The sequence below is a fragment of the Hemitrygon akajei genome, chromosome 23 (assembly GCF_048418815.1).
Source record: "Hemitrygon akajei chromosome 23, sHemAka1.3, whole genome shotgun sequence".
NCBI classification, from domain to species: Eukaryota; Metazoa; Chordata; class Chondrichthyes; order Myliobatiformes; family Dasyatidae; genus Hemitrygon; species Hemitrygon akajei.
The window spans coordinates 53,533,815-53,781,692 of NC_133146.1; the positions used below are offsets into that span (position 1 = coordinate 53,533,815).

Sequence of the window (247,878 nt, forward strand, 5' to 3'; positions counted from 1 at the left end):
CATACAGAAACTTCTTACAGGGGATGCTGGAATTGAACTCTGAACTCCAACTCCTGAGCTGTAATAGCATCAGGCTGACCTCTATACTACCATGGTGCCCTTGTGTTATATGCAGTGCAGCCATTGGGAACTGGTGATTGAAAGCATGATTGTTTCAGTTGGCAGATGTGAAGTGATTCTGATTTTGATATCATCAGGTTTCTGCTTTAAAAGAGCAGCAACAATGAATACAGTGCCCAAGAAGAGCAGGGTGAGCTGCCGTATCGACTATCATCCAGTAGTACTCACATCTATGGTGGTGAGTGCTTTGAGAGGTTGATTATGGCTAGAATCATCTGCCTCGGCAAGGACCTGAACCCACTGCAATTTGCCTTTCACCACAATAGGTCTATGGCAGGTGTGATCTGATTTGCTCTCCCTACAGCCTTGGATCACGTGGACAATACAAATATTTATGTCAGAATGCTGTTTATTGACTACATCTCAGCATTTAACACCATCATTTCTACAGCTCCATGACTTGGTCCTCTACTTCCTGCAACTGGATCCTCGACTTCCTAACTGGAAGACCACAGTCTGCAGATTGGAAATAACATCTCCACCTCACTGACAATCAACACTGGTGCACCTCAGGGATGTACGCTTAGCCCACTGCCCTACTCTCTACGCCGATGACTGTATGGCTAGGCACAGCTCAAATGCCATCTATAAACTTGCTGATGATACAACCATTGTTGGCAGAATTTCAGATGGTGACGAGAAGGCTTACAAGAGTGAGATATATCAACTAGTTGAGCAGTGACAACCTTGCACAACATCAGTAAGACCAAAGAATTGATTGTGAACTTTGGAAAAAGAAAGATGAGGGAGCACACACCAGTCCTGATAGAGGGATCAGAAGTGAAGAGAGTGAGCAATTTCAAGTTCCTGGGTGTCAATATCTCTGAGGATCTAACCGGGACCCAAGATAACGATGCAGCTATAAAGAAGCAAGACAGGTATATTTCAGTAGGAGTTTGAGGAGATTTGGTATGTCACCAAAAACATTCACAAATTTCTACAGATGTACAGTGGAGAGTATTCTAACTGGCTGCATCACCATCTGGTTTGGGGAGCACTGCTGCACAGGATCAAAGTTTTCTGCAGAGAGTTATAAAATTTGTCATCTGCATCATGGCCACTAGCCTCCGTATTATCCAGGACATCGTCAAGGAGCGATGCCTCAAAAAGGCGGTGTCCGTCATTAAGGATCTCCATCACCCAGGACTGCCCTCTTCTCAATGCTTCTTCCCCTCTGCCATCTGATTTCTGAATGCACATTAAACCCATGAACACTACCTCACTAATTTTTGTTGTTATTTTTTGCACTGCTTCTTTAACTATTTAATACATGTACTTCCTGCATTTCAGTTTCTTTCTCTATTATTATGTATTGTATTGTTATCAAACGGTGATATTAAACCTGTTTCTGATTCTGAGAGTTAGGATTTTGAATTTGCATCCTTTGATAAAGCACTTTGGCTTTACATGTTGAATCACTGAGTTTATTCATTTATCTATACACACAGAATATTCTGGTATAACTATCTACAAAGACAGAGTATAAAGTAGAATGGATTTTCTTGCTACAATGCTGTGCTGAAGAATTAAATAGTATTAGCCCACACTTTTTCATTGAAAACTAACTTATAATTATGCTAATTTATCTTCACTTAAAGCTAAGTAAGATTTGGATGAGGGACAATATTAATACAGAAGATGTCCTAATTGATTTCCTCTGAGGGAACAGTCAATCTATTATGCAAGAACTGTCAAGACAATTTATAGAACGTAGAACATTACACCACACACAGGTCCTTCAGCCCATGATATTGTGGTGACCTTTTAACTACACTGAGATCAAACTAACCCTTTTCTGCTACAAATACCCTCCATTTTTTCTATCATCCATGTGCCTATCTAAGAGTTTCTGAATGCTCCTACTATCATCACCCCTGGCAGGGCATTCCACATAGCCACCATTCTCTGTCATCCCCTCTATACTTTCCTCCAATCGCCTTAAAATTATGCTCCTGGTCTCTGGCTGTCCACTCAATCTATAAATCTTATAAATGCATTTCAATGCCTAGTCAGAAGAAATATTTATAATCTTTTGTTTTTTTTTGTGTAGGAACTAAAATTTCCCTTCCCTTAGCTACCATTCCCACTGTCATGACATATGAAGAAGTTACCATCAGTTCAGCTCAGAAAATTTATTCGTATGTTTAATAAGCAGCATATTTAACATTGGGATTCTGAAGCTAAGACTTTAGAGTTCAATGACCAGGTTGTTGGTGTCCAGACAGACTGTAGTAGATCCTGTTAAACACTGTAACTGTAAAGAGTGACTGAAATTTGCCAGATGCAGAAACTGTGGAAAGAATAGTCAAATCAGTACTATTGGTGCTTATAACCCTGCTGGTGATGGATTGATAGGGGAAGGACTGTGATTGATTTTCTGTTCCTGAGTCACTGGAAAACCTTCTGGATTTTATATATAGGGCACTTATTTACATTCTGTGCTCTGTTGTATAGGGATGTGGGTTAAATGCAGGCAAATGGGACTATCTCAGAGAGGCAGCTTGGGCTAAAGGGCCTCTTTCCATGCCATATAACTGACTACATGATTACAGTTTTAAAAAAATATTTGCACTTAATTTAAAGTTGGATAGGACAAAAAAAATAGCATATGTATATGCTCTGTAAAATGTGCTTAAGTTTTTGTATATTTGTGGAGATCCAACAAATTCATCATCGGTATTAATGGGTGAGTCAGTGCATTTCACTTTGGTCTTATTTGAGAAGAGGGATAAATTGAATTATATCCTCAAGTAAATCAGAATCAGGACATTGTCGGTTTGTGCATTATTTTTATTAATAGCTTAATCACACCATTTGAATGTGTTATCCCCAGTTAGTCCATTGCAGCCTATTGTCAATTTCCATTACCTGTTGCATTCATTTCTTAGATTAATTCCACTCACACAGTAATTATTAGATCATTATTTATACATGGTAGTGTAGTGATTACAGCACAATGCTCTACAGTACATATCAGCGACCTGGGTTCAATTCCTGTTGCTGTCTGTAAGGAGTTTGTACATTCTCCCTGTGTATACATGGGTTTCCTCTGGGTGCTCTGGTTCCTTCCCACAGACCAAAGATGTACCAGTTAGTAGGTTAATTGGTCATTATAAATTTTCCGCTGATCAGGCTAGGGTTAAATCGGGTTGCTGGGTGGCTTGGCTGGAAGGGCCTATTCTCTGCAGTATCTCAGTAAATGAATAAATAAATTTAGGAAAGGTTTGGATGAGCAGATTGGTGAATAGAAGGCTTATTGGTAAGAAGAATTCAGTAGATCAGGCAGAATCTGTAGAGGGGAAATAAGTTAACGGATAGTTTGGGCCAAGATTCTTCATCAGGGCTTATTGCTGTGTCAGGCCATAACCACATCAGGACTAATGAAAGGTCGTGACCTGAAGTATGAACTGTTCATACCCCTCCTGACCTGAATTCCTCCAGCGTTTTGGTTGTGTTGCCCTGAAGACCAGTACTGTGTTTCCAGTTATCTATATTATACTACCTGATTGAGCCCATCAGAAATTGAATAGGTTTCATATTTTTATGCACGTGGCTTGGGAATTGGACCAGTGCTAAATTTGGAATTATTTCCTCAATGTGATCTTCATGCACCGAATGAGGGTCGTTTTTAAACAATGACTGAGGCACATCCATTTTCTAAACCACTCAATAAACACTCTATAATAGACAAACATAACTCTTGTAATAACAAAATTCTTTTTTACCTGGCAAAGCTTATGGTTTCAGTTCAGTTGGAAGGTTATGCTCCAAATTTATAAAAATTGGGATAGGCTTCATTTGGAGTATTCTGTGCAGTTCTGGGATCTACACTATAGGAAAGTTGTTAAAGCACTAGAGAGAGTGAAGAGGAGATTCACCAGGATGTCTGGGTTAGAACATTTCAGTTTGAGGAGAGACTGAAGAAGCTAAGTCTGTTCTGGAACAGAGGAGGTTAAGAGGGCACATGTTTAAGGCATATAAAATCATTGAGGGATGTAGATAGGGTAGACTGCAGAAACTCCGTATCTGAGGTAGATTTATGATACAGGAAGAAATTCAAAGGGAATATGAGGCAGACTTTTATCACCCAGAGAGCACTGAGTACTGCCTGAAAGAATGATTGAAGCAGGGTCACAGACAGCATTTAAGAATTATCTAGGCAAGCATTTGAACTGCTATGGCTCAAGGGCCGGCAATGCAGAAGAAAAGTTTTTGTCCATAGGGTGCTGAAGAGAGTCTTGTGATGTGAGAGGGTGTGTGCTGAATGTGTGTTTTAACCACTCACCTAGGGAGTGGTTAAAATCTGGAACACTGCCATAGGGGATGATGAGGACAATGAAGAAATGTTTAGATGAGCATTTGGAAAAATCACAGCATAGCAGGCGGAATGTTGGAATGTGAAATTGATATAGATTGATACTTGAAGGCCAGCGGGACACAATGGGCTGAAAGGTCTGTTTCCACTTCTATGATTCTATGAATGACCACTTTTACACATGAATATGCTTATCTTTTTAAAAATGATGTAAATCCTCTGGTGTGGGGGCGAATCTCAAAACAAAAGTTATAGAATAAGCAAGTAAAAGAATTTTCTATTGCTAATTTTTTTTCTCATTTCATCCATGAGGTGTGGTGTTAACCTATGCCATTTGGCAATGCATACAGTGCGTATAAAAGTATTACCCCCCCCCCAGAAGTTTTCATGTTTTATTGTTTTACAGCATTGAATCCCAGTGGATTTAATTTGCTCTTTTTGACATTGATCAACAGAAAAATACTCTTCAGGTGAGTGGTGTTTGAAATTGACATTAAAACAAAATGACATAACCGATCTAAAGTCAACCCTATTTAATGTTAAAGGTAGTTCTGTGTTAATATTCATAACACAATAAACTATTCAAGGAACACGTCATTTTATGAGCCTTGATTTGTTTCATTCCTCCCAAACAGGGTCAGGTCAGATTCTAGATTTATGGTTAAGAAGGGGAGGCGTGGCTTCTTCTACAACAAGGTAGTCTTGTTTATGTTAAGTACGTAATAATACATTGCTCAGGATGAATCAGCAATACTATTGATGAATTCAGGCCTCAGACTGTAAGAACAATGTTTAATTACTGTTTCACTGTGACAGTTGGCCCTGTCACTTATAAATCTATATTGAGAAGGGAGGGTCTTCCTTGAAACCAAATGACGCTGCAGAGAAAAAAAAGGAATACTTTGCATATATACTTATTGCCAGGATGATGTGAATTTCTTTAGAATTCTCATCAGTCTTTATGGTGTTGCTCAACTGGTGCTTCTCAATGTTGTTACACACGAGGGAGCTAGAGACTGCATTTTTTGTTTGTCTTGCTGATCATTAACACAACGTTCTCCATTTCAACTTAATATTTATAAATGTAGAAGAAATGCAGAAAAAATATTACAGATCTTTCAATGTTTATATCAGGATAAATGATACATTGGAGCTGAAATTTATGCTCTTTATAGTTAAGTGCAGTTTAGTGAAAAGTTAAGTATTTCATTATAGCTACAGTGATAGATATTTCACTTCTGCTGTTTCTGAGCTTGCAAAGTGCTGTTCAGTGGAAGATGAGAATAGATTGTGATATTAATACTGTATTCACAAAGAAAAATAAATGACTTTAACTTTGAGAATATATCCTGGATAAAAACTAAAACCAAAAACCTCTTCCACATATTCATTTGAAGTAAATATACAGCCCAAAATCTTTAATATACTGCATAAACTAGACCAAAACCATAACTAACTGTAGGCTCTTACTAGTTAAGAGTAAGGAACAATCAGATGTGTCACAAAGAGCTAAACAGTTCAGAATACTGTATTCATTCAGGATTCAGTCATCGAAAGGGTACCATGAAGAAGCAACAGAACATGGTTTGGACGAGCAACAAGTTTTCAAATGCTGTTAAGGACACTAACAGATCCTTTGGCAAAGTTCTATTATTGGATCTGGCCCCTGGCTCCTCAGCTTTGGAGTAACTCCTCATATTTTGCCTGGCTGCATAGCTTGGGGTGGACATGGAGAGCTGTTCTCCCTTTAATTTTGTACTTAAAATTATTAAACTAAAAGCACAGAACTAAAGTATCAAATACATTACAACAAAACAATTTATCAAAAAGGATTTTTCCCCCTGTTGCCTCCTGAAAGTTGGACAAGCCTCACTGAATTCATTATGATTGTAGCTCCTGCACCAGGTCAGTACAGATACAGAGTCTGTATGGTGTTTGGGGAATTCAAGCAAGATCTGGCCTTGTCACTGGGAATCCACACTGAGTTCAGTAGCAAAGCAAAATGACAAATTCAATGCTTACGGGCTTGCATGATAAACAGTTCATGTCCTACTTCATGGCTGAGCATTAGAAACTCTAAATGAAACTACCGACTCAATCAGGTTTATTGGAATGTACAACAACACACACAAAATGCTGGTGGAACACAGCAGGCCAGGCAGCATCTATAGGGAGAAGCACTGTCGACGTTTTGGACTGAGACCGAGACCCTTCATCAGGGACTCGGCCCGAAACGTCGACAGTGCTTCTCCCTATAGATGCTGCCTGGCCTGCTGTGTTCCACCAGCATTTTGTGTGTGTTGTTGTTTGAATTTCCAGAATCTGCAGATTTCTTCGTGTTTGCTTATTGGAATGTACATTTGCTTTTCCTTTATTAATCAACATTTGAGGTCAATGATTGAACTTTGGGGATCTGTAGATCTGATAAATTTAACATACACTTCAGGCTACTGTCAACATATTGTTGGTGTAACTAAGCAGTGTGTTCTGCATTGTAACCTTTTGATACCAACTAATTGCAAAGTTATGTAGTTCATTCACTCTTATCATGTAATCTGTATTTATAATCAGAGATTAAGTTTCCACAGCTGTGTATAAAAGCAAAATGTGAAATCACAGAAGTTTGCTGAATGTTCAGTTTGCTGCATTGCAACATTTTGTACCTCGAGCAGAACACGAGTAAACTGTATATAATTTTCTGTGTGCTGAATGAGATGAGATTTCAGAAAAAGGCCATGACCCAGTAACTTTCTTACTAGACAACTTGTTATGTTTGTATGCAAATTAATTAACAAAACTGTCACAGAATATGAATCACCTGCAACACCACCATTTATTATCTATCCATATTTACCCTTGGCCAGAAGATGTAACCAAATGGATGCATCCAGAGTCTCAAAGTGGCCCGAAACGTAGACTGTACTTTTATCCATAGATGCTGCCTGGCCTGCTGAGTTCCTCCAGCATTTCGTGTGTGTTGCTTGGACTTCCAGCATCTGCAGATTTTCTGTTCACAATGACAGATTTCTTAACCTTGAAGTAAACATCAGTGAATTTGATGAATTTCTATACTTCAGCAGTCACCATTGATGATACTGGCATTTAAAAGCTTTCTAGTTAACTGACCTGTATCCAGAATTGTCTCCCTAAAATATTAGGCCAGAAATCCTGAGCTTTCCTTTCACTTTCTACATCTTCATATCCTCAAACCCTCTAGAAATCTGCTTTCTTCCAAGCTAGTTGCTCATGAATCCTTAAAATCTCTCACTCCCACCTTTTATACATTTGCTCGTAGCTGTATGATCCCTAAACTTTGGAATTTACCTCAACAGCTCTTATACAGAACCCAGTCTGGCTTTTGCACCAATTAACCCATTTCTATACTGAAAATTTTAGTTCTTTTCAAAGTTCAAAGTAAAATTTATTATCAGAGTGCATACATGTCACCACATACAACCCTGAGATACTTTTTCTGTGGGCATACTTAGCAAATCTATAGAACAGTAACTGTAAACAGGATCAATGGACAACAAGCTGTGCAAATACAGATATAAATAAATAGTAATAAATAAAAAGCATGAAATAACAAGATAAAGAGTCCATAAAGCGAGAACACCAGAAGTAGAATGAGTGTAAAAAAGGATCAAGTGCTTTCCCGGTGTAAATGTGGCTCCCAGCCACAGGTTTTGATTATAACCAATGCTTTGATGACAAACTCTGCCATCTTCACCAGGGTTGATGCTTAGTCATGTGTTGTCAGGTGGTACATACACCCATATATATCCATGTCATTCGCCCCTCCTGATTGGTTGGTCCTTATCCAATCAGGTTTCCGCTGTCTCAGCTTGTTTACGATTGAATTCCAGTTCTTTCTTAGAGCAAGACTTTCGTCTTTGTTAAACTTATTTTTCTCTAATTTTATTTCAATGGCTTCCTTCACCAGGCGGTCCCAAAAGCAATTGGCGCAACACAGTAGTTTTGTGCCATTGAAGTCAATCCTACGGGCACTGAATGCAATGTTCAGCTACTGCTGATTTCTCTGGGTAACCCAAATGGATACACCTCCTATGCTGCTTGATGTGAGTTTCCATCATGCATCCCATCTGGCTGATATGTGTTGCTTCACATACACAGGAAATCTTGTAAACACCTGCCGTCCTAAATCCCAGGTATCCAATGAATGTAATTATCCCCTTTGGTTTAAGATCATGATGGTTGAGGGATAGTAACTGTTCTTGAACCTGGTGGTGCGAGTCCTGAAGGACTTGTACCTTTCACCTGATTAAAGCAGTGAGAAAAGAGCATGGCCTGGGTGGTGAGGATCGTTGATGATGGATCCTGCTTTTCTACAATGTTTCATATAGATGTGCTCAGTGGTTGGGAGGGTTTTACCTGTGATGTACTGGGCAGAATTCACTACCTTTTATAGGATTTTTCTGTTCAAAGGCATTGGTGTTCGCATGCCAGGTCATAATGCAGCCAGTCAGTAAACTCCACCACACATCTATAGGGTTTTGATGACAATGCTGAATCTCTGCAGACTGCTGAGGAAGTGGAGGAACTGTCGTGCTTTCTTTGGCATTATATTTATGTGATGGGTCCAGGACAGGTCCTCTGTGACAGTGACACCCAGGAATTTAAAGTTACCGACTCTCTCCACCTCTGATCCTCCAATGATCACTGGCTCATGGACCTTGGGTTTCCTCCCTTACGTCTACAATCAATTCCTTGATCTTACTGACATTGAGCGAGAGGTTTTTGTTATTACCCCACTCAGAAATTTTCAATCTCTCTCCTGTATGCTGATTCATCACCAGCTTTGATACGTCACCACCAGAACAGTGGTGTCATCAGAAAACCTCTATATGGTGTTGGAGCTGTACTTGGCCACACACTCATAGGTGTAAAGCAAATAGAGCAGGGGGCTAAGCACACATCCCCGCAGTGCTCCTGTGCTGATGGAGATTGCAGAGAAACACACACAAAATGCTGGAGGAACTCAGCAGGCCAAGCAGCATCTATGGATAAGAGTACAGTCAACATTTTGTGCCGAGACCCTTCATCAGGGCTGGGGAAAAAAAGATGAAGAGTCAGATAAGAAAGTGGGGGGGGGGGGGAGGAGGAGAGGAAGAACCACAAGATGATCGGTGAAACCGGTAAAGAGGGGAGGGGTGAAGTAAAGAGCAGGAAATTTGGTGAGAGATGCAGGGCTGAAGAAGGGGAGTCAGAGAGGAGAGGACAGAAGCCCATAGAAGAAAGAAAAGAGGGAGGTGATAAGCAGGTAAGGAGATAAGGTGAGAGAAGGGAAATGGGAATAGGGAATGGTGAAAAGAGTTGGAAGTTCAAGAAATCAATGTTCATGCCATCAGGTTGGAGGCTACTCAGATATTCAGATCAACTTTTATCCAGTTGATTAGCAGAGCAGGGTCATGAGGCCATGTGCTCTCCTCCTTCTCCTCATCCATATGTTTGTATATACAGTGTGTTGTTTTGGAAGGAAATCATTGTTCAGCCACAATCTCATTGAATGAAATAGAAGAACCAACCAACTCCTAATCTTATCTTCCTATGTTCATAATAGTCAAGAAGGCGGAGTGGAATGATGATGGTGCTAAATGGTGACTCCTTTGCTTGCATCTTCGGGAACAGCTGTATTTCCATCTTTAATATCTTCATTTTAACCTTTCAGGGTTCTTTTGAAGAACCTGACCTGGAGTTACCTGCTAACTACAGTTCTTTGCGGGAATGGGACCCACTTTTGGGGTTTCATAACTAGCCATTGGTGTTTGGCACTCCAAGGGCTCAGCCTTGGAGTCCAGGTCGGATTTGGAAACCTAGGATCTCGGGGCTTTGAAGCTGGGTGGATCGAGGATCGGTGCTATGACAGGAGATCGGCGTGTTGTCGGGGGAGTTGGAATATCAGCGGTTGTGTGCCCAGATTTCCGGGCACAGAGCTCAAAAAAAGCGACGTTGCAGACTTCTAACATCGTAAACCAGCGAGTTGTTTGTTATATCTCCCCGCTCACTGGGAAAATGGAGACATCCCTTTCTCCTTTATTAGGGAGAGAGATAGCCTGTGGTATGTCGAATACCGGGTGAAACGTGAAGTCTTTGGGGTAAATGCAAGCCTGGAGTTTTGCTGTTGCTTTGCTCACACTTGAGGGCTTGGTGGCGGGTGCCGATGCTTTTTTTTTACCGGTGGGGGGAGAGGGGATTGTTGCTTGCTGCTGCTTATGTGCGGGAGGGGGAGCTGGTGGGGGGGGGGGCTTTGGGGTTCTAACATTTGACTGCTGTCTTTTATTTGGGGCACTCCTCTGTTTTTGTGGATGGTTGCGAAGGAAAAGCATTTCGGGATGTATATTGTATACATTTCTCTAACACTGAATGTACCTATTGAAACCTTTGAATTATCTTGCCTTAGTGTAAGCAGCAAAATAACTAACAATCTATTAATACCTACTGTACATTTTAAGAATGTGTTTCCTTTATCCTACGTGCTTATTTTGCCCCTAAATGAAAATTCATTGTTTGAATTTCTAATATCATTGATGAATGTTTAAAATTCCTAATATTTCTCTGAAATGTTTGAAGAGAAAAATTCTTTCTCTCTTCATCCCCAGCACCTCATATGAAGGCAAATCATATCTGTTCATCATCATACAGTCAGATCCCTCAGAGTATTTCTGCATCTTCCCGAATATGCGTCAAAGATCGACTACTTTGCTCTTCTGTTGCAAGAAGGCAGCAAACAATACTAAAGGAAAAATCATCATTAACTTCCTGTTCAATTCTAATTTCATTCAGAATTGTCACGTCTCAAGCAGCCCCACATCAGGAGGTGAGCGGCAGTATCACAAACCAGTGATTATTTCCTGGAAATTAAATTAGAAAGGTTAGTTCTGCTATTTAGACGAGATTGTGCTAGTGCACAGAATGAAGAATAGACATAAGTTACTTAAAACTATTAGTATGGGAGGTGTAGCTAAGAGTGAATGACAAGATTTTGAGCCTGACCTCCAGCACACCCAGATCCTCACATTTACTAGCACACAAAGTGGCCTTTGACCTTAGCCAGATGTTTGACCTGTGACAACACCCTTCATATTCTACCTCAGAGTTCAAAGTTCAAATGCAATACATCACCATATACAACCCTGAGACTCATTATCTTGTGGGTATACTCAGTAACTCCATAATAGAATAATAACCGTAATAGAATCACACAAGCTTGGGAGTTCAACCAGTGTGCAAAAAGTAACAAACTGTAGGAATACAAAAAGAAAGAAATTATACTAATAAGCAATAAATATCAAGAGCATGAGATGAAGAGCACCTGACAGTGAGAGCATTTCAATGATGGGGCAAGTGAAGGTAAATGAAGTTATCCCCTTTAGTTCAAGAGCCTGACGGTTGAGGGGTAATAACTGATCCTGAACCTGGTGGTGAGAGTCCTGCGACTCCTGTACCTTCCTACTGATAGCAGCAGTGAGAAGAGAGCATGTTCTGGGTGGTGACAGTCCCTGATGATGGATGCTGCTTTCCTGCGACAAATCTTTGTGTAAATATGCTCAATGGTGAGGAGGGCTTTACCCGTGCTGAACAGGGCTATACCCACTACTTCTTGTGGGGTTTTCCATTCAAGGGCATTGGTGTTTCTATATCAGGCTGTGATACAGTTAGTCAATATACTCTCCACTGCACATCTATGGCGGTTTGTCAAAGTTTTTGATGTCATGCCGAATTCCTAAGGAAGTGGAGGCACTGCCATGCTTTCCTTATATTCACCCTTACGTGCTAGGCCCAGGAGAGTTCCTTCGAAACGATAACACCAAGGAATTTAAAGTTGTTGATCCTTCAATGAGGACTAGCTTAAGGTCATCTGGTTTCTTCCTCCTGAGATCAATAATCAATGCTGACATTGAGTGAGAGGTTGTTGTTATGACACCACTCAGCCAGATTTTCAGTCTCCCTCCTATATGCTGATTCATCACCAGCTTTGATTCGGCCTACAACTTACCTGATTCTCTTAAAGTCTTTTTCTTTGCACTTAAGTCCTTTCTTTGCAATCTTTTTCTTCTCTCTCTTTTCCGTGTCTTGTACAATTTATGTGTAACTTGGGTATAATTGATGTTCTCTGTGTTGCCTGTATCTGAGTGCCTGTGATGCTTCTCAAGTAAGTTTTTCATTGTACCTGTACCTCACCGTACTTGACAATAAACTCAACTTGACATATTCTCATTGATCATTATCTGAAGAAAAAGGCTGACTGTTATAGGAAAAGATGTGTAAGGGATTCTCGGCTACTGAGCTTGTTGTAACACTCAGAAAGTGACACCAGCACGAAAATGCTTCTGGATGTCTTCTGGATGTTTTAGGAATGTAAATTGGCAACACCAGATATGGACAGACCAGGAAAAGATCTGACAAATAGAACAGTTTTGAAGGATTTCTCTGACTTACAGGAACCCAGGCTAATGCAAAGGAGTTTAAGCAGGAACTCTGATATAACTTCACGTCTATTTTCACCTCATGCTCGTTGCATTGTGTTCATGAAAGAAGCTTTTGGCCTGAAGATGTCACTGAATCCTCATATGAATTTGAATCTGCATCTTCTGTTTATGGAATCTTGTTAAGTAGGAAATATAATCCATGATGTTAGGAAGATTTGGTGGCTTTTCCCCAGATATGGTTCTGGGTTTAGTGCAATGTATTTTCACTATAGTTGTCAAAGGGAATACAATGTGCTATATATGTGCACTCGCTGTGTTTGAAATTTGAGAGTTTTCTTATTTCATAATTAATTATCAGAAATTTCAGTTCAATAATTCCATCTCATGTGAGTAATTTTTTAAAGACTTATTAGCCTGCTCTTCAAATGTCATGAAAGGAAAAATTAGTAAATCTTACCTCTTTGCATTGTACAGTATTGGAGAAAAAGATCTTCACCTAAATAATTATAGCTGCAGACTAGAAATTATAAATGGCGATGGGGTGTCTGAAATACCACTTGCAGGGTGTGGCACAGTACAAGAGGAAAGGAAAATCCTTTCAATTACCTTTTAACAGTGTACGTAGAGACACAGATAACTCAGTTCTGGAAACTTCTATAATCTGGCCTTCTATTACATCTCAAGATCCCACCGGAGCATGACAGCTCTTTGCAAGCAGCAACCCAGCAGACTTACAGTGCTGTGCAGAAGTCTTAGGCACATACATACTGTATATAGCTTCTCTTCTACGGTTGTCCATCGGAATCCGATGACGACGTCCACTCCTTTAACGGTGAGATCTTTGATGACCATACAGTCCTATCCTGGACCCACAAGTTCGATTGCAGGTGGGACATGTATATGTGGTAGTGATGGCAACCATGGCTGCATTTCTCCTGGCTCTCTTCTGCTGTCTTGTTCTTTCCATCTCCAAAATACGAACCCTGTCCCTACACAGCTGTCGCCAAGTGTTACGGTATATAGCTAGGGTGCCTAACACAATACTGTATTTGTCAACGTGGAGTGGAGAGCAAGTTTGTAAATCTAGCAGGAGCGAAGGATGTTGGGAATGGTGAGGGTGGAATGCTGGGAGAGGGGTGTGGGACAGGTGGCAGAGAAGGAGTGCCAGGGGCAGGGTGAGGGTGGTGTCATTCTAGACAATTGGTTTATTGATCATTGCACAATTGCTGCTTCCCACTTCCTCCTCTCTCCCTTCCCCTTTTCCCAACCATAATACCCCTCTCCCTGCTCCTTCCCACTCTCAGTCCACATTAGAGCCAGGTTTATCATTGTCATGAAATATGATTTTTTTTGGAGCAGCTGTACAGAGCAATACATAAAATTACTACAGTTGCTATGCAAAAGTCGTAAGCACCCTAGCTATATAAATGTGCCAAAGACTTTAGCACAGTACAGTATTTATGAGAGTATCAATTTCAACAGTGTGGAGAAATGGCACTAAATATGCCACTGGTAGAAATGGATGTGTGGGCTGCGTACAGTTCCTGTGGGTCTGTACTCAGAAATGGGTTCATTGAGCACACGTTACCACATTGCACATTAAGGAGCAGCAATTTATTCCAACAGACCTTATTAATAAACATTATATAACACTCCTGGTTGTAATATTTGTATGACTAATACTTATTTCCAATGAATTTAAATGGGAGTAATTTTCTGATCTTAATTTGTATTTCTCACCCAGAGAATGTAGGTCTACTAAGAATGAGGTCTACTAAAGTTTTGTAAAGCTGCAATATAACTTTCTATGTTTGTAACTTTGAACTCAATTCTTCAACAATAAAGGCAAGCATGACAAATACCTTCTCTACACCTCCGTAGCTGCTTTCAGAGAGCTAAAGACTTGGACCCCAAGATCCCCCTGCACCTCAACTCTGTTAAGGATCTTGCCATTAACAATGTACTCTCCCTTTACATTTCAAATCTCAAACGACAACAGTACACTTTTGATATATATCCCACTGTATCCTTTGGCAGTCTTGTCCCTTATACACAACACCACCAATCTTTGTATCGTCTATAAACTTACAGTGGCAAACAGGCTCTAGATGAACTGGGTAAAGTCATCAACAGGCATGAAACAGCACACCTTGATGCCTCAGCCTTCACTTTGGGGGATTTTAACCTGGCCAGCTTGATAAAGTCACTAAATAATTATTATCAACAAATCACTTGCAATACCAGAGGAAATAACACACTGGACCACTGTTACACTAAGTTCAAGAGTGCCTACCGTGCTATCTCATGCCCACACTATGGTAAATCTGATCACCTGGCTGTTTTTCTACTCCCCGAGTATTGGCAGAGACTGAAGACTGCAGCAGCAGCAGTGAGGAGCAAGAAGGTACGGACCAGGGAGGCACAAGAGTGCTGACAGAACAGGGCTGCTTTGAATCAGTGGGCTGGACTGTGTTCAGGAGTCATCTTCAAGCCTGGATGAGTATGCCACGGTTGTCACTGTCTTCATTAAAACCTGTGTGAATGAGTGTGTGCCTATGAAAACTTACTGCACATTCCCAAGCCAAAAGTCATGGATGAACCAGGAGATACGTCGTCTGCTGTGGGCTAGATCTGTGGCACTTAAGTCTAGTGATCTAAGTCTGTACAAGAAAACCAGTATGACTCACGGAGGACTATTTCAAGAGCCAAGAAACAATTCCGGGAGAGGTTAGGGGCAACATCGGATGTACACACATCAACTTTGACAGGGTTTGCAGGCCATTACTTCCTACAAAACAAAACTTTGCAGCATCTGATGATCCTGTGATCGCTGTCTCAAAGGTTGACGTCAGGCTGTCTTTCAGGACAATGAATCCTCACAAGGGAGCAAGACCCAAGGGAGTACCTGGTAAGTCTCTGAAAACCCGTGTCAATGAACTGGCAAGAGCATTCAAAGAGCATTTTCAATTTCTCACTGCTACTGTTCCACCTGCTTCAAAAGGGCAACAATCATACCAGTGCCCAAGAAGAGCAGCGTGAGCTGCCTCAAAGACTATCGTCCAGTAGCACTCACATCTACTGTGATGAAATCTATTGAGAGGTTCTTCATGGCCAGAATGACCTCCTGCTTAAGGAAGGACCTGGACATGATGTCAATGGCTCTCCACGCAGCCTTGAATCATCTGGACAACACAAAATCCTATGTCAGGATGCTGTTTATTTGACTATAGCTCAGCATTTAACATTATCATTCCTACAGGCCTCTTTGAAAAGCTACAGAACCTGAGCCTCTGTACTTCTCTCTGCAATTGGATCCTTGACTTCATAATCGGAAGACCACAAACTCCACCTTACTGATAATCAACACTGACACACCTCAGGGATGTGTGCTGAATCCACCGCTCTGCTCCGTCTATACACACGACTGTGTGGCTAGGTAGAGTTCAAATGTCATTTATAAGTTTTCTGGTTATGCAAACTTTGCTGATAGAATTTCAGATACGTCGAAAAGAGCAAGGTATACCCGTTAGTTGGTTGCAACAACCTGGCACTCAACATCAGTAAGACCAAGGAGCTGATTGTGGACGTCAGGAAGGGTAAGACGAGGGAACACAAACCAATCCTCATTGGGGGATCAGAAGTGGAGTGAGTGAGCAATTTCAAGTTCGTGATTGTCAATATCTCTGAGGATTGAACCTGGATGCAACCTATTGATGCAGCTATAAAGAAGGTAAGACTGTAGTTATATTTCATTAGGAGTTTGAGGAGATTTGGTTTGTCAACTAAAACACTGAAAAACTTCTACAAATGTACAGCGGAGAGCACTCTGACTGGCTGTATCACCGTCTGGTGTGGGGGGAGTGTTGTTACTGCACAAGATTGAAATAAGTTGCAGGAACTTATAAAATTAGTCAGCTCCATCATGGTTACTAGCCATAATATCCAAACCATCTTCAAAGAGCGGTGCCTTAGGAAGGTAGCATCCATCTTTAAGGATCCCCACCACCCAGGACATGCCTCCTTCACACTGTCACCATTGGGAAAGAGGTATAGAAGCCTGAAGGCACACACTCAGCAATTCAGAAACAGCTTCTTCCCTCTGCTGTATGATTTCTAAATGGCCATTGAACCCATCAATTTTACCTCTCTACTATTTTTTTCATTATTTCTTTTAACTGAACTATTTAATAGACACACACGCATAATTATATACTTAATGTAACTCAGATTTTTTTCTCCATATTTATTTATCATGTATTTCATTCTAATGCTGCTGTAAAGTTAAATTTCACAACGTATGCCGGTGATATTAAACCCGATTCTGATTCTGAAATGTATCTCTAATATGGACTGAGAGTGGGAAAGTGGAATCAAGCTTGGGAAAAGGGGAGAGGTGGAGAGGGGGCAGGAAGCACCAGAGGGACATTCTGTAATGATCAATAAACCGATTGTTCGGAATCAAATGACCTTGCCTGGTGTCTCAGAGGTGTGTGTGTCTGTACCTGTGCTACCCTCCCCACCCGTGGAATTCCTTCTCTGCCACTTGTCCCACACCCCTCCTGTGGTGTTCCACCCTTGCCATTCCCAACATCCATTGCTCTTATCAGCTTTACAAACTCGTTCTCTGCTCCACATTGGCAAATACAGTCCTGTCCGAATGACCTGGCTATATACATGTGCCTCAGACTTTTGCACAGTACTGTACGCCAGTGATATTAAAACTTATTCTGATTCTGGTTCTGAAACATATTCATGAAAGGAGATGAAATTATTGGTAGAGAGAAAAGCACCATTTATTTTTTACTCATTTTCATCTTCCCCATGGTCAGGTCTACAAACATGTGACGTATATTACATGGCAGACAGTGGTTATGTTGTAAAATCAGTTGTTTTCTGGCAGAGTACATTGCAATACTTAATAAAAAACTATAGATTACAGTAAGAAGTACATATTAAAAATAAATAAGTAGTGCAAAATGAGAAAAAATAAATATTGAGTAAGTGTTCGTGGACTCATTGTCTGGTCAGAAATCTGATGGTGGAGGGGAAGAAGCTGTTCCTGAAACATTTTCATTCTTACTGTGATTATGGTTCAATTATCTTGGTCTGGACTATCCCAATTCGTCATTAAACTGACATGTCTTCTTGCCTTGTAACCACTTTTGATGAAAAAGTTTTACATGAGGAGATTATTGCAAAGGAATAAAAAGGGATACAAGATAACTCCTCTGATTAATGAACAGTATTCAAAGTAGCTTCATGAATATTTTTTGGTGAATGGATGACCCCGTCGTAGTTGCTAAAATTGTCGAGAGGAGTATTGTAGACTGGAAAGAGAGAAAAAAAAGTTTGCATTTCAATTCAGCAAGAGTGGTTGTAACGCTGTTTCCCCCAAGTGCGCAGCTGCGGTGTAACCGAAATGCTCCCACACACATAGCCTTTGTTACCGCACAGCTGGAATAAAGACAGAGAAGAAAAAGTTTACGAAACATGAAAGATTTTCTTTGTTGTACTGTATTTCATTATACCCCTCAATTAATAACTAAAATCAAAAGTATGTGATCTTTCAATCTTCATTTCAAATATTCATAACAGCTTATTACAATCATTTAAAGTGCTATGGAGTTTTTAGGCTGTATAAAAATTTCCTGCTCGGAGCAATGGTTGGTCTGTGCAGCTGTACAAAAGAAATAGAGGGAATGTTCATTGTAGGTTATTGACAGGAATTGGATTGAATTATATAATGACAAATATTTCATAAGGTCATTTTGTTGGCAGCACAACTTTCAGGATCATAGGAATATATTGAATATCCTTAGTCATCTGAGATTTGAATTATCTAGCATTTAAGTACTTGGTGCAGAACAGACATACTATAAAGTTGATGCCACGTCCTGCATTATGTGCAACGTTCCTTCTAATTTTTTTTACAGCTGCCCAGACCAACCAGGAAATTTTTACACAGCCTGAAAACTATGCAGCACTTTAATAAAAAACTTATATAAAAGAAAATTCCAGTTACATAGCAACAAAGGCTATATGCATAGGAGTCTTTTAGTAACTGTGTGGTCACGCACTTGTGTGCTTAGAGGGAATAGTGGTTATGTGCTTCAGAGAACAGCTAGCCTTAACTGTGCCGTTGCCGATTTGACCAATTAACCATGGGGACCAATCATGTGAGTGGCCTTCTTCAGCCCAATCCAACTAATATTTACTAAATTCAGGGGAGATCCTTGATGATTTCCTGAAGTTTTTGGCAGCTGGCGGAAATAAATGGCAGAACAGAGTCAATGTGTGGATCCAACGAAACTTATTCTGCTCTGAGGAGTCAATGACTAAGCTGGAATGATGGGTAAATATATTTTAACAGCGTGGGATGAGGAAGCCGTGCATAAGGAAGTGAAGTAGCGTTGGAGGAGGCATCAGAATAGAGGGACATAACTTAGAATGGAGATGAGGAGGAATTTCTTTAATCTATTGAATTCATTGCGACAGGCAATTATGAAGGCCAGGTTATTGAGCGTATTTTAAAGAAAAGGTTGATATGATCTTTATAAGTCAGGGTGTGGAAGGCTACGGGGCGAAGGCAGGTGAATGGAGTTGAGAGGGAGATGGATAAGCCATGATGAAATAGCGGAGCAGACTTGATGGGCCGAATGGCCTGCTTCTGCTCCTATGTCTTATGGGCTAAATAATGTGACCAAAGGAATCACATTATTTGACATTGACACACATGATGTCAGAAAGTCAATGCATACATTATCACACCCTACCTGCCAATGGCTGCACTCAGATACATAGCAATGAGTCCCATCACTGAACCATGAAGAATCCAATAGGCTGGGCCTCACCCCTAACTTTGAGACACCTCAGTAGATACTCGCACCTTAAGGTTCTCACCACACCCACACCATAGAGTGTAAATACTTTTATTTATTCCAGCACAACAGAATTAATAAACAGCACCATTCTCATGGTAATGATTGCATCTCTTTTTCAGGGAATGATAAACACAATGTATACATAAAATAATGGAGAGATTGGACATTCACTTGAATGATTCAATGGAGGTAAGGAGCACATGGATACAATGGAAAACTTTCCTATTAATATACCCCATGGCTATGTTGTTAGCTGTCCAGAAAGAGCACTCTACTGAGCCAGACTATGACTGAATTTTCTCCTTGCTCTTTCCTTTGAGGAAAGTTACAGAGGAATTTGCCAGCTATTAACACTTCTGTCATTTGGTTTTGCATATGGATCACTAAACTGGAAAATGTGATGTGGGATTGGTAAAAAGCCAGACCTGGTGCAACTCTACAAAGAATTCCATACTTAATCTATAATAACATTGACATTTTTTCTGCTATTGTAACATTGCTTTATTATGTGACAAACATAATTTCAGAATAAATCTTTATTTTACATTAAAATAAAGATGTTCAATGTGCACATTCACTTTCCTGCTGTTGGTTATGAGTTATTTCCTGAAAAATGTACACAGTTTAAAATTAAAATGCAGTAATATTAAAATACAGTAATATTAAAATGCAATAATAACATCAGGAGTCAATTATGAATATACATTAAAGATGCCAGGTTAATTTCTACAATTAAAATTGTTCAATCAGTTTTTCAGGGCAACATTATATCTTAAAAATTGACTGAGGTCCTTAAACATCAGAAACCATAAACACAGACCAAAATGTCAGAAGTAGTGTTCAGAATCTTCCTTTACTCAGATCTTCCCTTCCCTTGTCTCTAAGTGGAGAGGCCAGATTTCCTGGCTTTTCATAGAATTACATTAAATACAGGTGACATCTAATCTCAGATGACAAGGTGTTTGCAAAGATAGCTGTCAATTATTGATCAGAGATAACTTTTTATCCAGGGAATGTAGGTGGCATTGTAACTGCCAAAACATGGAGAGAATAAATCGGATAGTCTTGGAAATCAGACACCGAGACCAGGATTAACACACATCCATCTGGCAGAGCGCAGAATGCACATAAAATTGATGTTGCAACTTCATTAACACCTGATAGAGGTGTACAAGATAATGAGAGGCATTGATCATGCAGATCAGGGGTGTCAAACTCATTTTAGGTCACGGGCCGGATTGAGCAAAATGCAGCTTCATGCGGGCCGGATCAGTCGGACGCGTGCGAACTCAGCTTTCGTTGCCTCCGTTTTTTCAGCCTGCTCTCATGTGTCTCAGTCTCTGCTATAACTACAAAGTGTTTCACTTTACAAATTCCGTTTCTTATGAAGAAGACTGCTGAGCAAGACTGCCGAATAAACACTAAAAACCCTGAAAACCTGGTACCTGAATAAACTCAGCATTAGCCATATCATACGCCATAGGCGCTTCGATTACTGGGGCCAGCTTTAATAGTAATTAGATATTATCTCGCGGGCCAAAGATAATTCCACCGCGGGCCGGATTTGGCCCACGGGCCTTGAGTTTGACATATATGATGTAGATAGACAGAGGCTTTTTCCTAGGGCTGAAATGGCCAGCACAAGAGGGCATAGCTTGGAAGTAGATAGAGTGGAGATGTCAGGGGTAAGTTTTTTTTACACAGAGGGTGGTGAGTGCGTGGAATGTGCTTCCAGTGGCAGCAGTGGAGGTGGATACGATAGGGTCTTTTAAGAGACTCCTGGATAGGTACATGGAGCTTAGAAAAATAGAGTTCTATGGGTAAGCCTAGGTAGTTCTAAGGTAAGGACATGTTCAGCACAGCTTTGTGGGCCAAAGGGCCTGTATTGTGCTGTAGGTGTTCTATGTTTCTAATATGATTTTAGAGAGCAACCTATTCCATCCACATTATTGTTGTTTCTCTCCACGCCTTGTGGCGCACTGGGCAGCAAACTTGCTCCTTCTTTAGCATTTATGTTTTTTATGAGGCTGAGTTGCTAGCACAATGCTTAACCCAGCATGGATGGAAAGCCTGCAAGGGGCCGGCCAGATCTGACCCGGGCCCACTCGCCTTGAAGTCAACACTATGGCTGGCGTCCACACTATGGCTGGCCTTAATGCATAACCACGTGCCAGCTTTGTGAGTTACCAGCTCTAACCCATGTCCTGTTGTGTGGATTAAAGCCAGTCTTTAAGGAGAGATGAAGAAACAAGTGATGTTAGATTTGTAGAGATTTTGACAATTTGCTGAAATAAATGGAAGAAGAGGGAAAGAGTGGAGATGCCAAGATTCTGATATCACTATGGAGTTTCGGTGGGTAGGCTGGAGAGCAGAAAGTACTATCAAGAATTGGTAAGAGTTCCATGTAGCAGCAAATGAATTGAACCTTGGGGAGTTGCATCCAAGTATATGGACGCAATGTTGCTGGAAATTCAATGACTAGATGCAAAATAAAACCCCATATTCCAATGACTGTACTTCAAGGTTCGCACAACATTCAAATCAATACATTCCATCACTCATTCACAAGGAATCTTGATCAGTCTGAGCTAAAATCTAGCTTTCAAAATCTCACTGTATATATAGTTCTAACCTACAGTTATAGCTCACTCTGAAAACTCTACAGTTAAATGAAGCACTTGATGAACACTATTAAAGATAATGGCAAAACTGAAAGCTGATTTTAGTGTAAAGCCTATAATAATGAAATTTCACAGAGGATTCATCCACTGCAACTTGAATCAGAAAAATATATTGTTGTTCAATGGTCCCATTCAATGTCAGGAAATGTACACAGAATACAACCTGAAACTCTTACTCTTCACAGACATCCACAAAAAAGGAAGAGAACACAGAAAAACAAATGACAGAAAACCATTAGGACCCCGAGGCCCCCTCTCTCCCCTCTCACGCACAAGCAGAAGCAAGTCATCAACTCTCCCCCATCCCTCCCTCACTTATTTCAGCAGAGAGCATCAGCACCCAGCACCAAGCAAGCAGGCAATAGCAAAGCCCCCAAAGAGAGATCATGATCTGCAGGCCAACAAAAAACTATTGTTCACCCAGCAATTTGACATGCCACAGGCGCTCTCTCTCTCTCTCTCTCTCTCTCTCTCTCTCTCTCTCTCTCTCTCTCTCTCTCTCTCTCTCTCTCTCTCTCTCTCTCTCTCTCAATCCCCCCCTCTCCCTCTCCCTCTCCCTCTCCCTCTCCCTTTCCCTCTCCCTCCCTCCCTCTCTCTCTCTCTGACATGGGACAGAGCAGTGTCACCCATTCCACAGTAAGAAGGGAGACCAACTAAACAAGCAGTCACTGTTGCAACGTTATAGTCTGCCGCTCGCTTTTATTCCGAGATTCTCCGACTCGAGAATTGGCAGCAAAGTCTCCCCACAATCGAGAGAAAGAGAGGGTAAGAGTGCAATTGCCCAAGTACAGAGGCCTTCGACAGCAACATCCACTGTCACGATGTTCCATCCTCCCACGGCGCCTCAGCCAGCGACACCGGCATGGAATCAGTTCATCCAGTGGCCCGCAGAGCCATACTCCAAGGGCGGTTGCCTTTCAGGCTGCTCCTGGAGCTATCGAAAACAGCCGGTTGGTGAACGCCGGGAGCGGAAACTAATCCGCCGTGACAAACTGCAGTTTGAGAGCAGTTGTAAATCTCCGACAGAACCCCAGCCACCTTGAAAAGAAAGAAAGAGACATTAAGGAGAAGAAATTAAGTTGTTTTGCAGATGAGCTCAAAGAAGCTGGCGAATCTTACCTCTGCTCCTGTAAAGGATAATTTCACTAATATCTTTACTGTGTATAAGTTGTCTTATTCGGAGTTCTTTCCCTATGGTCCTATGAAAAAAAAACAATTTGTAATAAACATGACGTAATCTTTGCCTGTGCTATTGGCTTCCCTAGAAAAATTAATTATCCTTTATAGTTTTATTAATTGTCTGCCGAATATGAGTGTGACTGAGATGTCTCACGCTCCTTTCTCTTTCCTGGAGGGAAGGAATAGAAGGAATTCAAATATCTCTGTCAGTGTCATTGTCATATGGATGACTAAATGGTTGACCAAAATGACAAGATTCACTGTTGGAATCACCAGAATGGTGTAAAAACTTTAAGAAAGAATTTGTACTGACTTTTCAATAGTTAATCCATCATATAGTTTGTCTGATTTTCCAATAATGTAAATTTGAATCATAACAATGCAAAATATAATGTCTTCATAATTGTTCAGTGTGCTTTGGAATAAACATGATTAATGTGCACAGTCACTTTGCCTGCTGTTGGTTGTGTTGCTTCTCTTGAAAGAAGTAAAAAATAACAGAATAAAAAAAGGTAACCAACACAAGTTAAACATGAATGTATGTGTATTAAGTTCACCAAATTGATGTCTATTATTGAAGATTTCTTACATGGCACCAGAGTATCTACAAGTGATTTATGTTTTAAGCATATTAGATACTATAGTCAATGGCAAAGGTATCAGAATCTATCAAATGTAGAAAGGCCTCGAAAGAGTGGATGTGGAGAGGATGTTTCCCATGGAAGGGGAGAGAGTCTTAGACTCAGAATATTGGGGCGTCCTTTTAGAATGGAAATGAGGAGGAATTTCTTGAGCCAGAGAATAGTGAATCTGTTAAATTTGTTGCCACAGGTGGCTATGGACACCAAGTTATTGGGCATATTTAAGGCAGAGGTTGATAGATTCTTGACTGGTCAGGACATGAAGGGATACAGGGAGAGGGCAAGAGATTGGAGCTAAGAGGGAAATGGATCAGCCATGATGAAATGGTGGAACAGACTCAATGGGTCATATGGTCTAATTCTGCTCCTATATCTTATGGTCTTAAATAATTTCCAGAATCTTTCTCTACTCAGATCTTTTCTTACCCAGTTGGTGAAACTAGAATTCCTGTGTTCTTTCAGAGTTATATAAGAGGTGACATGAAATCTCAGTCAAAATATTATCAGTAACATTAGTAAACTTAGTTTTTCATTATTGAGAGAATTGGACTGATTTATGTAATTATTATATTGTTATGCAAGGTATGTCGGTGGTATTATAACTGAGGAAGGATTGTAGGAATAAATGGGATACTGATGAATAAACTCTTCTCGGGCTTCCAGCCGGGTAAAAGTATCAATTATAACCGACATTTCAATGCCGAACTCTGCCATCTTCTTCAGGGATGATGCCTGGGCATATCTAGTTCAGTGATATTTATACTCCCACAGTCTGTCCCTTCTGATTGGTTAGTCCTCATCCAATCAAATTTCCTCTCTCCCAACTTGTTTGTAATCGAATTCCAGTTCTTACTTAGAGTGAGACCTTCATCCTTGTTCAAATTATTTTCCTCGAGTTTTATTTCAATGGTTTCCTTTACCAGGCAGTCCCAGAAGCCATTGAAGTCAACCCAATGGCCGTTGCGAATGTAGTGTTCTGCTACCATCGATTTCCCTGGGTAACCCAAACGGATGCACCTCCTGTGCCCCTTGATGCGGATTTCCACCGTCTGGCTGATATACGCTGCTCCACATTTACAAAGCATTCCAACGGCTTTTGGGACCGCCTGGTAAAGAAGCCATTGAAATAAAAGTAAAGGAAAATAATTTTAACAAAGGTGAAGGTCTCGCTCCATGTAAGAACAGGAATTTCGATGATAAGCAAGGTGGGAGAGCGGAATCCTGATTGGATGAGGACTAACCAATTAGGAGGGATGGACTACGGGGGGTATACATGCCCCCAGACTAGACATGACCAAGCAGCATCTCTGATGAAGATGGCAGAGTTTGTCATCGAAACGTTGGTTACAATCGATACCTGTACCCAGCTGGAAGCCTGGGAAGAGTTTATTTGTCATATACAGTACACTGGGAAAGCACTAGATCCATTTTTTAAATGGGGTAATGCTCTTCGTCACTGAACTTTCAATCCTCTGCCTCCCATACTTTATTTTAGTTGATGTCTGTTCTTTGAATCCTTCTGTTACATTCTGATCTCTTCTGCAGTAAGTGAAATGGCTCTGACCACCTTGCTGTGCAAACGGAAGGATGTTTCTTTCTTGCCTGAACAGCCTGCACTATCTCCAGTGTATCCTTGGCTGGACATTATGTTAACCCTCGCTTGCTGCAGCTTCCACAAAGTCAAAGATCAAAGTAAATTTATTATCAAATTACATACACAGGTATGTCACTATGTACAAATCTGAGATTCATTTACTTGCGGGCATACTCAATAAATCCATAACAGAATCAATGAAAGATCACACCCAGCTTGGGCGTTCAACCAGTGTGCAAAAGACAGCAAACTGTGCAAATACAAAAAGAAAGGAATTATAATTTTAACCCTTTCTCTGGGTTCATATGCAAATTGGCCCATTAACTAGCTCTGCTAACAGCCACGTGACTCATGAGTGAGTAGGTCACCTTTCATAAACTATGTACGTCTAGGTTTGGTAGGATTTGGGGTTCAACCAAATAGGAATGCCGTGATGTTTTGAGCAAAGAAACCTCGATTTGAGTGAATGTTGTGTAAATACTGCCCATGCACAATTATCAGTTGGCAAGAAATAACTGATCGTGCACTTCAAAATATCATAAAAAAGTATATTTACCAATTTTGATTTTATCAAACAGTTATTAGGGGGAAAAAAAAGAAAAGGAAAGGGCCCATTATAGTTAAATCAGTCCAATGTGCACATTCTGAACTTCCCTTGGAGTCCATCTTGAATGAACTGGCTCTCTCAGGAGTATTGACCCTTCCTCCTTGGAGACATTCGCCTGCACAAAGCACTTCTTGCAACTGAGACTCTCCTTCCGATGGCATTCTGCAGCATTTTCCTTTGTGCCCTGCCTCACACCTCCCACCAAAATGACCCCAAACCAAACTACAGTCCTTCAGCAAACTCTTCCCCTCAGCTCTCTAGAATGACCTCTCACATCCCACAATCCTGATAGGCTGCCCCACGTTCCTCAGCTGGACAACATGGCTCCATATCTTTGTCAAAACCAGAACACACTTTCCAGCATGACGCACTGCTTTTACAGAAAACTGCTAATATAAACTTGCTCACAGCATAGCAGTGGAAATCTTAACCAGGGCATTACATAATAATAAATATATAAGCAATAAATATTAAGAACATGAGATGAACGTTGAACATAGAACAGTACAGCACAGTACAGCACCCAAACACTAATCCCTCCTACCAACACAATGTCCATATCCCTCCATCTTCCTTATAACTATGCACCTAGCCAAACATCTCTTAAAAGCCTCTAATATATTTTCCTCTACCACCATTACAGGCAGTGCATTACAGGTATCCACCATGCTCTGAGTAAAAAGCTTACCCTTCACATCTCCCTTGAACCTACCCCCTCTCACCTTCAATGTATGCCCTCTGGTATTAGACACTTCAGCCCTAGGAAACAGATACTCCCTGTCCACTCTATCTCTGTCTCGCATAATCTTGTAAACCTCTATCAGAGCTCCCCTCAGCCTCTAACGCTCCAGAGAAAACAGCCACATTTATCCAGCCTCTCATGATAGCACATGCCCTCTAAACCAGTCAGCATCCTGGTGAACCTCTTCTGCACCCTCTCCAAAGCCTCAACATCCTTCCTATTGTGGGGTGACCTGAACTGTATGCAATGCTCCAGATGTGGCCTAACCAGAGTTAAGCCTTCTTAACCACCCTATTGAACTGTGTAGCCACTTTCAAGAGCTATGAACATGGATCCCAAGGTTTCTCTGCTCAGCAAAATGGCTAAGAACCTTTCCCTGAACCGTCTGCTGTCTCCTTGCATTTGCTCTTCAACATGCAACACCTTCATATTTATCTGGGTAAGCTCCATCTGCCATTTTTCCGCCCACATCTATAACTGATCTATATCATGCTGTATTCTTTGCCAGTCTTCTACACTATCCACAGCTCCACCAATCTTGGTATCATCCACAAATTTACTAACCCACCCATCTACATTCTTATCCAGATCATTTATATACATCACAAACAGCAGAGGTCCCAGCACAGATTCCAGTGGAACTCCACCAATTACAGACCTCCACCATGATTTAGTCCCTTCAGCCACTACCCTCTGAATTCTGTGTGCAAGTTAGTTCTGAATCCAAACAGACAATTTGCCACGGACTCCATGAATCTTAATCTTCTGGATTAACCTCCCAAAAGAGATCTTGTCAAAAGACTTACTAAAATCCATGTAGACAACATCCACTGCCCTACCCTCACCAATCTCTCTCTTCACCTTGCCAAAAAATTCCATCAAGTTGGTAAGGCACAATGTTTCATGCAGAGAGCCATGCTGGCTCTCCTCAAATAGGCCATGAGTTTCCAAATGCTTATACCTCCTATCCCTAAAAATTTTCTCCAGCAATTTTGCTACAACTGACTGAGACTCATTGGTTTATAGTTCCCAGGATTTTCCCTTGTTCTCTTATCAAAGAATAACTCAGATAGTACCTGAAATAACTGTGGTGAATCACCTGTTGATCATTCAAATTGGTATTTGTATTTGCATGCAACTGACATACTGGAATATACACACTTAGTCAATCTAATTATGAGATATAGAAACTTGAACATCAGAAAAAAGAGCAAAATAAAATGGTAAATGTGCATTTCACTGTATATTTCGATATATATGTGACAAATAAAACTAATCATCTTGCTCAGGTGACCCAGCCAGGATGATCAGGCCCTGATCTCTGTCCCTGCAACTCTGGTCCATGGGTCACACCTCTTGATCCACAGAGGATAACATTAGAGGATATAATACGGATCTGTATGAAAAGCATGCAAGACAAGTTTTTCATTGTATCTTTGTGCATGTGACAATAATAAACCAATAATAATAATAAGTCTACAAAATATTAAATAATACGGAGAAATGGATGTGTTCCTCCATAGGAAACAGTCAGTTGGTCATTTTTTAAAACATTATGTGTTTGAATATTTGCTACATATCAGCGTCATTGCTAAATGATGCTTTCAGACTATGGAGCAGCTGTTTTAATAAAACCACAAAGTACACTGCAGATGCCGGGGTCAAAGCAACACGCACAGCACAATGGAGGAAGTCAGCAGGCCTCAGACCTGACAAAGGGTCTCAGCCCGAAACGTTGACTGCTCGTTTCCACGGATGCTGCTCGGCCTGCTGAGTTCCTCCAGCGTGTTGTGTGTGTTGTTTTAATAAAATCTCTGTAGACTGCCATTTAAAGACTGCACATTATCAATGCAGATAAGCAGCAATGTCTGCATTCTGCTCTTTTCATGCTGTTTTAATGCATTGTAAGTGACATCAGCATTGAAAAATGCAATCTGTGCTGTTCACCAGAGAAACAAATCTGAGCAGGACATGTAATGGCAAAATGTAAATGTTTACTTTGTTATGGTCCAATGTATTTTTCCTTGCATAGAACATGGACAATCATTATCACTGTGCTGACAAATAGTCATTGGGCCAATAGTTTAACTCCTGCTTGTCTCTCCCTCTCTTCTCATATGTTGCCTGACCTTCTGGGCAATTCCAGCACTTTTAGTTTTCATTTTAGATTTTCAATTTCTACAATAATTTTATTCTTGGGTGAATGCTCCTTATTGCATTTGAGATTGTTGTGTTTGTTGGGAAATTGTTTTTCCCGTCAATTTAAGTACAAAACAACAGCAAAGACTTCTTCTTTAGATATTGCTATGCTCTAACTGTGAAAATAGTGAAGTGTGAAAATAAATTTCCCCAAGAACATTCAGCACAGAACATAGAACAGTACAGCTCAGCACAGGAAAACGCCCTTCAGCCCACAATGTTGTGCCAAAGCAGCTACTCGAAAACACCCAACACTAATCCCTCCTACCTTCACAAAATCTTACTCACACTCATGTGCCATTCTAAATGTCTCTTAAAGGCCTCTAATGTATTTGCCTCTACCAACATGCCAAACACCACTCTCAGAGTAAAAAAACTTAGCCTTCACATCCCCTTTCAACCTACTGCCTCTCACCTTCAATAAAAATGCCCTCTGGTATTAGACATTTCAACCCTGGGAAATAGGTACCCCCTCTATACTGCATCTATGCCTCTCATAATCTTATAAACCTCTATCAGATCTCCCCTCAGCCTCTGACGCTCCAGAGAAAACAATCCAAGTTTATCCAGCCTCTCATGATAGCACATGACCCTAAATCAGGCAGCAACCTGGTGAACTTCTTCTGCAGCCTCTCCAAAGCCTCAACATCCTCCCTATAGCGGAGCGACCAGAACTGCGCTCCAGATGTGGCCGAACTAGAGTTTCATAAAGTTGCAACATAACTCCTTGACTTCCAAACTCAGTGTCTCGACTAATAAAGCATTCCGTAAGCCTTCTTTAACCACCCTCGACTTGAGTAGCACTTCCAAGGAGCTATGACTTGGATCCCAAGATCTCTCTGCTTAGCAACGCTGTTAAAGATCTTGGAGAAAAAGGGTTCTGGTCATTATGTAATTTGTGTAACAATGAAGATAAAGGGTACAGGAAAGAGGTGGCAAACTTGAAAGGTGAAATTGATCATTGTTACCCAAAGGAACAGAACTCTGTCATCATCAATGGAGCGACTATAGGGATAATTGACACTATTTAGTTCCTGGACATTCATAACACCACAGCATCATCTGGATGGGTAGGGGGATACCTTCATTCCGATGCAGTGATCAAGAAATTTTATCACCGTATGTACTTTCTTAGGTGTCAGAGAGGTTCAGCTTGTCAAGCCATTATGTCAAGTAATCTGTTGTGGACTAATTGAACCTACAGATAGTCTATCACAGACTTGCCATTTCCTAGTATCCAGTCCATCTCCACAGTGTACAGCGTCAGGAAAGCTGATAGTATCATCGAGGATGCCAACCACCCTGTCTATTCCCTTTCCTTTCTTCGACATTCTGGGAAAAAATTTCCAGGAGATTGAGATGCCCAGGACATGTCCTCTTCTCATTGTTACCCTAAGGAAGGATATACAGAAGCTTGAAGCACACACTCAGTGATTCAGTAACAGCTTCTTCCCCTCTGCCATCTGATTTCCAAATGGACATTCAACCCAAGAACACTACCTCACTACTTCTTTTAAGTATCTGCTTTTGCACTACTTATTTTAACTATTTAAGATTCGCTTTGTGGGAGAATCTAGAACTAAGAGCTTCAAGGTCACTCAGTTAATAGCATTGAAGATTTTGATTCTCTGTAACTCTCATTTCTCAAACTGAGAGCTGAAACAGGAGCCCTCGAACAGGAACACTGAAACGAGAAAGCCAAAGCAGGGCAGCCTAAGAGGAATGTCAAACATGAGTGTCAAAACAGGCAAGTGTCTTGGTAGAGCTGTGTAAGAAGCTTAGATACAGTAGCGTGGATTGGCAGAGCCTTCTTCCCAGGGCAGCAATGGCTAATAAGAGAGGGCAAAGTTTAAAGGTAATTGAAGGATGCCAGACGTAGTTTTTTTATGCGAGAGAGTGGTAAGAATATGAAACACACTACCAGGGGAAGTGGTTGAGGCATATACATTACGGACATTTAACTGTCCTTTAATTTTATCAAAGGAAAGATGATGGACTGCCGTCCACGTATTTTGTTGTGGCATGTGCCATCATGTACACAGGAAGTAGAAGAAGCCACATTTATGCTTCTCCTTATAGACGCTGCCTAGCCTGCTGTGTTCCACCAGCATTTTGTGTGTGTTGTTTGAATTTCCAGCATCTGCAGATTTCCTCGTGTTTGACATTTATCTTCTGCTGCACCTCTACTTTGTTGTCCTTCAGACTAAAGCTGTTTCCCTAATCCTCTCATCTCATTTACTTTTGAATGCTTCATCTTTAGGGACCTTACATAGTCAGTTGCATTTCCCATGCTGATTTAGTGTTGAATTGACTCACGCTATGCAGTTTGTGGCAGGGGCAAACAGAAACTAAGTACCAAGGTTAATAAGTGATTCAGCACCAAAATTGCAGATGACATCTGATTAGTCCTTTCATTTTGCTGAAGTTGACAAAAAGAATGTGTAATGGTGCAAGTTCACTCGTGTATATCAAAAAGTGAGAAGTTCAAACAATAAAGTTGCAATAAGCCAATTCTCTCTTTGAGTTTCTCAATCTGCTTCCAAACTTTAACCTCTTCAGTACTGATTCCTGTACTCAGTGCCTGACTCCTTCAGTTGCCTGACACACTCATCAACATCAAGGTCAAAGTCAGAGTAAATTTATTGTGAAACTACATGTATGTTACTATATACCACTTAAGGTTTATTTTCTTGCAGGCATTTACAGGAAAATAAAGAAATACAATAGAATTTATGAAACTACATAAACAAAGACTGATTAACAAACAATGTCCAAAAGAAAACAAATAGTGCAAATTTTGACAAAGTCACATGATCAGTAATCCATCTCTAGCTGCCTATGAAGAATGTTTTTATCCATCCAAGAGAAATCCCTCATTGTCCTTTTTTTCATTTCTATACAATTATTCTACACTATTTTCTTTCTCGTGAAGGAAAATAAGCTTCCCTTCATGGAAAGCACGTGTTAAAGCAAGCCATATTGCAGTTGAATTATATATTGTAATTAAAATATTCCATGTCAATTTGTCAGTGTCTGTGCAGATGCAATTTACCATGATTATTTACTCTATTTTCATTAAAAAAAATTATGTTCATAGCTTGTCCCAATAAGAATGTCTTTTACAAAATTCAGAGAACTTTTCATGGCAACACTCTGCTCTTGTAACTGGCTATACTGCCTTTTGATTGGTCCCCTGCAGCCTATGATGGCCAATGGGCAGCGAGGTTAATAATTAACAAAATAATATCAATTTTTATATCTAAAACAAACAATATGTAATCTGGCAAAGAGAAAAACACCTAATTAGCCAAATAACAACACAGGTGTCTATAAATAAAGGCTTCGATTGAAACCACTTCATAAATGACCAAGTGGCTTCCACTGATGTTCTCTTCATTGCTTCTGTTTTGCTTGTCAAGTACTTAGGTGAAGCGCAAGGTAAGAGAGAAAGATTCATTGATTATTGAAGATCTACATGTGCAATGATTATATTGATTTCCCTACCTTGAATAAACATATGCTATAAATCATGGGTTCCTAACCTGGGGTCCACGGACCCCTCGGTTAATGGTAGGGGTCCATGGCATCAAAAAGTTTGGGAACCCCTGCTGTAAGTGAATGCTTTAAGTTTATAAATGCAAAACAAAAGCAAAGACTGTAGAGTTTGAAACAACTGCAAAAATTGCAGAAAGCAACGTCATGGGGAAAGAGAAAGAGAGTTGATACGTTGGGTCAGGGATCTTCATTAAAACACCAAATTGAATTCAGTTTAGCCACAGGGAAGAGGACAATGAAGAGAAAAGAGGGCATGTCAGAAAGAGTTCATATCAAGGTTGTCAAACTACAATCTCTTCAAAAATCTCTGTTTGGAGACAGTAAAGTCAAAAAGAAACAGACTTAAAAAGAAAGTTTTAACCACACGTGTTGAAAGAGAGAAAAATTAAACTGATGACCTAAAATTAAATGCAGTGCCATGTAACCAAAAAGAAAATGAGATGCTGTTATTGAGCTTAAATTAGGCATTTTTGGGTCAACGTAGGAGGAAACGTGGTGAGTGCTGAATGCAATACACTGAATTGGAAGAAGTAACATCTCTGAAAGGTGGAAAGGGAAGAGAAGAGGTAAAAAGGCAGGTACTCAATTTACCATTGTTGCATGAGATGGGGAATGGTTGGTGACGATGGAAGAGCAAACTAGTGACTAGTGAGGGGAATGCTTTCTTTAGAGTGCTGAAAAGAGAGAAGTTCAGTCTGCTGGTGGAATACCATTGGCAATACTATTGGAAATTATAAAGGATGATCCAGTGAATGTGGAGGCTGAGGACATGGAGAATCCCTTCGTCTGGAAAAAGAGGGGCTGAGAGCAGAAGTGTGGGAAGCAGAGAAAACAGAACTGGGAGGCTGTCAAATTACGGGAGTGAGAAAGACAAGAGTTAAGGAAAATATAAGATATCTTAAAGCAATGGTGTGAAAAGTCTCGTCATCAGAACAAATATAGCAGATACAGAGAATCTGAGAGGATGGAATTGAGTTAGCATATGAAGGGGGATATAATCAGTGTATCTGTGGGTGTTGATAGGTTTATAAAGATTATTAGTTGAAATCTGTCCATTGAGGCTGGAGTTGTGGAGTTAGAAAAGTGACACAAGGAAATGGAGATAGTAAAAATCCAAGCAACCCAGCATCTGCAGATTCTCTCTTGTTTGTGAGTAAAAATCCTGATGTATTTTGATGGGTTTTGTGTTTACATTTAAGGCAGACCTTTTGCCACAGATGAGTTTCTTTGAAACTTCCTTCAAGGTGTTCAAAGAATAGTTTCTTTAGGGTACGCTATCATGTTTCACAACAAAGAGGAATAGTTAATTTTGATGGATTATGCTCATTGTGGCTGAATTTAGTGCCAGCAGCTGAAATTTCTCAATGTCCCTTTCATAAATCCATGCCCAAACTTATTATTATCTTTCCAAGTACCCTATTACTACTTCCTTAATGATAGAATTTTCCCCATTTCTGATAGAAGGCTTCCCTGTTATTCATCTCTGTCATTTCTTAAATACAGCACTGGGATTACGTTTGGTGCTTTCTAAATTCTAAATTTCAGAATCTATGGCATTTTGGAAATGGTACATCCATGATCTCCTTTGTCAGCATGAAGGTTATTGCTTTTTAATCCCTTTATTTTTTCCAGTGTTTTTTAAATTAATGCTGATTTCTTGGAGCCGCTCATTAACTCTTTCCACAAATCTCACCACGTTTTCTTCATGAAGAATACTAATTTGTTTGTGCATTTCTTTATTTCTCAATGTAATCTCTCCTGTTTCAGACTGCAAGGGATCTATATTAATTTTAGATAATCCTTCCCTTCCTGTCTATTTTTAGTCTACTACTGTATTCCATTTTCTCTTTACTTTTTCAGCATTCTACACTTTTCCCAATTGTCCACCACAAATATTAATGGAGAACAAGTCATTGGGTATATTTAAAGTGGAGGTTGATAGGTTCTTGATTAATAAGGATGTCAAAGGTTATGGAGAGAAGGCATGAGAATGGGGTTGAGAAAGAAAATAAATCAGTCATGATGAAATGGTGGAGTAGACTTGATGGGCTGAATGGTCAAATTCTGCTCTTATGTCTTAGGGTCTTTTGTCTGCTTTGCTGCATTCTACATTTTCCCCAACTGTCCACCACAAATATTATTAGCAGCATAATAAACTTTAATGCAAAACAATTTATATAGCCACAGCAGGATCAATTTGTCTGTTGTTTTTTTTTGTTTTGATGAGATATACATGACTTAGAACATAAGACCATAAGATATAGAAGAATTAAGCCATTTAGCCTATCGAGTCTGCTCTGCCATTTCATCATGGCTGATCCAATTTTCCTCTCAGCCCCAATCTCCTGCCTTCTACTTCTTAAAAATATTCAACAAATTCCAGTGATCCAATACCTTTGGCTAGAAATTCCTCATCATCTCAGTCCTAAGTCTCTTATCCACTACACTGTTAGTGTGAACTCTTGTTATACATACTCCAGCAGGGGAGATTTTCATCCTACATTCAATCTATGAATCCCTGTTGGAATTTTGTAAGATATAGCTAGATCAGCTCTCATTCTTCTCATCTCCCGTAAAAAAAAATCAAACCTATTTGACTGAATCCCTCCACATAGTACAGCTCCATTATCCAAGAAATCAGCTTGGACTCCCTCTATAGTTTAATGTAAACTATCTTAGGTAAGGTGTCCAAATCTACACACTACCTTCCAAGCTGGTCTCACTGAGGACCTATATAATTGCAAAAACACCTTGCTCCTGCACTCAAAACCTCTAGTTACATAAGGCCATTGAACCTTTTGTCTTCCTAACAGATCACTCCACTTGCATGTTTGCTTTCAATGACTACTGTACATTTACAGGGTAGGTGGTGGGCTGAAGACACATCTTTCCAAATGAGGCATAGGGTGCTCCTTCCCTCTGCTAACCTGCAGGCCACCTGCTCAGCCCCTCAATCAGGGTCACTTGAAGCCACGGGTGAAGGTGGTGGATGGTCGTATGAGCAGCTGGTGCATATCACAAGTCCCGGTTATGCGACCACTGACACTAGGCAGACAATCTCTGAAGAATATTGATAATGGCTGAGGTCACCCATCTTGTAAAGGCACAGCCCAGAAGTCAGCAATGGCAATCCTGTAGAAAAAAATTGTCAAGAACTATCATGGTCATGGAAAGACCATGATCGCCCATGTCATACAACATGGCAAATAATGAACAGATGTTTACAGGACAGGAAGAAGTAAATGATCGTGGAAGAAGTTGATAAGGAACTAAATTATAAAATTAAATTGAATTTTCTCTTCTGATTGATACTCAATCAGCATTGGCTGGTTTACTCAACATTTGTAGAACACAGAACATAGAACAATAACCAAGAAACAGATCCTATAGCCTCCAATACTGGTGCTGACAATGATGCCCAATGAAAATAATTCCAACTGCCTGCACGTGAGCCAGATCGCTCCACCCCTTTCATGTTCATGTGACCTACTAAATGGCTCTGAAGTGCATTTATCATACCTGCTTTCACCACTTCCCTCAGCAGGGGTCTATCACTATTTAAAAAAACTTGTCCCTCACATCTCTCTTTAACATTTCTCCTCTCACCTTAAGGCTATGCTCTCTAGTATATAGCATTTCTATTCTGGGAAAGAGACACCCACTATCAACCCTTTCTAAGTCTCTCAGAATTTTGTAAACTTCTATCATGTAGTCTCTCAACCTCCAATGCTCCAGAGCAAACAACCCAATCTCTCCAAATAGGTCACTCATTGACAAGATACGAAGAAGAAGGTCTTTTAGCTGAAAGAAGTGAAAGAGAGTGAAAATAACCCGCTGAATTACAACCTGTGAGAGGGAAGATCAACATGAGGCAAAGGGACGGAAGAGAGAAAATTCCATTTTTAATTGTTATCTATTTCTTCCCATTACTAGGTGGAAAAACATGTGGAAAGGCTCTTACTGAAGACCGGGGAACTTTCACAGATAATGTGGAATGTATCTGGAGCATTTCTGTGGACAAGAGCAGAAGAATAGTTTTGAATTTCACTTTCACTGAGTAAGCAATAGAGTTTACACATCGACATTTTAACTATAGGTAATGTAGAAGGTATTAATTACTTAGTAACTATTCCTCAATTAGGTCAATAGGTTTAATAGGTACATTTAATGTCAGAGAAATGTATACAATATACATCCTGAAATTCTTTTCTTTTCAAACTTTGCAAAATTCATGGAAAAATTACATGGGCACGTTAGAATCAAAGAAAATGTATGTCAGGATATGACTGTTCAATTTATGTTTCATCTGGGAATTGTTATAGCTGACATTCCTGCAAGCAGAAAATGAAGGAAATGTTGACGGAAATGTCTCTCTGAGTATATTTAAGATGAATCTTCTGTGGCCAAATGTCGCTCGGCTTCTCCCTCTGGTCCCTATTGAAAATAATTCAACATTGATAAGGGTTAGGATATCTGCAGTATCAAGCTATTGAGTTAAGGAAAAATGCAGCTTTCTGTTGAGTGCATTATTCACACCAACCGTTCTTCACATCAAACAGAATCACTCTGATGTTTCAATCAGAGGTGGGAGATGGCGGCTAATGCTCCTCCAATTGTACAGAATTTTGTATTTTTATTCTAATCGGAGACATGGTGGCGCTTCTTTTACCACCTTCACCCATTTCAGTCACTACAGAGATGAGTACATGATCTGATCACCCTGTGCCTTCACCCGGGCCTGGGTGTCCTGCACAATGGGAATCGAATGGGCTGTCTTGCCCTGACTGAATGCGATACCAGGAGCAGCCTAGCTACCATCCTCACCCTTCCCCTAGGCACCCAGAGGTCTTGCATGGTGAGCATGAGGAACTGCACCATCCCAGGCCTCATCGTTCATTGTTGGGGGGTTAGATTTCACTGTGGCTATTCTAATTGCATTCCAGCTATTCCTGCATCCTTCCTACCTCAGGATTAGGGGAGAATGATTACTGATCACTGACCTATCATTCTGCTTGGTGCTCATGTTTGATTCCTTACCGATCGTCTAGAGCTAATAACTAATTAACTAAAGACAGTTAAAATGTATCAATGGTCTCTGTCATTCATTCTTATTCCTTTTCTATTCCTTCCACGATTTAAACCACTCCCAGTGAAAGAATATTAACCAGCCAGCGGGTGTAGTGACATCTACACTGGACTTCGGGGCGAATTGTCTCAGGTTTGAAACCAGCCAACTCCTTGCACGCTTTCCATTCGTGCTGGGGTGAGCGTTGAGCTAGCAACTTGGCCTCATAAAACAGACAAGCGCTAAAGAAACAGCAAGGTTGCCGCGGGCTGAGCCTAACGAGGCTTGGGGAGCAACAATGAAGGAATGGCAAAGTAACTCCAAGTCAGGAAGGCATGTGGCGTAGAGCAGACGGAGCATTGGATGTTCTTGCCCTTGGCGGTAGGGGCCATTATTCTGTGAGTGGCTGTAGTACACTGTGGACGGTGCATCAGCAGCCTGTCTCAAACTGGGGGTCAACGGGACTGAAGTCGCAGCTTTAAAATTAGGAGTGGAATGAGGACAGCCAAGTGTTGATAATGAAAATTGCAGGAGGAGGTGACCATTGGCGATCATTTTCATCGAGTAAAACAGAAAATGACAAGGGGTCAGTGAAGACTATATTTTCACTCTCTGATCATTCTCTCCACAGGGTGGAAGTTTCCATAGGTTGTTCAAGTGACTACATTGCCGTACATGATGGGCCTTCAGAAGATTCTGCTCTGATTGCTGTATCTTGTGCTTCTTCAAACAATATATTTAAATCAACATCCAGCAGTATAACCATTAGGTTTAAAACTGATAGGACTAAAAGTAATTGTGTCTTTGTTGCCAATTACCACTCCTTGCCCTTGTGTCAATGTAAGTATGGAAATATTCCTGTCATGCTTCGTACAATTTAAATTGGAATGGAATTCATTCACAATTAATGGTGCTTGATGTCCAATTTAGTAGCAATTAGGCATTGCACTTTAAAGCTGATACAATAGGTCCTATTTGAATGATCCTCTAGGGAGGCTATTTGGGTGGAATTGAGGAATGGGAAAGGTGTAGTAACACTGATAGGAGTGTATTATAGGCCACCTAATGGGGAGCGTGAGTTGGAAGAGAAAATGTGTAAGGAGATAGCAGATATTTGTAGTAAACACAAGGTGGTGATTGTGGGAGATTTTAATTTTCCACACATAGATTGGGAAGCTCATTCTGTAAAAGGGCTGGATGGTTTAGAGTTTGTGAAATGTGTGCAGGATAGTTTTTTGCAACAATACATAGAAGTACCGACTAGAGATGGGGCAGTGTTGGATCTCCTGTTAGGGAATGCGATAGGTCAGCTGACAGATGTATGTGTTGGGGAGCACTTCGGGTCCAGTGATCACAATAGCATTAGCTTCAATATAATTATGGAGAAGGACAGGACTGGACCTAGAGTTGAGATTTTTGATTGGAGAAAGGCTAACTTTGAGGAGATGTGCAGGGATTTAGAGAGAGTGGATTGGGTCAAGTTGTTTTATGGGAAGGATGTAATAGAGAAATGGAGGTCATTTAAGGGTGAAATTATGAGGGTACAGAATCTTTATGTTCCTGTTCGGTTGAAAGGAAAGGTTAAAGGTTTGAAAGCGCCATGGTTTTCAAGGGATATTAGAAACTTGGTTCGAAAAAAGAGGGATGTCTACAATAGATATAGGCAGCGTGGAGTAAAGGAATTGCTCGAGGAATATAAAGAATGTAAAAGGAAACTTAAGAAAGAGATTAGAAAAGCTAAAAGAAGTTACGAGTTTGGTTTGGCAAATAAGGTGGAAGTAAATCCGAAAGGCTTCTACAGTTATATTAAAAGCAAGAGGATAGTGAGGGATAAAATTGGTCCCTTAGAGAATCAGGGTGGTCAGCTATGTGTGGAGCCGAGGGAGATGGGAGAGATTTTGAACGATTTCTTCTCTTCGGTATTCACTAAGGAGAAGGATATTGAATGGTGTAAGGTGTGGGAAACAAGTAAGGAAGTTATGGAACCTATGACAATTAAAGAGGTGAAAGTACTGGCGCTTTTAAGAAATTTAAAAGTGGATAAATCTCCGGGTCCTGACCGGATATTCCCCAGGACCTTGAGGGAAGTTTGTGTAGAGATAGCAGGAGCTCTGACGGAGATCTTTCAGATGTCATTAGAAACGGGGATTGTGCCGGAGGATTGGTGTATTGCTCATGTGGTTCCATTGTTTAAAAAGGGTTCTAGAAGTAAGCCTGGCAACTATAGACCTGTCAGTTTGACATCAGTGGTGGGTAAATTAATGGAAAGTATTCTTAGAGATAGTATTTATAATTATCTGGATAGACAGGATCTAATTAGGAGTAGCCAGCATGGATTTGTGCGTGGAAGGTCATGTTTGACAAACCTTATTGAATTTTTTGAAGTAGTTATGAGGAATGTTGACGAGGGTAAGGCAGTGGATGTAGTCTATATGGACTTCAGCAAGGCCTTTGACAAAGTTCCACATGGAAGGTTAGTTAAGAAGGTTCAGTCGTTAGGTATTAATGCTGGAATAATAAAATGGATTCAACAGTGGCTAGATGGGAGATGCCAGAGAGTAGTGGTGGATAATTGTTTATCGGGATGGAGGCCGGTGACTAGCGGGGTGCCTCAGGGATCTGTTTTGGGCCCAATGTTGTTTGTAATATACATAAATGATCTGGATGATGGGGTGGTAAATTGGATTAGTAAGTATGCTGATGATACTAAGGTAGGAGGTGTTGTGGATAATGAGGTGGGTTTTCAAAGCTTGCAGGGAGATTTATGCCGGTTAGAAGAATGGGCTGAACGTTGGCAGATGGAGTTTAATGCTGAGAAGTGTGAGGTTCTACAGTTTGGCAGGAATAATCCAAATAGAACATACAGGGTAAATGGTAGGGCATTGAGGAATGCAGTGGAACAGAGAGATCTAGGAATAACAGTGCATAGTTCCCTGAAGGTGGAGTCTCATGTAGATAGGGTGGTGAAGAAGGCTTTTGGAACGCTGGCCTTTATAAATCAGAGCATTGAGTACAGAAGTTGGGATGTAATGTTAAAATTGTACAAGGCATTGGTAAGGCCAAATTTGGAATATTGTGTACAGTTCTGGTCACCGAATTATAGGAAAGATATCAATAAATTAGAGAGAGTGCAGAGACGATTTACTAGGATGTTACCTGGGTTTCAGCACTTAAGCTACAGAGAAAGGTTGAACAAGTTAGGTCTCTATTCATTGGAGCGTAGAAGGTTGAGGGGGGATTTGATTGAGGTATTTAAAATGTTGAGAGGGATAGATAGAGTTGACGTGAATAGGCTGTTTCCATTGAGAATAGGGGAGATTCAAACGAGAGGACATGATTTGAGAGTTAGGGGGCAAAAGTTTAAGGGAAACACGAGGGGGTATTTCTTTACTCAGAGAGTGATAGCTGTGTGGAATGAGCTTCCTGTATAAGTAGTAGAGGCCAGTTCAGTTGTGTCATTTAAGGTAAAATTGGATAGGTATATGGACAGGAAAGGAGTGGAGGGTTATGGGCTGAGTGCGAGTAGGTGGGACTAGGTGAGATTAAGAGTTCGGCACGGACTAGGAGGGCCGGAATGGCCTGTTTCCGTGCTGTGATTGTTATATGGTTATATGGTTATAATATCACGTTTTTAAATTACTGGCCAAAAATTAGTTACCTAGAGAATGAAAACACTGGCAAACAGTGAATTCAAATCAGAACTGATTAATTTCCACAGATCACCCTCATCAATAAGATGTTGTTTAACTAATTTAAGCTCCAGGAATATGCCAAATCTGTAGCCCCAGTTTTGAAAGAGTAGGAAAAGCCAGTGAAAGGTTATTTCTTCAAGGCAACACCTTTTATTCTGTCAGTGTCGCCTCCAACCTGATGGCCTGATTATTGATTTCTCCTTCTGGTAAACAAATCTTTTCACCCACTTCCTCTATTCCCCACTCTGACCTCTTACCTCTTCTCACCTGCCTACTACCCCCCCCCCCCCCACCCGCCGGGTCCCGTTCCCTTTCTCCTGTGGTCCACTCTCCTCTCCTATCAGATTCCTTCTTCTCCAGCCCTTGACCTTTCCCACCCACCTGTCACCATCCAGCCAGCCTCCTTCCCCTCCCCTCTCCTTTCCATTCTGGCACCTTCCCCCCACTTCCTTCTCGGTCCTGAAATGTCGACTGTCTATTCATTTCCACAGATGCTGCATGACCTGGTGCTCCTGCAGCATTGTGTGTGTTGCTTTGGATTTCCAGCGTCTGCAGACTTTCTTGTGTTTATTATTTCTTCAAACATTTCTTCCAATCAGGTGCTACAATACCTTGACTAAATGTAATTAGTCACATATAATCACATATCTATTTATCGTAAGATCAGTATTTGCTTGTGAATTTCTAAAACTTTCTGAATTTTAGTTTATAACGTATCTTTTAAAAAGGAACTAAAACCATTACAAGCACTAAAACAGCATTAAAATTTATTTTAAATAAAATCCTTTGTTTACCACTGCACCTCCCTTCAATCCCCTTTGAAATAGATGAGAGTCAGATCCTATATCACACCTAACCTGATGCAGGACCTGTAATTCCTTACCGCAGTGCTATCTCAGCAAGAATAAGCTCTGCCTTGTGAAGTCCAACCATAAGGTGAATGGACAAATTTTCCCCAGCTCAAAACTGTCACCAAGTTTAGGACCTACCCCTGTCTACATGGCTAATCATCAGTGGTTCCTCCTGGAACTGTTGAGATAGATAGATAGATAGATAGATAGATAGATAGATAGATACTTTATTCATCCCCATGGGGAAATTCAACTTTTTTCCAATGTCCCATACACTTGTTGTAGCAAAACTAATTACATACAATACTTAACTCAGTAAAAAAAAATATGATATGCATCTAAATCACCGTCTCAAAAAGCATTAATAATAGCTTTTAAAAAGTTCTTAAGTCCTGGCGGTAGAATTGTAAAGCCTAATGGCATTGGGGAGTATTGACCTCTTCATCCTGTCTGAGGAGCATTGCATCGATAGTAACCTGTCACTGAAACTGCTTCTCTGTCTCTGGATGGTGCTATGTAGAGGATGTTCAGAGTTATCCATAATTGACCGTAGTAGAGGATGTTCAGAGTTATCCATAATTGACCGTAGTCTACTCAGCGCCCTTCGCTCAGCTACCGATGTTAAACTCTCCAGTACTTTGCCCACGACAGAGCCCGCCTTCCTTACCAGCTTATTAAGACGTGAGGCGTCCCTCTTCTTAATGCTTCCTCCCCAACACGCCACCACAAAGAAGAGGGCGCTCTCCACAACTGACCTATAGAACATCTTCAGCATCTCACTACAGACATTGAATGACGCCAACCTTCTTAGGAAGATTACACAGTAAGATCTGGCCCACTTCCGCAGGCTCTGAGTTTTTCTAATTAAAACCTCAGTTTGGTAATAAAACCCCTTTCTTATCCTTTGAGAGATGGAAAGAATGTCAACCTAAATGCTTAAAAATGAAAAAAAAATCAACCAGGATTTCCTTTGTTGATTTCCTACAAAAAAAAATTGGATTGACAATTCTATTTTATTTATTTAGTTAGTTAGGGGGAGACACAGTGTGGAATAGGCCCTCTGGCTCTGAGCCGTGTTGCCCAGCAACCCCTGATTTAACCCTAGCCTAATCAAAGATTCAAAGTATGTGTACAGAAAACAACCCTGAGATTTGTCTTGCCATGGGCAGCCACGGAACAAAGGAACACCGTGGAACCCGTTCAAGGAAAACATCAAACACGCAAGCACCAGATAAAAGAACAGATCGTGCAAACAACAAAAAATGAGTGAATAACGCACAGAATATTAAACATCAAACTGCAGTCTCGAAACAGTCTGGGAACGTTCAAATCCTTTTAGCTCTGTGCTGTTCATTAAATGCAGGCCACGGAGCGAGTCCACGTCAAAGCGCCCCAATCAAAATTGCGCAAAATAGTAATAAAAAAGGAGTAACCGGAAATAAAACAGACATGTAACATGGACCACAGAGCCCTCTAATAATGAGTCCAATCCACAAGTTGTGCCAATCAGGCCTTGCCCAAGATCCAAATCTCCTGCACCTTCCTCTGGCAGCAGTGGGAGACTGGTCAACTGCAGGCAGGCAGTGCTGAACACCCGCTTGACTTCCTCTCCCGACCTTGTCAATTTCAACCTTGCTCAATGCTTTCATCGGCGAGATCGGTGAGGAATGGAGTTGGTCAGGTGTTTGCGCACCGCCATTAGCCAGCATACACCTTCACAACCTCGCTCTCAACGGCAGCGGATTCCCTCGGAGACGCCAAAAGCGCCAGATTGCTCAGTCATCCCAAAAACATGTCAGTTGCTGGCTCCCATCACACACAGATTAGTAGTAGAAGCATATTTAAAAGAAGAAGGGGAAGAGGTAGTTTTGTGAACTGTGTGCAGGACGTTTACAGTGTTACTTTTTGTACTTCAAAAAAATTAAAATAATTAAAATAAAGACAGGAGTCAGAAGAATGTGGGTGTAACTTCATCATTACTTTAAGTGAGGTGCACGTTTCACATGGTACCGTGTTGACGTATGCAATTAACACAAAATTACATATAACCCATAATTAATTATTTAAATAAACAATAATGCTTAAACAACCAATATATACACAAGATTACTCAAATATCACTGGAATATTAAATACACAACACACAGGACAATTTATAATGACCAATTAACCTACTAACAGTTATGTCTTTGAACTATGGGAGGAAGCCAGGGCAGCCGGAGAAAACCCATGCATTCCATGGGTAGGATGTACAAACTCCTTATGGAGGATGCTGGGATTGAACTCTGAACTTCAACGCCCTGATCTGTATTAGCGTCGCAGTAACCGTGGTACCCTGAATTTTAGAAAAGAATAAAATCTTGTTCAGTTGTAAACCCCAGTGTTTACAATGGGTCACAGAAGAGAGTTATACCATTGAAACAACACTTTGACTCACCAAGTTCATGTCAATTGTCAACCGCATAGTTACACTTTGAGAGGACTCCGTTGGTCAGGGTCGACCATGAATGTTGCCTCCTAGCTGTCTAGATATGCAAGCAGGGCAGTACGATACAGAGAGAAAGCCAGTGCCCATGTAGCAAGCTTCCCCTCTCCACCAAGGAACAGTAGTTTGGCACCAGCCGCGTAGCAGGAGGTGCCAGCCAGCATTGAACTCAATGTAGGACAGCCTTAAGGACTCCGGCTCCGGATCTTTCCCTTGGGGTTTACTCCCAAAGCCTTCCCCGTGAGCAGTGTAGCTGCAAGTCAGCGGAAGTTAGAAATCGGAGCTTTTCTTCTCCTAGGTGAGCTGCCAACCATGGCTGACAAGATCCATCAGCCCCAAGCGACTAGTTTAAAGGTGGCAGTAATCCACCTTTGCCCCTTCTCCTGTCAGTAGCAACGGTTCTGACGGTCTTCGTAGCTGAGTCACGTGTGAAGGCCGGGAGCTGGACTTGGTTATCAGAGGTTATTTGAGTCGCACGCCATTAAGGAGGTAGTGGAAGCTTATCCCTACTACCTCCCCCTCTTCCCGGCTATAGCAATGTTAAGGAATCATACTTATACTAATTGTACATTAATCCCCACATTCTCATCAACAGCACCCTAGTCTCTGTCATTTACCTACACAGCTGGGCATTTAGAGGAGCAACTTATCCATCTCTGTGAAGAAACTTGAGCACCCAGAGGAAACTGTTGTGTATTTAATATTTCAATAATATTTGAGTAATCTTGTATTTGCTTGATGAAGGACTCCTGTTCATTTAAATAATTAATTATGGGTTATACATAAAAATATGTTAATTGCATCTATCATCGTGCTACCATATATGTGTGTGCCCTGTTTAAAGTAAACTTGAAGTTAGACCTGCATTTCAGACTCCCAAGTCTTCTTCTGAATTAGTTTAATGTTTTGAAGTTACAAAACTTAATAAAAACTCATGTTGTCAGAAAAAGAGATGAAAAGGTAGTTTAATTTTCATGTACTTACTTGTTTCTTTACTATTACCAGATAAAGAAGAATCATGTGGAGGAATTATTGTTCAAAACAATGGTTATTTTACAAGCCCCAATTATCCAAAGAACTATCCAAATAACATGGAATGCACGTGGTACATATATATGTCACATAACCGAAATATAAGATTGAATCTTCTTAATTTGAAGTAAGTATTTGCACTTCCACTCAAACACTGTGACTGTAAACGTGTTCAACTTATCAATCAGTAAATAACTTGATGAATTGACTGAACGGCCACCAGGTGAGCAAACTTAAAATGAAGTTATTTCAACAGAAGCAATACAATGATGGGACTAATGCTGTACTGAGCAATCATTTCCAAAATGAAACTGAGTGGGAAACTCAGAAAGTTTTATATGGAGTTAGGAGGAACTGATATCAGGTGTGTGTAACAAGTAAGGTCGGCCTTTCTGAGCAAAGTCTTGTGGATCTTCAGTTGAGGCTTATTGTTGTGGGAGAGGTGCACTTTATTAGGCATTTGCACTCCAAAACTGCAGGTGTACCACGATTCTCACTGAATATTAATGGCTGCTGTGCTTAGGTGTGTTGTAGATACAGAATTATGCAGTTCAAAGCTGCATTAGGTTCAATGCCTACTCAGAAGGGCTGATCACAGTACTTTTCGATTACTGCATCATCACCATCATTATGTGCCATGTTGTACAATGTGGGCAATCATGGTCTTTCCATGATTATGATTGTTCTTGGCAAATTTTTCTACAGAGGTGGTTTGCCATTGTCTTCTTCTGGGCAGAGTCTTTACAAGATGGGCGACCCCAGCCATTATCAATACTCTTCAGAGGCTGACTGCCTGGTGTCAGTGGTCATATAATTAGGACTTGTGATATGCACCAGCTGCTCATACGACCATCTACCACTTGTTCCCATGGCTTCATGTAACCCTGATTGGGGGGGGGGGGGGCTAAGCAAGTGCTACACCTTGCCCAAGGGTGACCTGCAGGCTAATGGAGGGAAGGAGCAACATATACGGTATGGGGTGGAGATGTGGTAGAGACATATCTCCACCCCACCACCCAGTTAACAGCATAGAAATGAAAAAGCACTTGCTGCACAATTGATTTTCTGGCCTATTAATTAGCAATCCCATTAGTGAAAAAAGGTGATCAGTATCACATTGACAATTGAGAAGGGAAATAAACCAATCTGTTTGAAGTGTTTAATCAGCTTTCTCCAGTCAGTTGTCCTTTAGCTTCTCAAGCTACATCACCCAGTATAGAACTTAGGAGGTTTTGAATTATTTGAAGTAGAAATGATGTTGAAACTTACTCAACTGACAAACTTACAAATGAAGATGGATTAAAAGATAAAAAATTAATACTGTAAAAGTAAAGGTTCAATTCATTACAATGTGTGAGTCATTCTCCATATCAATTTTACTGACATGTTTTGAGAGGAAAGACCATATTTGGATATGAGTAATTTTTTTTCACATAATCTCATTTTATATTGTGAAACAGGAGCATGTTTTACCAATGTTGCTATCTCTAACAATCTCACACGAGATTAGAAATACCTCAGGTTTAATATCAAAATTATTATGTTCAGTTTATCTTGGGGTAAGATCCTAAGGATATTGCTTCAAAACTAAGATAGAAAGAAGCAAATATATATAAAGTATCATTACAACTCAACAGACCAGTCATCACCCCTGGAGAGAGTAAAAGAGTTAATGATTCACATCAATGACCATTCAACAAATAGAAAATTAAAATAAATACAATGTTTTAAATTTTTTCACTATTTCCTCCCACAAAATGGCAAATGTATCAAATTGTAAATCTGATCATTTTAAAATATATGATAGCCCTTCATCAAAATTTAATTTGCTTGGAATAGTATGCAATGCTTCAGAGAAAACAGTTACATCATCATCTAACAGTATGACGATTCACTTTCAGTCTGGTGTGGGTGAAAGGGATCAAAGCTTTGTTGGGGATTTTCATTCCTTGCCATGTAAGTATATTGAATTTCCTGTTTCTTCCTTTGAATCCAATGACTCTGGTTAGGTGGTATGCCATGAATCTCCAAAAGGAGGAAATCACAAGGGGACAGTGATGCTGAGGAGAGGGATCTGGTAAGAAACATCACATCTGAATCATCTAAACGTCACAATGTAGAAGAGATTATGGGTTGGGAAGTAACTGGAATATGAGAAGGATTTAAAAGGAACATATTGATACCCCCATTGATCTCTAAACCACTGTAGACCATTCTTCAACACCTGCCAAATGATTAGACCATACTAGACCATTTGGCCTAACAAATTTGCTCTGCCATTTCATCAAGGCTGATCCATTTTCCCTCTCAGCCCTAATCCCCTGACTTCTCCCCGTAACCCTTCATGCCATGCCTAATGACGAATCTATCAGCCTCTGCCTTAAGTATACCCAATGACTTGACATCCACAGCTGCCTGTGGCAATGAATTCCAGAGATTTACCACTCTCTAGCTGAAGATATTAGAGTTTGAAAAGAATGGAATGCAGCAATGGATGAACAATCATTTCTGAATGAGCAACGTTTCGTCACTTAAGGGGTGACTCAGCAGTCACTACCAACGTTCAAATAACAGATGTTGTAAGGTCTAAGAATGTGATTATTTTCTAACAAATTGTAATCTAGTGAAGAATAGAAATCTTCAGAAGAGAAAGCAAAGTTTCTATCTCCTGAAAGATATTTGATTATAACTTATCTCTTATCATTGCTAGTTATTATAACCTGTGGAGGCTTTCTTCTGGCTGACTGTGGAATTTTTCATCCTCCAAATTATCCCTATGATTATCCAAACAATGCCCAGTGTAACTGGTATTTAAATGTGGACAAGGACTAACGAGTAAAAGTAGAACTCACAGAAATCCAGTAAGTAATGGTATTACTACCTACACATGGTACTTATAGATAATTTCAGAGATATCTATTGCTTAACATAATTATTCTCCATGGATTCACTTAAGAGTATTCATTACATGGATGACAACTTTTAAATTAAATTAGGATGATGGTCCTCTCGTTTGCCAGCCGCATTGATTAATTTTCGAGACAGAAAAGCCTGATCTGATCAAACTGCCAGTTTATTTCCTCTTTAAACAATGGCTTTGCAGGTGTTATAAAGTGTCCGAGGAACCAGGCACAACACAACATCTCATTATCAGTCAAGTGTCAGAATTAGTCCATTGAGAATTAATGTGGACTCAGCCTTCATCAGCAGTTGTGCTGCAAAAAGCTGAGGAGGAGGAGGAGGAGAAAAGCTTCCTGATAGAAGGACATAAGCATTTTATTTTGAGAACAATAACAGTACAACAGATCCTAGTAAACACATTTCCAGTTCTCTAGGCTACTAGGATGCTAAGATACATCCTAGCATGCGCTGGGACACATCATCAGTGATGTAACCTGGCGTCATTGAGTGTTTTGCATCTTTCAACGTCAGGCACTCTAACCCAGGCGACCCAGCCAGGGTTGATCAGGGAGTCCCAGCAGCATTGGTCCACAGGTCACATTTCTTGATCCATAGTCATCTGGAGACTCGCTCAGCAGCCTCTGCGACAGTCCTGATGGCTCTTTTCTTTGCAGCCCGCATCTTGCCAAGGGGAGAGTAGGTTCTGCACAGCGAGCAGCCAGCAGCACTTTTCAACCCTGCATCGAGCCCTCCATCCCTGTCTCTGGCACTGCTCAACCAGCTCCTTGTATTTGGCTTTCTTACGTTCAAACACCTCCTTAATCCAGTCTTCCCAAGGCACTAACCACCACAACCACCTGTTTCGAGGTTTCTGACAGAATGACTATATCAGGTCTCAGGGATGATGATACAATGAAGTCAGGAGACTGTAGTTGTTTGCCAAGATTGTCTTTCAGTTGCCAGTGAGAGGCTGTGGCAAGCAAGCCTACTGGTGATCTGGGCTGAGGCTGTGGTTGCTCTCCAGCTTTGACAAAGTCTGTGAGCTTTAATCCCTTTGTTACTGATGGCTACAGCAACAGATTGAACAGAACAATAGAGAAAGCAGAAATTATCTTTGCAGATCATTCCCACAAATAAACATTAACTGAGCATGTGTCTCTGTCCTCTCTGTTCCTTTACTGGTCATGGTACTCTAGCTGGCTTACCCAATGGCTGCAGCACATCTGGTGCCAGGATGCTAACAGGCTATGCAGGAATATTTATTGAGCATTGAAGAGTGAGTTTGAGGCATTCTGGCCTCTGAGGCCCTGCCTTCTTCCGCCAGCAACAGAAACCTGAGCTGGCTGCCAGACTAGGCCACAGCCAGATCACTGTCAGCATGGCAGGGGTGGGATCACAGTCGGATGGCAGATTAGTGTTTTACGCACTCCTTGGACGGAGATACAGCTACTTTTCTGCAGAAAAATCACTTGAATTCTGCGAAATGCTTCATGGATTCAGGTGGCACGGTAGTGTAGCGGTTAGCACTGTACTTTACAGTGCAGGTGACATGGGTTTGATTCCCGCCACTGCTTGTAAGGGGTTTATATGTTCTCCCCATGACCATGCAGGTTTCCTCAGGGTGCTCCAGTTTCCTCCCACAGTCCAAAGTTGTACTGGTTGGTAAGGGGGATTAGGGGATAGTTGGGCAGCGAGACTCAAAGGGCCTATTCTGTGCTGTATCAATAAATAAATAAATAGGCATCCACATGCATGAATGTAGTAGCCTTGCGTTTGCTTAGCCAAAGGACGATTGTTTTATTTGCGATGACAGCACAGCATCAAACTCTCACTTTCCTTTCATTAACTATAATAAGCAGTAGGCTGCCTCACTACAGTCAAAACCTGCGGCTGAACTTGTGGGTGTTCTTATCCTCAGGGTAGTTAGTACATATCCTTCAGCTTTTAATTTTTACAGGGTCTAAAAACTGAGTGACACTTTAAATATCTTTTTTGGCAATATGCATGCTATGAATATTTAGAAAGAAAATTGAAAAATCACATACTTTTCATTTATTAATTAAAAGATATAATGAATCACAGTATAAGAAAGAAAATTTTACACATTTCTTAAAAACTTAGACAGCATCTAATGGTTTATTAACAATGAACCACCGACTTCCATTCTGTGTTTATTGTTACAATTTGTAACAGTGTTTTAACTTGAAACACTGGCAATGTAAATACATTGAAGTTCTAAAATGTTTCAAAGTAAAGGTTCTGGTACATATATTATTTAGAAAATTTATGGATTATATTCATACTTACAGTATTTCACAATGATATTACCATAGATTTCAGAATTATATTAGCATGATTTCAAAGTTATATTAATATTATATAAAAGAAAATTGCAGCTGTGTGGCAACAAAGTCTATGTGTGTCAAAGCTTTTCAGTTACTGCCCGGCCACACACCATCACAATTTAAAGTAAACAAGGAACACAGCCTTCTGTAAAGGTATAGAAGGTTGTTGATGATGTATTGTGCAACTGGCGAGGGAAAGGCATTGGTGAGTTATACTTGATTTTCTGCAGCATTGATAAAGTCCTACATAAGACATGAATGTTTAAAATTAACACGTAGTATTAGGGTAATAAATTGGAATGTACTAAAAATTAGCTAACTGATAAGAAATGGGTCCTTCTTAGGGTGGCAGGATGTAACCAGTGGGGAACTGTAGGGACCAGTTCCTGGGCCTCTCTGTTATAACATACCAGTTGTTTGCATGAGGGAACAAAATGTAATACAGGTGTCCCTCCCCCCTTTACAAAGGTAGAGCGTTCCTACGAAACCTTACTTAAGCTAAAATGGCGTAAAGCGAAGAACCATTAATTTATATGGGAAAAATTTTCATAAAAGCAAAAATCCTCTTTGTAATGCGAAAACAGGTTACCAATGTAGGTCGTTTGTAGAAGCAAAGTGGCGTAAAGCAGGGGACACCTGTATTTTAAAGTGCGCTGATGACACTAAACTTTACTATGACTTGCAGAGAAGATGTAAAGAGGCTTCAAGGTGTCTTTGAACAAGTAGGCACAGACATGGTAGATACAAATACATTGTGGATGAAGTTATTCTCTTTGGTAGGGAAAGAAAAAGGAATGTATTCTTTCAGTATTTTTAGACTGGGAAGTACAAGCGCACGGACAGGTTCAGGTGTTCCTGTAATGTTCACTCGTTATGTCCATCAGAGCAAGAGGGTTTGAATATAGGCACAAGTGTGTCTTGTTACAATTATACCGGTCCTTGATGAGACCACACCGAGTACAATGTGCAGTTTGGTCTTCTTATCTAAGAAAAGACAAATTTCTCAGAGAGAATGCAATTAAGGTTTGTTAAGTCGTTGAATGAGGAGAGAATAAATTGACGAGGCTTGTTTTTATTAGAGTTTAGAAGAATGAGAATGGATCGAATTGTAACTTATTGGATGTGAGGAGGATATTTCCAATGGCTGGAGCGTCTAGAAACAGAAATCTCAGTCACAAGATGCAGAGTAGAACTGAGATGTGGAGAATTTCTTTACTTGGAGGATGATAAACCTGCAGAAGGCTGTGGGGATTACATCACTCAATATGCTTGACAAGGAGATGGATACATTTATAGACACAAGAAGCATCAAAGGATATAGGGAGAGAGCAGGAACATAATTTTACTTTACTTAGTGATACAGTGTGGAGTTGGCCCTTCCAGATCTTTGAGCCAGCAACACTTAACAAAGCTGATGAATCCTAACCTAATCACGGGATAATTTACAATAACCAACTAACGTACATGGTACGCCTACGAACTGTGGGAGGAAACTGGAGGACCCAGAGAAATCCACGCATTCCATGGGGAGGACCTATAGAGATGGCACTGGAATTGAACTCTGAACTCTGGAACGCCCTAAGCTATAATATCATTGTGTTCACATTGGCTTAAGGGGCCAAATGGCTTAAACCTGCTGGGACTTTGCTATGCTTCTATGTAATCTATGATCTTTCTCCACAGGTTAGAATTTGAAACAAATTGCAGATATCATTTTGTTGCATTATATGATGGGCCTGGAACAAATTATTCCCTGATTTCAACAGTGTGTAAAGGAATGGCTCTATCATTTCTATCCTCATACAATGGAATGACGGTTGTTTTAAAATCCGGTAACACTGGAAGCAGTCGGGGTTTTCTTGCTTATTATTACTCTGTTCCGTTACAAACAAGTGAATCTAACCCTGCTCAATACAGGTTACGTTAGAAAAGAACTAAAATTATTTTACATGCATGCATGGCTACAGAGTTATTATGAGTCAGCCATTGTTTTCATCCAATTCTATGTCAGTTGAACTCAAAGTTCAAAAAGTTCAAAAATTTAATATCAAAGTGCATGTGTTCACCATATACAACCCTGAGATTCATTTTCTTTTGGGTATACTCAGCAAATCTATAGAATAGTAACTATAACAGGATCAATGAAGTGCAAAAGACAACAAACTTTGAAAATTCAAATATGAATTATTGTTATTTATTGCTTTTTAATAGCCATACATAATAAATAATGAAAACATGAGATAAAGAGTACTTAAAGTGAGATCTTTGGTTTTGGGAACATTTCAATGACGGGTAAGTGAGCATAGTTGTCCCCTTTTTATTCAAGAGCCTGATGGCTGTGGGTAGTAACTGTTCTTGAACCTGGTGGCTCAGGTCCTGAGACTCTTGTACCTTCTACCTGATGGCAGCAGCGAGAAGAGAGCATTGCCTGGCTGGTGGGGATCAACCCAGTTTTAATATCATTACCAAATATTTAGGGAGAAATTTAACTGTGCAATCGAGGACTTAGTGGTTAAGTGTAGTTATTTTTCCTATAACACTTAGAAATCACCAGTTCCTTTAGGTTGTCTTATCCAGGGAGCGGAGTGGGTGTTTAGTGGGGATAAGCACCCCCACTGCTTATATAGACAAAGCTGACCCATATGCAGCTCCATTTTCAGTTTTATAGCAGACACACCTATTGAAATCCAGATGATTTTGTGATCTGCTTCAGTTATACTATGCAATTCTAGACATGACAGCTCACCTGTGTCAGACTCTATGTTGTCTGATTCTGATTCGCCTTTGCCACTCTAAGCAGTTGCTTAGTTTTGTGTCTGAAAGTTTTCACTCAGAGTGGTTCTTCGCTTTGGTTGTACTTTTTATCTGACTTGCACACCCTGTCTGTGTGACTTTGTCTGTGACACTCTCTGCAAATTTTATCTTTGAACCAACAGTCAATTCCATTATAGGAAGATTTGCCACATCGATAACATGTTTGGCTTTTTGCACCATTCAGGGACAGGGACATTTTGTGCATTTCACATTCTAAACTCTTTTTCTGTAGTTCTGTTGTATCCTTTGCTGCAGTTTCTAACAATATTGCAATGGTTAATGCCTGTTCTAAGGTTTGGTCTCATTCTGACAGTAGTCTCTTTTGAGTGCTTTGACTATGCATGCCACACACAAGCCTGTTACATAATGCATCATAAAGTCCATCTCTAAAGTCACAGCACTGGGAAAGTCTGCGTAGTTTAGAAATGTTTTCATCCTTTGACTGCTTTCGTTTGTAAAATCTAAATCTCTCAGCTATTACCACTGGTTTAGGGCTCAGTTGATCTTGTAAAATTATATCAATTTCGTCAAATGTCTTGCTTGCTAGCTTTTCAGGTGTCACTAAGTTGTGTAAGCAACTGTATGTTATAGCACACATTAAGCTAAGAAGCATGGGGGATTTCTTTTGTTTCTCCACATTATTCATGTTACAATACTGTTCAACCCTCTCGATGGTGCCTTCATTAGCATCATCAAATTCATCAACTTTCCTGACTAAAGCTGTCAGCACATTATTTTCTGTTTAAATTTTGCTAGTTGTGCTGTCTTTCACTGAGTACTATGCAGTTACTCATGTGTCCCTTTATTAGAGTCCATGACAGCCTACTCCTACTGTTTAATTCTTTCCTCTCGTTGTTTCATCCCATAATCATCCCATAACTGATGGTGATATTCTCTGACATTCATTTTTGTACTCATCGTCAATTTGTTGTGTCTGTGTAACTACATATCAATTAAATAAAAGCACACACAGGGGAGATAGTTTTAACGGGCGTATTCACATTGCAGTGAGAGAGAAAGAGAGAGAGAGAGAACAATGTGCATGCGTAGACAACCAACCAGGGCACGTGCATAGACAACAGTTCATACGTAGTGCCAAGGGGAGTCATTGCTCTAAAAGAAATAGATCCATATATTACAAAGGCAAACTGTTTAAATTGTTTCATTATAATTCTCAGTTGACTCATGTAGATAATGTAATTGTTAATCTGAATAAATGCCGTATTTAGTGCCCTTTACTGTGATTTGTTGAATTAATTTGTTTAATCTGAATGACATCTGTCAATTAAAAAAATCCATTGTTGAACAATGTTGGCTTATTGCAACCAGTAAGACAGTAAATGTGTATTTCATAAATTCCTCACCTGAATTTAATCATAGCCATTCCATATATACCTCTAATGAGAACGAAGATTTGTGGGACATTCAGAAAGCAGGATTTTAAAGTCTCATTTCCCAACTAAAGTTTATTTAACAGCACAAAGTCTCTCCTGGTCAGTGGCGAGCAAGAAGTTCTACAAAAGTGCTACTGTAAGTGTGAACTGGTTCATTTTGGTAGGTCAAATACAATGGTAGAATATAGCATTAATGGTAAGACTCTGGCAGTATGGAGGATCAGAGGGATCTTGGGGTCGGAGTCAATAGGACATTCAAAGCTGCTACATGGGTTGACTCTGTGGTTAAGAAGGCATATGATGCATTGGCCTTCATCATCCGTGGGATTGAGTTTGAGAGCCGAGAGGTAATGTTGCAGCTATATAGGAACTTTGTCAGACCCCAGGTGGAGTACTGTGCTCAGTTCTGGTCGCCTCACTACAGGAAGGACGTGGAAACCATAGAAAGGGTGCAGAGGAGATTTACAAGGATGTTGCCTGGATTGGGGGGCATGCCTTATGAGAATAGGTTGAGTGAACTCAGCCTTTTCTCCTCGGAGCGATGGAGGATGGGAGGTGACCTGATAGAGGTGTACAAGATAATGAGAGGCATTGGTTGTGTGGATAGTCAGAGGCTTTTTCCCAAGGCTGAAATGGCTTGCACAAGAGGGAATAGTTTTAAGGTGCTTGGAAGTAGGTACAAAGGAGACGTCAGAGGTAAGTTTTTTACGTAGAGAGCGGTGAATGTGTGGAATGGGCTGCTGGCAGTGGTGCTGGAGGCAGAAACAATAGGGTCTTTTAAGAGACTCCTGGATAGGTACATGGAGCTTAAAAGAATAGAGGGCTATGGGTAAACACGGGGAAATTACAGATGCTGGAAATTCAAATAATACACACAAAATGCTGGTGGAACACAGCAGGCCAGGCAGCATCTATAAGGAGAAGCACTGTCGACGTTTCGGGCCGAGAGGTCGACAGTGCTTCTCCTTATAGATGCTGCCTGGCCTGCTGTGTTCCACCAGCATTTTGTGTGGGCTATGGGTAAGCCTAGGTATTTCTAAGGAAAGGACATGTTCAGCACAGCTTTGGTGGTAGAAGGGCCTGTATTGTGCTGTAGGTTTTCTATGTTTCTAAAAACATAACATGTGATAAGTAGACCAAAATGTTACATTGCTTCACCAAGGCCCTGTATAATTGCATAAATCAGCATCGAGCCTGTATTCAAATCTTATTTCAATAAGGGTCAACGTTCCTCATGGACATGGTGGGCTTAAGGTCCTATTTCTGTATAGCTATATGATACTATGACCATCTATCTTTCTAGTCACCCGCTCCAGCTCCTCTCTGGCTTTCAATGACTTGTGTGCTGGGATACCTAGATCCCTTTGAAAACAAATGTCACTCAATCGCTCACTATTTAAAAAAATACTCTGCTTTTCTGTTTTGTGTACTGCATTGCGTCTTGCCATTCATGCTGCTTCTCTCTACCCCCTTAAAGCCTTCTATTTAACTCCACTTCCCCACACACAATCCCCTCTGATTAATATAATCAGCAAAACTAGAAATAAGACATTTGGTGCTGTTGTGCAGATCATTATCATAGATTGTTTATAATAAATAGTTGGGGCCAAATTGAGCCCTGTGGTACCACCATTGTCACTGCTTACCGACCAATAACCATTTTTTCAATCAATGTCAGCATAATATCCCTCTTTAACCATATTGGTCAATACATGTGTGGGACCATAGGAAAAGTCTTCTGAAATTGCAAATTTCCTAAGCCAAGCATTAAACTGCCTGATTTGTATGACACTCTGTAAATTTTTGGGTGTCTTAAGGAACAATCCATAGAACATTACCTTTATTTATTTATTTATTTATTTATTGGGCTACAGCATGAAATAGGCCTTCCCAGCCCTTCAAGCCACACAGCCCAGAAACCCCCGATTTCACCTCGGCCAAATCACGGGACAACTTACAATTACAAACTAACCTACCAGCGGTACATTTATTGATATAGTAACACAGCTCTGAATAGGCCCTTCTGGCTACGCTGCCCCAGCAACCCCCGATAAACCCGATCAACCCTAGCCTAATCACAGGACAACTTACAATAACAAATTAACCTACTAACGTCTTTTAACCGTGGCAGGAAATTGGACCATCCAGAGAAAACCCATGTATTCCACTGGGAGGACGTACAGATGACATTGGAATTGAACTCCAAACTCCAATGCCCCAAGTTGAATAGCGTCGACTAACCACTACGCAACCACCGTGCCTAATTGTTTATTATCGTTGTTACCCTTAGTTTCCACATTACTCCGAAGTCCCTCGAATTCTTTTGAGCAGACCTTCATTCTGGCTTCAGTGGTAGCTCTGAGGAGCAAATAAACAGTTTCCATTGGGACTTCTGATTCTAGATGCAGGGTGCATATATCCTCTGACTATATCGACACAGCAACTAGTACAGTCCTTTTCACTATCTCCACTTGAATAGATACAACACCATAATGAATAATTAGCTTACTCATCTTTCTGAGGTCCTCGTTCTCAACCACAGAAGTAGGAGGTACCTCATACCAGTTAGGCAATTTGAAAGACTTCTTTCTTCTTCCCTGGTCACAATTACTATGATATGAGGACGGCTGTGCAGGCCAAGTCATTGGATATATTTAAAGCAGAGTTTGATAGGCTGTTGATTACTAAGAGTGTCAAAGGTTATGGAGTAACGGCAGGGGAATGGGATTGAAAGGGAGTAATAAATCAGCCATGATTGAACGATTGAGCAGACCCGATGAGTCAAAAGACCTAAATCTTCTCCAATGTCTTATGGTCTTGTGCTCTAAAATGAACTGAGAAAATAGATTCAAAGTTGGCCGCCATTTAAGGAGATATTTCAAATCTGTATTCCACTGAGGAGGCATGTACCATTTGTGACATCCTAAAAAAGTTAAGGATGATACCAAATTAAAAGAAAAGCTAAATAAAATTGCCGAGAATAATGATGGGTCAGAGGATTGGAAACTTCTCTGAAGCCAACAGACAATGACCAAAGCATTTACAAAGAAGAAGGACAATAATAAGAATTAATATTATCAGACAATAAAAGATTTCGTGGGTAAGCAAAAATTGAGAATGTACTTCAAGTAAATATTGACCCTTGAAGGATGGACTGAAGAATTAATAATGGGAAATAAAGATAACCACTGAAAATCTAAGCAATTAATGCAGACACGAGGAAATCTGAAGATGCTGGAATTTCAAGCAACACACACAAAATGGTGGTGGAACACAGCAGGCCAGTCAGCATCTATAGGGAGAAGCACTGTCGACGTTTCAGGCTGAGACCAATTAATGCAGATTAGTCTTTCTAGTAGAAGACACTGAAGGTAGGAAAGCCACAAAGGTAATTCCCCATTCAGGGAAAGAGAGAGGTGGAATGCAGGAAATCAGAGGCTTTTGGGGAAATGGCGGACTTTATTATTTATGCGGAGCTAATAGCATATTTAGAACATCATAATTCAATCAAGTAGAGCCAATTAGATAAAGAACAGGAAATTATGTTTCAGCAACTTGTAACTCGGGTACCATTAGGACACAGAAAAGGAAGTATGAGTTGGAAGGGAGTTGGAAGAGACTGAATAAGACAAACCGTGGTAAGGCAAGCTGAGAGAGGAATGTGAAGACTTGTTAATTGCCGGTCACCTGAAACATTAACAAGTCTGACCTGATGGGTGTTTCCAACATTTTGTGTTTTTAATTTTATATTAATAAAATTAAGTCTCAACACATGCAATTGGGAAGAAAGCACATCAGTGCCTTTGCTTCCTTAGGAGTCTGTGGAGATTCAGCATGACATCTAAAACTTTAACAAATTTCTATATATGTGTAGTGGAGAATGTATTGACTGGCTGCAGAATGACCAGGTACGGAAATACCAATGCCCTTGTATGGAAAATCAAACAAAAGGTGGTGGATTCAGACCAGTACATCACAGTAAAGCTCTTCCAACCATTGAGCACATCTATATGAAACATCAGAGATCCCCACCACCCAGATCACACTTTCATCATGCTGCTGCCATCAGGTCAAAGGTACAAGAGCCTCAGGACTCACACCAGCAGGAGCAAGAACAGTTACTACCCCACAACCACCAGGCTCTTGAATAAATGTGGATAACTACACTCATTTGCCCATCCATTGAGATGTTCTCACAACCAATGATCTTACTTTAAGGACTCTTTATAATGTTATCTCATTATTTATTGCTAACTATTTATATTTGCATTTGCAGTTTGTTGTCCTCTGCACTCTGACTGATCTTTCATTGATCCTGTAATAGTTACTATTCTATACATATGCTGAGCATGCCCGCAGGAAAATTAATCTCAGAGTTGTATATGGTGACATTATATATATACTTTTCATAATACATTTACTTTGAACTTAGAACTTTAAAGTAAAAACCGACCAGGTTGTGTCATGCTTTAAAAGTGCTTTATTGTTCCACTTTTTAATTACAGCTAATATATTTCTTTGCAACAAATTAATGGAAATAGAGCAAATGGACAAGTAAATTTAGTTAAAATTTGTGTTCCAGTTGGGAGTTATAATAAACGACATACATTCATAAATAATCTCAAGAACCAAGTTAATTGCTTAGGATAAACTTAGAGATAACTTTGATCATCTTTTGACATTCGTGCAAGTATGGTTGCTGTATAATTAGTTCGGAGTGTTCTGGATCTAATCAGGTCGACAATCAATTAAAAGCAGCACTTCACAGTAGAATTCCACATAAAATGTAAAAGATGTTCATGAAAACGTTTTTTTTTTGCAGATTCCTGAATTATTCTACCACAATGGCATCCAGTGGTGAAACAACTCCAAACAGAGCCAGCAGAGGCAGGATAAATGGTAAATTGGATTGGATATTTGTCTATTCAGCCTTGTCCGCATCTTTTCCAGATCTGAAAGACATTACAATTTAGTACTTCCAAGGCCGTATCTATGCAAAAGGAAAAGCTGCTCAGAAAATACCATGTTTGTCTCACCTGAATTTTCATAATATCATTAATTTCCTTTGAGTTCAATTGGTCCCAACATTACATCAATATTTCCCTTTGAAGAAGCTGTGGCCCTCTTTTGCCGAGACATGCACCCACGGTAGCAACGAGAGGAGTAATCATAAGCTTCACATATTACAAGTTTACAGTGCAGGTAGACCGAGGAATATGTGTTCAGGAATTTAAAGGCACTGAACTGGAATCGTGCAATGTTGTTGCCTGGTGAGGGCAATGTGTCATACGTCTCATCCCTCACACACCTATAAAACAAATATTTCAGGATTAGTTCCTTTAATGAACTCAGGCCAAAGCAGAGTTCAAGATTCAGGATTTAAGATTGTCATTCTTCGGTACATAAGTGTAAAGGAGAACAAGATAATAGTTACTCCAGATCTGATGCAGCATAACAACATAATAAGCATAAAGAACACTTTACAAAAGGAGGCACAGTACAGTGTCATGATATACCTTTACAAAATTGTCCACTTCTCCCCTAAACGATTCTTTCTTCTCCAGCCCTTGATCTTTCCCATCCACTTGGCTTCACTTATTATCTTCCAGCTAGCCAATGTCCCACCCCCACCCCCCAAATTTTATTCAGGCATCTTCCCTCCTTCCTTCTCAGTCTTGAAGAAGGGTCTTGGCTTGAAACGCTGACTGTCTATTTATTTCCAGAGATGCTGCCTGACCTGCTGAGCTTTCTAGAATTGTGTGTGTGTTGCTTTGGATTTCCAGCATCTGAAGACCTTTTCATGTCTATAGAATACTAACTTGGTTTGAGCTGTAGGAACATGACTCAATTCTGAAAAGATGTAAGGATTAGGAAAGGATGAAAAAGAAGAGATTTATTTAATTGATTCCAGGAATGAAGGACGTGTGTTCTGAGGATATTCAGGAGATAGCAAGGTTGTTCACCTTGAACAGAGTGGAGGAGGCTGCAAAGACATCTGCCGACTAACTAACAACATATGTGCATAGTGGTCACCTTGTTATAATTTGTCACCTTGGATATTTAGGTAGGAAGATTAATTTTTAAAGTTTAGCCAAGCTTACCCATTCTTGATGAGATAATAGGTTACTGATGTCCAGTTGAAATTATAGGGCGATGCAATGCAGGTATCCACAAAAACTTTAAGACGGGCATCAGAGCTGCTCAAGTTAACCTGTACAAAAAGATTCTGCAGGAGATCCACGTAGTAAGGTGAATCTGACACTGGTGTGGCAAAGAGTGATGATTCATAGAAATTCATGTTGGCCCTAAAGTTGCCATATTCTGTTATATTATGAAGTATTTCAGGTGCTGAGTTTTCATTTACCAAATACATGACCTTAACCATCGTATCCTGTTGCATTTCACAGCCGATATTAATCTGCAGGTATTGCGTACGGACTATAGTGGAGTTAGAAGCTGAAGATCGGATGGTATTGGAATAAATGATGTTGTCATTGTTTACCTAAGAGAGCAAAATGAAGAGTAGAATTCAAATATTTTGTATGATGAAGTATTTTTATATAATATCAACAAACTAGTTTTCTTCATTTAAGAAATAATATAATTACGGCAAAATGCAATTTATCAAGGAGGAAAAACAGCTGTTCCATGTGACTAAACACATAATTTCAAAACTGAGATACTTTAAGGAGGACAACGATGTGTAGAATCTTGTATTTTTGATTTATATGTAGCAATAAAAAATAGAAGGGCACCAATATAGTAGCAAACGAAAGAAAAAAACTAAACAATTTGTGAAAGTGACTACTGACAATGCTTTTTCAATTATCCTGTCCAAGTGTGGAAGTGCAGTTCAAGAAAAGTATTCCTAAATATTTGACAGTCCAGAATTGAGTAAGCCTAGGTCTTAACCGGACTTAAAATATTCATGTAAACTGCTAGAATGAAAAATAATCTCCTTTTCTTGCCTCAGCAAAAAGGTAGAAGCAAGAAACAAGACACCAACACATTAAAATGAGAACGGAATAGTAGAATTGTCAAAGAAATTTTTTTTTGGCTCTAATGGCTATTTTATAATGTATGTGTTTGAAGTGAAAATATGAAAGGATACATATCCATTTTACTGAGCAAAGAAAAACAAGTTATTGAGAGTGTGAATATAATAAAAATTGATCTTTCTGAGGAAGTAGATGAATGTGGAGTTGAATAAAAAGAATAAGAGTAATTGCTGGAAGAACTCATTAGACCAGGCAGCATCTATGGAAAAGAGTCAACGTTTTGAGCCGAGACCCTTCATCAGTCCTGAAGAAGGATTTCAGCACAGAATGCTGACTGTCTACTCTTTTCCATCAATGATGCCTGGCCTGATGAGTTCCTCCAGCATTTTGTGTGTGTTGCTTTGGATTTTCAGTATTTGCAGATCTTCATGAGTTTGAGACCACTAACACAATGGGATGAATGGAAAACAAGTCAAAGAATAACTCATTTTTGCCAAGAGATAGATAGATTTCAATAAAAGTGGTCAAGATCAGAGTTAGGAGAACATTATCTGAGAAGGTTTGGCACAGTCACATCTGCAGACATTCAAATAATTTAATTCAAAAATTCACCTTAGTCTGAGAGCAGAAAGGTCATGCCAAGATCAAAAGTAACAATTAATTTCAATGTTACCAATTGAATATACACTCAGCGGCCACTTTCTTAGGGTTAGGGGAGGAACCCGGTGTGGTCTTCTGCTGCTGTAGCCCATCCGCCACAAGGTTTGATGTGTTTGCATTCAGAGATGCTTTCCTGCACACCACTGTAGTAATGCGTGGTTATTTGAGTTACTGTCGCCTTCCTGTCAGCGTGAATCAGTCTGGCCATTCTCCCCTGACCTCTCTGATTAACAAGGCGCTTTTGCCCACAGAGCTGTACCATTCTCTGCAAACTCTAAAGACTGTTTTGTGTGAACACCCCAGCAGATCAACAGTTTCTGAGATACTCATTCCACAATCACTTAGATCACATTTCTTCCCCATTCTGATGTCTGGTTTGAACAACAACTGAACCTCCTGACCATGTCTGCATGCTTTTTTATGCAAATGAGTTCTTGCCACACGATTGACTTCTTAGACATTTGCATTAATGAGCAGGTGTACCTATTAAAATGGCCACCTTGTATATTGCTTCAGAATTTAATCAAAGGCAAAAGTGTAGCATTGAATGAATACAAGAGATGACCTTAAATACTTTTACAAGTACTTTGTCATGAGGAATGGAAAGTTTGTTGTATTTGTTTTGGAACCAATCTTGCCACAATTTTTTTCTTTACCTCCCGTATTGTACCACATTGATCAAGTTGTATCTTGAATTCCACTTTATCATCTGCTATTATTGGCGTGCAGCTTTGGTCATTCAAGTGGAGACTGGACTCATCAAAACCCAGTTTGCTGAGATACGATCTATCAATTTTTGCATCCATATAATTTGTTGTACAGTTTAAAATTGCTAGAAAAATTAAAAAAGGTGAAGTTTAATCTCATGAATCCTACAAATTAGTTATACAAGTCATTTATTTATTTATTGACATACAGCGCAGAATAGGCCCTTCTGGCCCTTCGATCCACGCCATCCAGCAAACCCTCGATTTAATCCTAGCCTAATCCCGGGATAATTTACAATGACCAATTATCTGACCAATCGGTATGTCTTTGGACTGTAGGAGGAAACCAGGACACCTGGAGGAAACCCATGCAGTCATGGGAAGAACGTACAAACTCCTTACAGGCAGCAGAGGGAATTAAACCCAGGTCATTGTTACTGTAAAGCGTTGTGCTAACTATTACGCTACTGTGCCACCCGTTTTCCCATGTCTTTCAACTCTTTCTGCCTCATCTGCACAGAGTACTTAACTACCTGAGGTGGACCATAGCTCTCAATTATGAATAGCAAATGGATTTCCAATGTATAAATGGATTTCAAATGTATAAAAATAGTACGTAATGCAGTAAATTTCCAACTGACTATTTTTAAACTTTATAGCTTTGTTTGTTGTAAGTGCTTGTTAAGATTATTTAAATGTCTAATATCCTTCAATTCCTAATTTCTCCAGTAATGCAATTTTGAGACAAGTATTTTAATAAAGCTAACCGTAATTGCTGGGCAGAGTGTGGTAGTTTGCATTGAAGCCACGGCTGGTTACACTGCCATCTGTCCGGAAATAAACTGTCATACTGTTGGATGATGATGTGAAAGCCCCATTTAGCTCACGACAAAACTTGGCAAGCAAAGGAGAATTTCTTGTAGGTCCATCATACACTGCAATAAAATCATATGGGCAATTTGATGGAGCCTCGAGCCTGTCAAGAAAATAACCAGAGTTAATAAATGAGGCAAAATAGTTATAAAAGAGCATAAGAAAAAAAACTGGCTAGAGTTTGATACCCAGTCCATTCCTTCAGTATATTTGTATTAACAAAAATTTTAACATTTTTGCTTGCAAAATCACTTTTCTAATGCTTCAAGGTGAATCAGCATTTGCCAGAATATTATCCAGCTTCTCCTCTGATTACTTACCACAGCCTTCTTCCTTCCCAAATATTAATATTCTGCTCCTTACCTTTCTACTCTCAAATCAGATTAAATAGCTTCTTTATAGACTGAATATGCCTCCTGATATTAACTCCAACTTTGTGATATAACCAAGCATAGAATAACTAAGGCTACATATGTGGATGGTAAGGTTCATGCCAGCTGTGTATACAGCAGTCCAGTTAGTTCCAATCCTCCCCACTTCCCCTTATGCCTGCAATTCTCTTTCTCGCCTGGCTGTCCAATTCCCTTATGAAAGCCCGCGTTGACTCACTTTCCACCAGTGAGCTCAGAATCTAAAACACACGTTTGTTAAAAAATATATCTTTACTTCACATACTCACTGCAACTATTACCCATCAATCTCTATTTCTGTATCATTCCCTTATGAGATCAATTTTGTTTGATTTGAAGGGGGGGGCTTCGGGGCTTCGATGTTTCTATCACTCATTTTATGGGGTTCTTGTTTTGTGATATCTGTGAATTTCAGGATGTTTACTGTATACATTTGCTAATATTAAATATTGAGCCTTTAATATATCCAAACCAACTGTAATCTTTATTCTAGATTTATTTCATCCCATGAATTCTCTAGTCACCATTATCCTCTCAACCTCATCTCACCACCTCATTGGTCCAAACCCCCCCCCCCCCCCCTAGAGAATACTCCAGTAACTTAGCATTCATGCTACCATACCACTTCTGACTGGGCTATCCTTAAATCCAGTAGTTTTCTAGGTAAAGAACATCCATATTCAATGAACAGTTACCACATTCAAATCAGTTTGCTTTAGAAAGGGAGGGTGACATGAAAATCAAAACTACAGGACAGTGTAATTAACACTAGTCATATGGTAAAGGCTAAAACCTCTAGCTAAAGATATTTTGGCAGCGCAATTAGACACATTCAAAGAAATCAAACACAGTCAATATGCTTTGTAAAAGTGGAGAGTCATAAGCTCCAGCACAGCTTCTTTTGCACACAAATTCAAATGATTCATCCCATGTTCAGCAATAGTTACTACCCCTCAACCATCAGGCTCTTGAACCAAATGAGATAACATCACTCAACTTCACTTATCCATCACTGAAGTGTTCCCACAACCAAGGGACTAATGTTTAAGGACTCTTCATCTCATGTTCTCAATATTTATTGCTTATTTATTTATTATTATTATTATTATTTATTTCTTTTTGTATTTGCGCAGTTCGTTGTCTTCTGCACTCTGGTTGAATACCCAAACTGATATGGTTCTTCGTTGATTCTGTTAATGGTTATTATTCTATAGAGCGATTGATTATGCCCGCAAGAAAATGAATCTCAGGGTCGTATATGGTGACATATATGTAGATTGATAATAAATTGACTTTGAACTTCATAAAATAAAAATTATAAAAAGAAGGTGACAGCAACTTCACTTACTCTAAGTCAGTGATCCGTAAATATATTACTTCTGAGCTGTTTGTTCTTATGTACCAAGTGCATTCTACACTATTTGGATACAAGTTTGGATAATTAGGACTCATAATGGATCCAAAGGGTTCATCAAGGAAACCTCCACACGAGTAACCTGTGACCAATAAGGAAATAGATATGTATAGGTAAGAAAATACAGCAAAAATATTTGTTCTTTGTCTTTCCCCTAAAACTTTCATTACATTCATCGTTCAATTCAATTACTCTTCATTGCAATAATTTTCTAAAGCAGCCAGTCAGTATGTCCTACTGGTGATTAGCTGAACCTTGACAATGACAATAAAGAGTCTCGATGAATCGTTAGATTGCATCCCTTCTAATCTGGATGCTGTGGCCAATTATAACACCCTTTCCTCTGCCCTTCCAGAGTGAAGGTACTTCAAAAGGGTATAGACTCTGGAAATTTCCTACCTTAAAATCACACTTACTGACTGGATGGGATAAACTTGCCACATTGTAACTTATAAACACAAAAAACTTGTACATTGCAACCTTCCCTCAATTTTTTACAGCTGCATGAACCAACCATTGCTCCAAGCAGGATTTTTTTTTACACACAGCCTGAAAACTACATAGCACTTTAAATGATTTTTTTTTGTTACATGCATATCAAACAAACAAACCACAATTCACAACACAAAGTATGTACGTCAAGCAAACAAAACAACTGACAGGCACAATGGCAAAAATAAAATGTTTTGACTAGATGGCGCTGGCATTCAGCAGGCAGGTGGTTTATTAACAATGAACTATCAGTTTCCATTCAGTGTTTACTAACACAATTTGTAACTGTGTTGTAACGTGAAACAATGGCAATGCAAATACGCTGAAGCTCTAAAATGTTTCAAAGTTAAGGACATTGTACATTTATTATTTATAAAATTTATGGATTAGATTCATTACCACATAGTTACAGGGTATTTCACAATTATATTAACATAGATTTCAAAATTTAAAATGTGCACGATTTAAAAATTATATTAACATTATATTAAAGTCCCTCTAAGCTGTTTGGGAGCAAATGCTTTGAGCACAAGAGCATTTCAGTTACTGCATAGCCATGCAGCTTAGAGGGAACAGTGATTGTAAGATGTTTAGAATTTACAAAATAAGGCACATGTAGTGTTGGCTCTTTGTCTTATGGTAATTAACATCAAATGTCCTGTGTCCTTCTATTGTGTGCACCCCATATGTACAATGAACCACATTACAACTTCCTATAGTACACCATGACCACCCTCCTCTCCTGTCATATTCATTCTTCTCCAGCCCTTGACCTTTCCCACCCTCCTGGTCCCACCCATCACCTTCCAACTAGCTTCTTCCCCCCCCACCCCCACCCCCATCCCCTCGACCCTTTTCATTCCCGCATCTTCCCCCTTCCTTTTCAGTCCCGAAGAAGGGTCTTGGCCTGAAACATCAAATCTCTGACCTGATAGAGGTGTACAAGGAGATGGTGGTGGACTTTAGGAGATCTAGGCCTCATATGGAGCCAGTGATCATTAATGGAGAATGTGTGGAGCAGGTTAAGACCTACAAGTATCTGGGAGTACAGTTAGACGAGAAGCTAGACTGGACTGCCAACACAGATGCCTTGTGCAGGAAGGCACAGAGTCGACTGTACTTCCTTAGAAGGTTGGCGTCATTCAATGTCTGTAGTGAGATGCTGAAGATGTTCTATAGGTCAGTTGTGGAGAGCGCCCTCTTCTTTGTGGTGGCGTGTTGGGGAGGAAGCATTAAGAAGAGGGACGCCTCACGTCTTAATAAGCTGGTAAGGAAGGCGGGCTCTGTCGTGGGCAAAGTACTGGAGAGTTTAACATCGGTAGCTGAGCGAAGGGCGCTGAGTAGGCTACGGTCAATTATGGAAAACTCTGAACATCCTCTACATAGCACCATCCAGAGACAGAGAAGCAGTTTCAGCGACAGGTTACTATCGATGCAATGCTCCTCAGACAGGATGAAGAGGTCAATACTCCCCAATGCCATTAGGCTTTACAATTCTACCGCCAGGACTTAAGAACTTTTTAAAAGCTATTATTAATGCTTTTTGAGATAGTGATTTAGATGTATATCATATTTTTTTTACTGAGTTAAGTATTGTATGTAATTAGTTTTGCTACAACAAGTGTATGGGACATTGGAAAAAAAAAAGTTGAATTTCCCCATGGGGATGAATAAAGTATCTATCTATCTATCTATCAAGGTGATGAGAGGCATTGATCGTGTGGGTAGTTAGAGGGGTTTTCCCCAGGGCTGAAGTGGCTAGCACGAGAGGGCACAGTTTTAAGGTGCTTGGAAGCTGGTACAGTGGAGATGTCAGGGGTAAGTTTTTTTATGCAGAAAGTGGTGAGTACGTGGAATGGGCTGCCGCCGACGGTGGTTGAGGCGTATACGACAGGGTCTTTTAAGAGACTCCTAGACAGGTACAGGGAGCTTAGTAAAATAGAGGGCTATGGGTAACCCTAGGTAATTTCTAAGTTAAAGACATGTTCAGCACAGCTTTGCGGGCTGAAGGGCCTGTATTGTGCAGTAGGTTTTCTATATTTCTATGTCTCTTCATTTCCATAGAAGCTGCCTGATCTGTTGAGTTCCTCCAGCATCTTATGTGTCTTAAGATCTTAAAGCACACAAGGCATTTGCAAGATTCTTGTTTAATAATTTCTGCAGTTATCTCTTTTCTGAATTTTTGGATTTTTTGAATTCAAAAACATAAAATGTTTTAAAGCAATTTAGGTTATAACATGATCCATTTCCTAATCTTTCTAGTATGGAACTTTGAACAAGTAATTTCAGAAAGCTCACCATTATTGATGGGCAGAGAGCGGTAACTTGCAGCGAAACCACGTCGAGTTACACTAGAATCTGTTCGAAAATGGACTGTCATACTGTTGGATGTTGATGTAAATGTTTCACTTGAATCATGGCAGAGTTTTTCAAGTAAGTTATAAGATGTAGAAGGTCCGTCATATATTGCAATATAATCAAATCCACAAGTTGGTGAAACTTCCAAGCTATTAAGACAATGATCACAGGTTGAAAATGAATTTCACAATAATTGTTATTTATTTATTTATTAACTTTAAAAAAAAATCAGACAATGATGGATGCTTCTACTTTTAAAACAATTGCAAAAATTATTTGAGTAACTCAGCAAAAGATATAAAATGATAGAGCACTACAGCACAGAGACAGGCCCATCTAGTCCATGCCAATCTGCTATTTGCCTGGTCCCACTGACCTGCACCTGGACCATAGCTCTCCCAGTCTCCCATCTACGTACTACTCTTAAATGATGTAATCGAACCCACATCCACCACTTCCACCGTCAGCTCATTCCACACTTGCCTCAATGAAGAAGATCCTCCCTTAGGTTCCCCTTAAGTATTTCTCCTTCACCCTAAACTTACGTCCTGTAGATCTAGTCTAGGCTCGAAGGGCTGAATGGTCTACTTCTGCACCTATTGTCTATTGTCTATAGTCTCACCCAACCTCAGTGAGAAAAGTCTGCTTGCATTTACCCTACCTATACCCCTCACAATGTTGTATACCTCTAGTATATCTTCCTTCATTCTCCTGCCTTCCAGTGAATAAAATTAAACGTTTCCATATAACTCAGGTCTTCAAGACCCGGCAAAATCCGTGTGAGTTTTCGCTGTGCTTTTTCAATCTTATTGATATCTTTCCTCTAGGTAGGTGACTAGAACTGCACACAATATAGGTCCCACCAATACAACCTCAACATAACAACGCAACTCTTGTATTCAGTACCCTGAGTTATGAAGGCCAAGGCCATAAGAAAATACTGGACTACTCTTAGATATCTATACCTTCTGGGCCATGCATAATGATACCATTTATCTTCTGACAAAATCTAACAAACTTATTCATAAAATCAATCACCTGACTTCCCACGTTTATAAAGCATATACTCAACTAGAGACCTGATTTCAACTCACATTATACACACAGTTGTTGTAGTTGTTCCTATGCACATCTTGTGGCGCATTGGGTGGCAACCTTGTTGTTACTTTAGCATTTTGTCTGTTTTGTACACCGCTGAGTTGCTGGCTTGATGATCAATCCAGCACAGATGGAAAGCCTGTAAAGGGCCACCAGTTTCAAACTCAGGACCACTTGCCTCAAAGTCCAGTGCAGATGCCATTATGTCACCGGCTGGCTAATCCAACACAGTCCCCACACTCAATAGCTTTGCATTCATGGTAAATTCCTATTATTCAAATAAGTCTGCTTCTTCTCTACATGGAATAAAATTATTCCATGTGTGTCCTTCAATTTTCTACTCTTAATTGAAAATACATAGCTTCCTTACACACTAAAGATGCCTCGTAATATTTACTTCATCTTTTGAGATGCATCCTGGCATTTAAAGAAGTAAGAATTGTTATGGTCCAGGTTCATGTCAGTTCATTCAATTCCTTTGCACTTTTCCTCTCTTTATCTATTCCTGCAGTTTATTTTTCTTATTCTGAAGGCTGAGATTGACTCAGTTTCCAATACCTTTACAATCAGTGATATCTGAAACAAGGCACTCTGCATAAAAAACTTTGACCTCACAAACTTGGTATAACTATTGTTCCATTATTCTGAATCTACTGTATATTCCTGAATCATCCCTTTATGGGATTAGGCTTTCTCAATTTACAATGTCTAAGACCATCAAAATCTTTATTCCAGATTTATTTCGTTCCGTGAATTGCTCAGCTGACATTTGTAAAGTTTTAATGCTCATTTCCGACATACTAGTAACTAAGCTACCACAACATCGTTGATTTCACTCTTCAGTTCCTTCACTTTCAAGGAATACCCATAACCAAGAGTATTTCTTTTGCATTCCAGAATAGATTTTCACATTGTTTTTTCAGAAAGAAGAGGATGGAACCAAGCAGGAAAATACAGACTCAAGAAAATCTGCATACGCTGGAAATCCAAAGCAACACACACACGTGCACGCACATGCACACAAATTGCTGGAGGAACTCGGTTGGCCAGGCTGCATCTATAAAAAGGAGTAATTAGTCAACGTACAGTATTGGGCCAAGACGCTTCATCAGGACTGGAAAGGAAGGGGAGAAATCCGATAAGAAGGTGGGGGCAGGGGAGGAAGAATTACAAGGTGGCAAGTGATAGGTGAAACTGAGGAGGGGTGTTGAAGTAAAGATCTGGGGAGTTGATTGTTTAACAAGATAAAGGGCTGTAGAAAGGGGGGAATACAGATCAGTTATTAATATCTATCATAGGGAAAATGTGAAAAGCTCTTATAAAAGTGTTTGGGCAATGCCCGTGAAAAAATTCAAGAAAATCAAGCAAAGTTAACATGGTTTTATGAAAAGCAATAAACATATGATTCGACACAGCTTCAAAAGATTGATGGCATGAATCCATTGAGGTAATCTGAAGCAGTCAGGACACGATAGTTATTTGACAACATGAACCTTGAAAGTACATACTTATATAATTAAAAATGAGGGTGAAATCATTTTCACTTACTCAATGTCAGTAAACCACAGATCTATTATATAGCTATGGCTCGCTCTTATGTACCAGATGCAGTTTTCATAATTTGAATAGCTGTATGGGTAGCCAGGACTGAGAAAAGATCCATTATGATCATTGAGATAACCTCCACATACACCTATGAACAACAAGGAAATGCATACGTTTAGATGAGACAATATCTAGTAAAAATAAACAACTTATTTGTCTCTTTGTCAGTACTTGCCACCAATTTTCTTTTCTTCTGTGTTCAGGCAAACTGCCATTCATTGAATAAGCTTCTGCAACTGCCCGTCCACCCTTGCTACATGTTGATCTAATCCTGAACGTTTATGTCCTTCCAATGAGTGTTCCTGGTCTCAAGTAATCCTTATTTTACCTCTCTTTCTAATCTGGACATTGTGGTCAATTCTAGAGCACGTACATTTGCCCTGCTGGAGTTGGGTTGATTGAAAAGAAAGTCACATATGATTTTCATTTTTTTAAATGTCAGCAACTGGTAGGACAAGACAAACTTGCCACATTGTAAGGCATTTACAAGTGATAAAATAATAGACATATATTGGTGGTTCCCTGTTATATGACAATTGACATCACTGAAAATAAACCCAGTATGCTCTAGTTTATTCTTCCTGGTGTACACTATGCTTGTACTAGTAAATCTAATTAGAAGTGCTTTGAAGTTATTGTCAAACTTATATGTTTTTAAGCAATTTAAATCTGTAATGTGTTTCCATTTCAAATGATCAAAAATGCAAATTTGTGAGGAAGAATTTCACAAAGCTCACCATCACCAATGAGCAGAGAATGATAGTTTGAAGAGAAACCACATGGAGCATTTGAAATTAGTTACCTGTTACTGGCTCTGTAAAGAAAAAAAAAGATTAAAATCAGAAAAGAATAATTTACCATATATAATAGTAAAGTATTTTTGACAGGGTATCTATTAAAGAGTGCAAACCATTAAAGCTTTAACATTTTAATGTTCGTTTGCAGATCAATGTCAAAATTTATTGACACAGAATTCTGAAGTTCTAATTACATTAACACGTCCTGTTTCTACATTCCTTCAATTCCTCGTCCACACATCCAATCTAATATTGAAAGATGATCCAACTTTTGTCTCAGTCGCTCAATTTTCAAGTGAATTATTCCTCCCCAATAATGGTTTCTAAATCTCACTCTTTCTTTAATTATTTCGCTTGTTCTCCACGCTGGGTTGTCAATTGCTGGAAACTCTTTGCTTCCATCTACCCTGCATCACTGTTTCACAAGCTTAACCAAGTCCATGAGCACACTCTGCATTTTCAATTATGTAAATCACAAATAATCTAATTATTTAATGATAACTTCACTGCCCATTATCAATGACACAATATTATTTCCTCCAGTTACCCTGACTAAGGAGTGCTGGAGCTCTTCACCTGGCTCACAAAAGTACCCAAACGAAATGTGGCAGTAATATTGTGGGGTACAGTAGCTGTCGTTCCTGTACCCCAGAAACAGCAGTGGTCAGAAACATGAACTGAAGTGAATTTCTACAGCACCTTTCACCTTTGCCATCCCATAACCTCACATAAAAGAACATATGGAAAAGGAGTAAGACTCAGCAACAATGCTCCTTGATCGAGTCCTGCCATTCAAAAAGATCAAAGCCGATCTGGTCTCAGACACAACTCCGCTTTCCTGCATGTTTCCCATAATGTTGCTGATTGAACCAGAAAAATCTAGTTACACTCTGATAAAGTGCATCAAACATCACATTCAAGGGCATGTTGCTTCCATGAATGAATAAAACTGATTTTGTACAGCACTAGAACCATTAACTGCAAAATGACTCTTTGGAAACAGTCACTGAGACTAATAACTCCTTTTTCTGTTGTGTATCAGACTCAGATTCAGATTCAGGTTGATTTTATTTATCATACGTGCATCGAAACAGAGTGAAATGTGCCTTTTGTGTGAACAACCGACACAACCTAAGGACTTGCTGGGGGTATTCTGCAAGAGTCACCACATATTCCAACACCAACACAGCATGCCCAAAGTGCAAGGGTTAACTGAAACGACCCATGAAAACATTGGAATAGAAAAATAAACTGAACTGACCTGTTGTGCTAATTCCACAGTGCCCTAAAGAAAAACACATACAATTTGTTAAACATATTTGATCAATCTTCTTCCAGTCTTACTCATAGAAATAATAATGATAGAAATTAAATGATCAGTGAAAGCTATGATTCACATGAATGAACATATTTATTTTTCTTTATGTATTGTAATAAGAGCACTGTTAACAAACCCAGAATTTATAGTCAATCCATTTTTGCATTTCATAGTGTGGTGATCAGCCTCCTTCTTCAGCCACTGAGCTACAGTAATAATTCATTGAAAGGTTTGTTTCTGTAAGTTGTACAGGTATATAAATATGTTCTACTAATAATGTTGTTCTGTCAATTTACTTCCTGCCTGGCACTGTTGGTTCTTACCCTTTCTAGATGGAATTATCCTCACATTGAACACAATGCCAAAGAATGGTCTAGCTCCTTGAAAGTGGCTGCACAGGTTGATAGGTTGAAAGAATGTTTGCTTTTATTAGTCAAGGCATTGAGTTCAAAAGTCAAGAGGTTATGTTGCAAATTTATAGAACTCTGGTTGGGCCACATCTGGAACATTGTGTACTATTCTGGTCACCCCACTATAGGAAGGATGTGGAAGCTTTGAAGAGGGTGCAGAAGAGGCTTACCAGGATGCTGCCTGGTTTAGAGGGCATGTGCTATCACGAGAGGCTGGATAAACTTGGGCCGTCTTCTTGAGAGCACTGAAAGCTGCAGGGAGATCTGACAGAGGTTTATAAGGTTATGAGGGGCATAGACAGAGTAGACAGAGAGTGTCTGTTTCCCAGGGTTGAAATGTCTAGTACCAGAGAGCATGCATTGAAGGCGAGATGGGGTAGGTTAAAGTGGATGAGAGAGTTCAGTTTTTTCACTCAGAGAGTCACGGATGTCTTGAATTCTCTGCCTTGTGTGGTGATAGAGTCAAATACATCAGAGGCTTTTAAAAGATGTTTGAATGGTAACATGGATGTAAAGAAGATAGAGGGATATCAACATTGTGTAGGTAAGAGGGATTAGAGTTTGGATATTATTAATTCGCTTTTTAGCTGGTTAGCACACCATTGTGCGCTGAATGGTGTGTTCCTATACTGTACTGTTCTATGTTCTATGATGCATGAGAACAACATCAAAATCCTGCGGAATATGTCAAAATGCCGGGTGTTCATAATTGAATTATACCAATGGCACTGGGAATAAAGAATGTTACTGATTCCATTCAATAGGGCCAGAAAATTCCTTAGCATCTAGATCCACCTGTATTAAGTTGCCAGAGTAATTGACCATGAGTGATATTTTGGTAATTTTGTAAGCCTCGTTATGATTATAATTTCATACACATTTAAGGATTAGTTCCCTTTTTAAGTACTTGCTTACCATAATCGATGTAAGCACAATGGTCACAGAAATCAGGACAACAGCTGCCATAATAGTGGCAGTTGGAATCACAGGAACATCCGAATGAAGATCCCCCACAGTTATATCTGCAAGAACCATACCCTGTTGTAAAGTAAATGATAGGTTAAAGATTGAAGGCAGTTCAAAATTTATAATTTTGATGTGAAGGTGTTTTATATTTTTAAAGGCGGGTTAATATATTCTCAGAGATTGTTTATTACCTGTTGTCTCCCATGTCGTCGGTGTTTCTGTCAAAATAATATAAATAAAGACAGAATCATTTATTTCTGTTGAAGCCTCAAACATTAATCAAACTTTCTGAATAGAAAGGAAGTACAGTAGAAATGGCCGGGTGAGGAAATGTCCATTCATTGGGAATGTGTATATTGAAGATGGAAGTCTGCCAGTCTGATCTCTGCACCCCTAGGAAGTGTCAGAGGGAGATGCCACAGTCTACATCTGTCAGTTGGTCAGTTCATCTCCTCAGCTGTGAATGCTGTATCTAATAATTGATGTGCTCGTAATACTTGATTGCAATCATAATTTATAATAATTATTGATGTGCTTGTGGTAGTCAGCAGCTCTCACTGTCAGGTCAGTGCAAGAACAGTGTTATTATTTCACATGTAAAATGGACTTGATTTGTCGTTCCACAAAATTAATAACTACCTCTCTTTTTCCAGTGCTAGTTGTTGAGCTGAGAAGATTTTTAATTCTATTGTCTATTTGTTATGTCCCGAAAAGAGAAGGACAACAGGCAATTCACGGGGACTGAATCTCCACCGGTGCAATTTGTAAATCATGTTTCTAAAGATCGTGATGTGGGAACTTTGGGAAAGTGGACCAACACCATCTTTTCAATAGTTTGCTTGCACTCTTCCATTACGCCTCTGACAATGTCATTGTGCACTAGTAATTCACTACTAATTACAGGTGGCTCCTTGAATTTGATCAGCTAAACGGTGATATTGTAAAATATAACATTTCATCTCAATTTCCATGAGGAAAGGGACTGCATTTTCTACAGTCATGACTGACTCTGTGATTGTGAACTCACTTTTGCGAACTTTAGTTCTGAATGTCATTTGTTTGTTTGTATTGCACAATTTGTTGATCTCTGCACATTGGGTGTTTGACAGTTTTCTTTGTTAATGGGTTCTATTTGGTTTCTTTGTTTTGTGGCTGCCTGTAAGGAGATGAATCTCAAGGTTGTCTATAGTATACATACTTTGATAACAAATGTACTTTGAACTTTGAACTTTACTAGTGATCCATGTCATTCCATAATTGGAATCTGGCCATAACATCAGAATCTGCCAGAAGTAAAGCCCTTGTCACGTTCTTGCTTTGAAACCCGCAGGAGGAGCATCTTTTTTGAAAGTGGCAACAAATTACTTGAAATGATTCTCAAGGAGAAGAGTCATTTAGGGTCAATTGGAGAACAATGCGGAATCTCCATTGAGCTGGAGGATCGAGATGAGGACATAACGAATACTTTGCCTTTGTACACATGAGAGAGAAAGACACTCACTGGAGAACTTATTGATGAGTACAGTGATATTTGAAAATACATAGTTATTTTTAAGGAGGAGGTCTTAGATGTGTTCGCCGACTTAAAAGTACATAAATCCCCTTGGCTAGATGAGATGTTCCCAGACTGCAATCGGATCAAGAAAGAAAACTGCTGGATCTCCAATAGAAAATTTCACAACTTTTCAAATAGGAAGCAGAAGTAAAGAGGACAATAAATGTGGTACCTTTATTCAATATAGAGAGCATAAAAAAAGCCAGGTATTTACAGGACAGTAAGTCTAATTTCAATCTGACATCAAGTATTGGATAAAGTTCTAATCCTCAGATGCATTAAAAAATTTACTATGGAATTGTTCTAAGATTTTACACAGTGTAGAAAATATTTAGGAAATAAAAATGAATGCTTGAAGATAGCTAATAAGAATATCAATTGATTTTTTAAAAATCCCCACATGAATAGACTAATAATTTTATAAGAAAGTTGATTTAAAGTATCACTGACCTTCTGTAGTTGGAAAACCACAGTATCCTAGAGGTAAAGACAAAGATTGAGTTATTTGCTTTATTCATTGCTTTTTCTGAATTAATAGAATATGTGACGGAATTGAAACAATAAAGTTCAGCAAGTGCAGATAGAACATCCAATGAAATCTCTATGCGAACGATCACATTATACAGAGCTCCCACATAGTCTCAAGACCAAACTGTCAAACACAGTGTACAAATCTTCACCCCTCACCCTGCTACATTCACAGTCCCAATTTCACACGAATCCCAGAATTTCTGCATTGCCTTAAGTGAGGCAATTACATTCTAATGGTGGCGGAGAGAAACAGAAGGCTGGGGTGGCACGGTAGCATAGTGGTTAGCACAATGCTTTTACAGTACCAGCGACCTGGGTTCAATTCCTGCTGTTGCCGGTAATGAATTTGTAAGTTCTCTCTACGTGGGTTTTGTCTGTGGGCTCTGGTTTCCTTCCCCATCCAAAGACATACCAGATGGTAGGCTCATTGGTCATTGTAAATTGCCCCATGCTTATACTAGGATTAAACTGGGGTATTTCTGGGCAGCTCAAAGGGCCGGAAAGAGCTTCTCTACACTGTATGTCAATAAAAATAAAATAAAATTTGTGTCCAATCAATATTAGTAAAGGAGTCTCATGGCCTGAACATCATTGTAAACCAGTGCATCATCATTCACCTGAGAAATCAAAAGCTTGCTGTAAATATTCTCATGTACAATAAACTACAAAAAAACCTGTTCAGAACCACAATTATATGGACTGTACATCACATTTATGAGGCGCTTGGACACACACATGGAGAGGAACGGTTTAAAGCAATGCGAACTATATGCAGGCTAATGGGACTTGATTAAATGTTTTATACCGCATGGGCCAATTGGACTGAATGGCTTGTTTCCATCCTGTATTTGATATACAGAAAAGAAATCTCGATGCTAAAGATCACATTATATATTGTTCTCTCATAGCCTCTGGCCCAAGCCAAACTGCTTTCATGTAACAACCTTCCAAATGATACTCTTTAATAAATTGGAGTCCCTTTTGGAAACAAATATTTTAAATTGAGCATATATTTAAATATCTACTTGTCTTATAAATGTATCTTTACCATAATTGATGTAGGCACAGTGTTCACAGAAATCCAGACAACAGTTGCCACGGTAACGACAGTTGTAATCACAGGAGCAATCATATGAATTTCCCCCACAGTTGTATCGGCAGGAACCTTCTACTGTGATGCAGTAAATGATAATTTACTATTAAATGAGGTATAAAACTTAAAAATTTTCAATTAAATGTAATTTAGTTTTATCTTTTTATAGTCAATCCATATTTTCTCTAAGGATGTTTTAATACCTGTTCCCTCTGTTCTTTCTCAGTGCACTTCTTAAAATAATAAAGTCAGAATTGTTTTTTTTTCTGTTCAATCACCAAACTTTGTTCAAAATTTCTGAACAGCATTAAGGATAGAAACTAACATACACATGTCTAATACAACCAATATCCGTCTGTTACATTGGAAATGTGCATATTGAAGGGATTCACAAGAGATGCTACTGTTGCTGTATATATTGAGAAGATAGTGTAGCAGTTTCCTTCCACAATCCAAACAAATACCATCTGGTAGGCTAATCAGTGTTTGTAAATTTCTCTCTGATTAGGCTTGAGTTGAACTGGATGGTTTCTGGGGCAGCTCAGCTCAATGGTTCTCCAGGATTTTGTTTCTGTTGCAACTTAAGAAACCATCTTTGGAGCAGTAAACAATCAGCTGGGGGACAACAACTTTCGATCCTCCGATGCTGCTCGACCAGCTGAGCTCTCCAGCAGATTGCTTGATGTTTCAGACTCCAGCATCTGCATTCTCTAGCGACTTGTTCATCTGCTTGATTGCCTGCTCCATGAACTCTTTATTAATTGTAACAGGAGCAGTTATTGGCTGTCTTTGGCAATTGGCTTTGGTTTGCTAACTATAGTGTTTTCATTATTAAGATTCCACGAACATTTAAGAGTCAGAAACGAAAATAGTTGTTTGGTGAAGACATACAAATCTCTTTAGTAAGGATAACTGGACCCATTCAGAAATCATAAATTACATTGACTTTTTTGTAGAAAGATCTATAGTTTCAGGTCAAGAAGAGTAGCATTTGAAATTAGTTACCTGTTAATAGTTTTGTAAAGAAAGAAAAATATTAAAATTTGAAAATATAATTAGCATACATAAAAATAAAGAATTTTGACAGTGTATCTATTAAAGAGTGCAATCTATTGAAGCTTTAACATTTTAATGCTCCCGACAATGTCAAAATCAATGTCAAAATTTATCTACACTGAATTCAGAAGTTCTAATTGCATTAACACTTCCTGTTTCTACATTCCTTCAATTCGTCTTCCACACATTCAATCTAATATTGAAAGATGATCCAACTTTTGCCTCAGTCACTTAGATTACAAGTGAATTTAACCTCCACACCATCCCATCACACACTCCCAGGGTCAGTCACAGAGTGAAACACCCTCCATACCGTCCCATCACACACTGAACAGAATGTATTTGATTTCCTTGGAGTGGAGCCGGTACTGAGGCAAATTGGATCTGATATTTATGAGGGGTGTAACCAGGGCAGATAGACGGAAAATTTGCTCATGAGCAGATATGAGAGAGAGATGGTTTAAAGGGATCCGAGGAGTACACGTTTCACACAGAGAGTACTTGGTATCAGGAATGAGCTGCCAGAGAAGATGGAGGAGACAGGAAGAATAACACCAATGAAAATGTATTTGGACAGGTAACTGGAATGAATACTTCAGTACATGGCAAGCAGCTATAGTCGGTTTAGTCACATATTCAAAGAAAAGTGCAGCACAGTAACAGTCCTTCGGCCCATCAAACTCTCTCTCACCATCGAGGACAGACATTGTGAACATTAATTGATTAACAAAGATTCTGTCAAGGTGTACAGTAACAAATGCATAAAGCAATTGAACTTAAATATGACTTACTTGGTACAGTGGTGGAAAGAGCACAGTATCCTATAGATAAAGATAAAGTCATCAGTCATTTGCTATCTTCAGATCTTTTTCTCAATCAGTTTCAATAGACAATAGACAATAGGTGCAGAAGTAGACCATTCGGCCCTTCGAGCCTGCACCACCATTTTGAGATCATGGCTGATCAATTACTATCAATACCCGGTTCCTGCCTTGTCCCCATATCCCTTGATTCCCCTATCCATAAGATACCTATCTAGCTCTTTCTTGAAAGCATCCAGAGAATTGGCCTCCACTACCTTCCGAGGCAGTGCATTCCAGACCCCCACAACTCTCTGGGAGAAGAAGTTTTTCCTTAACTCTGTCCTAAATGGGTATTTAGTGGGTCTTTCCAGTCATATTCAAAATTATTAATTCAACACACAATAGAAAGGAAATGATTACCATCAGCTATGATTACGTTATGTATTGCTGAGCAATTTATCACATCCACTGTGTCTTACTATTCTTCAATAAGGTTCTATTATCTGAGTAATTTTAGATTTCCCAAGTATTTCAATTGGGGTACTGTTCCATTGAGCACCTACTCTCCATCTGCCAAAAGTGGAACTTCCCATTGTCCAAAGGTTTTACTTCCCATTCCTTTTCCCACTCCAACATCTCCATCCATGGCCTCCTCTTGTGCCAAAATGAGGCCACCCTCAGGGTGCAGGAGCAAGATGTTACATTCTGTTCCGATAGCCTACAACCTGACGGCACAAACATCAATTTCTCCTTCTGGTTAAAAAAAGCTTTCCTTTCCCCTCTCCTCCTCTTCAATTTCCCACTCTGAACTATTACTTCATCTCACTTGCCTATCAACTCCCCTTGGTGCCCCCCTTCTTCCCTTTCTCCTACGGTCCATTCTCTTCTCCTATCAGATTCCTTCCTCTGCAGTCTGCAAAGTCTAAACGGCTAGAAGAGTCTATTCCATGCAGTACGTTAATAAAAATAAAAAATAAAGTTTGTATCTGATCAAAATTATTTAACTCATGAATGTCAATGTAAACCAATGCATCACCATTCTCTAGAGGAATCAGAACCATTACCATAATCGATGTATGCGCAGTAGTCACAGAAATCCGTACAACAGTTGCCACTGTAACGACAGTTGTAATCACAGGAGCAATCAGATGAATATCCCCCACAGTTGTATTGGCAGGAACCGTATGCTGTGATTCAATAAATGACAATTTGCAATTAACTGAGGTTTGAAAGTTAACAATTTTTAAATAAGTGTAATGAAGTTTTATCTTTTTATAGTCGATACATATTCTCTCTAAGGACGTTTTGAAGTCAGAATTGTTTGTTTCAGTTCAATCACAAAACTTAGTTCAAAATTTCTGAGCAGCGTAAAGGAGAGAAAGTAACGTAGAAAAGACCAGGACAGCCAATATACATGTGTTACATTGGACATGTGTGTATTGAAGGAACTCACAAGAGATATTGCAGATGATGGATACTTTGAGAGAATAGTGCAGTGTTTGCACGATGGCATTCCAGTTCCGGGCATTGGAGTTAGAAGTTCAATTCCAGCATCCTCTGTGGGGTGCAAGTACATTCTTCCTGTGGAATGCATGGGTTTTCTCCAGGTGTTCCAGTTCCCTCCCAGAGTCTGGTTGGCCAGAAAAAACTTCGGTCTGATCAAGGTCAGGGGAAGCAGACAACCCAGTTGTCTTTGCGCCTCTACCCGCAACCCCATTTTGTGGACTCTGAACAGTTTCTTGCTCTTTGCTAATCTATTCATATCAATTGAATGTGGAAATAGGAAACTTCAGGTAATGATCTGCTAAACCCAAGACCATTCTCAAACAAGTAGCCATTTGTTATGTAAAGGGAATGGACTCTGAACTGATCCTTGCTCTGGGACAACATAATCAGAGCAATATACCTGAGACCATTCTCAGAGGAGTAGCTACAGGCTTTGTAAAATGCCAGACCTGCAATCGGTAATCTTGTTAGACTCTGTCTGGGTTGCCTCATTCAACTGGTTTGGACCAGTCAGAGTGTAAAGACACAAATACACCAGGCTGGGGTGGGCAGAGCCATGAAACGATGTTGACTGTAGCCCAGTACAATGACTAGTAAGAAGGTGACCCAGATAGGTCAGGGGATGGAGATCCAATGGTTCAATTGATGAGGAACAGTGTACGACTCAGGAGTTCCAAATACGCAGGGGCAATAACTCTCCAGCAGCCAGAGACCAACCATCGCGGATAAGGAGGACCTCACAGACACGTGGAGATCGGGACCACGAGGAAGGCCTGGCCTGGCCAGCGTAGACTGCTTTCCCGGGTAATATCTTTTCCCCATCATTGACTGTTCATGGAGTGTCTGGGGTTCTAATAGGCAGCACACAGGTAGACAAGAGTGTGAACCCACCTGCTGTTTCAGTTGAAATAATAAAAGTTACTTGTCGGTATATACAGATTTTCCGTGCTTCACTAATTATTATAACAAGGGGTGATTCTTGTACCAGTCCAAAGACATATCATTTGGTAGGTTAATTGGTCATAGTAGATTGTCCCAGGATTAGTCTAGGGCTGAGTCGAGGGGTTTCTAGGGCTGTGAAGCTCGAAGGGCCAAAAGGGCCTATTCTACACTGTATCTCTAAATAAATAAAATGCTGGAGAATCTCAGCATGTCAGGCAGCATCGATGGGGGGCGTCTCCCTCACCTGTTCTCACCTATCACTGCCTGCTTGTATTCCTCTGCTCCACCACTTTCATTCTGGCTTCTTCCCCCTTGTCGTGCTGAGTGGGTCTCAGACTGAAAAGTCAACTGTTTCCATAAGTATTTGATTTAAAGAGGTCACTTGTAGAACATATTTAAATGATTAATCAGTGGATTAATCCAATCATTTTTTCCCAATGATCTGCTCTCAACATTGATTTCAGAAAAGATCATTGGATCACTGTATCTTCTGAAATTTTGATTTTGAAATTTAAAATCTACAATTATGATGTAAAAATATTATATATTTTTAAGGATGATCAATATAATCTCAAAGACTCTTTTCTTACATGCTGTTTCCCATGTCGTCGTTGATTCTGTCAAAATAATAGAAATAAAGAGAGAATCATTTATTTTTGTTGAAGCCTCAAACATTTATCAAACTTTCTGAATAGAAAGGAAGTACAGTAGAAATGGCTGGGTGAGGAAATGTCCATTCATTGGGAATGTGTATATTGAAGATGGAAGTCTGACAGTCTGATCACTGCACCCATAGGAAGTGTAAGAGGGAGATGACACAGTCTGCATTTGTCAGTTGGTCAGTCCATCTCCTTAGCTGTGAATGCTGTATCTAATAATTGATGTGCTCGTAATACTTGATTGCAATCGTAATTTATAATAATTATTGATGTGTTTGTGGTAGTCAGCAGCTCTCACTGTCAGGTCAGTGCAAGGTAAGTGTTATTATTTCACATGTAAAATGGACTTTATTTGTCTTTGTAAAAAATTAACAATCAGTTATAATGGGTTTAGTCCTACATTCATGCACCTATAATGCTACAGCACAGAATCAGGACCATCGACCTATCCAGTCCACGCCAAACCATTTACATGGCCTAATTCCATCGACCTGCACCCAGACCATACCCTCCATTCCCCTCCCATCAGAACTTCTCTGAAACGTTGAAATCAAAATTGCAAGCACCACTTGTGCTGGCAGCTCATTCCACACTCACACCAGCCTCTGAGCAAAGCGGTTTCCCCTCATGTTTCCCCAAAACGTTTAACCTTTCATCCATTACCCATGACCTCTAGTCATAGTCACAGAGTTATTTGATGTTATTGGGTGTGAATTCATGAAGAATTGTCGCAGAATTTTTATCAGTAAATGTAGATATCTTTCTTAAATCACAGTTTCCCTTCAGTAGCAAAGCTGGCCTAATAATCTCTGATGACTGATGTGGTTTACATAATCAGAGTGAGGAAGATGCTCATTTAAATTGCATTGAAACAGCAAAATGAAGAACGAACTATTCTGCTTGGGGAATGATTGCAGTCTATAGGTAGCAATATACACGATTATTCAAACTTAAAATTCAAATTTTCAATGGTTCAATAGTTCCATTTTACATCAGAGAACGTATACAGTATACAAGCTGAAATTCTTACTCTTCACAGACATACACATAACAGATGTAAAACACCAAAGAATGTATGACAGAAAAACATTGGAACCCCAAAGTCCCCTCCCCACTCCCAATCATAAGCAACAGCAAAGCATCATCCCTGCCCCTCTCACTCCCCCTCTTGTTCCAGCAGAACCCCCTCCACCGCCCATCATGAAGGCAAAAGCAAAGCTCACAGAGAGACCGTGATCTAGAGACAATCAAAAACCTCTCTTCATCCAAATACCTCGACTGCCACAAACTCACTCTCACTAACGAGGGAGAGAGAGGTATCACTCCTGCAACAGCGAGAGAGAAGACCAACAGCTCGCTGTCTCGATGTTACAGGCTGTATCTTCACTTAAATTTTCGGGTTCTCACGACTCGAGATCAGCAGCAAACTCTCTCTCACCATCGAGGACACACATTGTGAACATTAATTGAATAACAAAGTTTCTGTCAAGGTGTAAAATAAATTCAAAAAGCAGTTTGAACTTAAATATCACTGACCTGGTTCAGTGCTGGTAAGACCACAGTATCCTATAAATAAAGATAAAGACATCAGTCATTTGCTGCCTTCAGTTCTTTTTGTCATTCAGTTACCAGTCATATTCAAAAATATTAATTAAACACACAATAGAAAGGAAACAATCACCTTCAGCTATGATCACAGTATGTAATGCTGATAAATTTCTCACATCCACTGTGCCTTACTATTCTTTGATAAGGTTCTATTATCTGAAAAATTACTGATTTCCCAAGTGTTTCAATTGGGGGAGTGCTTCATCAAGCAACTTCGCACCATCTGCCAAATGTGGCACATTTCGTTGGCCAAAGGTTTGAGTTACCATTCTCCTTCCAACATGTTCACCCATGGCCTCCTCTTGTGCCAAGATGAGGCCACTCTCAGGGTGCAGGAGCAACATGTTATATTCCATTTCAGTAGCCTACAACCTGATGGCATAAACATCAATTTCCCCTTTCAGTTAAAAGAACTTTCCTCTCCCCTCTCTTCTTCTTCAATTCCCTACTCTGGCCTCTTACTTCATCTCACTTGCCGATCACCTCCCCCCGGTGCCCCGCCCCCTTCCCCTATAGTCCACTCCCCTCTCCTATCAGATTCCTTCCTCTGCAGTCTGCAAAGTCTGAAGGGCTAGAAGAGTCTATTCCGTGCTGTACGTTAATAAAAATAAAAAATGAAGTTTGTATCTGATCAAAATTATTTAACTCATGAATGTCAATGTAAAACAGTGCAACGCCATTCACTAGGGGAATCAGAACCATTACCATAATCGATGTGAGCGCAGTAGTCACAGAAATCCATACAACAAGTGCCATAGTAAGAACAGTTGTAATCACAGGAGCAATCAGATGAATATCCCCCACAGTTGTATTGGCAGGAACCGTATGCTGTGATTCAATAAATGACAATTTGCAATTAACTGAGGTTTGAAAGTTAACAATTTTTAAATAAGTGTAATGAAGTTTTATCTTTTTATAGTCGATTCATATTTTCTCTAAGGACGTTTTGAAGTCAGAATTGTTTCTTTCAGTTCAATCACAAGAGTTTGTTCAAAATTTCTGAGCAGCATTAAGGAGAGTAAGTAATGTAGAAAAGACCAGGACAGCCAATATACATGTGTTACATTGGACATGTGTGTATTGAAGGAACTCACGAGAGATATTGCAGATGATGGATACTTTGAGAGAATAGCGCAGTGTTTGCACGATGGCATTCCAGTTCCGGGCATTGGAGTTAGAAGTTCAATTCCAGCATCCTCTGTGGGGTGCAAGTACATTCTTCCTGTGGAATGCATGGGTTTTCTCCAGGTGTTCCAGTTCCCTCCCAGAGTCTGGTTGGCCAGAAAAAACTTCGGTCTGATCAAGGTCAGGGGAAGCAGACAACCCAGTTGTCTTTGCTCCACCACCCACAACCCCATTTTGCGGACTCTGAACAGTTTCTTGCTCTTTGCTAAACTATTCATATCAATTGAATGTGGAAATAGGAAACTTCAGGTAATGATCTGCTAAACCCAAGACCATTCTCAAACAAGTAGCCATTTGTTATGTAAAGGGAATGGACTCTGAACTGATCCTTGGCTCTGGGACAACCTAATCAGAGCAATATGCCTGAGACCATTCTCAGAGGAGTAGCTACTGGCTTTGTAAAATGCCAGACCTGCAATCGGTAATCTTGTTAGACTCTGTCTGGGTTGCCTCATTCAACTGGTTTGGACCAGTCAGAGTGTAAAGACACAAATACACAAGGCTGGGGTGGGCAGAGCCATGAAACGATGTTGACTGTAGCCCAGTAAAATGACCAGTAAGAAGGTGACCCAGATAGGTCAGGGGATGGAGATCCAATGGTTCAATTGATGAGGAACAGTGTACGACTCAGGAGTTCCAAATACGCAGGGGCAATAACTCTCCAGCAGCCAGAGACCAACCAACGCGGATAAGGAGGACCCCACAGACACGTGGAGATCGGGACTACGAGGAAGGCCTGGCCAGCGTAGACTGCTTTCCCGGGTAATATCTTTTCCCCATCATTGACTGTTCATGGAGTGTCTGGGGTTCTAATAGGCAGCACACAGGAGATAAGAGTATGAACCCACCTGCTTTATTAGTTGAAATAATAAAAGTTACTTGTCGGTATATACAGATTTTCCGTGCCTCACTAATTATTATAACAAGGGGTGATTCTTGTACCAGTCCAAAGACATATCATTTGGTAGGTTAATTGGTCATTGTAGATTGTTCCAGGATTAGTCTAGGGTTGAGTCAAGGGGATTCTAGGGCTGTGAAGCTCGAAGCGCCAAAAGGGCCTATTCTGCACTGTATCTCTAAATAAATAAAATGCTGGAGAATCTCAGCAGGTCAGGCAGCATCGATGGTGGGCATCTCCCTCACATGGTCTCACCTATCACTGCCTGCTTGTATTCCTCTGCTCCACCACTTTCATTCTGGCTTCTTCCCCCTTGTCGTGCTGAGTGGGTCTCAGACTGAAAAGTCAACTGTTTCCATAAGTATTTGATTTAAAGAGGTCTCTTGTAGAACATATTTAAATGATTAATCATTGGATTAATCCAATCATTTTTTTCCAACGATCTGCTCTCAACTTTGATTTCAGAAAAGATCATTGAATCACTGTATCTTCTGAAATTTTGATTTTGAAATTTAATTGTCATACTGCAATCGGATCAAGAAAGGAAACTGCTGGATCTCCAAAAGAAAATTTCACAACTTTTCAAATAGGAAGCAGAAGTAAAGAGGACAATAAATGTGGTACCTTTATTCAATATAGAGAGCATAAAAAAAGCCAGGTATTTACAGGACAGTAAGTCTAATTTCAATCTGACAGCAAGTATTGGATAAAGTTCTAATCCTCAGATGCATTAAAAAATTTACTATGGAATTGTTCTAAGATTTTACACAGTGTAGAAAATATTTAGGAAATAAAAATGAATGCTTGAAGATAGCTAATAAGAATATCAATTGATTTTTTAAAAATCCCCACATGAATAGACTAATAATTTTATAAGAAAGTTGATTTAAAGTATCACTGACCTTCTGTAGTTGGAAAACCACAGTATCCTAGAGGTAAAGACAAAGATTGAGTTATTTGCTTTATTCATTGCTTTTTCTGAATTAATAGAATATGTGACGGAATTGAAACAATAAAGTTCAGCAAGTGCAGATAGAACATCCAATGAAATCTCTATGCGAGCGATCACATTATACAGAGCTCCCACATAGTCTCAAGACCAAAATGTCAAACACAGTGTACAAATCTTCACCCCTCACCCTGCTACATTCACAGTCCCAATTTCACACGAATCCCAGAATTTCTGCATTGTCTTAAGTGAGGCAATTACATTCTAATGGTGGCGGAGAGAAACAGAAGGCTGGGGTGGCACGGTAGCATAGTGGTTAGCACAATGCTTTTACAGTACCAATGACCTGGGTTCAATTCCTGCTGTTGCCGGTAATGAATTTGTAAGTTCTCTCTACGTGGGTTTTGTCTGTGGGCTCTGGTTTCCTTCCCCATCCAAAGACATACCAGATGGTAGGCTCATTGGTCATTGTAAATTGCCCCATGCTTATACTAGGATTAACCTGGGGTATTTCTGGGCAGCTCAAAGGGCCGGAAAGAGCTTCTCTACACTGTATGTCAATAAAAATAAAATAAAATTTGTGTCCAATCAATATTAGTAAAGGAGTCTCATGGCCTGAACATCATTGTAAACCAGTGCATCATCATTCACCTGAGAAATCAAAAGCTTGCTGCAAATATTCTCATGTACAATAAACTACAAAAAAACCTGTTCAGAACCACAATTATATGGACTGTACATCACATTTATGAGGCGCTTGGACACACACATGGAGAGGAACGGTTTAAAGCAATGCGAACTATATGCAGGCTAATGGGACTTGATTAAATGTTTTATACCGCATGGGCCAATTGGACTGAATGGCTTGTTTCCATCCTGTATTTGATATACAGAAAAGAAATCTCGATGCTAAAGATCACATTATATATTGTTCTCTCATATCCTCTGGCCCAAGCCAAACTGCTTTCATGTAACAACCTTCCAAATGATACTCTTTAATAAATTGGAGTCCCTTTTGGAAACAAATATTTTAAATTGAGCATATATTTAAATATCTACTTGTCTTATAAATGTATCTTTACCATAATTGATGTAGGCACAGTGTTCACAGAAATCCAGACAACAGTTGCCACGGTAACGACAGTTGTAATCACAGGAGCACTCATATGAATTTCCCCCACAGTTGTATCGGCAGGAACCTTCTACTGTGATGCAGTAAATGATAATTTACTATTAAATGAGGTATAAAACTTAAAAATTTTCAATTAAATGTAATTTAGTTTTATCTTTTTATAGTCAATCCATATTTTCTCTAAGGATGTTTTAATACCTGTTCCCTCTGTTCTTTCTCAGTGCACTTCTTAAAATAATAAAGTCAGAATTGTTTTTTTTTCTGTTCAATCACCAAACTTTGTTCAAAATTTCTGCACAGCATTAAGGATAGAAACTAACATACACATGTCTAATACAACCAATATCCGTCTGTTACATTGGAAATGTGCATATTGAAGGGATTCACAAGAGATGCTACTGTTGCTGTATATATTGAGAAGATAGTGTAGCAGTTTCCTTCCACAATCCAAACAAATACCATCTGGTAGGCTAATCAGTGTTTGTAAATTTCTCTCTGATTAGGCTCGAGTTGAATTGGATGGTTTCTGGGGCAGCTCAGCTCAATGGTTCTCCAGGATTTTGTTTCTGTTGCAACTTAAGAAACCATCTTTGGAGCAGTAAACAATCAGCTGGGGGACAACAACTTTCGGTCCTCCGATGCTGCTCGACCAGCTGAGCTCTCCAGCAGATTGCTTGATGTTTCAGACTCCAGCATATGGATTCTCTAGCGACTTGTTCATCTGCTTGATTGCCTGCTCCATGAACTCTTTATTAATTGTAACAGGAGCAGTTATTGGCTGTCTTTGGCAATTGGCTTTGGTTTGCTAACTATAGTGTTTTCATTATTAAGATTCCAAGAACATTTAAGAGTCAGAAACGAAAATAGTTGTTTGGTGAAGACATACAAATCTCTTTAGTAAGGATAACTGGACCCATTCAGAAATCATAAATTACATTGACTTTTTTGTAGAAAGATCTATAGTTTCAGGTCAAGAAGAGTAGCATTTGAAATTAGAAACTGTTAATAGTTTTGTAAAGAAAGAAAAATATTAAAATTTGAAAATATAATTAGCATACATAAAAATAAAGAATTTTGACAGTGTATCTATTAAAGAGTGCAATCTATTGAAGCTTTAACATTTTAATGCTCCCGACAATGTCAAAATCAATGTCAAAATTTATCTACACTGAATTCAGAAGTTCTAATTGCATTAACACTTCCTGTTTCTACATTCCTTCAATTCGTCTTCCACACATTCAATCTAATATTGAAAGATGATCCAACTTTTGCCTCAGTCACTTAGATTACAAGTGAATTTAACCTCCACACCATCCCATCACACACTCCCAGGGTCAGTCACAGAGTGAAACACCCTCCACACCGTCCCATCACACACTGAACAGAATGTATTTGATTTCCTTGGAGTGGAGCCGGTACTGAGGCAAATTGGATCTGATATTTATGAGGGGTGTAACCAGGGCAGATAGACAGAAAATTTGCTCATGAGCAGATATGAGAGAGAGATGGTTTAAAGGGATCCGAGGAATACACGTTTCACACAGAGAGTACTTGGTATCAGGAATGAGCTGCCAGAGAAGATGGAGGAGACAGGAAGAATAACACCAATGAAAATGTATTTGGACAGGTAACTGGAATGAATACTTCAGTACATGGCAAGCAGCTATAGTCGGTTTAGTCACATATTCAAAGAAAAGTGCAGCACAGTAACAGTCCTTCGACCCATCAAACTCTCTCTCACCATCGAGGACAGACATTGTGAACATTAATTGATTAACAAAGATTCTGTCAAGGTGTACAGTAACAAATGCATAAAGCAATTGAACTTAAATATGACTTACTTGGTACAGTGGTGGAAAGAGCACAGTATCCTATAGATAAAGATAAAGACATCAGTCATTTGCTATCTTCAGATCTTTTTCTCAATCAGTTTCAATAGGCAATAGACAATAGGTGCAGAAGTAGACCATTTGGCCCTTCGAGCCTGCACCGCCATTTTGAGATCATGGCTGATCAATTACTATCAATACCCGGTTCCTGCCTTGTCCCCATATCCCTTGATTCCCCTATCCATAAGATACCTATCTAGCTCTTTCTTGAAAGCATCCAGAGAATTGGCCTCCACTACCTTCCGAGGCAGTGCATTCCAGACCCCCACAACTCTCTGGGAGAAGAAGTTTTTCCTTAACTCTGTCCTAAATGGGTATTTAGTGGGTCTTTCCAGTCATATTCAAAATTATTAATTCAACACACAATAGAAAGGAAATGATTACCATCAGCTATGATTACGTTATGTATTGCTGAGCAATTTATCACATCCACTGTGTCTTACTATTCTTCAATAAGGTTCTATTATCTGAGTAATTTCAGATTTCCCAAGTATTTCAATTGGGGTACTGTTCCATTGAGCACCTACTCTCCATCTGCCAAAAGTGGAACTTCCCATTGTCCAAAGGTTTTACTTCCCATTCCTTTTCCCACTCCAACATCTCCATCCATGGCCTCCTCTTGTGCCAAAATGAGGCCACCCTCCGGGTGCAGGAGCAAGATGTTACATTCTGTTCCGATAGCCTACAACCTGATGGCACAAACATCAATTTCTCCTTCTGGTAAAAAAAAAGCTTTCCTTTCCCCTCTCCTCCTCTTCAATTTCCCACTCTGAACTATTACTTCATCTCACTTGCCTATCAACTCCCCTTGGTGCCCCCCTTCTTCCCTTTCTCCTACGGTCCATTCTCTTCTCCTATCAGATTCCTTCCTCTGCAGTCTGCAAAGCCTGAAGTGCTCTAAGTGTCTATTCCTTGCCGTATGCCAATGAAAATAAAAAATAAAGTTTGTATCTGATCAAAATTATTTAACTCATGAATGTCAATGTAAACCAGTGCATCACCATTCCCTAGAGGAATCAGAATCATTACCATAATCGATGTGAGCGCAGTAGTCACAGAAATCCGTACAACAGTTGCCACTGTAACGACAGTTGTAATCACAGGAGCAATCAGATGAATATCCCCCACAGTTGTATTGGCAGGAACCGTATGCTGTGATTCAATAAATGACAATTTGCAATTAACTGAGGTTTGAAAGTTAACAATTTTTAAATAAGTGTAATGAAGTTTTATCTTTTTATAGTCGATACATATTCTCTCTAAGGACGTTTTGAAGTCAGAATTGTTTCTTTCAGTTCAATCACAAAACTTAGTTCAAAATTTCTGAGCAGCATAAAGGAGAGAAAGTAACGTAGAAAAGACCAGGACAGCCAATATACATGTGTTACATTGGACATGTGTGTATTGAAGGAACTCACGAGAGATATTGCAGATGATGGATACTTTGAGAGAATAGTGCAGTGTTTGCACGATGGCATTCCAGTTCCGGGCATTGGAGTTAGAAGTTCAATTCCAGCATCCTCTGTGGGGTGCAAGTACATTCTTCCTGTGGAATGCATGGGTTTTCTCCAGGTGTTCCAGTTCCCTCCCAGAGTCTGGTTGGCCAGAAAAAACTTCAGTCTGATCAAGGTCAGGGGAAGCAGACAACCCAGTTGTCTTTGCTCCACCACCCGCAACCCCATTTTGTGGACTCTGAACCGTTTCTTGCTCTTTGCTAATCCATTCAGATCAATTGAATGTGGAAATAGGAAACTTCAGGTAATGATCTGCTAAACCCAAGACCATTCTCAAACAAGTAGCCATTTGTTATGTAAAGGGAATGGACTCTGAACTGATCCTTGCTCTGGGACAACATAATCAGAGCAATATACCTGAGAACATTCTCAGAGGAGAAGCTACTGGCTTTGTAAAATGCCAGACCTGCAATCGGTAATCTTGTTAGACTCTGTCTGGGTTGCCTCATTCAACTGGTTTGGACCAGTCAGAGAGTAAAGACACAAATACACCAGGCTGGGGTGGGCAGAGCCATGAAACGATGTTGGCTGTAGCCCAGTAAAATGACCAGTAAGAAGGTGACCCAGATAGGTCAGGGGATGGAGATCCAATGGTTCAATTGATGAGGAACAGTGTATGACTCAGGAGTTCCAAATACACAGGGGCAATAGCTCCCCAGCAGCCAGAGACCAACCATCGCGGATAAGGAGGACCCCACAGACACGTGGAGATCGGGACTACGAGGAAGGCCTGGCCTGGCCAGCGTAGACTGCTTTCCCGGGTAATATCTTTTCCCCATCATTGACTGTTCATGGAGTGTCTGGGGTTCTAATAGGCAGCACACAGGTAGACAAGAGTGTGAACCCACCTGCTGTTTCAGTTGAAATAATAAAAGTTACTTGTCGGTATATACAGATTTTCCGTGCCTCACTAATTATTATAACAAGGGGTGATTCTTGTACCAGTCCAAAGACATATCATTTGGTAGGTTAATTGGTCATTGTAGATTGTCCCAGGATTAGTCTAGGGTTGAGTCGAGGGGTTTCTAGGGCTGTGAAGCTCGAAGGGCCAAAAGGGCCTATTCTGCACTGTATCTCTAAATAAATAAAATGCTGGAGAATCTCAGCATGTCAGGCAGCATCAATGGGGGGCGTCTCCCTCACCTGGTCTCACCTATCACTGCCTGCTTGTATTCCTCTGCTCCAACACTTTCATTCTGGCTTCTTCCCCCTTGTCGTGCTGAGTGGGTCTCAAACTGAAAAGTCAACTGTTTCCATAAGTATTTGATTTAAAGAGGTCTCTTGTAGAACATATTTAAATGATTAATCATTGGATTAATCCAATCATTTTTTTCCAACGATCTGCTCTCAACTTTGATTTCAGAAAAGATCATTGGATCACTGTATCTTCTGAAATTTTGATTTTGAAATTTAAAATCTACAATTATGATGTAAAAATATTATATATTTTTAAGGATGATCAATATATTCTCAAAGACTGTTTTCTTACATGCTGTTTCCCATGTCGTCGTTGATTCTGTCAAAATAATATAAATAAAGAGAGAATCATTTATTTTTGTTGAAGACTCAAACATTTATCAAACTTTCTGAATAGAAAGGAAGTACAGTAGAAATGGCTGGGTGAGGAAATGTCCATTCATTGGGAATGTGTATATTGAAGATGCAAGTCTGACAGTCTGATCTCTGCACCCCTAGGAAGTGTAAGAGGGAGATGACACAGTCTGCATTTGTCAGTTGGTCAGTCCATCTCCTCAGCTGTGAATGCTGTATCTAATAATTGATGTGCTCGTAATACTTGATTGCAATCGTAATTTATAATAATTATTGATGTGCTTGTGGTAGTCAGCAGCTCTCACTGTCAGGTCAGTGCAAGGTAAGTGTTATTATTTCACATGTAAAATGGACTTTATTTGTCTTTGTAAAAAATTAACAATCAGTTATAATGGGTTTAGTCCTACATTCATGCTCCTATAATGCTACAGCACAGAATCAGGACCATCGACCTATCCAGTCCACACCAAACCATTTACATGGCCTAATTCCATCGACCTGCACCCAGACCATACCCTCCATTCCCTTCCCATCAGAACTTCTCTGAAACGTTGAAATCAAAATTGCAAACACCACTTGTGCTGGCAGCTCATTCCACACTCACACCAGCCTCTGAGCGAAGCGGTTTCCCCTCATGTTTCCCCAAAACGTTTAACCTTTCATCCATTACCCATGACCTCTAGTCATAGTCACAGAGTTATTTGATGTTATTGGGTGTGAATTCATGAATAATTGTTGCAGAATTTTTATCAGTAAATGTAGATATCTTTCTTAAATCACAGTTTCCCTTCAGTAGCAAAGCTGGCCTAATAATCTCTGATGACTGATGTGGTTTACGTAATCAGAGTGAGGAAGATGCTCATTTAAATTGCATTGAAACAGCAAAATGAAGAACGAACTATTCAGCTTGGGGATTGATTGCAGTCTATAGGTAGCAATATACACAATTATTCAAACTTAAAATTCAAATTTTCAATGGTTCAATAGTTCCATTTTACGTCAGAGAACATATACAGTATACAAGCTGAAATTCTTACTCTTCACAGACAAACACATAACAGATGTAAAACACCAAAGAATGTATGACAGAAAAACTTTGGAACCCCAAAGTCCCCTCCCCACTCCCAATCATAAGCAACAGCAAAGCATCATCCCTGCCCCTCTCACTCCCCCTCTTGTTCCAGCAGAACCCCCTCCACCGCCCATCATGAAGGCAAAAGCAAAGCTCACAGAGAGACCGTGATCTAGAGACAATCAAAAACCTCTCTTCATCCCAATACCTCGACTGCCACAAACTCTCTCTCACTAACGAGGGAGAGAGAGGTATCACTCCTGCAACAGCGAGAGAGAAGACCAACAGCTCGCTGTCTCGATGTTACAGGCTGTATCTTCACTTAAATTTTCGGGTTCTCATGACTCGAGATCAGCAGCAAACTCTCTCTCACCATCGAAGACACACATTGTGAACATTAATTGAATAACAAAGTTTCTGTCAAGGTGTAAAATAAATTCAAAAAGCAGTTTGAACTTAAATATCACTGACCTGGTTCAGTGCTGGTAAGACCACAGTATCCTATAAATAAAGATAAAGACATCAGTCATTTGCTGCCTTCAGTTCGTTTTGTCATTCAGTTACCAGTCATATTCAAAAATATTAATTAAACACACAATAGAAAGGAAACGATCACCTTCAGCTATGATCACAGTATGTAATGCTGATAAATGTCTCACATCCACTGTGCCTTACTATTCTTTGATAAGGTTCTATTATCTGAAAAATTACTGATTTCCCAAGTGTTTCAATTGGGGGAGTGCTTCATCAAGCAACTTTGCACCATCTGCCAAATGTGGCACATTTCGTTGGCCAAAGGTTTGAGTTACCATTCTCCTTCCAACATGTTCACCCATGGCCTCCTCTTGTGCCAAGATGAGGCCACACTCAGGGTGCAGGAGCAACATGTTATATTCCGTTTCAGTAGCCTACAACCTGATGGCATAAACATCAATTTCCCCTTCCAGTTAAAAGAACTTTCCTCTCCCCTCTATTCTTCTTCAATTCCTTACTCTGGCCTCTTACTTCATCTCACTTGCCGATCACCTCCCCCCGGTGCCCCGCCCCCTTCCCCTATAGTCCACTCCCCTCTCCTATCAGATTCCTTCCTCTGCAGTCTGCAAAGTCTAAAGGGCTAGAAGAGTCTATTCCGTGCTGTACGTCAATAAAAAAAAATGAAGTTTGTATCTGATCAAAATTATTTAACTCATGAATGTCAATGTAAAACAGTGCATCGCCATTCACTAGGGGAATCAGAACCATTACCATAATCGACGTATGCGCAGTAGTCACAGAAATCCGTACAACAGTTGCCATAGTAAGGACAGTTGTAATCACAGGAGCAATCAGATGAATATCCCCCACAGTTGTATTGGCAGGAACCGTATGCTGTGATTCAATAAATGACAATTTGCAATTAACTGAGGTTTGAAAGTTAACAATTTTTAAATAAGTGTAATGAAGTTTTATCTTTTTATAGTCGATACAAGTTTTCTCTAAGGACGTTTTGAAGTCAGAATTGTTTCTTTCAGTTCAATCACAAAAGTTTGTTCAAAATTTCTGAGCAGCATTAAGGAGAGAAAGTAATGTAGAAAAGACCAGGACAGCCAATATACATGTGTTACATTGGACATGTGTGTATTGAAGGAACTCACGAGAGATATTGCAGATGATGGATACTTTGAGAGAATAGTGCAGTGTTTGCACGATGGCATTCCAGTTCCGGGCATTGGAGTTAGAAGTTCAATTCCAGCATCCTCTGTGGGGTGCAAGTACATTCTTCCTGTGGAATGCATGGGTTTTCTCCAGGTGTTCCAGTTCCCTCACAGAGTCTGGTTGGCCAGAAAAAACTTCGGTCTGATCAAGGTCAGGGGAAGCAGACAACCCAGTTGTCTTTGCGCCTCTACCCGCAACCCCATTTTGTGGACTCTGAACAGTTTCTTGCTCTTTGCTAATCTATTCATATCAATTGAATGTGGAAATAGGAAACTTCAGGTAATGATCTGCTAAACCCAAGACCATTCTCAAACAAGTAGCCATTTGTTATGTAAAGGGAATGGACTCTGAACTGATCCTTGCTCTGGGACAACCTAATCAGAGCAATATGCCTGAGACCATTCTCAGAGGAGTAGCTACTGGCTTTGTAAAATGCCAGACCTGCAATCGGTAATCTTGTTAGACTCTGTCTGGGTTGCCTCATTCAACTGGTTTGGACCAGTCAGAGTGTAAAGACACAAATACACCAGGCTGGGGTGGGCAGAGCCATGAAACGATGTTGGCTGTAGCCCAGTAAAATGACCAGTAAGAAGGTGACACAGATAGGTCAGGGGATGGAGATCCAATGGTTCAATTGATGAGGAACTGTGTACGACTCAGGAGTTCCAAATACGCAGGGGCAATAACTCTCCAGCAGCCAGAGACCAACCATCGCGGATAAGGAGGACCCCACAGACACGTGGAGATCAGGTCCACGAGGAAGTTCTGGCCAGCGTAGACTGCTTTCCCGGGTAATATCTTTTCCCCATCATTCACTGTTCATGGAGTGTCTGGGGTTCTAATAGGCAGCACACAGGTAGACAAGAGTGTGAACCCACCTGCTGTTTCAGTTGAAATAATAAAAGTTACTTGTCGGTATATACAGATTTTCCGTGCCTCACTAATTATTATAACAAGGGGTGATTCTTGTACCATTCCACAGACATATCATTTGGTAGGTTAATTGGTCATTGTAGATTGTCCCAGGATTAGTCTAGTGTTGAATCGAGGGGTTTCTAGGGCTGTGCAGCTCAAAAGGCCAGAAGTGCCTATTCTGCACAGTATCTCTAAATAAATGAAATCTGGAGAATCTCAGCAGGTCAGGCAGCACCGATGGGGAGCGTCTCCCTCACCTGGTCTCACCTATCACTGCCTGCTTGTATTCCTCTGCTCCACCACTTTCATTCTGGCTTCTTCCCCCTTGTCGTGCTGAGTGGGTCTCAGACTGAAAAGTCAACTGTTTCCAAAAGTTTTGGACTTAAAGAGGCTTCTTGTAGAAAATATTTAAATGATTAATCATTGGATGAATCCAATCGTTTTTTTCCAACGATCTGCTCTCAACTTTGACTTCAGAAAAGATCATTGGATCACTGTATCTTCTGAAATTTTGATTTTGAAATTTCAAATCTTCAGTTTTGATGTAAAAATATTATATATTTTTAAGAATGATCAATATATTCTCAAAGATTGTTTTCTTACCTCTTCTTTCCCTTGCCATCTCTGTTTCTGTCAAAATAATATAAATAAAGACAGAATCATTAATTTCTGTTGAAGCCTCAAACATTAATCAAACTTTCTGAATAGAAAGGAAGTACAGTAGAAATGGCCAGGTGAGGAAATGTCCATTCATTGGGAATGTGTATATTGAAGATGCAAGTCTGCCAGTCTGATCTCTGCACACGTAGGAAGTGTAAGAGGGAGATGCCACTGTCTGCATTTGTCAGTTGCTCAGTTCATCTCCTTAGCTGTGAAAGCTGTATCTGATAATTGACATGCTCGTAATACTTGATTGCAATCATAATTTATAATAATTATTGATGTGTTTGTGGTAGTCAGCAGCTCTCACTGTCAAGTCAGTACAAGGTAAGTGTTATTATTTCACATGTAAAATGGACATTATTTGTCTTTGCACAAAATTAATAACTACCTCTCTTTTCTCTAGTGCTAGCTGTCTGCTTGTTATGTCCCGAAAAGGGAAGGAGTACAGGAAATTAGCATGGACTGAATGTCCACAGATGCAATTTGAAAATGGTGTTTCTAAAGATCATGACGTGGGAACGTTGGGAAAGTGGACCAACACCATCCTTTCAATAGTTTGTTTCCACTCTTCCATGGCTCCCCTGGCAATGTCATCGTGCACTAGTGATTCACTACTAATTACAGGTGGCACCTTGAACTTGACCAGCTGAAGGGTAATATTGTAAAATGTAATATTTCATCTCAATTAACTTGAGGAAAGGGACTGCATTTTCTACAGTCATGACTGACTCTGTGATTGTGAACTCAATTTTGCGAACGGCCGTTCTGAATGTCATTTGGTTACTTGTATTGTTTGCACAATTTGTTGATCTCTGCACATTGGGTGTTTGACGGTTTTCTTTGTTAATGAGTTCTATTTGGTTTCTTTGTGTTGTGGCTGCCTGTAAGGAGACGGATCTCAAGGTTGTCTGTAGTATACATACTTTGATAATAAGACTACTTTGAACTTTACTAGTGAACCCTGTCATTCCGTACAATGACAGTAAGAAGGTGACCCAGCTGGGTTAGGTGACCTTCAGCCAATGGGATGGAGATCCAGTGTTTCAACTGATGAGGAACAGTGTACGACTCAGGAGTTCCAAATACACAGAGGCAATAACTCTCCAGCAGCCAGAGACCAACCATCGTGGATAAGGAGGACCCCACAGACACGTGGAGATCGGGTCCACGAGGAAGGCCTGGCCAGCGTAGACTGCTTTCCCGGGTAATATCTTTTCCCCATCATTGACTGTTCATGGAGTGTCCGGGGTTCTAATAGGCAGCACACAGGTAGACAAGAGTGTGAACCCACCTGCTGTTTCAGTTGAAATAATAAAAGTTACTTGTCGGTATATACAGATTTTCCGTGCCTCACTAATTATTATAACAAGGGGTGATTCTTGTACCAGTCCAAAGACATATCATTTGGTAGGTTAATTGGTCATTGTAGATTGTCCCAGGATTAGTCTAGTGTTGAATCGAGGGGTTTCTAGGGCTGTGCAGCTCAAAAGGCCAGAAGTGCCTATTCTGCACAGTATCTCTAAATAAATGAAATCTGGAGAATCTCAGCAGGTCAGGCAGCATCAATGGGGAGCGTCTCCCTCACCTGGTCTCACCTATCACTGCCTGCTTGTATTCCTCTGCTCCACCACTTTCATTCTGGCTTCTTCCCCCTTGTCGTGCTGAGTGGGTCTCAGACTGAAAAGTCAACTGTTTCCATAAGTTTTGGACTTAAAGAGGCTTCTTGTAGAAAATATTTAAATGATTAATCATTGGATGAATCCAATCGTTTTTTTCCAACGATCTGCTCTCAACTTTGACTTCAGAAAAGATCATTGGATCACTGTATCTTCTGAAATTTTGATTTTGAAATTTCAAATCTTCAGTTTTGATGTAAAAATATTATATATTTTTAAGAATGATCAATATATTCTCAAAAATTGTTTTCTTACCTCTTCTTTCCCTTGCCATCTCTGTTTCTGTCAAAATAATATAAATAAAGACAGAATCATTAATTTCTGTTGAAGGATCAAACATTAATCAAACTTTCTGAATAGAAAGGAAGTACAATAGAAATGGCCGGGTGAGGAAACGTCCATTCATTGGGAATGTGTATATTGAAGATGGAAGTCTGACAGTCTGATCTCTGCACACGTAGGAAGTGTAAGAGGGAGATGCCACAGTCTGCATTTGTCAGTTGCTCAGTTCATCTCCTTAGCTGTGAAAGCTGTATCTGATAATTGACATGCTCGTAATACTTGATTGCAATCATAATTTATAATAATTATTGATGTGTTTGTGGTAGTCAGCAGCTCTCACTGTCAAGTCAGTACAAGGTAAGTGTTATTATTTCACATGTAAAATGGACATTATTTGTCTTTGCACAAAATTAATAACTACCTCTCTTTTCTCTAGTGCTAGCTGTCTGCTTGTTATGTCCCGAAAAGGGAAGGAGTACAGGAAATTAGCATGGACTGAATGTCCACAGATGCAATTTGAAAATGGTGTTTCTAAAGATCATGACGTGGGAACGTTGGGAAAGTGGACCAACACCATCCTTTCAATAGTTTGTTTCCACTCTTCCATGGCTCCCCTGGCAATGTCATCGTGCACTAGTGATTCACTACTAATTACAGGTGGCACCTTGAACTTGACCAGCTGAAGGGTAATATTGTAAAATGTAATATTTCATCTCAATTAACTTGAGGAAAGGGACTGCATTTTCTACAGTCATGACTGACTCTGTGATTGTGAACTCAATTTTGCGAACGGCCGTTCTGAATGTCATTTGGTTACTTGTATTGTTTGCACAATTTGTTGATCTCTGCACATTGGGTGTTTGACGGTTTTCTTTGTTAATGAGTTCTATTTGGTTTCTTTGTGTTGTGGCTGCCTGTAAGGAGACGGATCTCAAGGTTGTCTGTAGTATACATACTTTGATAATAAGACTACTTTGAACTTTACTAGTGAACCCTGTCATTCCGTACAATGACAGTAAGAAGGTGACCCAGCTGGGTTAGGTGACCTTCAGCCAATGGGATGGAGATCCAGTGTTTCAACTGATGAGGAACAGTGTACGACTCAGGAGTTCCAAATACACAGAGGCAATAACTCTCCAGCAGCCAGAGACCAACCATCGTGGATAAGGAGGACCCCACAGACACGTGGAGATCGGGTCCACGAGGAAGGCCTAGCCAGCGTAGACTGCTTTCCCGGGTAATATCTTTTCCCCATCATTGACTGTTCATGGAGTGTCCGGGGTTCTAATAGGCAGCACACAGGTAGACAAGAGTGTGAACCCACCTGCTTTATTAGTTGAAATAATAAAAGTTACTTGTCGGTATATACAGATTTTCCGTGCCTCACTAATTATTATAACAAGGGGTGATTCTTGTACCAGTCCAAAGACATATCATTTGGTAGGTTAATTGGTCATTGTAGATTGTCCCAGGATTAGTCTAGTGTTGAATCGAGGGGTTTCTAGGGCTGTGCAGCTCAAAAGGCCAGAAGTGCCTATTCTGCACAGTATCTCTAAATAAATGAAATCTGGAGAATCTCAGCAGGTCAGGCAGCATCAATGGGGAGCGTCTCCCTCACCTGGTCTCACCTATCACTGCCTGCTTGTATTCCTCTGCTCCACCACTTTCATTCTGGCTTCTTCCCCCTTGTCGTGCTGAGTGGGTCTCAGACTGAAAAGTCAACTGTTTCCATAAGTTTTGGACTTAAAGAGGCTTCTTGTAGAAAATATTTAAATGATTAATCATTGGATGAATCCAATCATTTTTTTCCAACGATCTGCTCTCAACTTTGACTTCAGAAAAGATCATTGGATCACTGTATCTTCTGAAATTATGATTTTGAAATTTCAAATCTTCAGTTTTGATGTAAAAATATTATATATTTTTAAGAATGATCAATATATTCTCAAAAATTGTTTTCTTACCTCTTCTTTCCCTTGCCATCTCTGTTTCTGTCAAAATAATATAAATAAAGACAGAATCATTAATTTCTGTTGAAGGATCAAACATTAATCAAACTTTCTGAATAGAAAGGAAGTACAATAGAAATGGCCGGGTGAGGAAACGTCCATTCATTGGGAATGTGTATATTGAAGATGGAAGTCTGACAGTCTGATCTCTGCACACGTAGGAAGTGTAAGAGGGAGATGCCACAGTCTGCATTTGTCAGTTGCTCAGTTCATCTCCTCAGCTGTGAATGCTGTATCTAATAATTGACGTGCTCATAATACTTCATTGCAATCATAATTTATAATAATTATTGATGTGTTTGTGGTAGTCAGCAGCTCTCACTGTCAAGTCAGTACAAGCTAAGTGTTATTATTTCACATGTAAAATGGACATTATTTGTCTTTGCACAAAATTAACAACTACCTCTCTTTTCTCTAGTGCTAGCTGTCTGCTTGTTATGTCCCGAAAAGGGAAGGAGTACAGGAAATTAGCATGGACTGAATGTCCACAGATGCAATTTGAAAATGGTGTTTCTAAAGATCATGACGTGGGAACGTTGGGAAAGTGGACCAACACCATCCTTTCAATAGTTTGTTTCCACTCTTCCATGACTCCCCTGGCAATGTCATCGTGCACTAGTGATTCACTACTAATTACAGGTGGCACCTTGAATTTGACCAGCTGAAGGGTAATATTGTAAAATGTAATATTTCATCTCAATTTCCACGAGGAAAGGGACTGCATTTTCTACAGTCATGACTGACTCTGTGATTGTGAACTCAATTTTGCGAACGGCCGTTCTGAAAGTCATTTGGTTACTTGTATTGTTTGCACAATTTGTTGATCTCTGCACATTGGGTGTTTGACGGTTTTCTTTGTTAATGAGTTCTATTTGGTTTCTTTGTTTTGTGGCTGCCTGTAAGGAGACAGATCTCAAGGTTGTCTGTAGTATACATACTTTGATAATAAGACTACTTTGAACTATACTAGTGATCCCTGTCATTCCGTATAATGACAGTAAGAAGGTGACCCAGATAGGTCAGGTGACCTTCAGCCAATGGGATGGAGATCCAATGGTTCAACTGATGAGGAACTGTGTACGACTTAGGAGCTCCAAATACGCAGGGGCAATAACTCTCCAGCAGCCAGAGACCAACCATCGCGGATAAGGAGGACCCCACAGACACGTGGAGATCGGGACCACGAGGAAGGCCTGGCCAGCGTAGACTGCTTTCCCGGGTAATATCTTTTCCCCATCATTGACTGTTCATGGAGTGTCCGGGGTTCTAATAGGCAGCACACAGGTAGACAAGAGTGTGAACCCACCTGCTGTTTCAGTTGAAATAATAAAAGTTACTTGTCGGTATATACAGATTTTCCGTGCCTCACTAATTATTATAACAAGGGGTGATTCTTGTACCAGTCCAAAGACATATCATTTGGTAGGTTAATTGGTCATTGTAGATTGTCCCAGGATTAGTCTAGTGTTGAATCGAGGGGTTTCTAGGGCTGTGCAGCTCAAAAGGCCAGAAGTGCCTATTCTGCACAGTATCTCTAAATAAATGAAATCTGGAGAATCTCAGCAGGTCAGGCAGCATCAATGGGGAGCGTCTCCCTCACCTGGTCTCACCTATCACTGCCTGCTTGTATTCCTCTGCTCCACCACTTTCATTCTGGCTTCTTCCCCCTTGTCGTGCTGAGTGGGTCTCAGACTGAAAAGTCAACTGTTTCCATAAGTTTTGGACTTAAAGAGGCTTCTTGTAGAAAATATTTAAATGATTAATCATTGGATGAATCCAATCATTTTTTTCCAACGATCTGCTCTCAACTTTGACTTCAGAAAAGATCATTGGATCACTGTATCTTCTGAAATTATGATTTTGAAATTTCAAATCTTCAGTTTTGATGTAAAAATATTATATATTTTTAAGAATGATCAATATATTCTCAAAAATTGTTTTCTTACCTCTTCTTTCCCTTGCCATCTCTGTTTCTGTCAAAATAATATAAATAAAGACAGAATCATTAATTTCTGTTGAAGGATCAAACATTAATCAAACTTTCTGAATAGAAAGGAAGTACAATAGAAATGGCCGGGTGAGGAAACGTCCATTCATTGGGAATGTGTATATTGAAGATGGAAGTCTGACAGTCTGATCTCTGCACACGTAGGAAGTGTAAGAGGGAGATGCCACAGTCTGCATTTGTCAGTTGCTCAGTTCATCTCCTCAGCTGTGAATGCTGTATCTAATAATTGACGTGCTCATAATACTTCATTGCAATCATAATTTATAATAATTATTGATGTGTTTGTGGTAGTCAGCAGCTCTCACTGTCAAGTCAGTACAAGCTAAGTGTTATTATTTCACATGTAAAATGGACATTATTTGTCTTTGCACAAAATTAACAACTACCTCTCTTTTCTCTAGTGCTAGCTGTCTGCTTGTTATGTCCCGAAAAGGGAAGGAGTACAGGAAATTAGCATGGACTGAATGTCCACAGATGCAATTTGAAAATGGTGTTTCTAAAGATCATGACGTGGGAACGTTGGGAAAGTGGACCAACACCATCCTTTCAATAGTTTGTTTCCACTCTTCCATGACTCCCCTGGCAATGTCATCGTGCACTAGTGATTCACTACTAATTACAGGTGGCACCTTGAATTTGACCAGCTGAAGGGTAATATTGTAAAATGTAATATTTCATCTCAATTTCCATGAGGAAAGGGACTGCATTTTCTACAGTCATGACTGACTCTGTGATTGTGAACTCAATTTTGCGAACGGCCGTTCTGAAAGTCATTTGGTTACTTGTATTGTTTGCACAATTTGTTGATCTCTGCACATTGGGTGTTTGACGGTTTTCTTTGTTAATGAGTTCTATTTGGTTTCTTTGTTTTGTGGCTGCCTGTAAGGAGACAGATCTCAAGGTTGTCTGTAGTATACATACTTTGATAATAAGACTACTTTGAACTATACTAGTGATCCCTGTCATTCCGTATAATGACAGTAAGAAGGTGACCCAGATAGGTCAGGTGACCTTCAGCCAATGGGATGGAGATCCAATGGTTCAACTGATGAGGAACTGTGTACGACTTAGGAGCTCCAAATACGCAGGGGCAATAACTCTCCAGCAGCCAGAGACCAACCATCGCGGATAAGGAGGACCCCACAGACACGTGGAGATCGGGTCCACGAGGAAGGCCTGGCCAGCGTAGACTGCTTTCCCGGGTAATATCTTTTCCCCATCATTGACTGTTCATGGAGTGTCTGGGGTTCTAATAGGCAGCACACAGGTAGACAAGAGTGTGAACCCACCTGCTGTTTCAGTTGAAATAATAAAAGTTACTTGTCGGTATATACAGATTTTCTGTGCCTTACTAATTATTATAACAAGGGGTGATTCTTGTACCAGTCTAAAGACATATCATTTGGTAGGTTAATTGGTCATAGTAGATTTGTCTCAGGATTAGTCTAGGGTTGAATCGAGGGGTTTCTAGGGCTGTGTAGCTCGAAGGGCCAGAAGGGCCTATTCTGCACTGTATCTCTAAATAAATAAAATCTGGAGAATCTCAGCAGGTCAGGCAGCATCAATGGGAGGCGTCTCCCTCACCTGGTCTCACCTATCACTGCCTGCTTGTATTCCTCTGCTCCACCACTTTCATTCTGGCTTCTTCCCCCTTGTTGTGCTGAGTGGGTCTCAGACTGAAAAGTCAACTGTTTCCATAAGTTTTGGACTTAAAGAGGCTTCTTGTAGAAAATATTTAAATGATTAATCATTGGATGAATCCAATCATTTTTATCCAACGATCTGCTCTCAACTTTGACTTCAGAAAAGATCATTGGATCACTGTATCTTCTGAATTGTGCCATTGATTTATATAGATAAATTTAGTTGGTTTTTAAAATTTAGTGTTTTCATTATTAAGTTTCCACGAACTTTTAAGAGTCACAAATGAAAACATTTATTTGTTGAAGTCATACATAATCTCTTTTAAACAGATAAATGGACCCAGTCATAAATCATAACTTTTTTTGAAGAAAGATGTCAATTGCCATCACTGAAAATAAACCCTGTATCCACCTGTTCTTTCTGCCTTACATGCATGTGAACCACACAACTTCCTGACATACAATATGCACTTTCTCAGGTTCATGAATGTGTTTGGGAGAGCTATGCAGTAATTTTCAAACATGTAGATGTTCACTAAGAAAGAGCCCTTTAAAGCAATTTAAACCTGTAATTTGTTTTTGCATTTTAAATTATGAGAAATTAATTTTTTGAGGAACAATTTCACAAAGCTCACCATCGTTGATGGGCAGAGAATGGTAGTTTGCAGAGAAACCTTGTCGTGTTACGCTGCCATCCGTTCGAAAATAAATTGTCATACTGTTGTACAATGATGTATAAGTTTCACTTGGTTGACTACAGATCCTTGCAAGTAAAGGATCATTTGTTGATGGCCCGTCGTGGATTTCAACGTAATCATATGTGCAACCTGAATTAGCTTCCAGACTGTCAAGAGAATAATCACAGTATGATGATAAATTTCACTGAAATTGCCTTTTATTTATTTCTTAACATAAAAGGTCAAATGGTGATAAATATATCTTTGACAATAATCGAGAGTGGGAGCCATTAGACGAACTCAACATAGAACATGTGAAAATAGCTATGGACGCAGCTCAGCACATTATGAAACTAGCCTCCCCTCCATGCATTCTGTCTACACTTCTTGCTGTCTTGGTAAAGCAGTCAGCATTATCAATACCCCTCCCACACGGGACACACTGTTTAACCTCCCCCCCTTGCTTTGGGCAGAAGATACAAATGCCAGAAAGCACCTACCATCAGGCTCAAGGAGAGCTTCTATTTTGCTGATACAACAGAATTGAATGGACCTCTTGTAAAATAAAACTCTTGACCTCATAATCAAGCTCTTCCTAGTCTTGCACATTATTGTCTGCCTGAATTGCACTTGCTTGCAACTATAACACTATATTCTGAATTCCTTTGTTATATTTCCCTTCTAACACCTTGATATACTGAGGTGATGAATTGATCTGTATGGAGAACGTGCACTGAACCTTGATGTATAGGACACTAATAACTTAATTACAATTACAATATTGAGCAACTCTTGGCTGCCTAACACGTTCAGGTTTTCTTTACCTATGCATCAATTTACAATATAATCTGAAAACTTTACCCATACAATTAGATAGATAGATAGATAGATAGATAGATAGATAGATAGATAGATAGATAGATAGATAGATAGATAGATAGATACTTTATTCATCCCCATGGGGAAATTCAACTTTTTTTCCAATGTCCCATACACTTGTTGTAGCAAAACTAATTACATACAATACTTAACTCAGTAAAAAATATGATATGCATCTAAATCACTATCTCAAAAAGCATTAATAATAGCTTTTAAAAAGTTCTTAAGTCCTGGCGGTAGAATTGTAAAGCCTAATGGCATTGGGGAGTATTGACCTCTTCATCCTGTCTGAGGAGCATTGCATCGATAGTAACCTGTCGCTGAAACTGCTTCTCTGTCTCTGGATGGTGCTATGTAGAGGATGTTCAGAGTTTTCCATAATTGACCGTAGCCTACTCAGCGCCCTTTTGCCTAACTTTACACATCCATGGCCACGCACTCAAATATCCACCTGGATGTTAACTCTAGCCTTTAACAGAGGCTGCTTCCTTCCAACATGGGATCATTTTGCATAGGGTTTTAATCAATTCTCTGCTCTAAATTCAGCTTAATTGGCATCATTACGTACTGAATATGCCTCATTCCAGTTTACTCCATCCATGCTAACAGATTTCACTTCATAAATTTAATGCTGAAAACTTCTGTGTCTTTAGCAGTGGGTTTGTGGGAACTTCAGAACAGCAGCAGAATAGACAATAGACAATAGACAATAGGTGCAGAAGTAGACCATTCGGCCCTTCGAACCTGCACCGCAATTTTGAGATCATGGCTGATCAATTCCTATCAATACCCGGTTCCTGCCTTGTCCCCATATCCCTTGATTCCCCTATCCACAAGATACCTATCTAGCTCCTTCTTGAAAGCATCCAGAGAATTGGCCTCCACTACCTTCCGAGGCAGTGCATTCCAGACCCCCAAAACTCTCTGGGAGAAGAAGTTTTTCCTTAACTCTGTCCTAAATGACCTACCCCTTATTCTCAAACCATGCCCTCTGGTACTGGACTCTCCCAGCATCTGGAACATATTTCCTGCCTCTATCTTGTCCAATCCCTTAATAATCTTATATGTTTCAATCAGATCCCCTCTCAATCTCCTTAATTCCAACGTGTACAAGCACAGTCTCTCTAACCTCTCTGCGTAAGACAGTCCAGACATCCCAGGAATTAACCTCGTGAATCTACGCTGCACTTCCTCTACAGCCAGGATGTCCTTCCTTAACCCTGGAGACCAAAAATGTACACAATACTCCAGGTGTGGTCTCACCAGGGTTCTGTACTAATGCAAGAGGAAATGCAACAGTGAAAAGTACAATTCAGCAATTGGAAACCCAAAGAATATTCTCAGGCATTCGTTTGCAAATCAAAAGTAGCCAGTGCTCAGTTGTCAGGTTAAAATTAAGGTATTCCTGACTTAAAAATCAAATACCTGTGAGATATCTCTTGGAATTTGTGAAAGCATACAATTGTTATAACCCAGGAGACTGGTTCCTTGTTTTGTTGGTGCTAACCTTTGGTGTTGCTGTTACATGTGTTGTTCAGCTTAATATTATGGTGATTCTACGTTGCACTGGAATGTGTTGTTACACTTGTGGGCAGTGCCCAGTTCATCCTTGGGAGTGCTGGTTGTTAACACAAATGATGCATTTCACTGCATATTTTCATGTACATGTGGTAAATAAATGTGAATCTGTATCTGCCGTTTATTTCTAAATTATCTGTTAACCAATTATTTTAGTTTCAATCTACCTCTCTGTCCCACGTCCCTGCATTTTATCTTTTTCTGCATAACTCTGCAGTTTCCTTCTAAAAGCCCACATTGACTCAGTTTCCACCAATTTCACAGGCAGTGCTCCAAATCATAAGCTGATAAATACAGGTCAGTGAAGGCATAGAAGGGTCCCAACTGAATGTGGGCAAGTGGTTAGGTAGAGATGGGCAGAATGGCTGACATGGACATGCTGCGCCACAGAGCCAGATTTCTTGTTGCCACATTTCATTTCTTCACTTCTGCAGAATTTAGACATAAAGTTGTAAGTACGTTTCTCTACTGATAACTCTATGGCGAAATTCTGCAGACAAAAGAAAATTAATTGCTTTCGATTATCACATTAAAATCATTTCTTATTTTCAAAAAGTGATGTAGAACGTTTTGCAGCACCAGCAACACAAGTTCAATTCCCGATGTTGCCTGGAAGAGTTTGTATAGTCTCCTCCTGTCCACATCGGTTTTGTCTGGGTGTTCCAGTTTCCTCCCACCGTCCAAGGACATATGGGCTGGGAGGTTAATTGTCCATTGTAAATTGTCCCCGTGAGGTCTAAATCGGGGGGATTACTGGGCACCGTGGGTCTAAGGAACGGAAGAGCATACGTGGCGGTCTATCTCAATAAATTAAATGAAATAAGATAAACTTTAATACTAATCCCAGTAACATATTAAGATAATTTGAATTAATCCATCAGCAACAGCCAATTGACAGCAAATGTCTTGTCTCTGCTTACACTATGAAATGAAAAACAATTTTCACTTACTCGAAATCAGTAAACTGCAGATTTATTTTTTGGTTGCTGTTCACTCGAATGTACCAAATGCAGTTGGCATTATTTGGATAGGAGGATGGATAAGCAGGACTGACCAAAGATCCATAAGATTCGTAAAGATAACCTCCACATGGTCCAGCTATGAATAATAAGGAAATGGATAAGCTTCAGTGAGAAAAGATATTTTAAGATAAACAATAATTTATTTCTGTTTCTCTCCCAATTTTTGTTGCCACGTTACTTCATTTCTAAGCAATATGTGTCTAACGTGGCTAGTCATACTTTGAGCTGACAATGAATATTCATCGGCTACATTAACGGCCATTGTGTGTGAACATCCTCCAGACTCCTTATTGACTTCCCTTTCCATCCGGGAACATCTAATTCTAGCATCTTGACCAATACTTGAAATTTGAAATCTAGAATTTTGATGTAAAGATATTATATATTTTTAAAAAGGATCAATATATTCTCAAAGATTATTTTATTACCTGTCGTCTCCCATATCGGTGTTGTTTCTCTCAAAATAATATAAATAAAGACAGAATCATTTATTTCTGTTGAAGCCTCAAACATTAATCAAACTTTCTGAATAGAAAGGAAGGACAGTAGAAATGGCCGGGTGAGTAAATGTCTATTCATTGGGAATGTGTATATTGAAGATGCAAGTCTGCCAGTCTGATCTCTGCACACGTAGGAAGTGTAAGAGGGAGATGCCACAGTCTGCATTTGTCAGTTGGTCAGTTCATCTCCTTAGCTGTGAATGCTGTATCTAATAATTGACGTGCTCGTAATACTTGATTGCAATCATAATTTATAATAATTATTGATGTGTTTGTGGTAGTCAGCAGCTCTCACTGTCAGGTCAGTGCAAGGTAAGTGTTATTATTTAACATGTAAAATGGACATTATTTGTCTTTGCACAAAATTAACAACTACCTCTCTTTTCTCTAGTGCTAGCTGTCTGCTTGTTATGTCCCGAAAAGGGAAGGAGTACAGGAAATTAGCATGGACTGAATCTCCACGGATGGAATTTGAAAATGGTGTTTCTAAAGATCATCAAGTGGGAACATTGGGAAAGTGGACCAACACCATCCTTTCAATAGTTTGTTTCCACTCTTCCATGACTCCCCTGGCAATGTCATCGTGCACTAGTGATTCACTACTAATTACAGGTGGCACCTTGAATTTGACCAGCTGAAGGGTAATATTGTAAAATGTAATATTTCATCTCAATTTCCATGAGGAAAGGGACTGCATTTTCTACAGTCATGACTGACTCTGTGATTGTGAACTCAATTTTGCGAACGGCCGTTCTGAATGTCATTTGGTTACTTGTATTGTTTGCACAATTTGTTGATCTCTGCACATTGGGTGTTTGACGGTTTTCTTTGTTAATGAGGGGATTTTAGGGCTGAGCAGCTCGAAGGGCCAGAAGGGCCTATTCTGCACTGTATCTCTAAATAAATAAAATCTGGAGAATCTCAGCATGTCAGGCAGCATCGATGAGGGGCGTCTCCCTCACCTGGTCTCTCCTATCACTGCCTGCTTGTATTCCTCTGCTCCACCACTTTCATTCTGGCTTCTTCCCCCTTGTCGTTCTGAGTGGGTCTCAGACTGAAAAGTCAACTGTCTCCATAAGTTTTGGACTTAAAGAGGCTTCTTGTAGAAAATATTTAAATGATTAATCATTGGATGAATCCAATCGTTTTTTTCCAACGATCTGCTCTCAACTTTGACTTCAGAAAAGATCATTGGATCACTGTATCTTCTGAATTGTGCTATTGATTTATATAGATAAATTTTGTTGGTTTTTTAAATTTAGTGTTTTCATTATTAAGTTTCCACAAACGTTTAAGAGTCACAAATGATAACATTTATTTGTTGAACTCATACATAACCTCTTTTAAATGGATAAATGGACCCAGTCATAAATCATAACTTTTTTTGAAGAAAGATGTCAATTGCCATCACTGAAAATAAACCCTGTATCCACCTGTTCTTTCTGCCTTACATGCATGTGAACCACACAACTTCCTGACGTACAATATGCACTTTCTCAGGTTCATGAATGTGTTTGGAAGAGCTAAGCAGTAATTTTCAAACGTGTAGATGTTCACAAAGAAAGAGCCCTTTAAAGCAATTTAAACCTGTAATTTGATTTTGCATTTTAAATAATGAAAAATTAATTTTTTGAGGAACAATTTCACAAAGCTCACCATCGTTGATCGGCAGAGAATGATAGTTTGCAGAGAAACCTTGTCGTGTTACGCTGCCATCCGTTCGAAAATAAATTGTCATACTGTTGTACAATGATGTATAAGTTTCATTTGGTTGATGACAGATCCTTGCAAGTAAAGGATCATTTGTTGATGGCCCGTCGTAGATTGCAACGTAATCATATGTGCAACCTGAATTAGCTTCCAGACTGTCAAGAGAATAATCACAGTATGATGATAAATTTCACTGAAATTGCCTTTTATTTATTTCTTAACATAAAAGGTCAAATGATGATAAATATATCTTTGACAATAATCGAGAGTGGGAGCCATTAGAGGAACTCAACATAGAACATGTGAAAATGCTATGGACGCAGCTCAGCACATTATGAAACTAGCCTCCCCTCCATGCATTCTGTCTACACTTCTTGCTGTCTTGGTAAAGCAGTCAGCATTATCAATACCCCTCCCACACGGGACACACTGTTTAACCTCCCCCCCTTGCTTTGGGCAGAAGATACAAATGCCAGAAAGCATAGGAGAGCTTCTATTTTGCTGATACAACAGAATTGAATGGACCTCTTGTAAAATAAAACTCTTGACCTCATAATCTAGCTCTTCCTAGCCTTGCACCTTATTGTCTGCCCTCATTGCACTTTCTTGCAACTATAACACTATATTCTGAATTCCTTTGTTATATTTCCCTTCTAACACCTTGATATACTGAGGTGATGAATTGATCTGTATGGAGAACGTGCACTGAACCTTGGTGCATAGGACACTAATAACTTAATTACAATTACAATATTGAGCAACTCTTGGCTGCCTAACACGTTCAGGTTTTCTTTACCTTTGCCTCAATTTACAATATAATCTGAAAACTTTACCCATACAATTACTTGCCTAACTTTACACATCCATGGCCACACACTCAAATATCCACCTGGATGTTAACTCTAGCCTTTAACAGAGGCTGCTTCCTTCCAACATGGGATCATTTTGCATAGGGTTTTAATCAATTATCTGCTCTAAATTCAGCTAAATTGGCATCATTACGTACTGAATATTCCTCATTCCAGTTTACTCCATCCATGCTAACAGATTTCACTTCGTAAATTTAATGCTGAAAACTTCTGTGTCTTTAGCAGTGGGTTTGTGGGAACTTCAGACGGGCAGCAGAATGCAACAGTGAAAAGTACAATTCAGCAATTGGAAACCCAAAGAATATTCTCAGGCATTCTTTTGCATTTCAGTAGTAGCCAGTGCTCAGTTGTCAGGTTAAAATTAAGGTATTCCTGACTTAAAAATCAAATACCTGTGAGATATCTCTTGGAATTTGTGAAAGCATACAATTGTTATGACCCAGGAGACTGGTTCCTTGTTTTGTTGGTGCTAACCTTTGGTGTTGCTGTTACATGTGTTGTTCAGCTTAATATTATGGTGATTCTACGTGGCACTGGAATGTGTTGTTACACTTGTGGGCAGTCCCCAGTACATCCTTGGGAGTGCTGGTTGTTAACACAAATGATGCATTTCACTGCATATTTTCATGTACATGTGGTAAATAAATGTAAATCTGTATCTGACGTTTATTTGTAAATTATCTGTTGACCAATTATTTTCGTTTCAATCTACCTCTCTGTCCCACGTCCCTGCATTTTATCTTTTTCTGCATAACTCTGCAGTTTCCTTCTAAAAGCCCACATTGACTCAGTTTCCACCAATTTCACAGGCAGTGCTCCAAATCATAAGCTGATAAATACAGGTCAGTGAAGGCATAGAAGGGTCCCAACTGAATGTGGGCAAGTGGTTAGGTAGAGATGGGCAGAATGGCTGACATGGACATGCTGCGCCACAGAGCCAGATTTCTTGTTGCCACATTTAATTTCTTCACTTCTGCAGAATTTAGACATAAAGTTGTAAGTACGTTTCTCTACTGATAACTCTATGGCGAAATTCTGCAGACAAAAGAAAATTAATTGCTTTCGATTATCACATTAAAATCATTTCTTATTTTCAAAAAGTGACGTAGAACGTTTTGCAGCACCAGCAACACATGTTCAATTCCCGACGTTGCCTGAAGGAGTTTGTATAGTCTCCTCCTGTCCACATCGGTTTAGTCTGGGTGTTCCAATTTCCTCCCACCGTCCAAGGACATATGGGCTGGGAGGTTAATTGTCCATTGTAAATTGTCCCCGTGAGTTCTAAATCGGGGGGATTACTGGGCACCGCGGGTCTAAGGAACGGAAGAGCATACTCGGCAGTCTATCTCAGTAAATTAACTGAAATAAGATAAACTTTAATACTAATCCCAGTAACATATTAAGATAATTTGAATTAATTCATCAGCAACAGCCAATTGACAGCAAATGTCTTGTCTCTGCTTACACTATGAAATGAAAAACAATTTTCACTTACTTGAAATCAGTAAACTGCAGATTTATTTTTTGGTTGCTGTTCACTCGAATGTACCAAATGCAGTTGGCATTATTTGGATAGGAGGATGGATAAGCAGGACTGACCAGAGATCCATAAGATTCGTAAAGATAACCTCCACATGATCCAGCTATGAACAATAAGGAAATGGATAAGCTTCAGTGAGAAAAGATATTTTAAGATAAACAATAATTTATTTCTGTTTCTCTCCCAATATTTGTTGCCACGTTACTTCATTTCTAAGCAATATGTGTCTAACGTGGCTAGTCATACTTTGAGCTGACAATGAATATTCATCGGCTACATTAACGGCCATTGTGTGTGAACATCCTCCAAATTCCTTATTGACTTCCCTTTCCATCCGGGAACATCTAATTCTAGCATCTTGACCAATACTTGAAATTTGAAATCTAGAATTTTAATGTAAAGATATTATATATTTTTAAGGAGGATCAATATATTCTCAAAGATTGTTTTATTACCTGTCGTCTCCCATATCGGCGTTGTTTCTGTCAAAATAATATAAATAAAGACAGAATCATTTATTTCTGTTGAAGCCTCAAACATTAATCAAACTTTCTGAATAGAAAGGAAGGACAGTAGAAATGGCCGGGTGAGGGAATGTCCATTCATTGGGAATGTGTATATTGAAGATGCAAGTCTGCCAGTCTGATCTCTGCACACGTAGGAAGTGTACGAGGGAGATGCCACAGTCTGCATTTGTCAGTTGGTCAGTTCATCTCCTTAGCTGTGAATGCTGTATCTAATAATTGACGTGCTCGTAATACTTGATTGCAATCATAATTTATAATAATTATTGATGTGTTTGTGGTAGTCAGCAGCTCTCACTGTCAGGTACAGTGCAAGGTAAGTGTTATTATTTCACATGTAAAATGGACTTTATTTGTCTTTGCACAAAATTAACAACTACCTCTCTTTTCTCTAGTGCTAGCTGTCTGCTTGTTATGTCCCGAAAAGGGAAGGAGTACAGGAAATTAGCATGGACTGAATGTCCACAGATGCAACTTGAAAATGGTGTTTCTAAAGATCATGACGTGGGAACATTGGGAAAGTGGACCAACACCATCCTTTCAATAGTTTGTTTCCACTCTTCCATGGCTCCCCTGGCAATGTCATCGTGCACTAGTGATTCACTACTAATTACAGGTGGCACCTTGAATTTGACCAGCTGAAGGGTAATATTGTAAAATGTAATATTTCATCTCAATTTCCATGAGGAAAGTGACTGCATTTTCTACAGTCATGACTGACTCTGTGATTGTGAACTCAATTTTGCGAACGGCCGTTCTGAATGTCATTTGTTTGTTTGTATTGTTTGCACGATTTGTTGATCTCTGCACATTGGGTGTTTGACGGTCTTCTTTGTTAATGAGGGGATTTTAGGGCTGAGCAGCTCGAAGGGCCAGAAGGGCCTATTCTGCACTGTATCTCTAAATAAATAAAATCTGGAGAATCTCAGCATGTCAGGCAGCATCGATGGGGGGCGTCTCCCTCACCTGGTCTCTCCTATCACTGCCTGCTTGTATTCCTCTGCTCCACCACTTTCATTCTGGCTTCTTCCCCCTTGTTGTGCTGAGTGGGTCTCAGACTGAAAAGTCAACTGTCTCCATAAGTTTTGGACTTAAAGAGGCTTCTTGTAGAAAATATTTAAATGATTAATCATTGGATGAATCCAATCATTTTTATCCAATGATCTGCTCTCAACTTTGATTTCAGAAAAGATCATTGGATCACTGTATCTTCTGAATTGTGCTATTGATTTATATAGATAAATTTTGTTGGTTTTTTAAATTTAGTGTTTTCATTATTAAGTTTCCACAAACGTTTAAGAGTCACAAATGATAACATTTATTTGTTGAACTCATACATAACCTCTTTTAAATGGATAAATGGACCCAGTCATAAATCATAACTTTTTTTGAAGAAAGATGTCAATTGCCATCACTGAAATTAAACCCTGTATCCACCTGTTCTTTCTGCCTTACATGCATGTGAACCACACAACTTCTTGACGTACAATATGCACTTTCTCAGGTTCATGAATGTGTTTGGAAGAGCTAAGCAGTAATTTTCAAACGTGTAGATGTTCACAAAGAAAGAGCCCTTTAAAGCAATTTAAACCTGTAATTTGATTTTGCATTTTAAATAATGAAAAATTAATTTTTTGAGGAACAATTTCACAAAGCTCACCATCGTTGATCGGCAGAGAATGATAGTTTGCAGAGAAACCTTGTTGTGTTACACTGCCATCCGTTCGAAAATAAATTGTCATACTGTTGTACAATGATGTATAAGTTTCACTTGGTTGACTACAGATCCTTGCAAGTAAAGGATCATTTGTTGATGGCCCGTCGTAGATTGCAACGTAATCATATGTGCAACCTGAATTAGCTTCCAGACTGTCAAGAGAATAATCACAGTATGATGATAAATTTCACTGAAATTGCCTTTTATTTATTTCTTAACATAAAAGGTCAAATGATGATAAATATATCTTTGACAATAATCGAGAGTGGGAGCCATTAGAGGAACTCAACATAGAACATGTGAAAATAGCTATGGACGCAGCTCAGCACATTATGAAACTAGCCTCCCCTCCATGCATGCTGTCTACACTTCTTGCTGTCTTGGTAAAGCAGTCAGCATTATCAATACCCCTCCCACACGGGACACACTGTTTAACCTCCCCCCCTTGCTTTGGGCAGAAGATACAAATGCCAGAAAGCACCTACCATCAGGCTCAAGGAGAGCTTCTATTTTGCTGATACAACAGAATTGAATGGACCTCTTGTAAAATAAAACTCTTGACCTCATAATCTAGCTCTTCCTAGCCTTGCACCTTATTGTCTGCCCTCATTGCACTTTCTTGCAACTATAACACTATATTCTGAATTCCTTTGTTATATTTCCCTTCTAACACCTTGATATACTGAGGTGATGAATTGATCTGTATGGAGAACGTGCACTGAACCTTGGTGCATAGGACACTAATAACTTAATTACAATTACAATATTGAGCAACTCTTGGCTGCCTAACACGTTCAGGTTTTCTTTACCTTTGCCTCAATTTACAATATAATCTGAAAACTTTACCCATACAATTACTTGCCTAACTTTACACATCCATGGCCACACACTCAAATATCCACCTGGATGTTAACTCTAGCCTTTAACAGAGGCTGCTTCCTTCCAACATGGGATCATTTTGCATAGGGTTTTAATCAATTATCTGCTCTAAATTCAGCTTAATTGGCATCATTACGTACTGAATATGCCTCATTCCAGTTTACTCCATCCATGCTAACAGATTTCACTTCGTAAATTTAATGCTGAAAACTTCTGTGTCTTTAGCAGTGGGTTTGTGGGAACTTCAGACGGGCAGCAGAATGCAACAGTGAAAAGTACAATTCAGCAATTGGAAACCCAAAGAATATTCTCAGGCATTCTTTTGCATTTCAGTAGTAGCCAGTGCTCAGTTGTCAGGTTAAAATTAAGGTATTCCTGACTTAAAAATCAAATACCTGTGAGATATCTCTTGGAATTTGTGAAAGCATACAATTGTTATGACCCAGGAGACTGGTTCCTTGTTTTGTTGGTGTTAACCTTTGGTGTTGCTGTTACATGTGTTGTTCAGCTTAATATTATGGTGATTCTACGTTGCACTGGAATGTGTTGTTACACTTGTGGGCAGTGCCCAGTTCATCCTTGGGAGTGCTGGTTGTTAACACAAATGATGCACTTCACTGCATATTTTCATTTACATGTGGTAAATAAATGTGAATCTGTATCTGACGTTTATTTCTAAATTATCTGTTGACCAATTATTTTCGTTTCAATCTACCTCTCTGTCCCACGTCCCTGCATTTTATCTTTTTCTGCATAACTCTGCAGTTTCCTTCTAAAAGCCCACATTGACTCAGTTTCCACCAATTTCACAGGCAGTGCTCCAAATCATAAGCTGATAAATACAGGTCAGTGAAGGCATAGAAGGGTCCCAACTGAATGTGGGCAAGTGGTTAGGTAGAGATGGGCAGAATGGCTGACATGGACATGCTGCGCCACAGAGCCAGATTTCTTGTTGCCACATTTCATTTCTTCACTTCTGCAGAATTTAGACATAAAGTTGTAAGTACGTTTCTCTACTGATAACTCTATGGCGAAATTCTGCAGACAAAAGAAAATTAATTGCTTTCGATTATCACATTAAAATCATTTCTTATTTTCAAAAAGTGACGTAGAACGTTTTGCAGCACCAGCAACACATGTTCAATTCCCGACGTTGCCTGGAGGAGTTTGTATAGTCTCCTCCTGTCCACATCGGTTTAGTCTGGGTGTTCCAATTTCCTCCCACCGTCCAAGGACATATGGGCTGGGAGGTTAATTGGCCATTGTAATTTGACCCCGTGAGGTCTAACTCGGGGGGATTACTGGGCACCGTGTGTCTAAGGAACGGAAGAGCATACTTGGCAGTCTATCTCAATAAATGAAATGAAATAAGATAAACTTTAATACTAATCCCAGTAACATATTAAGATAATTTGAATTAATCCATCAGCAACAGCCAATTGACAGCAAATGTCTTGTCTCTGCTTACACTATGAAATGAAAAACAATTTTCACTTACTTGAAATCAGTAAACTGCAGATTTATTTTTTGGTTGCTGTTCACTCGAATGTACCAAATGCAGTTGGCATTATTTGGATAGGAGGATGGATAAGCAGGACTGACCAGAGATCCATAAGATTCGTAAAGATAACCTCCACATGGTACAGCTATGAACAATAAGGAAATGGATAAGCTTCAGTGAGAAAAGATATTTTAAGATAAACAATAATTTATTTCTGTTTCTCTCCCAATTTTTGTTGCCACGTTACTTCATTTCTAAGCAATATGTGTCTAACGTGGCTAGTCATACTTTGAGCTGACAATGAATATTCATCGGCTACATTAACGGCCATTGCGTGTGAACATCCTCCAAATTCCTTATTGACTTCCCTTTCCATCCGGGAACATCTAATTCTAGCATCTTGACCAATACTTGAAATTTGAAATCTAGAATTTTAATGTAAAGATATTATATATTTTTAAGGAAGATCAATATATTCTCAAAGATTGTTTTATTACCTGTCGTCTCCCATATCGGCGTTGTTTCTGTCAAAATAATATAAATAAAGACAGAATCATTTATTTCTGTTGAAGCCTCAAACATTAATCAAACTTTCTGAATAGAAAGGAAGGACAGTAGAAATGGCCGGGTGAGGGAATGTCCATTCATTGGGAATGTGTATATTGAAGATGCAAGTCTGCCAGTCTGATCTCTGCACACGTAGGAAGTGTACGAGGGAGATGCCACAGTCTGCATTTGTCAGTTGGTCAGTTCATCTCCTTAGCTGTGAACGCTGTATCTAATAATTGACGTGCTCGTAATACTTGATTGCAATCATAATTTATAATAATTATTGATGTGTTTGTGGTAGTCAGCAGCTCTCACTGTCAGGTACAGTGCAAGGTAAGTGTTATTATTTCACATGTAAAATGGACTTTATTTGTCTTTGCACAAAATTAACAACTACCTCTCTTTTCTCTAGTGCTAGCTGTCTGCTTGTTATGTCCCGAAAAGGGAAGGAGTACAGGAAATTAGCATGGACTGAATGTCCACAGATGCAACTTGAAAATGGTGTTTCTAAAGATCATGACGTGGGAACATTGGGAAAGTGGACCAACACCATCCTTTCAATAGTTTGTTTCCACTCTTCCATGGCTCCCCTGGCAATGTCATCGTGCACTAGTGATTCACTACTAATTACAGGTGGCACCTTGAATTTGACCAGCTGAAGGGTAATATTGTAAAATGTAATATTTCATCTCAATTTCCATGAGGAAAGTGACTGCATTTTCTACAGTCATGACTGACTCTGTGATTGTGAACTCAATTTTGCGAACGGCCGTTCTGAATGTCATTTGTTTGTTTGTATTGTTTGCACGATTTGTTGATCTCTGCACATTGGGTGTTTGACGGTCTTCTTTGTTAATGAGGGGATTTTAGGGCTGAGCAGCTCGAAGGGCCAGAAGGGCCTATTCTGCACTGTATCTCTAAATAAATAAAATCTGGAGAATCTCAGCATGTCAGGCAGCATCGATGGGGGGCGTCTCCCTCACCTGGTCTCTCCTATCACTGCCTGCTTGTATTCCTCTGCTCCACCACTTTCATTCTGGCTTCTTCCCCCTTGTTGTGCTGAGTGGGTCTCAGACTGAAAAGTCAACTGTCTCCATAAGTTTTGGACTTAAAGAGGCTTCTTGTAGAAAATATTTAAATGATTAATCATTGGATGAATCCAATCATTTTTATCCAATGATCTGCTCTCAACTTTGATTTCAGAAAAGATCATTGGATCACTGTATCTTCTGAATTGTGCTATTGATTTATATAGATAAATTTTGTTGGTTTTTTAAATTTAGTGTTTTCATTATTAAGTTTCCACAAACGTTTAAGAGTCACAAATGATAACATTTATTTGTTGAACTCATACATAACCTCTTTTAAATGGATAAATGGACCCAGTCATAAATCATAACTTTTTTGAAGAAAGATGTCAATTGCCATCACTGAAATTAAACCCTGTATCCACCTGTTCTTTCTGCCTTACATGCATGTGAACCACACAACTTCCTGACGTACAATATGCACTTTCTCAGGTTCATGAATGTGTTTGGAAGAGCTAAGCAGTAATTTTCAAACGTGTAGATGTTCACAAAGAAAGAGCCCTTTAAAGCAATTTAAACCTGTAATTTGATTTTGCATTTTAAATAATGAAAAATTAATTTTTTGAGGAACAATTTCACAAAGCTCACCATCGTTGATCGGCAGAGAATGATAGTTTGCAGAGAAACCTTGTTGTGTTACACTGCCATCCGTTCGAAAATAAATTGTCATACTGTTGTACAATGATGTATAAGTTTCACTTGGTTGACTACAGATCCTTGCAAGTAAAGGATCATTTGTTGATGGCCCGTCGTAGATTGCAACGTAATCATATGTGCAACCTGAATTAGCTTCCAGACTGTCAAGAGAATAATCACAGTATGATGATAAATTTCACTGAAATTGCCTTTTATTTATTTCTTAACATAAAAGGTCAAATGATGATAAATATATCTTTGACAATAATCGAGAGTGGGAGCCATTAGAGGAACTCAACATAGAACATGTGAAAATAGCTATGGACGCAGCTCAGCACATTATGAAACTAGCCTCCCCTCCATGCATGCTGTCTACACTTCTTGCTGTCTTGGTAAAGCAGTCAGCATTATCAATACCCCTCCCACACGGGACACACTGTTTAACCTCCCCCCCTTGCTTTGGGCAGAAGATACAAATGCCAGAAAGCACCTACCATCAGGCTCAAGGAGAGCTTCTATTTTGCTGATACAACAGAATTGAATGGACCTCTTGTAAAATAAAACTCTTGACCTCATAATCTAGCTCTTCCTAGCCTTGCACCTTATTGTCTGCCCTCATTGCACTTTCTTGCAACTATAACACTATATTCTGAATTCCTTTGTTATATTTCCCTTCTAACACCTTGATATACTGAGGTGATGAATTGATCTGTATGGAGAACGTGCACTGAACCTTGGTGCATAGGACACTAATAACTTAATTACAATTACAATATTGAGCAACTCTTGGCTGCCTAACACGTTCAGGTTTTCTTTACCTTTGCCTCAATTTACAATATAATCTGAAAACTTTACCCATACAATTACTTGCCTAACTTTACACATCCATGGCCACACACTCAAATATCCACCTGGATGTTAACTCTAGCCTTTAACAGAGGCTGCTTCCTTCCAACATGGGATCATTTTGCATAGGGTTTTAATCAATTATCTGCTCTAAATTCAGCTTAATTGGCATCATTACGTACTGAATATGCCTCATTCCAGTTTACTCCATCCATGCTAACAGATTTCACTTCGTAAATTTAATGCTGAAAACTTCTGTGTCTTTAGCAGTGGGTTTGTGGGAACTTCAGACGGGCAGCAGAATGCAACAGTGAAAAGTACAATTCAGCAATTGGAAACCCAAAGAATATTCTCAGGCATTCTTTTGCATTTCAGTAGTAGCCAGTGCTCAGTTGTCAGGTTAAAATTAAGGTATTCCTGACTTAAAAATCAAATACCTGTGAGATATCTCTTGGAATTTGTGAAAGCATACAATTGTTATGACCCAGGAGACTGGTTCCTTGTTTTGTTGGTGTTAACCTTTGGTGTTGCTGTTACATGTGTTGTTCAGCTTAATATTATGGTGATTCTACGTTGCACTGGAATGTGTTGTTACACTTGTGGGCAGTGCCCAGTTCATCCTTGGGAGTGCTGGTTGTTAACACAAATGATGCATTTCACTGCATATTTTCATTTACATGTGGTAAATAAATGTGAATCTGTATCTGACGTTTATTTCTAAATTATCTGTTGACCAATTATTTTCGTTTCAATCTACCTCTCTGTCCCACGTCCCTGCATTTTATCTTTTTCTGCATAACTCTGCAGTTTCCTTCTAAAAGCCCACATTGACTCAGTTTCCACCAATTTCACAGGCAGTGCTCCAAATCATAAGCTGATAAATACAGGTCAGTGAAGGCATAGAAGGGTCCCAACTGAATGTGGGTAAGTGGTTAGGTAGAGATGGGCAGAATGGCTGACATGGACATGCTGCGCCACAGAGCCAGATTTCTTGTTGCCACATTTAATTTCTTCACTTCTGCAGAATTTAGACATAAAGTTGTAAGTACGTTTCTCTACTGATAACTCTATGGCGAAATTCTGCAGACAAAAGAAAATTAATTGCTTTCGATTATCACATTAAAATCATTTCTTATTTTCAAAAAGTGATGTAGAACGTTTTGCAGCACCAGCAACACAAGTTCAATTCCCGATGTTGCCTGGAGGAGTTTGTATAGTCTCCTCCTGTCCACATCGGTTTAGTCTGGGTGTTCCAATTTCCTCCCACCATCCAAGGACATATGGGCTGGGAGGTTAATTGGCCATTGTAATTTGACCCCGTGAGGTCTAACTCGGGGGGATTACTGGGCACCGTGGGTCTAAGGAACGGAAGAGCATACTTGGCAGTCTATCTCAATAAATTAAATTAAATAAGATAAACTTTAATACTAATCCCAGTAACATATTAAGATAATTTGAATTAATCCATCAGCAACAGCCAATTGACAGCAAATGTCTTGTCTCTGCTTACACTATGAAATGAAAAACAATTTTCACTTACTTGAAATCAGTAAACTGCAGATTTATTTTTTGGTTGCTGTTCACTCGAATGTACCAAATGCAGTTGGCATTATTTGGATAGGAGGATGGATAAGCAGGACTGACCAGAGATCCATAAGATTCGTAAAGATAACCTCCACATGGTACAGCTATGAACAATAAGGAAATGGATAAGCTTCAGTGAGAAAAGATATTTTAAGATAAACAATAATTTATTTCTGTTTCTCTCCCAATTTTTGTTGCTACGTTACTTCATTTCTAAGCAATATGTGTCTAACGTGGCTAGTCATACTTTGAGCTGACAATGAATATTCATCGGCTACATTAACGGCCATTGCGTGTGAACATCCTCCAAACTCCTTATTGACTTCCCTTTCCATCCGGGAACATCTAATTCTAGCATCTTGACCAATACTTGAAATTTGAAATCTAGAATTTTGATGTAAAGATATTATATATTTTTAATGAGGATCAATATATTCTCAAAGATTGTTTTATTACCTGTCGTCTCCCATATCGGCGTTGTTTCTGTCAAAATAATATAAATAAAGACAGAATCATTTATTTCTGTTGAAGCCTCAAACATTAATCAAACTTTCTGAATAGAAAGGAAGGACAGTAGAAATGGCCGGGTGAGGGAATGTCCATTCATTGGGAATGTGTATATTGAAGATGCAAGTCTGCCAGTCTGATCTCTGCACACGTAGGAAGTGTAAGAGGGAGATGCCACAGTCTGCATTTGTCAGTTGGTCAGTTCATCTCCTTAGCTGTGAATGCTGTATCTAATAATTGATGTGCTCGTAATACTTGATTGCAATCATAATTTATAATAATTATTGATGTGTTTGTGGTAGTCAGCAGCTCTCACTGTCAGGTCAGTGCAAGGTAAGTGTTATTATTTCACATGTAAAATAGACTTTATTTGTCTTTGCACAAAATTAACAACTACCTCTCTTTTCTCTAGTGCTAGCTGTCTGCTTGTTATGTCCCGAAAAGGGAAGGAGTACAGGAAATTAGCATGGACTGAATGTCCACAGATGCAATTTGAAAATGGTGTTTCTAAAGATCATGACGTGGGAACGTTGGGAAAGTGGACCAACACCATCCTTTCAATAGTTTGTTTCCACTCTTCCATGGCTCCCCTGGCAATGTCATCGTGCACTAGTGATTCACTACTAATTACAGGTGGCACCTTGAATTTGACCAGCTGAAGGGTAATATTGTAAAATGTAATATTTCATCTCAATTAACTTGAGGAAAGGGACTGCATTTTCTACAGTCATGACTGACTCTGTGATTGTGAACTCAATTTTGCGATCTTCAGTTCTGAATGTCATTTGGTTACTTGTATTGTTTGCACAATTTGTTGATCTCTGCACATTGGGTGTTTGACGGTTTTCTTTGTTAATGAGGGGATTTTAGGGCTGAGCAGCTCGAAGGGCCAGAAGGGCCTATTCTGCACTGTATCTCTAAATAAATAAAATCTGGAGAATCTCAGCATGTCAGGCAGCATCGATGAGGGGCGTCTCCCTCACCTGGTCTCTCCTATCACTGCCTGCTTGTATTCCTCTGCTCCACCACTTTCATTCTGGCTTCTTCCCCCTTGTTGTGCTGAGTGGGTCTCAGACTGAAAAGTCAACTGTCTCCATAAGTTTTGGACTTAAAGAGGCTTCTTGTAGAAAATATTTAAATGATTAATCATTGGATGAATCCAATCATTTTTATCCAACGATCTGCTCTCAACTTTGATTTCAGAAAAGATCATTGGATCACTGTATCTTCTGAATTGTGCTATTGATTTATATAGATAAATTTTGTTGGTTTTTTAAATTTAGTGTTTTCATTATTAAGTTTCCACAAACGTTTAAGAGTCACAAATGATAACATTTATTTGTTGAACTCATACATAACCTCTTTTAAATGGATAAATGGACCCAGTCATAAATCATAACTTTTTTTGAAGAAAGATGTCAATTGCCATCACTGAAAATAAACCCTGTATCCACCTGTTCTTTCTGCCTTACATGCATGTGAACCACACAACTTCCTGACGTACAATATGCACTTTCTCAGGTTCATGAATGTGTTTGGAAGAGCTAAGCAGTAATTTTCAAACGTGTAGATGTTCACAAAGAAAGAGCCCTTTAAAGCAATTTAAACCTGTAATTTGATTTTGCATTTTAAATAATGAAAAATTAATTTTTTGAGGAACAATTTCACAAAGCTCACCATCGTTGATCGGCAGAGAATGATAGTTTGCAGAGAAACCTTGTTGTGTTACACTGCCATCCGTTCGAAAATAAATTGTCATACTGTTGTACAATGATGTATAAGTTTCACTTGGTTGACTACAGATCCTTGCAAGTAAAGGATCATTTGTTGATGGCCCGTCGTAGATTGCAACGTAATCATATGTGCAACCTGAATTAGCTTCCAGACTGTCAAGAGAATAATCACAGTATGATGATAAATTTCACTGAAATTGCCTTTTATTTATTTCTTAACATAAAAGGTCAAATGATGATAAATATATCTTTGACAATAATCGAGAGTGGGAGCCATTAGAGGAACTCAACATAGAACATGTGAAAATAGCTATGGACGCAGCTCAGCACATTATGAAACTAGCCTCCCCTCCATGCATGCTGTCTACACTTCTTGCTGTCTTGGTAAAGCAGTCAGCATTATCAATACCCCTCCCACATGGGACACACTGTTTAACCTCCCCCCCTTGCTTTGGGCAGAAGATACAAATGCCAGAAAGCACCTACCATCAGGCTCAAGGAGAGCTTCTATTTTGCTGATACAACAGAATTGAATGGACCTCTTGTAAAATAAAACTCTTGACCTCATAATCTAGCTCTTCCTAGCCTTGCACCTTATTGTCTGCCCTCATTGCACTTTCTTGCAACTATAACACTATATTCTGAATTCCTTTGTTATATTTCCCTTCTAACACCTTGATATACTGAGGTGATGAATTGATCTGTATGGAGAACGTGCACTGAACCTTGGTGCATAGGACACTAATAACTTAATTACAATTACAATATTGAGCAACTCTTGGCTGCCTAACACGTTCAGGTTTTCTTTACCTTTGCCTCAATTTACAATATAATCTGAAAACTTTACCCATACAATTACTTGCCTAACTTTACACATCCATGGCCACACACTCAAATATCCACCTGGATGTTAACTCTAGCCTTTAACAGAGGCTGCTTCCTTCCAACATGGGATCATTTTGCATAGGGTTTTAATCAATTATCTGCTCTAAATTCAGCTTAATTGGCATCATTACGTACTGAATATGCCTCATTCCAGTTTACTCCATCCATGCTAACAGATTTCACTTCGTAAATTTAATGCTGAAAACTTCTGTGTCTTTAGCAGTGGGTTTGTGGGAACTTCAGACGGGCAGCAGAATGCAACAGTGAAAAGTACAATTCAGCAATTGGAAACCCAAAGAATATTCTCAGGCATTCTTTTGCATTTCAGTAGTAGCCAGTGCTCAGTTGTCAGGTTAAAATTAAGGTATTCCTGACTTAAAAATCAAATACCTGTGAGATATCTCTTGGAATTTGTGAAAGCATACAATTGTTATGACCCAGGAGACTGGTTCCTTGTTTTGTTGGTGTTAACCTTTGGTGTTGCTGTTACATGTGTTGTTCAGCTTAATATTATGGTGATTCTACGTTGCACTGGAATGTGTTGTTACACTTGTGGGCAGTGCCCAGTTCATCCTTGGGAGTGCTGGTTGTTAACACAAATGATGCACTTCACTGCATATTTTCATTTACATGTGGTAAATAAATGTGAATCTGTATCTGACGTTTATTTCTAAATTATCTGTTGACCAATTATTTTCGTTTCAATCTACCTCTCTGTCCCACGTCCCTGCATTTTATCTTTTTCTGCATAACTCTGCAGTTTCCTTCTAAAAGCCCACATTGACTCAGTTTCCACCAATTTCACAGGCAGTGCTCCAAATCATAAGCTGATAAATACAGGTCAGTGAAGGCATAGAAGGGTCCCAACTGAATGTGGGCAAGTGGTTAGGTAGAGATGGGCAGAATGGCTGACATGGACATGCTGCGCCACAGAGCCAGATTTCTTGTTGCCACATTTCATTTCTTCACTTCTGCAGAATTTAGACATAAAGTTGTAAGTACGTTTCTCTACTGATAACTCTATGGCGAAATTCTGCAGACAAAAGAAAATTAATTGCTTTCGATTATCACATTAAAATCATTTCTTATTTTCAAAAAGTGACGTAGAACGTTTTGCAGCACCAGCAACACATGTTCAATTCCCGACGTTGCCTGGAGGAGTTTGTATAGTCTCCTCCTGTCCACATCGGTTTAGTCTGGGTGTTCCAATTTCCTCCCACCGTCCAAGGACATATGGGCTGGGAGGTTAATTGGCCATTGTAATTTGACCCCGTGAGGTCTAACTCGGGGGGATTACTGGGCACCGTGTGTCTAAGGAACGGAAGAGCATACTTGGCAGTCTATCTCAATAAATGAAATGAAATAAGATAAACTTTAATACTAATCCCAGTAACATATTAAGATAATTTGAATTAATCCATCAGCAACAGCCAATTGACAGCAAATGTCTTGTCTCTGCTTACACTATGAAATGAAAAACAATTTTCACTTACTTGAAATCAGTAAACTGCAGATTTATTTTTTGGTTGCTGTTCACTCGAATGTACCAAATGCAGTTGGCATTATTTGGATAGGAGGATGGATAAGCAGGACTGACCAGAGATCCATAAGATTCGTAAAGATAACCTCCACATGGTACAGCTATGAACAATAAGGAAATGGATAAGCTTCAGTGAGAAAAGATATTTTAAGATAAACAATAATTTATTTCTGTTTCTCTCCCAATTTTTGTTGCCACGTTACTTCATTTCTAAGCAATATGTGTCTAACGTGGCTAGTCATACTTTGAGCTGACAATGAATATTCATCGGCTACATTAACGGCCATTGCGTGTGAACATCCTCCAAATTCCTTATTGACTTCCCTTTCCATCCGGGAACATCTAATTCTAGCATCTTGACCAATACTTGAAATTTGAAATCTAGAATTTTAATGTAAAGATATTATATATTTTTAAGGAAGATCAATATATTCTCAAAGATTGTTTTATTACCTGTCGTCTCCCATATCGGCGTTGTTTCTGTCAAAATAATATAAATAAAGACAGAATCATTTATTTCTGTTGAAGCCTCAAACATTAATCAAACTTTCTGAATAGAAAGGAAGGACAGTAGAAATGGCCGGGTGAGGGAATGTCCATTCATTGGGAATGTGTATATTGAAGATGCAAGTCTGCCAGTCTGATCTCTGCACACGTAGGAAGTGTACGAGGGAGATGCCACAGTCTGCATTTGTCAGTTGGTCAGTTCATCTCCTTAGCTGTGAATGCTGTATCTAATAATTGACGTGCTCGTAATACTTGATTGCAATCATAATTTATAATAATTATTGATGTGTTTGTGGTAGTCAGCAGCTCTCACTGTCAGGTACAGTGCAAGGTAAGTGTTATTATTTCACATGTAAAATGGACTTTATTTGTCTTTGCACAAAATTAACAACTACCTCTCTTTTCTCTAGTGCTAGCTGTCTGCTTGTTATGTCCCGAAAAGGGAAGGAGTACAGGAAATTAGCATGGACTGAATGTCCACAGATGCAACTTGAAAATGGTGTTTCTAAAGATCATGACGTGGGAACATTGGGAAAGTGGACCAACACCATCCTTTCAATAGTTTGTTTCCACTCTTCCATGGCTCCCCTGGCAATGTCATCGTGCACTAGTGATTCACTACTAATTACAGGTGGCACCTTGAATTTGACCAGCTGAAGGGTAATATTGTAAAATGTAATATTTCATCTCAATTTCCATGAGGAAAGTGACTGCATTTTCTACAGTCATGACTGACTCTGTGATTGTGAACTCAATTTTGCGAACGGCCGTTCTGAATGTCATTTGTTTGTTTGTATTGTTTGCACGATTTGTTGATCTCTGCACATTGGGTGTTTGACGGTCTTCTTTGTTAATGAGGGGATTTTAGGGCTGAGCAGCTCGAAGGGCCAGAAGGGCCTATTCTGCACTGTATCTCTAAATAAATAAAATCTGGAGAATCTCAGCATGTCAGGCAGCATCGATGGGGGGCGTCTCCCTCACCTGGTCTCTCCTATCACTGCCTGCTTGTATTCCTCTGCTCCACCACTTTCATTCTGGCTTCTTCCCCCTTGTTGTGCTGAGTGGGTCTCAGACTGAAAAGTCAACTGTCTCCATAAGTTTTGGACTTAAAGAGGCTTCTTGTAGAAAATATTTAAATGATTAATCATTGGATGAATCCAATCATTTTTATCCAATGATCTGCTCTCAACTTTGATTTCAGAAAAGATCATTGGATCACTGTATCTTCTGAATTGTGCTATTGATTTATATAGATAAATTTTGTTGGTTTTTTAAATTTAGTGTTTTCATTATTAAGTTTCCACAAACGTTTAAGAGTCACAAATGATAACATTTATTTGTTGAACTCATACATAACCTCTTTTAAATGGATAAATGGACCCAGTCATAAATCATAACTTTTTTGAAGAAAGATGTCAATTGCCATCACTGAAATTAAACCCTGTATCCACCTGTTCTTTCTGCCTTACATGCATGTGAACCACACAACTTCCTGACGTACAATATGCACTTTCTCAGGTTCATGAATGTGTTTGGAAGAGCTAAGCAGTAATTTTCAAACGTGTAGATGTTCACAAAGAAAGAGCCCTTTAAAGCAATTTAAACCTGTAATTTGATTTTGCATTTTAAATAATGAAAAATTAATTTTTTGAGGAACAATTTCACAAAGCTCACCATCGTTGATCGGCAGAGAATGATAGTTTGCAGAGAAACCTTGTTGTGTTACACTGCCATCCGTTCGAAAATAAATTGTCATACTGTTGTACAATGATGTATAAGTTTCACTTGGTTGACTACAGATCCTTGCAAGTAAAGGATCATTTGTTGATGGCCCGTCGTAGATTGCAACGTAATCATATGTGCAACCTGAATTAGCTTCCAGACTGTCAAGAGAATAATCACAGTATGATGATAAATTTCACTGAAATTGCCTTTTATTTATTTCTTAACATAAAAGGTCAAATGATGATAAATATATCTTTGACAATAATCGAGAGTGGGAGCCATTAGAGGAACTCAACATAGAACATGTGAAAATAGCTATGGACGCAGCTCAGCACATTATGAAACTAGCCTCCCCTCCATGCATGCTGTCTACACTTCTTGCTGTCTTGGTAAAGCAGTCAGCATTATCAATACCCCTCCCACACGGGACACACTGTTTAACCTCCCCCCCTTGCTTTGGGCAGAAGATACAAATGCCAGAAAGCACCTACCATCAGGCTCAAGGAGAGCTTCTATTTTGCTGATACAACAGAATTGAATGGACCTCTTGTAAAATAAAACTCTTGACCTCATAATCTAGCTCTTCCTAGCCTTGCACCTTATTGTCTGCCCTCATTGCACTTTCTTGCAACTATAACACTATATTCTGAATTCCTTTGTTATATTTCCCTTCTAACACCTTGATATACTGAGGTGATGAATTGATCTGTATGGAGAACGTGCACTGAACCTTGGTGCATAGGACACTAATAACTTAATTACAATTACAATATTGAGCAACTCTTGGCTGCCTAACACGTTCAGGTTTTCTTTACCTTTGCCTCAATTTACAATATAATCTGAAAACTTTACCCATACAATTACTTGCCTAACTTTACACATCCATGGCCACACACTCAAATATCCACCTGGATGTTAACTCTAGCCTTTAACAGAGGCTGCTTCCTTCCAACATGGGATCATTTTGCATAGGGTTTTAATCAATTATCTGCTCTAAATTCAGCTTAATTGGCATCATTACGTACTGAATATGCCTCATTCCAGTTTACTCCATCCATGCTAACAGATTTCACTTCGTAAATTTAATGCTGAAAACTTCTGTGTCTTTAGCAGTGGGTTTGTGGGAACTTCAGACGGGCAGCAGAATGCAACAGTGAAAAGTACAATTCAGCAATTGGAAACCCAAAGAATATTCTCAGGCATTCTTTTGCATTTCAGTAGTAGCCAGTGCTCAGTTGTCAGGTTAAAATTAAGGTATTCCTGACTTAAAAATCAAATACCTGTGAGATATCTCTTGGAATTTGTGAAAGCATACAATTGTTATGACCCAGGAGACTGGTTCCTTGTTTTGTTGGTGTTAACCTTTGGTGTTGCTGTTACATGTGTTGTTCAGCTTAATATTATGGTGATTCTACGTTGCACTGGAATGTGTTGTTACACTTGTGGGCAGTGCCCAGTTCATCCTTGGGAGTGCTGGTTGTTAACACAAATGATGCATTTCACTGCATATTTTCATTTACATGTGGTAAATAAATGTGAATCTGTATCTGACGTTTATTTCTAAATTATCTGTTGACCAATTATTTTCGTTTCAATCTACCTCTCTGTCCCACGTCCCTGCATTTTATCTTTTTCTGCATAACTCTGCAGTTTCCTTCTAAAAGCCCACATTGACTCAGTTTCCACCAATTTCACAGGCAGTGCTCCAAATCATAAGCTGATAAATACAGGTCAGTGAAGGCATAGAAGGGTCCCAACTGAATGTGGGTAAGTGGTTAGGTAGAGATGGGCAGAATGGCTGACATGGACATGCTGCGCCACAGAGCCAGATTTCTTGTTGCCACATTTAATTTCTTCACTTCTGCAGAATTTAGACATAAAGTTGTAAGTACGTTTCTCTACTGATAACTCTATGGCGAAATTCTGCAGACAAAAGAAAATTAATTGCTTTCGATTATCACATTAAAATCATTTCTTATTTTCAAAAAGTGATGTAGAACGTTTTGCAGCACCAGCAACACAAGTTCAATTCCCGATGTTGCCTGGAGGAGTTTGTATAGTCTCCTCCTGTCCACATCGGTTTAGTCTGGGTGTTCCAATTTCCTCCCACCATCCAAGGACATATGGGCTGGGAGGTTAATTGGCCATTGTAATTTGACCCCGTGAGGTCTAACTCGGGGGGATTACTGGGCACCGTGGGTCTAAGGAACGGAAGAGCATACTTGGCAGTCTATCTCAATAAATTAAATTAAATAAGATAAACTTTAATACTAATCCCAGTAACATATTAAGATAATTTGAATTAATCCATCAGCAACAGCCAATTGACAGCAAATGTCTTGTCTCTGCTTACACTATGAAATGAAAAACAATTTTCACTTACTTGAAATCAGTAAACTGCAGATTTATTTTTTGGTTGCTGTTCACTCGAATGTACCAAATGCAGTTGGCATTATTTGGATAGGAGGATGGATAAGCAGGACTGACCAGAGATCCATAAGATTCGTAAAGATAACCTCCACATGGTACAGCTATGAACAATAAGGAAATGGATAAGCTTCAGTGAGAAAAGATATTTTAAGATAAACAATAATTTATTTCTGTTTCTCTCCCAATTTTTGTTGCCACGTTACTTCATTTCTAAGCAATATGTGTCTAACGTGGCTAGTCATACTTTGAGCTGACAATGAATATTCATCGGCTACATTAACGGCCATTGCGTGTGAACATCCTCCAAACTCCTTATTGACTTCCCTTTCCATCCGGGAACATCTAATTCTAGCATCTTGACCAATACTTGAAATTTGAAATCTAGAATTTTGATGTAAAGATATTATATATTTTTAATGAGGATCAATATATTCTCAAAGATTGTTTTATTACCTGTCGTCTCCCATATCGGCGTTGTTTCTGTCAAAATAATATAAATAAAGACAGAATCATTTATTTCTGTTGAAGCCTCAAACATTAATCAAACTTTCTGAATAGAAAGGAAGGACAGTAGAAATGGCCGGGTGAGGGAATGTCCATTCATTGGGAATGTGTATATTGAAGATGCAAGTCTGCCAGTCTGATCTCTGCACACGTAGGAAGTGTAAGAGGGAGATGCCACAGTCTGCATTTGTCAGTTGGTCAGTTCATCTCCTTAGCTGTGAATGCTGTATCTAATAATTGATGTGCTCGTAATACTTGATTGCAATCATAATTTATAATAATTATTGATGTGTTTGTGGTAGTCAGCAGCTCTCACTGTCAGGTCAGTGCAAGGTAAGTGTTATTATTTCACATGTAAAATAGACTTTATTTGTCTTTGCACAAAATTAACAACTACCTCTCTTTTCTCTAGTGCTAGCTGTCTGCTTGTTATGTCCCGAAAAGGGAAGGAGTACAGGAAATTAGCATGGACTGAATGTCCACAGATGCAATTTGAAAATGGTGTTTCTAAAGATCATGACGTGGGAACGTTGGGAAAGTGGACCAACACCATCCTTTCAATAGTTTGTTTCCACTCTTCCATGGCTCCCCTGGCAATGTCATCGTGCACTAGTGATTCACTACTAATTACAGGTGGCACCTTGAATTTGACCAGCTGAAGGGTAATATTGTAAAATGTAATATTTCATCTCAATTAACTTGAGGAAAGGGACTGCATTTTCTACAGTCATGACTGACTCTGTGATTGTGAACTCAATTTTGCGATCTTCAGTTCTGAATGTCATTTGGTTACTTGTATTGTTTGCACAATTTGTTGATCTCTGCACATTGGGTGTTTGACGGTTTTCTTTGTTAATGAGGGGATTTTAGGGCTGAGCAGCTCGAAGGGCCAGAAGGGCCTATTCTGCACTGTATCTCTAAATAAATAAAATCTGGAGAATCTCAGCATGTCAGGCAGCATCGATGAGGGGCGTCTCCCTCACCTGGTCTCTCCTATCACTGCCTGCTTGTATTCCTCTGCTCCACCACTTTCATTCTGGCTTCTTCCCCCTTGTTGTGCTGAGTGGGTCTCAGACTGAAAAGTCAACTGTCTCCATAAGTTTTGGACTTAAAGAGGCTTCTTGTAGAAAATATTTAAATGATTAATCATTGGATGAATCCAATCATTTTTATCCAACGATCTGCTCTCAACTTTGATTTCAGAAAAGATCATTGGATCACTGTATCTTCTGAATTGTGCTATTGATTTATATAGATAAATTTTGTTGGTTTTTTAAATTTAGTGTTTTCATTATTAAGTTTCCACAAACGTTTAAGAGTCACAAATGATAACATTTATTTGTTGAACTCATACATAACCTCTTTTAAATGGATAAATGGACCCAGTCATAAATCATAACTTTTTTTGAAGAAAGATGTCAATTGCCATCACTGAAAATAAACCCTGTATCCACCTGTTCTTTCTGCCTTACATGCATGTGAACCACACAACTTCCTGACGTACAATATGCACTTTCTCAGGTTCATGAATGTGTTTGGAAGAGCTAAGCAGTAATTTTCAAACGTGTAGATGTTCACAAAGAAAGAGCCCTTTAAAGCAATTTAAACCTGTAATTTGATTTTGCATTTTAAATAATGAAAAATTAATTTTTTGAGGAACAATTTCACAAAGCTCACCATCGTTGATCGGCAGAGAATGATAGTTTGCAGAGAAACCTTGTTGTGTTACACTGCCATCCGTTCGAAAATAAATTGTCATACTGTTGTACAATGATGTATAAGTTTCACTTGGTTGACTACAGATCCTTGCAAGTAAAGGATCATTTGTTGATGGCCCGTCGTAGATTGCAACGTAATCATATGTGCAACCTGAATTAGCTTCCAGACTGTCAAGAGAATAATCACAGTATGATGATAAATTTCACTGAAATTGCCTTTTATTTATTTCTTAACATAAAAGGTCAAATGATGATAAATATATCTTTGACAATAATCGAGAGTGGGAGCCATTAGAGGAACTCAACATAGAACATGTGAAAATAGCTATGGACGCAGCTCAGCACATTATGAAACTAGCCTCCCCTCCATGCATGCTGTCTACACTTCTTGCTGTCTTGGTAAAGCAGTCAGCATTATCAATACCCCTCCCACATGGGACACACTGTTTAACCTCCCCCCCTTGCTTTGGGCAGAAGATACAAATGCCAGAAAGCACCTACCATCAGGCTCAAGGAGAGCTTCTATTTTGCTGATACAACAGAATTGAATGGACCTCTTGTAAAATAAAACTCTTGACCTCATAATCTAGCTCTTCCTAGCCTTGCACCTTATTGTCTGCCCTCATTGCACTTTCTTGCAACTATAACACTATATTCTGAATTCCTTTGTTATATTTCCCTTCTAACACCTTGATATACTGAGGTGATGAATTGATCTGTATGGAGAACGTGCACTGAACCTTGGTGCATAGGACACTAATAACTTAATTACAATTACAATATTGAGCAACTCTTGGCTGCCTAACACGTTCAGGTTTTCTTTACCTTTGCCTCAATTTACAATATAATCTGAAAACTTTACCCATACAATTACTTGCCTAACTTTACACATCCATGGCCACACACTCAAATATCCACCTGGATGTTAACTCTAGCCTTTAACAGAGGCTGCTTCCTTCCAACATGGGATCATTTTGCATAGGGTTTTAATCAATTATCTGCTCTAAATTCAGCTTAATTGGCATCATTACGTACTGAATATGCCTCATTCCAGTTTACTCCATCCATGCTAACAGATTTCACTTCGTAAATTTAATGCTGAAAACTTCTGTGTCTTTAGCAGTGGGTTTGTGGGAACTTCAGACGGGCAGCAGAATGCAACAGTGAAAAGTACAATTCAGCAATTGGAAACCCAAAGAATATTCTCAGGCATTCTTTTGCATTTCAGTAGTAGCCAGTGCTCAGTTGTCAGGTTAAAATTAAGGTATTCCTGACTTAAAAATCAAATACCTGTGAGATATCTCTTGGAATTTGTGAAAGCATACAATTGTTATGACCCAGGAGACTGGTTCCTTGTTTTGTTGGTGTTAACCTTTGGTGTTGCTGTTACATGTGTTGTTCAGCTTAATATTATGGTGATTCTACGTTGCACTGGAATGTGTTGTTACACTTGTGGGCAGTGCCCAGTTCATCCTTGGGAGTGCTGGTTGTTAACACAAATGATGCATTTCACTGCATATTTTCATTTACATGTGGTAAATAAATGTGAATCTGTATCTGACGTTTATTTCTAAATTATCTGTTGACCAATTATTTTCGTTTCAATCTACCTCTCTGTCCCACGTCCCTGCATTTTATCTTTTTCTGCATAACTCTGCAGTTTCCTTCTAAAAGCCCACATTGACTCAGTTTCCACCAATTTCACAGGCAGTGCTCCAAATCATAAGCTGATAAATACAGGTCAGTGAAGGCATAGAAGGGTCCCAACTGAATGTGGGTAAGTGGTTAGGTAGAGATGGGCAGAATGGCTGACATGGACATGCTGCGCCACAGAGCCAGATTTCTTGTTGCCACATTTAATTTCTTCACTTCTGCAGAATTTAGACATAAAGTTGTAAGTACGTTTCTCTACTGATAACTCTATGGCGAAATTCTGCAGACAAAAGAAAATTAATTGCTTTCGATTATCACATTAAAATCATTTCTTATTTTCAAAAAGTGATGTAGAACGTTTTGCAGCACCAGCAACACAAGTTCAATTCCCGATGTTGCCTGGAGGAGTTTGTATAGTCTCCTCCTGTCCACATCGGTTTAGTCTGGGTGTTCCAATTTCCTCCCACCATCCAAGGACATATGGGCTGGGAGGTTAATTGGCCATTGTAATTTGACCCCGTGAGGTCTAACTCGGGGGGATTACTGGGCACCGTGGGTCTAAGGAACGGAAGAGCATACTTGGCAGTCTATCTCAATAAATTAAATTAAATAAGATAAACTTTAATACTAATCCCAGTAACATATTAAGATAATTTGAATTAATCCATCAGCAACAGCCAATTGACAGCAAATGTCTTGTCTCTGCTTACACTATGAAATGAAAAACAATTTTCACTTACTTGAAATCAGTAAACTGCAGATTTATTTTTTGGTTGCTGTTCACTCGAATGTACCAAATGCAGTTGGCATTATTTGGATAGGAGGATGGATAAGCAGGACTGACCAGAGATCCATAAGATTCGTAAAGATAACCTCCACATGGTACAGCTATGAACAATAAGGAAATGGATAAGCTTCAGTGAGAAAAGATATTTTAAGATAAACAATAATTTATTTCTGTTTCTCTCCCAATTTTTGTTGCCACGTTACTTCATTTCTAAGCAATAAGTGTCTAACATGGCTAGTCATACTTTGAGCTGACAATGTATATTCATCGGCTACATTAATGGCCATTGCGTGTGAACATCCTCCAAATTCCTTACTGACTTCCCTTTCCATCCGGGAACATCTAATTCTAGCATCTTGACCAATACTTGAAATTTGAAATCTAGAATTTTGATGTAAAGATATTATATATTTTTAATGAGGATCAATATATTCTCAAAGATTGTTTTATTACCTGTCGTCTCCCATATCGGCATTGTTTCTGTCAAAATAATATAAATAAAGACAGAATCATTTATTTCTGTTGAAGCCTCAAACATTAATCAAACTTTCTGAATAGAAAGGAAGGACAGTAGAAATGGCCGGGTGAGGGAATGTCCATTCATTGGGAATGTGTATATTGAAGATGCAAGTCTGCCAGTCTGATCTCTGCACACGTAGGAAGTGTAAGAGGGAGATGCCACAGTCTGCATTTGTCAGTTGGTCAGTTCATCTCCTTAGCTGTGAATGCTGTATCTAATAATTGATGTGCTCGTAATACTTGATTGCAATCATAATTTATAATAATTATTGATGTGTTTGTGGTAGTCAGCAGCTCTCACTGTCAGGTCAGTGCAAGGTAAGTGTTATTATTTCACATGTAAAATAGACTTTATTTGTCTTTGCACAAAATTAACAACTACCTCTCTTTTCTCTAGTGCTAGCTGTCTGCTTGTTATGTCCCGAAAAGGGAAGGAGTACAGGAAATTAGCATGGACTGAATGTCCACAGATGCAATTTGAAAATGGTGTTTCTAAAGATCATGACGTGGGAACGTTGGGAAAGTGGACCAACACCATCCTTTCAATAGTTTGTTTCCACTCTTCCATGGCTCCCCTGGCAATGTCATCGTGCACTAGTGATTCACTACTAATTACAGGTGGCACCTTGAATTTGACCAGCTGAAGGGTAATATTGTAAAATGTAATATTTCATCTCAATTAACTTGAGGAAAGGGACTGCATTTTCTACAGTCATGACTGACTCTGTGATTGTGAACTCAATTTTGCGATCTTCAGTTCTGAATGTCATTTGGTTACTTGTATTGTTTGCACAATTTGTTGATCTCTGCACATTGGGTGTTTGACGGTTTTCTTTGTTAATGAGGGGATTTTAGGGCTGAGCAGCTCGAAGGGCCAGAAGGGCCTATTCTGCACTGTATCTCTAAATAAATAAAATCTGGAGAATCTCAGCATGTCAGGCAGCATCGATGAGGGGCGTCTCCCTCACCTGGTCTCTCCTATCACTGCCTGCTTGTATTCCTCTGCTCCACCACTTTCATTCTGGCTTCTTCCCCCTTGTTGTGCTGAGTGGGTCTCAGACTGAAAAGTCAACTGTCTCCATAAGTTTTGGACTTAAAGAGGCTTCTTGTAGAAAATATTTAAATGATTAATCATTGGATGAATCCAATCATTTTTATCCAACGATCTGCTCTCAACTTTGATTTCAGAAAAGATCATTGGATCACTGTATCTTCTGAATTGTGCTATTGATTTATATAGATAAATTTTGTTGGTTTTTTAAATTTAGTGTTTTCATTATTAAGTTTCCACAAACGTTTAAGAGTCACAAATGATAACATTTATTTGTTGAACTCATACATAACCTCTTTTAAATGGATAAATGGACCCAGTCATAAATCATAACTTTTTTTGAAGAAAGGTGTCAATTGCCATCACTGAAAATAAACCCTGTATCCACCTGTTCTTTCTGCCTTACATGCATGTGAACCGCACAACTTCCTGACGTACAATATGCACTTTCTCAGGTTCATGAATGTGTTTGGAAGAGCTAAGCAGTAATTTTCAAACGTGTAGATGTTCACAAAGAAAGAGCCCTTTAAAGCAATTTAAACCTGTAATTTGATTTTGCATTTTAAATAATGAAAAATTAATTTTTTGAGGAACAATTTCACAAAGCTCACCATCGTTGATCGGCAGAGAATGATAGTTTGCAGAGAAACCTTGTTGTGTTACACTGCCATCCGTTCGAAAATAAATTGTCATACTGTTGTACAATGATGTATAAGTTTCATTTGGTTGACTACAGATCCTTGCAAGTAAAGGATCATTTGTTGATGGCCCGTCGTAGATTGCAACGTAATCATATGTGCAACCTGAATTAGCTTCCAGACTGTCAAGAGAATAATCACAGTATGATGATAAATTTCACTGAAATTGCCTTTTATTTATTTCTTAACATAAAAGGTCAAATGATGATAAATATATCTTTGACAATAATCGAGAGTGGGAGCCATTAGAGGAACTCAACATAGAACATGTGAAAATAGCTATGGACGCAGCTCAGCACATTATGAAACTAGCCTCCCCTCCATGCATGCTGTCTACACTTCTTGCTGTCTTGGTAAAGCAGTCAGCATTATCAATACCCCTCCCACATGGGACACACTGTTTAACCTCCCCCCCTTGCTTTGGGCAGAAGATACAAATGCCAGAAAGCACCTACCATCAGGCTCAAGGAGAGCTTCTATTTTGCTGATACAACAGAATTGAATGGACCTCTTGTAAAATAAAACTCTTGACCTCATAATCTAGCTCTTCCTAGCCTTGCACCTTATTGTCTGCCCTCATTGCACTTTCTTGCAACTATAACACTATATTCTGAATTCCTTTGTTATATTTCCCTTCTAACGCCTTGATATACTGAGGTGATGAATTGATCTGTATGGAGAACGTGCACTGAACCTTGGTGCATAGGACACTAATAACTTAATTACAATTACAATATTGAGCAACTCTTGGCTGCCTAACACGTTCAGGTTTTCTTTACCTTTGCCTCAATTTACAATATAATCTGAAAACTTTACCCATACAATTACTTGCCTAACTTTACACATCCATGGCCACACACTCAAATATCCACCTGGATGTTAACTCTAGCCTTTAACAGAGGCTGCTTCCTTCCAACATGGGATCATTTTGCATAGGGTTTTAATCAATTATCTGCTCTAAATTCAGCTTAATTGGCATCATTACATACTGAATATGCCTCATTCCAGTTTACTCCATCCATGCTAACAGATTTCACTTCGTAAATTTAATGCTGAAAACTTCTGTGTCTTTAGCAGTGGGTTTGTGGGAACTTCAGACGGGCAGCAGAATGCAACAGTGAAAAGTACAATTCAGCAATTGGAAACCCAAAGAATATTCTCAGGCATTCTTTTGCATTTCAGTAGTAGCCAGTGCTCAGTTGTCAGGTTAAAATTAAGGTATTCCTGACTTAAAAATCAAATACCTGTGAGATATCTCTTGGAATTTGTGAAAGCATACAATTGTTATGACCCAGGAGACTGGTTCCTTGTTTTGTTGGTGTTAACCTTTGGTGTTGCTGTTACATGTGTTGTTCAGCTTAATATTATGGTGATTCTACATTGCACTGGAATGTGTTGTTACACTTGTGGGCAGTGCCCAGTTCATCCTTGGGAGTGCTGGTTGTTAACACAAATGATGCATTTCACTGCATATTTTCATTTACATGTGGTAAATAAATGTGAATCTGTATCTGACGTTTATTTCTAAATTATCTGTTGACCAATTATTTTCGTTTCAATCTACCTCTCTGTCCCACGTCCCTGCATTTTATCTTTTTCTGCATAACTCTGCAGTTTCCTTCTAAAAGCCCACATTGACTCAGTTTCCACCAATTTCACAGGCAGTGCTCCAAATCATAAGCTGATAAATACAGGTCAGTGAAGGCATAGAAGGGTCCCAACTGAATGTGGGTAAGTGGTTAGGTAGAGATGGGCAGAATGGCTGACATGGACATGCTGCGCCACAGAGCCAGATTTCTTGTTGCCACATTTAATTTCTTCACTTCTGCAGAATTTAGACATAAAGTTGTAAGTACGTTTCTCTACTGATAACTCTATGGCAAAATTCTGCAGACAAAAGAAAATTAATTGCTTTCGATTATCACATTAAAATCATTTCTTATTTTCAAAAAGTGACGTAGAACGTTTTGCAGCACCAGCAACACAAGTTCAATTCCCGATGTTGCCTGGAGGAGTTTGTATAGTCTCCTCCTGTCCACATCGGTTTAGTCTGGGTGTTCCAATTTCCTCCCACCGTCCAGGGACATATGGGCTGGGAGGTTAATTGGCCATTGTAATTTGACCCCGTGAGGTCTAACTCGGGGGGATTACTGGGCACCGTGGGTCTAAGGAACGGAAGAGCATACTTGGCAGTCTATCTCAATAAATTAAATGAAATAAGATAAACTTTAATACTAATCCCAGTAACATATTAAGATAATTTGAATTAATCCATCAGCAACAGCCAATTGACAGCAAATGTCTTGTCTCTGCTTACACTATGAAATGAAAAACAATTTTCACTTACTTGAAATCAGTAAACTGCAGATTTATTTTTTGGTTGCTGTTCACTCGAATGTACCAAATGCAGTTGGCATTATTTGGATAGGAGGATGGATAAGCAGGACTGACCAGAGATCCATAAGATTCGTAAAGATAACCTCCACATGGTACAGCTATGAACAATAAGGAAATGGATAAGCTTCAGTGAGAAAAGATATTTTAAGATAAACAATAATTTATTTCTGTTTCTCTCCCAATTTTTGTTGCCACGTTACTTCATTTCTAAGCAATATGTGTCTAACGTGGCTAGTCATACTTTGAGCTGACAATGAATATTCATCGGCTACATTAACGGCCATTGCGTGTGAACATCCTCCAAACTCCTTATTGACTTCCCTTTCCATCCGGGAACATCTAATTCTAGCATCTTGACCAATACTTGAAATTTGAAATCTAGAATTTTGATGTAAAGATATTATATATTTTTAATGAGGATCAATATATTCTCAAAGATTGTTTTATTACCTGTCGTCTCCCATATCGGCGTTGTTTCTGTCAAAATAATATAAATAAAGACAGAATCATTTATTTCTGTTGAAGCCTCAAACATTAATCAAACTTTCTGAATAGAAAGGAAGGACAGTAGAAATGGCCGGGTGAGGGAATGTCCATTCATTGGGAATGTGTATATTGAAGATGCAAGTCTGCCAGTCTGATCTCTGCACACGTAGGAAGTGTAAGAGGGAGATGCCACAGTCTGCATTTGTCAGTTGGTCAGTTCATCTCCTTAGCTGTGAATGCTGTATCTAATAATTGACGTGCTCGTAATACTTGATTGCAATCATAATTTATAATAATTATTGATGTGTTTGTGGTAGTCAGCAGCTCTCACTGTCAGGTCAGTGCAAGGTAAGTGTTATTATTTCACATGTAAAATAGACTTTATTTGTCTTTGCACAAAATTAACAACTACCTCTCTTTTCTCTAGTGCTAGCTGTCTGCTTGTTATGTCCCGAAAAGGGAAGGAGTACAGGAAATTAGCATGGACTGAATGTCCACAGATGCAATTTGAAAATGGTGTTTCTAAAGATCATGACGTGGGAACGTTGGGAAAGTGGACCAACACCATCCTTTCAATAGTTTGTTTCCACTCTTCCATGGCTCCCCTGGCAATGTCATCGTGCACTAGTGATTCACTACTAATTACAGGTGGCACCTTGAATTTGACCAGCTGAAGGGTAATATTGTAAAATGTAATATTTCATCTCAATTAACTTGAGGTAAGGGACTGCATTTTCTACAGTCATGACTGACTCTGTGATTGTAAACTCACTTTTGCGAACTTCCGTTCTGAATGTCATTTGGTTACTTGTATTGTTTGCACAATTTGTTGATCTCTGCACATTGGGTGTTTGACGGTTTTCTTTGTTAATGAGGGGATTTTAGGGCTGAGCAGCTCGAAGGGCCAGAAGGGCCTATTCTGCACTGTATCTCTAAATAAATAAAATCTGGAGAATCTCAGCATGTCAGGCAGCATCGATGAGGGGCGTCTCCCTCACCTGGTCTCTCCTATCACTGCCTGCTTGTATTCCTCTGCTCCACCACTTTCATTCTGGCTTCTTCCCCCTTGTTGTGCTGAGTGGGTCTCAGACTGAAAAGTCAACTGTCTCCATAAGTTTTGGACTTAAAGAGGCTTCTTGTAGAAAATATTTAAATGATTAATCATTGGATGAATCCAATCATTTTTATCCAACGATCTGCTCTCAACTTTGATTTCAGAAAAGATCATTGGATCACTGTATCTTCTGAATTGTGCTATTGATTTATATAGATAAATTTTGTTGGTTTTTTAAATTTAGTGTTTTCATTATTAAGTTTCCACAAACGTTTAAGAGTCACAAATGATAACATTTATTTGTTGAACTCATACATAACCTCTTTTAAATGGATAAATGGACCCAGTCATAAATCATAACTTTTTTTGAAGAAAGGTGTCAATTGCCATCACTGAAAATAAACCCTGTATCCACCTGTTCTTTCTGCCTTACATGCATGTGAACCACACAACTTCCTGACGTACAATATGCACTTTCTCAGGTTCATGAATGTGTTTGGAAGAGCTAAGCAGTAATTTTCAAACGTGTAGATGTTCACAAAGAAAGAGCCCTTTAAAGCAATTTAAACCTGTAATTTGATTTTGCATTTTAAATAATGAAAAATTAATTTTTTGAGGAACAATTTCACAAAGCTCACCATCGTTGATCGGCAGAGAATGATAGTTTGCAGAGAAACCTTGTTGTGTTACACTGCCATCCGTTCGAAAATAAATTGTCATACTGTTGTACAATGATGTATAAGTTTCACTTGGTTGACTACAGATCCTTGCAAGTAAAGGATCATTTGTTGATGGCCCGTCGTAGATTGCAACGTAATCATATGTGCAACCTGAATTAGCTTCCAGACTGTCAAGAGAATAATCACAGTATGATGATAAATTTCACTGAAATTGCCTTTTATTTATTTCTTAACATAAAAGGTCAAATGATGATAAATATATCTTTGACAATAATCGAGAGTGGGAGCCATTAGAGGAACTCAACATAGAACATGTGAAAATAGCTATGGACGCAGCTCAGCACATTATGAAACTAGCCTCCCCTCCATGCATGCTGTCTACACTTCTTGCTGTCTTGGTAAAGCAGTCAGCATTATCAATACCCCTCCCACATGGGACACACTGTTTAACCTCCCCCCCTTGCTTTGGGCAGAAGATACAAATGCCAGAAAGCACCTACCATCAGGCTCAAGGAGAGCTTCTATTTTGCTGATACAACAGAATTGAATGGACCTCTTGTAAAATAAAACTCTTGACCTCATAATCTAGCTCTTCCTAGCCTTGCACCTTATTGTCTGCCCTCATTGCACTTTCTTGCAACTATAACACTATATTCTGAATTCCTTTGTTATATTTCCCTTCTAACACCTTGATATACTGAGGTGATGAATTGATCTGTATGGAGAACGTGCACTGAACCTTGGTGCATAGGACACTAATAACTTAATTACAATTACAATATTGAGCAACTCTTGGCTGCCTAACACGTTCAGGTTTTCTTTACCTTTGCCTCAATTTACAATATAATCTGAAAACTTTACCCATACAATTACTTGCCTAACTTTACACATCCATGGCCACACACTCAAATATCCACCTGGATGTTAACTCTAGCCTTTAACAGAGGCTGCTTCCTTCCAACATGGGATCATTTTGCATAGGGTTTTAATCAATTATCTGCTCTAAATTCAGCTTAATTGGCATCATTATGTACTGAATATGCCTCATTCCAGTTTACTCCATCCATGCTAACAGATTTCACTTCGTAAATTTAATGCTGAAAACTTCTGTGTCTTTAGCAGTGGGTTTGTGGGAACTTCAGACGGGCAGCAGAATGCAACAGTGAAAAGTACAATTCAGCAATTGGAAACCCAAAGAATATTCTCAGGCATTCTTTTGCATTTCAGTAGTAGCCAGTGCTCAGTTGTCAGGTTAAAATTAAGGTATTCCTGACTTAAAAATCAAATACCTGTGAGATATCTCTTGGAATTTGTGAAAGCATACAATTGTTATGACCCAGGAGACTGGTTCCTTGTTTTGTTGGTGTTAACCTTTGGTGTTGCTGTTACATGTGTTGTTCAGCTTAATATTATGGTGATTCTACGTTGCACTGGAATGTGTTGTTACACTTGTGGGCAGTGCCCAGTTCATCCTTGGGAGTGCTGGTTGTTAACACAAATGATGCATTTCACTGCATATTTTCATTTACATGTGGTAAATAAATGTGAATCTGTATCTGACGTTTATTTCTAAATTATCTGTTGACCAATTATTTTCGTTTCAATCTACCTCTCTGTCCCACGTCCCTGCATTTTATCTTTTTCTGCATAACTCTGCAGTTTCCTTCTAAAAGCCCACATTGACTCAGTTTCCACCAATTTCACAGGCAGTGCTCCAAATCATAAGCTGATAAATACAGGTCAGTGAAGGCATAGAAGGGTCCCAACTGAATGTGGGTAAGTGGTTAGGTAGAGATGGGCAGAATGGCTGACATGGACATGCTGCGCCACAGAGCCAGATTTCTTGTTGCCACATTTAATTTCTTCACTTCTGCAGAATTTAGACATAAAGTTGTAAGTACGTTTCTCTACTGATAACTCTATGGCAAAATTCTGCAGACAAAAGAAAATTAATTGCTTTCGATTATCACATTAAAATCATTTCTTATTTTCAAAAAGTGACGTAGAACGTTTTGCAGCACCAGCAACACAAGTTCAATTCCCGATGTTGCCTGGAGGAGTTTGTATAGTCTCCTCCTGTCCACATCGGTTTAGTCTGGGTGTTCCAATTTCCTCCCACCGTCCAAGGACATATGGGCTGGGAGGTTAATTGGCCATTGTAATTTGACCCCGTGAGGTCTAACTCGGGGGGATTACTGGGCACCGTGGGTCTAAGGAACGGAAGAGCATACTTGGCAGTCTATCTCAATAAATTAAATGAAATAAGATAAACTTTAATACTAATCCCAGTAACATATTAAGATAATTTGAATTAATCCATCAGCAACAGCCAATTGACAGCAAATGTCTTGTCTCTGCTTACACTATGAAATGAAAAACAATTTTCACTTACTTGAAATCAGTAAACTGCAGATTTATTTTTTGGTTGCTGTTCACTCGAATGTACCAAATGCAGTTGGCATTATTTGGATAGGAGGATGGATAAGCAGGACTGACCAGAGATCCATAAGATTCGTAAAGATAACCTCCACATGGTACAGCTATGAACAATAAGGAAATGGATAAGCTTCAGTGAGAAAAGATATTTTAAGATAAACAATAATTTATTTCTGTTTCTCTCCCAATTTTTGTTGCCACGTTACTTCATTTCTAAGCAATATGTGTCTAACGTGGCTAGTCATACTTTGAGCTGACAATGAATATTCATCGGCTACATTAACGGCCATTGCGTGTGAACATCCTCCAAACTCCTTATTGACTTCCCTTTCCATCCGGGAACATCTAATTCTAGCATCTTGACCAATACTTGAAATTTGAAATCTAGAATTTTGATGTAAAGATATTATATATTTTTAATGAGGATCAATATATTCTCAAAGATTGTTTTATTACCTGTCGTCTCCCATATCGGCGTTGTTTCTGTCAAAATAATATAAATAAAGACAGAATCATTTATTTCTGTTGAAGCCTCAAACATTAATCAAACTTTCTGAATAGAAAGGAAGGACAGTAGAAATGGCCGGGTGAGGGAATGTCCATTCATTGGGAATGTGTATATTGAAGATGCAAGTCTGCCAGTCTGATCTCTGCACACGTAGGAAGTGTAAGAGGGAGATGCCACAGTCTGCATTTGTCAGTTGGTCAGTTCATCTCCTTAGCTGTGAATGCTGTATCTAATAATTGACGTGCTCGTAATACTTGATTGCAATCATAATTTATAATAATTATTGATGTGTTTGTGGTAGTCAGCAGCTCTCACTGTCAGGTCAGTGCAAGGTAAGTGTTATTATTTCACATGTAAAATAGACTTTATTTGTCTTTGCACAAAATTAACAACTACCTCTCTTTTCTCTAGTGCTAGCTGTCTGCTTGTTATGTCCCGAAAAGGGAAGGAGTACAGGAAATTAGCATGGACTGAATGTCCACAGATGCAATTTGAAAATGGTGTTTCTAAAGATCATGACGTGGGAACGTTGGGAAAGTGGACCAACACCATCCTTTCAATAGTTTGTTTCCACTCTTCCATGGCTCCCCTGGCAATGTCATCGTGCACTAGTGATTCACTACTAATTACAGGTGGCACCTTGAATTTGACCAGCTGAAGGGTAATATTGTAAAATGTAATATTTCATCTCAATTAACTTGAGGTAAGGGACTGCATTTTCTACAGTCATGACTGACTCTGTGATTGTAAACTCACTTTTGCGAACTTCAGTTCTGAATGTCATTTGGTTACTTGTATTGTTTGCACAATTTGTTGATCTCTGCACATTGGGTGTTTGACGGTTTTCTTTGTTAATGAGGGGATTTTAGGGCTGAGCAGCTCGAAGGGCCAGAAGGGCCTATTCTGCACTGTATCTCTAAATAAATAAAATCTGGAGAATCTCAGCATGTCAGGCAGCATCGATGAGGGGCGTCTCCCTCACCTGGTCTCTCCTATCACTGCCTGCTTGTATTCCTCTGCTCCACCACTTTCATTCTGGCTTCTTCCCCCTTGTTGTGCTGAGTGGGTCTCAGACTGAAAAGTCAACTGTCTCCATAAGTTTTGGACTTAAAGAGGCTTCTTGTAGAAAATATTTAAATGATTAATCATTGGATGAATCCAATCATTTTTATCCAACGATCTGCTCTCAACTTTGATTTCAGAAAAGATCATTGGATCACTGTATCTTCTGAATTGTGCTATTGATTTATATAGATAAATTTTGTTGGTTTTTTAAATTTAGTGTTTTCATTATTAAGTTTCCACAAACGTTTAAGAGTCACAAATGATAACATTTATTTGTTGAACTCATACATAACCTCTTTTAAATGGATAAATGGACCCAGTCATAAATCATAACTTTTTTTGAAGAAAGATGTCAATTGCCATCACTGAAAATAAACCCTGTATCCACCTGTTCTTTCTGCCTTACATGCATGTGAACCACACAACTTCCTGACGTACAATATGCACTTTCTCAGGTTCATGAATGTGTTTGGAAGAGCTAAGCAGTAATTTTCAAACGTGTAGATGTTCACAAAGAAAGAGCCCTTTAAAGCAATTTAAACCTGTAATTTGATTTTGCATTTTAAATAATGAAAAATTAATTTTTTGAGGAACAATTTCACAAAGCTCACCATCGTTGATCGGCAGAGAATGATAGTTTGCAGAGAAACCTTGTTGTGTTACACTGCCATCCGTTCGAAAATAAATTGTCATACTGTTGTACAATGATGTATAAGTTTCATTTGGTTGACTACAGATCCTTGCAAGTAAAGGATCATTTGTTGATGGCCCGTCGTAGATTGCAACGTAATCATATGTGCAACCTGAATTAGCTTCCAGACTGTCAAGAGAATAATCACAGTATGATGATAAATTTCACTGAAATTGCCTTTTATTTATTTCTTAACATAAAAGGTCAAATGATGATAAATATATCTTTGACAATAATCGAGAGTGGGAGCCATTAGAGGAACTCAACATAGAACATGTGAAAATAGCTATGGACGCAGCTCAGCACATTATGAAACTAGCCTCCCCTCCATGCATGCTGTCTACACTTCTTGCTGTCTTGGTAAAGCAGTCAGCATTATCAATACCCCTCCCACATGGGACACACTGTTTAACCTCCCCCCCTTGCTTTGGGCAGAAGATACAAATGCCAGAAAGCACCTACCATCAGGCTCAAGGAGAGCTTCTATTTTGCTGATACAACAGAATTGAATGGACCTCTTGTAAAATAAAACTCTTGACCTCATAATCTAGCTCTTCCTAGCCTTGCACCTTATTGTCTGCCCTCATTGCACTTTCTTGCAACTATAACACTATATTCTGAATTCCTTTGTTATATTTCCCTTCTAACACCTTGATATACTGAGGTGATGAATTGATCTGTATGGAGAACGTGCACTGAACCTTGGTGCATAGGACACTAATAACTTAATTACAATTACAATATTGAGCAACTCTTGGCTGCCTAACACGTTCAGGTTTTCTTTACCTTTGCCTCAATTTACAATATAATCTGAAAACTTTACCCATACAATTACTTGCCTAACTTTACACATCCATGGCCACACACTCAAATATCCACCTGGATGTTAACTCTAGCCTTTAACAGAGGCTGCTTCCTTCCAACATGGGATCATTTTGCATAGGGTTTTAATCAATTATCTGCTCTAAATTCAGCTTAATTGGCATCATTACGTACTGAATATGCCTCATTCCAGTTTACTCCATCCATGCTAACAGATTTCACTTCGTAAATTTAATGCTGAAAACTTCTGTGTCTTTAGCAGTGGGTTTGTGGGAACTTCAGACGGGCAGCAGAATGCAACAGTGAAAAGTACAATTCAGCAATTGGAAACCCAAAGAATATTCTCAGGCATTCTTTTGCATTTCAGTAGTAGCCAGTGCTCAGTTGTCAGGTTAAAATTAAGGTATTCCTGACTTAAAAATCAAATACCTGTGAGATATCTCTTGGAATTTGTGAAAGCATACAATTGTTATGACCCAGGAGACTGGTTCCTTGTTTTGTTGGTGTTAACCTTTGGTGTTGCTGTTACATGTGTTGTTCAGCTTAATATTATGGTGATTCTACGTGGCACTGGAATGTGTTGTTACACTTGTGGGCAGTGCCCAGTTCATCCTTGGGAGTGCTGGTTGTTAACACAAATGATGCATTTCACTGCATATTTTCATTTACATGTGGTAAATAAATGTGAATCTGTATCTGACGTTTATTTCTAAATTATCTGTTGACCAATTATTTTCGTTTCAATCTACCTCTCTGTCCCACGTCCCTGCATTTTATCTTTTTCTGCATAACTCTGCAGTTTCCTTCTAAAAGCCCACATTGACTCAGTTTCCACCAATTTCACAGGCAGTGCTCCAAATCATAAGCTGATAAATACAGGTCAGTGAAGGCATAGAAGGGTCCCAACTGAATGTGGGTAAGTGGTTAGGTAGAGATGGGCAGAATGGCTGACATGGACATGCTGCGCCACAGAGCCAGATTTCTTGTTGCCACATTTAATTTCTTCACTTCTGCAGAATTTAGACATAAAGTTGTAAGTACGTTTCTCTACTGATAACTCTATGGCAAAATTCTGCAGACAAAAGAAAATTAATTGCTTTCGATTATCACATTAAAATCATTTCTTATTTTCAAAAAGTGACGTAGAACGTTTTGCAGCACCAGCAACACAAGTTCAATTCCCGATGTTGCCTGGAGGAGTTTGTATAGTCTCCTCCTGTCCACATCGGTTTAGTCTGGGTGTTCCAATTTCCTCCCACCGTCCAAGGACATATGGGCTGGGAGGTTAATTGGCCATTGTAATTTGACCCCGTGAGGTCTAACTCGGGGGGATTACTGGGCACCGTGGGTCTAAGGAACGGAAGAGCATACTTGGCAGTCTATCTCAATAAATTAAATGAAATAAGATAAACTTTAATACTAATCCCAGTAACATATTAAGATAATTTGAATTAATCCATCAGCAACAGCCAATTGACAGCAAATGTCTTGTCTCTGCTTACACTATGAAATGAAAAACAATTTTCACTTACTTGAAATCAGTAAACTGCAGATTTATTTTTTGGTTGCTGTTCACTCGAATGTACCAAATGCAGTTGGCATTATTTGGATAGGAGGATGGATAAGCAGGACTGACCAGAGATCCATAAGATTCGTAAAGATAACCTCCACATGGTACAGCTATGAACAATAAGGAAATGGATAAGCTTCAGTGAGAAAAGATATTTTAAGATAAACAATAATTTATTTCTGTTTCTCTCCCAATTTTTGTTGCCACGTTACTTCATTTCTAAGCAATATGTGTCTAACGTGGCTAGTCATACTTTGAGCTGACAATGAATATTCATCGGCTACATTAACGGCCATTGCGTGTGAACATCCTCCAAACTCCTTATTGACTTCCCTTTCCATCCGGGAACATCTAATTCTAGCATCTTGACCAATACTTGAAATTTGAAATCTAGAATTTTGATGTAAAGATATTATATATTTTTAATGAGGATCAATATATTCTCAAAGATTGTTTTATTACCTGTCGTCTCCCATATCGGCGTTGTTTCTGTCAAAATAATATAAATAAAGACAGAATCATTTATTTCTGTTGAAGCCTCAAACATTAATCAAACTTTCTGAATAGAAAGGAAGGACAGTAGAAATGGCCGGGTGAGGGAATGTCCATTCATTGGGAATGTGTATATTGAAGATGCAAGTCTGCCAGTCTGATCTCTGCACACGTAGGAAGTGTAAGAGGGAGATGCCACAGTCTGCATTTGTCAGTTGGTCAGTTCATCTCCTTAGCTGTGAATGCTGTATCTAATAATTGACGTGCTCGTAATACTTGATTGCAATCATAATTTATAATAATTATTGATGTGTTTGTGGTAGTCAGCAGCTCTCACTGTCAGGTCAGTGCAAGGTAAGTGTTATTATTTCACATGTAAAATAGACTTTATTTGTCTTTGCACAAAATTAACAACTACCTCTCTTTTCTCTAGTGCTAGCTGTCTGCTTGTTATGTCCCGAAAAGGGAAGGAGTACAGGAAATTAGCATGGACTGAATGTCCACAGATGCAATTTGAAAATGGTGTTTCTAAAGATCATGACGTGGGAACGTTGGGAAAGTGGACCAACACCATCCTTTCAATAGTTTGTTTCCACTCTTCCATGGCTCCCCTGGCAATGTCATCGTGCACTAGTGATTCACTACTAATTACAGGTGGCACCTTGAATTTGACCAGCTGAAGGGTAATATTGTAAAATGTAATATTTCATCTCAATTAACTTGAGGTAAGGGACTGCATTTTCTACAGTCATGACTGACTCTGTGATTGTAAACTCACTTTTGCGAACTTCCGTTCTGAATGTCATTTGGTTACTTGTATTGTTTGCACAATTTGTTGATCTCTGCACATTGGGTGTTTGACGGTTTTCTTTGTTAATGAGGGGATTTTAGGGCTGAGCAGCTCGAAGGGCCAGAAGGGCCTATTCTGCACTGTATCTCTAAATAAATAAAATCTGGAGAATCTCAGCATGTCAGGCAGCATCGATGAGGGGCGTCTCCCTCACCTGGTCTCTCCTATCACTGCCTGCTTGTATTCCTCTGCTCCACCACTTTCATTCTGGCTTCTTCCCCCTTGTTGTGCTGAGTGGGTCTCAGACTGAAAAGTCAACTGTCTCCATAAGTTTTGGACTTAAAGAGGCTTCTTGTAGAAAATATTTAAATGATTAATCATTGGATGAATCCAATCATTTTTATCCAACGATCTGCTCTCAACTTTGATTTCAGAAAAGATCATTGGATCACTGTATCTTCTGAATTGTGCTATTGATTTATATAGATAAATTTTGTTGGTTTTTTAAATTTAGTGTTTTCATTATTAAGTTTCCACAAACGTTTAAGAGTCACAAATGATAACATTTATTTGTTGAACTCATACATAACCTCTTTTAAATGGATAAATGGACCCAGTCATAAATCATAACTTTTTTTGAAGAAAGGTGTCAATTGCCATCACTGAAAATAAACCCTGTATCCACCTGTTCTTTCTGCCTTACATGCATGTGAACCACACAACTTCCTGACGTACAATATGCACTTTCTCAGGTTCATGAATGTGTTTGGAAGAGCTAAGCAGTAATTTTCAAACGTGTAGATGTTCACAAAGAAAGAGCCCTTTAAAGCAATTTAAACCTGTAATTTGATTTTGCATTTTAAATAATGAAAAATTAATTTTTTGAGGAACAATTTCACAAAGCTCACCATCGTTGATCGGCAGAGAATGATAGTTTGCAGAGAAACCTTGTTGTGTTACACTGCCATCCGTTCGAAAATAAATTGTCATACTGTTGTACAATGATGTATAAGTTTCACTTGGTTGACTACAGATCCTTGCAAGTAAAGGATCATTTGTTGATGGCCCGTCGTAGATTGCAACGTAATCATATGTGCAACCTGAATTAGCTTCCAGACTGTCAAGAGAATAATCACAGTATGATGATAAATTTCACTGAAATTGCCTTTTATTTATTTCTTAACATAAAAGGTCAAATGATGATAAATATATCTTTGACAATAATCGAGAGTGGGAGCCATTAGAGGAACTCAACATAGAACATGTGAAAATAGCTATGGACGCAGCTCAGCACATTATGAAACTAGCCTCCCCTCCATGCATGCTGTCTACACTTCTTGCTGTCTTGGTAAAGCAGTCAGCATTATCAATACCCCTCCCACATGGGACACACTGTTTAACCTCCCCCCCTTGCTTTGGGCAGAAGATACAAATGCCAGAAAGCACCTACCATCAGGCTCAAGGAGAGCTTCTATTTTGCTGATACAACAGAATTGAATGGACCTCTTGTAAAATAAAACTCTTGACCTCATAATCTAGCTCTTCCTAGCCTTGCACCTTATTGTCTGCCCTCATTGCACTTTCTTGCAACTATAACACTATATTCTGAATTCCTTTGTTATATTTCCCTTCTAACACCTTGATATACTGAGGTGATGAATTGATCTGTATGGAGAACGTGCACTGAACCTTGGTGCATAGGACACTAATAACTTAATTACAATTACAATATTGAGCAACTCTTGGCTGCCTAACACGTTCAGGTTTTCTTTACCTTTGCCTCAATTTACAATATAATCTGAAAACTTTACCCATACAATTACTTGCCTAACTTTACACATCCATGGCCACACACTCAAATATCCACCTGGATGTTAACTCTAGCCTTTAACAGAGGCTGCTTCCTTCCAACATGGGATCATTTTGCATAGGGTTTTAATCAATTATCTGCTCTAAATTCAGCTTAATTGGCATCATTACGTACTGAATATGCCTCATTCCAGTTTACTCCATCCATGCTAACAGATTTCACTTCGTAAATTTAATGCTGAAAACTTCTGTGTCTTTAGCAGTGGGTTTGTGGGAACTTCAGACGGGCAGCAGAATGCAACAGTGAAAAGTACAATTCAGCAATTGGAAACCCAAAGAATATTCTCAGGCATTCTTTTGCATTTCAGTAGTAGCCAGTGCTCAGTTGTCAGGTTAAAATTAAGGTATTCCTGACTTAAAAATCAAATACCTGTGAGATATCTCTTGGAATTTGTGAAAGCATACAATTGTTATGACCCAGGAGACTGGTTCCTTGTTTTGTTGGTGTTAACCTTTGGTGTTGCTGTTACATGTGTTGTTCAGCTTAATATTATGGTGATTCTACGTTGCACTGGAATGTGTTGTTACACTTGTGGGCAGTGCCCAGTTCATCCTTGGGAGTGCTGGTTGTTAACACAAATGATGCATTTCACTGCATATTTTCATTTACATGTGGTAAATAAATGTGAATCTGTATCTGACGTTTATTTCTAAATTATCTGTTGACCAATTATTTTCGTTTCAATCTACCTCTCTGTCCCACGTCCCTGCATTTTATCTTTTTCTGCATAACTCTGCAGTTTCCTTCTAAAAGCCCACATTGACTCAGTTTCCACCAATTTCACAGGCAGTGCTCCAAATCATAAGCTGATAAATACAGGTCAGTGAAGGCATAGAAGGGTCCCAACTGAATGTGGGTAAGTGGTTAGGTAGAGATGGGCAGAATGGCTGACATGGACATGCTGCGCCACAGAGCCAGATTTCTTGTTGCCACATTTAATTTCTTCACTTCTGCAGAATTTAGACATAAAGTTGTAAGTACGTTTCTCTACTGATAACTCTATGGCAAAATTCTGCAGACAAAAGAAAATTAATTGCTTTCGATTATCACATTAAAATCATTTCTTATTTTCAAAAAGTGACGTAGAACGTTTTGCAGCACCAGCAACACAAGTTCAATTCCCGATGTTGCCTGGAGGAGTTTGTATAGTCTCCTCCTGTCCACATCGGTTTAGTCTGGGTGTTCCAATTTCCTCCCACCGTCCAAGGACATATGGGCTGGGAGGTTAATTGGCCATTGTAATTTGACCCCGTGAGGTCTAACTCGGGGGGATTACTGGGCACCGTGGGTCTAAGGAACGGAAGAGCATACTTGGCAGTCTATCTCAATAAATTAAATGAAATAAGATAAACTTTAATACTAATCCCAGTAACATATTAAGATAATTTGAATTAATCCATCAGCAACAGCCAATTGACAGCAAATGTCTTGTCTCTGCTTACACTATGAAATGAAAAACAATTTTCACTTACTTGAAATCAGTAAACTGCAGATTTATTTTTTGGTTGCTGTTCACTCGAATGTACCAAATGCAGTTGGCATTATTTGGATAGGAGGATGGATAAGCAGGACTGACCAGAGATCCATAAGATTCGTAAAGATAACCTCCACATGGTACAGCTATGAACAATAAGGAAATGGATAAGCTTCAGTGAGAAAAGATATTTTAAGATAAACAATAATTTATTTCTGTTTCTCTCCCAATTTTTGTTGCCACGTTACTTCATTTCTAAGCAATATGTGTCTAACGTGGCTAGTCATACTTTGAGCTGACAATGAATATTCATCGGCTACATTAACGGCCATTGCGTGTGAACATCCTCCAAACTCCTTATTGACTTCCCTTTCCATCCGGGAACATCTAATTCTAGCATCTTGACCAATACTTGAAATTTGAAATCTAGAATTTTGATGTAAAGATATTATATATTTTTAATGAGGATCAATATATTCTCAAAGATTGTTTTATTACCTGTCGTCTCCCATATCGGCGTTGTTTCTGTCAAAATAATATAAATAAAGACAGAATCATTTATTTCTGTTGAAGCCTCAAACATTAATCAAACTTTCTGAATAGAAAGGAAGGACAGTAGAAATGGCCGGGTGAGGGAATGTCCATTCATTGGGAATGTGTATATTGAAGATGCAAGTCTGCCAGTCTGATCTCTGCACACGTAGGAAGTGTAAGAGGGAGATGCCACAGTCTGCATTTGTCAGTTGGTCAGTTCATCTCCTTAGCTGTGAATGCTGTATCTAATAATTGACGTGCTCGTAATACTTGATTGCAATCATAATTTATAATAATTATTGATGTGTTTGTGGTAGTCAGCAGCTCTCACTGTCAGGTCAGTGCAAGGTAAGTGTTATTATTTCACATGTAAAATAGACTTTATTTGTCTTTGCACAAAATTAACAACTACCTCTCTTTTCTCTAGTGCTAGCTGTCTGCTTGTTATGTCCCGAAAAGGGAAGGAGTACAGGAAATTAGCATGGACTGAATGTCCACAGATGCAATTTGAAAATGGTGTTTCTAAAGATCATGACGTGGGAACGTTGGGAAAGTGGACCAACACCATCCTTTCAATAGTTTGTTTCCACTCTTCCATGGCTCCCCTGGCAATGTCATCGTGCACTAGTGATTCACTACTAATTACAGGTGGCACCTTGAATTTGACCAGCTGAAGGGTAATATTGTAAAATGTAATATTTCATCTCAATTAACTTGAGGTAAGGGACTGCATTTTCTACAGTCATGACTGACTCTGTGATTGTAAACTCACTTTTGCGAACTTCCGTTCTGAATGTCATTTGGTTACTTGTATTGTTTGCACAATTTGTTGATCTCTGCACATTGGGTGTTTGACGGTTTTCTTTGTTAATGAGGGGATTTTAGGGCTGAGCAGCTCGAAGGGCCAGAAGGGCCTATTCTGCACTGTATCTCTAAATAAATAAAATCTGGAGAATCTCAGCATGTCAGGCAGCATCGATGAGGGGCGTCTCCCTCACCTGGTCTCTCCTATCACTGCCTGCTTGTATTCCTCTGCTCCACCACTTTCATTCTGGCTTCTTCCCCCTTGTTGTGCTGAGTGGGTCTCAGACTGAAAAGTCAACTGTCTCCATAAGTTTTGGACTTAAAGAGGCTTCTTGTAGAAAATATTTAAATGATTAATCATTGGATGAATCCAATCATTTTTATCCAACGATCTGCTCTCAACTTTGATTTCAGAAAAGATCATTGGATCACTGTATCTTCTGAATTGTGCTATTGATTTATATAGATAAATTTTGTTGGTTTTTTAAATTTAGTGTTTTCATTATTAAGTTTCCACAAACGTTTAAGAGTCACAAATGATAACATTTATTTGTTGAACTCATACATAACCTCTTTTAAATGGATAAATGGACCCAGTCATAAATCATAACTTTTTTTGAAGAAAGGTGTCAATTGCCATCACTGAAAATAAACCCTGTATCCACCTGTTCTTTCTGCCTTACATGCATGTGAACCACACAACTTCCTGACGTACAATATGCACTTTCTCAGGTTCATGAATGTGTTTGGAAGAGCTAAGCAGTAATTTTCAAACGTGTAGATGTTCACAAAGAAAGAGCCCTTTAAAGCAATTTAAACCTGTAATTTGATTTTGCATTTTAAATAATGAAAAATTAATTTTTTGAGGAACAATTTCACAAAGCTCACCATCGTTGATCGGCAGAGAATGATAGTTTGCAGAGAAACCTTGTTGTGTTACACTGCCATCCGTTCGAAAATAAATTGTCATACTGTTGTACAATGATGTATAAGTTTCACTTGGTTGACTACAGATCCTTGCAAGTAAAGGATCATTTGTTGATGGCCCGTCGTAGATTGCAACGTAATCATATGTGCAACCTGAATTAGCTTCCAGACTGTCAAGAGAATAATCACAGTATGATGATAAATTTCACTGAAATTGCCTTTTATTTATTTCTTAACATAAAAGGTCAAATGATGATAAATATATCTTTGACAATAATCGAGAGTGGGAGCCATTAGAGGAACTCAACATAGAACATGTGAAAATAGCTATGGACGCAGCTCAGCACATTATGAAACTAGCCTCCCCTCCATGCATGCTGTCTACACTTCTTGCTGTCTTGGTAAAGCAGTCAGCATTATCAATACCCCTCCCACATGGGACACACTGTTTAACCTCCCCCCCTTGCTTTGGGCAGAAGATACAAATGCCAGAAAGCACCTACCATCAGGCTCAAGGAGAGCTTCTATTTTGCTGATACAACAGAATTGAATGGACCTCTTGTAAAATAAAACTCTTGACCTCATAATCTAGCTCTTCCTAGCCTTGCACCTTATTGTCTGCCCTCATTGCACTTTCTTGCAACTATAACACTATATTCTGAATTCCTTTGTTATATTTCCCTTCTAACACCTTGATATACTGAGGTGATGAATTGATCTGTATGGAGAACGTGCACTGAACCTTGGTGCATAGGACACTAATAACTTAATTACAATTACAATATTGAGCAACTCTTGGCTGCCTAACACGTTCAGGTTTTCTTTACCTTTGCCTCAATTTACAATATAATCTGAAAACTTTACCCATACAATTACTTGCCTAACTTTACACATCCATGGCCACACACTCAAATATCCACCTGGATGTTAACTCTAGCCTTTAACAGAGGCTGCTTCCTTCCAACATGGGATCATTTTGCATAGGGTTTTAATCAATTATCTGCTCTAAATTCAGCTTAATTGGCATCATTACGTACTGAATATGCCTCATTCCAGTTTACTCCATCCATGCTAATAGATTTCACTTCATAAGTTTAATACTGAAAACTTCTGTGTCTTTAGCAGTGGGTTTGTGGGAACTTCAGACGGGCAGCAGAATGCAACAGTGAAAAGTACAATTCAGCAATTGGAAACCCAAAGAATATTCTCAGGCATTCTTTTGCATTTCAGTAGTAGCCAGTGCTCAGTTGTCAGGTTAAAATTAAGGTATTCCTGACTTAAAAATCAAATACCTGTGAGATATCTCTTGGAATTTGTGAAAGCATACAATTGTTATGACCCAGGAGACTGGTTCCTTGTTTTGTTGGTGTTAACCTTTGGTGTTGCTGTTACATGTGTTGTTCAGCTTAATATTATGGTGATTCTACGTTGCACTGGAATGTGTTGTTACACTTGTGGGCAGTGCCCAGTTCATCCTTGGGAGTGCTGGTTGTTAACACAAATGATGCATTTCACTGCATATTTTCATTTACATGTGGTAAATAAATGTGAATCTGTATCTGACGTTTATTTCTAAATTATCTGTTGACCAATTATTTTCGTTTCAATCTACCTCTCTGTCCCACGTCCCTGCATTTTATCTTTTTCTGCATAACTCTGCAGTTTCCTTCTAAAAGCCCACATTGACTCAGTTTCCACCAATTTCACAGGCAGTGCTCCAAATCATAAGCTGATAAATACAGGTCAGTGAAGGCATAGAAGGGTCCCAACTGAATGTGGGTAAGTGGTTAGGTAGAGATGGGCAGAATGGCTGACATGGACATGCTGCGCCACAGAGCCAGATTTCTTGTTGCCACATTTAATTTCTTCACTTCTGCAGAATTTAGACATAAAGTTGTAAGTACGTTTCTCTACTGATAACTCTATGGCAAAATTCTGCAGACAAAAGAAAATTAATTGCTTTCGATTATCACATTAAAATCATTTCTTATTTTCAAAAAGTGACGTAGAACGTTTTGCAGCACCAGCAACACAAGTTCAATTCCCGATGTTGCCTGGAGGAGTTTGTATAGTCTCCTCCTGTCCACATCGGTTTAGTCTGGGTGTTCCAATTTCCTCCCACCGTCCAAGGACATATGGGCTGGGAGGTTAATTGGCCATTGTAATTTGACCCCGTGAGGTCTAACTCGGGGGGATTACTGGGCACCGTGGGTCTAAGGAACGGAAGAGCATACTTGGCAGTCTATCTCAATAAATTAAATGAAATAAGATAAACTTTAATACTAATCCCAGTAACATATTAAGATAATTTGAATTAATCCATCAGCAACAGCCAATTGACAGCAAATGTCTTGTCTCTGCTTACACTATGAAATGAAAAACAATTTTCACTTACTTGAAATCAGTAAACTGCAGATTTATTTTTTGGTTGCTGTTCACTCGAATGTACCAAATGCAGTTGGCATTATTTGGATAGGAGGATGGATAAGCAGGACTGACCAGAGATCCATAAGATTCGTAAAGATAACCTCCACATGGTACAGCTATGAACAATAAGGAAATGGATAAGCTTCAGTGAGAAAAGATATTTTAAGATAAACAATAATTTATTTCTGTTTCTCTCCCAATTTTTGTTGCCACGTTACTTCATTTCTAAGCAATATGTGTCTAACGTGGCTAGTCATACTTTGAGCTGACAATGAATATTCATCGGCTACATTAACGGCCATTGCGTGTGAACATCCTCCAAACTCCTTATTGACTTCCCTTTCCATCCGGGAACATCTAATTCTAGCATCTTGACCAATACTTGAAATTTGAAATCTAGAATTTTGATGTAAAGATATTATATATTTTTAATGAGGATCAATATATTCTCAAAGATTGTTTTATTACCTGTCGTCTCCCATATCGGCGTTGTTTCTGTCAAAATAATATAAATAAAGACAGAATCATTTATTTCTGTTGAAGCCTCAAACATTAATCAAACTTTCTGAATAGAAAGGAAGGACAGTAGAAATGGCCGGGTGAGGGAATGTCCATTCATTGGGAATGTGTATATTGAAGATGCAAGTCTGCCAGTCTGATCTCTGCACACGTAGGAAGTGTAAGAGGGAGATGCCACAGTCTGCATTTGTCAGTTGGTCAGTTCATCTCCTTAGCTGTGAATGCTGTATCTAATAATTGACGTGCTCGTAATACTTGATTGCAATCATAATTTATAATAATTATTGATGTGTTTGTGGTAGTCAGCAGCTCTCACTGTCAGGTCAGTGCAAGGTAAGTGTTATTATTTCACATGTAAAATAGACTTTATTTGTCTTTGCACAAAATTAACAACTACCTCTCTTTTCTCTAGTGCTAGCTGTCTGCTTGTTATGTCCCAAAAAGGGAAGGAGTACAGGAAATTAGCATGGACTGAATGTCCACAGATGCAATTTGAAAATGGTGTTTCTAAAGATCATGACGTGGGAACGTTGGGAAAGTGGACCAACACCATCCTTTCAATAGTTTGTTTCCACTCTTCCATGGCTCCCCTGGCAATGTCATCGTGCACTAGTGATTCACTACTAATTACAGGTGGCACCTTGAATTTGACCAGCTGAAGGATAATATTGTAAAATGTAATATTTCATCTCAATTAACTTGAGGAAAGGGACTGCATTTTCTACAGTCATGACTGACTCTGTGATTGTGAACTCAATTTTGCGAACTTCCGTTCTGAATGTCATTTGGTTACTTGTATTGTTTGCACAATTTGTTGATCTCTGCACATTGGGTGTTTGACGGTTTTCTTTGTTAATGAGGGGATTTTAGGGCTGAGCAGCTCGAAGGGCCAGAAGGGCCTATTCTGCACTGTATCTCTAAATAAATAAAATCTGGAGAATCTCAGCATGTCAGGCAGCATCGATGAGGGGCGTCTCCCTCACCTGGTCTCTCCTATCACTGCCTGCTTGTATTCCTCTGCTCCACCACTTTCATTCTGGCTTCTTCCCCCTTGTTGTGCTGAGTGGGTCTCAGACTGAAAAGTCAACTGTCTCCATAAGTTTTGGACTTAAAGAGGCTTCTTGTAGAAAATATTTAAATGATTAATCATTGGATGAATCCAATCATTTTTATCCAACGATCTGCTCTCAACTTTGATTTCAGAAAAGATCATTGGATCACTGTATCTTCTGAATTGTGCTATTGATTTATATAGATAAATTTTGTTGGTTTTTTAAATTTAGTGTTTTCATTATTAAGTTTCCACAAACGTTTAAGAGTCACAAATGATAACATTTATTTGTTGAACTCATACATAACCTCTTTTAAATGGATAAATGGACCCAGTCATAAATCATAACTTTTTTTGAAGAAAGATGTCAATTGCCATCACTGAAAATAAACCCTGTATCCACCTGTTCTTTCTGCCTTACATGCATGTGAACCACACAACTTCCTGATGTACAATATGCACTTTCTCAGGTTCATGAATGTGTTTGGAAGAGCTAAGCAGTAATTGTCAAACAGGTAGATGTTCACAAAGAAAGAGCCCTTTAAAGCAATTTAAACCTGTAATTTGATTTTGCATTTTAAATAATGAAAAATTAATTTTTTGAGGAACAATTTCACAAAGCTCACCATCGTTGATCGGCAGAGAATGATAGTTTGCAGAGAAACCTTGTCGTGTTACACTGCCATCCGTTCGAAAATAAATTGTCATACTGTTGTACAATGATGTATAAGTTTCACTTGGTTGACTACAGATCCTTGCAAGTAAAGGATCATTTGTTGATGGCCCGTCGTAGATTGCAACGTAATCATATGTGCAACCTGAATTAGCTTCCAGACTGTCAAGAGAATAATCACAGTATGATGATAAATTTCACTGAAATTGCCTTTTATTTATTTCTTAACATAAAAGGTCAAATGATGATAAATATATCTTTGACAATAATCGAGAGTGGGAGCCATTAGAGGAACTCAACATAGAACATGTGAAAATAGCTATGGACGCAGCTCAGCACATTATGAAACTAGCCTCCCCTCCATGCATGCTGTCTACACTTCTTGCTGTCTTGGTAAAGCAGTCAGCATTATCAATACCCCTCCCACACGGGACACACTGTTTAACCTCCCCCCCTTGCTTTGGGCAGAAGATACAAATGCCAGAAAGCACCTACCATCAGGCTCAAGGAGAGCTTCTATTTTGCTGATACAACAGAATTGAATGGACCTCTTGTAAAATAAAACTCTTGACCTCATAATCTAGCTCTTCCTAGCCTTGCACCTTATTGTCTGCCCTCATTGCACTTTCTTGCAACTATAACACTATATTCTGAATTCCTTTGTTATATTTCCCTTCTAACACCTTGATATACTGAGGTGATGAATTGATCTGTATGGAGAACGTGCACTGAACCTTGGTGCATAGGACACTAATAACTTAATTACAATTACAATATTGAGCAACTCTTGGCTGCCTAACACGTTCAGGTTTTCTTTACCTTTGCCTCAATTTACAATATAATCTGAAAACTTTACCCATACAATTACTTGCCTAACTTTACACATCCATGGCCACACACTCAAATATCCACCTGGATGTTAACTCTAGCCTTTAACAGAGGCTGCTTCCTTCCAACATGGGATCATTTTGCATAGGGTTTTAATCAATTATCTGCTCTAAATTCAGCTTAATTGGCATCATTACGTACTGAATATGCCTCATTCCAGTTTACTCCATCCATGCTAACAGATTTCACTTCGTAAATTTAATGCTGAAAACTTCTGTGTCTTTAGCAGTGGGTTTGTGGGAACTTCAGACGGGCAGCAGAATGCAACAGTGAAAAGTACAATTCAGCAATTGGAAACCCAAAGAATATTCTCAGGCATTCTTTTGCATTTCAGTAGTAGCCAGTGCTCAGTTGTCAGGTTAAAATTAAGGTATTCCTGACTTAAAAATCAAATACCTGTGAGATATCTCTTGGAATTTGTGAAAGCATACAATTGTTATGACCCAGGAGACTGGTTCCTTGTTTTGTTGGTGTTAACCTTTGGTGTTGCTGTTACATGTGTTGTTCAGCTTAATATTATGGTGATTCTACGTTGCACTGGAATGTGTTGTTACACTTGTGGGCAGTGCCCAGTTCATCCTTGGGAGTGCTGGTTGTTAACACAAATGATGCATTTCACTGCATATTTTCATTTACATGTGGTAAATAAATGTGAATCTGTATCTGACGTTTATTTCTAAATTATCTGTTGACCAATTATTTTCGTTTCAATCTACCTCTCTGTCCCACGTCCCTGCATTTTATCTTTTTCTGCATAACTCTGCAGTTTCCTTCTAAAAGCCCACATTGACTCAGTTTCCACCAATTTCACAGGCAGTGCTCCAAATCATAAGCTGATAAATACAGGTCAGTGAAGGCATAGAAGGGTCCCAACTGAATGTGGGTAAGTGGTTAGGTAGAGATGGGCAGAATGGCTGACATGGACATGCTGCGCCACAGAGCCAGATTTCTTGTTGCCACATTTAATTTCTTCACTTCTGCAGAATTTAGACATAAAGTTGTAAGTACGTTTCTCTACTGATAACTCTATGGCGAAATTCTGCAGACAAAAGAAAATTAATTGCTTTCGATTATCACATTAAAATCATTTCTTATTTTCAAAAAGTGACGTAGAACGTTTTGCAGCACCAGCAACACAAGTTCAATTCCCGATGTTGCCTGGAGGAGTTTGTATAGTCTCCTCCTGTCCACATCGGTTTAGTCTGGGTGTTCCAATTTCCTCCCACCGTCCAAGGACATATGGGCTGGGAGGTTAATTGGCCATTGTAATTTGACCCCGTGAGGTCTAACTCGGGGGGATTACTGGGCACCGTGGGTCTAAGGAACGGAAGAGCATACTTGGCAGTCTATCTCAATAAATTAAATGAAATAAGATAAACTTTAATACTAATCCCAGTAACATATTAAGATAATTTGAATTAATCCATCAGCAACAGCCAATTGACAGCAAATGTCTTGTCTCTGCTTACACTATGAAATGAAAAACAATTTTCACTTACTTGAAATCAGTAAACTGCAGATTTATTTTTTGGTTGCTGTTCACTCGAATGTACCAAATGCAGTTGGCATTATTTGGATAGGAGGATGGATAAGCAGGACTGACCAGAGATCCATAAGATTCGTAAAGATAACCTCCACATGGTACAGCTATGAACAATAAGGAAATGGATAAGCTTCAGTGAGAAAAGATATTTTAAGATAAACAATAATTTATTTCTGTTTCTCTCCCAATTTTTGTTGCCACGTTACTTCATTTCTAAGCAATATGTGTCTAACGTGGCTAGTCATACTTTGAGCTGACAATGAATATTCATCGGCTACATTAACGGCCATTGCGTGTGAACATCCTCCAAACTCCTTATTGACTTCCCTTTCCATCCGGGAACATCTAATTCTAGCATCTTGACCAATACTTGAAATTTGAAATCTAGAATTTTGATGTAAAGATATTATATATTTTTAATGAGGATCAATATATTCTCAAAGATTGTTTTATTACCTGTCGTCTCCCATATCGGCGTTGTTTCTGTCAAAATAATATAAATAAAGACAGAATCATTTATTTCTGTTGAAGCCTCAAACATTAATCAAACTTTCTGAATAGAAAGGAAGGACAGTAGAAATGGCCGGGTGAGGGAATGTCCATTCATTGGGAATGTGTATATTGAAGATGCAAGTCTGCCAGTCTGATCTCTGCACACGTAGGAAGTGTAAGAGGGAGATGCCACAGTCTGCATTTGTCAGTTGGTCAGTTCATCTCCTTAGCTGTGAATGCTGTATCTAATAATTGACGTGCTCGTAATACTTGATTGCAATCATAATTTATAATAATTATTGATGTGTTTGTGGTAGTCAGCAGCTCTCACTGTCAGGTCAGTGCAAGGTAAGTGTTATTATTTCACATGTAAAATAGACTTTATTTGTCTTTGCACAAAATTAACAACTACCTCTCTTTTCTCTAGTGCTAGCTGTCTGCTTGTTATGTCCCGAAAAGGGAAGGAGTACAGGAAATTAGCATGGACTGAATGTCCACAGATGCAATTTGAAAATGGTGTTTCTAAAGATCATGACGTGGGAACGTTGGGAAAGTGGACCAACACCATCCTTTCAATAGTTTGTTTCCACTCTTCCATGGCTCCCCTGGCAATGTCATCGTGCACTAGTGATTCACTACTAATTACAGGTGGCACCTTGAATTTGACCAGCTGAAGGGTAATATTGTAAAATGTAATATTTCATCTCAATTAACTTGAGGTAAGGGACTGCATTTTCTACAGTCATGACTGACTCTGTGATTGTAAACTCACTTTTGCGAACTTCCGTTCTGAATGTCATTTGGTTACTTGTATTGTTTGCACAATTTGTTGATCTCTGCACATTGGGTGTTTGACGGTTTTCTTTGTTAATGAGGGGATTTTAGGGCTGAGCAGCTCGAAGGGCCAGAAGGGCCTATTCTGCACTGTATCTCTAAATAAATAAAATCTGGAGAATCTCAGCATGTCAGGCAGCATCGATGAGGGGCGTCTCCCTCACCTGGTCTCTCCTATCACTGCCTGCTTGTATTCCTCTGCTCCACCACTTTCATTCTGGCTTCTTCCCCCTTGTTGTGCTGAGTGGGTCTCAGACTGAAAAGTCAACTGTCTCCATAAGTTTTGGACTTAAAGAGGCTTCTTGTAGAAAATATTTAAATGATTAATCATTGGATGAATCCAATCATTTTTATCCAACGATCTGCTCTCAACTTTGATTTCAGAAAAGATCATTGGATCACTGTATCTTCTGAATTGTGCTATTGATTTATATAGATAAATTTTGTTGGTTTTTTAAATTTAGTGTTTTCATTATTAAGTTTCCACAAACGTTTAAGAGTCACAAATGATAACATTTATTTGTTGAACTCATACATAACCTCTTTTAAATGGATAAATGGACCCAGTCATAAATCATAACTTTTTTTGAAGAAAGGTGTCAATTGCCATCACTGAAAATAAACCCTGTATCCACCTGTTCTTTCTGCCTTACATGCATGTGAACCACACAACTTCCTGACGTACAATATGCACTTTCTCAGGTTCATGAATGTGTTTGGAAGAGCTAAGCAGTAATTTTCAAACGTGTAGATGTTCACAAAGAAAGAGCCCTTTAAAGCAATTTAAACCTGTAATTTGATTTTGCATTTTAAATAATGAAAAATTAATTTTTTGAGGAACAATTTCACAAAGCTCACCATCGTTGATCGGCAGAGAATGATAGTTTGCAGAGAAACCTTGTTGTGTTACACTGCCATCCGTTCGAAAATAAATTGTCATACTGTTGTACAATGATGTATAAGTTTCACTTGGTTGACTACAGATCCTTGCAAGTAAAGGATCATTTGTTGATGGCCCGTCGTAGATTGCAACGTAATCATATGTGCAACCTGAATTAGCTTCCAGACTGTCAAGAGAATAATCACAGTATGATGATAAATTTCACTGAAATTGCCTTTTATTTATTTCTTAACATAAAAGGTCAAATGATGATAAATATATCTTTGACAATAATCGAGAGTGGGAGCCATTAGAGGAACTCAACATAGAACATGTGAAAATAGCTATGGACGCAGCTCAGCACATTATGAAACTAGCCTCCCCTCCATGCATGCTGTCTACACTTCTTGCTGTCTTGGTAAAGCAGTCAGCATTATCAATACCCCTCCCACATGGGACACACTGTTTAACCTCCCCCCCTTGCTTTGGGCAGAAGATACAAATGCCAGAAAGCACCTACCATCAGGCTCAAGGAGAGCTTCTATTTTGCTGATACAACAGAATTGAATGGACCTCTTGTAAAATAAAACTCTTGACCTCATAATCTAGCTCTTCCTAGCCTTGCACCTTATTGTCTGCCCTCATTGCACTTTCTTGCAACTATAACACTATATTCTGAATTCCTTTGTTATATTTCCCTTCTAACACCTTGATATACTGAGGTGATGAATTGATCTGTATGGAGAACGTGCACTGAACCTTGGTGCATAGGACACTAATAACTTAATTACAATTACAATATTGAGCAACTCTTGGCTGCCTAACACGTTCAGGTTTTCTTTACCTTTGCCTCAATTTACAATATAATCTGAAAACTTTACCCATACAATTACTTGCCTAACTTTACACATCCATGGCCACACACTCAAATATCCACCTGGATGTTAACTCTAGCCTTTAACAGAGGCTGCTTCCTTCCAACATGGGATCATTTTGCATAGGGTTTTAATCAATTATCTGCTCTAAATTCAGCTTAATTGGCATCATTACGTACTGAATATGCCTCATTCCAGTTTACTCCATCCATGCTAACAGATTTCACTTCGTAAATTTAATGCTGAAAACTTCTGTGTCTTTAGCAGTGGGTTTGTGGGAACTTCAGACGGGCAGCAGAATGCAACAGTGAAAAGTACAATTCAGCAATTGGAAACCCAAAGAATATTCTCAGGCATTCTTTTGCATTTCAGTAGTAGCCAGTGCTCAGTTGTCAGGTTAAAATTAAGGTATTCCTGACTTAAAAATCAAATACCTGTGAGATATCTCTTGGAATTTGTGAAAGCATACAATTGTTATGACCCAGGAGACTGGTTCCTTGTTTTGTTGGTGTTAACCTTTGGTGTTGCTGTTACATGTGTTGTTCAGCTTAATATTATGGTGATTCTACGTTGCACTGGAATGTGTTGTTACACTTGTGGGCAGTGCCCAGTTCATCCTTGGGAGTGCTGGTTGTTAACACAAATGATGCATTTCACTGCATATTTTCATTTACATGTGGTAAATAAATGTGAATCTGTATCTGACGTTTATTTCTAAATTATCTGTTGACCAATTATTTTCGTTTCAATCTACCTCTCTGTCCCACGTCCCTGCATTTTATCTTTTTCTGCATAACTCTGCAGTTTCCTTCTAAAAGCCCACATTGACTCAGTTTCCACCAATTTCACAGGCAGTGCTCCAAATCATAAGCTGATAAATACAGGTCAGTGAAGGCATAGAAGGGTCCCAACTGAATGTGGGTAAGTGGTTAGGTAGAGATGGGCAGAATGGCTGACATGGACATGCTGCGCCACAGAGCCAGATTTCTTGTTGCCACATTTAATTTCTTCACTTCTGCAGAATTTAGACATAAAGTTGTAAGTACGTTTCTCTACTGATAACTCTATGGCAAAATTCTGCAGACAAAAGAAAATTAATTGCTTTCGATTATCACATTAAAATCATTTCTTATTTTCAAAAAGTGATGTAGAACGTTTTGCAGCACCAGCAACACAAGTTCAATTCCCGACGTTGCCTGGAGGAGTTTGTACAGTCTCCTCCTGTCCACATCGGTTTTGTCTGGGTGTTCCAGTTTCCTCCCACCGTCCAAGGACATATGGGCTGGGAGGTTAATTGTCCATTGTAAATTGTCCCCGTGAGGTCTAAATCGGGGGGATTACTGGGCACCGCGGGTCAAAGGAACGGAAGAGCATACTTGGCGGTCTATCTGAATAAATTAAATGAAATAAGATAAACTTTAATACTAATCCCAGTAACATATTAAGATAATTTGAATTAATCCATCAGCAACAGCCAACTGACAGCAAATGTCTTGTCTCTGCTTACACTATGAAATGAAAAGAAACAATTTTCACTTACTCGAAATCAGTAAACTGCAGATTTATTTTTTGGTTGCTGTTCACTCGAATGTACCAAATGCAGCTGGCATAATTTGGATAGGAGGATGGATAAGCAGGACTGACAAAAGATCCATAAGATTCGTAAAGATAACCTCCACATGATCCAGCTATGAACAATAAGGAAATGGATAAGCTTCAGTGAGAAAAGATATTGTAAGATAAACAATAATTTATTTCTGTTTCTCTCCCAGGTTTTGTTGCCACGTTACTTCATTTCTAAGCAATATGTGTCTAACGTGGCTAGTCATACTTTGAGCTGACAATGAATATTCATCGGCTACATTAACGGCCATTGCGTGTGAACATCCTCCAAATTCCTTATTGACTTCCCTTTCCATCCGGGAACATCTAATTCTAGCATCTTGACCAATACTTGAAATTTGAAATCTAGAATTTTAATGTAAAGATATTATATATTTTTAAGGAGGATCAATATATTCTCAAAGATTGTTTTATTACCTGTTGTCTCCCATATCAGTGTTGATTCTGTCAAAATAATATAAATAAAGAAAGAATCATTTATTTCTGTTGAAGTCTCAAACATTAATCAAACTTTCTGAATAGAAAGGAAGTACAGTAGAAATGGCCGGCTGAGGAAATATCCATTCATTGGGAATGTGTATATTGAAGATGGAAGTCTGCCAGTCTGATCTCTGCACACGTAGGAAGTGTAAGAGGGAGATGCCACAGTCTGCATTTGTCAGTTAGTCAGTTCATCTCCTTAGCTGTGAATGCTGTATCTAATAATTGACGTGCTTGTAATATTTGATTGCAATCATAATTTATAATAATTGTTGATGTGTTTGTGGTAGTCAGCAGCTCTCACTGTCAGGTCAGTGCAAGGTAAGTGTTATTATTTCATATGTAAAATGGACCTTATTTGTCTTTGAACAAAATTCACAGCTACTTCCCTTTTCTCCAGTGCTAGCTGTAAAGCTAAGTGGTTTTTATAGTCAGTTGTCTGTTTGTTATGTCGCGAAAAGAGGAGTACAGGAAATTAGCAGGGATTGAATCTCCACAGATGCAATTTGAAAATCGTGTTTCTGAAGATCATGGTGTAGGAGTACAGTGATATTTGAAAACACATAGATATTTTAAAGGAGGATGTATAAGATATGTTGGCCTGAGGGAGAAAGATGCTCGTTGGGGAACTCATTGATGAGTACAGTGATATTCAAAAATAAATAGCTATTCTAAAGGAGGAAGTATTAGATGTGTTTGTCAACTTAAAAATACATAAATCCCGTTGGCTAGATGAGATATTCCCAGACTGCAATCAGAATCAAGAGAGAAGACTGCTGGATCTCAAACGGAAATTTTCACGACTTTTCTGGTCACACAACAGGAAGCAGCAGTGAAGAGGACAATAAACCTGGCACCTTTGTTCAATGTAGGTAGCATGGAAACAGCCAGGTATTTACAGGACAGTGTCTAATTTCAATCTTACAGCAAGTATTGGATAAAGTTCTTATCCTCAGATGAAATGCATCAAAAAAAGATTAATCAACAGCTCACTAATTTACCATGGAATTGTTCTAAGATTTTAGGCAGTGTAGAAAATATTTAGGAAATAAAAATGATTGCTTGAAGATAGCCTATATGAATATCAATTGATTTCTAAAAAATCCCCACACGAATAGACTAATAATTTTTAAAGAAAATTGACTTAATATATCACTGACCTTCTGTCGCTGGAACACCACAGTATCCTAGACGTAAAGACAAAGATTGAGTTATTTGCTTTATTCACTGCTTTTTCTGAATTAATTGAATATGTAGCAGAATTGAAAATACAAAGTTCAGCATGTGTAGATGGAGCATCCAGTGAAATCTCTATGCTAACGATCATATTATACACAACTCCCACATATCTTCAGGACCAAAATGTCAAACACAATGTACAAATCTCCACCCCTCATCCTGCTACATACACAGCCCAAATTTCACATGAATCCCAGAATTTCTGCATTGCCTTAGGTGAGGCAATTACATTCTCATGGAAGCGGAGAGAAACAGAAGGCAGGTGTGGTATGGTAGCTAAGTGGTTAGCACAATGCTTTTACAGTACCAGCGACCTGGGTTCAATTCCCGCTGTTGCCGGTAAGGAATTTGTAAGTTCTCTCTGCGTGGGTTATGTCTGTGGGCTCTGGTCTCCTTCCCCATCCAAAGACATACCGGATGGTCGGTTAATTGGTCATTGTAAATTGCCCTGTGATTATACTAGGATTAACCTGGGGTATTTCTGGATAGCGCGACTCAAAGGGCTGGAAAGAATTACTCCACTCTGTATGTCAATAAAAATAAAATAAAATTTGTTTTCAATCAATATTAGTAAAGCAGTCTCATTGTCTGAACATCATTGTAAACCAGTGCATCACTATTTGCTCGAGGAATCAGGAGCTTGCTGTAAATATATGCATTGTATATCATGTTTATGAGGCACTTGGACACACACAGGAACACTTCAGAGCAATACAGACTATATGCAGGCAAATGGGACTGGATTAAATGGTTTATTCCGCATGGGCCAACTGGATGCTAAAGATCACTTTATACACTGCTCCCTCATATCCTCTGGCCCAAGCCAAACTGTTTTCATGTCAAACCCTTCTAAATAATTCCCTTTAATAAGCTGGATTCCCTTTTGATCATATATTTAAGTATAGTTTGCCTTGTAAATGTATCTTTACCATAATCCATGTAGGCACAGTAGGCACAGAAATCCATACAACAGTTGCCATGGTAACGACAGTCGTAATCACAGGAGCAACCATATGAATATCCCCCACAGTTGTTATGGCAGGAACCATCTCCTGTGATCCAGTAAATGACAAATTACTATTAAATGAGGTTTAAAACTTAACAATTTTCAATTAAATGTAATGAGGCTTTATCTCTTTATCATTGATTCATATTTTATTAGGGGACATGTCAATACCTCTTCCCTCTATTCCTTCTCAGTGCCCCTCTCAAAATAATAAAGTCAGAATTGTTTGCTTCTTTTCAATCTCCAAACTTTGTTCAAAATTTCTGAACAGCACGAAGGAAAGAAATTAATGTACAAATGACCAGTACAACCAATATCCGCCTGTTACATTGGAAATGTGCATATTGAAGGGATTCACATGAGATGCTACTGATGCTGTACATATTGCGAAGATGGTGTAACAGTTTCCTCACACAGTCCAAAGATGTACAATCTGGTAGGCTGATCGGTTACTGTAAATTGCTCTCTAATCAGGCTAGAGCTGATTCAGGGGGGTCTGTGGTATTGAGGCTCGATGGGCGAGAAGGGCCTACTCCACACTGTATCTCTAAATAAATAAAATGCTGGAGAATCTCAGCAGGTCAGGCAGCTCGATGGAGGGTCCTCACCTGGTCTCACCGATCACTGCCTGCTTGTATTCCTCCCATCCACCACCTGTATTCTGCCTTCTGCCCCCTTCCTTTCCAGTCCTGATGAAGGGTCCCTGCCCAAAAAGCAAACTGTTTATTTCCCTCCATAGATGCTGCTTGACCTGCTGACTTCCTCCAGCATTTTGATTGTGTAGCTACTGAACAAGCTGGAGCAACAAATGATCAACTGGAGTGCAAATCCTTTCCGTCCTCAAATGCTGCTCGACCAGCTGAGTTCTTCCGGCAGATTGCATGACGTTTCAGACTCCAGCATCTGCAGCCTCTCGTGTCTCCGGCCACTTGATCAGCTGCTTGATTGCCTGTTCCCTGAACTCTTTATTAATTGTAGCAAGAACAATTATTGGCTGTGTTTGACAATTGGCTAGAACAAATTCATTTAATTTACTTACTTTTGCATACTGGGCACCTCTAATTCTAACAACTTGACAAGCTCAGTGTGCTGGAGATGAGCTGATTATAATAGGATGAAATCTGAGAATCTCATTTTTAAACCTTATTTTTCTAGAGCTGTTGGTGGAGCCCAATGTTATTCCTCTCTGCAATAATCAACAAAAATGTGGCCACTTGTGGTAAGTATCCAGAAGATTAAGTTTTTGATCAGTCGGTGTGAATGGACTGCAAGAGTTTATTCAAAAATTGCACAATCATCTTCAATGACCTGTTGACGTTTGTTGCTTCAGAACAGATTATTGGATCACTGTATCTTCTGGTCTGCCATAGATTTATATTGATAAACTGCATTGGTTTGTTTAATATAATGTTTTTGTTGTTAAGTTTTCATCAACATTTAAGTGTCAGAAATGAAAACAGTTATTTGGTGAAGACATGCATATCACCTATGTAGCAAATACTGGACCCAGTCATAAATCATCATTTACATTGTCTTTTTGTAGAAATATCTATAGTTTTAGGTAAAGATGCATAGCATTTGAAATTAGTTACCTGTTAGTGGTTGTGTAAAGACTGAAAAAAAATTAAAATCAGAAAACATAATGACCATACACAATAATAAACTATTTATGACAGGTTGTCTATTAAAATTTGCAAAGTATTGAAGATTTAACGTTTTATTGCTCAACAAAATGTCAAGATCAATTTCAAATTTATCTACACAGACATCAAAAGTTCTAATTACATTAACACTTCCTATTTCCACATTCCTTCAATTCCTCTTCCACACATTCAATCTAATCTTGAAAGACATTCCAACTTTTGCCTCAGTTCTTCAGTGTAAAAGTGAATTATACCTCCTTTTCTGATGTTTTCTAAATCTCACCATTTTCCTTGATTATTTCTCTTATTCCACACTCTTGGCTTCCATCTGCTCTGCATCATTGCCTCGCAAGTCTAAATGAGCACTGTCTGCATTTTCAATTACATAAATCACAAATAATCAAATTATTTAATGATTAATTCACTGCTTGTTATTTCAGGATATATTCTGATGAATCCAGTCTGACCCTAGTAGCTGTGCTGTTAATTATAATATTGGGTAAGGACCATTTCATAGGATCTTTTGATTGGATCCATTCTCACACATTGGTGCCTGCAGCAAAGCCAACTCTCACTGCCACACCTACATATTGCTGAGAGGCCACTCGAATAGTAACAGGCCTTCGAATGCTCCTCTTGCATCTTTACATGGGAATTCCAGGAGGGTGATCCAGTGATGATGGGGAATGGTAATATGTTTGCAAATCAGATTATTGTGTGATTTGTATGGAAGTTTTACATATTAACCTTCTGTCCTTTTCCTTTCGATGAAGCTGCTTTCAAAGTCACCACAATAAGTTACTGCACTACATCTTGTAAAATATACACACAGCATCCAATCACAGAGAGATGGCTGTCTAAGATAATTGAGACGGAAACAAAATATCTTGTCTTAATTGATGTTGAAACTCTGGAGTATTAAAGATTTTAAGTCCAAAAAGATACACAGTACTGTGCAAAAGTCTTAATCACAAGTAAAAAGCAAAGGATGCCTAAGATTTAGCAGGGAAATGTATCTCTCATTGTGGAGTAGAAAACAAGTTTGGAAGTACAGTGGGAGCAAAGGATGTTGACAATGGTGAGGGTGGAGTGCCGCAGGAGAGGTGTGAGACTGGTGGCAGAGAAAGCTTGCCGGGGCATGGTGTAGCCCAGAAGCAGTCACACCCAGCCCTGAAACACCAGGCTAGGTCATCTGATTCCAAGCCAATGGTTCATAAATCTTTACTGAATGTATCTGATGTGCTTCCTGCAACCTCCCCTTTCCCTCTCACCAGCAACGTAATGGGCAGTAAGCATGTAGATGAGAGACTAGACAGGATGAATTTGATTTCCTTAGAGTGGAGCTGGCACTGAAGCAAATTGGATCTGATATTTATGGGGGGAGGGGTAACCTGGAAAGATGGTGAGAAAATCTGGCCATGAGCAGAGGATCAGAGTGTGGTTGGAAACTAAATAGGTGAATGCGACATTGACTTTCATTACATTAACAAGTACAGCTCTTAGATGATTAATTGCCAGGATATAGAAGGCTACAGCCTGAGTACAGGAATTGGAATGATATAGTTTAGTGCCTAGCAAGCAGTTATAATGGTCTTAGTCACACATTCAAGGAAAATGACAGCACAGTAATAGGCCATTCGGCCCATCCAGTCTGTACCAAACTGTAATACTGACTACTTCTTAAAACTTATTTCTCCAGCGATCTTGGTGGATCCCAGTGTAATCCCTCTACAATAATCAACAGAAATGCTGTCATAAGTATTTCATTTCAGGAGGAGACTTGTGGAAAATATCCAAAAGGTTATTTTTTTTTATCAGTAGGTATGAAATGGCTACAAAACTAATTTCAAAAAAATCTACTCATTTCTCAAATGTACTTCGTCCTTTGTTGCTATTGGATCACTGTATCTTCTCAAATTTTGATATTGAAATTTGAAATCTATAATTTTGATGTAAAGATATTATATATTTTTAAGGAGGATCAATATATTCTCAAAGATTGTTTTATTACCTGTTGTTTCCCATGTCGTTGCTGTTTCTGTCAAAATAATATAAATAAAGACAGAATCATTTATTTCTGTTGAAGCCTCAAACATTAATCAAACTTTCTGAATAGAAAGGAAGTACAGTAGAAATGGCCGGCTGAGGAAATGTCCATTCATTGGAAATGTGTATATTGAAGATGGAAGTCTGCCAGTCTGATCTCTGCACACGTAGGAAGTGTCAGAGGGAGATGCCACAGTCTGCATTTGTCATTTGGTCAGTTCATCTCCTTAGCTGTGAAAGCTGTATATAATAATTGACGTGCTTGTAATATTTGATTGCAATCATAATTTATAATAATTATTGATGTGTTTGTGGTAGTCAGCAGCTCTCACTGTCAGGTCAGTGCAAGGTAAGTGTTATTATTTCATATGTAAAATGGACCTTATTTGCCTTTGAACAAAATTCACAGCTACTTCTCTTTTCTCCAGTGCTAGCTGTAAAGCTAAGTGGTTTTTATAGTCAGTTGTCTGTTATGTCGCGAAAAGAGAAGGAGTACAGGAAATTAGCAGGGATTGAATCTCCACAGATGCAATTTGAAAATCGTGTTTCTAAAGATCATGATGTAGGAGTAGGGATTGAATCTCCACAGATGCAATTTGAAAATCGTGTTTCTAAAGATCATGGTGTAGGAGTACAGAGATATTTGAAAACACATAGCTATTTTAAAGGAGGATGTATAAGATATGTTGGCCTGAGGGAGAAAGATGCTCGTTGGGGAACTCATTGATGAGTACAGTGATATTCAAAAATAAATAGCTATTCTAAAGGAGGAAGTATTAGATGTGTTTGCCAACTTAAAAATACATAAATCCCGTTGGTTAGATGAGATATTCCCAGACTGCAATCAGAATCAAGAGAGAAGACTGCTGGATCTCAAACGGAAATTTTCACGACTTTTCTGGTCACACAACAGGAAGCAGCAGTGAAGAGGACAATAAACCTGGCACCTTTGTTCAATGTAGGTAGCATGGAAACAGCCAGGTATTTACAGGACAGTGTCTAATTTCAATCTTACAGCAAGTATTGGATAAAGTTCTAATCCTCAGATGAAATGCATCAAAAAAAGATTAATCAACAGCTCACTAATTTACCACGGAATTGTTCTAAGACTTTAGGCAGTGTAGAAAATATTTAGGAAATAAAAATGATTGCTTGAAGATAGCCTATACGAATCTCAATTGATTTCTAAAAAATCCCCACACAAATAAACTAACAATTTTATAAGAAAATTGACGTTAAATATCACTGACCTGGAGTTGAAATACCACAGTATCCTAGAGGTAAAGACAAAGATTGAATTATTTGCTTTATTCATTGCTTTTTCTGAATTAATTGAATATGTGGCAGAATTGAAAATACAAAGTTCAGCATGTGTAGATGGAGCATCCAGCGAAATCTCTATGCTAACGATCACATTATACACAACTCCCACATATCTTCAGGACCAAACTGTCAAACAGAGTGTAAAAATCTCCACCCCTCACCCTGCTACATACATACAACCCAAATTTCACACAAACCCCAGAACTTTTGCATTGCCTTAAGTGAGGCAATTACATTCTCATGGTAGTGGAGAGAAACCGAAGGCAGGTGTGGCACGGTAGCATAGTGGTTAGCACAATGCTTTTACAGTACCAGCGACCTGGGTTCAATTCACGCTTTTGCCGGTAAGGAATTTGTAAGTTCTCTCTGCGTGGGTTATGTCTGTGGGCTCTGGTCTCCTTCCCCATCCAAAGACATACTGGATGGTCGGTTAATTGGTCATTGTAAATTGCCCTGTGATTATACTAGGATTAACCTGGGGTATTTCTGGATAGCGCGACTCGAACGGCTGGAAAGAATTACTCCACTCTGTATGTCAATAAAAATAAAATAAAATTTGTTTTCAATCAATATTAGTAAAGCAGTCTCATTGTCTGAACATCATTGTAAACCAGTGCATCATCATTCGCTTGAGGAATCATCAGGAGCTTGCTATAAATATTCTCAGGTACAATAAATTACAAAAAACCCTGTTCAGAATCATAGTTATATGCATTGTATAACATGTTTTATTTCACATGGGCCAAATGGACCAAGTTGCTTGTTTCCATCCTGCATTTGACATGCAGGAGAGAAATCTTGATGCTAACGACCACATTATACACTGCTCTCTCATATCCTCTGGCCCAAGTCAAACTGCTTTCATGTGAAAACCTTCCAACTAATCCCCTTTAATAAATTGGAGAGCCTACAGGAAAAAAATAATTTAAATAGAGCATATATTTAAATATTACTTTACCATAATCGATGTAGGCGCAGTAGTCACAGAAATCCGTACAACAGTTGCCATAGTAATGACAGCCATAATCACAGGAGCAATCGGATGAATATCCCCCACAGCTGTATTGGCAGGAACCGTATGCTGTGATTCAGTAAACGAGAATTTGAAATAAATGAGGTTGAAACTTAACAATTTTCAAATAAATGTAATGAAGTTTTATCTTTTTATCATCGATCCATATGTTTGCAAGGGGCATTTTAATACCTGTTCCCTAATTTCCTTCTCAGTGCACACCTCAAAGTAATAAAGTCAGAATTGTTTGCCTCTGTTCAATCACCAAACTTTGTTCAAGATTTCAGATCAGCTTAAAGTTAAGAAACTAATGAAGAATGACTAGTACATTAAGGAAAAAAGCTAATGTAGGGAAGAGTAGGACAGTCAATATCCATCTGTTACATTGGACATGCGTGTTTTGAAGGAACACACAAGAGGTTTAGCAGATGCTGGATACTTTGAAAGAATAGTGCAGTAGTTTGCGCGGTGGTATTACAGCATGGGCATTGGAGTTTGAAGTTTAATTCCAGCATCCTCTGTAGGGTGTCAGTACATCCCTCCTGTGGAATGCATGGGTTTTCTCTGGGTGCTCCAGTTCCCCCCCCCCCCCACCCCCCAGAGTCCAAAGACATACCATTTGGTAGGTTAATTGGTCATTGTATATTGTCTCATGATTAGACTAGGGTTGAATCGTGAAGATTTCTAGGGCCGTGCAGCTCGATGGGCCAGAAGGGACTACTCCACACTCTATCTCTAAATGTACAAAATGCTGGAGAATCTCAGCAGGTCAGGCAGCATCGATGGAGGGTCCCCCGTCACCTGGTCTCACCTATCACTGTCTGCTTATATTTCTCCTCTACATCATCATTTTTCTGGTGTCCACCCATTTCCTTTCCATTCCTGATGAAGGATCTCTGCCCAGAAAGTCAGTTGTTTATTTCCCTCCATAGATGCTGCCTGACCTGCTGACTTGTGTGTGTTACTATTGAAGGAAGCCTTCTTTGGAGCAACAAACAATCTGCTGGAGGAAAAGCCCCTTCTGTCCTCAGATTCTGCTCGACCAGCTGAGTTCCTCCAGCAGATGTTTGGTGTTTCAGTCTCCAGTATCTGCAGTCTCTCGTGTCTCTAGCCACTTGTTCAGCTGCTTGAATGCCTGCTCCATGAATACTTAGTTAATTGTAACAGCAACAGTTATTGGCTGTGTCTGGCAAATTTATTGGGCAGATTTATTTAATTTACTTTACTTTCCAAACTGGACACTTCCAATTCTGACAAACTCTGCGTGCTTGAGATGAGCTGATTATAATAGAATCAAATCTGAGAATCTCATTTTTTAAACCCTGTTTTTCCAGAGTTCTTGGTGGGGCCAATGTTATCCTGTTCTGTAATAATCAACAAAATTGTTTCCAGAAGCATTTGATTTTAGGAGGCCTCTTGTGGAAAATATCCAAAAGATTACGATTTTGATCAGTACGTGTGAATGGGCTGCAGAAGTTTTTTCAAAAAATCTATTCATTTTTCAATTATCTTTGTAGCTTCAGAACAGATTATTGGATCACTGTATCTTCTGAAATTATGGTTTTGAAAGTTTGAACTTTACAATTTTAATGTAAAGGTATTTTATATTTTTAAGGAGGATCAATATATTCTCAAAGATTGTTTTATTACTGGCTGACTCCCATGCCGTCATTGTTTCTGTCAAAATAATATAAATAAAGGAATAACTATTTATTTCTGTAGAAGCCTCAAATATTTATCAAACTTACTGAACAGTAAAGGATTACAATAGTAATTGTCATGCACTGAAATATCCATTCATTGGGAATGTGTATATTGAAGATGCAAGTCTGCCAGTCTGATCTCTGCACACGTAGGAAGTGTAAGAGGGAGATGCCACAGTCTGCATTTGTCAGTTGGTCAGGTCATCTCCTTAGCTGTGAATGCTGTATCTAATAATCCATGTGCTTGTAATAATCGATTACAATCATCATTTATAATAATTATTGATGTGCTTGTGGTAGTCAGAAGCTCTCACTGTCAGGTCAGTGCAAGGTAAGTGTTATTATTTCATATGTAAAATGGACTTTATTTGTCTTTGCTCAAAATTAACAACTATCTCTCTTTCTCCAGTTCCAGCAGTGCAGCTGAGAAAATTTTTAATTCAATTGTCTGTTTGTTACGTCCCGAAAAGAGAAGGACGACAGACAATTCATGGGTGCTGAATCTCCACCGGTGTAATTTGTAAATCATGTTTCTAAAGATCATGATGTGGGAACTTTGGAAAAGTGGACCTGCACCATGCTTTCAATAGTTTGCTTCCACTCTTCCATGACTCCTCTGTCATGAACTTCAGTTCTGAATGTCATTTGTTTACTTGTATTGTTTGCACAATTTGTTTTTCTCTGCACATTGGGTGTTTGACGGTTTTCTTTGTTAATGGGTTCTACTGGGTTTCCTTGTTTTGTGGCTGCCTGTAAGGATACGGATCTCAAGGTTCTCTATAGTATACATACTTAGATAATAAGAGTACTTTGAACTTTATGTAGTGAACCCTAACACTCCATAATTGGAATCTGGCTATAACATCAGTATCTGCTGGAAATAAATCCTTTGTTGCTTTGAAACCCAAAGGAAAAGCTTTTTTCTTTTGGAAAAAAATTGAAAGTGGCACAAATTGCTTGAAACAATTATCAAGGAAAAGAGTCATTCAGGGTCAATTGGAGACTAATGTGGAATCTCCATTGAACTGGAGGATCAAGATGAGGACATAATAAATACTTTGCCTTTGTACACACGAGAGAGAAAGACACTCGTTCGAGAACTCATTGATGAGTACGATGATATTCAAAGATAAATAGCTACTTTAAAGGAGGAGGTATAAGATGTGTTAGTCAACGTAAAGGTACATAAATCCCCTTGGCTTGATGAGATGTTCCCAGACTGCAATTTGAATGAAGAGAGAAGACTGCTGGATTTCCAAAAGAAAATTTCACTACTCTTCTGTTCACAGAACAGGAAACAGAAGTGAAAAGGACAATAAACCTGTACAAGTAGCATAAAAAAGCCAGGTATTTACAGAACAGTGAGTCTAATTTCAATCTTACAGCAAGTATTGGATAAAGTTCTAATCCTCAGATGAAATGTATCAAAAAAAGTATAATCAACAACAGAGTAATGTACTATAGAATTGTTATAAGATTTTACACAGCGTAGAAAATCTTTAGGAAACAAAATTGATTGCTTGAAGATAGCCAATATGAATATCAATTGATTTCTATTATTATTATTATTGTTGTTGTTATTATTAATTTTTCTCTTTTGTATTTGCACTGTTTTTTGGTTGTTTGTCCACCTTGTTGGTGTTGTCTATCATAAGACCTTAAGACCATAAGATATAGGAGCAGAAGTAAGCCATTTGGCCCTCAAGTCTGCTCCGCCATTCAATCGTGGGCTGATCCAATTCTTCCAGTCATCCCCACTCCCCTGCTCTCACCCCATACCCTTTGATGCCCTGGCTAATCAAGAACCTATCTAACTCTGCCTTAAATACACCCAATGACTTGGGCTCTACAGCCACTCGTGGCAACAAGTTTCACAGATTTACTACCCTCTGACTAAAGTAATTTCTCCGCATCTCAGTTCTAGATGGATGTCCTTCAATCCTGGAGTTGTGCCCTCTTGTCCTAGAATCCCCTACCATGGGAAATAACTTTTCTATATCTAATCTGCTCAGGCCTTTTAACATTCAAAATGTTTCTATGAGATCCCCCCTCATTCTCCTGAACTCCAGGGAATACAGCCCAAGAGCTGCAAGACTTTCCTCATACAGTAACCCTTTCATTCCTGGAATCATTCTCGTGAATCTTCTCTGAACCCTAATGTCAGTGTATCCTTTCTAAAATAAGGAGCCCAAAACTGCACACAATACTCCAAGAGGGGTCTCACAAGCGCCTTATAGAGCCTTAACATCACACCCCTGTTCTTATTTTTAATATCTCTAGAAATGAATGCCAACATTGCATTCGCCTTCTTCACAACCAGCTCAACCTGGAGGTTAACCTTTAGTGTATCTTGCACAAGGACTCCCAAGTCTCTTTGCATCTTTACATTTTGAATTCTCTCCCCATTGAAATAACAGTCTGCCCGTTTATTTCTTCCACCAAAGTGCATGACCAGACACTTTCCAACATCGTATTTTAGTTGCCACTTCTTTGCCTATTCCCCTAAACTGTCTAAGTCTCTCTGCAGGCTCTTTGTTTCCTTAACACTACCCACTCCTCCACTTATCTTTGTATCATCAGCAAGTTTAGCCATAAATCCATTAATACCGTAATCTAAATTATTAACATACATCGTAAAAAGCAGCGGTCCCAACACCGACCCCTGTGGAACTCCACTGGTAATTGGCAGACAGCCAGAATAGGATCCCTTTATTCCCACTCTTTGTTTTCTGCCGACCAGTAACTACTTCAACCACTCTAATAACTTCCCTGTAATTCCATGGGTTCTTATCTTGCTAAGCAGCCTCATGTGCGGCACTTTGTCAAAGGCCTTCTGAAAATCCAAGTAGACTATGTCTACTGCATCTCCTTTGTCTACCCTGCTTGTAATTTTCTCAAAGCAGTAGGTTTGTTAGGCACGATTTTCCTTTCAGGAAACCATGCTGGCTTTGGCCTATCTTATCATGTGCCTCCAGGTACTCCGTAATCTCATCCCTAAAAATCTATTCCAACAACTTCCCAACCACTGATGTCAGGCTAACACGTCTATAGTTTCCTTTCTGCTGCCTCCCACCCTCCTTAAATAATGGAGTAACATTTGCAATTTTCCAGTCATCCGATTCTTGAACGATCATTGTTAATGCCTCCGCAATCTCTCCAGCTACTTCCTTCAAAACCCAAGGGTACATTCCATCAGGAATCATTTCTGATTTTTTATTTTAGATTTTCAGCAGCTGTGTATTTTTATTTTGATTTTTGAAGTTCAGTGGGACACTGACAACAACATCATTGGATCAAAGAGATAAAGGGTTTGAGGTAGACTGAGAGAATTTAGCAAGGCCAAGAATATCCGAGAAATTACCATTTTTTAAAATCCCATCCAGGACTGATACAATTCTGAAGAACCTGCTTACAGATGGAATATTTCATGATGTCTCCTCATATGGAGATGGAACGTTTGTAAATGGATTGCCAAGATTGGAGAATAACTCAACCCAGCCATTAACCACCCAAGCTGCACATTTTCAGTTATTTGCAATATTGGATTTATCCATGGTTGTAAAGTATAAAGAGGTGTTGAAGTATTTCATATAAATAATAAAATAAAATTGAAAGCAATGTCTTCCAGTCGAGAAACTGGAGTAAGCTGCCCATTTGTGAAAGGAAAAAATATTCCTTTTCACTATTCTAAGAAAAAGAAGGAAATTGGCTCTCAATTTTACCTCAACCAAAACAGATGATTTGTTAAAGTATTAAAATGCTACTTTTGAGAATTTGTGGGATGCAACTGTCTACAGTATTTTGCACAGTACATGGCTATAATGCACATTTGGGCCATCCTGGAATTAGGACAGTGCTACAGAAATGTAAGTCATTTCATTTTTTCTTTGGGTCTCAGTTGCCTCTGACTGCTGAGCTGCCAGTTCTCACCTGGGGGTGGGGTGACTGCATAATGTTCTTGGTTAAAATAGGCAAATTCACAATAATTATGAAACCATCTTACTTATGTTTAATTTGTTGATGGTCTTTCTGCAGGAAGTGTATGAAGGAGAGTAGTCCTTCAAGTAGCCAAGACTATCTTTCTGTTGAATCAGGGGGAAGGATTTTCTCTCACCTAGGTTCATTGTCCCCAAGGTCAATGGAGGAAGATCTGCAGTTGACTAAGGCAATGTAACTGGTTATATAACTCATGAATTCGCTCCCTCTCAATATCTATAATACCAAATGAAGTGGTTTTGGGCCACAGCGATCCTATAACATCTCCACTACCCAAGACCAACTTCCTAGGGATTTTCCTCCCCTTTGGAATATTGGCTATGTTACAGGTCAGAAAACATTAAGCTCATCATTGGCATGGTCTTGACTGGTTCCAGAAATTCTATGTCCTTTCCAAAAGATGTCTTCATCTCACTGAAAAAGTCATAGAAGTGATGGACCTCTCAATTATAATATCAATGGCAATCTTTACCAGTATGAAGTGCAAGCAGGATTCTTTATCATTTGATCCTACAGTCGAGGAAAAGTATCTGCTTGCATGGAAGCTTAATTCTATAATGCCATTGAGAAGCAGTTTGCATCGGCCATTCCTTCACCTCCTCATCCCTCCTGTATCCACCAGATACGCAAGTAGAATTTCCTGACTACAACATCTGCATTGTGTCAGCAGTGAATCGTGGATTCCTGTGATATATTTAGATAGCAGGAGTATCTACTGCAACCCCAAGTTCTACCAACTTTAATTGATAGAATTAAATTTGTAGCTTGAAGTATAATTAGATTGGAAGATATTGTCCTCCCCAGAACTATTCTCCTCATCCCACAGAATCACAGAGCACCCAAAAGGAGTTTCATCCACCTTTATGTGTTAACATCTTGTACTCAGAAGAAAGTGGTAGCAATGTGAATTAACAAGGTTTCAGCTAAAAAGAGGCAATGCAGAAAAAAAAGACATGCGAGAACTCTGAAGTAAAATGCCAATGGCGATAAAGCAGGATGGTAACTAACTGAGGGAATAGCAATTATACATAAAACAGTGCTTTCCAAAGAGAGGCACAGGAACTGGTGCCGATTGTTTAGTCAAAAATGTTATTCAACCAACCTCATTTCGCTTCTACATGACAGTCTCAAAAACGTAAACTTTAATTTAAGGATATTTTCATTACCTGTTGTTAAGAAGTATTCTGTGGGTATTGCAAACAAAAATTCAGTTAGTAAAATTACTTCAACACAGGTTAAAGCTCATCAACAAATAAGGAAAGCTAACAACAATGACATATACCCTTGAACAGCAAATGGGTCACACACATTGTTCAGCTGACCCTTATTTCTGCTTTTCTCTCTCAAATTATGATGAGACTAATAAAGTTAAAATAGGAAAACACACCCCGCATTTTGTTCAGTTTTAATTTGTACTTTTTATCTTAAAGGCACTGAAATCAACCCAATACAATAAGGAGAATTGTTCTTTCATCAATAAACAATGTCACTTTTGAACACTAAATGTCTTAACAATGCATAATTTCTGACTTACCATGGCTCGGCGCAAAGGAGGTAATGAGAAAGACACATAAAAGCACTCTTGCTTTCAAAGCCATTTTCTCATCTGGCATAAGACACTGAGAAACACCTTTTATTTATACTTAAACTAGCGGAATGGGTGTGTCGTTATCTCCCACTAAATTAGGTAATATAATTTCTTATTTCCTGAAAAGTATTGATGCTTTGAAAACACTACCTAATAAACTCATTTGTGTAAATTAGAATGGTTGTTAATTTCAAACATAGGCATGGGAATTGCACAACTGGTACTTCATTGGACTTTCAGATGTTATCCACATTGGACATTGACTACAAAGTTTAATTTTATTATTTGTGAACAAAAACATCTTGCCATTATCTTTTTAAATAACAACCTACTTACAATTTTACACAAACTGATTAATCCCAATTGGCCCCATGCCTGCTATTACTGTATGTGCCTTTTCTCCTATCATATTACCTGATTTTATTCTACACTATTTTGTACTACTCTGTTGAGTGAAACGATGTCAGCTAAATTTGATCCGCATTGACACTAAAACATTTCATAAGAAGTTGCTTCAAAGTATTACTGTACTTCTATATTGCATTTACCATCACAAATTGGTGGGGGGAGGGGTGCTGATGATTTTGTTGCTGTTACTGTTGAAAAGGATGGGGGAGTTTGTTTAGGGACTTCAATGTTCTATCATTCTATGGTGTCTCTTGTTTCGTGGATGTCTGTGAAGAGAACGAATTTCAGGTTGTATACTGTATACATTCTCTGATATTAAAGCAACCTAAATGTAATTCTAATCTGTATCAATCTAGTTCACTAAACCAAGCCCATTGCATTCAGTCCAGTCATTTAAATACAACTCAATTTCTAGCCCATTAAACAAGTGGAGTACAGATTAATAAAGGGGAATTTCAAAAGTAATATATATTATTTCTAAATAAGGAATAATGATTCTAAGTATAAATTAGACAAGCCTGTCAAATTTGGAATATTAATTAGATATTTTGTCCATGGCAACTTAAACAAAGCTTCAAATGAAGTCTTTCTAAAATTAAAACAGCTAATCAGGAGAACCCAGAACCCAGAAGAAATTGAATTTTCTACTTTAAGATAATAGTTAAAGCAGTGAAATAGGGGCAAAAAAATTACCCAGATTAAGGTTGTTTTCAGGAAGAGGGGCTTTAGTGCTGAAGGTATCTCAGAAAAGCAGATATGAAGAGGTTTATGGGTACTCTTTATATTAAATCTACAGTGTGATTAAGACTCAAAGCAACACACACAAAATGCTGGAGGAACTCAGCAGGTCAGGCAGCATCTGTGGAAATGAATAGATAGTCAGCATTTCAGGCAAAGATCCTTCTTCAGGACTGAGAGGGAAGGGGGGAGATCCCAGAATAAAATGGTGCAGGGAGGGGAAAGAGGCCGGGTGATAGGTGAAGCCAGGTGAGTTGGAAATATAAAGGGCTGAAGAAGAAGGAGTCTGATAGTAGAGGAGAGTGGATCATCAGAGAAAGGGAAGGAGGAGGGGACCCGGGGGAAGTAAAAGGTCAGAGCAGGGAATGAAGGCGGTGGGTGGAATTTGTTAACTGGAAGGAGAAATCAATATACATGCCATTCATTTGGAGCATACCCAGTTGGAAAATAAGGTATTGCTCCTCCACCCCGGGAGTGCCAAGATGAGGCCATGGACTAAGATTCACGCTGGGATATGAATTCACTCTTCTTATTGAATCATTTATTTGCCTAGCAGCCAGCCTATTGTAGGATGGTATTCCACTTAAGTACTGATATAGCCCGAGTCTGATTAACTGGATGCTGATAGGGAGCTTGACAAACTCATCAATCCATTGTTCCTGTTGTCACTTTATTTTGTGTTGTTTTTCTTCTTCCTTCTCATGATGATGACACAGATAATTGGGGGAGGAGGTCATTTGCCTGTGAAGAATGACATATTGCCTTCTGATTATGATGGAGACTGTTGTATCAGGAAATATACAAGTTGGATGAGGCCTTAACACAGGTAAGCAGAGGGGTTAGGTCGTCAATGTGCAAAATTTTAGGGATGAAAAATGCTTTGATAAACTTGGTGGAAAAAAAACCTTCTTTAAGCAAAGTTTGGAGATGGTTTGGAACTGAAAACTGTGAGTGAAGTGAAGCATCACATCCTGTCAAATTTCTCAGTGGTGCAAGATTTGACCAAAGTCCAGAATCTCTGGGAGCAGTTCAAAGGATGTGTGGTGATCTGATTAAAGGAAGTCCCATTGAAACTGTCCAAAAAGATTGGAGAAGCCTGTATTGACAAGGTTGAATGTGCATAAAAGTCAAACGTATTAAGCACATTTACTTGACATATTTTGGTAAATTGAAATTACTTCAGTAGAGAGATTACCAATTTATTAGTGGCCTGTACTGTCTAGGGGAAAATGAGCAACAGAGCTACAGGGAGGTCATCGCGTTGGAGGCACATAAATAGATGACAGTCAGGAGAGGGAAAGGGACCCCTGTGGCCATTCCTCTCAATAATAAGTATACCGCTTTCGTTACTGTTGAGGGGGACACCCAACAGTGAGAGAGGTGTGGGTGCCACTGCAACTGGATCGCTGGTGCTGTGGCTCAGAAAGGAAGGGAGGAACAGACGAGCACTGTGGTGATAGGTGATAGGAGCTTCCCTAGTTGGAAAGGTAGACAGACAGACACACTTTATTGATCCCGAGGGAAATCGGGTTTCGTTACAGCTGCACCAACCAAGAATAGTGAAGAAATATAGCAATATGAAACCATAAATAATTAAATAATAATAAGTTAATCATGCCAAGTGGAAATAAGTCCAGGACCAGCCTATCGGCACAGGGTGTCTGACACTCCGAGGGAGGAGTTGTAAAGTTTGATGGCCACAGGTAGGAATGACTTCCTATGACGCTCAGTGTTACATCTCGGTGGAATGAGTCTCTGGCTGAATGTACTCCTGTGCCTAACCAGTACATTATGGAGTGGATGGGAGTCATTGTCCAAGATGGCATGCAACTTGGACAGCATCCTCTTTTCCGACACCACGGTCAGAGAGTCCAGTTCCACCCCCACAACATCACTGGCCTTACGAATGAGTTTGTTGATTCTGTTGGTGTCTGCTACCCTCAGCCTGCTGCCCCAGCACACAACAGCAAACATGATAGCACTGGCCACCACAGCCTCATAGAACATCCTCAGCATTGTCCGACAGATGTTAAAGGACCTCAGTCTCCTCAGGAAGTAGAGACGGCTCTGACCCTTCTTGTAGACAGCCTCAGTGTTCTTTGACCAGTCCAGTTTATTGTCCATTCGTATACCCAGGTATCTGTAATCCTCCACCATGTCCACACTGACCCCTTGGATGGAAACAGGAGTTACTGGTTTCTGTGACATGACACGACACAAGACACGAGATTCTGTGGATGTGATATAGGCACCCAGATGGTATGTTACCTCCCAGGTTCCAGGGTCAGAGATGTCGCAGATTGGCTCCACAGCATTCTAAAGGGGAAGTGTGAGGAGCCAGAAACCTTGGTACATATTGGCACCAATGACACAGGTAGGAAAAGTGAGCAGGTCCTGAAGAAAGAACTTAGGGACCTAGGTAGAAAGATGCAAAGAAGGACCTCCAGGGTAGTTATCGCTGGAATCCTGCCTGTGCCGATGAATGTGTGACTGAGAAAATAGTGTAAGGGGCAGGTTTCCAGCTTTCTGAATCATTGGGATCTCTCCTGGGGAAGATATGACCTGTGCAAAAGGGATCGGTTACACCAGAGCCCAAGGGAGACCAACAACCTTGTAGTCAGATTTGCTAGAGCTGTTGTGGATGGTTTAAACTAGATTGGCAGGATGATGGGGACCAGAGTGATGGGGCTGAGGACAGGGCTATTGGCTAGCAAGCAGAGGCACTGTGTAGTGAGACTATCAGGAAGGACAGGCAGATAATAGGGCAAAAGTGGGATGAGTTCCAATGTAAAAGGAGAACAAAATTGAAAAGGGTGATGGATACAAGACTGAAGGTGCTATGTTTGAATACACACAGTGTATGGACATCACCGAGTCATGGCTGAAAGATTATAGTTGGGCGCTTAGCATCCAAGAAAACACATTGTATTGAAAAGTCAGGCAGGTAGGCAGAGGAGATGACATGGCTCTGTTGGTAAAAAGTGATATCGAGTTCTTAGAAAGAAGTGACATAGGATCTGAGGCTGACGAAGTCAACATAAAAATAAAAGAGGGCGTATCATATAATAGAGCAATAATTAGTGTGACATTAAGGGATTGGGAAATTTTTTAAAATAGAAGCCAACTAAAAAAGGTGAAATGATTAAATACAGGTGTCTCCCGCTTTTCAAATGTTCGCTTTACACCACTTCACTTTTACAAAAGTCCTACGTTAGTAACCAGTTTTCACATTACAAAGAGGATTTTCGCTTTTACGAAAATTTTTCCCATGTAAGTTAATGGTTCTTCGCTTTACGCCATTTCAGCTTCAGAAATGTTTCATAGGAACGCTCTACCTTTGTAAAGGGGGGGGGGAGACACCTGTACATTTGAAGGTAAGCTATCCAATAATAGTGATTCTAGCATGTTTCTGGAGGACTGGAAAATTGTAAATGTCACTCCACTCTTCAAGAAGGGAGCTGGGCTGAAGAAAGGAAATTATAGGCCAATTAGCCTGTCTTCAGTAGTTGGGAAGTCATTGGAGTCGATAAGGATATGGCTTTGGGGTACTTGGAGGCACATGATAAAATAGGCATAGTCAGCATAGTTTTCTTAAGGGAAAATCTTATTTGACAAATCTGTTGGAATTCTTTGATAAACTAATAAGCAGGATAGACAAAGGAGGATCAGTTGATGTTGTGTACTTGGATTCTCAGAATGCCTTTGACAAGGTGCCACACATGAGCCCATGGTATTACCAGAAAGAAACTAGCATAGACAGAGAGTCGACTGATTGGCAGGAAGAAAAGAGTGGGAATAAAGGGAGCCTTTTCTAGTCAGCAGCTGATGTTTAGTGGTGTTCCACAGGGGTCTGTAGTAGGACCGTTTCTTCTTATGTTGTATGTCAATAATTTGGATGATGGAATTGATGACTTTGTGGTCAAGTCTGAGGTCTATACAAAGGTAAGTGGAGGGGTAGGTAGAGTTGAGGAAGTAGGGAGGTTGCAAAAGGACACAGACAGTTTAAGAGAATGGGCAAAGAAGTGGCAGATGGAATAGTGTCAGGAAGTGTATGGTCATGCACTTTGGTAGAAGGAATAAAAGCATAGATTATATTCTAAACTTAGAGAAAACTCAAAAATCCAAGACACAAAGGGAATTGGGAGGACTGGGGATTCCCTAAGGGTAAATTTGCATGTTGAGTCAGTGTAGAGAAAGTCGAGTGCAATGTTCGCATTCATTTGAAGAGGACTAGAATATAAAGGAAAGGCTGCCATGCTGAAGCTTTACAAGGCACTGGTGAAGCCTCACTTGGAGAATTATGGGCAATTTTGGGCCCCTTATTTAAGAGAGGATGTGCTGACATTAGAGAGGGTTCAAAGGAGGTTCACAAGAATGATTCCAGGAACAAAAGGCTTATTGCATGAAGAGCATTTGATGGCTCTGGGTGTTTACTCGCTGAAATTTAGAAGAACCGATTGAAAGTTGAAAGGCCTAAATAGAGTGAATGTGGGGAAGATGTTCCCTATTGTGGGAAAGTCTCGGACCAGAGGGCAGAGCCTCAGAATGGAGTGACATCCATTTAGAATGAAGATGAGGAGGAATTTCCTTAGCCGGATAATGGTGAAGCTGTGGAGTTCTTTGCCACAGGCAGCTGTGGAGGCCAGGTCATTGGGTGAATTTAAGGTGGAAGTTCCTGCTGTCTTGCTGAAGGGTTTGGGACCAAAACATCAACTGCACTTTAATCCATAGATACTTCCTGGCCAGCTGAGCTCCTCCAGCATTTTGTGTGTGTTGCTCAGATTTTCAGCATCTGGAGATTTTCTGTAGCTTAAGGTACAGGTCGATCAGCTTTGATTAGTCAGGGTGTGAAAAGTTACGGGGGGCAGGCAGGAGATTGGAGTTGAGAGGGAAAGTGGATCAGCCATGATGAAATGGTGGAGCAGACTCAATGAGCTGAATGGCCGAATTCCATTCCCATGTCTTATGGTCTTATGCACAAGTTCGAAATACAGAGTAAACCTGAACTCTGAATGTATTAATGTTAAGATGTCTCATCTGCTCACTGGAAGATGTCAATTAACTGCAGGGGTGCTTGCCTTTTAAGCTTCACAAAGTTTCAAGGAAGGGAACAGAATGTTAAGGGGTCAAGAATAGGAAACATCCGTTTGAGTGGTACAAACACATTACTTTTTATACAACAGCTGATATTGGGCAAGTCACTATCCTGCCACAAATAGGTTCAATTTGCATTAGTTTATTTATTTGTTTGTTTATTTATTGAGATACAGCGTAGAATAGGCTCTTACAGCCCATCGAGCCATGCCACCCAGCAGTCCCCCAATTTAATCCTAGCCTAATCACAGGACAACTTACAATGACTAATTAACCTACCAACCAGTATGCCTTAGCAGGAGGAAACCCACAAGGTCACGGGGAGAACTTACAAGCTCCTTACAGGCAGTGGCGGGAATTGAACCCAGGTCGCCTGTACTGTAAAGAATTGTGCTAATTACTACACTACCATGATGCCCCATTTATATGTAAATCAAGTCCAACTTAAAACTTCATTGAATCAATCACTTCTCTGCTCCCATTATACATCGCAGTTTCTTTGCCCATCTCATTTTCAGTCTCTCTCAACAACCCTCAATGTGGATGTTCTGCCCATTTCTCAATCTAGCCTCTCCTCTCACAACCATAGTCAATGGACCATAGTCCCTTCTGTTGATTGCAACTGCTTCCCACTTCAAATAACAGCCTCTCCCAATACCACTCAAGACAGAGCCTTTAGCCAATCCCCACCCTCCAATCACAGCTTTTCCTCCATGTTAAATGTGTTGAACTTTCCCTCCTGATCTTAGTCCTGTTCCCCTCTCCAAAAGTCACTCTTCCTCTTGATGGTAACTTCCCTATTCATGTGATCACACCTCACGCTCCTGTTACCAACAGCGAGCTCCCTCTCCACTGCCAGGTTTAGATTTATAACACGTCCCCTCATTGACATCCAAATGGCCAGACAGCAATCATCTGCCCCTTTTACATACTCCTGACTTCCATTTTTGTGAGCAACTAACCCAAATGAGGCCTGGTGCTAGATCAGAAACACAGAGTGAAGATACACACTAGAAAATGAGAGCAGGCGTGAGCCACAGGATTATTATCTGGGGCAGAGTTTGTTAATGAAATGCTGTGGCGACCCACTTCCTAGCGCACTCGAACCGGCTCACAAATAGCCAGCGCGCCGGCATAAAGGCCAGTCCCAAAAGGGCGCCAAGTCTGCTTCACCAGCAAGGGAAAAAGCCCACACGCGGGACAGGGCTGTGAATACGTGCCCCCTACAGCATCCGCGCGCGGGACAGGACTGTGAATACGTGCCCCCTACAGCATCCGCGCCCGGGGAGGGTGGGATCAGGAAGGCTTTAAAGCGAGGCCGTGAAGTTCGAATAAAATCTTTTGTAACTGCAGTTCACCGACTCCATGTCGTTATTTCAGCGCTGCGTGTAGCACACCGCTACAATTAGTGACCCCGATGGCCCAAACGATATTTGGACTGAAGATGAACGACGCCGCATCTGTTCATGCAGTTTCGTTGAAACTGCCAAGCTTCTGGACGCTGCGACCTCACCTATGGTTCCAGCAAGCAGAAGCCCAGTTCCACGTTCGGCAGATAACCTTGGTTACTACTACGTGGTGAGCTCCCTCGACCAGGAGACAGCCGCCCAGGTTGAGGAGTTCATACAGTCTCCCCCAGCGGACGGCAAATACACGGAATTCAAAGCCCTGCTCATAAGGACTTTCGGACTCTCACGGCACGAGCGGGCTGCCCGTTTACTGCACCTGGATGGTTTGAGAGACAGACTGCCATCGGCTTTGATGAATGAGATGTTGTCTCTGGCCGGAGGACACAAGCCCTGCCTCATGTTTGAGCAGGAATTCCTGGAGCAGCTGCCCGAGGACATACGCCTGCTGCTGCCCAACGCGGATTTCAGCGACCCCTGGAAGGTGGCAGCCCGGGCGGACTTGCTGTGGAAAGCCAAGAAGGAGAGTGGGGCGTCCATCGCACAGATCACCAGGCCACGCTCCCAGCAGCAGACCAGACCAGGCCCAGCAGCACAGCCCACTAACCCCAGAGGCAGGGGTGAGGAGACCAACAAACAATGGTGCTTCTACCACCAGCGGTGGGGCGCAGAAGCCCGCCGCTGTAGCCCGCCCTGCAAGTTCCCGGGAAACGCCAGGGCCAACCGCCGCTGATGGCTACGGCGGCTGGCCATCGGGATAGCCTCCTGTATGTGTGGGACAAGCTGTTGGGACGCCGTTTTTTGGTCGACACCGGAGCCGAGATCAGCGTCTTACCTCCGACGAGTTACGACACCCACAACAGGGCACCGGGTCCCCCCCTGAGGGCTGTGAACGGCAGCACAGTAAGGACCTACGGCACCCATATGGTGCAGCTACAGTTCAGCTCCAGCCGGTTCACGTGGGACTTCACACTGGCCGCCGTAGCCCAACCGCTCCTGGGCGCAGATTTTCTGTGGTCTCACAGCCTACTGGTCGACCTGCCGAGGCAGAGACTGGTCCACGCCGAGACCTTTCAGACGTTCTCCCTGGGTGAAGCCCAGTTGCCAGCCCCACACCTCGACTCCATCACGCTGTCCGACAACGACTTCACCAGAGTCCTGGCGGATTTCCCATCGGTTCTGGCACTGCAGTTCACGGCAGCCATGCCCTGACACGGCATACAGCACCACATCCCGACACAGGGACCACCCCTCCACGCCCGTGCTCGAAGGCTTCCCCCGGACAAGCTCCGACTGGCGAAGGAGGAGTTCAAGAGGATGGAGGAATTGGGGATCATACGGCGGTCTGACAGCCCATGGGCCACCCCCCTGCACATGGTGCCCAAAGCATCAGGGGGCTGGAGACCGTGCGGCGACTACCACAGGCTGAACGAGGCTACAACACCGGACCGCTACCCTGTGCCACACATTCAGGACTTTGCAGCAAACCTGCACGGCGCACGGATCTTCTCCAAGGTAGACCTCATCCGCGGATACCATCAAATCCCGATGCATCCTGACGACGTCCCCAAAACGGCACTCATCACCCCGTTCGGCCTTTTCGAGTTCCTCCGCATGCCGTTCGGCCTGAAGAATGCCGCACAGACATTCCAGCGGCTAATGGACGCTGTGGGACGCGACCTGGACTTCGCTTTCATCTATTGGGCGACATCCTCATAGCCAGCAGCAGTCGTCAGGAGCATCTGTCCCACCTCCGTCAACTCTACGCCTGACTGAGTGAATACGGTCTAACAATCAACCCGGCCAAATGTCAGTTCAGGCTCGACACCATCGACTTCCTGGGCCACAGGATCACTACAGATGGGGCAACCCCTCTGCCCGCTAAGGTAGATGCAGTACGCCATTTCCCCCAACCCACCACAATCAAAGGCCTTCAGGAATTCGTAGGTATGGTAAATTTCTACCAACGCTTCCTCCCTTCAGCTGCCCGAATCATGCGCCCCCTGTTCGCCCTGACGTCGGGTCCGGGCAAGGACATTACCTGGAACGAGGAGTCCACCGCCGTTTTCATTAAAACGAAAGAAGCCTTGGCAAACGCCGCGATGCTAGTGCACCCCAGAATGGACGTCCCTACCGCCCTCACAGTGGACGCATCTAATATGGCAGTCGGTGGGGTACTGGAGCAACTCATTGAGGGTCGCTGGCAACCCCTGGCGTTTTTCAGCAAACACCTGCGACTACCCGAGCTCAAATGCAGTGCTTTCGACTGGGAACTGTTGGCGCTATACCTGGCAATCCGGCATTTCAGGTACTTCTTAGAAGGTAGGCCCCTTCACCGCGTTCACGGACCACAAACCGCTTACCTTTGCGTTCACGAAGGTGTCCGATCCCTGGTCGTCCCGCCAGCAGCGACATCTGTCCTACATCTCTGAATACACGACGGATGTCCAGCACGTCTCAGTTAAGGACAATGTCGTGGCGGACGCAATCTCTCGCCCGACCATTCATGCCCTTTCCCAAAGGGTAGACTTTGAGGCGCTGGCGGAGGCGTAGCAGGCAGATGAGGAGATCCCGAGTTACAGAACCGCAGTCTCTGGTTTGCAGCTCCAGGACCTCCCCGTAGGCCCAGGTGAGAGGACCCTACTCTGTGACGTCACCACTGGCCAACCCCGTCCCGTCATTCCGGCAGCCTGGTGGTGGCGCGTTTTCAACTCCATTCATAACATAGCGCACCCCTCCATCAGGACAACCATCCGGATGGTCTCCAACAGGTTCGTTTGGCATGGTTTCCGCAAGCAAGTCAGTGAATGAGCCAGAACGTGCATGCACTGCCAAACAGCCAAGGTGCAGCGGCACACCAAAGCTCTGCCGCAGCAGTTCCACCCCACCCGCCGACGTTTCGACCACATTCATGTGGATATCGTGGGCCCCCTGCCAGTGTCGCGAGGAGCGCGGCACCTCCTCACTATCGTGGACCGGTTCACAAGATGGCCAGAGGCGATCCCGCTCACCGACACCACCTCCGAATCTTGCGCCTGGGCACTGATCGTCACCTGGGTGTCCCGCTTTGGTGTACCAGCCCACATTACCTCCGACAGATGCGCCCAGTTCACCTCCAGCCTGTGGTCAGCTATGGCCAGCCTTTTGGGGACACAGCTGCACCACACCACTGCCTACCACCCACAGTCGAACGGACTGGTGGAGCGTTTCCACCGTCACCTAAAGTCGGCTCTCATGGCCCGCCTGAGTGGAGCTAACTGGGTGGACGAGCTTCCCTGGGTCCTGCTCGGCATCCGCACGGCGCCCAAAGAAGATCTGCACGCTTCGTCGGCCGAGTTGGTGTACGGCGCACCCCTGGTCGTCCCCGGGGAGTTCATACCAGCCCCAAGGGGGCACGAGGAAGAACCTGTAGCAATCCTGGGCAGACTACGCGAGAGGCTCGGCAACCTGGCCCCCATACCCACTTCGCAGCATGGGCAGAACCCGACCTGCGTACCCAAAGACCTGCAGAACTGTAAGTTTGTGTTTGTACGAAGGGGCGGCCATCGAGCACCGCTACAGCGGCCCTACGAGGGGCCGTTTACGGTGATCAGAAACAACGGGTCCACGTTTGTGCTGGACGTTGGGGAGAAGAGAGGAGGTTTTCATGGTGGACCGACTCAAACGGGCCCACGTGGACGTGGCGCAACCGGTCGAGTTTCCGGCACCGCGGCGCAGAGGCCGGCCTCCCAAACAGGGTCCGGCCCAGACTGTGGACATTGGGGGGTGTATCGCCAGTTCGGGGGGGGGGGGGGGTTATGTGGCGACCCACTTCCTAGCGCACTCACACCGGCTCACAAATAGCCAGCACGCCGGCATAAAGGCCAGTCCCAAACGGGCGCCAAGTCTGCTTCATCAGCAAGGGGAAAAGCCCACGGGACAGGACTACGAATACGTGCCCCCTACAGCATCTGCGCGCGGGACAGGACTGTGAATACGTGCCCCCTATAGCATCCATGCACAGGACTGTGAATACGTGCCCCCTACAGTATCCGCGCCCGGGGAGGGCGGGATCAGGAAGGCTTTAAAGCAAGGCCGCGAAGTTTGAATAAAATCTTTTGTAACTGCAGTTCACCGACTCCATGTCGTTATTTCAGCGCTGTGTGTAGCACACCGCTACAATGCTGTCATTAAATTCAGAAGGACCTAAATATCCTCAACCTCATCCTGAAGAAAGGTCTTGGCTAAAAACATTGACTGGTTATTCATTTCCATAGACGCTGCCTGACCTGCTGAGTTCCTCCAGCATTTTGAGCCTGTTGCTCATTAGGGTCAGTTGTTCACACTTTACCCTCATCTTTCCCAAGGATGACAGCTAGCATTAGATTTTCTTATTTTATTTATTGATATAGTGCAGAATAGGACCTTCCAGCCCTTTGAGCTACACCACCTCAGCAACTCCAGAGCCCTGATTAACTCTAACCAAAAACACACAACCATTTCCAGTGACCATTTAACCTATCTTCGGACTGTGGGCGGAAACCAGAGCACCCAGTGAAGATGCACACATTCCACAGGGAGGATGTACAGAGACTCCTTACAGAACAGTGCCGGAATCGAACTCCAGACTATGGAACAGCAATAGCGTCACACTAGCTGCTCTGTGGCTGAAACATTTGGAAGACGGTAGGTGTTGTAGGAGTAGCTGTGAGAGGGGGATATAATCCTCACAGGGGTAGATAGGAAGGCTGAAAAATTGTCTTTTGTATAAACAGAAAGCTCTGTGTGGATCAGAAGCAGAAGCAATATTTGGACAACTCAAATCCTCAGCAGTGTCTGTTCAGAGGAGAGGGCATTGTTAGTAAAATGCTCCTGTGTAAAGGAAGTTGTTACTCTCTTTACATAGAAGATGACCTTTTGTGCACAGAGCAGTGTATTATTAAATTGTACTTTTATTAGCTTTTATAAACATGCATGTTTTTAATGAATTCAATATGACATTGTTCCCATTCTAATCTGCAATTTACTATCAGCTTGACTGTGTTGTGTACTCTTCGAATCCGTCTAACTTGTTTAAATAAAGATAAAACTCTTCTGGTGAGCACTTAAGTCATAAAAGTAATCATTTGGAATGATCAGTCTTATTGAATCAGGATACAACATCTGAGTGTTTCACACCAGCTCACAGACTCAGATTTACCTTGTTGCAAAAAACTAATATGTATTATCCAGTAAATACGTAAGCACTCATTCCTTTAACCTAGTTTATCTAAAACCGTAAATCACCTTAATGAATGTAACAGAAATGATCATTTTGCACAAGCGCAATAGGTTCCAGCAGTAATTGAACTGACAATAACTGGAGACTGCAGATTTTGATAGGCTTATGAGGTGAGAACGTTGTTCAGTTTATTCGAGGTGGCCCTCCTGGGCAGTGGGTACAATGTTATGTAAAGAAAAAGGAAATACTGGAAGAACTCAGCAGGTCAGACAGCAACTATGGTCAGAGAAACAGTTAATGCTTCCGGTCTGCAATCCTTCATCAGAACTGGGAAAGAGAGAAGTATGTTATTTGTCAATGAGAGAGAAGGTGGGGGGGGGGGGGGGAGAGGTGTGTAGAAATAAGAGAATAGGCAGAAAAGGGAGGGGTGTATTTTAATAGCATTTTAAATATCTTGGTCTGTGCAATGAGTTGTTAGTGGTACAGTTGTGGGACCTGTCGAGGAGATCAGACTATACAAGCAGAATAGGAAAGACTGAGTTGACAAGTTATAAAACAAAGAATTGGAAAACGATGGGGAAAAAAACAGATAAAGCAGAATTTGTGGAAAAAGAAACAGTCAAATGTCTCATATAAGGGACGCTTCATTGAACTCGAGAAAGGGTGAAACAAGTTGGTGTAGGTAGCAGTGAAGATGGGATATAAGGCAGATGGTAGAAAAGGGGAACATTCTCTGATGGAAGGAAGCCATGTGACAGGCTCAAGCTATTTTGTCTGTGTAATTTGGTGTCAGTGTGGTTCTGTTCAATCCTCATCTGGATTCACCCATTGCTTGTCTGCTGTTGCATCCCCCTCATCTCTTTATACTGGCCAACACCTCTTTACCGTCTCAGTTAATCTAAAATGCCAACTGTCAAGCAGATGCTGTCTGACCCACTGAGTTCCTTCAGTAGCCCGTTTTTATTTTGCAGTTATAGTTATTTAGTAATTTTACATTGTTCAGCACCAGACTGGTGCAACAAACTTTGAGCTCTGTAATGAGAAGGGATTACTGTGATGGATGCAAAGATTCGGCATGACATCTAAAACTTTGATAAACATCTATAGATGCATAATGGAGAGTTTATTGACTGACTGCATTACAGCCTGGTATGGAAACACCAATGCCCTCGAACAAAAAATCCTACAAAAGGTAATGGATATGGTCCAGTCTATCACAGACAAGGGCCTCTCTAGAACTGAGTACATCTACACGAAATGTTGTCGCAGGAAAGCAGCATCCATCATCAAGGACCCCCACCGCCCAGGATCTGCTCTGTTCTCGCTGCTGCCATCAGGAAACAGGTACAGGACTCACACCACCAGGTTCAGGAGCAATTATTACCCTTCAACCATAAGGCTCTTGAATCAAAGGGGATAACTTCACTTGCCCCATCATTTAACATTCCCACAACCTGTGGCTCACTTTCAAAGGACTTTTCATCTCAAGTTCTCAATATTTGTTGCTTATATTTATTATTATTATTTCTTTCTTTTTATATTTGCACAGTTTGTGTCTTTTGAAAACAAGTTGAGCACTTAAGTTGATGCAGTTTTCCATTGATTCTATTAGGATTATTATTCCATTAAGGATTTATTCAGTAATCCCACAAGAAAATGAATCTCCCGGTTCTATATGGTGACATACATGTACTTGGATGATAGATTTACTTTGAATGTTGAACAAAAAGATTCAAGGATGTGCTGAAGAACTCCTTGGAAAAAAAATAGAACATCCCCCTAATTCCCGAGAAAGCTGAGCCAATTGCCACTCAGCATGGAGAATCAGCATTGAGAATCTCAGGTATCTACATTGGGTACACACAGGAAAGCTACATAAACATCAAACAATGCACACCCTGCAGTCACCTCCTGTCCCTTTCATGGAAAATTCTGTGGATCTTGCATAGGCCTCGATATTCAACTCTGAATCAGTATAACTGGACTGGGAATATATCATCCTTAATCCCAATACATTGCCGAAGGAAGATTTAATGTTATGTCATTTTCTCTTTATCTGACATTAGATCCATTCTTTCCATGCATTGGAATTCCCAGAATGCTGACATTTAATCTTCAAAAATCTATTTCATTTCCTCGGAATTGCAGACAATTGTCCAAAACTAAGTTCTGCCAGATAAGATAATCACATTTCAGAGGGGGAAAGTTAAGATCATTACGTTTGTTTTACTATTTTTAATGTTTAGCTTTTGTTTCTAATTAAGTGTATGTGGGGTCAGTGTTTACGCTGTATTAGATAGATAGATAGATAGATAGATAGATACTTTATTCATCCCCATGGGGAAATTCAACTTTTTTTTCCAATGTCCCATACACTTGTTGTAGCAAAACTAATTACATACAATACTTAACTCAGTAAAAAATATGATAAGCATCTAAATCACTATCTCAAAAAGCATTAATAATAGCTTTTAAAAAGTTCTTAAGTCCTGGCGGTAGAATTGTAAAGCCTAATGGCATTGGGGAGTATTGACCTCTTCATCCTGTCTGAGGAGCATTGCATCGATAGTAACCTGTCGCTGAAACTGCTTCTCTGTCTCTGGATGGTGCTATGTAGAGGATGTTCAGAGTTATCCATAATTGACCGTAGCCTACTCAGCGCCCTTCGCTCAGCTACCGATGTTAAACACTCCAGTACTTTGCCCATGACAGAGCCCGCCTTCCTTACCAGCTTATTAAGACGTGAGGCGTCCCTCTTCTTAATGCTTCCTCCCCAACACGCCACCACAAAGAAGCTTTACTTCTTTTGAAATTGTGTACTTTGGATTGTGGTTAATTTAGCTGCCAGTTAATCAGAACAACTGCTTATTTGGGAAAACTTTTAAAGAGCAAAAACTAATCCAGAAAATAGCCAGGATTCCCCTAATTTATTTGGGACACTATGCTGCTTAATTGGGACTAGATACTGCTGCCAATCGATTTCTAATCAGCAGCTGTTGTATGAACTCGTGTGGCTATTAAACACTATCTCATGCTTTAGAGCGAACAGTTTTTAAATAGTGTCAGTTTCATGTGTTTGTGTTCAGAAAAAAGTGATTTTTGTCACTGATAACTGGTGAGACATAAGCAGTAAGACAACTTAGAATTGTTTTGCTTACTGTGGTTTCAAGCATTCAAGTTAGGGATGCTAGAAATGGCCAAGAGTGGAAATGAAACGATTTCACTACTTTAACAAGTTAGGAACTACGAAGAATTTGAAGGTACTAACAATCATCTTGAATATTACAATGAAAATTATGATTTGGGGAGGGCAATCACTGAAAGCACTGTATTGTTACGAACCCCGTAACTGGGTGTCTTACCAGCAAAGATAGGAGTATCCGTTGAAGTCTGATGATACTATTTTTAACAGTATTTATTAGTAAAAATACACAAAAATAATATCAATGCAAATATACAGATAACATACGTCATCAATACTAAACCTAAAAGTGCGGGTATAATAATAATCAATAAGAAATAAGCTCTATCGTTGTCTAGGGGATAATGAATTGTCCGATGGAAATATAAAGTTCAGTTCAGTTCATGCAGGCTGCAGTAGTTGTTGTTCGCGGTGTTGCAATTGTTGGAGAGAGAGAAAGAGAGAGAGAATAACAGCTATTAACTTGCCGACTTTCCTTTTATGATCTTGATCCGTCTCCGTCCTTTAGCTAGACCGTTCCATGGTGGACTCGTCACCCAGGCCAGGGTGGACACACACACAAGCCCCCACCGGTCTCGTAGCGTCTCTCCTGGTGCGTCTGAGGGGTGTTCCCCAGACCCTACTTTTATCCCCACTCACGGGGTCTCAGATGTCAATCAGGCTGGGATGATGCAACACATCAACCAGACCACTCTGGTTGCCCCCTGAGGGGTTTCAATGAATAGAACAGTACTCAATACACAATTCCTTCTCCAAGAGACAATAGCAGTAGTCTCTCTCTTTGTCAATAGGAGACGTTCCACCTTTGCGTATCCCGGCGTTGTCTCTCTCTCATTACTGACATGCTGTGTATCTCTCTCATGTCCTGGGTATCAGACCCGAAATAATAGCGATTTTGCGATTCTCAAAAAGGGTGGGGGGCGGGCTTTGGCGATTCTGTACCCTTCTGCCCATCAGAGTTGCTCCTCATTCGTAACAGTATGAAAGCAGTCCATTATCTGAACTAGATAATGGACTCTGCCACAGATGAGAACTGAGTGTCCAGCTAATTGAAGCAGCCACTTAATTGGGCCAAAATGTGCTGGTCCCAGATGTGTCCCAGTTAACCAGAATCCAGTGTACTGTATTTAAATTTTTAGTCACTAGATGGCACTGTCTTTGCATTTTCATACCGCGATTCTACGCAAAATTAATTTCAATCTAAACTTGCTTTTAAATGAACCAAGATGTTTCAGAAGAGCATTATCATTCCACAAGAGCAAAATCAGACAAAGAACAATTAACAGTGAACCCCATAATGTTATGCTGGGGCATGTGACCAATACCTGACCGTGCAGCCTGACGAAGAGGGCAGCTGGTGAGGGAGGAAGGGAAGATGGGAGGAAGGGAAGATGGAAGGTATAGCAGGACATCCTAGAACTCGGGCTTTTGCTGCCACTGCAGGGTAATAAAAATTCAGAAATATACAAATTAATAAACAATGTGATGTTTGAAGGTTGATGAGTATGGTTGGATACTCAGAATGGGGTGTGGCACTGGGTTATATTAGGGATGGTGATTTGCAAGTGGGACATAATACTAATTAGAGGCAGAGTTCTGGATGAGTTTATGAACTCATAGGGTGTAACCTAGGAAACCATCCCATGAGAGAACTGGAATGATTGGCTATAAAGATAAAGATATAAGAAAATGCATTGATAAGGGTTTCCTTAAGATATGTCGGAATAAATCTAGAGGCAGACATTGTTAGGGAGTTAACTATGGCTGTTTTGGTGGTGGAATGTAACTCCTGGCAAAAAATGGATGCCAATTTGTGAGCAGTGTGTTGCTGCCTCAGATAATTGCAAGAGAAAGTAAAGGAGATAGAAACTGTGGCTAGGATTCTATGTTGGGAGAATGGCTCAATTTTCCACGTAAAGCTGACAGATTGGTTTGGATATTAAAACTTCAGTGCAGCATTGGAGACCAGTAAGTCAGTGCAGGTCTCCTCAGTTCCTATATGCCTGGTTCAACCAGGTGAAAATAGAGCAGTGAAACGTTAGAACTTACAGCTGGAGATAAAAGAGTAAGCAGACATTTTGATTTAATTCAGTAAGTTTAAATACACCAGAGTTGTGTCTGTGTGCATGTGCTTTTCATGTGTCAATTCTTTTCAAACGTTGGCAGTTTATTTTTACTATTATTTTAATTTTTGACATTCTGCCTGTCTTTATCAGCTTGTGAATGGGATTCATTAATTAAAACAAGTGAATCAGATTCTCGAAGGTTGAGGGGTGATGTGTGTGTGGGAGATCAGGAGAGCAGGAGGACAGTCTCAGGTGGTGGATAAACTGGGAGAAGTTGGCGGTGAAGAAGGGAGACAAGGAACAGAGGTAATGTAAACAACAAGGGACTCGGCAGATGCTGGAAATCCAGAGCAACACACACAAAATGGTGGAGGAACTCAGCAAGTCTATGGAGAGGAATAACCAGTCAACGTTTTAGGCTGAGACTGGAAAAGAATGGAAAGGAAGGGGGGAGAAGCCAGAATTTGAAGTTGGGTTGGGGGGGGGGGGGGGGTGGAATGAGTGCAAGCTGACAAGTAATAGATGAAACCAAGTGACAGGAATGGTGGGTGTATAGTGGAGGGGGATAAGGAGAGGTGGAGGAGGTAAAGGCCTGAAAAAGAAGAAATCTGATAGGAGAGGAGAATGGACCATGGCAGAAAAGGAAGTAGCAGGGGCACCAGAGGAAGGCGATGGTCAGATGAGGAGGATGAAAGGGACCCAGAATGTCATTATGTTTTTTGAGAGACGTGGGCAAGGAGGCAAAGGGTACTGGCCCATCAATATCCCAAAAGTAAAACTAAAAGGCTTTTTTTTTGAATTTCAGTTTCATTCCATGTTCCACAACACGTGATGAGTCTCACAGCTTATATAAACATTTCACTTTGGATGAAGGTGTTGTGATCCGAGTGCTGAGAAGAATCATAAAGAAGTACAGCACAGAAACAGGCCCTTCAGCCTATCCAGTCTGTGCTGAGCCAATTAAACTGCCTGCTCCCATCAACCTGTAGAACGCGAAAAGGAAATGAATTCCTTTTACATGATTGTAAGAGGGGACAAGAGAAGCATTGAGCAAAACACTAAAGCCTTTAATGATATCTTATAAACTGGCAAACACAAAGCAGAAGATATTCACAAACCAATTCTAGCATTAAATAGAGACTATTTGACCGAAGAATCAGAGAAGCTTCATACAATGGGGTATGCCCAAAACGTAAGAATTTTTTGAGACTGAAATTCATTGTCAGCAAATCCACAGGCAATCAATAAAAACAGCAAATGCTGGATATACACAGCAGGTCAGGCAGTATCTGTGCACGGAGTTAATATTTCAGGCCACCTTTCAGATTCTTGCCATCTGCATTTGTCTGACTTACAGAAGGGAAAATGTTCAAAGTACAAAACCCTGACAAGTTCATTCATTCTGTTTTATTTAATCACAAAAACATCTGTACATAAAATAAGTACTTTATTGATCCCGAGTGGGAAATACTTTCATTACAGCAGCAACATTTAAAAACACACTTAGCAGTGTGCAGACTTAACTAACAATAAAGTACAGAACACTAATGTACACAATAATAATGTACGAAACAATAAAGCAGAGACTGTTGTACTATGATGTGTGTTCCCCTGTTACACAGAGGTGAACTGTTGCTTATTGCATTTGGAAGCTAAGATTTTCTGTGACCATCTTTGTGACCGCGGAGCTGAATGAGCCTGTTCAAAAAGGTGCTCTGCTGCTTATTCAATAAGTTATGGAGAGGATTTGCCAGATCGTCCATAATGGAAAGCAGTTTGTTTAGTGACCTCCTCTCTACCGCTAACTCAAAAGAGTCTGGGTTGTAGCCAAGGACGGTTCCAGTCTTCTTCATGAGTTTATTTAGTCTTTTTGCATCACCAGTACTGGTACTGCTCCCCTATATATACAGTAGATAGTTTCTGTGAATCAATATTAAAATACTGTCTATCATCAGCCATTAATAATAAAATATTTTGAGGTTTTTATCCCATTCTGCTCAGAAAGTAAAATCTACCAAAATGTAAGAATATAAACATTGAGGTAATATAACTGCTTCCTAATTACCCCACCATGGTCGGTCACGTCAGAGCCTCTTGAGAATGACACATATGTTGTTGATGATGACCAGATTTCCATCTGTATACTCTCAGTGAGCCCTGTGCAGGGTTTCGGCTGCACAAAGGAGATGCTGTGATGTAGAGGTGGTGTGAAATAGTTGAAAAGCATACTCCAATATAATATCGAAAAAAAATTTTGGGAACTAACAGCTCCTATCTGTTCCAGAAAACTCAAATCAATGCAGGGCATTCCTACAGAAATAGTTGCTAGGCTGCATTTTTAGGCCAAGGAATGTTTGGACTACAGTCAGCAACTTTCCCTTTCTTTATTTAGATGTCCAGACATTGATTCAGAAAATGCGCACATTTTTTGCCTCTGTAAGGTTGTCCTGTAAATACAGGCCACTCAGCGGTTGGCACAAACAATAAGCTCTGGGGCCAACTTCCCTTCCCCCTTGCAGTATACTAACTCACCTACCGTGCTTTCTGTAACATGTCAATGACTATACGTTAAAAGTATTTTGTTATTTGTAGAATGCTTTCGGGACTTCTCAAGACCGTGAACTGTGCAATAAAATTGTGAGGCAATCTGCCTCCAATAAGCGAAGAAATATCACTGTTATAATCCCTTTTCTAGTTAACTGAGTCTTATCTGTCTAAAGCATGTTTTTTCAGCCATGATTCCTGCTAGCACACTACTCAGCTACAGATGAAATATAAATAGGCCCAAGTCTTGGGTAAAAAAAATTATACGGGAGGCAAGTGGAATGACAATTTTATTTATCAATGACAGAGAATTCACAAGGAATATAATACTTAAAATTCATTCTGAAATATTTTGTTTTATTTAGAGACACAGCACAGTAACAGGTCCTCTTCCTACTAACTCACTTGTCTTAGGAATCTGGGAGGAAACCCACATGATCATGGAGAGACCATACAAACTCCTCACAGATAGTGGCATAATTGATCCAAGGTCGCTGGCACTGTAGTAGTGTTACACTCATGTGCCGCCCCTAAATAACCAGCTAATGACTTCAAATTATTAAAAAAATAAGAAGGGAAATATCAAACAGACAGGCCAGAGAGAGGGTGAAGGAGAACATTGGCCGGGGTATCTCCAGTTTACCCAGCAAATTCTGTAGACTAACAGCAGTTGTTTAAATCAGATGCCAACTTATTTATGGTTTCCAGTGTACTTGGTAACAATGGAAACTGGGTTGCATACCCATACAATAAGCCAAAAAATTTACAGTTGTTGTCAAGCGTAAAAAGAATTGGAACTTAAGTCAGGAAATACCTCCACATAAATCATATATTCAGCTAAAAGTAATTATCTCAAAAATAATCTTTCCTGCTGTTTAATCTTTCAACATTAGAAACTGATGTTTTAATGTACTTTGAGAAATAAAACTATTTTCTCCTGTTTTTATAACTCATTATGACATTAAGAGCTTCACAGAGGGAACTGACGATTGTTATTATTGGCAATTACACAAAGTCACTGCATTAATATAATATCAGAAAGAACTTCTGAAGAAAGATTCTTGAGCACTTTTAAAAATTTTGCTGTTTAAAATTTCAAACCCAGAGAAACAAATCCAAGATACTTTGAGATGGTTAATTTCTATCCACAAAACTGTAAGTGATTTCTGACCTCAAACTCAAACAATTGGAAACTATTAGAATGGAATAGAATAGGAATTTGTTGCTTTGCTCAGGACAATGAGATTGTGGTGCCACTCCAGTCCATGCAAAACAGATGCATGCAATATGGCTTAATTTTTTTTCATGCACAGGGATTGTGGATTTCTTCTATGTATTCCTGCTGGGAAAAGCTCCTATTGAGAAAATGGCATCAGAATTGCTTCAATCGGTTTGTATTTTAGCACCATAGAACGTAGTTATGAAAATAGATCAGGGCCAATAAAACAGATGTAATTTAGGATTCATGCTTTTTCATCCCTCCACTGGAAAATCAAACTAGAGGCTAATTTGTTAGCTGCAAGATACATCTCCTCCATATTATGTGATGGTGAATATTACTGAAGGTCCATTCTGGTTAGAATCAAGTAGCATCATGTGATGCAATTAGCTCAAAATGGAAACACATAAAACGCTGGAGGAACTCAGAAAATGAGGCAGCATCTATGGAAAGGAATAAATAGTCAACGTTTCAGGTCGAGTCTCCTCATCGGGCCCAAAACACCGACTGTTTATTCCTTTTCATTGCCTGACCTGCTGAGTTCTTCCAATATTTTGTATGTGTTACTCTTGATTTCCAGCATCTGCGGAATCTGTTGTGTTTATCAAAATGCAAACAGGCCAGGTTTGGAGGTACTGTAGTCTATTACAGGCCAGATTATATGCACATGGAGATCAAATTTCAATGGATCAGATTTAAAATCCAGGAAAGACAGTTAGATAGATAGATAGATAGATAGATAGATAGATAGATACTTTATTCATCCCCATGGGGAAATTCAACTTTTTTTCCAATGTCCCATACACTTGTTGTAACAAAACTAATAACATACAATACTTAACTCAGTAAAAAATATGATATGCATCTAAATCACTATCTCAAAAAGCATTAATAATAGCTTTTAAAAAGTTCTTAAGTCCTGGCGGTTGAATTGTAAAGCCTAATGGCATTGGGGAGTATTGACCTCTTCATCCTGTCTGAGGAGCATTGCATCGATAGTAACCTGTCGCTGAAACTGCTTCTCTGTCTCTGGATGGTGCTATGTAGAGGATGTTCAGAGTTTTCCATAATTGACCGTAGCCTACTCAGCGCCCTTCGCTCAGCTACCGATGTTAAACTCTCCAGTACTTTGCCCACGACAGAGCCCGCCTTCCTTACCAGCTTATTAAGACGTGAGGCGTCCCTCTTCTTAATGCTTCCTCCCCAACACGCCACCACAAAGAAGAGGGCGCTCTCCACAACTGACCTATAGAACATCTTCAGCATCTCACTACAGACATTGAATGACGCCAACCTTCTAAGGAAGTACAGTCGACTCTGTGCCTTCCTGCACAAGGCATCTGTGTTGGCAGTCCAGTCTAGCTTCTCGTCTAACTGTACTCCCAGATACTTGTAGGTCTTAACCTGCTCCACACATTCTCCATTAATGATCACTGGCTCCATATGAGGCCTAGATCTCCTAAAGTCCACCACCATCTCCTTGGTCTTGGTGATATTGAGACGCAGGTAGTTTGAGTTGCACCATATCACAAAGTCCTGTATCAGTTTCCTATACTCCTCCTCCTGTCCATTCCTGACACACCCCACTATGGCCGTGTCATCAGCGAACTTCTGCACATGGCAGGACTCCGAGTTATATTGGAAGTCTGATGTGTACAGGGTGAACAGGACCGGAGAGAGTACGGTTCCCTGCGGCGCTCCTGTGCTGCTGACCACCGTGTCAGACCTACAGTCTCCCAACCGCACATACTGAGGTCTATCTGTCAAGTAGTCCACTATCCAATCCACCATGTGAGAGTCTACTCCCATCTCCGTTAGTTTGTGCCTTAAGATCTTGGGCTGGATGGTGTTAAAGGCACTAGAGAAGTCAAGGAATGTAATCCTCACAGCACAACTGGCCCCATCTAGGTGAGAGAGTGATTTGTGCAGCAAATACATGATAGCATCCTCCACTCCCACCTTCTCCTTATACGCAAACTGAAGAGGATCCTGGGCGTGCCTGGTTTGTGGCCTCAGATTCTGTATTATCAGCCGCTCCATGGTCTTCATCACGTGCGACGTCAAGGCAACAGGTCTGAAGTCATTCAACTCCTTTGGTTGTGGTTTCTTCGGTACCGGGACAATACAGGATGTTTTCCACTGTCTGGGTACTCTTGTTGACAATCATCATAAATTAATAGTTCAAATGTTCCCTTGACATCCCTCTGGCATTTTTTTGATTAAATCATTAACCAATTTAGAAGGAATGGAACAACAATAACAAGCAGATTCATATTACCGACAGTAAAAAGCTTCTTGTTAGTTGGTATCCAGTAAAGTTAAGTTTCAGCTCATGTGCCGTATAGTTATGTAAGCTGGCATTGGTGAGAAGCACAGTCTGGTTCAAATCAAAATGAATTTACCGTACATAGACTTGAAAGGCATTGTAAATTCATAAGAAGCACAGAAAGAATGTTGTATGCATTACACAGAACTAACCCCCTCCCCATTCTTTACACGCTTTGTGGTGCATCCGGCAGCAACTTTTCCATTTCTTTAGCATTTTTGTCTGTTTTTCATGTAGCCAACACTCCATCCAGCACGAATGGAAAGTGTGCAAGGAGCTAGTTAGATTCAAATCTGGGAGCTCTCGCCTTGAAATCTGGTGCGGTAACCACTACACCACCGGCCGGAGCAAAACCAGAAAACACAAATATTTTCCTTAAACCAAATTTTTACTTATGTGTGTTTACATCCTCTATGTAAGTAACCAGATAGCTCTATTTTCCACTGGTATTTAATAATTGTTCATCAGCTATGATTTTTAGCATTGAGCTCTATCAGAAAGACTCAGAAAACTGTTTAAATAATCTTTATTATCTGGTTATCTTGCCATTTGTAGAATATATAGTATATGGTTTCTGTAAGGAGTCTCTGTATGTCCTCCATATGGAATTCGTGGGTTTTCTCCAAGCCTTTTGGTTTACTCCCACTGTCCAAAGATAGACCATAAGACATAGGAGCAGAATTAGGCCAATCATCCCACCAAGTCTGCTCCACCATTCTGTCATGGCTGATCCCAGATCCCACTCAACCCCATACACCTGCCTTCTTGCCATATCTTTTGATGCCCTGACCAATCAGGAAACTATCAACTTCCACCTTAAACATATCCACAGACTTATCCTCCATCGCAGTCTGTGGCAGAGCATTCCACAGATTCACTACTCTCTGGCTAAAATAATTCCTCCTTACCTCTGGTCTAAAAGGTCGCACCTCAGTTTTGAGGCTGTGCCTTCTGGTTCTGGATTCCCCAACCATAGGAAGCATTCTCTCCACATCCACCTTATCTAGTCCCTTCAACATTTGATATGTTTCAATGAGATCCCCATGAATTGTTCTAAATTCCAGTGAATACAGGCCCAAAGCTGCCAAACACTCCTCATACATTAACCCCTTCATTCCCGGAATCATCCTTGTTAACCTTCTCTGGACTCTCTCCAATGACAACACATCCTTTCTGAGATATGGGGCCCAAAACTGCTGAAGATACTCCAAAAGCAGCCTGATAGTGCATTATCTCCTTGATTTTATATTCTGTTCCTCTTGAACTAAATGCCAACATTGCATTTGTCTTCTTTACCACAGGCTCAACCTCTAAGTTAATCTTCTGGGAGTCTGGCATGAGAACTCCCAAGTTCCTCTACTCTTCTGATGTTTGAACCTTCTCCCCATTTAGGTAATAGTCCGCGTTATTGTTCCTTTTACCAAAATGCGTTATCAGACATTTCCCAACACTGTATTCCATCTGCCACTTTTTACCCGTGTTTCCAATTAGTCTAAGTCCTGTTGCAACTGCATTGTTTCCTCAGCACTACCTACCCCTCCACCTATCTTTGTATCATCCGCAAGCTTAACCACAAAGCCATCAATTATTAATTCCACTATCTAAATCATTGACAAACAATGTGAGAAGTATTGGTCCCAATACTGACCCCTGAGGAATAACACTAGTCATTGGCAGCCAACCAGAAAAGGTCCCCTTTATTCCCACTTGCTGCCTCCTGCCTGTCAGCCATTCCTCTACCCATGCCAGTATCTTTCCTGTAACACCATAGGATTTTATCTTGTTAAGCAGCCTCATGTCTGGCACCTTATCAAATGCCTTCTGAAAATCCAAGTAAATGACATCCACTGCCTCTCCTTTGTCCACCCTGCTTGACACTTCCTCAAACAACTCTAACAGATTTGTCAGGCAAGATTTCCCTTTACAGAAACCATGCTGACTTGCTGACTTTGACTTATTTTATCATTAGGTGCCAAGTACCTGAAACCTCATCCTTAATAATAGACTCCAACACTTAGATAGATAGATAGATAGATAGATAGATAGATAGATAGATAGATACTTTATTCATCCCCATGGGGAAATTCAACTTTTTTTCCAATGTCCCATACACTTGTTGTAGCAAAACTAATTACATACAATACTTAACTCAGTAAAAAAAAATATGATATGCATCTAAATCACTATCTCAAAAAGCATTAATAATAGCTTTTAAAAAGTTCTTAAGTCCTGGCGGTAGAATTGTAAAGCCTAATGGCATTAGGGAGTATTGACCTCTTCATCCTGTCTGAGGAGCATTGCATCGATAGTAACCTGCCGCTGAAACTGCTTCTCTGTCTCTGGATGGTGCTATGTAGAGGATGTTCAGAGTTATCCATAATTGACTGTAGCCTACTCAGCGCCCTTCGCTCAGCTACCGATGTTAAACTCTCCAGTACTTTGCCCACGACAGAGCCCGCCTTCCTTACCAGCTTATTAAGACGTGAGGCGTCCCTCTTCTTAATGCTTCCTCCCCAACACGCCACCACAAAGAAGAGGGCGCTCTCCACAACTGACCTATAGAACATCTTCAGCATCTCACTACAGACATTGAATGACGCCAACCTTCTTAGGAAGTACAGTTGACTCTGTGCCTTCCTGCACAAGGCATCTGTGTTGGCAGTCCAGTCTAGCTTCTCGTCTAACTGTACTCCCAGATACTTGTAGGTCTTAACCTGCTCCACACATTCTCCATTAATGATCACTGGCTCCATATGAGGCCACTTGCACTTGTTCCACACCCTCACTACCCTCTGAGTGAAGAAGTTCCCCTTATGTTCCATTCAAGCTTTTCACCTTTCACCCTTAACCCATAATCCTAGTTGTATTCCTACCTAACCTCAGAGGAAAAAGCCTATCTGCATTTGTCCTATCCATACACCTCGTAATTCCATCTACCTCTATTAAATCTCCCCTCAATCTTCTACGTTCCAGGGTTCTAACCTATTCAGTCTTCCCTTATAACTCAGGTCCTCCAGACCCGGCAACATCATTGTAAATTTTCTCTGTACTCTTTCAACCTGTGTCACTAAATAAATAAATTTATAATTTAAACATCTGAACATAATGACATTGTGGATTAGTTTTCATTTTCTGCATGTCTGCCCTCATAAATCTACAGAATTAATATCAGATGTGAAGTAAATATATTGAGGTCCTCTTCAATTTCTTTACTGCAACTTCAGTGGAACGCCAAGTTACTGTTTAAATTGGGGTTTTCATCAAAGTTACGCCCACTGATGTTACAGCAGAAGTCTGGAAAAAATCACTGCCACAGAAGCTGATGCATATATTTTATGCCATGAGTATTAGCAACACAAGTTAAAGGTTAATCAAAAATGTTCAGTGCTGTATAGCTAAATATTCATATTAGATTGTCGGGCAGAAATCAACCAATATTATGTCTATTTTGTGTAATTATTTTCAGCTGAATCAACAGAGAGAGTAAGGGAGAGAGCTGTTTAAAAATAGGAATGTCTGGCCAACTTGGATCCATGATAAGTAAATTATAGTGTCTAAATCTGAATGAGTTATTGCACTACAAGCTAAATTAGCTATTAGTTACTTAACAACTTTGGATTCCATTACTTCCACTTTATTACAGATCTGAAATAATGCTGCTTGTCTCAGTATCTAATTGGCTTACAAGGGCTTGGGCGCAGAAAATAAATGATGGATGAAAAGATGGTAGACTGTGACTGGCGGCATCTCTACTTTCCCTACTTTATTAAATATCAGTCTCTAACATTAGACTGATACATTTTTTTCATCTCTGAGAAGAAGAGGATGAAGAACAAATTAGATTGTCTTATTCAACAAATAACTTAACGTGAGTTAACCTTCCAGATGAGGAGGATGGTGCCAGCGAACAATGCAACTAAGGGCGACGTCCTCCGGGCGGTTCACAAAACAACTTCTTTAACCTCTTTTACGGCTTTTTCTTTCAAATATGGTTCTGTTACTGTTGGAGCCTGTGACCTGCATTTTTCTGGTGTGTTTTCGGGCTGAATGAGCGACTTGGCAGTTTGCTATCTCCGAGGGGGTTCGGCAAACTGTGCAGCCTGGAGATTGAGCATCAGCCCATGATCAACTCCATTTCTTGCCGATCTTGCTGATTGAGGTGTCGAGAAAGATTGAGATCATTGAGCAGGAGGGCAGAAGGTGAGTGGGTGCTCAGCGCTGTCTACCTGCACGTGACCGGTCTCTCACTCTCGCCGGCTGCTCCAGGAGGGAGGTCTCCAGACGAATGGTCTGTCTCTCTCTCCCACTCACTTGAAGCTGCCGGACGATGGTGTCAGAGTCCTGGGTCTTGTGCAGGGTTTGATTGACTCAGTCTGTGGATTGGACTCTGTGGTTCGTGTCGTGATGTGTTCGTTTTCTGTTTGCTCCTTTATTTTGTTGCTACTTTGTGCAATTTTGATCTGGGTGGATTGGCTCTGCAGCCTTCAGATAAAGTACAACTCTGTGTTAAGACTGAACTGAATAGGTCCAGACGCTTTCGATGACTTGGGTGGTTTGATGTTTCACATACTGCGCTTTTCACACTTTTTTGCCATTTGTGCAATTTGTTCTTTTGTTTGCGCATTGGGAGTTTGATGTTTTTCTTTGTTTCATGGCTGGCTGTGGGAAGACACATCCCAGGGTTGTATACTGCATACGTACTTTGATAATAAATGTACTTTGAATCTTTGAACGCTTCAATTTCACGGTCTAATAGTGTCACGCAGAGATACACCACAGTAACGGGCCTTTTGGCTGAGCATCAATCAGCCACTCGGTCAAATCAATTCACCCGATTTTTTATTCCCTCCACATTCTCTACCCAACTTCTACTCAGTCACAATTACCTGTGGCCAGATCGCCAACCAACCCATGCGAGATGTGGAAGATAAGTTGAGATGGGAAACCCATGTGGAAACCCCATACAGAGTGCACCTTAGGATGGTATTGAGCCCAGGTCTCTGCGAGACTGTGCCACTATGCAGACCTGATTATCTCCACGTGGATCTGCTTTATCCAGTGGAAATGAGAACTTCCGAGCAAGACAGCGCCAGCAAACAATGATTCCTCAGGCAATATCTTCCTGATAGCACATCTCTCCAATTATTTCACTTTTCTATGCCTTCTGCTTGTTCTTTTTGTGTTGTTGGAGTTATGGAACCTGTTGGAGCCAGTGACGTCCAGTTTGGAACTCGAGCGCAGGCTCCAGAGCGATACTGTGTCCGGAAAGCTGCCCCGTGGAAATTAGAGATGGAAGGGTGTGAAAAGGACCGAGAACACAACCTGACTCATGGAAAAGAGCAGAAACAAGGCGAGAGGTCATGAGTGACACCATCTCGAAATGGAGAGAGAGATGGAAGCATTAAGGTGAATGTGCTGGGGGGGGGGGGTGTCAGTGATGTCTCCCAACGGAGATGGTCTGCAGGCAGATTGGCAGCATTAGGACCCGAGTCTGTGGTCACTCTTTATGGAGGGACTAACTCATACTGCTCCTCTCCTCGGATGCAGATGAATACGTTTCTCGTATTCTGAGATTCATGCGATTATTGGACTATACTTTATTTTGGCTTCCTTCAGCTTTTCAGTGTTTTCTTTCTTGTGGCCAGTTGGCAGGTCAGTGATATATTAACTTGTGTGTATGTGTGTGTGTGGGTGGGTGGTGTTTGGTGCTACTGTCACTGTCCTTTTCTGAGAGTGAGGGGGTCAGGGACTGTTATTGATGCTGTTTTTGCTGCAGGGGAGGGGCAGTTCATCAACTCTCATGACCTTTCTGTACTTAATGGCTTTCTGGAGTAGACAAATATCAGAGTTGTATTGTACGTGCCTACATTGACAATGAAACGAACCCTTGAACCTTAGTCTCGATTATCCTTTTCAAAGTCCATAACTCAAAGTTCAAAGTAAAATTTGTTATTAAAATACATTTATGTCACCATATACAATCCTGAGATTCAGTTCTTGTGGGAATACTCAATAAATCTAAAGAATAATTACCATAACAGAATTAATGAAAGACCACCCACCAGGAGTGCAAAACACAACAAACTGTGCAAAGAGAAAAGGAAGAAATAATAATAAATAAGTCAGCAATGAATATTGAGAACATGAGATGAAGAGTCCTTGAAAGTGAGGCCATTGGTTGTGGAACATTTTAATGAAGGAGCAAGTGAAGTTGAATGAAGTTATCCCCTTTCGCTCAAGAGCCTGATGGTTGAGTGGTATAACTGTTCCTGAACCTGTGAGTCTAGAGACTCTTGTACCTTCTTGCTGATGGCAAAGAGAGAAGAGAACATATCCTGGACAGTGGGAGTCCCTGTTGATGGATGCTGCTTTCCTGTGACAAAGCTTCATGTAGATGGACTCAATGGTGTGGAGGGCTTTACCCATGATGGACTGTAAAGTTCTCCCCACCATTGAGTCCATCTAAATGAAGCTTTGTTGTAGGAAAGCAGCATCCATTACCTGTTGTAGGATTTTCTGTTCAAGCGCATTGGTGCCTCCATACCAGGTTGTGATGCAGCAGGTCAATATACTCCACTCTCTGCTATAGAAGTTTGTCAAAGTTTTAGATGTCATTCTGAATCTCTGCATACTCCTAAGGAAGTAGAGGTGCTGCCATGCTCTTGCTGTGCGGAGGAAAAAAGAAATGAATTTAAAGACAATAATGGACTGAAGAAGGTGGAAAAGGAAGAGGTATCTTTTATTCATTGGTTGATGATGAGTGTCATCAAAAGCCCAACATTTATTGCCCTTCCATAATGGCCTCTGTTGCATCTGTACACAACTACATATCAATTAAATAAAAGCACACACGTGGGAGATGGCTTCAACTGATTTATTCACATTGTAGCGAGAGAGAGGGAAAACAATGCACATGCATAGACAACAGGTCAATATGTTGTGCTAAAGGGGCATGGGTCATTGCTCTAATAGAAATAGATCCATAAATTACATGTATTACATGTCCACCCCTTTAGATTAATTCACCATGTAACTGTATATGTACAAACATTCAATGTCCCTTTCATAGACCAATATTCCAAATAAACATGCTTTCACAATAACAGTCCATAATAACTTCACAGTTCTAAAGTTTCTGTCTTTTGAGAGATTTTCTGTTCCTTTCAGGATAGTGCCTCTGGACCTGTAAAGTGGCATCAGGTTTGGTAGGTGTCTTGTCTAAGATAACATTCTCAGTTTCCAGTGTCACGTTGCTGTCAGTGACATGATCATCACTGAGAACTAAGTCCAGTGATTGTAATTTGTCTGTCTTGTTGGATGCAATCGACTCAGGTGTGTTCTTTGGTTGAGTATCCAGCATCTCGTCCACATGACGTCTCCATATCTGATCTCCAACATTCACTGTGTACATCAGTGGTCAATTTCTTGTAGCTAGCCTATCAGGCGTCCACTTGTCCTCTTGGTAATCACGTGCTAGGTCTTTCTGTCCAATCTTGAAGATCCTTGCTGCTTCACTTGGCAACTGGCTGAACTGTTTATTCTATATTTCCTTCTATAGATCTAGTTTCAGGAGGTCTATGTGAGATCTCAGGTTCCTGCTCATGAACAGCATTGCAGGTGTTTGATTTGTCGTCACATGAACAGATACTCAACATTGAAGTTGTCCACCTTGTGCTGTAGAGAAATGTCCTCCTTGTCCATCGCTTTAATGGACTTCTTGAATGTTTGGATAAGCCTTTCAGCTAACCCATTCATTGCTGAGTGGTGAGGAGCTAACTTGAAATGTCTGATGCCATCTTTCCTCATGAATAGTTGGATGTGTATTGTGGTTTGTTGTCACTCAGAATTTGTTCTGGTAAGCTATTTCTGGCAAAGATAGTCCTTAGAAAGGAGACAGTCTTTGTTGAGGTGGTTGGCTTCATTGGTATAACCTCTGGCCACTTTAAATGAGTATCCACAACAATCAGAAACATGGATTCCATGAGTGGCCCAGCAAAGTCAATATGTACTCTTTGCCATGGTGATGGCGGCCACTACCGTGGGTGTAATGGTGCCATTGGGGGTGCATTTGGAACTTATTGGCATGCCAAACAGCCTTTGGCCTAGTATTCAATCTGTTTATCTATTCCCTTCTCAAACACCTTCTGATTTGCATTAAGCAGCTGTCCTGTCTCTGGTTAGTGCTACCATTTAGGCTACAGATGTCGGTTGATGCCACACTGAGAGCTTTAATTAAGAGCCAGTCTAGTTGGATTTTCCTCAACCATTCACATCCAAAAAGCGCTGACCCTTCATCTTTCAATACATAAAGCTCTAACTGTTGTGTTTGGCCTCTATAAGTCATCTTTACTTTCAGTTTGCCTTTGGGGAATGCCTTTTCACTTGTGTAAGTCTTTTGCATCACTGAGGTCTTCTCTAATGGTATCTTAGAAAACACTTCGATGTAATCAGCCTCTGAAATTATGGACAAAGCGGACCCTGTATCCAGCTCCATTTTCAGTTTTACACCAGACATATCTATTGTGATCCAGATGATTTTGCGATCTGCTTCAGTTATACTATGCAGTTTTAGGCATGACAGTTCACCTTTGTCAGACTCTGTGTTGTCTGATTCTGTTTTACATTCGGTAACTTTATGCACTTGCTTAGTTTGTGTTTGAGACTTTTCACTTGTTTTTACTTTTCATCTGACTTGAACATTCTCTCAATGTGACCTTGTCTGTGACACTTACTGCAGATTTTTTTCTGTGAACCCACAGTCATTTTCATCATGAGAGGATTTGCCATATCGATAAAATTTCTGGCTTTTTGCACAATTCAGGGACATTTTGTGCACTTCACACTCTAACCTTTTCTGTAGTTCTGCTTCATCCTTTTCTGCAATCTCTAATGATATTGCAATGGTCAATGCCCATTCTAAGTTTAGGCCTCTTTCGGACAGTAATTTCTTTTGAGTGCTTTGACTATGCATAGCCACATGCCACATGTCCCTTAATGCATCAGAAAGTCCATCTCTAAAGCCATAATACTGGGTAAGTTTACACAGATCTGCAATGTATACAGAAATGCTTTAATCTTTTGATTGTTTCCTTTGTAAAATCTAAATTACTCAGCTATTTCCAGCAGTTTAGGGCTTAAGTGATTTTGTGAAATTGTAACAATTTCATCAAACATCTTATTTGTTGGCTTTTCAGGGGTTCCTAGGTTGTGTAAGAGACTTTAAGTTCTTGGGCCCATTAAGCTAGGAAGTGTCGGGGCTTTTTCTTGCTCCTCCACATTGTTCATGTTACAATTCAGTTTAACCCTCTCAATCAATGACATCCAGTCTTTACTAGTGCTATCAAATTTGTCAACCTTCCTGAATGAAGCCATCACCAAGTTATTTTCATTTTAAATTCAGCGCATCTTTCACTGTTACTTACGGGTCCTTCGGCTCTCTCGTGCTGTTTAATTAGTGTTGTTTCATTCTGTAACTGTCGGTGCAGCTCGTGATATTTTCTGACATTCTGGTCCATAGTTGTCGCCAATTTGTTGTGTCTGTGCACAACTGCATATCAATTAACTAAAAGCTTGCATGCAGGAGATGGCTTTAACTGGTGTATTCACATTGCAGCGAGAGAGAGAGAAAGAGAGCGAGGGAGAGAACAATGTGCATGTGTAGACAACAGCACATACACAGACAACAGGTCAGTACATAGTGCTGGGAGGGGCGGTCTTTGCTCTAAAAGAAATAGATCCATACATTAAAGTCTCTGAGAAGGTGGAAGTATTTGACATTCTTGACCAGCTGTCTTAAAGTGCAAGAATCTATGTATTGAGGGGCACTCATGGTGTTGTAGATCGGGAGTTCCAGGATTTTGACCTGCTGGATTTAAAAGACTGCTGTTGTATTCCCACATTAGGCTGGTACGTGATTTGGCAGGAAACTGCAGACGATGATGATCTCACATGCCTGCTACTTTATTCAAGATTCAACGGGGTCTCCCTTCCTCCACCATTGATGCTGCCCTCACCCACATCTCCTCCTTTTCCCAAAGTTTCAGTGAGTGTGTTGCTTTGGATTTCCAACATCTGCAGAATTTCTCGTGTTTGTTCAAGATTATTTAATGTCATTTCCAGTACACAAGTGTAAAGGAAAACAAATAATTGTTACTCTGCGTCCAATGCAGCAAAAAAACACATTAAGCCAAAGAACACAATAATATTAAGTAAAAATACAATAAATATAAATACATAAGGTAGCTTGATTGATTGTATATCTATAAAGTGATGCTAGGCATAGGAGTGTCTGTACATAAAGAAATGATATAGTGGTGGAGTGGTTTAGTGGATGGAAGTGTTGGTCGACATTACTGCTTGGGGTAAGTAACTCATTTTGAATCCGGTGGTCCTAGCGTGGATGCTATGCAGACTTCTCCCTGATGGGAGTGGGACAAATAGTCCATGAGCAGGTTGGGTGGGATCCTTCATGATGTTCTGGCCCTTATCTGGCACCTTTCTGCATTTATGTCCTTGATGGTGGGTAGTGATGCTGATCACTGGTATGGAAATTATGGTGGTGGATGTTGCAATGTTAAAAGGGAAACTAAATGAATATTAGGAACAAAGCTATCTATAGTGTTAATGTGACAGAATAATTTTAGATTCCGCAATACAGTTTTTCTTTGTTGTATATTTTGGTGTTCTCTGCTCACGATCATAAAATGCAAGTGTAATCCCTATTGAGCTGGATTGAGTTGTTCTCTGATCTTGGCAGTTTACTTGCAAATGTTGCATCACCATACAAGAAGACATTGTCAATGTGCTGTTAATTGTGGTGTGTCCCACAAATGCTTGGCCTTTATATTATTATCGATCAGCTGACTGGTTGCTATTTCGGAAATTCACTTAGGGGGAAATCCCGTCACTGATTGGCTGTGTGGCAAACTTTAGGCATTGTAGTCTGGAATTTTGCCGGCATCGGCTCATAAATAGGATCAAGGTCTACGTGTTTGTTTACAGAATTGTTCACAGAAAGATGAGAGGTGTATGGAGGGATATGGTCCAGGTGTAGGTCAGTGGGACTAGGCAGAAAAATGGTTCGGCAAAGCCAAGAAAGGCCAAAAGGCCTGTTTCTGTGCTGTAATGTTCTATGGCTCTATGAAAGCCACACTTCTAGGAATTCTCTTGCATGTTGTGTGTTTGCTTGTGCCATAACTTTCACTGATGCCCAGTTGAATTTGTGTCTCTCTTGATCGTCATGGGTAGAGATGAGGGAGAGTTGGTCATGCTGCCCTATAGCAAGTTGATATTCATGGATACTTCTGGATAGTTTTCTCCCAGTTTGGCCAAGATTTCATCCCCAAATCACAACTGAGTTTCTGTAATGATGACCAATCAGCTGATCCATAAGTATATAAAGGCCAAGTATTCAGAGGATGCCACAGTTAACAGCACCCTGCTGATATCTCCTTGCATAGTGACAAAAAGTTTGCATGTAAATTGCCAAGATTGGAGAAAACTCAGCCCAACCATCAACCACCTGAGCTTCACATCTTCTGAATTATCTCCAACCTATTTGAGTCTTAGCACATATTGCAAACCGATAAATTAATAGAGGTCTCAGCTATATTAAAATTAAGTGGATAACTTAACGTTTTGAGATTCACAGAAAGCTGTATTGTCACATTATGTATTCAAAATAAACTTAAGAAATTGGGCAACTGCACTGAGATTTCACAAGAAAAGAATCTTCACAATATATTGAAATTGCATTACAAGTTAATGGAACACACGAGATGGTGGAGGAACTCAGCAGGCCAGGCAGCCTCTATGGAAAAGAGCAAACACTCAACATTTCGGGCTGAGACCCTTCACCAGGACAGATGAAGTTTCTCCAGCATTTTGTGTGTGTCACTTTGGATTTCCAGCATCTGCTGATTTTCTCATGTTTGTGATATTACTAATTAATGGATTGAGTTGTTAAGTAACCATGTGCAGAAGTTCGCTGATGACACGGCCATAGTGGGGTGTGTCAGGAATGGACAGGAGGAAGAGTATAGGAAACTGATACAGGACTTTGTGATATGGTGCAACTCAAACTACCTGCGTCTCAATATCACCAAGACCAAGGAGATGGTGGTGGACTTTAGGAGATCTAGGCCTCATATGGAGCCAGTGATCATTAATGGAGAATGTGTGGAGCAGGTTAAGACCTACAAGTATCTGGGAGTACAGTTAGACGAGAAGCTAGACTGGACTGCCAACACAGATGCCTTGTGCAGGAAGGCACAGAGTCGACTGTACTTCCTTAGAAGGTTGGCGTCATTCAATGTCTGTAGTGAGATGCTGAAGATGTTCTATAGGTCAGTTGTGGAGAGCGCCCTCTTCTTCGTGGTGGCATGTTGGGGAGGCAGCATTAAGAAGAGGGACGCCTCACGTCTTAATAAGCTGGTAAGGAAGGCGGGCTCTGTCGTGGGCAAAGTACTGGAGAGTTTAACATCGGTAGCTGAGCGAAGGGCACTGAGTAGGCTACGGTCAATTATGGATAACTCTGAACATCCTCTACATAGCACCATCCAGAGACAGAGACAGGTTGCTATCGATGCAATGCTCCTCAGACAGGATGAAGAGATCAATACTCCCCAATGCCATTCGGCTTTACAATTCAACTGCCAGGAGTACGATATGTTAAAGTGCCGGGGTTAGGACTCAATGTATTTAAGTAAACTACTTAAGAACTTTTTTAAAAGCTATTTATTAATGCTTTTTGAGAGGGTGATTTTAGATGCATATCATATTTTTACTGAGTTAAGTATTGTATGTAATTAGTTTTTGCTACAACAAGTGTATGGGACATTGGAAAAAAAATGTTGAATTTCCCCATGGGGATGAATAAAGTATCTATCTATCTATTCAAGAAAATTGAAAAAAAAATGCAAACTTTAGCTATGATTCAATGTTTGTTTAGGATTTGAAGTCTATTTCCTTTTTTCCCATCAGATGGTTATATGAGATACTGGAACTCTTTTCAGATGTATAACTATGTCATGCCTAAGACTCCTTTCCTATACTATACCACATGACCTCTCCTCTGTTACTGAACCTCCTTATCCTTAAGTGTTCTTTAGACTTCACTCTTCCAGTACGATATTGGTCTTTCTTCTGTTTTCCAGTTTCCAGAAACTTAAGCCCATTATGATGTCATCCATTCCTCAAACTCCCATTTTCTGCTCACTGTCCTACATTCTGATTCAGCAATGCCTCAATTGAAAAAAATGTTTCAAACTCTATGCTTCATCTCTGCAAGTTCCCTTAGCTCTATGAATGAACTCCTCTGTCCCCAGCCTTCAATTTTACTTTTTTACCTTCTTGGAGCATTTCCAAAATGAATCTCACCAGCATTAAAGTCGTACCATTAGTTGCCAAAAGCCAGGCCCTGGAATTGGCTCCATAATCCTTTCCACGTCTGTTTCCTCCTTTAGGACATTACTTAAAGACTTCCTCTTTGACCAAGCTTTCATTTATCAAGCCAAACATTTGGGAACAAAATTTGGAATTTGTGTTCCTATGAAAGACCTTAAGAGAATTCATAACACTAAAACATAAAATAAATGCAAGTTTCTGATGTTGTAGATTTTTTTTAGCACTAATGTAGAAAGGTCAACAAAGACAAACTTGTTCTGACAGATTTAGAAAGCAGCAAACATTACACAACTTGCCTTGTTTTAGGGCTTTTTCTGAGAACCAGCTTGCTTTTTTGGCATGGAAAGTTACCCACTAATCCATTTCCTAAGATGTTTTCAATTCTTTACTACTTTGTATGGTAACATCTTGTCACAATATTCTTGCTATTTTGCAAGATGGGAAAACCACTAATTGTCAATTCAGCCAAAAACAATTTGCATATTGCTAATGTTAATCCTTCATATGATTTGTATCTAAAGATGAAAGCGTTATATTTCTGAGAGTTATAACCCTTTGAAATCATTCCTTTTTTTCTTCATCTGTTAGCTCCCTGTTTTTATAAATGTCAAAAACTGCATGATTTAATACCACAAGCTTCCTTAAAGTAACCACATTTCAACTGAGTCATATAGCAACCAGCAAAAAAACCAGGCCATTGATTTGGAAGGACAGAACATGCAAACATTCTTATTGCTTGCAATAGAACAGAACAGTACAGCATAGGAATGGGTGCTTCAGCCCATAATGTTGAATCGATCCAATTAAATCAGTAATCAAATGGCCAACGAAACTAAATCCTTCTGCCGACACAATGCCCATATCCTTCCATTTTCCGCACATCCATGTGCCTAGCTAAACGTCCCTTAAAAGTCCCTCACATATCTGCCTCCACCACCTCCCCAGTTAGCAGCCAGCATGCTCTATGTAAAAACAAACTTGTCCCACACATCACCTCTGAACTTACCCTCTCTCCCCTTAAATCCATGCCCTCTGGTATCAGACAGTAACAAAGAGAAGTATATTTCTTTTGCTAATCAATGCATATTAATCATTTTCTTTTCAGAGATCTACCAAAGTGATGTGTAAAGAAAGATTTGGAATATTATTTAAAAAGGCAGCTCTACTTAGTATGTGCAACTCAATGTCAGTAAGGGCAGTAGATAGACCAATCAGGGTTATTGAACGGTAATCAGAATATAATTTGCAGGGGTATGTGGAAAGAGCAATGGCTGCGACAAAATAGATTGCTCTGGGAAGAACAGAGATGGATTTAATGGGATAACTACCCTCCTTTCTGTAACCCAACAATTTGATAACTTTATGGTGTTTGGCCTTTGTTCAATACAAATTTATAGTGATGGAGAATTTGCAAGTTTTGAAATTAGTTGTTTGCTTATGGGATATGTTGTCAGGTGAACAAAGTCACTGGAGAGAAGTACTGGTAGCTATGAAGCAGTCTCTTTATTCGACACAGCTGGCATCAGATGGAGACCCTTCTGGAGGAAGAAGGTCTGCTTGACCCAACATTACACAATATTTTATATGCTAAAGATCAAAGGGCAATTCCATATTTACAATGCTTCCTTTGAACTATACACCTCCAATTAACTGTGGCTCACAGTCCTGGTTTAGAGCTGCATTTTAGATTCAATCCATAGTTCATATATTGATGCACCATCAATAACTCTTGGAGACGTGAGGCGAGAGATAGGCTTTTATTAACTGGAAGAGAGCACTGTCAGCAGCAAGAGACCATCACACAACATCCTGGAGACTGAGAGAGGAGCAGTGCCTCCAATCGCCTTTATACAGGGATCTGTGGGAGGAGCCACAGGAGCAGTCAGCGGGGGGGTGGGGGGGGGGTGTCCAGACAGGTATATGTAGTTCACCACATTCACCCCTCCCCCCTTTGTTTTAAAAGAGAGTCCACATGGGGCGAAGTTTCTTACAAATATATTTACAGGTTAAGTCTATCAGGTGGTCGAATCTGTTGCTGCGATCTACGTAGCACCGGCTGTGATTGCACCGGAGACGGTGGTTGTGCTGGTTCCGGCCTGACTGGAGGTGTCAGCCCATTAGGCGTCAGTGATCCCTCATGCGTGTGCGAGACGCACGGTATAGGAGTGTCGTGAGGAGTCTGTGTAGGGCTTGGTGTGCGCGGTAACAGGTGGGTACAGGGTTCATAGTTACCGTGGAGTGTTCGGGGTAGTGGTCTGCTGCTCCTGCGGGCCCCAGGTCACAAACGGAGACCGTGTCCTCCCGCCCATCAGGTAAGACCACGTAAGCATACTGGGGGTTCGCATGTAGTAGGTGAACCCTCTCGACCAGCGGGGAGTATTTATTGTTCCTCGCATGTTTCCGGAGCAGCACTGGCCCTGGGGATGTCAGCCAAGCCGGTAGGGTGGTCCCAGTGGCAGACTTCCTGGGAAAAGAAAAGAGGCGCTCATGAGGGGTGGCATTGGTGGACGTACATAACAGGGAGCGGATGGAGTGGAGTGCCTCGGGGAGGACCTCCTGCCAGTGAGAGACCAGCAACCCCTTTGACTTAAGGGCTAAAAGTGTGGCCTTCCACACTGTGGCATTCTCCCTCTCCACCTGTCCATTTCCCCGGGGATTATAGCTCGTGGTTCGACTAGTAGCAATGCCCCTAGCCAGCAGGTACTGGCGCAGCTCGTCACCTATAAAGGAGGACCCTCTATCACTGTGGATATAGCAGGGATATCCGAACAGAGTGAAGAGCTGGCGCAGGGCTTTTATGACAGATGTGGCAGTGGTATCAGGGCAGGGGATGGCAAAGGGGAACCGCGAGTACTCGTTGATTATGTTGAGAAAGTAGACATTGCAGACGGTGGAGGGAAGGGGGCCCTTAAAGTCAAAACTCAGTCGCTCAAAGGGGCGGGTGGCCTTGATAAATTGCACCTTTTCAGGATGGTAGAAGTGCGGTTTGCACTCAGCGCGGACTTGGCAGTCCCTGGTCATCGTCCTGATGTCCTCAAGGGAGTAAGGCAGGTTCCAGGCTTTCACGAAATGGTAAAATCGGGTGATCCCTGGGCGGCAAAGATCTGCATGGAGGGCGTATAGCTGGTTGAGCTGCGCACTGGCACATGCTCCCCGGGATAGGGCATCAGAGGGCTCATTGAGCCTTCCAGGCCGGTACAGGATATCACAGTTGTAGGTGGGGAGTTCTATTCTCCACCGCAAAATTTTATCATTTTTGATTTTGCCCCGCTGTTGGTTGCTAAACTTGAATGCAACCGAGCGCTGGTCGGTCAGCAAGGTGAACCTTTTGCCGGCGAGATAGTGCCTCCAGTGCCTAATAGCTTCCACTATGGCCTGGGCTTCTTTCTCCACCGCGGAGTGCCGAATTTCAGGGCCTTGAAGGGTACGAGAGAAGAATGCTACTGGCCTGCCTGCCTGATTGAGGGTAGCAGCCAGCGCGAAATCGGAGGCGTCACTCTCTACTTGGAAGGGAATGGTCTCGTCCACTGCATGCATCGTTGCTTTGGCAATGTTCCCTTTAATGCAGCTGAAGGCCGCGTGGTCCTCGGCTGAGAAGGGAAATGCGGTGGACTTGACCGGGGGCGGGCCTTGTCTGCGTAGTGAGGGACCCATTGGGCGTAATAGGAAAAGAAGCCCAGGCACCGTTTGAGGGCTCTGAGGGTGGTGGGAAGAGGGAGTTCCAACAGGGGGCGCATACGGTTGGGGTCAGGGCCAATGACCCCGTTCTCCACGACATACCCAAGGATAGCAAGTCGGGTGGTTCCGAACACACACTTGTCCCTGTTATAGGTAAGGTTCAGAGCTTTGGCCACTTGGAAAAATCATTGGAGGTTGGTGTTGTGATCCTGCCAGTTGTGACCGCAGATGGTGATGTTATCCAGATATGGAAATGTGGCCTTCAGTTGGCACTGGTCCACGATCCGGTCCATTTCCCTCTGGAAGACAGAGACACCATTCATGACACTGAAGGGGACGCGCAGGAAGTGATAGAGCCTGCCACCCGCCTCGAAGGCGGTGTAGGGGCGGTCCTCCGGGCGGATGGGGAGCTGGTGGTAAGCAGATTTCAGATCAATGGTCGAGTACACCCTGTACTGAGCTATCTGATTGACCATATCCGTGATGCGGAGTAGGGGGTACGTGTCAAGCTGAGTGAACCTATTGATGGTCTGGCTATAGTCCACGACCATCCTATTTTTCTGCCCGGTCCGAACAACAACCACCTGGGCCCTCCAAGGACTTGTGCTTGGCTCAATGATCCCCTCCCTGAGCAGCCGCTGCACCTCCGACTGAATGAAGGCCCTGTCCCCCGCGCTGTACCTTCTGCTTTTTGTTGCCACAGGTTTACAGTCGGGGGTCAGGTTGGCGAACAGCGGTGGGGGAGGGATCTTGAGGGTGGAGAGGCTGTAAGTGGTGTCAGTAGCGCAGCTGTCGGTATGGTGCTGGGTGGGATGTGTGGGTCGGTGTGTGTGTGTGTGTGGTCAGTAGCGGGGTATATGACGAAGTCCCACAAAACTGAGGATTCCTGACAGTGAGTGGTGGGAGGGGCCCGTCATACGCCATTATCACACTTTTTAGGTGGCTCTGGAAGTCCAGCCCCAATAGCACAGGCGCACACAGTTGAGGCATGACCAGTAGCGCAAAGTCCCGATATTCTGTGCCCTGCACCACCAATGTCGCTACACAACCCCCCCGGATGTCTGTGGAATGCGACCCAGAAGCCATGGTGACCCTCCAGCTTACCGGCTGTGTCACGAGTCCGCAGCGTTGCACTGTGTCCGGGTGAATAAAACTCTCAGTGCTGCCCGTGTCAAACAGGCAGCTAGTCCTGTGCCCCTCCACCAGGATGTCCATCATTGACCTTGCAAGCTGGCGTGGGGCGCTTTGGTTGAGGGTTACGGAGGCCAGAGTTGAATCGCCGTCTTGGTGCCTGGTAAGCACCCGTGGGTTGTAGGCGGGGCGAGGTGGCGCCGACAAAGATGGCCGCCCCCATGCCTCGCACGAGGCGGGCAGGCAAGATGGCAGCGACCAAGATGGCCGCCTCCATGCCTCGCACGAAGTGGGCAGGTAAGATGGCGGCGACCAAGATGGCGACCCCCATGCCTCGCACGCGGCGATGCTCGACCCCGCTCGTGGTTTAGACTTACAGACCTTGGCGAAATGGCCCTTCTTTCTGCAGCTGGAGCAGGTAGCTTCTCGAGCCGGGCAGCGTTTTCGAGGGTGCTTTTCGAGTCCGCAGAAGTAACACGGACTTGCGACTGGCAGCAGCTGTGGTCGATTCGCCGGAGGGTTGCGGGGAGTTCACAGACTCGCGAGTGGCAGCAGCTGAGGTCGATTGGCCGGGTGGCAGGGTTTGCGGCGTCCATGGGGCCGGCGGGAGATCGCGCGGCTGGACAGCATCAGCGTTGTGCAGAGCAGCCTCCAGCGTGTCGGCCAGCTCGATCGCTGAGCGTAAGGTAAGGTCAGCGTTTTCCAGCAGCCACTGGGGCATGTACACTGACCTGATCCCCGTAACGAAGGCGTCTCGTACCAGGAGCTCTGCATGCTGTTCCGCCGTCAGTCCCTTGCAGTCGCAGGCCCGCACGAGTGTCTGTACGGCCCGGACAAACTCAGCGCTCGACTCTCCGGTCCGCTGTCGCCGCATCGCTAAGCGATGTCTTGCGTAGACGGTGTTCACCGGCCACAGGTACTGTCTTTTGAGGGCGTCCAGTGCCCCTTGGTAGGTCGGCAGGTCTCTGATGAGGGAGTATACCCGCGGACTGACTCTGGAGAGGAGGATTTTGTGCATGATAGCGGGCTCAGTCATGGGAATCTCTTCCAGGTATGATTGGAAGCATGCAAGCCAGAGTTCAAAGGCAATGGCTGCTTCTGGAGCTTGAGGATCAATGTCCAATTTTTCTGGACGTAAAATACTCTCCATGTTTTAAAATTCCAGCTGATAAAATTGATGCACCATCAATAACTCTTGGAGACGTGAGGCGAGAGATAGGCTTTTATTAGCTGGAAGAGAGCACTGTCAGCAGCAAGAGACCATCACACAACATCCTGGAGACTGAGGGAGGAGTAGTGCCTCCAATCGCCTTTATACAGGGGTCTGTGGGAGGAGCCACAGGATCAGTCAGCAGTGGGGGCGTGTCCAGACAGGTATATGTAGTTCACCACATATATGAATTTGAAGATTGATAGCTGAAGTCAGTTGCTGAAGTTATTTGCTATATGTGCTAACCCCAAAAATGCTCTCACAGGACACATTCCAATGCATTAGGAGTTTTCCACTGAACTTTTCTTGGTGTATTAGCAATTTCCATTGTGGTTATCCGAAATAGCTACTACAACATTAGCAGCTTTGTTTGTTTTTTGTCTGGATCTTAATGTTAATTACTCTTAGAATTTAGAAATGCTTTTCATAAACAATATACTGTAAGCTAGTTATAGAAAAAAGTAATAGTTCTGAAAAGATATTGATGAAATAAAAGAAAACATACTGGACTTGACTTAGAGGGCTTGAGTTATAGAGAGAGACTGGCCAAGCTAGTCCTTTATTCCCTGGAATGTAGGATGAGGGATAACTTTATAGAGGTGCTTAAAGTCATGAGAGATGGAAGGTGCTTTTCCCAGGGCAGATGAGTCTAAAACTATAGGGCGTAGGTTTAGGGTGGAGAAAGGAAAGATTTAAAAGGGATTTAAGAGCAACATTCTCAAGCAGTGTATTGTGAATATATGGTATGAGCTACCAGAGGAAGTGGTCCAGGCAGGTACAACAGAATAATTTAAGAAACTCTTGGACAGGTACGCAGAAGGAAGGGGCTTGGAGGGATATGGGCCGAATGCAGGAAAGTGGGACTATTTGGGTGGACAATGTGGTTGGCATGTACTGTTTGGCCAAGATGAGTCCATCCTCAGAGTGGAGGAGCACGCCTGATATTCCATCTGGGTACTCCAGCCTGATGGCATGAATATCAATTACTCCTTCCAGTGAACAAAATCAACCCCCCCCCCTCCCAGTTCCTAACTCTGATCTTTTATTTCTTCTCACCTGCCTATTACTTTCCCCTAGATCCCCTCCTCCTTCCCTTTCTCCTGTGGTCCATTCTCCTGTCCTATTATATTCTTTCTTCTCCAACCCTTGACCTTTCTCACCCATGGGCTTCACCTATCAGCTTCCAGCCAGCCCCTTTCCCCTCCTCCCCCACCTTTTTGTTCCGGCAACTTCCTTCTCAGTCTTGAAGAAGGGTCTCGGCCCGAAACATCGACTGTTTATTCATTTCCATAGATGCTGCCTGACCTGCTGAGTTCCTCCAGCATTTTGTATGTGTTGCTTTGGATTTCCAGCATCTACAGACTTTCTTGTGTTTGTGATGTACTGTCAGGTCTGAAGGGACTGAATATCATATTACTCTATAACTCTATGTCTTCAACATTGTCTTCAGCAAGTTTAATTCAGATTCATTTTAACCTTTAACCTTTATCCTACAGCTTTATTAGGAAAGGCTAATTAGAAAGTTTTTGACAAGACCAGACCATTCAGTCCAACAAAGCTTGCCAAATTCCTATACACATCGTGTGTTGAAATAACTATCAAGTTTAGATTTGTAAGTCTGTAATTTACTACTCTCAACTACACAACTAGATAGTTTGCTCCCTGTCTCCACAACCTGCTGTGTAAAGGAATGCTTTGTGAAGTTAGTCTGAAATCTCCCCTTAACTAGTCTCCACCTGTGGATCCAGGTCCTCGATGATGGATTAATTTTGAAGTTTTTATTGCTTCTCCCGACCTTGATAATGAACATTACCTGTACTGCGTGTATTACCTCTTTAAATTGACCCCATCGTTCTTCAGCTAACTCAACATCAAGCATTTCCTTCTAGTTTATCTTCTGAAGTCTTTGCTGCGTCTGCACAAACTTTGCCTTTCTGAAATTCAATTTACTGACTTTGAGTTTTACTGATATACTCGCTCAAAAAAACGTTATGATCACTTGTTCCTAAAGGCTCAACAAATTCTGCACTCAAAATTCTTTCCTGACTGTTATGAATGTTTAAGATGGGAAGTTCCTTAGTCTGAAATGTTAACTCTCTTCATACATGTTGCCTGAATACTTAAGAATTTCTTTTTGTTATTTCTGACATCCAGCATCCAGAATATTTACCAAGAGCTAACCACGTCACTTTACCCAGCAGTTTGAAAAGTTAAACATGCAGAGCAGCAGAGTGCAATGTGGTTTGGAAGGACCAGTGGAATATTGGTCCATGTTTATTGCTGTTTTCAGGAATCGTCATGATTTAAAGCTGAATTCAAAGAAATTAGTTGAAATTACACAGAACTTGAAGACTATTGTCTAGACAGATGGATACTGGGACCAGACACAAGCTTAACCAAAAGCAGAGCAAGCTATTGCTCATACTTACCCTCTATACTGAGCAATGACCTCACAATAATTCCGAGGGGTAACCTAAGCAGAAAGTGGTGAAGTGGTGCAGGGAATAAAGGCCTACTGAAATTTAAAGGGCTAAGCCTCAACCACAGTTTTCTGCTGCGAAGAATGATCATGTGTAGAAGTATCAGTGATAGAACCACATATCTCTTTTGTTCTTTGTCTCCTTTTCTCTGCAACATCAAACTTTTCAACAGCTTTCTAGTTCAGAAGAAAAGGTTGTGAGCCTAAACTGTTAATTCTGCTTTGTTCCCAACAGACCTGCTGAACATTACCAGTATTTCCTGCTCTATTTCCATTTCTAACATCTAAACTAATTTGCTTTTGAATGAAATAATAACAAAGGATTTACATTTGTAGCAGCATGTGTTAACATTCCAAGATGACCGGTTATAGCTTTGTACTCTCTCATGTAGTCATTATAACTTTATGTGACTAAAGGTAAAATCTCCATATAAATCTCCCATTGTTGCAAATGATTACCTCACTTGTTGTTAGAGAAAAGTGCTTAATTAGGCATAACCCTTATTATAAAATAGTTTGGCCTTTATCCAGCAACCTATGAGAGCTAGTGAACCAAAAAATCTATGGAGAATGTTATGATAAAAAGATCATGGGTCTTTCATAAACAATGGAGAGTCTGCAGGTGCTGGAATTCCAAGCAACACACACAAAATGCTGAAGAAACTCAGCAGGTCAGGCAGCATCTATGGAAAAAAGTAAACAGTTGACATCTTAGACCAAAACCCTTCATCAGGACTGGAAAAAAAGATGAGGTCAGAGTAAGAAGTTTGGGGGGGGGGGGAGGAAGTAGAAGGTGGTAGGTGATAGATGAAACCAGGAGGAGGGGAGGGGGTAAAGTAAAGAGCTGGGAAGTAGATTGGTGTTAGAGATAAGGTCTGGAGAAGGGGGAATCCAATAGGAGAGGGCAGAACACCATGGAAGAAAGGGAAGGGGGTGAAACACCAGAGGAAAGTGATAGGCAGGTGAGGGGATGAGGCGAGAGAGGGAAATGGAAATGGAAATGGGGAATGGTAAAGGAGAGGGGGCTCTAGTAATTACCAGAAGTTTGAGAAATCGATGTTCATGTCATCGGGTTGGAGACTACCCAGACGGACCATCAGGTCTAGCTCCTCCACCCTGAGTGTGGCCTCATTGCGGCAGTAGTGGAGGCCATGGACTGACATGTCGGAGTGGGGATTGACAGTAGAATTCAAATGGGTGGCCACTGAGAGATCCCGCTTTTTCTGGCAGATGGAGAGTAGGTGCTCGGGGAATTGGTCTCCCAATCTACATTGGGTCTCCCTGATATACAGGAGGCCACGTGGGAGCACCAGATACAGTAGGTACAGCAAATGGGTCTTTCATACTCAAGTAGAAACAAGAACTGGCTGGTTCTTACATAAATTTTTTCCAGTGGAACAATTCCACTTGCATTCAGAAGACAGACATGTCCTGACCCATATAAAATTATGTACATTTTTATTGGCATGAGGAGAGAAGGGAGGAGGTGGTGATCCCTGTACAAGTCAACATAATCAGTTATTCCCCCACACAAACAGGTTAATGTGAAGAACAGGCCTTATCTCAGAGAAGTGTGGTTACTTGCTGGGTCAAGGAAGCTCTGCATTTGAGTTCTACTTGTGTTCTACTTTCCAATGAATTACTAAGAATTAACTAGGTTGTTCCCTCCTACCTTGGCAGAAGAAACAAAGTTCAAAGTAAATTTAATTATCAAACTACATATATATCACCTTATAGAATTCTGAAGTTATTTTCTTGTGGGCATACTCAACAAATCTATAAAATAGTAACTATAACAGAATCAGTTAAAGGCTGCCCAACTCGGGCATTCAACTAGACTCACCATAATTATTATGATTATAGGTTTACCTTAACACAGATCACAAAATTCTACATTAAGCACTTACAAGATTAAAATTATAATTACAAACAAGCTTTCTATTTGGAATGACAGATGGCTTTGTAATTTTACTTTCACGAGACTCTAAGATTTCCCTGTAGTAATTTTCTTTTCACTTTCCTAGGTGCAGAAGATTTACCTCCACTGCACTTCATATAAGTTTGTCTTGGATCCGCCATTTAGAAAACAGCTTCTGTGTGCTGACATTAATATCGCTTATTTAAAGTGATTTGGTTTCATGCGTAACTTATGCCATGGAAATAGACATAAAACATTCATTCTTCATTTCTATTTATTCTGGCACTGCGAGTTCTATTGGAAACCAAATACCAAGGAACAGGTGGTGAGCAACCAGATAGACAAAGTTGATTACTATTGCCAGCATTACTTGATTATCAAGGGGATTACCTCTGCGAGGAATGGAAAATCATGGATAACGCTTAAGAGCTTGCAACCACGGCAGCAGCTCAAGCATGATAATTACTGCTATTTTGGAAGTTTTCGTGAAAATGACCTGCCTTGCAAAATAGTGGTTCTGAGCCACTTTTAATGTCTTTTTCTCTCTGAACCAATCCTTTACTTAGTCAAGGGTGAAAAACTGAAATTCTGGGCTGTCTTGCCAAGCTTTGCCATTGGCCTTTGTAATCTGACATTCTCCTCCTCTTAGTTTTGTTATGGTCTCCAGTGTAGTATATCAGCATCCTTTTGAGAATGCAGCAAAATAACAGATTTTATAGCTGAACAGCCACAAAGGGAATGGGATCCAACAGAAGAAACAAGAGAAAATCTGCAGATGCTGGAAATCCAAGCAGAGGAACTCAGCAGGCTAGGCAGCATCTGTGAAAAAGAGTAAATAGTCAATGCTTTGGGCCAAAATGCTTCATCAGGATCCAATAGAAATTGTCATTGTGCTCTCAAACATTGCTGGATAAAGGACCAACTATTTTAGAGGAAAGGTTATGACTAATTAAGGACTTTTCTCTATTAACAAGTGAGGTAAATTTTAAATCATTTGCAACAATGGGAGGGTGAGGGTGAGCAGCCAGAAGGCTTTGTACATATTGGCGCCAATGACATAGGTAGGAGAGGCAAGGAGGAGGTCCTGAAGAGAGATTTTAGGGAGCTAGGTAGAAAGCTGAAAAGTAGGACCTTCAGGGTAGTAACCTCTGGATTACCGCCTGTGCCATACGCTAGTGAGTGTAAGAATAGGATAATTTGGCAGGTGAATGCATGGCCGAGGATCTGGTGCAAGAGGCAGGGGTTCAGATTTCTGGATCATTTTCATCTCTTCTTGGGAAGGTATGACCTGTACAAAAGGGATGGGTTTCACCTGAATGCGAAGGGGTCCAATGTTCTTGCAGTCAGGTTTGCTAAAGCTGCTCAGGAGGGTTTAAACTAATTTGGCAGGGGGATGGGAACCAAAGTGATAGGGCTGAGGATGGGGCAGTTGGTTTATAAACAGAGGCAGTGTGTGGTGAGACAGCTAGCAAGGACTGGCTGATGCTAGGGCAAAATTGCAGACAACAGGGTGAGTTGCAATGTAAAAGGGAGACAGAATTGAAAAGGGTGATGAATACAGAACTGAAGATCTTACATTTGAGTCCATGCAGTATTCAGAATTATATAGAAGAACTAATAGCATAGTTAGAGATTGCCATGAACGACGTTGTGGGCATTATTGAATCATGGCTGAAAGAAGATTATAGCTGGGAGCTTAACATCCAAGGATACACATTGCATTGAAAAGACAGGCAGAGGGAGTGGGGTGGCTCTGTTGGTAGAAAATTAAATCAAATCTTTAGAAAGAGGTAACATAGGATCAGAAGGTGTAGAATTGTTAAAGGTAGAGCTAAGGAACTACAAGGGAAAAAGATCCTGATGGGAGTTCTATACAGGCCTCTGAACAGTAGCAAAGATGTGGGCGACAAGTTTCAATGGGAGATTGAAAAGGCAGGTCAAAAGGGCAATGCTGCAATAGTCATGGGGATTTCAATATGCAGGTAAATTAGGAAAATCAAGTTGGTGATAGATCCCAAGAGGAGGAATTTGTGGAGTACCTGCAAAGTAGCTTTTTAGAACAGCTTGTGTTTGAGCCTACTAGTGAACTAAGTGATCAGCTATTCTGGTTTGGGTGTTGTGCAATGAACTGGAATTGATTACAGAACTTAAGATAAAGGAACCCTTGAGAGCCAGTGATAATAATGTGATATAATTCATCCTGCACTTTGAGAGGGAGAAGCCAAAGTCAGATGTATCAGAATTACACTGGAGTGCTTTTAAGAACCAACAGAAGGCAACTAAAAAGTCATAAAAATGGGGAAAAAATGGAATACTAAGGTAAGCTAGCCAATAATATTAAAGAGGATGCCAAAAGTTTTTTTCAGATATTTAAACATTACCTTAAACTGCTGTGATGTTTCTGCTGCCAAGAGTAAATGAGAGCGAGAGTAGATATTGGACCACTGGGCAATGATGCTGGAGGTGTAGTAATGGGGGACAAGGAAATGACGGTTAAACTGATTAAGAATTTTGCATCAGTCTTCACTGTGGAAGACACTAGCAGTATGCCAGAAGTTCAAGGGTGTCATGGGGCAAAGATGAATGAAGTTGCCATTACTAGGAAGAAGATGCTTGGAAAACTGAAAGGTCTGAAGGTCGATAAATCAGCTAGTCCAAATGCTGTGCACCCCAGGGTTATGAAAGTGGAATCAATAGGTTCTGGCATAGTCCTGGAGGACTAGAAAAAGCAAATGTCACTCCACTCTTCATGAAGGGAGAGAGGCAGAAGAAAGGAAATTACAGGCCAGTTAGTCTGACCTCAGTAGTTGTTGACCTGGGAAAATGTTGGAGTCAATTGTTAAGGATGTGGTTTCAGGGACTTGGAGGCACAGGATAAAATAGACTGTAGACAGCATGTTTTCCTCAAACTTGCCTGACCAATCTATTGGAATTCTTTGAAGAAATAACAAGCAGGATATACAAAGGAGAATCAATAGATTAAATAAAAATCCAAAAGCTGGTACATGACCTTCCAGCTTTGAGAGATTTATAAAATGTTCCCCTCCTCCCCTGTGGTTAGTAGGTTTTTCATGGACATACAGCAATTTAAAGATATTCATTGAATTGGCACAATTTTAAGAATGCTAAAATGGAGCTTTTCTGGAAAGCTGAATGGTTCAATGGGATTCAGAGTGAACGTTTCAGTTTCATGTCAAACAAAGAGATGCTCTCCTATGCACATAGTCAATTCTTGTAGGGTCAGTATTGAACTTCATAGTCCAGTCAGATCTGCATGTTTTAAGGTCTCAGGGATTTCGGCAAGCAAGAAATTCAAGTATTCTTGTTAAGTATTGCACAGTCACATAAGAAGCATATTTTGAGGAGCAGTCTTAAGATGAATTAGTGTAAAATCTTTCCTTATGATCAAAGTCTGTTATTTATAAATTGTTCTATTTAGCTGTTTTAATGTAGTAAATTGTAATCAGTTGTGGGAAATTAAGTACACATTACTTTTTATGCATGACTCAGAAAGCAAAGTCAGAAATATTTCTTCCTCTGACTCAGTTCCACACCATTTATAATATAATTGGTACCATTACTTTACAGATATCTTTATAATGTCACAAGACAGAACCTATAAAAGAAAGCTTTTCCTGAATGCATTAACCAAACCTTCATTCCTTTCTTTTTTAAGTTTATAATAAACAAGAAACCTTTTGATACAAATCAGCATGTTTTAATCCTTTATGAAATCTTAGAGCAACTCTGATTATGTGCCTAACTGTATAGCATTGTTTAGACCCACAGACTCTAACAGCCTTATTTTAGTTCAGGCCTCTAATATGGATAGAGTCCTGCTCATCTAAATAGCACTGGATTTCAAATATCATGGTTATAGCTGATGAGTTTAAAGGTAAGACTTAATTTTTCATATTTCTGACGTTGTCAGATCACTAAAGCACTCCTCAACTCGCCAGCAAAGCTTTGAATTCCTTAATGCAGAATAGGAGCATATTAAATAATCTGTGCCAAATTCTAATATGACAGGGCTTTGGCTGTGGGTAAGGTAAATCACAATTTGTGGCGATGTGCCTATGTTTTTTCAGCTGTAATGACTCAATACAATCTCCCATGTTATTTCGCATGTCACTCATCATTGAAATGAGAATTGCATTGCGAAGCACTCAGGAAAAAAATCTTCGGAATTAATTTTCCTAGAACAAATGTGTTTTTCCATCTTTCTGCTTTGAATTTCCTACCCAAGAGGATGGACTCTTAATAAATGTCCAGCTTGAGTTGATTTCCAGTTTCTCATCTCTTCTGTCCAGGTAATGTCTTACTACCTCCCTTTCAATACATTACATCAGTTCAACCAAGTACAGAAATCATGAACAGAGCAGGCAGACTGATACTTTGGCCCTCACACAGGATTTTACAGAGATTAGCCAGAATGATATATCCATCTCTCCTCTCTATTCATACTGACAAATGGGCCACGTGCTTCCAGCACAACAGATTTTGCCCAACGTAATCTCAAGAATAATACTTCTTTAATTGATTTGGATGAGAATGTAGGTGAGACAATTAGTGGCATTGTTGATGAGGCGGAGGCCTGTGAAGAATGTTGTCAAAGGTTGAAGGCCCTCCATTGGTCTGGGTCAATCATGGATGTTGCATCTAGGGCAATACGATATTGAGAGCAAGTTGTTTCCCATGTAGAAGACTCCCTCTCTCTCTCTCTCTCTCTATGCAGCTAATGAATCCAAAGGAATGGTAGAGACCAATAGTGCTGGGTACCAGCAGCATTGCAGGAGTTGTCGGTCAGCACTGAACCCAACGTAGGACTCCCTTAGGGACTCCAGCTCTGGATTTTCCCTTAGGGTTTACTCCCAAAGCCTTCCCCAGGAGTGGGGATAGGTGCAAGGCAGTGGAGGTTTGAGATCAGAGATTTCCTTCACCTGGATGAGCTGCCATCTACAGCTGACAAGCCACATCTGCCTGAAGTGACCGGTTTTAAGGCACCAGTAACCTGCCTTTGCCCTTTCTCCTGTCAGTAGAAACTGTTACACCATGCTTAGTAGCTAAACAATCCATGAGGTTCAGGAGCTCGACTTGGTGGTCAGAGGCTGTTTGAGGCACACATCATTGGGAGCATTTGAAAGGTAGTGGGAGCTTTTCCCCATTATCCCTTGCATTATCCCTTTAATGACAACTTTAAGGAACCTGTTTAAGTTTAAAACAGTACATTGATCAGCAGGGATTTAGGCAGAGGAATAACAGAGCAACATACACAAAATTCTGGAAGAACTCAGCAGGCCAGGCAGCATTTATGGAAAAGACTGAACAGTTGCTGTTTTGGGCCGAGACCCTTCATCAGGACCCTGAAGATGACCCAGGGCTACAAGTACACAGTCTCTGAAATCGACAACAGAGATACTGTAGACGGGGTAGTGAAGAGGACATATGGCATGCTTGCCTTCATAGGCCTAAACATTGAGCACAATGAATGAGATGTCACTTTAGAGCTACCATAAGCCTGCACTTTGTTCCCATTCTATAGGAAAGATGAGATTAAGCTCGAGAAGGTGCAAAAAAGATTCACAATGATGTTTTCGGAACTGGAAGGCTTGACATATCGGATATCCATCTGTGACATTGTCTCAGTTTTTAGCACAGCCTGACTTGCTGGACATGTTGCACTTACAATACCTTACATCTTATCTGTATTATGACCCTCTAACTACCCATTCATTCATCTGACAAGTGGCTCTATAGGATTTATCCCCAGGACAGCTTGACCTCATTGTATCACAGACATTTCCTTGTTCCTTTCCATCTTGCTAATCTTCTCTCCAACCGTTTCAGTTTTTATAACAAAATTTTAAAATATGCAATTCCAAATCAGAGTCATAGACTACTACAGCACAGAAAAAGGCCCATCAGCCCATCTACTCCATGTTGGCCTGATCTTCCACCTAATCTCACCAACCTGTACCCAGACCATAGACCTCCATACCTCTCTTATCCATGTACCTATCCAAATTTCTATTTAATGTTACAATTGAACCTGCTTCTAACACTTCTGCTGGCAGCTCATTCCACACTCACATCACCTTCTGAGTGAATAAGTGTTTCCTCAGACTTTCCTTGAATATTTCACCTTACACCCACAGCCTCTAGTTCTAGTTTCACCCGGCCTAAGGGGAAAAAGCTTGTGCGCATTCATTGTATATATTCCCCTCACAATTTCGAATATGTCTATCAAATCCCATCTCATTCTTCAGCGCTACAGGGAGCAAAGTCCTAACCTGCTCAGCCTTTCTTTCTCAAGTCCTGGCAACACACCCATAAACTTTCCCGGCATTTTTGCAAGCTTATTGATCTCTTTACTGTAGGTAGATGACCAGAACTGCACACAGTAGTCCAAGTATGGCTTCAACAACATCTTGTACTTCAACATAACATCCCAACTCTTACACACAGTCTCCTGATTTATGAAGACCAATGTGCCTGAAGGTCTCTATATGACCTTATCTACTCAAGGAAGTATGGATCTGTATTTCCAGGTCCTTTTGTTCTACTGCACACCTCAGAGGACTAACACCCTCTCTGTAAGTGTAATGAGGAGGCAGATTCGAGGATCCACTGAGTGAAAGAGAAGACAGCTTGTGAATGGACACCTTAACTACTTATTGAAAAGTGAACAGCACAGCATAAACCAGGTGTCTAGCTAAACTAGTTCTCATCTGAACTACTCAAAACTACAATACTAAACATTCAGTCACCCTTTAAATTAATGGGTACTCCATCAAATCTCCCCAAATTATAAAACTGAAGAACTAGGCATGCTACAAATGAATGGAACATAGCATAGTACAGCACAGTAATGGGCTCTTTGGACGACAAAGTAAAAAAAAACTCTCAAAACTAACCCCTCATACCTACACAATATCCACATCCCTCCATTTTCCTCTTATTCATGTGCCTATCTAAACATCTATTAAAAGCTTCTAATGTATTTGCCTCTACGACCATACCAGGCAACACATTCCAGGCATCCACCACTCTCTGAGTTGAAAACTTGCCCCTCGCATCCCCTTTGAACCTACCCCCCTCACCTTCCATGTATGCCCTCTAGTATTAGACATCTCAACCCTGGGGAACAGACACTCTCTGTCCACTCTATCTATGCCCCTCATAATTTTGTAAACTTCTATCAGATCTCCCCTCAGCCTCTGCTGCTCCAGAGAAAAGAATCCAAGTTTGTCTAGCCTGGATGATAACGCATGCCCTGTAATCCAAGCAGCATCCTGGTAATCCTATTTCGCTCTCTCGCCAAAGCCTCAACATCCTTTTGATGGTGGCGTGTCTAGAACTGTGTGCAATACTCCAGAAGTGACCTGCCCAGAGTTCTATAAAGTTGCAACATAACCTCATGACTTTTGAACTCAGTACCTTGACAAATAAAAGCAAACATTCCATAAGCCTTCTTAACCACTCTGTTGACCTGTGTAGCCACTTTCAAGGAGCTATGAACTTGGACCCCAAGATCTCTCTGCTCAACAACACTGTTAACACAGAAACAGGCCCTTTGGCCCATCTAGTCCATGCCAAAAACATTTAACCTGCTTACTCCCATTGACATGAACCTGGATCATAGCCTTCCATACCCTTACCAGTCATGTACAATATCTATCCAAAGTCCTCTTAAACATTGAAACCAAGCTCACATGCACCACTTGTGCTGGCAGCTCACTTCACACTGTATTAAATTCTATCTGCCATTTTTCAGCCCATTTTTCCAGTTGATGCAGATCAATCTGCAAGCCACGATAGCCTTTCTCACTGCCCACTGCACCCCCAATCTTGGTGTCATCAGCAAATTTGCTGATCCAGTTGATCACATTATCATCCAGATCATCGATAGATGCCAAACAACAAAGGACCCAGCACAGATCCCTGAGGCGCACCACTAGTCACAGGCCTTCAGTCAGAGAGGCAACCATCTACTACCACTCTCTAGCTTCTCCTTCAAATGGTGGCCGCAGGTGGAACAGGTCAAAAGCTTTAAGTTCCTCAGGGTGAATATCACAAATGACCTGACTTGGTCTAACCAAGCAGAGTCTACTGCCAAGAAGGCCCACCAGCACCTTTACTTCCTGAGAAAGCTGAAGAAATTTGGCCTGTCCCCTAAAACCCTCACTAATTTTTATAGGTGCACCATAGAAAGCATTCTTCTAGGGTGCATCACAACCTGGTATGGAAGTTGTCCTGTCCAAGACCGGAAAGCTGCAGAAGATCATGAACCTAGCCCAGTGCAACACACAGACCAATCTTCCATCCTTGGACTCACTTTACACCACACGCTGTCGGAGCAGAGCTGCCAGGATAATCAAGGATAAGTCCCACCCAGCCAACACACTTTTTGTCCCACTTCCCTCCGGGAGAAGGTTCAGGAGCATGAAGATTCGTACGGCCAGATATGGGAACAACTTCTTTCCAACTGTGATAAGACTGCTGAACAGATCCTGACCCGGATCTGGGCCGTACCTTCCAAATATCTGGACCTGACTTGCACTACCTTACTTTCCCTTTTCCATTTTCTAATTATGATTTATAATTTAAATTTTTATCATATTTACTTTGACTTGTACTTCAGAGAGCACGAAGCGCAGGAACAAATATCGCTGTGATGATTGTACGCTCTAGTATCAATTGTTTGGTGACAATAAAGTATTTGTATTTTGTACCTCATCCTGAATGCCGAGCAACTGAACATATTTGAGCAGCTTCCCATGCAGGACCTAGTCAAATGCCTTGTAGACATGTAGACAACACCCACTGCTTTGACTTCATCCACGTTCCTGATCATTTCCTCAAAAAACTCTGTAAGACATGACCTACAATGCACAAAGCCATGATGACTATCCTTAATCAGTCCATGTCTATCTAAATATTTACAGTATGTATCCGGTCTCTTAAGATATTTTGCAATAACATTCCCATAACTGATATCATACTCACTGACCTATTATTTCCTGGTTTATGTTTAGAGCCTTTTTAAAATAGCGGGAAAACATTGGCTATCCTCCAATACTCTGTACCTCTTCCCTTAATTTATCTAGGTTAAACTCCATCAGCCATTTCTCTGCCCATATTTGCAAGTGATCTATATCACACTGTATTCCTTGCCAGTCTTCTACACTGTCCACAACTCCACCAGTCCTGGTATCATCCGCAAACTTACTAACTCCCCCATCTACATTTTCATCCAGGTCCATTTATATACATCATAAACACCAAAGGTCCCAGCACAGATCCCTGAAGAACACCACTAATTATAGACCTCGAATGTCCCAATTCGCAACAGACTCCTAGCATCCTAATCTTCTGGATTACCCTCCCATGAGGGACTTGGTCAAATGCCTTACTAAAATCCATGTAGACAACATCCACTGATCTACTTTTGTCAATCTCTCATCACCTTGTCAAAAAACTCAATCAAGTTGTTGCGACACAACTTGCCCCACACAAAGTCAGTGCTGGCTCTCCCTAATTAGGCCATGTGTTTCCAAATGTTCATATATCCTAACCCTAAGAATTTTCTCCAGCAATTTCCTTACAACCGACATGAGAATCACCAGTCTATATTGTCCAGGATATTCCCTTGTTCCCATCTTAAATAGAGGTACAATGTTAGCCATTTGCCAGTCTTCTGTGACCTTACCTATGCCTAAAGAGGACAAGAAGATACTGGTCAAGGTTCCAGCAATCTCATCTCTTGCATCCCTTAATAACCGGAGGCAAACCTCATCAGGCCCTGAGATTTATCCACCTTAACACTCATTAGGAGACCCAACATTTCCTCCTCCTCAACCTCTAAATGCCCCAACATATTTATGCATTCAGCACTGATACCACGGTCCTCCATGTCCTTTTCCTTGGTAAATACTGAAATAAAATACTCATTAAAGACCTCACTCACATTCTCTGCATCCAAGAAGATGTTCCCCTCTTTATCCTTGAGTGGTACTACCCTCTCCCTAGTTATCCTCTTGCTCTTCATGCCTTGGGATTCACCTTAATCCTACTTGACAAGGTCTTTTCATGGCCCTTCCTCGCTTTCCTAATCCCTGTCTTGAGTTCTTTTCTGTCTTCTTTACAATCCTCATGTGCTCTGTTTGATTCTAACTTCATGGCTTTACATACGTTTCCTTTTTCTTCCTGACTAAATTCTTAAGCTCCCTGAACATCCAAGATTCTCTGATCTTTCCATTCTTAACTGAACAAATGTGGGGCCGTTTATGTCTGCAATACTCTTTCTCGATGGTTCTTCAACGCTGGTCGCAACTTCAGCCTGAAGCAAGCCTTGGAGACAAAAGAAAGAGGCTAAGGCTCCTGTGCATGCTATTGTTATCCCCGAGACAGCTGGAACCAGAAACCATTGGATATATGAGTGCAATCAAACCAATGGGAAAGAGCAGCTGCATCTGTTAAATGGGCCAATCAACGACCAACACAGCAAAAGCGGCTTTTGACCAGCAAATAAGCCAACCCCCTCCCACACGACAGTAAGTCCCACCCAGGTTTGTCCTGCCAAAATGCAACACCTCACACTTATTTGGATTAAATTCCAAATGCCACTTTTTCAGCCATTCTCCCTGCTGGTCAAGATTATGCTACAAGCTTTGAGAGACCTCCTTGCTGTCCACTACACCCCCAATCTTGGTGTCAGCAAATTTGCTGATCCAGTTTACCACATTACATCTAAATCATTCGTATAGATGATAACCAACAGGCACAACACCAATTCCTGCAACTACACAACTGGTCACAGGCTTCCAATGAGAGAGACAGCTGTCTACAACCACTCTTTGGCTTCTGCTAAGCCAATATATAATCCAATTGACTACTTCATCCTGTCCGCCATGCAGTTTAAGAGTTCCGTAGTATAATTCCATCAAAGTGGTTGCATCTTTTGGATTTTTAATTCTACCCATATAGATTTAGTGGATGACCCCCTCCCCATTTATTATGTCTCTGATTAATAGTGCAACCAATCCCAGACACAAATCTATGCTGATTCCTCCTAGTCAGACTTTGTCTGTCCAAATGCTGTTAGATCTTGTCCCTCAGAATTCCCTCTAGTAATTTCCACACAACTGATGTCCATTTGACGAGACTGTAGTTCCCTGGTGTATCCTTTTTACCCTTATTAAACAACAGAACAACATTAGTCACCTTCCTGTCCTCAGGAACTTCACCAGTGACTAACATCGAACAATTCTTTCCATAATTTCCTCTCTAGCCTCCCACAAAGTCCAGGAATTTACTCTGTCAGGTCCTGGGGATTTATCCACCATAATGTGCTGCAGGGCTGAAAATATCTCTCCCTATAGTATGAATGTTCTTCAAAAACATCTCCACTATTTCCTTTATCACTTGCTTACCTCCTCAGTAAATATTGAGGAGAAATATTTGCTAGAAATGCCGTCCTTGGGCTTGAGACATAGGCTGTCCTGCTTGCCAAATTCATCACACTTCTCTCTTTTCCCTCCAGATTTCTCTCTCTCTCTCTCTCTCGAGTATTCTTAATTGCTTTTTCGACAAGGGACTCATTCATCCCCATTCTCCTAAACCCTATACATGCCTCCTCCTTTTTCTTGGCCAGAAGATTTTACTGTGGGAGATGGAAGGGAAAAGTGCAAAATGTCAGAGTGAAATGTGATTGAACTAGGGAACTAAATCCAATCAGCCAGTTTGTTTCCTTTCCCTTATGGCCTTTAATAAATGGAATTCGCTTTGCGCAGAATGTAATCTCATTCTACAATGATATACAAGATTTATGTTAAGCATTTCTCCAGTCTTCTTGCCCCACTGCCATTCTCTGGAACCTGAAATATCGCCAGCAGTTTTCTCTCCACAGTCTGCCTCATTTGCCAGATATGTACATTTTATTTTTGCTTCTGCTTTCCAACACACTCAGTAGGTTGCATTTAACTTAGCCAAGCTGTTTCTCAACCGACCACTGCACAGCAAACGTTACACATGTCTGCAATAAAAAAACATTTGTTTATCGAGATACAGCATGAAATAGGACTTCCAGCCAAGTAATGCTGATTTAACCCTAGCCTAATCACAGGACAATTTACAATAAGCAATAGAAGAAGATCCACATAGTCATGGGAGAATGTACAAACATACAAACTCCTTACAGACAGTGGCAGGAATTGAAACCAGGTCATTGGTACTGTAACGCATTGTGCTAACCACTACACTACCATGCCACCTGGTGATATGTGAAATAGACCGGCAGGCTTACCCAATCTGAAATATTGACATCAGGGTCAACCAATAGACCTAGTATAATATACAAGAAAAAAATCTGCAGATGCTGGAAATCCGAGCAACACACACAAAATGCTGGAGGAACTCAGCAGGCCAGACAGCATCTATGGAGAAGAATACAGTCGACGTTTCAGGCTGAGAACTTTCAGCAGGACCAGAGAAGAAAAGATGAGCAGTAGAGTTAAAAGGTGGGGGGAGGGGAGGGAGAAACACAAGGTGAAAGGTGAAACCTGAAGGGGGAGGGA

General features: G+C 40.2%; 2 protein-coding genes across 2 annotated transcripts; both read right to left on the minus strand.

Annotated features, from left to right (window-relative positions):
* Window positions 1-60,000: 60,000 nt before the first annotated feature.
* Window positions 60,001-139,046, minus strand: LOC140715048 (scavenger receptor cysteine-rich domain-containing protein DMBT1-like). The gene is made up of 51 exons (XM_073026776.1): window positions 139,025-139,046; window positions 138,525-138,672; window positions 136,091-136,299; window positions 134,363-134,389; window positions 133,863-134,010; window positions 131,429-131,637; window positions 129,701-129,727; window positions 129,201-129,348; window positions 126,767-126,975; window positions 125,039-125,065; window positions 124,539-124,686; window positions 122,105-122,313; window positions 120,377-120,403; window positions 119,877-120,024; window positions 117,443-117,651; window positions 115,714-115,740; window positions 115,214-115,361; window positions 112,796-113,004; window positions 111,068-111,094; window positions 110,568-110,715; window positions 107,119-107,327; window positions 104,779-104,805; window positions 102,788-102,814; window positions 100,797-100,823; window positions 98,806-98,832; window positions 96,838-96,960; window positions 96,064-96,093; window positions 94,459-94,485; window positions 92,485-92,607; window positions 91,408-91,437; window positions 89,517-89,639; window positions 88,388-88,414; window positions 86,108-86,230; window positions 85,331-85,360; window positions 83,726-83,752; window positions 81,752-81,874; window positions 80,676-80,705; window positions 78,784-78,906; window positions 77,655-77,681; window positions 75,841-75,867; window positions 75,599-75,721; window positions 74,217-74,240; window positions 72,961-72,972; window positions 72,102-72,246; window positions 69,396-69,604; window positions 66,540-66,687; window positions 64,676-64,884; window positions 63,858-64,033; window positions 61,645-62,045; window positions 60,580-60,851; window positions 60,001-60,495 (listed from the first exon to the last, which is right to left on the minus strand). The coding sequence occupies exons 1-50, from the start codon at window positions 139,044-139,046 to the stop codon at window positions 60,599-60,601; spliced, it is 5,484 nt and encodes a 1,827-aa protein (XP_072882877.1). The 3' UTR covers window positions 60,001-60,495; window positions 60,580-60,598.
* A 1,568-nt stretch (window positions 139,047-140,614) lies between these two features.
* On the minus strand, window positions 140,615-186,871 carry LOC140715453 (scavenger receptor cysteine-rich domain-containing protein DMBT1-like). The gene is made up of 28 exons (XM_073027655.1): window positions 186,859-186,871; window positions 179,940-180,062; window positions 178,909-178,932; window positions 177,624-177,650; window positions 175,562-175,582; window positions 173,893-174,015; window positions 172,885-172,911; window positions 171,662-171,688; window positions 171,162-171,309; window positions 168,725-168,933; window positions 166,997-167,023; window positions 166,497-166,644; window positions 164,063-164,271; window positions 162,335-162,361; window positions 161,835-161,982; window positions 159,401-159,609; window positions 157,673-157,699; window positions 157,173-157,320; window positions 154,739-154,947; window positions 153,011-153,037; window positions 152,511-152,658; window positions 150,077-150,285; window positions 148,349-148,375; window positions 147,849-147,996; window positions 145,415-145,623; window positions 143,687-143,713; window positions 143,187-143,334; window positions 140,615-140,961 (listed from the first exon to the last, which is right to left on the minus strand). Exons 6-28 carry the CDS (start codon window positions 173,927-173,929, stop codon window positions 140,634-140,636), a joined length of 2,871 nt encoding a protein of 956 aa, XP_072883756.1. The 5' UTR covers window positions 173,930-174,015; window positions 175,562-175,582; window positions 177,624-177,650; window positions 178,909-178,932; window positions 179,940-180,062; window positions 186,859-186,871; the 3' UTR covers window positions 140,615-140,633.
* Window positions 186,872-247,878: the final 61,007 nt, after the last annotated feature.

What these genes read in the sequence shown, in the direction of transcription:
- LOC140715048 (XM_073026776.1), bottom strand. Translation starts at nt 139,046, where the DNA reads ATGCCGATATGGGAGACGACAG. An exon ending in CTGCAGTTTACTGATTTCAA is followed by an intron (nt 136,300 to 138,524) that starts GTAAGTGAAAAT and finishes TTCTCTTGACAG; the next exon opens with TCTGGAAGCTAATTCAGGTT. An exon ending in CTGCGCTCACATCGATTATG is followed by an intron (nt 91,438 to 92,484) that starts GTAATGATTCTG and finishes CTTTATCTATAG; the next exon opens with GATACTGTGCTCTTTCCACC.
- LOC140715453 (XM_073027655.1), bottom strand. Translation starts at nt 173,929, where the DNA reads ATGGATTTCTGTGCCTACTGTGCCTACATGGATTATG. An exon ending in CTGCAGTTTACTGATTTCAA is followed by an intron (nt 159,610 to 161,834) that starts GTAAGTGAAAAT and finishes TTCTCTTGACAG; the next exon opens with TCTGGAAGCTAATTCAGGTT. An exon ending in TTCTCTGCCGATCAACGATG is followed by an intron (nt 143,714 to 145,414) that starts GTGAGCTTTGTG and finishes TTATTTTGACAG; the next exon opens with AAACAACGCCGATATGGGAG.